The 237,094-nt window shown below is 40.2% G+C and overlaps 1 protein-coding gene across 1 annotated transcript; it reads right to left on the bottom strand.

The window, feature by feature from the left end:
- Positions 1-9,885: 9,885 nt before the first annotated feature.
- On the bottom strand, positions 9,886-160,376 carry lama4 (laminin, alpha 4). Its single transcript, XM_048530715.2, has 40 exons — positions 159,747-160,376; positions 140,862-140,963; positions 124,296-124,423; positions 122,800-122,880; positions 119,662-119,876; positions 114,186-114,286; positions 108,601-108,781; positions 107,929-108,015; positions 105,952-106,103; positions 100,808-100,918; positions 98,781-98,892; positions 96,476-96,640; positions 94,924-95,117; positions 93,722-93,838; positions 91,082-91,230; positions 85,661-85,802; positions 80,541-80,637; positions 75,332-75,448; positions 72,776-72,958; positions 64,477-64,616; positions 63,163-63,339; positions 62,883-63,028; positions 60,537-60,699; positions 58,512-58,645; positions 50,869-51,040; positions 50,171-50,302; positions 48,474-48,613; positions 45,380-45,515; positions 44,413-44,550; positions 43,313-43,446; positions 40,189-40,341; positions 29,842-29,995; positions 27,947-28,140; positions 25,742-25,931; positions 23,437-23,592; positions 20,867-21,026; positions 20,379-20,509; positions 20,108-20,201; positions 14,617-14,736; positions 9,886-13,597 (listed from the first exon to the last, which is right to left on the bottom strand). The coding sequence occupies exons 1-40, from the start codon at positions 159,957-159,959 to the stop codon at positions 13,452-13,454; spliced, it is 5,757 nt and encodes a 1,918-aa protein (XP_048386672.2). The 5' UTR covers positions 159,960-160,376; the 3' UTR covers positions 9,886-13,451.
- Positions 160,377-237,094: the final 76,718 nt, after the last annotated feature.

Raw genomic sequence — 237,094 nt, 5'->3', positions numbered from 1 at the left:
TCTCTACCACTTAACCTGCTCTGGTACAGCCTCTAGGGTCAGGGGTTGGTAGCTGCAGCTCAACTTCAGCCAACTCTACGTCCAACTAGAGATAGTAAGAACTGCAGATGCTGGAGCCAGAGGTAACAGTGGGGAGCTGGAGGAACACAGCTGGCCAGGCAGCATCAGGGGAGCAGGAAAGCTGACGTTTTGGGTTGGGGACCCATCATCAGACCTGAAATGTCAACTTTCCTGCTCCTCTTTTGTCTGGCCTGGTGCTTTCCTTCAGTTCCACACTGTGTTTTCTACGTCCAACTAAGTGGTCTTTGGAGCTCTTCTCCTAGAGTTGTATTATGAGGCCCCACACAATGAAAGATCTGTCAAAATTCTTTGCAGCCAATGATGTGCTTCTTGAAGTGGCTTCACTGTTGAAATGTAAGAAATGCAGTAGCCAATTTGCTCACAGCAAATTGCCGCAAATAGTAATGTGACAATGACCAGATTTGGGATTGATGATTGAAGCATTAATATTGGTCAGGACACAGATGGGGATAACTCCATTGAATTTTTTTGAAACAAACCTAGGCCATTTTTTTTATCCACCAGAGAAAGCATATGGACCTTGGTATAACCTCACATCTGAAAGCTGGCACCTATAACCACAGATAATAAAATGTGAGGCTGGATGAACACAGCAGGCCAAGCAGCATCTCAGGAGCTTTTGTGCTCCTGAGATGCTGCTTGGCCTGCTGTGTTCATCCAGCCTCACATTTTATTATCTTGGAATCTCCAGCATCTGCAGTTCCCATTATCTCTGACCTATAACCACAGTGTCAGATTTGGGTTTAGTACTCCCGTGTCATTACAATTAGAAAGTGCACACAGCAGAAGTAATACTTTTTAAAGACAAATTGATCAAGTAACTTGGGTTACCACAGCAGTGGGTTAACCCACAGGTTACCACGGTGTGAAATAATTCCACTGAGAACTATCTTTGTAGTATGCAATAAAGTTACATGTTGATGATCTTTGGAAGTTTGGCCCGGTATTGCTGATGAACAATGACACATGAACAAAGCCTTCTTTTTAGGGATCAAGGATAATATGCTTTCATTGTGGTTTCATGGGTTCTGAAAGTCCAAGTTACTGACCACAGATTCTGTTATATTCAGCGTACGTTGTGCTTGAAGAGTTAACCAAGTGAATTGTTAGTGCACACTCTCATGGTATATTTTGCTTGTATTTTGCTTTTCCCTGCTGGTGTCTCAATTAGTACTCAGTGTCTTCCCAAATGAACCCGTTCTATTCTGCTCAGTCACGAGACAAAGAGATCATTTCAGGAATGTGTTGAGAACATCCCTAAAACATTCCTCTGGTCCTTTTGTGAGTGTTTCCTGCCAGGAACAAGTTTTTTTTGAATAGAACAGTTGCATCAAATGTTTGGTGTCAGGTTTATGAGCAACATTTTCCTACTCAGTGGAGCTGAATGAATGACAGCATTATTAGTGCACACAAAAAGTGGCCAAGATTTGGTGGCAAGGAAGAAATAGCCCCATGAATTGCAGGTTCCTCCAGGCTGCTAGATGATTGCTGCTCTATTACCACATTAGATTATGAAAAGGCCATCTTACCGATAATCTCCCAGTGCTTTTCATAGTTACAGACTAAATGGACACTCACTTAAAACTGAAATGCAATGGATGTTTTCCCCCAAGAGTTCTTTATCTCAGAGTTGTGGTGGCTGGATCACTGAAAGGACTTAGAGGAGGTAGGTAGATTTTGAAATATTTGGGATTTAAAAAAAAAAGTTCACTCATAGGATGTGGGCATCTCAGGCTAGGCTAGAAGTTATTGCTAATTCCTAATTGTCCAGAGAATAGTTAAGCATCAACCACATTGCAGTGGGTCTAGAGTTACACATTGGCCTGTCTAAGTAAGGACACTAGTTTCATTTTCTAAAGGCCATTTGTAAACCAGGATTGTTTTCTGCCAATCAACAACAGCTTCACGGTCATCATTTGACTCTTAATTCCAAGTTTTTTTTTATTGAATTAAATTTACACCTTCTGTGATGTTGGGTTTCAAAGTCAGGTCCTAGAATACTACCTGGATCTTTCTTTTTAAATATTGTAGCAATAATACCACAAGGCCATTGTCTTCTCTTGTTGAAGGCTTATTCAGGGATAGCATGAAAGCGTTTTTAAGGCCTCGGACAGATCAGCCATGATCTTTTTGACTGAAAGGGCAGGCTTGAGGGGCCAAGTGGCCCGCACTTGCTCTTCTTTCTTGCATTCTTATATTCTGAAGAAGGGTCACTGGACTCAAAACATTGACTTTGCTTTCTTCCCACAGTTGTTGCCAGATCTGTTGAGTTTTTCCAGCAATTTCTGTTTTTGTTTCTTATGTTGTTGTTACATTTGTACAGCAATTGCTTTTAAAAACCTAGCTTTGTTTGTTTCTGTATAACAAAATCAGCAAAATCTTGGCCATTTAGTTTGAGCCGAGTTTGGTCTTGCCCCTGATTTGACTTGGCTTGCCTAATCTGAATGCTTATTGAGGGTGTAAAGTTAATATGAAATCATGAGGTTCAGCGTATGATATGTACAACCAATCTCTCTTTTGCCCCCCCCCCCTCCACCCACAAAAATATGCAACTTTAATAACATGGTATTGATCAAATGATCTGAGATTCATATCATTAGACACACAGACATTTTAGCCATTTTTGGTACTTCTTAAGATGTTAAGTTTAATATTTCCTCAAAGTGTTTATCACTGGTATTTTCATCAGTATTTACTGTTTGATATTTTAAAAATTAGTATATAATGCGATAGAAATAGAACCATGGAACGCTTAATGATGATGTATTTAAAATACTGGGCCAGATTTTACAAGGGTCAGCAATCTCTCACAGACTGGCGCTCTGGCCCTTCTTGTTTTAACACGCGAAGGGAAGTCCTCACTAGAGTAAAGGTTCCGATCAGGACTGCTTCAGAAATGCTGAGCTACAATTCAATTCTGACAGATATTTCTAGTGCAGGGCTGTTAGTAGAAGGTAAACCACAGCCCCTTTTCACAGCAGTCAGCTGTCCAGTTCGGAAGTTTGAAGGTCTTGACAGAGACTTTGCTAGCTGCTGTGAAAGAGTAGCCACCTGAAGTAAGTGTGATGCTAGGCAGAGGGAGCCAGGTAAGTAGGATGCCAGGTGTGTCAGGTATAAAGTGCTGGTTAAGTAGTGTGCCAGCTGGGGAGAGGGTACAGTGCAAGGTGTAGAATGCCAGATGAATAGGGGTAGGGACCCAGGTTAGTAGAGTGCCAACTGGGCAGAATACCTGAGGGTACAGTGCCAGGGTACAAGGTAGCAAAGAGGACAGGTAAGTGATGTGATTTTAGGAGTAGGTCAGATGCATTGGAGAAGTTAGATCCCACGAGGGGGTTGGGTGTCACACCTGTACGGGTGTTCGATCAGACTAAGTCCAGCAGTGATGTCAAGGGGCTGCATGTGCCTGGTGTGATGGAGACCTTGTCTACCAAGGGGGTTCACATCAGTCTGACGGGGTGGGAATCAGCACCTTCAGGTGGGGAGGGCAGGAGAATGGTGAGTGTGTGCAGAGTGCAAGTATCAGTGGGGGCATGTCTTGCAGAGGTGGTGGGGGTGGGGGTGGGGTGGTGGCGGGGTGAGGGGGGGTGGTGTGAGGTGAGGGTTTTGGGTCAGCTTGGGTTCTGACCTGGCAGTGAAAGGGGTTTGGGGCTGGAGTAGAGGGAGATCAGATGAAGGGTCACCAAAACTGAAACATTAATGCAGCTTTCTGCCCACAGATGCTGTTTTTTGTTTCAGATCTCCAGCATTTGCAGTTCCTTGTCTTATTTTATATTTTATATTATTTTGTTTAGTATCAATGTCAGGTCTTGAAATGTGCAAGGGGAATGGGGAAAGTGTAATTAGGGGTTGTGAGGTAGGTATGGGATCAGTTAAGTAGTTAATCATAGATTAGACTATATTTAATAGTGCAACTTTTCCTGAGTAAATAGGTTACTTAATTTAACCAGAGCCCTGCAAATTTTCCAATTTAGGTGGATACTTTGAGGGTTCCAGGCAAAAGGGAATTGTCCAATGGAATCTTAAATTTTCTAGCAATTTCTTCAGAGTCTGGTACTTTGGAAATTCTGCAGGGTCCCACACATAACTCCCATCTACACTGGAATAGCGACTGTATAGCCATCGGAAAATCTAGATTGATGGTATGACATTTGGTGGACCCATCACACAAATCTGTGCTTAGGAACTATACCATTGAGTTTTATTTTGTACACGATTGGTGCTAAATCTTTAACCCAGTATACTCTTTCAAGTTCATGTTCATTGCATGACATTTCATTTTATTCTATTATTTTGCCTTTTCTTGAGATGTTTAACTCAGGTCCTGGCTTCCCTCTTAAGCTGGACACAAAATAATTCATAGTGCAGTTTGACAAAAAAATCAGGTGGACTTTCCTGGTGTACTGGCTAATATTTGTTCCTGAATCAATGTTATAAAGACAGTTAATTTGCAAATTATCTTGCTGCTATCTTGGTATTATGTTGACCTTGCTCAGTACAAATTGGCTTCTGTTTTGCTGCACTACAATAATGAATACACTGCAAAACATCTTAATTTATGGACAAGTACAATAGCCAAAAGCTGGAAAAGACACTGAAGAAATGCAAGCACAATTTATTGAAATTATTAATATCTGCCATTCATATATTTGAAAGTAAATAATGGATTTTGAATTTCACTGCCTAGGTCTAACTGTTGACTTTCCCTTATTTTGATTTGCCAAAGTATCATCTTCCCTGCTGCCCCCAGTCATTCTGAAAGCTTAAATCTAAGTTTGTAATCGCTACAGTTCTCATGGTCTGGGGTGCGAATTGTCCACCTTCTTAGATGAAATAGTGGAAAATATGGTATAAGCATACTTCATTCTGTACCTTTTGTTTCATTGTACCCTGTTAACAAGCAAACTTGAAACGGTATCATAAATATATTCAACTTTCAGAATCATAGAATCCTTACAGTGTGGTAACAGGCCATATGGCCCATCAAGTCCACACCAATCCTCTGAAGAGAATCCCATCCAGACCCACCATCCTACCCTACCCTGTAACCCTGCATTTCTCACAGCTAATCCACCTAGCCTCTACATCCCTGGACACTATGGGTAATTTAGCATGGCAAATCCATCTAACCTGAATTTCTTGGGACAGTGGGAAGAAACTGGATCACTCCAGTGAATCCACGCAGACACAAGGAGGATGTGCAAACTCCAGAGTTGCCCAAAGCTGAAATTAAACCTGGGTCCCTAATGCTGTGAGGCAGCAGTGCTAATCACTTTTTGGAAAAGATTTTCCAATATTTTTCCACGCATAATTAAAATGAATCATCATTATCATCAAAATTATCCAGCTTACAGTTGGAGCTGGGAACCAAATCAGCACTCTATGGTGGACTTAGTAATTTCCTTTCTTTATTCATTCACGGGATGAGGATGTCACTGGCTAGACAGCATTTATTGTCTGTCCCTAATTGCTCAGAAGTCCGTTCAAAGTCAACCACATTACTGTGGGTCTGGAGTCACATGTAGGCCAGACCAGATAAGGATGGCAGTTTCCTTCCCTAAAGGACATCAGTGAACAGGTGGGTTTTTTAAAAAATTAATTCTTAATTCAAGAAATTTTATTGAATTCAAATTCCACTATCTGCTGTGTCGGGATTTGAATCTGGGTCCCCAAATGTTATCTGGGTCCACGGATTAATAGTCCAGTGATAGTACCATTAGGCCACTGCCTTTCCTTTAATTGAGTCCCTGAACTTCCCAGATTTGGAGTTTTAATAACTGATCAAAACAAAACAAGTCTCGCATAGAATCTGGAGTGATAGACATGTCAATAAGAATATGGATTTTTTTACTCAGTCACCTCCCTATAGCCTGGTGGACACAGCTAGACAAGCAATAGGAAGCAACTGTTGTAATGTGTATTTTGTTTCCACTAAACTGCAGTGGCCTTGTTCACACTTTAGAGTCACTACGTCTGGCTTCTATCAACCTTAGGTTCCTTGGAAATGGTTATGTTGGATGTAATCCTATGACAAGATGGGATTAATTTTGTATTGTGCATTTTTTCCTTAAAAGTGTACTTTAACAAACTTAATGAATAGATGAGTCTCTTTCAGTGTTGTGTATGAAGTACATCACCACATTTTCTATTACAGGCTGTATTTACAACGTATATTTATATTTCATGTTAAACTTTCTCTGGTGTCTACAGCTGAAGGTTTTCCGGCCCCTCTTTATAGTATAGTTCTCTACTGAGCCTTTAAGGTGGCTGCACCAAGCTTCAGTGTCCTTCAGCATATAGTTTATGCCAAATTGCCACACTTCACACAGAAGACCAGCACATTTTGGAGTTGACAGTTCAGTCACGCAATGTTTGTTGCCATCAACATCCTTGTGTTGAAGAACTGCATTGAATGAATCTTGACAAAAACTTCTGTATCTCTTTCGAGATGTACTTTGCAAAGGTGCTTTCCTGATTGAGGTCGCTGACAGTCTCTTCCCCACTAGAACAACCTCCAGCCCAGGGGTTGGAAGTGTTGAGACTCCATGCATGCACATGGAGGATTTGATGGGGAGGGCTCTCACCAGCAGACACACTACATCTTCATGTTTGATTGAATGATCTGGTCTTCAAGCATTCTCCAAATAACTTTGCAAACAGCTTGGGAACCACCCAACAGGGAAACCACACACTGCACCCAAATTGAGTGGCCGTCACTTCAGGTAGCATTGCTGAGTCAAGTGAGCAGATGGCTGTTTGATCAGATTAATTTGCAATCAAATAATAGCCATTAACTCCCTGCAGCGTGCCTCCACCAGCCATTTTTTTTTGTCACCAGGAGGACAGAGACCACGGTATGTTGAAACATTCTGTCCGTGGTGATGAATCTCCACATACATCAGACCCATCGGGCGGCACGGTGGCTCAGTGGTTAGCACTGCAGCCTCACAGCACCAGGGACCTGGGTTTGATTCCAGCCTCAGGCGATTGTCTGTGTCGAGTTTGCACATTCTCCCTGTGTCTGTGTGGGTTTCCTCCAGGTGCTCCGGTTTCCTCCCACAGTCCAAAGATGTGCAGGCTAGGTGGATTGGCCATGCTATACTGCTGGTAGTGTTCAGGGGTGTGTGAGTTATAGGGGGATGGGTCAGGATGGGATGCTTCAAGGGGGAGTGTGGATCTGTTGGGCCGAAGGGCCTGTTTCCAAACTGTAGGGAATCTAATCTAATTTAATCATGTTAATCAAATCAAGAATTCTTGTTCCTGTCGGTACCTTCTCTAAACGTTTCTATCCATTCCTTTTTTATTTGCTGCTCTATTACTTTTTGTTACCTTTGGTATTAGAAATGGCCATACAAATTTTCTTGTTCTTCCTATATTTAGACTCAGTCATTTATCAAATCTGATTTGCAATCTTACCCTGTCTGAAATAGTTTGCCTTTTTTTTAATGTTAGATTGTGTTTTTTTTTCTAATGGTTATTGAAGCAACTTAAAGAAAACTGAAACATTGTAATATCAGATGTTAAGTTATAACTTGACCAATTGTAAAATTATCAATGATGATGATTACCAACAAAATGAAAGGAGCAAACAAAATAATCCTGACATTTTCCTGTGGATCCTTTAGCGTTATTTAAAACTTCATTACAAAGTTAACTGTTTCGCCCTTAGAAATCTTCAGATCATTTTATATTTAGTGAAATAAAAATGTTATTAACGACAATGATTGATTGTATTACACAGGCAACTAAGGAGATGCAATGGGAGTCACTGCCTGACGATTACTAATGTGCCTATTGATGTCTATGTAACCATGGGAAGACCTTCAAACTTACAATGTGGACAGGCTTCCTAAGAGTTCATCGCACCAGCACCTGTGATTCAGTCTCAGCAGATGAAATCTTGAAGTTGGTGCCAGACGCCAAGGCCCTTCATTTCTTCGTTGCGTTCTGAAAAGTTGTTTCATAACTGGTGACTCTCATTCGAGGTTGCTAGTCTATTTGTGTCAGTAAAACGTCTGATGACAAATTAACTTTAGATTTCTATTATTTCTGCAGTTATTAGATAATTTGTGGTGATTTCAAGATTAGGGCACTGACATATCCTTCATTTACATATCTTGGGCCTAAAATTATGGACATCCTGCTCTGATGACAGAAATTGGGTAAGGGAATGCTAGCTTCTTCTGGTGATAGGCATCGGCCCCATCTGAAATTGCAGTGACAAGGTTCTGGGATTAATTAGTTTTATCGCCATACTCATTGAGGCCTTAGTAAACCTCTAATGGACAGCTTGCTAGCTAGAGTTTTGTTGCAGGTAGTGGAAATGGAATAGTGAGGTAGCTTGGTTTCGCCCTCAGACGTACTGTCTGCATAGGAGGTGGATGGAGAAGTCTCTGCTTTAACTGGAATTGTGTACCTTTTTTCTAGCTGTATGAGTGAGACCCTTTTGCGTATGCTAACAGTCCTATAAAAGGTTGATTTCATTCTCCAGGGGCTGAATTCTGTAGATACAATAACCTTTTTATTTGTTGACTGACATTAGCTCCTCATTGAACAACACCTTGATTTAAAATTCTAATAATTTTTCTTAAATTCCTCCATGGCCTTATCCCTCCTTATCCTTCTAACCACCCCCAAACCCTACAGTCCGCTAAGATACCTGCACTCTTCCAATTCTGACCTTTTGTGAATCCTTGTTTTTCATTGCTCTATCAGTGGTGGCTGTGCCTTCAGTGGCTAAGGTCTAAAACTCTTCCCTCAAACGCACGGCCTCTACCTCTCTTCCTCCTTTAAGGAACTTTTTGAAACTTAACACTTTGATCAAGCTTTTAGTCATCTAGACTTTTTAGATGGCTATCGATTTTTGTTTACTAAGGCTCCATTAAAGCATCCTTGGAGGTTTATCTGGCTAATATAGAACTGCAAGTTTTTGTAATAAAGCTTGTACAACACTGCGACGCAAAGTTCCTATGGCACAGGCGTAATCATCAGAAAACAAGTGGCAAATATAAATCTGGCTCAAATTCTCTGTACCAGTCTTGCACAGGAACAGAATTTCGTCCTTCGTGCCCTATATCCAGCGGATCTTTTACAAAGTTCACAACTCGCTCACATTAGACAAACCACATGACTGTCTTCTAAAAGTGCTTCTACTCTTTATATTTTAACCATGAAAACCCCGTCAGGTTAATATTTCATGTATCCTCAACAAACAAATTGTGAAAACTTCTTGCTTTAGCAGAGGAATATTTATCATCCTAGATGTACAAATTCAGAAGTGCCTTAAATTCCCTGGGATTTTTGGGATGGAGGAGTAGTCATCCAATAGATAGGTTAGCACTGTAACCATTGTTACAAAAATAAAAGGCCAACTATTGCACACATATAAGTTCCTGAGGGAACATGATAGGGTGGACGCTAAAAAGATGTTTTCACTTGTGTGAGGAAAATAGAAACAGTTTAAAAATAAGGGGCCGTTTAAGGCAGAGATAAGGACAATCTCTTTTTCTCTGAGGGTTGAGAGTTTTAGGAACACACTTCCCCACAGTGTGGTGGAGGCAGAGTCATTGAATAGTTTTTTGAAGGCAGAGATAGCTAAATCGTTAAACTTGGGTCATCAAAAGTTTATCTGGGCTATGTTACAATGTGGAGTTAATGCCACAATCAGATTAGCCCTTTATTAAATAGTGGATCAAGCTTGAGGGGCGAAATGGTTTCATCCTATTACTAATTTGTATGTTAGTATGTTTCTTTGCGTAATAAAGGTTGTTGCACAATTCTGACAAATGAAAGTTTCAGAGTAAGAAATTTGCAAATCAGATCCTGCAATTTATTAGATTGATGTTGTAAAAACGTACAATGAAACAACATTCAAAGCATAACTGTGGATGTATGTATATTTGCCAGGTGCCCAAATATAATTCCACTAAGCACAAAGAAAAGCCAACTGGAATATCAATGTGCACATCTTAACAGTTACAGGCAGAAGGTGATGGAAGGAGGTGCAGTAATGCTTACTTGAGTTACTTTTACAATAGTGCAGTAAAATTGAATGATCATTATGGAGAATCCTGTTGTTTTTTGAGATTGGTGTTGTCACTAAAACTTGAAGTATCTGTTATTCTCATATGTGGGTCTCAATACCAGCATCATATTTCCATTGTGTTTATCTGCTTGTGTGCTAGACTTCCCATTGCAGCAGCATTAGTTTTTGATGTCTCTTATTCTGACAGTTACTTCCCCAGTGGATCAGTTTGTTACTGACAAGCTCATTTTAATTACATGGCTGTGGCAAGGGTGAAACATGCACACTGAAAGTAAAGAATTCTCACAAGAAGCAAAACTGTGACTTCAATGCAGCCCGCCTACACTTGAACCTCGTGTGGTGCTATCATATTAGATTACTGTACTAACAATGCCAATGTTTAGACAAGTTGGTGAGCTGGGAGAATGAAAGCTACTATTTCTTGGATTTATTTATTCCATGTTTTCCTATTTGATATTTTTTCATTCTGATTGATTTTTTACTTTGTACCCTAAAAGCACGGCAATGAATTGCTATGAATTGATTATTTGACCAATACAATGTTTAGTCCCACATCTGTCACTATGTATGGTTGTATACTGAATGAACAACATCCATGAGTTTACAATAATAAGCTGTATATCCAAAATTAAGCATATGGTTGAGGGAGCTTGTTGTAAGTACAATTGTTAAAGGGCCAACCAATCAATTTTCGGCTGTCTTTTATTATAAATTCTCTATTTGAATAAATTCCCAGTCTGCAACATAAAGATATTGTTATTATTTTAAAAAAGCCTCTGATAATTTTTATACAGAAGTCATCATTTCAAATATCAAACATTTCACTGAAGCTTGTTGTTAGGCTATGTGACTGATATTATTTGAACAAGAAAATAGTTTCTGCTGTCAATAAACAACAAACAGCTGGAATTCCCATATTAATCTTGGCTGTATTTGGAGAAGTAGCAAACATTACCATTTACTATGCATCCATCAGGCTCCTGGTCTCGTTTTCCATGACATTTCTACTCCAGGTGCACTAGTGACTATGTTCAGTGCACCTCTAGCAGAGATGAGCAAGGTGAAAACATGATCCAAAAATGTAAATGTAAACTGAGTTTAATGCAATTTTGAAAGCTTGAATATCAACGCTTTACCGTTTTGAGCTTATTTTTGAGTGCTTCCCCCCTTCCCGACAAAATACATTTTAATCTTAAATGCACCAATGGAAAAATAGTAACAATGCCATATCACATTACCACCACGAGAGGTCCCTGCAGCATTCTGCTTCGTGTTAATTCGTGACAGAACGGAAGGCAAGATAATAAAGTGTGAAGCTGGATGAACACAGCAGGCCAAGCAGCATCTCAGGAGCACAAAAGCTTTGAGTAAAACGTACTTGAACCCCCTCTAGCTTTGATATTTAAAATTGCAACTGAATGTCAACTGTGACAAAATAAGGGGTCTTTTTTACTCAATTTATGCAAAGGATGATAACGATATAAGTTAACGTAACATTTTGGTCCCAAATACCTGTTAATTCTGTGATAGTTTAACTGAGCACAGTGGCTAAGTGGTTAGCACTGCTGTCTCACAGCACCAAGGATCTGGGTTCAATTCTGCCGTTGGGTAACTGTCTGTGTAGAGTTTGCACATTCTCCCTGTGTCTACATAGATTTCCTCCGGGTACTCCAGTTGCCTCCCACAGTTCAAAGATGTGCAGGTTAGGTGGATTGGCCATGCTATATTGCCGGTAATGTTGAGGGATGTAAACATTAGGGGGATGGGTTGGTGTGGACTTGTTGGGCCAAAGGGCCTGTTTCCACACTGTAGGGATTCTATGATTAAAAAATTAGAGTTGTAACTGGAATGAATCTCGAGTTGTAATTTTTGCATTAATCTAGCTGTCTCTTGTAAAATAGATCAACATTAATATTCAAAGAGTTATCCAATTAGTCTAATGCACATAGAATGGAATTAATGATCCCATATAAAGATGACCCTAGTTAATAGTGATCATAATGAGATTAAATTTCTGATCAGTTTAAGGGAAAGAAGAGTGCGTCTCAGAATGGTGTTTTTTAAAAATTAAATTATGACAGTATGAAGAGCGTGAACTGGAAAATGAGGTTAATATTTAAAGTAATAATAATAGGAACTGCTGGAGAAACTAAGCAGGTCTGGCAGCATTTGTGAACAGAAAAACAGAGATGATGTTTTGAACCTGAAGAAGTCATTGGACTCCATGTTATCTGCGCTGCCTTCACCAATGCTGCCAGACCCACTGAGTTTCTCCTGCACTGCTTTCATTTCTGATTTCCAGGATCCACAGTACTTTGCTTTTATTTGAGTAATTTAAAATATACATCAATTTAGATGCAGTGACAGACATTTAGACAGATATTTCATAATACTCAGCAAAGACATACCTCAATGAGAAAAGAAATCTCTTGGGGAATGACACATCGATTATTAACAAGATACTATCAACTGGAGAAAAACAAATTGCAGAATTCTGCAAATTTGACTGGCAGGTCAGAGGTTTGCATAGAGTATAAAAGCAAAGCAAATGCTGACAAAAAAATAGGAAAAGTGGATCTTTTGTATTAATCATTTCTATGAAAGGCAGAGAAAAAAGTTAGAAATCAATAAACGTTAAGGAGCTACGATCACGTGGGAAAGGGTATTGAGAGAAGTATTAAAGGCTGATATAGGCCTTGATGGACTTTATTGAGCATTTTATGAGTGGCTGCTGAAGTAGTGTAAATTTTCCAATTTCTGAAGAAGGGTCCTGACCCGAAATGTCAGCTTTCCTGCTCCTCTTAACTGCCTGGTCTGCTGTGTTCCTCCAGCTCCACACCGTATTATCTCAGATTCTCCAGCATCAGCAGTTCCTACTCTCTCCATACCTATAAATGGTTGTGTGTGAAGACTTAATGGGGTTAAAGAGAAATTAATCTGAGCCACTGCTTGTCTTTCTTACAGCAAAGTCACATCATTATCACTGGCATTAGTTATTGGTATTATTAGCAAATCAACCTTGCAATCTCATGTTCAGTATCTGAAATTAACATTTTGAGTCTTTGATGACATAAATTTGCATTTGTAGTACTTTCAAGCCTGATCATGACAAACTCAAAAGGTAACTTTATTGGTTCCAAACTGTCAGAAAAAAATTAAAATAAAAGAAATGCATGGACAAACTGAAAAATTAATGAGATGGAGGATGTAGCTTGACCATTGATTCAATTCAGATGCATTACTGCGCCCCCAGATGTGAAATTGTGATTTTGCCTCAATTTTCTTTCAGGCAGTTGTGTAAAGATTGCAGAAGCAGAGTTTGGAAGCATTAAACTGCAGGGCATGAGTTGATGCTGACTCCTCCACTGACCAGAGCAGCCTTGGAGAAAATGACAGGTGTTTCATTGATGTTGAAGTTTCTCATGCAACCAGTGAATGAGCGGCGCATGCTTAGTTTCGAGCTGAGTAGTGACTCTGAGAAAACAAAATGGAAAATTATCCTTTAAGCTGCCGTAGCTCTAGTTCATGATTACAAAATACTTTCAGACTGACTGAAATCTGATGACACTCAAATTCATGCTTATTCCCTGCTTGATTGTACTGTCACTTTAATTTTTCACACTGTTATGCATTTACTTTTCCATAATATTTGTTATCTTATATATCTCTATGCCTATACCTCTTTATTACCTTCTCGAGTCTCAAGAGCTAAAGATTTCTTGGATTTAATACATCTATAATTGCTGTTAGGTAAAGGTATTAAGGATTTCAGAAATAGAAGAAGTTGAACTTAAGGTACAGGTCAACTATGAACTAATTAAATGAGAGAGTAGGCTCAAGAGGCTGATTGGCCTACTGGTGTGCTATATTCCTCCTGATTTGCAGCAAAAGGACAATATTCTGTAGTTCATGTGACTGTACAGTTACAAGATGGGGACTGTTCAACTCAATGCATCTTGAATGTCTTCCTCTCTTTATCCCCAATTCAATCCAACTAATTTGAATTAGCAATTCTGTCTTTTGTAAACATTAAATGGGATAATGTAATATTATCAAGTTTATCTAAAACACAAGCAAAATTTTTAAAAAATCCAACTCGCATTCATTACTTAATTTTTTGACCATTAACATTTCTCCTGCACACAGTTTGTACCTATCAGTACGCTGCTGGATAGTAACAGCTAGCAGACCACAGGACCTTCTTTGTGACTTAAAATGAAATACTAACTTAACTTGTTAATTCCTTTAACATGTTGCTGCCAAGGCTACTTACCCGCCTCCATACAGTGAACAAGTGGTCAGGAAATGTGCCAGTGACAGAAATATGTAGAGGACCATCCCCACAAGATTCAGCTATATGTCTTGCATGTCTAAGCAAATTTCAAAAGGGTGAGGAAAACTCTACCCAATTTCCACTAAAATAGCTCCAGAATGAAACAATCCCCCTCCAATATCACTCAACTTCTAAAGTTCAAGAAAGGCACTTTGCTTACCTGGCACTCCTCCAACAAATACTGGCTCCTTGGTATTGAAAGGGTGTGAACTTATTGGTCCCACTAAGTGATTCACCTCAGAGTCGACATCCAACTGCACAACATTTGATGCTCTGATAACTAAATGAGCAGAAAAATAAAGTCACTAAGAAAAAAAAATTGGAATGGAAGACATAATGTCATTAGTTAAATGTAAAACTGAATAGGCGACACAGAGTGCTTTGAAAATTCAATTTGGGTTCTTGATTTGGAATTTATTTAAATCTTTTGTTGCTGGTTACAAGGATAATACACTAAATCAGATTTGGCAGCTTCAGTCTAGTTTCTAATATGCATAGACCCACAATACATGTTATCCTTGATTGACATTAATTGTTAATTTCACTCAGAGAAAAAACATTGGAAACTGAAACATGTCATAATAATGCCACAGGAAATGAGTTTCCAAAATATGCATTACGGCCTTCAGGCCTTATCTCCTTCGTGCAGGAAATTTAATCCTATCTGCATTTGCACCTCCTATTGGGTGAGTTGTTCTGTGTACATTTTGTAGAATTTGAAAAGGGCTGTTTTAACACAGTTGCCTCCCTGATAAATCCAAAGGGTGACATCTGAGATGAGATCAGGAGAAATTTCTTCACACAGAGATGAAATTCGCTTCGACAGAACACAGTTGAGGCCGAAAAATTGTATTATTTCAAGTAGAAGTTGGATGTAGCATGTAGGGCTAAAGATGTCAAAGGATATGGGGAGAAACAGGAATGGGCTGAATTGAATGATCAGCTACGGTCATCATGAATGGCTCAAGTGGCTGACTGGCCTACTCCTGCTGCTATTTTCTATGTTTCTATCACATGTGGCTGTATGTTCATTAATCACTAATCTTCAGTTACAACAAATAGTATAAAGTAAGCTGATGTTCAGGCAGAATACTTTGGTCATGCGGACTGTCTATTGTGTAGCATTTAAGAAATCATAGACAGTCCACATGACCTAGATGAACAGGCGCAGGAAGTGTTACTGGCTGGAGAAAATTGAGTTCTACGTTTTAGAACTCAAACAGCAGCTAAAATCACTGTATGCATCTCAAGGCTAAAGGATACATAGATAGTGTGTTTAAAGGGTTGGCTTCTGAGGAAGCGTCACTTGACCTGAAACGTTAACTCGAATTTCTCCTCACAGTTGCTGCCAGCAATTTCCAGCAATTTCTGTTTTTGTTCATTAGATGATAATTGAACACAGCAATGCACAGAGTAATGGGGAAAGGGCAGGTGGATGGCATTCAGATAGCCTGCGCCCACATGGTGAGTCAAATGGCCTCCCTCTGCACCATAACAATTCTGTGATTCTGTTAGCTAAATCATCAATACCCATCAGTGTCAGAAACTTGAGACATATGTAAATTGATGGACACACTGAATTAAACTATATATTTGTTCCTATTGGATCAATGCTATATGCCCACGTACCATAGAAACGTAGAAGATAGGAGCAACAGTAGGCCATTTGAACCTTCAAACCTCCCCTGCCATTCATTATGATCATGCATGATCATCAAATTCAGTGCCCTAATCCCATCCTCCCCCTATATTCTTTGATCCCTTTAGTCACTGGAGCTGCATCTACCTCTTTATGAAAACACAGTGTTTTGGCCTCAATCACTTTCTGTGATAGTGAATTCCACAGGCTGATCACTCTCTGCGTGAAGAAATGTTTCCTCATCTCAGTCCCAAAAGGTCTACCCCGTATCCTTAAACTATGACCCCTGGTTCTGGACTCTCCTGTCATCTAAAGCATCCTTACTACATCTAACCTACCTATTCCTATTAGAATCGTGTAGGTCTCCGAGATCCCCCTCATTCTTCTAAACTCCAATGAATACAATCCTAACTGACTCAATGTCTCCTCATACAGCAATCCTGTCATTCCAGGTATCAGCCTGGTAAACCTTTGCTGCACACCCTCTTATAGCAAGAACATCCTTCCTCAGATAACAAGACTAAACCTGTATACAACATTCCATTTTACTAGGATGTTGCCTGGTATGGAGGGAAGGTCTTACGAGGAAAGGCTGAGGGACTTGAGGCTGTTTTCGTTAGAGAGAAAAAGGTTGAGAGGTGACTTAATTGAAACATATAAAATAATCAGAGGGTTAGATAGGGTGGGTAGGGAGAGCCTTTTTCCTAGGATGGTGACGGCAAGCACGAGGGGGCATAGCTTTAAATTGAGGGGTGAAAGATATAGGACAGATGTCAGAGGTAGTTTCTTTACTCAGAGAGTAGTAAGGGACTGGAACGCTTTGCCTGCAACGGTAGTAGATTCACCAACTTTAGGTACACTTAAGTCGTCATTGGATAAGCATATGGACATACATGGAATAGTGTAGGTTAGATGGGCTTCAGATCGGTATGACAGGTCGGCACAACGTCGAGGGCCGAAGGGCCTGTACTGTGCTGTAATGTTCTATGTGTAGCCTGACCAATACCTTGTATAATTGCAGCAAGACATCCTTATTTCTGTAATCAAATGCTCTCACTATGAAGGCCAACTTACAGTTAGCCTTCTTTAATGTCTGCTGTTCCTGAGCATGTACTTTCAGTGACTCGTGTATGAGGCACCCAGGTCTTCTTGAACATTCTCCTCTCTCAATCTACATCTGTTCAAATCATAATCTGCTTTCCTATGTTTGCTACCAAAGTGGACAACCTCATATTTATCCACATTATACTGCATCATGCATTTACCCACTCAGCCTGTATAAATGAACACTGCAACATCTCTCCATCCTCCTCAAAGCTCACTCTTCTATCTAGCTTTGTGTCATTTGAGATATTGCATTTGTTCCCTCATTTAAATTGTTAACATATACAGTGAAAGCTGGAGTCCTAGTACCGATCCCTGCAGTATCCCAATCATCACTGCCTGCCATTCAGAAAAAGACCCAGTTAATCCTACTCTTGCCTCCTGTTTGCCAGACAATTTTCTATCCATCTAAATACACTACCTCAAGTTTCATGTGCTTTACATATCAATTTCTAACATAGGACAAAAACCTTGTAAGAATCCCAAATGTAGCCAGCAATGTAGCAGTGTTATCAGTTTGGTGATCAATGTATGAATTCATCCACAATACCACTCTCATCCAAGTGAAGAGCCTTAGAATGTAAAAACAACAAATCTTGATACTAACAAAAACCAAAAAAAAATTGTAAATTCCTGCATCGGGGTGTGCTTGCTGCTGAGATATGTTATTAGCCAGAGTATATAGGAATCTTTATTTGGTGTTTAGTTGTATTCTAGGCAAGGAAAAGTTGCCACAATCCTACCAGACTGTAAGGCTGTACTCGCAGTAGCGAGAGACAACTGGTTTAACATGAGGGTGACTGTGCCTCTTGAGAGGGGAGAGGCAGAGAAGAACAGTCCGTCATAGTCACCTCAGCCAGTGCAGGAATTAAACCTGTGCTGTTTGGCATCACTCTGAATTATAAACCAGCCGTCCAGTCAACTGAGCTAACTGACCCCTATATTGTGTTATAATATTTAATGCCAACATTGGGTACCTCAACGAGAAAGTCCAAGATAACAAAGTGTGGAGCTGGAGGAACACAGCAGGCCAAGCAGCATCTCAGGAGCACAAAAGCTGATGTTTCGGGCCTAGACCCTTCCTCAGAGAGGGGGAGGGGGAGACGGCTCTGAAATAAATAGGGAGAGTGGGGGAGGCGGACCGAAGATGGATAGAGGACAAGATAGGTGGAGAGGACAGTATAGGTGGGGGGGTTGGGAGGGGAGGACGGACAGGTCAAGGGGGCGGAATGAGATTAGTAGGTAGGAAATGGAGGTGCACGTTGAGGTGGGAGGAGGGGATAGGTGAGAGGAAGAACAGGTTTGGGAGGCGGGGATGAGCTGGGCTGGTTTTGGGATGCAGTGGGGGAAGGGGAGATTTTGAAGCTTGTGAAGTCCACATTGATACCATTGGACTGCAGGGTTCCCAAATGGAATATGAGTTGCTGTTCCTGCAACCTTCAGGTGGCATCCTTGTGGCACTGCAGGAGGCCCAAGATGGACATGTCGTCTAAAGAATGGGAAGGAGAGTTAAAAAGGTTCGTGACTGGGAGGTGCAGTTGTTTGTTGCAAACCGAGCGGAGGTGTTCTGCAAAGCGGTCCCCAAGCCTCCGCTTGGTTTCCCCATGTAGAGGAGGCCACAATGGGTACAGTGGATGCAGTATACCACATTGGCAGATGTGCACGTGAACATCTGCTTGATATGGGGGTGAGGGAGGAGGTGTGGGGGCAAGTGTAGCACTTCCTGCAATTGCAGGGGAAGGTGCTGGGTGTGGTGGGGTTGGAGGGGAGTGTGGAGCGGATAAGGGACGCCTGGAGAGAGTGGTCTCTCTCGAAGGCAGGCAAGGGTGGGGATGGAAAAATGTCTTGGGTGGTGGGGTTCGATAATGCCAGTGTGGTATACTGCATCCACTGTACACGTTGTGGCTTCCTCTACATTGGGGAAACCAAGCGGAGGCTTGGGGACCGCTTTGCAGAACACCTCCGCTTGGTTCGCAATAAACTACTGCACCTCCCAGCCGCGAACCATTTTAACTCCCCCTCCCATTCCTTAGACATCATGTCCATCCTGGGCCTCCTGCAGTGCCATAATGATGCCACCCGAAGGTTGCAGGAACAGCAACTCATATTCCGCTTGGGAACCCTGCAGCCCAATGGTATCAATGTGGACTTCACAAACTTCAAAATCTCCCCTCCCCCAACTGCATCCCAAAACCAGCCCAGCTCATCCCCGCCTCCCTGGCCTGTTCTTCCTCTCACCTATCCCCTCCTCCCACTTCAAGCTGCTCCTCCATTTCCTACCTACTAATCTCATCCCACCCCCCTTGACCTGTCCATCCTCCCTGGACTGACCTATCCCCTCCCTATACCCCCACCTATACTCTCCTCTCCACCTATCTTCCCCTCTATCCATCTTTGGTCCACCTCCCCCTCTCTCCCTGTTTATTTTAGAACCCTCTCCCCATCCCCTCTCTGATGAAGGGTCTAGGCCCAAAATGTCAGCTTTTGTGCTCCTAAGATGCCGCTTGGCCTGCTGTGTTCATCCAGCTTCACACTTTGTTATCTTGGATTCTCCAGCGTCTGCAGTTCCCATTATCTCTCTCAACGAGAAAGTCACCTGTTTCTCTGAACCAATGGCCATTAATTTCTTTGTGCTCACCACGATAATATGTATTGATGTAAGCACAGTTGTTAACTAAAGTCAATCTCATGTAACTGGTTGTATTAAAAAAATTGATAACAGTGTGAGTGATTGATTGAATGTATGGCCTCAATTTTTGTTATTGCCACTAATAGCAAAAAATATTCTGCCCTAATTCTGATAGTAACGATGACTGCTTAAGATTAGGTTCTTGAGGGTACTTTGTTCTTGAGGTAAGAGCTCCTTGGGAAATTTGTAAATGAACATAGTAATTAAAATGATCCTTGCCTGCTACTCGATGCCATCGGCCATCACACAGACTTTGCTTTGAAGACACTGATGTTTTAAACTCTGCAGTTCCATTGCTGACTTTTAATATTACCTGCCAAAAAAAAAGCATTTAGACAGAAAACCTGCCAGAAGTACATCAGTAAGTTAATGGACTGAAAAGCACTTTGGCTCCACTACAGTACTACCACAGAACATTTCTCTTCTGCTCTCCGCTTGGGTGGTCCAATATGTACAAGTGAGAGAAAACTTTGCTAAGATTTTCTCTTACCTGTCCAAATTCCATGTAGAGATTCAGGTACTTCCGCTGGTAACTGTGAATATGTAACAGTATTCCTGAATGATTTCTTGCACGAATTTCAAAAACAAGCTCAAACTGTAATCCTAAATTGAATGAATCATCTGAAAATCAAGGGCAGAAATTCTGATTATCACACAATAACAAATTATACATCACTAGTTCTGCAATGGCAGTTTTGCACACTATTTACCTTTACTGTTATCGAGCTTCCATGTTTGGTAAGTGTCTATCTGATCAGGATGTTATAGCCTCGCACAAGATCGTTTAGACCTTTCATCTTCAAAATAAAGTAGTGGTTTACTTCCTCTATGTTTCACTGTTTAAAGATAATTCCCTGGGAATGGCATTCATTGTACAATCACTGAAACCCCACTTCCAGTCTACTTTGAAAGAACTACGTTTGCTTCCTATATATGCATTCGGAGATGTAAATGGTAAAGTGTGTTTATTTGATTTACCCAAAATCACATATCCTCCTTCTGCGGAAAAGTATGTTCCGGATTCAGTTGGACCCTCGAAGCAAGGTGTAACACCAAACGTCTGACTAGCGGGTAGCAACCGCCGGCTGTTTAGCTGGAAGTTCCGAAGACAGCCATTAAAACTTTGGATTGACTTGACCTGAGGAAAAATACAATTTTATTAATCCACACAGTTACCTGCACTGCCATTAAATGTTCAAACCAGTGTTTTATGCTTTGTAGTGCTGCCCTCGCAAAGAATGGTGCATGACTTCCAGGGTCAATTCTGTTGGGATGCCCAGATTTCTATCAGAATTCTTGCTTGCATTTAAGAACCTATCTCTGGTGAGAAAACAACATTTAATTTTGCTGGTTATTATTTTCTTTGGTGAGTCTGTTATGAACTTCATTGAGATTGCCAACTACTAAAAGGATTTTTAAAATTTAAAACCTAATGTGGCTTCCTAAAGACCCTTCCCCTCTCAAAGTCCATCTCCATGGCAGCATGAATTCTAAGAGTAAAACCAAAAGAACTGTGGACACTGGAAATCAGAAACAAAAATCAGAAATTGCTGGAAAAGCTCAGCAGATCTGGCAGCTTAGTTAGTGTTTCAGGTCCAGTGACCCATCTTCAGAACAGTGCTGAGCTGCTCTATTTCTATTGTTCAATTTTAACTGTTGTCCCTATCTCTGCCAATTCTCGCCTTGATAGTCTGGCCATAAGAAGAATCTAAGCAGTCATCACACTGTGGATGGCTTCTTCAAATCAGCAAGACAAAATCTTCAATTCTCAGGCAGTGACACAGCGTCAGAATTATCTCACCTTGATGCTCCCTCTCGCTATCCACAACATTAGTCAATTATCTAACAACAATCATAGATATTGACCATGATGTGAAATTCTGTGTCCAAATTTCTTAAGCAGAGATTGTTAACGTTTGCTTCAATATAATAATCTTAAAGTATACAATGAAAAAGTGACCAGCAGAGCACCATTGAATTGCATGCCCCATATGGCAGAAAAATACCAGGATATGGGTTAGTTGACCTGTTTCAGTCTCTTAATATATGAAGATTTTCAGGTCCTCTAAGAGAATCTGCACCTGATTTCAAGGATTCTCCAGGCCCTTTGATGTCAATCCTTTAATTCCCTTTTCACTTTAAACTGATGATTCTTTACACTGGAAGATGGAAATGGTTTCTTAACTACAGGATGGTTTTCTGGGTTATGGAGACAGCCGAAATAGAATGATTTAAAGAGGAAATTCAAGTACAAAAACTTTGACCTTTCCAAGAAACCCTTTCAGGAAGTCACGCTCAACAAAATTACTAAAATATTTTAAAATTTTGAAGATAGTGGAAATGAAAAATCAGGTGAGTGCACAAAGGCACCCAGTTCAAATCAATGTGTAATCTACAGTTGTTCGTATTATGTTTGTAACCAAAGAGAAACCTACTCCCTTTATTATAGTATTGAATTTCTGACAGCCTGTCATACTATTTAAAGAACTTTTTAGTTGATAGATTAGATATGGCTGATAAGCTGACAGAATAGCCTGTACACAAAATAAAAAGCAAAATGTGCTTGAAATACATGAATACAATGCAACAAAGCAACCATTGGCACTATACTGCAATAATATACGTGACCCTCCCTCCATCATAAGATCAAAAGTGGGGATGTTTGCCGATGATTATAATGCTCAGCACCATTTGCAACTCCTCAAATATTGAAGCAGTCCATGTCCAGATGCAGTAAGGCCTGACAATATCTAGGCTTGGGGTGAAAACTGGCAAGTAACATCTATACCACACCACCACCAGGCAATGACCATCTCCAATAAGAGTCAATCTAACTATTAACTCCTTGACAATCAATCACTGAATCTCCCACTGTCAACATCCTGGGGGTTAAAATTGATCAGGAACTGAATTAGTGCAGCCATATAAATATAGTGCCTACAGGAACAAGTGAGGGACTAAAAGTACGGTAGTGAATAACTTATCTCCTGACTTCCCAACATCTGCCTACCATCTTCAAGTCACTAGTTGGATATGTAATGGAAAACTCTCCACTTGTCTAGATTAGTGAAATTTCAACAACACTCAGAAGACACCATCTAGGACCATGCCGCTTGTTTGATTGGCACCACACCCACGTGCATCTAGTCCTTTCAACATCAAAACTCAGTAGCAGCAGTGTGTACTATCTATAAGATGCAGTGCAGAAATTCACCAAAGTTCACTTCCATCCAGAAAGGCAAGGGCACCAGATACATAAGAGTGGCAGCACCTGCAAGTTCCCCTCCAAGCCACTCATGACTTCGAAAGACATCACCGTTTCTTACTGTCACTGGGTCAAAATCCTGGAATTCCCTCCCTACTGCCATGTGAGTCTCCTACATCACATGGACTGCAGTGGTTCAAGAAAGCAACTCACCACCACCTTCTCAAGGGCAACTAGGGATGGGCAATAAATGCTACCCCAGCCACCAACACCCACATCCCATGAATAAATTTAAAAAATTAAAAAATTAAATTAAAAAAAAAACACTGTTAGCTTAACCTACCTGAATGTTTTTGGCAGCTTTTCCCAATGGCACACCACCCACATAAAATGGCTCAGTTACATTCCATGGATAAACAGGACTGATGAGGCTACCCTCTAGAGTGTAGAGACCATCTATTATTAAACGTCCTCTATTATTTTCATGTGTGAAGATAACCTAAACAAAATAGAAAAGGAAAATTTTAGTTTTATCTAAACATGGTCTATTAAAAATGATTGAACTTTGAATTTTTTTTCTCCGCTTTTTGTTCAAATATTTTTAAGGATATATAGAGGTGTAAAAGTTACAGGCAGTCTGTATCCCAATGTGCATCTGCCAATGACTTGACAAAGCTCACATTGTTGGGAAGGTTTCTTCATTTCAGTGCTGATAGTGAACATGGCAGGTCACAAAAACAGAAATTGCTAGTTGTAGAATAAAGTTTCCATGGACATAATGACAAAATCTTGATCTTTGAGGGTGTCACAGTGGCTCAGTAGTTAGTCCAAGGACCGGGGTTCGAATCCATCCTCGGGCGACTGTTTGTACATTCTCTCCGTATCTGCGTGGATTTGCTTTGGGTGTTCCGGTTTCCTCCCACAGTCCAAAGATATGCAGGCGAGGTGGATTGGCCTGCAGTGTTCAGGGATGTATAGACTCGGTGGGTTATAGAGGATGGGTCTCAGTGAGATGCTCTGAAGGCAGTTGTTGGAATTGTTGGGCTGAAGGGCCTGTTCCTACACTGTAGGGATTCGATGATGATGATGAAGTACCTCCATTCAACTCCCTTTATCAGAGAGCCTGAATACATAAGCATTACCCACATAAACAAGTGAGTTCAACCAAGTCTTGGTATATTTGCTCTCTATTGCTTTCCCCATGCTCTGCTCTGTTGACCTCTATTCAGTTTTGATCATGTTTGTTCTGTGCCTCATTCACCTAGTGCTTCCTCCATGTACTGCTCTCCCCAGGCTCCTACTCTCCATATTCTTATCAATTAAGCATTCTACAGAGAAAAGCAGGAATATAACCTATTGATGGCTGTAAAACGAAGTTGTTTTCTTAAAAGTACAATTAAAATGCTCTTTATATGCAATATTTTCATAACTTGAATATTATATAACATAACATTATAATTTGGATAAAGAGCCCTTGTTTATTAATCCATTTGAAAAGGAGTCTTTCAACCAAAAAGGTTTGAGAACCACTAAATTGTTAGCATACAACCAAAATGAAAATTGTCGTGTGATAGAACAGAATTTTAGCATTGCTGAAAAAGCACATTTTACCAAAGCTTTTTGTTTTATACTCATCAGGACAATTCACAAGAATGCATGAAAGGGGAATGCTGATTGACTATGACTTTCAGCAATAATGAAAATTATTACATGTATGGTTTGAAATTACTTCATTAAAATTTCCTTCAAAGTTCAACAGGGTAAATATTAATGTAATGACTACAAAGAACTCAGAGATGGGCATTGATGATCAGCATAAGCTCAATGCCTGTAGTATTTCATTGCTAACTTTTGATTATTAAGTAACAATTATTGTTGAAATTATGAAGAAAAATGTATTCGAGTATATTGAGTTTAGTTAATGTAATGAACATACCTAAAAGACAAAAAAGTAAAACTTGCCTTTATATAATGTCATTGATGTCCTCAAGATGTACGAAACTATTTTATAGAAAACGAAGGAATTTCGAAGTGTAGTCACCGTTGTAATGTAGAAAACTTTATAAACAACTTAGGAACTCAGCAAGTTCCTACAAACAGTAATGTGACGCTGCCCAGAAAATCTGTTTTTAGTGATTTTGACTCTCTTTAGTTCACTTACCTAACTTCGTAGTTCTTCTAGTGCAAAAGTAAGTAAGGCCAGTTGAAAATGGCATTCTCAGAGTGGGTCACACACAAATAAACACACTTAGTTTGATTAAAAATATGAGGATTCATTCAGCTCTCTATATTTTGAAACAGGAGCTTAGAATTGGAATAAAATGTAGGTTTACAACAAAATTTGATTTTAAAAAAAGAAAACAGGATTACTAACTGGGTCCAATGTGCATTCAATCCATCTTTAAGAATTATTGAAATGCTACCAATATAAGAACGAAAGTGTAAACTGAATGCTGATATTTTGATTACAAACACAGTGATATGGTGCATTTTGTCAATAAAGTACTTTTGTTTTTACATCACAACAGATTCATCATTGTAATGTATGTCATATATACACAGATATATTACTGTGCACGGTATGAAATATATTCCTTCAAAGAGAAAAGAACTGGAAAGCATTCTGATGATATTTTTGTCTCACTTACATTGTGCCAGAGACCATCATTATATTTCTCTAAACTTCTTATTTTCAATTTTTCACGACCATTGCTGAATGAGTAAATAAGATGACCACGGGCGATGAAAAGTGTCATGAACTGGTCTTCTTTTTTATTCGCCACATAAAATATAAGTCCATGTGAAGATGTGGTTCTGATACTGACAGAGAAGTGGGATCTGAAAATGCAAATACCACACAATTAATATGGTAAAATGAATCCATTTCAATGCATTGGCTTTACCTTCGTAGAGCATAAGCTACTTTGGTACCATCAGAATGTCTTACTGGTAAAAATCTCAAGACAATTTTGTCACTCTTCAGGTAGAGTACTAGCAGGAGGACGTATCAAAAGTCACAATTTAGGCTGGGACCTGGATGAAAAGGATTTTGGTCTTTAAAAGGAATTTCTACACACTCTACCAAAGAATATATGCAGAATCTGGACAGATCCCATTATTTTCCATATAATTGAGCTTCAGAGGGACCCAGTAAATAAATGACCATGTTTTGCTGCAGGAAAGTAATGCTTGAAAATATGCACCAAAACAGTTTTTAAAAAATTATTTAAATGTACCCAACCCTGCTCTTACAAAGAATTAGCCACAAATGTTGTCAGCTTGAGGATTCCACATCTACACTTCACTGCCAGCTAAATATATAGTGATCAATCTTCCACAAATAGGAGGAGGATCCTAAACACACTTCAGGTTAGCACAGCTCCCCAAACATTAACATAATAATGAAAGCATCTTTAGAAGACATTAGGACAGAAGGCCAGAAGTCAGCTACTTGGCCCAGCAGCTCCATGCTCTCATTCACTGAGATTCTGGCTGATTTTATAATCCTCAATTCCACTTTACTGCCTCATTCCCATTCCCTTGATTCCCTTGCTATTTCAGCCTTACATATACATTATGACTCATCTTTGATAACCCTATGCAGTAAAGGATTCTATAAATCCACTACATGCTGTGAGAAAAAAATGACTGGCTCCCTGTTCTGAGGCTGGTCTTAGATGATCCCGCAAGGGGAACAAACTCTCCACCTTTGCTGTTAAATCCCTAAATATCATATTATTATGTACTGGACAGTTGCCAGTTTCCAGTCAGAATTAAGAACTTCAAACTCATCATTTGCTGCAAACTCAACAGGGAGGTTTTATTCTGTAGCTGTGCAGTCTAAGAAAACACAAAACAGTGTGACTCACCAGTGATCACATACCTCCCTGCCTAAAGGAACGCTGCCACAACATAATGTACACCACCTATAACACATAACAACCCTTCCACTTTACTTTCAAAATTCCCCTTAAACAAACAATCCAGTGTTTACATATTTCCAAACATAACTTGTATGTACAAGCAGCAAAACAATTTACATGGACATGATGCACAATTTCCACTAGATATCATAAACAGGAGGCTCAATTTAATTACAGAATCTGTTAGGCGGGTATCTGTATCATGCTAGCTGTTTTCTTAATTCTGGTGCAGGATTCACCTACTGGGAACCTTAGGTAAAGTGGGCTCAACCTTAGGGGGCATACGGACAGTCTGTTCCACAAGGGCAGTATCCTCATCGGTTATGGTTGGGTGTTCCGGGGACAGTGTGCTGCGTACAGGAAGTGAGGCAGAGGCCCTTTCTTAAAGCTGTAGTGATGGGAGCTACGACACTTGAGGCTGTGTTGCTAATAGCTGGCAGTATGCCTTTGCCACATGATCCCATCCTGAGTCTGTGTCAGATACAGGACCTGGCTGGGCAGGACCTTGTCAGATACCCACTTTGTCAGTTATATTGTAGCTCAGTGCCAGTACTTAGCCACCCTGAAAAAGACTGTATCTGGGCTAACTGATTCTTTTCAACAACCTTCTGTGTTTCTTTGGGTAGCTGCAGATCGAATGTGGCTCTTAACTTCCTTTTAAACGTCATCTGTGCCAGTGAGTTCTGGGTAGTGGCATGAGATGTGTTTTGGTATATAGCTGGTGACTCGATAAACTAGAAACCCCTCTTTTTTTTGACACTGTCACACATTTTCACACGCTATGTTACATCCTCCCCAGTTTTTGCCTATTTACTTAACCTGCACATACGCCTCAGTCAATTCTTTGTGTCATCATCACTTCTTGCCTTCCCACCTATTCTTTGTCATCCAAATCATTAACATATACTGTAAATAACTGCGGTTACTCACTTGCGATTGAAATATTCAGGGATTCCAAAAATCTCCTGCCGACTGTTAGGAATACCGCCATATTGATGGGCATATTGGATTGTCTTGGGATTAGTTGGTAGATAGCAGTGTGCCTCTTCATGCAGGTAATTTCCTTCTGGCTTTCCACTGTGGATTACTGAAACTTTTCGTAATTCTGCTGTGCCACTGTTCACCTTTGCCAAACAAACATTTGAAAATATTTATTCACAAAATGAACAAAGTATCTAGAATAAAGTTAATTGACAGCTATTATTTCTGTTGACGTTTCACTTTTCCCACATAAATATAGTTAGCATACTTTATTAAGTGGGGTTTTGCTTTTGCATGGAGGTCTCTCCAAGTGGGGAATGTGTGTTTTCCATTTTATTTTAAATTCAACTAACTAAAAATAAGCTGGAATTGAAAGCTACTCTCTGTTATGGTCACCAGAAAACTCTCACCAATTGCTGTCAAACCCACTTGGTTTATGAATGTCCCTTAGAGAAAGAGATTTGGCATCCCATCCTGATCTGGCCTGTATGGGACTCCAAATATATAGTACTATGACTGACATCTAACTGCCCTCTTCAAATGGTCAAGTAAGCCATTTCAAGGGTAATTATGGGAGGATAACAAATGTTCACTTGCCAGTAATACCCATATTCTGTGATAGAAGGAAAAGTCTGATATAGGACTGTAACACCGTCAGACTGATTCTGCAATCAACTCGTATCTAATGAAAGCACCATGTATGGAAGCTCACATCTGAAAAATTACACTTCAAATTGCGAAAGTTAGCAGCATCCACTCTAGTAATATTTGGGTTTGTCTACACTTTTCCAGAACGACAAAACAAACCTTACTATTCTGTGCCCGATGCTGGATCATCTTAAAGCAATAGAGAAATGTCACACAGGAGGATATACATGGCCCACAAATATATTCCCAGCTCTTAAGAAAGCTTATCAATCTATAAGATTAGCTTGGTTTTTCTTGCCATTAATGATGTCTAATAGGTGAATTTTCCAGCAATGATTTTGTTTTCATTTCACTTTCCATTACCAGATTACTGTGCTTTTGCATTATAAGGGAGCCTTTGTGATTTTAATGTGCTAATTAATCAAAAATGAGGCATCTACTGTTAAGAGTCTAATTCCTCCCTGGCCATTTTTTCTTGCAGCCAGGCAATTTAATGGTTGCAATGCAAAGCAAGCAGATAGACCCCAAGAAATTAAAGGAACAATAGACCATTGTTTGAATGAATCTTTTCATGTTCCCCCTTGATTCTCTCAAACACAGATAGTTAACTCTTCAATTCATTTGTATTATTCACTTCAATATCTTTTCCTGGTAACTGAGTTCATATCGCTATTTCTATGTAAAAGAAAATGAATATTTCTTGCAATTTTCCCAATTGTTAACAAGTTTCTTCTAAGTGTGAATGTTTTGCTGTTATGAACAATTTGCCAATTTGTCATTTTTTAAAGAATAAGCAGAATTCAGTACTCCGCAGACTTCTAATTGCTACCTCTAATAATGTAGTGTTATGTTGATGATTATTTCTGTGTGTGGAGATATTCTCAATTTCTTATAAATAATGTCCATTAGTAAATTGTGGGCATCTGTGCAGCAATTCAAGAACTTGAAGGGAGCTTCAATAAATTGGTATCAGTGAATGCATACAATCCTTGTCACTAGAGTTTTAAGTCCATGACAAATTTTCATTTGTTAGCCTTATTTTCCTGATAAATATTTATTTTATGATAGGATCATGTCACTGAGACAATGTGGAAAGCTTAACAGATGTCTGGGCAAGTAAATAATAGCTGTTACATTTATGGAAGTTGCCAAAGCTTTTGATGAACAAAAATGCCAATATGACAAGAAATTATTACCTTTCTACCTCGACCTCTCTTGGCTTTAGCAACATACTTCTGATGTTTCTGAATAATTGCTGCTGGATGCGTTTCAGCTGGGCACCCATGTAGAGAGGTTTGCACCTTAACAGCATATGTCTGGAAATCTTCTACTGAAATATCTTTTTCAGTTCTATGACATTTATAGAATGGGAAAAAAAGGTCAATTTCCCCATCAGTGTTTCTTTTGCACAAGAAAATTCACAGGTTACAAGGTATTACGCAATCAATTAAACGAGTTTAAAAAATCTATCACCCAATGAAGAAAATGAAAATCCTGTCATTCAAACAGCTTTCAATTGATTTCTCATTAATAGCACAATGTTGTGAGCTCTATTCCATCCCTAAGGGCAAGTGGATCAACCCATAGCAAATGGACTGCATGTGGTTCAAGAAGGCAGCTCACCACCACTCTCTCAGGGGTAACAAGGGATGAGTAATAAATGCTGGCCAGCCAACAACACCACATCCCATGAGTGAGTGTAAACCAAAAATCATGTCTTATTCCCTTTGTTTCAATGAATGTAGTTATGCTGTGGCTTTGATATATTAAATGAGTTAGATTTTGTGCAGCCCATCACCGGGAAAAGTAACGTCTGGATCTACATAAGTATGGGTGAAGCCCTATAGCAGGACGGTGGCTTGGTCGTTAGCACTGCTGCCTCACAGCGCCAGGGACCTGGGTTTGATTCCAGCCTTGGGCAATTGTCTGTGTGCGGTTTGCACATTCTCCCGGTGACTATGTGCGTTTGCTCTAGTTTCCTCCCATAGCCCAAAAATGTGCAGGTTAGGTGGATTAGCCATGCTAAATTGCCCGTAGTGTCCAGGGGTCTGTAAGTTAGACGGGTTAACCATGGGAAATGTAGCGTTACAGGGAAAGGGTAGGGAGATGGGTCTGGATGGGACACTGTTCAGATGGGTGGTGTGGACTTGTTGGACCAATTGGCCTGTTACCACACTGTATAGATTCTATATTAATCTTATGACAGCAAAATCACCCCACTAAATTAGAGCGCGGATGGGACTGATGCAGATTTTCAAATGGCGTTAAGTTCACTTTAATGACTGAATGGCACCCACTATTTCTATTCCACCACAAACTAGTGCTGGCTCAGGGATTTTCCATGGCCCCCAGAAGCTCTGTGCCCAGTCAAGCAACCCAGCACCAGGAAAGGAGGGAGCTATTGAAACCCTCATATTCCATCTATATTCCCTGTTCTGTGACTCCTCACCCCATGATCCCTATCCCATCCTCATTAATCTGTGGCTGAGGTCCCAAAATGATTCTAGATCTCCGGAGGGTGTCTGCACTAACAATCACCTGTGACCTGTTGGCACTGGAGCTATGAGGTGTTGTCAACCTCTGTTTGCCTGGCAGCTCTCTGCAGGCAGGACTTTGACCACAGAGGGCCTCAATCATAAGAAAGGCCCACTGGTGGCCGCTGAAGTGCCTGAGAAGCACTGGACGCTGATTGGCAACCCCCACAGAATTCAGAGATTCCTTGCTGGTTCTCCATGGTCCGACAGAATCCTGGCCATTGAAATAGTACATGTTGTCTTCTATGTTTTTTTTGTCAGTTTGACAGATCTTTTTTCTAACTACTCAAAGACCATGAAACAACACTTTGTCTACCTTGAGCAGTATTTTGTTATTGTTTAATTTGTGAAATATTTACATCATTTGCTATTAGTTTGGCACCAGGGAATCTCATATTGTGCAAATTTTCATGCTTAACACGCTGTCACCAGTAGGTACCAGGTTTCAAAATTTATTTTTCAAGGTGGAGGTCTTGCTTGCAGCAAATGCCTAAGACATACATCATATTCATTTACTGATCCAAGACACATTTTACAATACTATGAAGATGTAAAGTTTAACGAAATATTTTGTACTACAAAACCATCCTATTACTACTCTGAAATGGCTCAGAAAAAAAAAGTCTTGACCTCTGATTGTTCAAAAAGCTTCTCTTTAGTATTTATGTGGTTGAAGTACAGACTGCATTCCATGTCAGATTACATGGAGAATATTTGTAGGTCATCCAGAACTCTCATAGCTACAGTTACATATTTTAATTCCTGTCTTCTTCAACTGATATAGAATCAACAGATGTTCCAAAGCAAAACCTGACAATAGTTTAAAGATAACAGCCAAAATTTCACAGGGCACAATTCCGTAAATACTTTGAACTTCTGTTAAGCAAGAATCTCTTTGATATCATCATTGATATGTCAATTCAGAAAACTCACAAAAGTTAGCAAATAGCTTCCAAATGTCCGAAAGCAGCAAGCAGTTCAAAAATACAATAACATGACTGGTGCTAGTGCTTTTCAGTGACCAAATAAGTCAGATTCTAAATTAATTGCACAGGATGCCAAGGTTTTTTTGCAAACAAGTACTTTTTAGAATCATATTTTGTAATTCAATCATCTTTTTCTGTGAAAACCTGAAGCTCACTAAAGTTAAAAAGACGTTAGGAGAGATGCAAGATAAGCTGCCTATTTATTGTGACCTATATTACACTATTGCACAATCAAAATTGCTGCACTTTAAGTTTTAAATTATTTCCAACCGTAATTTTAATCAGGGACTTGTTCCCCTCTGCAAAGGGTCATGAGCTTCACATCTGCTGATATTTGTAAAGGGCAGCAGGCCAACAACAGCATATTCATGACCATAACTAGCATAATGTTTCTTTTTAAATGATTATCCTCCTGTTCAGCTGCATGCTATTAGAGGGGTGGCAGAAAAAGCCTTGAGGGAAGTTATTACCAGAAACACCTAAAGTAATATCCCTGTATTTGTTTTCAGTTTAGACATCAAAATAACATGTGTGAACTTTTAAATTATATCTAAAAGGAACTTTAACAGATTATTGCTGTGAGTTGTATGTAAGGTTTTTTCAGTTAGGAAATGTAGCAACGTGGCATATTCTGGAAAAGACTATGCTTTTAATTCAAGTTTATTAGGAATTATTAAATTTTGAATTTTAACATTTTCCTTCAGCAAATCCTTTGAAAAATATGAAGGGCCTGATTTTCCCATGAGAGTAAGGAGGAGAATTACTCCTGATGTAGCAATTCCCTTCCATTCCAGCTATGCTGGTAGGTGGGATCTTCATGTATTGCAGAGTGAGATGCCCTTGAGACAGTCTTTGCCTTTCCACTTATAGGTTAGGAATACAAACAGGAGTGAAAGTGGAGAGCGTGGCATAGTAGTAATGGACTGGTAATCCAGAGGCTGATGATCTGGCAACATGAGTTCAAATTCCACCATAGCAACTGGTGAAATTTAGACTCAGTTCATAAGTGTGCAATAGTATCAATGATGGTTACCATGACAAAATGCCCAACTAGTCCACAAATGTCCTTTGGGGATGAATATCCGCCATGATTAACTAATCTGTATGGCACATGACATCAGTTCCACAAGCAGTTGACTCTGTCCTCTGATATGGTTTAGGAAATTATTCATTTCAAAGGCAACTACTGGTGGATAACAGATGTAGTTTAGGGACAGGAACCCACATTCTATTGGCCAAAAGGCCTCTTCTGTTCTGACTCTTTGACTGCCTATAAATTCAAAGAAATATTCCCACAGGCAAAATGTGGGAGAGGTTTTACAAACTAACAGCAATTAATACACCATCAGTTGTTAATTTTAAATTAACTTTGATGACTTTTATTAATCAGGGTGTATGGAATTAGGTTACAGATCAGTTATAATCTTGCTGATAGGCTGAACAGTCTTGAGGTGCTGAATGGCCTCACAGTCATACAGCATGGAAACAGACCCTTCAGTCCAACTCATCCATGCTGTCCAGACATCCTAAATTAATCCAGTCTCCATTGCCAGCATTTAGCCCCTGTCGCTTTAAACCCTTCCTATTCATGTACCCATCCAGGTGCCTTTTAAATGTTGTCATTGTACCAGCCTCCTCCACTTCCTCTGGTAGCTCATTCCAGACACATATGTGTGAAAACGAAGCCCCTCAGGCCCCTTTTAAACCTTTCCCCTCTCACCTTAAACCCATGCCCTCTAGTTTTGGACTCTCCCACCCTGGGGAAAAGACCTTGGCTATTCGTCTATCTACACCCCTCGTGATTTTATAAACTTCTATAAGGTCATCCCTCAGCTTCTGATGCGCCATGGAAAATAGTGCCAGTTGGTTCAGCTTCTCCCTATCTCTCAAACATCCCCAACCCTGGCAACATCCTTGTAAATCTTTTCTGCACCCTTTCAAGTTTCACAACATCTTTCCTTTAGCAGGGAGACCAGGTCTCCCAACTCCTATACGTAATGCACTGACCAGTGAAGGCAATACAGACTCCTCCTGTACCTGTGTAACAGGTATGAAACTGCGAGAAAGAAAGACACCATTTATTTATACATTTTTAAAATGAAGGCAGAATCCAAAAGAGAATCTCCAAATGGAATGATAGATTACCTCCTGGTGGTACTAAGTATGAAGACAGTGAAGAGACTGTGAGTGGTATTGATTGACTAGTGTTAAGGACAGACCTGATTAAAGGTGAATTCTCTCAATTCTGACTATCCAAATGTTTGTACTCAACCACTAGCAGATGCGTTTGCTGCTTTTGTCACAGCATAACACGTACGCACCACAGAGAGAGATTCAAAGACAATGAGGCCAGTTGGACGTTGACCCTCACTGACCCAGGTTTAACCCAGCTCACAATGATTTGCCTAACATGACATTTTAGCAGTGCTCTCTTGGACCTCAGTAGCTAATACAGTGAATATTTCTATGCAGGTGGAAAAATAACATCTTGATTGTGATGCACGAGTGAAAAAAAAATGAAAGCCTTCATGCAACTAGCAATGGATATTCTCTGTGCAAGCAGTAAATTTAAAATCATTGTCAAAAGAAATATACCAGCATATACTGCATTGGGTAGCCATGCAAAACAAGGATGTGAATATTCTGCACCTTGACACCAGATGCAAAGTGCTCAGAGAGATGATAGAGTGGATTGGACAGAGGAGTGAGAGAGCGAGAGAGTGCTGTTGACTGGGCTGATTTTGATGAAGCAAGTCACTGTTTTCAACTGTCCCAGTGAATGTTTCTAACACAGGGTGATAGATTTAAGACAGATGTCAGAGGCAAGTTCTTTACTGAGAGAGCGGTAAGGGCGTGGAACGCCCTGCCTGCCAATGTAGTTAATTCAGCCACATTAGGGGCATTTAAAAAGTCCTTGGATAAGCATATGGATGATGATGGGATAGTGTAGGGGGATGGGCTTGGATTAGTTCACAGGTCGGCGTAACATCGAGGGTCGAAGGGCCTGTTCTGCGCTATATTGTTCTATGTTCTATGTACACTCCACACTCGAAAGTGTTGGTTAAATAAAAGCGGTTCACAAATCTCCAGGAGTAAGGCAATTGAAAGCGAGTTCGCTCGATTAAGTTACGTCAACAGATTTGCCAAGTTATGTACGGGGTAAGCGTTTCAGATGAGAAAATAACATTTTTTGTGTGTTTCATCCCAAAGAGCTGTTGAAAAGCAGAGACAGCTAGTGTGAGAGATGCAAAAGGGTAGGCTTGGTTCTACTCGTGTGGCATCTGTATGTTGATGTGCATCAGAGAAAGCCAAGATGTTTCAAGAGAGTAAGTGCATCATGCAGAGGAAATTACAGACCAGTCAGTCTTACTTTTGTGGTGGGCAAATTATTGGAGAGGCTTCTGAGAGATAGTATTTATGATTATTTAGAAAAGCACATTTTGATTAGAAATAGTCAGCATGGCTTTGCGAGGGGCAGGTCATTGCTCAAAAGCCCTAATGAATTCTTTGAGGATGTGACAAAACACATTGATGAAGACAGAGCACTAGATGTGGTGTATATGGATTTTAGCAAGACATTTGATAAGGTTCCCCATGGTAGGCTCATTCAGAAAGTAGGGAGGCATGGGATTCAGGGAAATTTGGCTGTCTGGATACAAAACTTGCTGTCCAATAGAAGACAGAGGGTGGTAGTCGATGGAGATTATTCAGCCTGGAGCTCAATGACCAGTGGTGTTCTTCAGGGATCTGTTCTGGGGCCTCTGCCCTTTGTGATCTTCATAAAGGACTTGGATGAGGAAGTGGAAGGGTGGGTTTGTAAGTTTGCCGATGAAACAAAGGTTGGTGGAGTTGTGGATAGCATAGAGGGCTGTTGTAGATTGCAATGGGACATTGACAGGATGCAGAGCTGGGAAAAGAAGTGGCAGATGGGAATTCAACCCGGAAAAGTGTGAAGTGATTCATTTAGGAAGGTTGAATTTGAATGCAGAATACAGGGTTAATGACAGGATTCTCAGCAGTGTGGAAGAACAGCCAGGGTCTTGGGTTCACATCCGTAGGTCCCTCAAAGTTGCTCCCCAAGTTGATAGGGTTGTTAAGAAGGCGTATGCTGTGTTGGCTTTCATTGGCGGGGGAATTGAGTTTAAGATCCATGAGGTTATGTTGCAACTCCATAAAACCCTGATTGGATCACACATGGAATATTCTGTTCAGTTCTGGTCACCTCATCATAGGAAAGATGTGGAAGCTTTAGAGTGGGTGCAGAGCAGATTTACCAGGATGCTGCCTGGAATGGAGGGCAGGTCTTATGAGGAAAGGTTGAGGGAGCTAGGGCTATTTTCAGTGGAGCAGGGAAGGATGAGAGGTGACTTGATAGAGGTGTACAAGATGATGAGAAACATAGATAGGATGGATAGCCAGAAACTTTCTCCCAGGGCGGAAATGACTATAATGAGGGGGCTTAATTTTAAGGTAATTGGAGGAAGGTATAGGGGAGATGTCTGAGATAAGATCTTTACACAGAGAGTGGGGGGTGTGTGTGGAACGTGCTTCCAACAGTGGTAGTGGACTCAGATACATTAGAGACATTTAAGCGACTCCTGGATAGACAGATGGATGATAGTATAATGTAGGGTATACGGGGCAGTTTAATCTTAGTCGGATAATAGGTCGGCACAACATTGTGGGCCGAAGGGCCTGTACTGTGCTGTACTCTTCCATGTTCTATGTTGTAATATTAGAAAGGTGGAAGCTAATGCTGTACAAAATCTACCGTCTTTGTATTGCAAATGAATTCTGTAGGCTCTCAACAGAAACTATCCAAAGCACTATGGAAATAATGGCTGAAATTTTAAGTTTGACAATGTTCTTTCATTTGTTTTGCTTTTCCCAGCCAACAGATTGCTGCCTACATTAAAGTCCAGCATGAAGGAAATTTCAATAAACTCACAATCCAGCACAGGCTGCTGAGTCCTCACTCTGCTGTCTCGGACACCCAGCACAGATGTACTAGCCCACTGTCTCTTCCCTCCTCTGCTATGCTCTGTCTTTTGCAGCTACAACAGGTCAAACGACAGTGCCACAGAAATGGTCACAGCAGCCCTGAGACTTCTCCCCACATTTGGCCTTCAACTGGAATTCATCTCGGACCGTCTGTGTCAATCCAACGTCAACACAGGAGGACAAAGCTCTGGCCACTCCAAGCCACACAATGCCCCAATGCAGGTATGCCCATCAAGGAGCTTTGGCCTCCATATCCTTGCTGTACAGTATGCACCCATGCCATGTCAACTGCGAAGCACCAGGCCTACAAACTACAAACCCATCATTCCTATTCAACCATCTTTAACTAATAATGCACCTCACACAAGGCAAATGCACAGATGGGCCCATTGCAACTCATCTACTTCCATGTTCGTATGTTGCAGCAATCCAGCTAAAAGCAGGGCCAGGGTCCTCAATACCAGATTTGATGACCAGATCTTTGGTACAATTGCGCTAACAGACCATGAGACAAGAGACAAATTTTACCACCTGTTGTGAGGTCCAAGTAATGAACACACATTTTGTGTAACCATGATGTTAATTATTTGCCTCAACAAGGCAACTAAGCAGAAACATAACTGCAGGTTTGTAGCTCTCAGTTCATCATGAAAATGCTTCATATCTGCGTTTCTGTGTGTAGAGAGAATAGACATTCTGACCTCTAAAAAATGACTCAATGTGTCAATGCTTACTGTTCAGGATGGTTTAATTTGAAATAAGATGCTTTATTTTTACAAGGAGAAAAAAATGTAGGATTTAATTATTCAATTATTATGTACTTGACTATTCGTATCTGTTCACTTTGTTCTGTGTGCTTATAGTTAATCCTGGGTGTGGTGGCTAAGAAAGATCAACTAAATATAAGCATGAAGCTATCAGTATGAGACTAGACATTGTAAAATCACTGAAAATGAAAGACTTGTTTAGACAAAGAAATTACTATCATCTCTTAATATCTCCAAGGCACAAGCACAACATACGCAGTAAATTAGGTAATATAAGAGTAGAATGAGGTGCTGCCGGGGCTGTGCTGTCTTATTTGCAGCCTAAGCCAGTCATAGTTCACCTGAGGGTTGATGTCTAGGATACTTGCACAGCCAGCCTAATGTTAGCTGGAGGGGTGCAGATTGCGCCCTAGCGGAAGGCTCCTTCAAGCATCTGGAAAGGCCACTAATGGTTGAGGATGTTCCAAAGGAAGATGAATTTTCTATGTAGTTTGCACTTCACTCTTATCGTCCTTGGCTTCCCTAGTCTCTCGAACAAGACTGCATCTGTGGTGTAGCGCACAGTAACAACAGATAACCCCACACAGTTACAGGCAGTGTAATCACAGAAGGACTCCAAACAGGCTCTGAAAAATGAGTGTTCACAGCCCCGAGGCAAAGATGTGAGTAAACTGTCATCATTTCCTCCAAGGTAAGAAGCGAAGTACTGCGTGGGAGTGTGTTGACTGTGTGTTTTAAAGCAATTTAGTCAAGGAAAGTGCACCTTCAGCAGGCTGATGAGAGTCTTAGCGAGCTGGTAGCTTGTGTAATACCAGGAGCCATCTCCTCACAGACGTAGCCTTCTTTCTCCAGAATCGAACCATACACCTGGAGGCTTGGATCAAAAAAGCTACAAAGACTTTGAATGATATGGTAAGAATGAGCTGTCGTGGTTGCCAGGACAGTGTGTGCTAACATGGAGAACTTTTATTTCCTGTAAGTTAGGACTAGCTGTACACTGACTGGGTGGTCTGTTTTCCTGTTTATGAAATGTCTGGCCTACTAGCTGATACACTGATGCCACCTGGGTGCAGTCAATAAACAGCTGCCCTTGCTGGAATCCACATGTTGCCCACTTCCTATTGGAGCCTGGTACTAATGTTGAATCTGATGTCATCTCCTATCTTTATGAAGAGGGTATCTGTGACTGAGGAGATGCACCAAAGTACAGCTACCGCAGAGAACTGCAGCTGGCCTCATCAAAGATCTTGATGCAAAAGAAACGCATCTTCAGTGCTACTAACAGGGTCTGTCTGTGAATGGCACGATGTGATATCTCATCCCTGATGATGGCACAGATTGGTACGACCATTTCCCCGGAAAGTCTCAGTCATGGCAGTAGTACTTGCTCATGGCAGTTGTGTTTGTTGCGTTATATCCTGCTTTCTGGGTTGTTGTTCATCCTCCTGTTTCTGAACCCAGCTTCATTGTGGGACTATAAAATCTGGCTCTAAGTACCACCCTTTTATTGTAAGGTTGAGGTAATGCAAAGTTGTCTAATGTGTTGCTTCAATTTTATCTTTTCTCAACTTTGCCTATTAAAACAATACAGGTGAATCTGAAGGGACAGACTGCTGACTTATTTTTAAACAAGCTGGCTTTGAGAAGATTTATAATTTGTATTATTTCTGTTTAAAGTCACTATTGTAATACAATTAACTACATAGAGAAAAAGCAGCATTTTTGTATTTAAATTACATAAACAGAGCAAATAAATGGAAATTTATGTTGTAATATCTGTATCCTGTTTTTTTTTAAAAAAGCCTATTTCAGTGAAACACACATTGTTGCAGAACATCCAACTCAGTTCCCTGTGATTCTGAGAGGGAAAGATTTAACTTGAAAATATAACTTTAAAAAAACTCAGATCAACAGTGTTGAAAGCCAAATGTCTATTTCCTTATGTAAAGTAGGAGTACTGGCTTTACCATGACAAATGCACCCGCTTTGCGTATGTTACTGATAAGTCGGCAGGGGTCATACTTCCTCACTATTGCGTGAATAATAAAATACTATTCATTTTCCAAAAGCAACACTGAAGCACTTTTGTTCCTGAGCAGCTATCTAATAAACTTTTCTTCCAAAAAAACCCATCACTGCCCTTTTTTTAAAGTGACTTAACATGATCAGGGCAATGTCAGTTGTTCTGAAGAATTTGTCATTTACTTTTCATCAAGTTTCCTACGCACATAAAAATGAAATAAAGAAGCTCTGACCTGCTCAGATAGGCATTGCTGATACAGCCTGTGAAGTTAACATATTGGTCATGGACTGAGCCTCCAAAGTAGAATTTTCCTTTTGGATGGACTGATTCTTCTGTGGGACAATCATTTGTTGTTTGATCCTCATCATCCACTATTAATTGACAACTAAAGAAAAACAGGAGCAAAACATTACTTGTCACAAAGTTACTCTGTCAATGAAGATTCAGCGCTGGATGCAAATTCAATGTTATCTCATTGAGGCCCTGCACTGCAAAAACAAATCACAACAAATACAATTTTCAGTGAAACAGAAGTTCATAATAAAAGCAAATACTATGGATGTTAGAGAACCGAAATAAATCCAGAAAGTGCTGAAATATACTCAACGGGTCGAGCAGCAGCAGTAAAGGGAGAAAAACATAATTAATGTTCTGAGTACCACAACTCTATTTGGGATCCACCACAAGTGAGGTGGGTAAAGCTGAGGCCCTGGGTATCTATATGCCAATACCTCGAGCCATTAGACTTTTTGAATGGAGGAAAGTCATGATCATTCCTCAAGCTATGAGCTTCTTGACAGATGGGATGGTGATTATTCCAAGGACACTGAGAGGGTATGAGGAGAAAATAAATGTAGTGCATATTGAAAAGTATTTAGCTTCATATGTCTAAATATTCATATTTCCAACTTTCAATGACATTGAATTTTGGAAATACTTTAAATATTGATCCCTAGCTCATAAAGATAAATATTTAAAAACTTCCTTAATTTTGATTCTAGTAATATAATCACTTGTAGACAAATCATAAAATATATGATGTGGAGGTGCCTGTGTTGGACTGGGGTGAACAAGGTCACAAATCACATGACATCAGGTTATTGTCCAACAGGTTTATTCGAAAACACAAGCTTTCCGAGCCTCACTTCTTCTTCAGGTATTGGTGAGAGAGGTGACATCAAAAGCAGAATTTACAGCAACAGGTCAAAGGGTCACACCACTGATGAGGATATATTAACAAGCCTAAGATGCTAATAAATCTTTAATTCAATTAGAAGGTTTTAATTGATTAATATGGACATGTAAATCCCTGAATTCCTTTCAAATCACAGTCCTGAGAGAACTAAAGGTTTTAACAAAGAAGAGGTGACATTTTACGTCAGACATTGCATGTTAGGTGTGTGGTCTTATGTGGGATTTGTTTGTTTTGGTTTGGAGTCAGACTGATTTTATTTCTAAAGTAGGAATTTATAAAACACCACTGTGACTGACTGTCTACAAATTGTGTGCTTTTTGAACAACATATTATGAACCTGCAAATACAAACTCACCCCATAGATTTGCGTGTGTGTGTGTGTGCGCATGCATGTGCATTTGTCTGACAAATTCAGCTGGTCTGGTAGTGCCTGTGGAGGGCGAAACACAGTTAATGTTTCAAATCCAATGACTGTTCTTTGAAACTTGGTATTAGGAGCTGATGTAGGCCTTTCAGCCCCTTAAGACAGTTCTACCTTTAAATAAGATCATATCTGATCTGTTAGTAATTTGATTTTCAACCATCCCCAATAACCTTTGATTCCCCAGTGTAACAAAAATCTATCTTCACTATTCAATTACTCCTTTCCACTGCCAACTGAGACGATGTTCCCAAGTCACACAACTCCCCAAGAAGAGAAAAAAAGTATTCTCCATGTTACTGTTCTGAAAGCGTGGTGTGTAATTTTTAAACAGGTCCCCCCTAGTTATGAACTCACACGCAAGAGGAAACATTCTTTCCACATCCTCTTATGAAAACCATTCAGGATCTTATATGCTTCAGGCAAGTCATTCCTCAACTCTCCAGTAGAACCAATGCTAGCCTGTCCAACCTTTCCTCTTAATACAATGTACTCATTCACGTTTTCAATCCAGTAAACCTCCTCTCAACTATCTCCACTGCAGTTACATCCTTCCTGAATGAGGAGACCAAAATTGGAAAGTTTTTGAGGTCTCATAATTCCCTATATAACACAAGCAAAACATCCTTCATTTTATGTTTAATTTCTCTCCTAAATGAGGGAAAACACACAATTAGCTTTTGTAATTATTCTGTCTGCATTCTCACCTTTTGTGACTCAAGTACTAGAACACCTAGAATCCTTTGCATTTGGAATTTTACAGTCATTCTCCATTTAAATGATATTATACTTTGTCAGGATCCTCAATGGATAAATAATTGAGAGCAGAATGAAGACAGACTATATGGCTTCAATGGCTGCCTGCTCCATGGGTAACCTCACAGCAATTTCCACCAAGATCATCTGGGCCTTGAAACTGGGAGTAACACAGAGGAAAAGATGGTCACTCCTTCAGAATATTGTTTCCGTCTTGCTACTATTTACATTTAAGAATGGGACAAAATGGAAAATGACTATCCCACTTGGGTGAGACTGGGTGGTTCAGGGTCTGAGGGAACAGGGAAATCCCAGTTAGGGTGAAGAACTGAGGCATGTCTCATCAACCCATTTTCCACAATGATGTTATTCATTTCCGGACAATGTCACTGAATAAATTTCCTCATGGCTTTATGTTAGGGTGTGCCTATCAAATTTTTCAAAGACATCCCTGCTTAAATTTTATATTAATTTTGTACTTGCAGACTAAATAATCAGGGCAAAACAGTCAATTGGAGGCCTGAGACTGCTGCGTACATATGATATTTAATAGTTGATAGCTTAAACCTTATGTGCATGAAGTGACCTATCAGGAAAAATCAAGACCCACTAACAGCATAGTGGGTCTACAGCATATGTATTGCTGTCATTTAGGAAGGCAGCTCTCTACCACTTCTTGAAGGCACATAAGGACAGGCAGCCAGGAATGCTTACATCCCGCAAGTAAATAAAATAAAATAAATTTCTGCAGAATTCTGAAACTGAGAAGGATTAAACTCAAAGAATGAATTCTGTGATTCCAAACATAACATAGCTGTTGTACTGGGAATAGTGGTTTACACCTTCAGTGAGATAAGAAAACCTTGGATTCAATCAAACCCAGATTGTTTTACGTTTTGGAATGGCTCTTGAATTTCTTTGTTAATAACATTGAATTAGAACATATCTATAGTTAACATCAAATACACCAAAGCAGATAGTTACCTTGATGGAGAGACAGTTGCTCTAATAAAATGATTCCATCCATCATTATATTGCTTCTTTGTTGATTGCATTGTTGTTTCTTTCATTTTGAAAATGACAGTACCATTATCCAGGGAGATGGAGAAGATATCAGGCTGAAAGAGATTTACCATTGGGAGGCATTGGTAGTATTCTACCGTGTGCGATATTGAGCTCCTAGGAGCATATAACTCAAGCACATAATTCATAGACAAAAATGTTATATCTCACAGCGAGGAAAAAGTCCTTAAAAGGTTTTAGCAGAGGAATTGGTGGTGTGACGGAAAACTATATTCTCCTTTTCCAACGTTAGATGTTCCCTTACATTTTTATTCTAATTATTTTAAAATGATGTCATCAGATTGCCGTCTTGCAATAATAAGTACAGCCCAATTAAATCTGAGATACCTGGATTCATTGGAATTATCTTTGTAACTTCAAATATTGATTTTATCAGTTATTGAACACACATTACTATAAGTAGAAGTCAGTAGTGCTCTTGAACATCCTTTGTAACATAAGGTGTTAATCCTCTCAAATAATAATATCTAACTAAATGTTTAATATGTACTTACAGCTTAATATTCACGTGTTGCTAATTTTATCACCTAGCCATGTTAATGAATAACTGCTAATTCACAATTTTAGAGACTGCATTTCTTTGATGGCTTTGTCAAAGTGAACTTCTCTCATTCATATTGAAGCTGATAAGTCCCGAAATGGGATTGGTCATGAAGCTGCTAACATAAGGAAACCAATAATGAAAGACAGGTCAAATTAACCATATTTAAGCATCTGATACCTCTGATGAGAGAAAATAATTTGCACATAATCCTTGATAAAGAATTAAGGTGGAAGATTTAAATATTCACCTGATAACATTTGATTATTTTTTTCACAATGTGAACGTACAAATACAACCATTATTGTGGTATCAACAAAACAGCCTAACAGGAAGGAAACCCTGTCTGAAGATTTCTCATTCAGTGAATAAAAGTTGCATATTTAAAAAAAATATTGTTAAAAAAGAAGAAAAAAAGTCCACTTCGACATTCTATTTCAGACTTCTGTTTGATACTCACTCCTTCATTGTAGTAGAAAAGCAATCCATTGGACTGAAATGTCCTAAAATTGAAGCCTCCTTCGAAGTTTGAAAATGGTGTGATCTTTTCACTGGAAGAGATGAAACCCTGTCCATTGAAATAGGCCATGCGGGACATCTGTAGACAGGAAGATGAATTTTGAAATATATACTTATGAGATCCAACATATGTCCAAAATGCAAACTTTCAATACTCAGCTGATGGTTTTGCATTTAGTTGGTGGTAGCCATAATGGCCTGAGGTAGCTGTATCCATTATTTGTGGCCCTCAGCACAAATGCTGCAAAAAGCATCTCAAGGATTCCGTTTGTAGTCTTGTTGGACTGTTGTTTTTGGAAATGGGATTACCTACTGATGCCATCCTGTTTCTCTTCATTTCTAACAGCGAAGGATTGCACTAAGGAAGTGAAGAAATATTGGCATCCAGATAAATGGAATGGACTTTTTTTGGTCAATTAATCAATATGGAACAAAATAGACAAATCATACAGAAAGTACTGTTAAATTTAGGGAGATATTGTGGTAGCACAGCATATCAGCCTTCTCATGTTAAACGTGATCACATGCAGGTTCTTGTCGTGAGGAAGTGTTTACATAAGGTGTGTCCACCCAGCTGCAATATCACTAAATGACATTTTGTAAAAATCTGTACCCTTGTTAACTCTCTCTCAGCACTGCTCAAAATAGCTTATTTGAAATCAACAACTTGCTACATGAGTATTGTATAGAGTATTGTCTCAAGTTGCATCAAATGGCTGAACAGAAAATAATTTCCAATGTCAGTTGGCACTTTGATGAAAGAAAAAATACAATTAAATCAACTTGTATTTTAAACGTGTTACTTTTACACCCAAGTGGAGCCTTTAAGTAAATCATATATCAGGTACATTCATAAACTCAGATCCAATACTGCCCTGAGCCCTATCCATTGAATAGAATTCACTTACAAGTGACTCCTCTGGACAACCATTGCTGATCCCTAATGTCTCATCTTCCTCTAGAATATTGAAGTCACGTCTTTGGAACTGGAAACTCCTGAGACAACCTCGAAATCCAGCATCCGTAGCTACATAGGACTTCAGACTACTCAAAAAACGAAAACTGAAGTTGAGGTTACAAATTCATTACTTATGTTCTGACTATGATAACTAATATTTTGGGAGCCCTAACTTATCTAAATGTAAAGCAGAAAGGAACATGACCTGACGGCTTCCATCTGAGGGTGTTTAAGGAAGTGGGATAGTGTATTGATGGTGCCCTAACTATAGTCTTTCAGACTTCACTATATATATATAGGAGTTGGACTTTCTGCATTGGAAAATTGTACATCACTCTGCTTTTTCAGAAAGGTGAAAGAGAAAAACTCGGAAATTTCAGACCAGTTAGCCTAACATCTGTCGTAGGAAAACTGCTGAAGACTATCATCAAGGATGAGGTAACTGAACACTTTGAAAATGTTCAGTTAATCAAGGAGAGTAGGTCATGCCTGACAAATCTCACTGAAGTTTCTGAAGAGGTCACTAGGGTAATGGACTGGGGAATATCAATGGATGTCATTCTTATGGTCTTCCAGAAGGCATTTGATAAAACCCCACATAAGAGACTTTTGACTAAAGTAGGAGCCCACAGAATTGAGGGCAAATTACCTGCATGGCTGGGAAATGGGTTGAGTGGCATGCAACAGAAAGTACATATAATTAGCTGCTACTCAAACTGGCAGCAGGTGATTGGTGGTTTCCACAAGGATCTATTCTAAGTCCTGAATTATTCATACTATTTATTAATGCCTTGAGTAATGCCATAGAGAGTTATATTCAAAATTTGCTGATGGCACAAAGTTAGGTGGGATTGTCGACAGTGTACCTGATAATCTATCAATATCAATTTGAAATTTTATGCTAAGTGCATGGGCCAAAACAGTGGATGATGGAGTTCAATGGAAGCAAGTGTGAGGTTATCCATTTTGGACCAATAAAGGATAGATCAGGGTACTTTCCGAGCAGTATGAAATTATTTTCTGCGGAGGTCCAAAAAGACTTGTAGGTTCTCTGCATAAATATTTAAAATGTCACAAACAAGTGCTGAAAATAATCACAAAAAGATGGGTTGATTAGGAGCAGTCAGCATGATTTTCTTAATGGGAAATCATGATTCATTAACTTGCTGATCAGCTTGATGGTTTGGACATTGATCTTATTTTTACTGGCAAGGTTAATCAGGAACATAAACATATAAATATGAAGGAGAGGAGCAAAAGAATAAAGATTAAATTAACCGGAATATTTTGGAGAGGTAACGAAAAGGCTCAGTGAGGGTAATGCTATTGATGTGGTGTACATGGACTTTCAAGAGATGTTTGATAAAGTGTGACATGTCAGACTTGTGAGAAATGTTAGAGGTCATGGAATAAAAGGGATACTACGGCCATGGATACGAAGTTGGCTGAATGACACAAGACTAAGAGTGAAGGTTAATGGATATCTTTTAGGCTAATGGCTAATGGACTTCCCCAGATTCAGTATTGAGACCCTTGCTTTTCCTGATATATATTAATAATCTGGATCTTAGTGCATAAGGGGCAATTTCAAAGTTTGCAGATGATGTGAAATTTGGAGGAATTACAAACTGTGCCGACAGTTGGAATTCCGGAATGTCACAGACAAGTTGGAGAAGTGGACAAAAAGTTGGCAGATGGTTTCAATTTAGCGAAATGTAAAGTGACACATTTTGGTGTGAAGAACGAATATCAAACAAGGGCCACAATTCTAACCACAGCATGGGTGTTATAGGAGCAGACAGGCTGCTTGTATATGAGCACACAGATCATTGAAAGTGCTGGGTAAGAGTAGAGAAAGAGAGCAGTAAGTAAAGAATATAGTTTATAGTTTATTAATAGTGGCATAGTGTGGAGGAGCAAGGAGATGATGTTGAGCTTGTATAAAACATCATCTGGAGAATTGTGTACAATTTTGAGTGTCATGTTGTAGGAAAGATGTGAATACATTGGAGACAATGAAGAAGTGGTTTACAAGAACGGTCCTAGGGATGAGGAATTTCAGTTATATGATTAGATTGAAGAAAATGGAAGTGTTCTCCGTTGAGTGAAGGATGCTAAAAGGAGACCTGAAAGACATTGTCCAAATATTGAGTGGGTTGGATAGAGTAGATAGGGAGAAATTTGTTCCACATGGAAAGGGAAAAGGAATAAGAATAAGAGGTCACAGATTTAAAGGGTTCTTCAAAGAAGAAAAGGTGAACTGAGGAAGAACATTTTTGCCTAGTGAGTGTTTAGGGTATGAAATGCGTTGCCTGGTAGTGTAGTGGAGGTAGGTTCAACTGAGGCATTCAAGAGGACATCTCTTTTTCCAACCAAAGGCTCAGCTGCCCATACTTCAGTTTGCCTCTGAACTTTTATTTCAATGCCTGGTTCTTCAGGTGGTACTAGTCAGATTGTACCACTACAATAGTAGTGCATATATTATCTACCATCACTCTTCTCCCCCGGACAGAATGTCTGGAAACTGAACTTCAATTTTTTTTTCATATTTTGGACTCGAGAAACACTTAGCTATAGCAGCCACCTGATTGTCAGCTTTCTGACTTCTGTCTTCCTTTCTTCTCTCTTTGGGCTTGTTCTAGATTTTTAGTTTCTGACCTACTGTGAAGTGTCACTAATGCTACAGAATACTTAATGCAAAACTTTTCTTCTGCCTAGTCTATGTACAGTGTAATGGCAGTGTCCAGTATTCTGCAATTTTGGTTTGCTCTGCCTGATGGTTTGGACATTGATCTTATTTTTACTGGCAAGGTTAATCAGGAACTTAAACATATAAATATGAAGGAAAGGAGCAAAAGAATAAATATTAAATTAACTGGAAGATTTTGCTTAGAAATATTGTTATTTAAAGGTTCTTCGATGTTTTATTTAGAATAATCTATGAAGGGCCAAGATTAGGCAAATGTTTCATTATTTTTGAAGATCACCATATTAATATTCAGCGGAGTTGAGGAAAGACATATTTACATTACAGATTTACAAACCTTGATAAGACCTGATCAGAAGCTCCACCAACATAGACGTCTGTAAAACGCATGCTCTTCTTTTCATTTTCAACGCTTTTTACATTGATTCTGTCAATCAGTAGGATCATCTTCTTGTAGTTGTGGTAAATGAATGAGACCTGAATGAAAATACAAATTTGGTTTAATAATATGCCTCAGACAGGAATTTAGAATTCATTCACAGGTGTTGGTGCTTTCAGAATAGTTGGTATGTGTACAGTAATACAAAACTGAAAAATTGATTTCAAAACACAGGCTGTTCTTATAGAATTTATGTAACTGAGCGATGCTGGATTGGCTGCATGATTGCTGCATGTGCTGTCTACCTCTGGGGAATTGATGTAGGCTCCACAGCTCTGCTTGGAGCACAATTATGCAAATAATTCCCTCACTGCCTTATGCAGTTCTGGCAAACAGCTCATGCCTCCTCCTTGCTGAATGACGTACAAACTCCTGTGACATCTTAAAATTGAATCATGTCACTGTTTCAACTTGGCTTGCATTCACCAATCTAGTTTTGCACTGCATCTTTAAATTATTTTACTGGCCAAGGCACTTCACAAAAGCCACGTAAGGAGATTTTAGGTCAGATGACCAAATGTTTGGTCAAAGGTAGATTTGAAGTAGCATCTCAAGGGAGGAAGATGAGGTCAGGAGGTAGAAAAGTGTACTGAGGGAATTCCAGAGCTCGGGGCCTAGGCAATTGAAGGCATGGCCAGCAATGATAGAGTGTTTAAAACATTCAGAATTAGGAACAGTACAGATATCTTAGCAGGTTGCAGGGTTGGAGGGATTACACAGGTGGGGGGACCCAAGATCATGGACTGGTTTGAAAACAAGGATGAGAATTCTAACAAGACATTACCCCTATATAGGACACCAAGCAGAGGGGTGATATCAATCAATCAAGATAAACAAATGATACATACATTTAAACTTCTCACATCAAAACCTTAAAAATATTGAACATAAACTACATTTTGAAAGATAGCAATTATCATTACAGGGAAAACCAGCAGTCAATCTTTCAGCAAAAGTGTAAATAGGTGACGTACAGTTCAGCTTTGTGTTAGAATTAAGGAACAAAGCATAAGTGATCAAAGACTTGCAAAACATGAAGTGTTATCTTTAAACATGCAGATTTATTTGCATAATGTGCTAATGAAGTTATTTTCTCACCTTTTTCAAAAAGGTGCATGGAGAACTTATCAATTTATGTAAAAGATTGCTTGACTGTTCAACATTTAACTCTTCTGGTACCAAATGATACTGTCTGCCCCACAAAAAAGTCATTTTCTCATTGACAAATTCAAACCACTCACTCAGACAAAAGGTTACAAAATTTCTACAGTCAAGAATTAAGTCAAAAGAACTCTGTTATTCAAAACAAAAAGTGAAACTGCCGGAGAAACTCAGCAGATCAGGCAGCATCTATAGGAAGAAAGCAGAGATAAAGTTTGGAATCTGGTGACTCTTCATCAAATGTGTTTCTCTAGCAATTTCTATCTTTGTTTCAGATCTCCAGCATCTGCAGTGCTTTTCATTTCTGTTCTTTGAAAGTTAATTGCGAGATTTGGTTTATTACAATGCCATATGTTTAACAGATAAACTAAACACACAGTAAAATATATTACATCAGAGATATCTCTTAAATTTTCAAAGTAGTCATATTTTACCTCATGATATTTTGCATCATTTATACGTTTCTTCTTATCAGTATCCTCAAGGACAACAGGGCCTTTGCTGAATCCAAAGTCATAAACCAAGCGTATATAACCATTTTGCATTTCCATACTGAAGAACGTATTCTTGGATAAAGCATACAAAACCATTCTTACATTAAAATAAGAGGATGAAAGTATGTTTCAAACTTACCCTGAAATATGATTACAAATAAGTGAAAAATTCTACATTAGTCAACATGTTTGATGCAGAATTTAATCTGTTTAATAATAAAAACTGCTAATTATGAAAATCAAAAATGAGAATTAAAAAACCAATATAAGAAATGGACAATTAGGCACCTTCAAGGTGAAGGATAATGGGATCAATTTATCTCACGTTTTCTCCATCAAAAACATGTAAACTGATCTGCTAACTGTTTCAAGAAAATAGATTATGAATTCAGGCACAGAATGTTTCATACGTTATTTCTAATTTCAGTTGTGCATGTCATTGGATAAAACATCCCATGCAACCCATTCACTTTTACATTCAAAAGCATGACATACACACTCACATTGTATGAAGCTCCATTTCTAGAGAATCATTAAATTAATTTCGCATGTTGTTTACTTTCTGGTTAATTTGCATTTTACTTTCTAAAGGATGAAAAAGAACACAATAATTAAGTTAGTTGAACGGTGGCCCTTACCCCTTTCACCATCAGTAACAGGAGGGCATTGTCAGCTGGCGTGCGAATGTCTAGATTGAATCGAGTTGCTATGTTGAATTTCCCTCTCCTTTGTATGTTACGTACAAAAGCATAGCCTGAGCCATCAAAGTAAAAATTTGCTGTTCTACTCTGGGCAAAAGCAAGTTTGTACCTGAAAAAAAGAAAATACGTAATTCATCTGGAGAACAGGAAATACTCATGGATTGCAATTGGTTTCTGCAACATTAGCAACAAGTGATATCATATTTATGACTAAATTTTTGTTAATATACAGCCCAAGAATGAAAATTGTGGTTTCTTTGTTTATTCGTGCCAACCTGCCCCATTCTAAATTTATCTTCTCCTCTAGCATCCCCAACACAGACGGATAACATTCTCAGGCCAATTAGGATCTTGGGTGACATCCCTTTACGTCTCTTCGTGTATGTGGTTGGCCTTGTCACTTGTGAATGGTCAAACGTAGGTCCAATAGTTCATTTGGAAATCATCTTTTAATCTCCTTTAGATAAAACCTACACCTGAGTATTTCCTTTACAGCACAAGCAAGATAGAAAAATACTCTGTCTACTGAATCACTAGGGAAATCATACACATGTAACTTCATAGCACAGTATGGCACAATGTGTTTCGGCAGCAATGTGCAGCATTACCTCATTAATCAAACTTCATTATTCACAATATCATAAGAACATATTCAGAGCTTCCGTAAAATAGTTGCCATTTTAGGGTGTTTTGGACTTAATTTATTTAATTCAGCGCGCCATGGTCCCATAGCTCCCTAACTCCCCTGGTTAGATTTTTCCTTAGAACACTCATCTTTTCAGCATTTGTCTTACCTGGTATTCAGCCGGGTGTTGCCACCTCAGAGATTCTTTCTACAAACTTGTTTTTACTTTGAAATGTTTCTCGAAGAATTTAAGTATAATGTCCAACAGAGGTAACCCCTTGGTCCCTGGGATCCACAGTCCACTGCATTTAAGTGGCAGGCACTCAGACTGTTAAGTGGCAAGCTTCAATGATAATGGAAAGTGGCAGGTCGGTGTTGAGTGGATACAAAGGAGGGCCTACATTTGCTTTACAAGGAAGAACTGACATTGCATTGTCTCTCTCTTGCTTTGACCATGTTCCCATACTAAACTAGTCCCACTTGCCTGTGCTTGGTTCATATCCACCAAACATTTCCTTTTGATGTACTTTTCTAAATTACTTTTAAATATTGTAACTGTACCCACATCTACCACTTCCTCTAGGAGTTCATTCCACACGAGTCACTTTCTAGAATGACAGGCATTATGACAGAACTCACTGACCTCGCACATAATGACATTCAGTGAAGTGTCTGCATGATTTGAGTTTATGCTGTACAACCTGAGTCTGTGATTGCTCCCATTCCATCCATTCAACCTTCACTGTCGCCACATCCTGATATAAATTGCTAAGTCCTCTTCATCAGAATTCGGAAATATTGTGTATAATCTTACATGACAGATGGGAAAGGATTCAGCAGCATGCTGGGAATTGATGGGTTGATATATGAAGTCCACAGCAAACTCTCCTCCTTCTGGTTGCATTATGATGGGTTTGAAGGGATTTGTTCTGTAAAAACAATCTTCTGACGATTGTTTCTGTTAATAATACTCTGCTCATAAGTTTGGCAGTCCTTTGCCACAAGATGAGCAGCTTTCCCGGAGCTTAGGAAACCTTGCAATTTAAGGGAGGTGTCAGTGCTTTTCAAACTACTCCTGTGCCAGGAGGAACATTCCATCTCACTCATTAAGCAAACCCACAGCCATGATCTTCAGACTGCCAACTCCTCCTGCCAGAATTCCTGACACACACACACGCACGCACACACACACACACACACACACATGCACACGCACGCACACGCACACGCACACACACCCCTCGCAAACCATGCTAGCTGTGCTGAAAAATGCGCATCCAACCTATTGTGTCCAAACCTGTTTGTCAGGACTTATATTTAATTACATGAAGGATTCAAGTACTTACATTCTTCTAGATTTGTTAACTTTTATTCCACATTTAATTCTCCCTGATTGCTATTTACTACATACTGACTGAAACAGCAAGTAAACACTTTGTTACTGGGTTCACTCAATGGCTTAGAGATGAAGTTCAAACAAGTGATTGATCCTCCAGTTTATTGAACCCTTCCTGTTGAAAAGCATCTTCCTTCAAGCCTCCGCCAGATTGAGGTACAGGTGAATGAAAACTGAAGGACTGATTCCACTGTGTGTTCCATTGCTCAAAATATTGTAACACCAGAATATTACATTACCACCCTATTTAATTTTAAACTTCACTGATAAATAGTGTTTGAATTATCCGTTATGCTCTGAGGTTTTCATTTCATAACAAGAAAGCCTATTGTACCAGAGATAGTAGGAACTGCCGATGCTGGAGAATCTGAGATAACACCGTGTGAAGCTAGATGAACACAGCAGGCCAAGCAGCATCAGAGGAGCAGGAAAGTTTGATGTTCCAAGTCAATTGTACCAACTGTGTTTGTTATGTGATTCCATCAAATTGCTTTCATGAAGGAGATTTTAACCAGATGCTATATGAAATCAAGCCAGTCCTGAAACAGCAGCTTGACATAGTCTGACATAATTGAATGGAATTGATTTGGAAATGACAAGACAAAATTGCTGGAAAAGCTATTCAGCTGTGCTACCATCAATTATACTTGATGCTTACACACCAATTGAATAATTAGCGCATAAAAATATTACTAACAGCAGCTCCTTTGAAAAAATTCAGTTGAGGCATTTTCTGTTTGAAAATACATAAATTATCTTCTGAGCAACTAAGCTACTCATTTTTTGAGCTAGTTCACTAAATAGACATAAACATTCTTGTCTGGCAGTTTTTCTGGTCAATGTCCCCAAGTGAAGGTAACACTATACACCCCTGTTTGGGGGTTGGATAAGTGATAGGAGTCCCATGCTTTAATTCTGACTGCAGGAGCTTTCATATCTGGACATGCATTTTGTGGTTAGCCAGTAACAAAAGGCAATCAAAGTTCACCACATTTCCAGCCATGAGCTTAAAGTAAACTTTTAAAAATGTATTCCAGCACGGAAACTTCTACAGGCGTTCTGGATCCCGAGAAAAGAAGTTCCTCCTCATCTGTATACTAACTGGCAACCCCTTACTCTGAGGTTATGCCCTCTGACCATAGACTCTCCAACAGTCTCTCAGAATCTACCCTGTCATGCCGCCTAAGAATCTTGTGCATTTCAATAATGTCACCTTCCATTCTTCCTCTGGACGAATCAAACCATGTCTTTTCATAAGGAAATCCCTCCAAAACCAGGTTCAACCCAATTAGCTTTCTGTAGATTGCCTCCAATGCTATATGTCTTTCCTTAGATAAAGGGACCAAAATTGTTTATAGTATTCTAGGCGTGTTTGTGCAGGAGCCTTTTATGGTTTTACTAAGACTTTGCTATTTTTATACTCCATTCCCTTTGAAGCAAAGGCCAATATTAAAAAAAAATCAGCTCCTCTACTGTTCTGGCCAAATCACATAACCAAATATTCTCCCACAGTATTTTGCATCTGCCTAGTTTTGGCAACTTGATCTGTCTGAATCTCTCTGTACGCTCTTTGTGTCATCGTCACCACTTGCCTTCCCAACTTTCTTTGTATTATCCACAAATTTGGTGACAGTACATTCATCTCCCTCATCAACTACATTAAAACATACTGTGAATAAATATGGCTCCCCGCAATGAACCCTGTTGCACTCTAGTAGTTTCAGGCTGCCATCCTGAAAATGCCCCTTTATCCTAACTCTGTCACCTGTTAGTTTACCATTCACCTATCCATTCCAATATACCATATCCAACTTCCTCTAACCATAGGCTCTTACCTTATTAAGTGGCTTAATGTGTAGCAACTTATCAAGTGCCTTTCCTCCCCCCTCTATTCATTGATAATTTACTGTGAAGACAGATGCATTCTACTCCTCTGCCATTTCATTTCCCTAGTCTTGTTCTCTAACAGACCTATCTTCACTTTACTTCACTCTTCCTTTTTTATATGTAAAGAAGCTTTGCAGTCTGTCTTGATATTATTTGCAAATTTATCCCCAAGGTTTATTTTCTCCCTTTGTTGGGCAATCTTTTGTTGCTTTATAAAATTTTCCCAATTCTCTGGCTTACCACTGATCTTCAACATGTTGCATGTTTGGTTTCTCTTTCAATTTCGTGCTATCCCCGTCTCCCCTTTATAAACCATGTTGGCTTAACCTTCTTCTTCATTAGCATATTTCCTTCTTGTGAACCATAAGCCACTGTCTGAAGCATTGTTATATTCCTCAACAATCTTTGTTTCAAACTCGCTTCCCAGTTCACTCCAGCCAACTCTGCTCTCATTCATGTGTAATGATCCTTATTTAAGTTTAGCACAGTAGCTTCTCACCCAACCTTCTCAACTTCCAACTGAATATAAATCCTACCATGTTATCATTACTGTTTTCTGAAGGATCTTTTTCTTCTGAGATCATTTATTGGGCCTACCCCACTACACATTACTAGATTTAAAATAGCCTGATCCCTGGTTGGATCCACAACCATTTTTCTAAATAACTGCCTCAAATACACACACATATTTCTATTATGTGGCTACATCTGACAATTGAATGCTCCCAATGTACATGAAGCTTAAAGTCAACCATGATAAATGTACTGCCTTTGTTTTTTACGTGCTCCTATTATCTGATGATTCATCCTCTGCCCTATCGCATAGTTGCTGTTAAGGGGTCAGAAGTCTACACCCATCGGTATCTTTTTCACCTTATCTCTTGTCTCTACCATTTGGATACTCCATGTTCCAATGCAAGATTTCTTGCTATTGTACTCTGTATGAACAGAGTTATCCCACCTAACTTTCCTTCTTGCCTGTCCATGTGAAAAGTCACATACTCCTGAATATCTATTTCTCCACTATGATCACCTTGTAACCATGATTCCATACCTGCGATAAGATCAAACCAATTAACCTTTATTTGAGCTGTTAATTCATTAATTTTATTCCAGATGCTACATATAAACTATCTTACTACTTCTATTTTAGATTTGATTTAAGTAGACCTTGGCTCCACATACACACCTCAATTTTTAATATGTCTGCCAATTAATGGTATGGAGTGTGCCTCACAAATTTTAAGACCAGCTCCTGAGGCTTAAGGGATAATGAGAGGCTCACTAGCATTGACACAATAGCCGCCTTGCAGCCAAGGTGGGAGCTGTTGATGGAAGTAAGAGAAACAGCCTTAATGAGGGGCCATCACTGACCAAGAGGCCAGTTCACCTTTTAAATCTCAAATGGCCATAATTACTTGTTTTTCATTGTGGAGCAGAAAAGCCTGTATGGGAGAGCCAATTGCCTCAGTTGTGACCACAACAGGTATCGGTGGAAGGGATTCTTTGTGGGACTCATCATAGGTCTCATCTTTCCACTTGTGATGTTGTATTTGTTGATCCGTGATCAATTTTACATGACATAAGGATGTTGCTGTCTGCCCCAGCATTTATTACCTGTCCCTAGTGGCTTTGATATGATATTTTGGGCTGATATACAAAGGCCACAAGCCAATTGGAACCCTCAGTTTGCAAGGGAAACATGTCCTCAATTGCCTACTTGTGGGTGAGTAGCAATTTTGACACTGAGAGAGGTAGGCATTGGATCTCTGAAGAATGAGGCTGAAGAAGTAGTAATCAGGAATAAAGAAATGGCAGAGGAACTGAATTGGTACTTGGCATCAGATTTCACAGTGGGAGCACTGGTAGCAGACCACAACTTCAAGAAAGTCAGGGGTAGAGGTGAGTGTAGTGGCCGTCACTAAGGAGAAAGTGCTGGGGAAGCTGAAAGGAGAAGGTGGATAAATCACTCAGACCAGATGTACTGCGCCCCAGAGTTCGAAAGCAGATAGCTGAGGTGATTGTGGAGACATTGGGGTTGTGATCTTTCAGGAATCCCTGGAGTCAGGCAAGGTTCCAGAGGACTGTAAAATGGCTGAGGTATTACTCCTGTTTAAGAAGGGAGGGAGGCAGAAGCTGGGAAGTTATAGGCTGGTTAGCCTGACCTCAGTCGTTGGTAAGATTTTAGAGTCCATTATTAAGTATAAGATTGTAGGGTATTTAGAAGTGCATAGTAAAATAAGGCTGAGTCAGCATGGCTTCATCAAGCGGAGGTCATGCCTGATAAATGTGTTAGAATTCTTTGCGGAGGTAACAAGCAAATTAGACATAGGAGAGTCAGTGGACTTGATCTACTTGAATTTTCAGAAGGTTTTTGATAAGGTGTCGCACAGGAGGCTGCTGAATAAGTTAAGAGCTCATGGTATTAGGGTCAAGGTACTGGCATGGATAGAGGATTAGCTGAGAAGCAGCAGGCAGAGAATGGGTATAAAGGGTCTTTTAAAGAATTGCAGCTGATGATTAGTGGAGTTCAACAAGGATTTGTTTTAGGACCACAACTATTCACGTTATACATTGATGATCTAAATGAAGGAACTGAGGACATTGTTGCAGACGACATAAGGATAGGTACAGGGACTGATAATATTGAGGAGGTGGGAAGACTGCAGAGCACTTGGAATGGCTTGGGCAAAGAAATGGTAGATGGAATACAAAGTGGGAAAATGTGAGGTTTTGCACTTTGAGAGGAAGAATAGGGGTGCTGACTATTTTCTAAATGGGGAAAGGCTTCAGAAATCTGAAACACAAAGGGAATTAAAGAGTCCTACTTCATGATTCTTTTAAGGTTATTGTGTGGGTTCAGCTGGCAGTTAGGAAGGCAAATGCAACTTTGGTATTCATTCCAAGAGGGTTAGAATACAAAAGCAGAGATGTATTGCTGAGGCTGTATAAGGCTCTGGTCAGACTGTCTTTGGAATATTGTTAACTATTTTGGGCCCCATATGTAAGAAAGGATGTGATGGCCTTGGAGGGGGTCCAGAAGAGGTTTACAAGAATGATCTGTGGAATGAAAGGTTTGTCTTGTGAGAAGTGGTTGAAAATGGTGTGTCAGTACTCAATGGAATTTAGAACGATAATAAAGGCATCTCATTGAAACTTACAGAATACTGAGAGACTTTGATACAGTGGACGTGGAGATGTTTCCACTAGTGGGACCCTAAGGCACAGCCTCAGAGTGAAGAGATGATCCGTTAGACCTGAGATAGGGAGGAAAATCTTCAACCAGAGTTTGGGGAATCTGTGGAACTCATTGCTGCAGAAGGTTGTAGGGATCAGGGCATTAAGGATCTTTAAGACAGAGATAAATAGATTCTTGATCAGTCAGGAGATCCAGGGTTACCGGGAAAGTACAGGAGAATGGTATTGAGAAACATATCAACCATGATTGAACAGCGGAGTGAACTCAGTGGGCTGACTGACATCTGCTGCTACATCTTATGGTCTTATTTAATAGATTACAACAAGAACTGGACCATGGCCAATGGTGAGAAACTGTGGGACCAGCAGCCTCTGATCTCAATCCCATGGCCAACTGAAGAGGTTAGTCCTGGTATTACAACAACAAAAACACTACACTTTGCTGAAGTGTGACAGATGTAATGATCAGTTTACCTTGTACAGGGTCGCTCAACTGTTGTGTCCAGGTTGTACGTCCGTTTGAAGTTGTAGAGGCTTATTATGTCATCATTAAGTGTTGCCAGTTCTATACAGCCAACAAAGCCCGGAAAGTTTAAGCTGGCAGGGAGCTGTGACAAAGAAGAAAGGAAAATTCTTCTGCTCAGTAAAATCCATTAATATCCAAAACATAGCCATAACCTTATAAAAGGCTAGGTACAGAAACAGTGAGTTTTATTTAATATTATGTTGTCAACCTCTTATTGTAACCTTTATCAGGACATAATGTTTTCTTCTGTCTAATAAGAAAGCTAATGCATCACCGAGTGCGAATAAATTACATAATTTTGTGGGATAACATTACACTAACTGCTCCATAAAGTGATGTTGCATTCACTTCTTTCTATCATCTTATTGGATATTTACTGTTCTTATTAGACTCCTTTTTTTTTCCATCTGGCCTCGTTTCTGAAGGCTGGGCCAAAGGTTTCCCTTGGATTGCTTGATGAACTTGCAAAATAAAACAGTGGAACACAAGAACAGAGCCTTCGACTGTGCCGACCATGTCCTTCCAAACTATGTCTGTCGGCTTGCACATGGTCTGTCTCCTACTATTCCCTGCTTGTTATGTCTGTCTGAATGTTTCTTAAACAGTGCTATTACAAATGCTTCTACCACTGTCCCTGGCAGTATGTTTCAGACACTTCCCACTCTCTGTGCAAAACAATTTTCTTGAGCATCACCTCTTAACTTCTTCCCTCTCATCTTAAACCTATGTCACCTAGTATTTGACATTTCCATCCTGGGGAGAAGACTCCAACTATCTAGCCCATCCAAGCCTCTCGTAATTTTATATACCTCCATCAGGTCATACCGCAACCATGACACACTTTAGCGAAAGAAGTCCAAGTTTGTCCCACCCCTTCTTATAGCTACTACACTGCAATCTAGGCAACATCCTGATAAACCCATTTTGCACCCTATCCAAAGCCTCCACATTGTTTCTATAAGTGTGGTGGTCAGAAGTGCACATAATACTCCAAATGTGGCCTAACTAGAGTTTTATACAGCTGCAACAAGATTTACTAAATGGTTGCTTATTGACAAGGTACTGGAGCAGTTTGCCTTGTGCAAAATGGCTGACTAAGAGACTTTTCCATTCTTAACACACGCCCTCAGGCATTTTGGAAGAATTTAAAGGTGAGTACCTAACCTATTGTTGGCCGTATTGGGAATGTTCCTTCCAGAGGCAACAAGTCCATGTGCAAGATTCAAACCTCAAACTTAGCCTTGGTTTGTAGAGAATAACATGATATTTAAGTTCTCTCACTCCTGGAGAAAACCTTAAATCTGCATTAAAAAAATAATTTAATTGGATTTGGAGCTGATGTCAGATTCTTGACCTTAATGAGTTTATGAAAGCACCTGCAAATGAGCTTGTTTACTACTTTGAATAAGCAGTTAATTGAAAGAAAACTATTTACTATTTTATGGGGAATTAAGCACAAGACAACCAAATAAACTCTTAACACTCCAAAATATTACCCAGAATAAGCATTATGAGCCAAAAGAAACAAAACGCAAAGCGTAGGAAAAGATGGGCACATAGACTGGTACTGTCATCTAATCAGACCATCTGAGCAATACTGATGTCAGCTACTGAAAGCATATAATGCAGTGACAGCATTTCATTAATTTTCAGCCAAGTACTACATTTGCAATAAAACAATCCAAATGAAGACATTGAAAGAATTCCCTGGAAAGACGCTCGTGAAAAAAAGGACAAATAGCTCAAGGGCTTTGGGAAAAATCAGAAGACTAAAATAATTACTTTTGAATTCTGCTGGTTTCAGTTTAACTGGTATAACATAAGATGCCACAGCAATTAATGACTATTCCTGCTTCAGACACACTTTGACAAAGTTGGTCAAGTTTATCAAAGTTTAAAATATTAAAACGTTTGAAAGGAAAATACACTGTAAGTTTAAAGTGCCATCTGAGAATTGCCTCAATTTAACATACCTGGAAATGTGGAGGTACTCCTCCCACATAGAAAACCAAGTTATCAGCTTCTAGATCTAGCAGAGAATCATTGCCTTCACTTGCTCCTTTCTGGATAAATTTTTGCTCTTCTGTGCTACCTGGGCTGGGTACAGTTAGCTGTATTTTTCCATGTCTTCCAACTCTACCAGAAAGGAACAGAACACAATAAAAATCACATCAATTATATACTTCTTTGGTTTGGTTAACTTCTGAAATATTTGTATATAATAAATCATTAAGAGTTGTTGTCAACCACTGAGCATGCTCAAACAAATACACTTAAAATATAATGAATCATAGAGGTCTATAGCACAGAAAGGGGCTCTTAAACCCATTGAGTTTTTGCCAATCAGATACAAGCAGTTAACTATTTTAATCTCATTTTCCACGGTCCACAGCCGTCTTAAATATTTTTGGACTTTTTTTTGTCTCTACCACCTTTGAAGGCAGAGAGTTCCACACTCTCACCACCCATTTGATGAAAATAAATTTCTTCACAACTCTCTAATCCTCCTGGCCCTTCGGACTGGTGAGGTGTTGCCGTGGAGAATATCCATATAACACTTTACTCAGGTTTACTTTTCATTGTAGCTAACTTTCAGATTTGTTTTATTTTTGACTTTAGGTTAGGTTAGTTGGAAACTCTCCAAACAGTCTTATAAAAAAAAGTTCTCAAGGTGGTTCTCTTGGGAAAAACTATGTTTCACTTCCCATTTGTAGTTGCTCCCGGGAAGGTGAGGCAAGCCATCTTGCTGAATCTCTTCTGCTCCTTCATATGGGTGTACATTACTTCAAAGTACTATTTGAAAAAAGTAGTGGCGTTCTCCCAGTGCCTTGGCCAGAATTCATCCCTCAATCACTACGACCGAACTGGATTAAGACGTTCCTATTCGAACCTGTTTGAAAAAGGGTCCTGAATCGAAGTGTCTACTTTCCTGCTCCTCTGATGCTGCCTGGCCTGCTGTGATCCTCCAGCTCCACACTGTGTTATCTCTGACTCCAGCATCGGCAGTTCTTACTACCTCTCTGTGTGAATTGTCTACTATGTTTACTACCCTAGAGTAGAGAACACACTTCAAATAAGTGTACTTCCCTGGCTTTGAAGTTTCTTTGTTCATTCCAAGGTTACAAAAGGCACACTACAAATGCAACTTCTTTAATGAGGTGTAAGTGTTCCTACAATGTTGTCAAGTCGGAATTGCAGGATTTTAATTCATCGATGACAATGGCACAGTAATGTTTGTTCAAGTCAGAAAAGGGTGTGATTTGAGGAGGGATTTTGAATTTATGTTGTTCCCATGCATCTACTGCCATTGCCCTTCTAATTGCAAAAGGTCATCTGCAAAAGGTTAGGGCCTGGGAGATGCTGCTACAGAAAACCTTACGAGTTACTACAGTGCAGCCTGTGGATATTACAGGCTTCAGCCAGAACAGGTCAGAGTGGGTATTTAGGCTAGTGATTTAGTGGTATATTTTCATATATATTTCCTGCTTTGATGATAACCTGAAAGTGTGAATCAACTGCTTAAGATATAGCATTCCTAATTTTTATAAAATTCAATGTTAACTTTTCATTGCATTTGAATAAAATCTAGGATCTTTATTGGTGTTATGCTGCATTGTCTTACCACTGTGCAAGCAATGATGATTGACATTTATCATTGGATATAGATTTTTTTTATGACCAGGGAATTGTGACAATTAGCAAAGGTTTCTTATATTTGTCCTGTGATGGAGTAGACTCCTCTCTGCTCCAGTAAGTTTCTTCATTAAAATGTACACATTGATTTTCAGTATTCAAAATGCAGCCAATCCTCTTCTAGCCACGTTTAAACTGGTCTTGATGCATTTGCACCCAAGGGTCACCTGGTCCCATGAAGCTTTGTGAAGGTCAACTTCCATTCAGCCCCTTAGCATTTTAATTAGCTCGATTTGCTGTCAGTGGGTTGACTAGCCCATCCTCTCAGTGATCATTGTTAACCCTCACGAAATGGACTGGAAACAGAGGCAACAGATTGATACACAGGCTATCACTCTATTCTTTTTTGGTTACCAAAGCTCATTTTTGACTCATTCAACCCATAAAAATATTGCCTGCACATGTTTCAACCCTAAGCTCAAAAACTGCAGTACCCAACTCTAGTTGTTTCAGTTCTGACCTGATAAAGAAATATCTGGATAAGACATAAATTGAACAGGAAAATCAGAAAACAGAAAAATATACCATTACTCAGATTCATATGACAGTTAATGCTAGAAAGTTATAGTTTAAACAATTTTCACCAAAAATTCCTTTGGCCATAAGGGAGATCAGAAGGGAGTTACCTTTCTACTTTGATTAAATTGAAGTAGTTTGGCCAGGTGCTCACAGGCTTTGAGTTCAAAGGAATTTCAACATCTCCATTTCCAAGATTGTAGACATAAACTAAATTGTCATTTTTAATACTCAAACCAATGTAATCTTGTCTTCCCTGGAACACAGCAAAAATAAATGTGCAAACCAAAAACTTAATCCAGCCTGTTCAGCAGAATTTTGAATGCATTAAAATTCATTGCATCTGATACCATTTTTTGGACTGTTATACTAAGATCGATATGGTCTTACGTTTTTGTTTCCAAGGTACATGATGAATCTGTCTTTGTTGGCATCGTGTGCTTGTTCACTTAATGAAGGAACTCTCATGAACAAACTCAACGAAGTAAAAGACTTGAGCTCTTCCAAGTTTGCTTTCGAATGAAGTTCCACAGCGGATTTCCCATCAAATTTCATGGAGATTTGAACCTGAAGTGAAACAAGGATATCATTTGCTTCCTACACTGATGCTGTAAATAAATTTGTACCTCCATGAGCTGTAATTAAACAACAGGTAAACAGTGGACGTGATTTTCCCTCTTTGGAAGAGGCGGGAGAGATGGCGAGCAAGGGCAATAATTAAGTAAATTGATTTTGGAGAAAATCTCACCCCTTCCTACCCTGTCATAAATTAAGTTTTGAGCTAAAATGTTCATTGGCATTCTTCTCAACCTGTCACCAATTAAGGCACTTAGGTAGACAATAAATAGGGGCTTTCCATCCTCTATGATCACCACGCTCTCTGGTGGGTGCCATGGGTTGATATGAGGAGCAACTTGCTTTTTGGGTTGGGGATGAGAGTGCCTTGGAGTCAGTGGAAATCTGAGACATGGATGACGAGGGAGGGAGGGTAGATTCTGAAAACCACACCTGCCTTTCTATCCAAAGCCCATCTTGATGCAACCATCAGACTGTGAAAATAGTATAATGAGCACTTAACTACTTGTCGTTGAATTACCAAAGGTTAGGCCATAACCACAGGCTTTATGACCAAAAGGCTGCCACCCTCTGACTCAACAGGGATGCCAGTTTCGAGGTCTGAGATTCGCAGAGGAACTCGCCCATTTTCACCCATCAGCGCTGAATGAGATTATTGGAGGACGAAGGATGGGTTTTCCCAGCAGGGGCTGTGTTTTTGCAGTGAACAACTATCACACTTACCCCTGTACTTTAAACAAAAATTGAAAAATTCCACTTTTTGCCTGTGTAAGTGAGAAGAAATCTCTCAAGACTGATTTGTACTCATACAGTAAGTTGCATACATATTGCTCTGATATGTCATTCATTTTAAAGTGCTTTAAATTAGCTTGAAATAAGATGAACACTAATAAAAACAAAAAGCGCTGAAAAAATTTGGTAGGTCTGGCAGCATCTGTGGAAAGAGGAGAGTCGCATTGGGCTTGATAATGTTTCTCTCTCCACAAATGCTGCCAGCTGTGATGAGTTTCTCTAGGCCTTTTTGTTAACATTTTAGATTGCCAACATCCATAGTATTTTGATTTTAATTAAGACAAGCATGACGTTTGAATTCTTCTACCATTAACTTTAGTGAGTAGATATTCTCACCTTGCTGGCCACATTGCGTGTCTGTGCAATGAGTTCTCGAATTCGCAGAATGCTGGCAGAAATATTGCTGGCCGGCTTTTTCTGTTCCACAATTCGAAGTTTGTCCAAGAGTTTTGGAACTATTTCTGTCAAATTTTTCACTGGAAGTACAACAGCAATGTAAAATTTAAAAGCTTCACAAATTCAAAGGATTAAACCACGTAAAATACAAGGTTGTATTTTTCCAGTTTTACTGTCATAGCTGAGACTAACTGAATATTCCAGTGAAAAACCTATACGAATAGCAAGCTTCAGGAAATGACTCAATATTAGACAAATATAATGACTTTGGAAAGCTTAGTATGACAGTAAATATAAACAAATGTACTAGCCCAAAAATGACCAGAGGAGGAAAACTGATATGCAACTAGAAAATGTTTGCACTTTAGGGAACTAATCCAGTTATGGAAACCTTTGGGCTTATTTCAATTGATAAGAAGACTTGTCAAATAGAGCTGCCAAAAGAACCTGTCAAAGGTTTTAAAGTTGCTACTTTTTAAAATCTTTGAAAAAGATGTCTGGATGTTAAATGTCTTCAAGGTACAGATCGATAAATTCTTGATCTCACAAGGCATCAAGGGCTACGGCCAGAGTGCGGGGAAGTGGAGTTGAAATGCCCATCAGCCATGATTTAAATGGCGGAGTGGACTCGATGAGCGAAATGGCCTTACTTCCACTCTTATGTCTTATGGTCTATGGAGTGTTTGCTATCTATTGAAATATGCCCAAGGGTTTCCATTTCTCAATTATTGCTGCACAGCTGATTTTACAACCATCACATTACCATTTCCTTCTATTTCACAGTTTGATTGGCAGCTATATGTGGCTACAGACCCTGGGGTTGGGGCCATGATGGGCTGGAATTATGGGGCAAAAGGATTGCATGGATAGGCGAGGGTTCATGGGACGTTTCGTATTTTATTGATTTTTAATTAAACCTCAAAAGCACAAGTACACTAAGCCAGCCTTCTATGCAGTCCACCGTTATATCTAAATATTCATAGACACATATTATTGCATAGGTCTGGATGTGAGTTTGCTCGCTGAGCTGGAAGGTTAGCTTTCAGACATTTCGTCACCATTCTAGGTAACATCATCAGTGAGCCTCCGATGAAGCACCGGTGGTATGTTACTCTTGGCATCAGGGTAGCCCATAAATCCACCAACACACTAAAACAGCAGCTAATGAACTTAAAAGACCCTATACAGACAACAAGCAAAACGAACGTCATCTACAAAATACCTTGCAAGAACTGTGACAAACAGTACATTGGACAAACAGGCAGAAAGCTAGCCACCAGGATACATGAACATCAACTAGCCACAAAACGACATGACCCACTATCACTCGTATCCTTACATACAGATGAGGAAGGACACCACTTTAATTGGGACAACACATCCATCCTAGGACAAGCCAAACAGAGACACACACGAGAATTCCTAGAAGCATGGCATTCCAACCGGAACTCCATCACAAACACTTGATTTGGAGCCCATCTACAGGAAATGACATCACCAATGCAGGAAATGACATCACCAACCCAAGGAAACCTAAACAGACAACTAGAAAGCGGGACATAACACCAGCGCTTCATCGGAGGCTCACTGATGATGTTACCTAGAATGGTGACGAAATGTCTGGGAACAAACCTTCAAGCTCAGTGAACCAGCTTACATCTCGAACAAAATAAAGACCCACTCTCTTGTGGGCCGAGAAGGGGAGAGTGCTGTGTTGGAGGTGGAAGGAAGACGTCGGGTTGGCTGTGCACTCTTGCAACCAGTGGATATTAATGTTGGCTTCGGCCTAATGCTGGTTCAGGGGAGCAGCCAGCCTGCAGCGATGGCTGCGGCAAGTGCTCGTGCCCCAGGTCAGGGGGTCCGGAACACCATCTGTGTTTCTGTAAAGAAGGTGGATGAAGGTGCACCTGTGGACCGCACCTTCTTCGTGAAGAGGGTCCTGTTGGACTGTTGTGGGTTCGCTGCTGCGGACATTTACTGCCTGCAGGATTTCCCAGGAGGAGGTTTTTACGATGTAACCTTCCGGAGTGCCAAGCTTTGCGAGCGCTTCCTGGAGGTTTTCAAGGAGAAAGGAGGTGAGGGCCCCCTCTCTGTATTGACCGCTATCCCACTGTTTGTGATGCCAGCGCAGAGGAGCCGTATGGTGACTGTACACATGTACAACCCGCATGTGCCAGCAGTTGATGTCCTGACCTTCCTCAGAAGGTATGTGAAGGTGGAAGGGGACCTAACTGACATCGTGGACCCCTTGGGCATCTGGACAAGTAAGAGGCAGGTCAAGGTGACGCTGAGGATGAGTGCAGACGGGAATGTCGCACACCCACCGTCCAGCTTCGCGATCGGCGGGAGCAGGGGCTACCTGACCTATGCAGGGCAACCTAAAGTCTGCCATGCCTGTGGTAGGTCAGGTCACATGGCGGCCGACTGCAAAGCCACCATCTGCAGGAACTGCAGGGAGGAGGGACACCTTGCAAACGATTGCCCACGAGAGAAAAGCTGCAACCTTTGCGGGGAAGCGGGCCACTTCTATAGGGCATGCCCGCGGCGGGGTACCACCTACGCCCAGGTCGCCGGCAGGGGAAATGCGGGGCCAGCCCCCCGGAGGAGAGGAAGGCACCAGGGTCCAGCAAGGACCCCACTAATGTGCAGGAGGGCCAGGCCATGCAGGAGGGCCCAGCCCTGCAGGATGGGCCCGAGGCCAGCAAAGCACCCCTGCAGGCTCCGATCCCCCCCGACAACCTGGAGCCAATGGAGGCGGCGACAGGCGACCCAGGGGAGTGGACAACAGTCCGGAAAGCGAGGAGGAAGGTGTGTCGACGGGCCCAGGAACCGCAACCATCAGGCGGGGAGAGGCAGTTACAGGGGGGCTATAAGAGCTCCTCTGACGAGGAGGATTCGGAGACGGCCCACCCAAAGCAGAAGTTAAAGATCTCGAGGGGGAAGGAAAGCAGCACCCCGCTTCCAGGTGACGGGAGGCGTCCTGAGGCTCCCTCCGACACCCAGTCAAGTGCTGCTGGAGCACTGGAGGGGCCCCCGGAAATTCCAGGCGGAAGGAGGGAACAGCGCGTCCCCAGCCTGACCCGGAGCCGGACCCTCCTGCCTCCGCACCCCTGATGGGGGGATGCCACCCGGAAGGCAGCACGGACGGTTTCCTGAGCCCGGAGAGCGTCCAGCAGTTAGCCCGGGCAATGGGCATGAAGGGACAGATGGAGGGGCTGGACCTTGGACTTGGGGAGGGTACTGCGGTCACTGCCCACAATGGGGGTACGAATTGCGAGCATTAATGTGCGCAGTGTCAAGTCAACTGTGAGATGTGTGTCCACGTTGGCCTACCTGACCACCATCCAAGCGGACCTCCTGTTTCTGCAGGAGTGCGGGATACCGCACCTCGGCAGGTACGGGAAATGGTCCGGCGCCTGGACATGTGGGCCTTCGATCTGGTCGGGGGGTAACGACTGTTGCTCCTCGGGCCTGGCTATTCTGCTGCGGGGGCGCTGACATCACCTATAGGAATGCTCCCCTGAGGCTGATCGACGTGTATGCCCCAGCGGTACGGAGTGAGCGGTTGGCCGTCCTGCAGCGGCTTCCACCCCTGCTGGCTACGTCCAGGCCGGTCATCCTAGGCGGAGACTTCAACTGCATCATCGATGCAGATGGAAGATCCGGCGTGGGGACAGCGGGTGGGAGCAGTCAACTGGACGTCACGTCCAGATTCCTGATGGGCACGGTGAAGGACGCCAAGCTGCTCGACGTCTTCAGCACCCCTGCAGACGGAGCGCAGCAGAGGTACACCTGGTCGCGGCCAGACGGTTCTATCCGCTCAAGGATAGACTTCCTGTTTGTGTCACGGACGTTCTCGGTCAGGTCCACCGGCGTCGAGCCGGTGTTCTTCTCTGACCACTGCCTCCTGCTGGCCGACTGTCACTTACAGGACGACCAGCTGGCCGGCAAGGGGACGTGGAAGCTCAACACGACTCTGTTGACCCCAGAGAACGTCGAGGAGCTTAAGAGGGAGTACGCCGGTTGGAGAACTGTGAAACCCCTCTTTGAGTCTCCAGGCGACTGGTGGGAGATAGTGAAGGAGAACATCAAGAGGTTCTTTGTCCTCAAGGGTGTTCAGAAGGCAAGAGAGAGGCGTGGAAAGCTGTCGCGACTCCAGAAAAGGGTGCAGAACCTGCTCCTTCTGCAGTTGATGGGGGTCGATGTCACGGAGGACCTCCGCGAGGTGAGGGGCCAGCAAGCCTCGCTCTTCGCCGCGGAGGCCTCCCGGATAATCTTCCGGTCCAGGGTCCGCTCCGTGGAGCAGGACGAGACGTGCTCGCGTTTCTTCTTTCAGAAGGTGCACAAAGAGAGCTCTGTGCTTAGCCGGCTGAAGGAGGATGACGGCTCGGTGACGTCGTCTCGGCCCGACATTTTGAGGGTCAGCAGATCCTTCTATGCCGGACTGTACGACACGAAGCCCACGGACAGCACGGCCTCCAAGTCATTCCTGTCGTCTATCACGGAGGTCTTAGAGGAGGGAGTGGCTGGACCGACCGATATCCCTGGATGAGCTGGCCAGAGCCCTCAAGTCCTTGCAGAGGAATAGGACTCCCGGAAGCGACGGCTTACCGGTCGAGCTGTACTCCGCTCTGTGGGGCCCGGTCGGCCAGGACCTGCTGGAGGTGTACGATAGTGCGCTTCGGGCAGGGGAAATGTGCAAGTCCATGAGGAAGGGCATCATCACCCTCATTTAGAAGAGGAAGGGGGAGAGGGAAGAAAATAAGAATTGGCGTCCCATTTCACTTTTGAATGTAGACTACAAAATCCTGGCCAAGGTCATAGCCAACAGATCTGTCAGATCTGTCCTGGAGTCGGTGATTCACTCTGACCAAACCTGTGCTGTGCCGGGCAGGAAGATCGCTGAGAGCCTCGCGCTCATCAGGGATACGATTGCCTACGTACAGGACAGGCGGGTGGACACCTGCCTCATCAGCCTGGACCAGGAGAAGGCCTTCGACAGGGTCTCTCATGCTTACATGAGGGACGTCCTCTCCAAATTGGGGTTCGGGGAGGGCATCCGCAATTGGATCCGGCTGCTCTACGCCAACATCGTTAGCGCAGTCTCGATCAACGGGTGGGAATCAGACAGCTTTCCTGTTAGATCTGGAGTCAGGCAGGGCTGCCCACTCTCTCCTGCCTTGTTCGTGTGCTGTGTGGAGCCCTTCACCGCCTCCATCAGGAAAGACGTGAGCCTGAAGGGCGTGACTATCCCAGGCAGCGGAGGCCTTCAGGTCAAGGCCTCCCTGTACATGGATGATGTCGCTGTCTTCTGCACCGATCGTCGGTCGGTGAGTAGACTATTGGACATCTGCGGCCAGTTTGAACTGGCCTCGGGTGCCAAAGTCAATAGGAGTAAGAGCGAGGTCATGTTCTTCGGGAACTGGGACGACCGCTCCTTCATCCCCTTCACCGTCAGGACAGACTACCTGAAGGTGCTGGGTGTTTGGTTTGGTGGAGCTGGGGCATGCACTAAGACTTGGGAGGAGCGTATCGCCACATTGAAGCAGAAGCTGGGCAGGTGGACGCTCCGGTCCCTCTCCATCGCGGGTAAGAACCTGGTTGTCAGGTGCGAGGGGCTTTCGGTACTGTTGTATGTGGCGCAGGCCTGGCCTATTCCCTGGACCTGCGCCGCTGTGGTCACCTGGGCCATCTTCCACTTCATTTGGGGGTTGAGGATGGACCGGGTCCGCGGAGACACCATGTTCAAAGACCTGGGAAATGGGGGAAATGGCGTACCGAACACCACCCTCGCCCTGACTGCTACCTTTGAGTGCGGCTGCATCAAGCTGTGCGTAGATCCTCAGTACGCAAACACCAAGTGTCACTACTTACTGAGGTTCTACCTGTCCCCGGTGTTGCGAAGGATGGGCCTGGCCTCGTTGCCGCGGAACGCTCTGAGTAGTTGGACCTTTCCGTACCACCTGTCCTTCGTGGTGAAATTTTTGAAAGGAAACACCTTTGACCACAAGGCCGTCAGGCAGTAGTCAGCACGTAGTATCCTCGGGACCCTTCGGGAAAAAGAGAGGGAGGATCCCGTCGTGTGGTTCCCCACGCAGACTGCCAAAGTCGTTTGGCAGAATGCCTCATCGCCAGAACTTTCAAACAAGCACAAGGACATTGCTTGGCTGGCGGTGAGGGGGGCTCTGCCAGTGAGATCCTTTATGCATGCCCGGAATCTCTGCACCACTGCACGCTGCCCTCGAGGTGGCTGCGGGGGGTAGGAGACTGTCGATCACCTCCTTCTGGAGTGTGCCTATGCGCAGGAGGTCTGGAGGGGGATGCAGTGGTATTTGTCGAGGTTCGTCCCGAGCAGCTCTGTGACGCGGGACTCCGCGCTCTACGGGCTGTTTCCGGGGACGCACACCGAGACCAACATCAACTGCGCCTGGAGGACCATCAATGCGGTGAAAGACGCTCTTTGGTCTGCCTGCAACTTGCTGGTCTGCCAGCTGAAAGAACTAACCCCGACCGAGTGTTGCAGACTGGCGCACTCCAAGGTCCAGGACTACGTGCTGAGGGACGCGCTAAAGCTTGGGGCAGCCGCCGCCAAGGCGCGGTGGGGAAAGACCACCGTATGAGCCCCCTCATCCAGAAAAGGAAAAAGAACCCTATCTGGTAACTGGGCCCAGCTGGCGCCTTCCCCAACTGGTCAGGGGGCCAACTGGGACTGTGCAGGGTGACGACTGCCAGGGTGGTTTCTTTGCTTTGTTTTTTTTTTCTCTGTTTTGTTTTTTTCCTTTAGTTGGTGTACATACCCCCTGGGTAATCCGGAGTGGCTTGCATGTCTGGGTAGGTGTGTAAATATGTTTTATTTTTTGTACATCTTACGAATAAAGTATATTTTTTCAAATTAAAAAAAGGTGACGAAATGTCTGAAAAGTAACCTTCCAGCTCAGCGAGCAAACTCACATCCAGAAACTCAACCTGAGCTACAAATCTTCTCAAAACTTGCTATTGCATAGGTCCCCATTCTTTGCAAATAGAAAAAAATGTGCAGAAACATTGCACCTGCTTCAAGTCAATAAAACAGGTGATAGCCATTCTAAGGTTTATTTCGCAGGGGAATACTTTGACCGCTAAAATCAACCTGCCTGATGTGAAATTTAATCAAAGCTTAATAGTTAACTGTCATTCATCATTAACTGTTGAACTCTCCATAGCAGCGCCTTTGCCAGTCAGCTTTCTCCTCTCATACAGGATACATATTGTTCCTCCCCTTTAGTTCGGCATTTTTGTGAATTGTCCTGATGAATGCAATAAAAAGCTTTGAAACAATGTCTTTGTTGAGCAATACCAAAGTTGTGTACTACCAAATGATGATTTAGACCTTTAATTTATAATTGGTGCATGAATTCAAAAATTATTTAATAACACACTTCCATTTTTAGCTAATGATTAAATCAAATCAGTAATAAATTGTCAATGTCCGTCAGGGACTCAATTATATTCAGTAGTGGTTTGGTTGCTTATGTTTTTCCATGTATCACCAATAAAGAATTTCCTAACTTCCACAGCCTCATTCCCATATTTCGTTTATGTTATTTCTTTGTTAACATGATATGGTAAAGTTAGCATTTATTGTCCATCTCAAATCGCCTGTGAAAAGTTGGTAATAAATCAGAAACAATCTACCTAAATGCAAGTAAATGACTCCCTAGAACATTTCCACAGGCAGTTAAGAGTCAATCACTTTTCTGTGGTTTTGCAGTCACTAAAAGGCCAGATTGCATATGAACATTAGGCTTCCTTCCTTAAAAAGGCATTAATGAACCAAGTGGGTTTAGATGACAGTCCAGTGATTCATGATCACTGTTATTGTCACTGCTTTTCATAAATTCCAGATTTCTTTAATTAAGTAGATTTGAATTCTCCAGCTGCTGTGATAATCTGCAAACTCACATCTCCAGCCTGGGAATGGAATCATTACTTTATTGAAAAAGAATTTAATTTTAAACGTACAATTATACACTTGGAATCTCTCAGAACTTCATTTGAAAATAGATTATTTTAGTGGTCAATTTAAGACAGAAGAAATAATAGAATTTGAATTCAAAGTGTTTGACATTCCGATAACAGGCCCATATCATTGCATGTTGTCAATTCTGAAATCACATAATGTTAGAAAATTTAAGTTTCTTTCCAAGTATGCAAGTATATCAACGAGGAGCTGTACGATAACCATCTAAGCGTCCTGTACCTGAGTCACCAGCTGAGCTCACTGTCTTCTTGAATGCAGTCCCATCTTCAGCAGAGGCACTTATATTCTGAGGCCAGCCTTTCAAAAATTCGCCCATATCATTGACAGCCTGCAGAACCATGTTAGCAGTGTCCTTTGCTTCTTCTGCAATTAGCTTTGATTGGTTCAACCGGTTCCTATTAGCTGAAATATTTACTTGTGTTTAGAATTGCATTAATATCTCCAGATTTTTCATCATAATGGAACTTAAATAGATCCTTGACAAAAGTTGCACTTACTCTTGCCTCAAACATGTATCCTGTAGTCTGCTCGCTCTACTCTCAGAGACATAATCAAATTGAAACTACAATCCACTCATTAATGCCAACCATGAAAAGTGAGTTAATTGAATTCTGTTTCTTGATATACTTAAACTATATGTCAAAATTACTGATGCCTATTTAGTTCTGGAATAACCTTCGATAAATCTAATATCTTGATGAGTTTTTATTTATATTTTATTCATCAAACGTAAATTATATCTTGATTAGTTTTTATTTATATTTTATTCATCAAACGTAAATCTAACCAAATGTTGTCATTAGCAGTGACATTCGTAGATACTGAGTAAGAAAACTGTCAAAATTGGGAATTGGATAATAAAAACCAAGAAACAGAAGAGCGTTAAGCCTCCCAATCTTTTGGTAAGGTGATGGCTGATCTGACTGCAATCAAACCTTCACTTTTTTGCATGCCTTCCTTAATCCTGGACTCTCTTGTGGATTAAAAATATGTCTAACGTAGACTTGAATATGTTCTGCTCTGTGGGACAGAGATTTCCAAAGATTAATGGCCTTCAGAGAGAAAAAACTCTCCTCATCACGATCTCAAACAGAATGGCTCTTACTTTCAGTCTCTAGTTCTAGGTTCCTCATAACAGGAAATCTACCCTATCAAACCTACACAGAATGTGAGATAATGAAATGAGGCTGGATGAACACAGCAGGCCCAGCAGCATCTCAGGAGCACAAAAGCTGACGTTTCAGGCCTAGACCCTTCATCAGAGCAGCTGACGTTTCGGGCCTAGACCCTTCATCAGAGCTCCTGAGATGCTGCTGGGCCTGCTGTGTTCATCCAGCCTCACATTTCATTATCTTGGATTCTCCAGCATCTGCAGTTCCCATTATCACACTACACAGAATGTGATATGTTTTAATAAGATCACCTTTTATTTTCCTTAAGCATATGCCAAATCTTTTTAGCTTTTCATAAGACTTCATTCCAGAAATCAGCCTAGTGAGCAGTTAGTCTGTAGTTTTTGCGCCTTTACTAAATTTGGGCTCAAGGCAGGCTCGACGAGGAGAATGCAAAGTCAAGAAATCTCTTCAAACTCAGGCTTTAAACAATTTCTAATGCAAGGATAGCCATCCTTAAGTAGCAAAACTATAACCACATACCCACAAATGCCCTGTGAAGACTTCTCTACTTCATCCTGCTTGCAATAAAGCCCCATTCATGTGAGGGTGAGGCCAAGTGGTATGTTAATAATTGGAGCTTTGAAGATTTTTTTTAATATTGGAAGGTGATAGATAAGACAGAGGGAATTAGAGAAATCTGAGAGAATAGGGCTAAAGTAAATAAACAATTCATCATCAGTGGAGCAAGTGGAACCCATCAATTTCCTGGTGTTACTGTAGTATAAGCAAAAGCATATGCATTGGAATAAAACAGACGTCAATGGCAATAAAGGAAGTGGTGAGTTGAGACAACAGAGGCATTAAAATAATATTCTTAAATCATATGAATTCGTCCAGAAAAATTCTTTCATCTTTGAAGGAATTGTTTATTATAAGAAAAAAAGATGTGCCAAATACCAACTGACTTATTCTGTCTTTGACCTGTGATTTTATTTCATTCTTTAGGCACTGGTTCAATATCAAAGTACAATAATTAAATGGGGAGACAGAAACGCTTAGTCTGATAGTGAGACCATCTGAAAGAGATTGTTTGTCCCAGTGAAGATGGCTATCAGTTGAAGTTAAAAGTAATTATTGAAAACTTTATCAAAATGATACACATTGTGTAAGGGCTTTAGGACCTTGGAGCTACTTTATGATGATGAAATGTGCTACTTCCCACATAGCATAAGAAAGAGTGAAAAGTGTGAAGTAGACTGAGTTAGATCTCAAGAGAGTAGAGCACATAGAAACAGCTTCTTAACAACGGGACAATAGGATCAGGGCCCAGATTATCTCAGATTACTTTGTATTGTTGTTTGTAGTTCAATATATAGAATTCTACAGAAGTACAAGTTTGTAGAGATTTTTTGATTTTGCATTCCCCTGACCAGCCTACCTTGAACCCAAACTTGGCCATGGCACAAAAACTACAGACAAAAGAATACTAATGTTGCTGAGACACGTCACGCACTGAACAGTATCAACACAGAAGATTCTGACCTGGCTTCACAATCTGAGTCCAGCCACAGTCAAACACCCTAACACTTTTGAAAGACTAAAGTTGCAAGATGAATGAGGATATTGGTGTGCCTTAATGAAAGTTTGCAGAAGTACTTACTTGGCTCAATCAATGCCAACTGGTTTACAGCATTTTGTAAACGGTTTACTGTATAATTTTTCTTGCCAATTACTGCATCCAGGTGGCGCCTGGTATCCTGAAAAGCAGTCTCATCATCTGAAGGAAATTAGCAAAACAGACTAAGGTGACATCAAATTCACAGTGAAATGTAAAGTTAACATAGAGGCATATTAAAGTAAATCAATTCACAGCACACATTGAAGTGAATAAATATAATCTAATCACTATTATGCAGACATGGTTGCAGGTTAAAAAGAATTGGGCTCTGAATATGGAAGGGTATATGACAGTTAGATGAGTAGGAAGCTATGTAAAGGCAGAGGGATTGCATTCCTAATCAGTGATGATATTGGTGCAAAAATTAGAGATGCCCTTATTTCAAGAGATCAGGATATAGGGTCAGTCTGGGTAGAGTTGAAAAAACAGCAGGAGAAAGAAGTTAAAAACTAAAAGAACTGCAGATCCTGTAATTCAGGAACAAAAACAGAAGTTGCTGGAAAAGCTCAGCAGGTCTAGTAGCATCTGTAAAGAAAAAAATCAGAATTAATGTTTTAGGTCTGGTGACCATTCCGCAGAACAGAACAAAGTTAATAATGGAAATGATGCACAGACATCCAAACAGTGACATTAAGGGTAAACGTAATGTAGGAAGGAGAAATATTGGGTGTTTGAGATAAAGGGACTGCAACTATCATCAGGGATTTCAATCTATATATAAACTTGAAAAGTCAGATTGGTATTACAGGTCTTGATGAGGGGTTCAGAGAATGCTTTTGAGATAGCTTCTTATTGTAGCACATTCTAAAACAAACCAGAGAGCAAAGTATATTGGGCTTGGTAATGTGTAATGTTACAGGGTTAATTAATAACCTTAGAGTTAAAAAAAAATAGCACCTCCATATAGCAATAATCATAAAATGGTTGAATGTTACATCAAGTTTGAAAGATAGACAAATGGGTCTAAGACTAGAATTTCAAACATAAATAAGGGCACCTGTGGGCATGAAAGCTGGGCTAGATATTGGGAATGAATGATTTAAATGCTGTCTAACCAGCACTGCTGACTCACTAACTGAAAAACTCATTCAGACATTGTAAATGAAACATGATGGTGATATACTTTCAATGGCTGATTAATGACAGCTTTGGAGAAGAATGCATAAGCCATGTAGTCTTTTCCAGTAACTGACTGAGGAACAGGGAGTGCAATCAATTTGAAATGTACCGCAGGATTTTTAAATTCACTGAGCTCACTGAAGTTGAACATAATACAGCAGAAGCACACTGATTCAAATCAAATCTTTGTGAAGACTGCATTCCCAACTAAGGCAAGTCGATCATGCATTCTCACAAATCAATTTTATCAAAGAGCTGCAACAACTGTTCAGGTTCAACAGACAAATCAAAGTTTAAATTAATATTGACCAAAGCTACAAGCAATTCGTTAGATTTTACTCGCAGAGATAATCATGGTTCAGACACATGTCTTGGCAAATTAAAACTCAATGTTGTTGAAGATCTTTTCTCAATCTATTTTTGCATGGCATACTTACGTTCTAAGTGGATTATTTTGCCGAAATATAAATGTAAACTTCAACCAAAGTTTTTGAACATACAGCTTTCAGATTTGAATCCTGTGCCCAAAATAATCAACAGGGGAAACACTGAAGGTAGATGCAGAAATAATGAAATTTAGGGTTTTATAGTTTCTACAAGATCTTCTGCCCATTCAAGCAAGAGCACCTATCTCAGAAAAGGCTTGTAATGGGGAAAGTTGAATCCTCTGCAAGGAGTTCTCATTTGTTTCCAGGCTGGAACCTGCTGGGTTGCTATGCCAAGTGAAGGCAGGTACCTTGGCAGAAGGGGCTTCACTTTGGGCGTGAACAACTTATATCAGAACTCATGGCACTCATACTTGAAGTGTGCACATAATGATGGAGATGGATTTTTTTGATTTGCATATTTTAAGATAGTAAATGTACTAATCCCTTATAAGGCACAGGCCTTAAATATTGTCAGAGCACATTCTGTATTATTGAAATAGTCTGCTGAAGGATGCACTGGTGGACTTTAATCCTTCATAATAGACAGGAGTAGGCTGTGAATAGAGGATGTCAAAACTTCCAAACAGTGAAAGCTGTCTTTCACACATTCACTTTCAATTTTAATGCAGATAGGTTGAGTGGCAGCCAATTAACCCACTCTTGACAGGTTATTCAGCTATTCAAAAATGTTACTAAGGCAATGTGACTGGAATAACTGCACAGAGACCAGTATCCTGTCACCAAGTCACCCTGATAACAAAGTGTGGAGCTGGATGAACACAGCAGGCTAAGCAGCATCTCAGGATCACAAAAGCTGACGTTTCGGGCCTAGACTCTTCATCAGAGAGGGGGATGGGGAGAGGGAACTGGAATAAATAAGCCCTTGTCTGCCTTCCGGAGAGACCACTCTCTCCGCAACTCACTTTTCTGCTCCACACTCCCCTCCAACCCCACCACACCCGGCACCTTCCCCTGCAACTGCAAGAAGTGCTACACTTGCCCCCACACCTCCTCCCTCACCCCTAGCCCAGGTCCCAAGATGACCTTCCATATTAAGCAGATGTTCACCTGCACATCTGCCAATGTAGTATATTGTATCCATTGCACCTGGTGTGGCTTCCTCTACATTGGGGAGACCTAGCGGAGGCTTGGGGACCACTTTGCAGAACACCTCCACTCAGTTTGCAACAAACAACTGCACCTCCCAGTCACGAACCATTTCAACTCCCCCTCCCATTCCTCAGACGACATGTCCATCATGGGCCTCCTGCAGTGCCACAATGATGTTACCCGAAGGTTTCAGGAACAGCAACTCATATTCTGCTTGGGAACCCTGCAGCCCAATGGTATCAACGTGGACTTCACAAGCTTCAAAATCTCCCCTCCCCCCACTGCATCACAAAACAAGCCCAGCCTATCTCTGCTTCCCTAACCTGTTCTTCCTCTCACCCATCCCTTCCTCCCACCTCAAGCCACACCTCCATTTCCTACCTACCACCTCATCCCGCCTCCTTGACCTGTCCACCTTCACTGGACTGACCTATCCCCTCCCTACCTCCTCACCTATACTCTCCTCTCTACCTATCTTGTTTTCTCTCCATCTTCAGTCCACCTCCCCCTCTCTCCCTATTTATTCCAGTTCCCTCTCCCCATCCCCCTCTCTGATGAAGGGTATAGGCCCAAAGAGTCAGCTTTTGTGCTCCTGAGATGCTGCTTGGTCTGCTGTGTTCATCCAGCTCCACACTTTGTTATCTTGGATTCTCCATCATCTGCAGTTCCCATTATCACTCATCAAGTCACCCTTCCTTTATTTACATGTGCACACTATACTGGATGTAGCCAGCCAGCTCAGAATCAGTCCCTTGAACTGAGGAGATTCTAAATCCCATGTTTATATTGTTCAGCCAGGGCTTATTGATTGGCTCAGTCTAACAATCCCTATCAAGCATCTCCTAGTCAACAAGATCCATCTGGTTCCAGTCATGACAGTGACTCAAATTTTGGGAGCCATTTAGGTTCAATATCTGCTGGAAGGGTTTCCAGCACACAGAAAACTTGATGTTTTATCTGAGATAACAACATGTGGAGCTGGATGAACACAGTAGGCCAAGCAGCATCTTAGGAGCACAAAAGCTGACATTTCGGGCCTAGACCCTTCATCAGGAAAGGGGAATGGGGAGAGGATTCTGAAAATAAATAGGGAGAGAGGGGAAGGTGGGCTGTGGAAGAATAAAGGAAAGGATAGGTGGAGAGGAGAGTGTGGGTGGGGAGGTAGGGAGGGGATAGGTCAGTCTACAGAGGATGGATAGGTCAACGTGGCGGGATGAGGTTAGTAGGTCGGAAATGGACGTGCGGCTTGAGGTGGGAGGAGCGGATAGGTGAGAGGAACAACAGGTTAGGCAGGCGGGGACGAGCTGAGTTGGTTTTGGGATGCAGTGGGGAGAGAGGATGAGCTGGGCTGGTTTTGGGATGCAGTGGGGGGAGAGGAGATTTTGAACCTGGTGAAATCCACATTGATACCATTTGGCTGCAGGATTCCCAAGCGGAATATGAATTGCTGTTCCTGCAACCTACGGGTGGCTTCTTCATAGCACTGCAGGAGACCCAGGATGGACATGTCGTCGAAGGAATGGGCCGCTTTGCAGAACACCTCCGCTCAGTTCGCAATAAACAACTGCACCTCCCAGTTGCGAACCATTTCGACACCGCCTCCCATTCCTGAGACAACTTGTCCATCCTGGGCCTCCTGTAGTGCCATAATGATGCCACCCGAAGGTTGCAGGAACATTATACTACATTGAGCAACTGAAAAAGCTTTCAATAACTTTTATTGACAAACTGCCCTTCAACCTGTCTGCTAGTCAGGAAATGTAAAGTAACAATTCTTGTCATTAAATTCAACTGGGCATTCACATAAGCACATTTACTGGCTGCTACAAGCCAATATTCCACCTCAGCGCAAGTATTGGGACCCTGTGGTCTGTCCGATAACTCTTGCCAGACAATTAGACTACCTAATTAATAAAGTAAGACAGCTTCTCAATGTGCTTCAGATTTATATTACATCAATGGTGCAGTTTTCTTCAGATTCAAAGTTGTCTGAAATCTGGGAGTTCCCTCGATATCTGAATTCACAAACTGCAAAGTTTCAGTGTAGGCAGGGTGAGTAGCTCTCATACTCAAAGACTTTGAATTTGTTTTTTAACCTACTTCATGTGTAATTAAACTATGACATTCTTACCAGCTCTTGTCAAACATGAACAATTTAACCAATGTTTGTATGTCCTGTTACTTTTCGAGAGAGTTACTAATTCTGGCCAGTTGGGCAGCTACTATGTAGAGATCATTTAACTGTGATAATTAGTCAACTGGTGAAGAAAAATGCAAAGTTAAATGTAAGCCTCGAGTTTAGTATTGTGCCCATGTGGGCTGAACAGGAAATCTCCGAAGAAGTCAATGAGAAGTCTTGGGTTTCATTTAAAAAGTGATAAACTACCTGAAATGACGGTGGGAATCTATGAGAAGGGGAGGGGTAGGATGGAGGGAGAAGGTGCCGACAACAGATACTGATGGTAGGCAGGACCAATACAAGGATTCCTTATTAGGCTTGAAAGGCCACTCCCGCTATGATTGATTGTACTTACTGTCCTTCATGGCTTCATCTAGTTCCCTCACTTTCTTCAAAAGCACCTCACTGCTGTTTCTGAGCCATGTGCTCTGTGTTTGAATTCCTTCCACAGCCTACAACCAAAAACATGGTCAAAACACTCAGTAGTATTCTTTATTTGAATAAGGGAGTTTACGATCAATCAATTAGTCTCAACTCTCACATAAAGTTCACACCATAAGTATTTGCTATTTTATTAGATACGAAATGACTGTATTTTCCTTCTTGCAATATTGTTTCAGCAAACTGGGCCTTTTGCACACCTGGAACTCTGACCCATGTACTTGGGCTGTGATATCTTCACAGTAGGCTTTTGGTAGACTTCCAAGAAGGAGAAATACAGTGGGGCTGAGGATATCTAGCAGTGTAAACACGGGAACACATTATAATGGTTTGAAAAGAATTGGTTGCAGAAAAGCCCAAAATTGACACGGACAGCCTGCAAACCTCAGCACAGAGACTGAAAGGAGTCAGGCCTCGGTTTAAAGTCGCAATTAAAAATTGGTAGGTTCAAAACTGCACTGAAGTTTTAAATATGATCTGCTAAAATCTCTGGATAAGATTTGAATGGTGTACGTAGTGCTACTGATTGTAGGGTGATAGTGTAGGGGAGGGGCTTAGATTAGGTCACAGGTCGGCACAACATCGAGGGCCGAAGAGCCTGTTCTGCGCTGTATTGTTTTTATGTTCTATAACTTTTTTACAATATAATACTGCTCATAAAATAATGTGCCAAAACATCAGAGACATTTAGGGAAACTTTGACCCAGATCTTTTAACAGCATGATGGGCATTGCTAAAATGCAGACTGGAATTGGAATCATGTGGAAGTTCCAATGCAGTTAATTTTGCAGAATTGCCCTAGAAGTTGAAACTTCTGATGGTACATTTCCCTGGCAACCCTCTAAAAAAGCTTGCAATTCTTAGTTAAAGTCAGAGCGTTCGGAAGGTTCTGATTTAACAGCCTTTATAATTAAAGAGGGGAAGATGAAGAATTAAACCCTGCTCTAATTCCTGGTTAACATTAAAATGGATCTCCCCGCCACTTGATTTACCACAGACCCAACACCCCGATTACATTCCTTAATACCCAAAGATGCCTGAGTCAAACACCTCATTCCTCCCACAAAACATTCTCTTCTCAATGGCTTCATAGACACATGACATTCCCTACTTTGAGCCCTCATGAATACACAATACCCGTGGAACTGAACCCCCGCAACCAGAACTGCCTGAACAGACCCCTACACTCACCTGACCAGACCTAACCACATCTGTCTAAATTTAACCTCATCCACTTACATGCCACCAATCCCCACATACCATCCTATCCAGCAGCCACAAAAACAGAAGTTGCTGGAAAAGCTCAGCAACCAGCCTCCACCACCTCCTCTAGCAGCTCATTACATACATGCACAACCCTTTGTGTGAAAAAAAATCTTTCTCCTCTCAACTTAAACCTATGCCCTCTAGTTTTCTATTTCCCTACTCCCAGGCAAAAGACTGCAGCTATTCACCGTAGACATACCCCTCATATGTCTATGAGGTCACCCCTTAGCCTCCAACGCTCCAGAGAAAAAAATATCCCAGCCTATTCAGCATCTCCCTAGAGCTCAAACACTCCAATCCCAGCAACATCCTTTCTAAACCCTTTCAGGCTTAACAGCATCTTTTCACAATAGGGAGACCAGAACCAAATGTAAAAGTGACGTCACCAATGTCCTGTACAGCTGCAACTCCGATATGCAATGCACGGACCAATGAAGACAAGAGTGCCAAACACCTTCTTCACCACCTTGTCTACCTGTGACTCCACTTTCAAAGAAATATGCACCTGCACCTTTGTTCGGCACCACTCCCAGAGCCCTAACATTGACTGTATAAGTCCTGCCCTGGTGTGCCTTACCAAAATGCAACACCTTACAACTAATTTAGTTTTGTTTGGTTTCTTGAACAGTTGCTCAAATTTTCTCCTTCTGAAAAAAACTAATAGGTCAGCTGTCACTCTGGTAAAGAAAGCATCATACAGACAATATATATTTAAGCACGTGGACCAGGACTGTGTATCAAGACAAAACCACCAAACAGGCTTGTCAGCAGATAATACACTCACAGAAAAAAACTATCTTTGTCATTTTTTTTCATGCACCTTCCAATAACCCATCACATTCAATGCAATTTAATATATTTACTCCTCCTGGTTACCACTGTGCAGTATTAGCTGGTGAGCTGTACATAGTTGTATAAAGAAGCCTTAAATTATTTAGTTATTAATCACTTTCATATCATTGGCTACAGCTACAGCAGCATAAGAAGACTATACAGTTTAACACTGACCTTCAAAGTGTAACCTCACTATTCTAAGCTATAGCCAATTAATATTGAGCACCCTATTTAAGTATGTTGCAATGCATTTTTTTCAATCATTATTTGGTCTGTTAAAACTTTACCATGTTGCTTTGCATTTGTAGATTCCCTTTGATATGTGACATCCAATCCAATGCTCATTGTAACTGATTTCCTCATTTTTGGCTGAAATGTACTGGTCATACATCTACATCTACAGCTCCAGCCTTGTGTACTGCAAAAGCCCCATGGCTGGATAGTTGGTTTGCGATGGAGAGTTTTGCCAGTTGTGTGGGTTCAATTTTCACAATGGCTGAGGTTACCATAAAGGGCCCTTCTTCGCAAACTCTCACCTCTCCTGAGGAGCAGTGACCCTGCGATTAAACAACTATGTTATCTTTTTCTAATCTGAAAGCAGCCTATTGTCTGGTAGGATTATGGTGACTTTACCCTTAATTGCAGAAGCACGGTTTCCACATCAACTCTGACTAGCCAAGCCTCCACTTACTGGCACAGGAATTCTTGTTAGACCAAAACTGGTGTCATCATATCAGACAGACACTGATACCCATTTACTACAAGCAAAAGAGAACTATGATCTGCACTCATCCTATGGCTGGTGGAGGCCCATCATAAAAACACTGCCACTTTGTCCTTCCGAACTGCGCAGTGTGATTTCTCTATGCGCTATATTCTCATCATTGGTATCTAGATCCTTACCAATGAATAGCTGAGTTTGTGCTTAATGGTGATTGTGATGGGAATACAATGAACTGTATTGCAAAGTGCTGGTTTGCTCAATGATAGCAGCTACAATAGCACTTTTCCATTTCTAAGAAAGTGGCCTGCTCCAATTATTGATTTTCAGTCTGTTAAATGATTACCTTTCATGTTACAAGGAGGAAAACTTACTTCAAAGTGATAATGCACTGTCTCAAGTCAGCAGTCGCAAGGACTACCTTCATTTTTCAATACACTCTGTAAGTTATTATAGTCAATACCTACATGATATAGATGTTAATATTTTAATAGATTTCTCCAGCTTCATCACTCCAACGCTATTGGCACCTTTTCTAATTCACAATTTCAGAAGTGGTGTCTTTAGAAAGTTTCCCAAAATATTTTATTTTTTTTTGTCTTGCAAGCAGGAAAAACAGTGTAACTATTGAAAATACTAGGCCATTGAAATTTCAAACAGTTTCATAATTCTAGAGACATGTTAAACAACTCAAGTTTAGGGATAGATGGATACATATTCCTTGTGTTTAACCTCTGCTGGAAATAGTGCCTGTGCATTTAGCAAATATAAGTAGCTTAAATATTCCAAGAATCACCACTCACAAAACCCACACATTAAGATGTTTGAATCTAAGTAGCTGATGCTGCAGCTCGGTATATTGTATCTGGAAAGATGGAAACTTGCTTTGTTGACTATGCTGGCTTGTTTTAGCATGTCACTTTCATCTGTTGGTGCTTTCTAATTTCACTAGTTTATTTCAAGCATCTAGTGCTTCTGGTAAATTGGATGTGGATGATGATTACTCATTTTTCCCACAGTTTGTCCTTTCAGTCCCTCACTGTGCAGGCATTTTATTAATTCTCCTTTGGATGTCTTTTATCTGCTTCTTTGGTTGCAGTAATAGCTGGCCTTAGCTTCCACTGCTATTCAAAGTCCAAATGCCTCATTATTGCACAATGCTGCTTTGCGTTATTAATGTGGCTTCCCACTAGAAGGCACATTGTATAATAAAGCATACCGTTTAAAGTATTGATTCGTATTAATGAAAGTAGATATAAGACAGCACTCTGTGGGGCCATTGAAAGGCAACAGACATTATCAGTCAAAACTTGACAGCAAACCAATAATCTAAAATATTGACTATTTTCAATGCGCATCAATCCACTTTATAATTGTAAAGTTCATAACATTCTGAAATCGTTTTCCAATTCTAACAAATCCAACATTGCTCCACTGTCAAGCACCTTCTGGAGTAGCCCGACATCCTTGCTCTAGCCTACATGTGATTTTAGACCCAGGGAAATGTGGCTGACTCTTAAATGCTGTCTGAAATGTCCTATATAGTCACTCAGTTCAAGAGCAGTTCAGGATGGATAACAAGTAATGGCCTTGCCAGCAAGGTTCACATCCCATACAAAAATTTTTTTAAAAAAACTGATACATAGCAACTAAATTAAGCTGTGATTCAGCTTCTGTGTAATTTTGCAGTTTGATTTTTTCTTCTATAAACACTGATAAATCAATCCAAATGTTGTTCTAGTGCTAAAATAAATGCTACAAGGAAAATATAATGTTGATTTAAAATGTAAACCAATCTGTATACAAATTAATAAGCTGTTTAAATGTTTCCAGTAGGTTCAGTAACTAGTCCTACAATGGAGCACATCAATGACCAACCAGCAATGCCCATGTTCCTCAGTTAAATAAATGAATAAATAAATAGCTTGGAATTTCATTCAGAGACAACATAAATGGTTGGTGTGAAACATAAATATTCCACTGACCAAGAAATAACTGGAATCATGCTAACTTATACTACATGCAATATTTGATATACATATACCTACAGAAGGTGAATTCTATTCCTGACTGTTCTCTACTGTCAACAGAATAACATTTACTTTTATTTAATAAAAATGTAGTTAGGCCAAATATGATGTCAATGGTGTTACTGAGGTGTCTGAAACTTCTGTTTCACAGTAGATTGTACAAAATAAAATAGAAACACTTACGTCCTCAGCTCTCTGTGCAGCGTTGAGTAAAGTGGTTGCATTCTTTTCAGCCTCTGCTATATATTGGACAATATTGTCGTAGACATTTGAAGCATTTATAGCTTTCTGGACAATACCATTTGCATCAATACTCTTCAAAATACTATGAAAAGAACAAAATTATTTCTTACTGATGTGATAACACAAAGACCTGACTTTAATTGTTTCAGAGATAGTAGGAACTGCAGATGCTGGAGAATCCGAGATAACACGGTGTAGAGCTGGATGACCACAGCAGGCCAAGCAACATCAGAGGAGCAGGAAAGCTGATGTTTCAGGCGTTCATTTCTGAAGAAGTATCTAGGCCCAAAACATCAGCCTTCTTCCTCCTCTGATGCTGTTTGGCCTGCTGTGTTCATTCAGCTCTATACCTTGTTATCCTGACTTTAATTTAACATTTACTGTGCGGGAGCAATGGGTTAAGAAGATAAAATAGGTTTTTAGGGCATTCCTATCTCAAACATTTTACTTGCATAAATTCAGGCACAAGTTAGCTAGTCTGTTCCAGAGAAATTGGGACCTAAACGGAATGGTGCGATTGTGTCTTGACAATGCAGGGACAAATGTATTAATCTAACCTCAGGCTGATTCAGGCTAGCACAGTCAACTATACTCTGCAGGATCTGGGCTACAAGAATTGTGGTCAAGTTTGTTTTTACATTTTTTCAAGGGCCAAGAAGAGTACTATTAGAACTACAACCTCTGAGATCTAATTTCAGACATCTACAGCTCAGAGGCAACAGACATTACTACACTCTTTTTGCTTCACTTTCATGATTTTCATAACCACTTTCATAATCATTTGACATAATAATACATGAAGACATACCACCAACTGTTGCCATATGAATAAGTGCAAACCATAGCAATGTTAGCCCTGAACCCATCAGCAATTTTCTGATCTTGCTCTCCACATGTTCAGGGCACAGTATTGTAAACAACTGTTCCATTTCACTTCTACACTCTATATGCGAGTGCAATGGGTGTTACTTCAATCCATTCAAGGAGGTATTGATTCTTATTTGGGTAGACAAGTTAAAATTGATACAAGAATGGCATTTTGACATTAAATGGTAAAGCTTCAACGGTTGCAGCTTACAATGCACATCTGTATCATATTCAGTACTGCGATAGCTACCTTGTGTTGAGAATGTTCTTGAAAGAGTTATGTCTGGTCATAGTCAGATCCAACTTGTACCTATGCACTGATCTTAGTTGTCTTAAGGATAGCCCACTGCATGGCTTATCCTTAAAGAAAGTTTTATTTACACAAAACTCGAGGTGGCAACAACGATCAAGTAGTTTCTATCCTTTTCCAAGCAGTATTGTCTAAAGCCAGAGCTATACCTCATCATCTTTGCACTTTGGTAGGAGTAACCGGAAGGCAAAGTACAGGGCTAATGGTAAGATTCTTAGTTGTGTAGGTGAGCAGAGAGATCTCAGTGTCCATGTACACAGATCCTTGAAAGTTGCCACCCAGGTTGTCAGGGCTGTTAAGAAGGCATACAGTGTTTTAGCTTTTATTAATAGAGGGATCGAGTTCTGGAACCAAGAGGTTATGGTGAAGCTGTACAAAACTCTGGTGCAGCCACACTTGGAGTATTGTGTACAGTTCTGGTCACCGCATTATAAGAAGGATGTGGAAGCTTTGGAAAGGGTGCAGAGGAGATTTACTAGGATGTTGCCTGGTATGGAGGGAAGGTCTTACGAGGAAAGGCTGAGGGACTTGAGGCTGCTTTCGTTAGAGAGAAGAAGGTTGAGAGGTGACTTAATTGAAACATATAAAATAATCAGAGGGTTAGATAGGGTGGATAGGGAGAGCCTTTTTCCTAGGATGGTGACGGCGAGCACGAGGGGGCATAGCTTTAAATTGAGGGGTGAAAGATATAGGACAGATGTCAGAGGTAGTTTCTTTACTCAGAGAGTAGTAAGGGAATGGAACGCTTTGCCTGCAACGGTAGTAGATTTGCCAACTTTAGGTACATTTAAGTCGTCATTGGATAAGCATATGGACGCATATGGAATAGTGTCGGTTATATGGGCTTCAGATCGGTATGACAGGTTGGCACAACATCGAGGGCCGAAGGGCCTGTACTGTGCTGTAATGTTCTATGTTCTATGTTCTATGTTCTATGTCTGTTGCATCAAAATCCATCAGTCTTCTGACTTGTGAATTCTGCTAGTGATAGCATTAAACTCATCATTGCACTGGTGTTCTCTCTCACATGTGGAGTACAATATTTAGAGCTCATAGCTACTCATGAGGTTAACTAGTCATTTTGAGTTGAGAGGCAGATCGACATCAATTGAGAGGATTTGTTTCAATCATTGAGACTCCTGAGCCATTCAAAGTAAACCTACAATCTGCACGTTCAATCCATCAGCCCTCTTCCCCCATCAGAGGAACATACAATGAATTTTCTTTCAGTGATCCTCTCTCAGTAAGTTGGTCACTTATGGGGAAGTTATGTCAATGTTCAACCAATCAAGTTTCATGTCACTCACTGCAGTCTTGCATGGGCTATCAACCAACAGAACGCTATCTGTCAATCTGGTGCATGTGGTCCTGATGTTCCTGCTTTTGGTTATTTGAGATCGGGGTGAGAATGCTCTAAATGCAATAAGAGATGCTTGTAGTAAAGTCCAACTCATTGATAGGTGCTGTGCCAATGGGTGCGGATTACAGCCTTGCCAGAATATTCAAATGCCTGTTGACACAGTTGTTCTGATCCCATCTGACGGTAATATTGGACAAGTGAGATCCCAGAATAAAACCTGGACTTGATGGTTCATATGTTTTACTTTTGTAGTTATAGTGTGCAGTAGTTAGTCACAAATGGCTACCAGTGCTCTTTTAAAAGAAGAACACAAGTTTATTACGCACAAGGAAATAAAAAGCAGATTATATGAATATACACATAAACCAATTTGCAAAGTTCATAACTTAGGCAGAACATTAAATCGTTTTTTGATCCTGGTAATATCCTTTTAAGACTCTCAAACCCAGAGAAATACGATCATCTTTACTCTTTAATTTCTTACTTAACTGACTCTATCCAATTTTCCCTCTTGGACTGCTGAGTCAGACTTCATTCCCAATTGTGAAGGCATGGGTTCCTTTTCAAGGTCTGACGGCCAGAAGACACCTATATTCTCTCACAACCGAGAGATTCTAAACCTAACAAAGATCCTGTTTCCAGGAAGAAACTGCTCTTCTGAACTGCAAGCCTGATTTTTCTGTTAGGATAGACCTGAAACCTGACTCTTCTGAACCAAATATAGCAAGGTTTAGAGCTGGATGAACACAGCAGGCCAAGCAGCAGAGAGGAGCAGGAAAGCTGATCTTCCAGGTCTAGACCCTTCTTCAGAAATCTGAAGAACAGTCTAGGCCCGAAACATCAGCTTTCCTGCTCCTCTGATGCTGCTTGGCCTGCGATGTTCATCCAGCTCTACACCTTTTTATCTCAGATTCTCCAGCATCGGCAGTTCTTACTACCTCTTCTGAACCAAACTTTGGTTTATTCACTCGTGTGACGTTGGTGTTGTTGACTGAGCCAGCATTTATTGCCCATCTTGTAGCAGCCCTTCTAAAATGTGTTGGTGAGCTACCTTCTTGAAGCACTGCGTGTCACCTGAACATTTCTGTAGGCCATAATCTTACAATGTTAACACTCAAACACAAGCAAAATACTGTGGATGCTGGAATGTCAGAATACAAACAAAACTGCTGGAGAAACTCAGCAGCATATACAGAGAGAGAAACCAAATTAATCTTTTGAGTCTGGTATGACTCTTTTTCCTACTGGAAATGAAATATTAACTCTATTTCTTTCTCCACAGATGCTGCCAGACCTGCTGAATTTCTCTATTGCTTCCTGTTTTTATTTTACAATGTTATTAGGTGATCAATTAAATCTAAAGGTATTGGGTAGCCGCTTACTAAATTACATGATTTCCTGAAAATAACGCATTTGGTTTACTTTTCCAAATGCTTTTCTGACCTCTTTAAAATAGGTTCTCTTCACAGAACTTACACCAAAACCTATCTGCCCCTATTTTAAAAGATCAAATTCCAAATTCAAATCCAAAATGTATAATATACATTCTACACTATTATCATGTGGTGTATTATGGGATCAAAAAGGCAACAGATCCTATCGCAAAAAAAAAGCTCCCTTGAGAACAAAGGCAGGGGAGGGCTATATTTAAATATTAGGTCATTGAGAATTTGATACATCTGCGCTGCACAATCACCAGAAGAAATCAACAGACGCATCGCAAAAGCTGCAGTTATTATTTCCAAGTTGTGTAAGCGTGTGAAACTGAGAACACCAAACAGTGAGTGAAACTGGAGGCTGGAAGAACTCAGCAGGCTAGGCAGCATCTGGAGGAAAGGAGCAATTAATGTTTCAGGTAATACCTTTCATTGACTTCCCCTTTCCTGCAGATGCTACCTGGCCTGCTATATTCTTCCAGACTCCTGTTTGCCTACTTTGGCTTCCAGCATCTGCAGTACTTTTATCTCTAAGCAGGGAGTGAAGCCTCTGTACACTCCTCTACAGTGATATCAACAGTGAAATAATGACTTGGCAGGAGAAGAAAAGGTTTCCACATTTGGTGCCTCAACCAACTCAAAGGTCCATCAGCACACAGTCATCACTATAAATCCAACACTGTCTGTTCCATTTTCACTTGATAAGTAATGACTGTATAACCAAAATATTTTTGTACAGTGAACTAGCCATTGGACCATGACCTGATTGCCTTCAATATCTTGACTATGTGAACACCTGATAGTGAATAATGAAGGTGACAGGCATCAACAGATTGACCTCTGAAGGCTGACTGTTTGGAAAACATACGGAGAAATGGAATGCTCAAATGGATAAGAAGAGGGCCCAGAGAAAATAAAGGCCAATGAAGCCTGCACTCTTTCAGTCAACTGTCTTCAGTGACATCAAATGAAGCAGAGACTGCCATGCTACAGTGAGTGGCATATACACTCAGTGATCTTCAAAACAGAGTTGACCGCCAAGGCAAAAACTATCTTGAAAGATAGAAAGTTGTTAAGATAAGTCTAAATCTGCTAACTGATTCCTTCCCAAGAACTTACAATACAAATTAACTATCAAGATGCAATTCAACATTGTAAAATTGTGCCTCATTAAGCTGTAGTCTAGTTAAAGATGTGTGACTTCATAGCATGTAAAACTTGATATATCCTTCACCCTGTTTTAGGACTCGAGAATGTAAAATGTATGTTTAACAATGCGTCACTTAACTCACATCCTTTCTTCTCATTGTTTGTTTCATTGCAGCTCTAAGCAATATTGTTGTTAACTTAGCAAATTTGTTATGTAGAGACCAGATGGTGCGACTTACTTGGCCAACTCTAATGCAAGCTTGCGAAGCTGTTCAGCATAGTCTATAGCTCGGAGAACCAGGGGCTTGTCATATGTAGAGAGATTTGTCAGTTTATCCCTCAGTAGGATTTGAGCACCATCTATTGAGGCATGGAATGTAGACAAGTTCTGCCATTTAAAAAAAACAAGAAAGTTAGATATTATAAAAAATTCTTTTTGATAAAATCTGAAACTTTGTAAGTACTTCTGAACATTTAATATGTCAATCTGAAATTATTAAGGAGGTAAGTATTTTCTGATCAAAATGACAAAGAAGTAACCAGCCTTTAAAGATATCTCAATGTCTGAACACTTCCTGTCTATTGAGAACTCTGAGCTGTCCATATCCAAAGCTCAGAAGTGAACGGCTTTAACAGACAGAAGAAATATGCCACAAAGTCTTAAAGCTGAGGTGCCATTTGCTAGTGTTTGTTTATGAAGCAGGTGACAGTTGGAAATCCACCCTTAAGCAGGTAATACCAGTGAATGCAATGAAGGGTTCTTGTTTTCAAGCCTAACTAATTTCCTGACAATTTGCTTTAACTCTTAAAATCATATTTCTTCATCATTTTTTCATTGTAACATCTGTGTAATTTAGAAATAGTGAGCAGGGTGCCAGTGATTTTATAGCATACACCGGTGATGGGAAGGATAATGGACAAAGATTTTCATCACTTATATCCTTCTCACTCATTTGCTAAATATAATTTAAACAAGTCTAACAAGTAGTCTACCTGGAAGATTCAAGTATTGACAATGCTTGCATGAAATATTTTCTGAAATGTTTCCTAACCTTATCTTTCAACACCGCTAACTAGTGTAACCTTGTTCTTGCCTTATCTTGGCTTATCTCTGAAAGCATCTTTTACATATCATATTTTGAATGCAGTTATCTGGCTTTAAAATAGATATTTCTCTACCTATAGAGCGAGCCAGAAGAGCTGAGTTCCTCCAGCATTCTCTGTGTTTGTCTCAGGTTAATGCTAGTGGATTCAAATCACACCATGGCAGATAGTGAATTTTTAAAAAAATTGTAATTTTGTTTTAAAAGCTAGCTTAATGGTGGCCATATAACCACTACTGATTGTCATAAAAGAAAACCTATCTAATGTCTGATATCAGATAACAAAGTGTGGAGCTGGATGAACACAGCAGGCCAAGCAGCATCTCAGGAGCACAAAAGCTGACTTTTCGGGCCTAGACCCTTCATCCGAGAGGGGGATGGGGAGAGGGAACTGGAATAAACAGGGAGAGAGGGGGAGGCGGACCGAAGAGGGAGAGAAAAACAAGATAGGTAGAGAGGAGAGTTAGGTGGGGAGGTAGAGAGGGGACAGGTCAGTCCAGGGAAGACGGACAGGTCAAGGAGGTGGGATGAGGTGGTACGTAGGAAATGGAGGTGTGGCTTGAGGTGGGAGGAAGGAATGGGTGACAGGAAGAACTGGTTAGCTAAGCAGAGACAGGCTGGGCTGGTTTTGGGATGCGGTGGGGGGAGGGGACGAGCTGGGCTGGTTGTGTGATTTTTTCCAGGGAAGCTGTCAGGAAAAGAAATCTGTCACCCTTACCCAGTCTGGCCTATATGTGCCTCCACACTTATAACAATGTGGTTGATGCTTAACTGCCCTACACAGCCAATCAGTTCAAGGACAATTAGGTATGGGCAAAAAATGCCAGTCTTGCCAGTGACATGCACATCCCATGTAAGAATAAAAGAAAGTGGTGATTGTGAAGTTTTATCATTTTAACTGGAAATGGCTTTATTCTAAAAATCAAGTACTTTAATCATAATATCTAGTTCATTAATGACTTTTAATAACAATTTAACAATTTTAAATTACTAAAAAAGTTAAGAAAGTATACAAGACCATTTGCTGGTTATATTGTTGAACAGTGATCAGTAATCATCAAATGTAGTAGGTAATAATAAGCAGTCTTCAAGTTCAGAAATAGAGATGACCAAAAGCTTTTGAAAAGTCCCTATGAGCTTTTTGAGCCTAAAATTAAAATTTAATTTTAAGAGACTCTTAAAAGGTCTGCAAACAAGTACAATTAGTTGAACCTCTCAGTGATGATTATTTTAATCTGGTGGGTGCGACTAGTTTTGTTGACAGGTTCTGCTTTCAGTTTCAGTACAACATATTTTAAATTCACACTAGATTATAGAAACTCAAATTACATGGATCAAAATTATGCTTAACACTTTGAAAGTGTTTGGCCAGTTTCAGTAGAATTATGCATCATAGAGAATGCTTATTTTAAATTCAGTTTCAGCCATATTATCAGCAGTGGCAATGCCATTGTGGCTGGACAGACATTGAGCTGATGTTAAAAAGTAAAATGCAGACAACATGAAGGCCAAGATGTAGTTATGAAAGCTGAAATTGCAAGTTTTCAATGTTTCCACCTCATTTATTCCAACCCCCCAAGTTTTCACACAGTCTCATAGAAGCACTTTTTTCTTATGTTTGCATCATACACCTGTTACTAACTTCTTAATAAATAACATTAACAGGACAAATCTTCCTTGTGAATATTTTTATAAACTTTAAACATTTTTCAGTCCAGTTATTGGCTTACACACTCACTTATTATTAACCAGCTATTAAAGTTTGTCTTGCCTTACCGTAATCTTATTTTCTAGTTCGGATATAGCAATTTCCGTGTCTATCAAGCCATTACTAGCCATTTGAAGGGTCATATTAACAGCAGCAAAATGTTTGTTTAATACTTTTTGTAGTCTCTGTGGAAGGAAACAAATACTGAAAAAATTTGCAGGACGGAAGTCTTTAGTTTACTAATATTTTCCAAAGAATTTTATAAATGCATTTATGTTACTTCCTTCATGGATTCCTGGTAATGTAGTATCAAATTTTCTGTCAAAGTAATCTGCAATGTTGCAAAGCTTGACTCCTGAACCAAAGGAAGGATTAGAACTAGTTCAACATATTGCCTGTACAACCTAACATTATAAAAAAAAATGGCTGTTTGGAAACCTGGATTGTTCTTTCATTTTGTTTATGTCCTTGATATCTTAAATGAACTCAGTTCATCACCAATACTTAGGGTGCATTAATGAATTATTTAATCTTTGATTTTAAATTCCTGATACAGTTATTTTCAATAACTCGTCTAGATGATTCATATTTGCTGAAATACAATTTGCAAACAGAAAGATCATGTGGGTGAAAAGACAAATATATTAAGTGAATCTAAATCCAATCTTTTTGCCTGCAGAGTAGGATAAATTCACCCAATGCCAACGCTCCATGGCCAGTGTAGGATTAGTGTAGTTAGCCTTATGTCTTTAAATTCATCAACTAGAATAGATATGAGCACAGTGCCATCTGACTCATGCCTTCTTTGCCTCCACATGGAAGATTGTGCATCTAAACCTTTGTATGTTAAAAGTGTATGCTAAAACTCAACTTTTTTTTTCAATGAACCCTCCTTAAATCAAAGCAATATCGTAGACGCAGGAAATCTGAATCAAAACAGAAAGTGTGGCAGATCTGGAAGTATCGGTGGAGAGAGAGAGAATGTTTCAATTCCACTATAACTTTTCTCTGGAACTGAAGGAATCACACTGGACTGGAAAGATGAGCTATTTCTCTATCCACAGATGCTGCCAGAACCGTTCGGATTTTCTAGTGCTTTCTGCTTTTAATAACGCTTATTATTTATCTCAGTCTTTCTCCTTCAGGCCACTGTACGCACAGAAATAAATAGTGTATCAACTGGTAATTCAGGCAGATCAGATTTGCATTTTGTAATATGCAATAAATTGGAGGTTTATTTTGGACCGAAAGTATTCCTGTATAGGTTCACCTCTTTTCTTTGGTAACCTTTGATGTTATTTTCATTCTTCTCCTCTGTCTCCTGCACAGTCTTGATTGCATCTTCAAGTGCTTCCTTCAGATCCAAGATATCATTATTGTATTTGGTAATATTGTCCTGTACTTTACGAATTGAGTTATTAGCTTCCATCAGCTTATTATAAAACCCATGAACACGATTTAACACTGAAAAGTAATTAAATGTTGAACACTGTCAGATTGGTGTTTCGAAATCCTCAAACATGTACAAATTAGGACTTTTGAAGCGTGAAGGAGTAGAAAACTAGGAATATATTATGAATTAGCTAAAAATTAGCATATAGTTGATTTCAAATCCTGCATTTACGCATAGAATCCCCACAGTGCCAAAAGAAGCCATTCATCCCAACAATGTTGTGATTTCCCTCCAAACAGCATCCCAACCAGACCCACATCTCCATCCTATCCCCATTGCTCCAGATGGCTACCTCGTCTGCACACCACAGGGGAATTTACCACGGTCAATACACCTAACTTGCACATCTTTGGACTGTGGTAGAAAATGGGAGGAAGCCCACACAGACACAGGAAGAGTCTGCAGATTCTACACAGTCCCCCAAGACTGGGATCAAACCTGGGTCCTTAGCACTGTGAGGCAGTAGTGCTAACCACTGAGTCACCACACCATCCTTGTACTCTCTGCAAAACAAATTGATTCCCTGGACTGAAGACACACTTCTGAAAAGAATGTGTGTACTTAGTTGTTGGAAAAGTACTTTTAGCTAATTCATACAATTTGATGGGCTATACCATTGTGAAGGATTTTCTGGTTTCAAATTGTGTATTTTTTAGATAGGCCCCAACCGATATAGTATATCAGGAAATTAAACATTAAGGGCACTGACTCTCCCATTTGCTAAGAAAACCAAACCTGAAACTGCCACTGAGAAACAAAAATTATATGGAGACCAAAAAGAACTGATAAATCTTGGTCCAGTAGAACTTGGTATGTCCAATGATGCAGTACAGGAAAGATGAAAATAATAGAAGCTAGATCCAGAATCTGAGAAGAATTTACTATGAAAACTTATGCCATTTGTGCTGAAGACCATGCTATGGATCTGCAGATTGATTGTATACTGCTGTCTGCTGGGGATCAGGTTAGTTCCTGAGGGGAGAAGCCGAATTACTTTCTGAGAAAGACATAATTTTGTAATTTTGGCTGACATTTATAATTGAGATTGATGAATGAATTGTTAAACTAATTTTGAGATTGAAATGTCATTTAGTATCTAGTTGATAGTTCATAATTAACCACAATTTACAGTGAATTTTTGTGTAACCTATATTGATTCCGCATCTTAGAGTATTGATAGCTAACATCAACTTTTTATGAGCCATGGAATCTGTGGCTTCATTCTTTCTTAAATTACAGGGATTTTTGATGTCTACTTTTCTAAAAAAAATGTCATTGGGCTTTACCAAGATCTTAAGACCAAATATTTGAATAAATGCTTCATTCTCTGTGCAAAGTAGGAATATTAATGTAAATTATTAAAGCACACAATTCCGGGCTTTTGCTCTTTCTTCTTCAGCCAATGGTTTTTGGTCAGAAAAGTCCCGGTTTCTCAGCTCATCCAACATCTGGTTCGCCTCATAAAAGCTTTTGTTAATTTCCTCAGCTGACAGTTCTTCTTCTTTTCCATATTTATTTAGGCCTTCAATAATATCTGCAAAAAATAATTAGGTAACACCTTAGCGAAATGCAAACCTTGTTAGGTAAGTCAACTGGCTAACTTCGACAACACTGCAGCGGGGTTTACTTGAATGTAGAAATGGATAGTTATAGGCAGTATAGATTTCAGAGTCATTCGGCTTCAGTTTCTTTGTCATTCCACATCACAATCTGATGTTACAATTTAATTTTCTGAATGCAGCCTTGATCTAGTAATTTTAAACATATTCAATGTGTACAGCATCCGTGAATAAAAAAGAAATATGTTTCTAATAGTTTCTAACTAAATTACCAGTACTGACCTAATGTGAAAGGCAAATGATGAACAAGGCTTCTTTGTGTCAGACTTGAACTTCTCAAGTCTATGAAGTTATATCTAGAAACTGGAAACTTGATTAACCCATATTTCTAAACTACTGAGGAATACAAAGCATACCTCTGCAGCATATCACTCTCAGAATTGCAAAGTGTGTTAAACACTAAACTAGAAGAGACTAAACTTTTATTATTCACGGGATCTGAGAGTTTTGGCCTTGGGTTTGAAAAATGTTGTCGAAAGACCCCTGATGAATTTCTGCAGTGCATCTTGCAGATGGTACAAACAGCACATACTCTGTTTGCAGATGTGGTGCCAACCAAGCAGGCTGCTTTGTCATGGATGGTGTCAAACGTCTTGAGTGCTATTAGAACTGCACCCTTCAGGCAAGTGGGGAGTATTCCTTCACAATTTTGATGTGTGGCTTACAGATATTAGACAGGATTTAAAAAGTCAGGAGGTGATTTACTTCCTGCAGGTCCCTTAAGTTCTGATCTGCTCTTGTAGCCACTGTATTTATATAGTTTGTCCTGTTCAGTTTCTGGTTTCTAGTAACCCCCAAGTTGTTCACAAAGGGGCATTCTGTGATGTTACTAACTGTCATTTGCTGATTCTCGCTTGTTGGAGATGGTCATTTTCTTGCACTTATGTGGCATGAATATTATCTGTCAGCCTAAGTCCGTTGCGTCTGGACATGGACTGTTCCATTATCTGGTGAGTTGCAAATGGTTCTTAACACTGGGAGGTCATTAGCAAATGTCCCTGCTTATGACCTTATAACAGAAGGCAAGTCAATAATGAAGCAGCTGAAGATGGTTGCACCTACAACACTACGCTGAAGAGATCCTGCAGAGATGTTCAACTGATGTCCATCAACTACAACATTTCCTTTTTTGCAAATTATGGTTCCAAACAGTCAAGAGATTTTTTTCCCCAATTCCCTTTGACTCTAGCTTTGCTCGGGATCCTTGATGCAATATTTAGTCCAGAATGGATTTAATGGGGTCACTCTCAGTACCCCCTCTGGATTCAGCTTTCTTATCTATGTTTGAAGCAAAATTGCAATGAGGCCAAGGAGCTAAGTGGTCCTTGCAGAATGTAAACTGAGCATTCATAAGAGGGTTATTTCTAAGCAAATGCTGCTTCATAACACTGTCGATGACCTCTTTGGTCACTTTATTAATGATCCAGAGAATATTGATTGGGCAGTAACTGGCCAAGTTAGATATCTTCTGCTTTATGTATGCATGACTCACCACACAATTTTCCATATTTTCAGCTAAATGCCAGCGATCCACACGTGCAGCTTGATGAGGGGTATGGCCCTATGCAGATACAACGATCTTCAGAGCACAAACACATCTCTCAGAAAAGAACTAACTGCCCATTTACTCTGGAGAAAAATGCATGCATCAATCTGTTCATCAACTCACCCACACGGAATTGTATTTAAAGCAAATGTGGAGAAATATTTACACCACCTTCACCAGAGTTTGGACATGTCCAACAAGTTGTCAGGATTTGAATACTGACAAATTGATAATTTTGTAAGTCTTACCCATTATTGCAAGAATAGCAGAAAAGAAAACGCATTCACATAGGTGCAAAGTGACTTTATAGAATAATTTAGTTTGTTGTTATAATTAAAGGAAGGCCTTCTACATAATTAAAAATCAGTTCTGAATGGAAACTTCCTTCATCCTGCTCTCTTTCCTTTCTAGCCACAGCTTACATGATGAAATGACCAACAGTTTTGCTTCAGCTTCCTTTCAGATTAATGCAGGCTTTGCTTTTCATAGAAAAAGAGTTATGCTTTTACCTTGGACCAAGTTGGCAATATCACCAATTTGCCCATTGATCTGGTTGGCACGATCACTGATATTGGCAGTTTCCTTGTCAAACAGCTGTGCATTTGAAGTAGTTATGTTTTCCTAAAATAATAAAATTAAGTTAATATTAGTAAAGGATTTTCATGAAAGAACAAATTTCATCAAATGTTATTAATTAGGAAGCCCAGATTTACAATGTCACAAGTTCTGGATGGGGCATGGCTATGTAATTTATCAAATGATGACCATTTCTTCAGTGATATCTGTTAAGAATCCCTTTCCTACAAAATGAGGGGTTGAAAATAAAGGAAAATGCAAACTTTATCTGAAATACAGATTGTAATTTTAAATGTGACTCACACACGCACCTATTTTGATAATGACTGTTTGTTGCCAGACACCTATCTGGAAAACAGCAGGCCAAGCAGCATCTTAGGAGCACAAAAGCTGACGTTTCGGACCTAGGCACTTCATCTAGGCCCGAAACGTCAGCTTTTGTGCTCCTAAGATGCTGCTTGGCCTGCTGTGTTCATCCAGCTTCGCACTTTGTTATCTCGGATTCTCCAGCATCTGCAGTTCCCAATATCTCTCTTGCCTATCTGGAAAACACTGGTTTGGATGTTTTGCTGGGCAACTAGTGTGTACTTTCACTGTTGAGTATGATAACTGTGGCCCCACTAGTGACTGGATGAATGTGCAACAGTGTGCACAACAGTGTACATAGCTAGCTTAAAGGCAGGTCAACCCATTTAAAGGAGAATTCCAATGTTTACAGGGAAACTACTGGTGACTGTCTGAAGTGCAGGTGGTTGAAAGGAGAAACACCAACAGCAGCCAAGATAAGGAGGTCTAAGGTTCCCACAAAGGTGTGTTGGAGACTTTACTCCAGGAGGTCGACAGCAGTAGAGAGTCATTGGGGCAAGAATGTTCTAAAGACACTGCTAAGAAAGGAATGGGAGTAACTGCTCTAGAAGGCCAATTTCCAAAGTCTGGCCCCAAGGATCTGATAGCAGTTACAGAAGCGGTTCAGTGAATTCATAAAGACAGTGAATACACTTTCACAGGATAGTTCTTGCCAATTGCAATACCGACCCTCAGTCACTGACTGATCAGCAATTCTGAGCACAAAGGACTCAGGCCAAAGTTCACATGCTTCACCTTACCTTCACAAACTAACCAATGTTGCCATCCCCACACCTACTTCTTATAGCATCCACTTAGCTCCAGCTATTGAGCTATGGCAAGCATGCCGCCCAAATTTAATGCAGCAGAATAGCATTGTTTTCTGTTTCATGGATAAATTGTCTTATGACAGCAGGGAGCAGGCGATCCAGATTCACCAGAAAGGACAGCACTCAAATTATGAAAGACTGCGACAAAGGACTGAGGAAGAAATTCCCCTGGCAGGAAATCGGTGCTGCGTGCAGGCTCCATGTGCGAAGGGATGTGAAGACGCCATGGGAGAGCTGAGTGTGAGTTGAAGATTAGGTAAGCAGTCAGTGTTGATGTAAGAGAAGACTGAAGCATCAGGAGGTAGGCATTCTTGACTTTAACGCTTTTGCTATTTTTCTACTCATAAACGTTCTGCAGAGCTCTTGTGCATGCCTTGTTCTGGCTGAGTATGAACGCATGTGCCTTTATGAATGAGGAGGATATATTTTAAGTCACAAAAGTAGCTTAGTTGGAAATCAGTTTATCACTTGTTTCAAGAATGGGTTTGCCTGAAATAGGCCTACTATTTTTGAATTTATTGAAAAATCTGGTGAAAGTCTCTTCTCCTTTAGTTCACAGTAATAAAGAAAAATGAGTTGACCATTTTTAGTGATTGAATTAAACATTTACATTTTTGGTATGACTTGTGTAATGGTTGGGTTTAATTTTCAGTGTGGTCCTCTTGCTTGAGTAAGATTAATAAGGTTGAGTAACATTAGTGAAATCTAATTTATAATCTTTACCAAAAGACACATTTTTTTCACAGCAAAATAAATTCTCTTAGCGTTAAATCAAAAGTATGCACCTTCTTAGACAGCATGTTGAGATCAGCAATAAGGTCCGTCATAGCTGCTTCAATGTCTTCTGCCTGAAGTTTCTTTGATTCTGATTGCGATATCATGTCTGCAATCTGCATCTGTATTGTACGAGATAATTGGTGATAAATTAGTATGAAGCTCTAATCACTGGAACCTTGGATTTAATTGACAACTTTTAAAAATATGGTTACAGTTCCTATGTAACAGGTGCATTAATGGTTTTAAGCAGAGTGGCCACTGAGTTCAATGCTGCTGTGTGTCTGGAACTTTTTAATCAACTTGTTCAGAAATGTTATTCTCGAGCGCTTGAAACTTGAACCCAGTCCTCTTAGCCAATGGGTAGGGGCATTAGCATTCTGTCACAAGAACACTCGCTGTGCGTCTGAACACTACCATTTAAGTAACCACAGCTGGCCTTGGATGCTTTCCAAACTGTTATGAATGCATAAGTACGTTAAGTAAGGTATTAACAGTAAGGTTAAGTAAGGTTAATTAAAAATCCAAAGAACTGCAGATGCTGTAAACCAGGAACAAAAAAAATGTTCTGGGCAAGGGTCACCAGATCCAAAATGCTAACACTGATTTTTTTCTTCACAGATACTGCCAGACCTGCTGAGCTTCCAGCGACTTCTGTTTAGTTCCTGGAGCACAAAATTACCCTCCAAACTGAAATACCAATAAAAGGTAAAAATGAATTCCCTACTGTAACACAGAAAGCTGTTGGAATGTTTTTGAAAAGAGTTGGGACTCGAGTCATCAACTGGGTAACCTCAGTCGAAGAGATGTAGCCTGTATAGGTCGATGGCAAATACAGACATACAAGTTGGTTAGGACTTCCGTTTGTTAGTCAAGGGCCTGTACAGGCTGTCCAAGATGGGAATCTGGTCATGTCTACTCACACAATGCAGCCCTCTTTCCACTGATAGGAACCAAATGCTGGAGCATCCAGTAGCATGAAGCAACTGGAGATTTGCGGTAGCATGTGAGATTACTGTCTGCCTGCTTTATGCAAATGAGGGCTTCTCATTGACCACAAGCTTTGTTGGGTCAATGCAGGAGTCTACAAAAAAGGACATTGTTTACTAACTTTTGCAACTGAACTTTATCACAGGTTTAGAGAAATGTACATCTAGGAGGAAACTGAGGAGCAAACATGTAGAGAGATCTCAGATTTTTTTGAGAATAATACAGCTGTAACTTGACCTTCTCTTGGGAAATAAGGCAGGGCAAGTGACTGAAGTGTTAACGGGGAATTACTTTGGGACCAGTGAAGGTAATTCTGTTAGTTTTAAAATAGTTTCAGAAAGGGACAGACTCAGTATAAAAGGTAAATTTTGAATTTGAACAAAGACAAAATTTGGTAGCACGAGACAGAACTTTCAAATGTTGATTGGGGTAGCCTATTTGCAGGTAAAGGAACGACTGGCAAGTGGGAGGTTTGCAAGTAAGATAACAAGAGTTCAGAGGTATTATGTTCCTGTTAGAATGAAGCACAAGGCTAATAAGATTCGTGAACAATGGTCAAAAATGAAAAGGAGGCATATATAGGTATAGACAACTGGGATCAAGTGAATCTCTGGAAGAGTGTAAGGGCTGTTGGGGCATTCTTAAGAAGGAAGTCAGGAGGACTAAATGTGGATATGAGATAGTCTTGGCAGATAAGGTTAACGATAATCTAAAGAGATTCTACAAGTACATTAAGAGCAAAATACCAACTCCAGAGAGAATAGGCCCCTGAAATGTCAACAAGTTCTTCGAAGTGTAGAATCTCAGGGGATGAGAGAGATACTCCATGAATATTTTGTGTCAATTTTAACTGTGCAGAAAGACATTAAAGCTGGGAAACTCGGGGAAATAAATATTGATGTCTTGAAAACAGTCCACATTACTGAACAGAAGGTAATGGAGGCCTTAAAAAAACATAAAGGTGGATAAATCTATGGGAGCTGATCAAGTGCATCCCAAGATGTTGTGGGAAATTAGGAAAGGAATTGTAGGGCCCCCAGCAAAGATATTTGTATCACCTGTAGCCACAGGTGAGTCATAGTGTTATACAGCATGAAAAACAGACCCTTCATTCCAATTTATCCATGCCGACCAAATATCCTAAACTGATCTAGTCCCATTTGCCAGCATTTGGCCCAAGTCCCTCTAAACCATTCCTGTTGATGTACCCTTCCAGATATCTTATAAACGTTGTAATTGTACCCACCTTCACCACCTCCTCCGGCAGCTTATTCCACACTCGGACCACCCTCTGCATGAAAAAGTAGCTTGTCAGGTTTTCCCCTCGCACTTTAAACCTATGCCGTCTAGTTGTGAGCTCCCCTACCCTGACAAAAAGACCTTGGCTATTCACACTTGTAAAGTTATCCTTCAGCCTCTGAAACTCCAGGGTAAAAAGAAGCCCCAGCCTATTCAGCCTCTCCCTATAACTCAAACCCTCCAATCCCAGCAACTTTTCTGAAGCCTTTCAAGTTTAACAAGGTGCTGGAGGATCAGATGGTGGCTAACGTTATTCTTTTGTTTAATAAAGGCTTTAGGGAGAAGTCTGGGAACTGTACACTGATGACTCTGGCATTAGTAGTGGGTAAGTTGTTGGGGGAGATTCTGAGAGATAGGATTTACATTTATTTGGAGAGTCAAGGACCGATTAAGGAAAGTCAACATGCACATTTGTGCATGGGAAATCATGGCTCACAACCTTGAGTGAGTTTTTTGAGAATGTATCCAAAAAGATTGATGAGGGTAGAGCAGTAGTCATTGTCCACACGGACTTTAGTAAAGCCTTTGACAAGGTTCCGCATGATAAAATGATTAGTAAAGTTAGATTACATGGGATTCAGGGAGAGCTTGTCAATTGGATACAAAATAGGCTAGATGGCAGGAGATATAGAATGGTTGTGGAAGGCTGCTTTTTGGACTAGAGACCTGTGACCAGCGATATTCCACAGGGATCAGAGCTGGATTGACTGTTGTTTGTCGTTTATATAAATGACTTGGATGAGAAATTAAAAAGATTGGTTAGTAAGTTTGCAAATGACACCAAAATTGGTGTCATGGTTAACAGTCAAGAAGGTTACCTAGGATTACAAAGGGATTTTGTTCAATTGGGCCAATAGGCTGAAGAGTGGCAGATGGTGTTAAATTTCAATAAATACGAGATATAACACCTTGAAAAAGCGAACAAGGGTAGGATTTATACAGTTAGTATTAGGGCCCTCGGTAGTGTTGTCGAACAGAGAGACCTAGGGTTTCAGGTACATAGTTCTTTGAAAGCTGCGTCACAGGTAGATGGTGTGGTTAAGAAGACATTTAACATGCTCGCCTTTCTTGCTCAAGTCATTGGGTATAGGAGTTGGGACGTTACGTTGAACTTGTATAGGATGTTGCTGAGGCCACTTTTAGAGTGCTGTGCACAGTTCTGATTGCCCTGGTAAAGGAAGGATATTATTAAATTGGACAGAAGATTTACTAGGGCGTTGCTGGCACAGGAGGGTTCGGGTTATAAGGACAAACTGGATAGGCTGGGACTTTTGTCACTGGAACATAGCATATTGAGGGGTGACCTTATCCAGGTTTATAAAATCATGAGGACATAGATAAGGTGAAAAGCAAAGGTCTTTTCTCAAGGGTAGTGAAGTTCAAAATTAGGGGTCATATCTTTAAGGTGAAAGGGGAAAGATTTAAAAGGGACCTGAAGGGCAACATTTTCACAAAGAGGTTGGTTTGTATGTGGAATAAACTGCCAGAGGAAGTGGTAGACGCAGGTACAGTTACAACATTTGAAAGACATTTGAACAGGTACATCTATAGGAAAGGTTTCAAAAGATAAGGGTCAAATACAGGCAAGGGGAACTCGTTTAGTTCTGGAAACTTGGTCAGCATGAACGAGTTGGACTGGAGGATCTGTTTCCATGCCACAGATCTGATGCACTAACATTCAGAATAGAGAAAGATATCACATATTGAATTAATTCTGTAAAATTGAAGTATCTTTGTGCTTGATAGGTGATTAGTAATAGTAAACGAACTGCATAAGTTTGCCTCTTCTCATGAAGCAGCTTAACTATTAGATGAAGAGCCAGCTGGCTGGAATGTGATGCTTTAGAACATGAAAGACATATGTTAGGCCATAAGACCATAAGACATAGGAGTGGAAGTAAGGCCATTCGGCCCATCGAGTCCACTCCGCTACTTAAATCATGGCTGAGGGGCATTTCAACTCCACTTCCCCGCACTCTCCCCGTAGCCCTTGATTCCTTGTGAGATCAAGAATTTATCGATCTCTGCCTTGAAGGCATTCAACATCCCGGCCTCTACTACACTCCGTGGCAATGAATTTCACAGGCCCACCACTCTTTCATTTTTCTTTATTCATTCATGGGATGAAGGCATTGCTGGCTAGGTGGCATTTATTGCCCATCCCTAATTGCCCAGAAGGCAGTTAAGAATCAACCACAATGCTGTGGGTCTAGAGTCATATGTAGGCCAGACTAGGCAAGGATCACTGTTTCCTTTCCTAAAGGACATTCATGAACCAGGTGGGTTCTTCCTGAAAATCAACAATGGATTCATGGTCATCATTAGGTTCTTAATTCCAGATATTTATTGAATTCAAATTCTACCATCTGTCATGGTGGGATTTGAACCCAGGTTCCCCAGAACATTAACTGGGTCTCTGGATTAACAGTCCAGTGATAATACCACTAGGCCATTGCGTCCCCATCAGTTTGTTGGCCAACTGAAGGAGTTCTTGTCACCTATCTCCTCGCCTTCTCCCAGGGCGTATCATGGCATGGACAGCCACAATTAACTGCTCTTGAATAATAAGCGTAAAACATGGAATGAGGGAATTATATTTCACTGTACACTACACCATTAACCCTTCTGTCTCAATTTGCCTTCCTCAGCATAATTTGTTTAAAGCTATCTTCTCAGACTTGACAAAGCCAATCTGTCAGACAAATATTAATGTCTTAGGAAATTGAATGTGGCATAAATTTAACATCTACTTTACAGCCCTTGATTTAGCAGCAGTAAAATATGTAATAAGGGGAAAAATACAAAATCAATAAGTAAATATCAATCACAGTACCAGCCCTATTTGATTTTCATTGCTGGCACTTACACTGAAGTGAATTGCTGTGGTATTGAATTCCTGTAAGCGGTCATTAATGGCATCTCCAGTAATAACATTTAGAACACTCGACCTAGCTTCTCCTAATGATACTCCCGATAACTTTAGGTCTTCAATTAAGTCCCAGACACACTTGTCACATCCTGTTGAGATAAAAGAGCAATACAGAATTAGAGGCAAGCACGGTAAAATGTTATCAGAAACAGCACAGGATTTTTTCAGCTTTTCTCTCAATGGTAATGCAGCTGTATGGTCAAAGGCTGCACATTGTTGTCCATTCACAAACCATCCTCTTTTTGAATATGGCTGCCTTTATACATGCATGGGAATCCAACTATTTGTTCAATTGTTCTGCAAGAGAAATGGAAAATATACAACAAAACAGTGAATCAAATGTCGCCACGTATCATTTTCCAGGAATATTCATCACACGGTTATACAGACTAGGAATTTTCAATGTTCATTCTCCACTTCAGTGTAAATTAGCTCCTCTTCGCTAAGCTGATAAGATGTTGAAAAGCAAGATGGGTCAACCTTGAGCAGAACTCTTGCCCTCTCGCAACTGCAGCCCTCAATTCTTTGTCCCTCAAGGGTTTCTAATGTCCAGTGTCACTTTTACAGCTGGCAGATGTACTTCAGTCACCGGGATCGGCGGGGAAAGGCCTGGAAGACCACCATGCCTAGGCCTCAGGTCAGAAAAGGTTGCGTGCATCGCTGGCACCTTTTTCAAGATTCGACAAACCCTTCACTCAGCCTTCTGGCTGCTCCCTCCCAACTGGCTCTGCCATCGATGCCATACACTCTTCTTCTGGTTTCACCATGACACCACATACCAACTTGGTCCTGATGGCTCTGGCATTTAGCTTGGCTAGATTGCTTGTAGTCCCTACAATGAAGACAGCATTAGGTGGCGCTACTGAGATGACAGAACTGTCAGCTAATCAGACTGCCCAGAATGTCCTTGAAGCAGATCTTGCCAAAGAAGGAACAGTTTGAAGGGAGGGTTGCATAGAGGTAATGTTTTTTGGATGAGTAATCCAGAAAACCTGATTAGGGATCTAGGCTCAAATCCCAACGTGAGGAATTTAAATTTAATTAATAAAATCTGGAATTGACAGCTGGTCTTAATAATGGTAGACTGGATTATACAGGTTCCAGCCAAATGCAGTTTACACAGTTGGGAGGTGCACATAAAACAGAGCGAGTGCCCGGTCCACCACCTTCCCACCCACTCCCTAGCTGACTTCCACAGTACGGAAGGATAGGAAGATGCTGAAACCAGCAGCCTGCCTGCTATACTTAAATAAATAAATAAGATCAAACAATACTGTTAAATCTCAATTTGACTCCGATTTCATGTAAATATGTCAGATTTTAAGAGTATAAGAAGGAACAGAGGGGTGCTATCAATGAAACATGCCCTTTGAGTAAGAGGGACTCCCTGAAGAAGATGGTACATTTCCCCCACCACCACCTTCCTTCCTTCTTCTCTACAAAACCACCTCTTCAACCTTCAAATTGCCTCTTTCCAAAATGGTCGAACCCTTCCAGGCCACTGCCCCTGATCAAGCTGACATCAGGAATACTCTTGGGCCTTCAAGGCTTCCCAGGTTGCAGTCCTGGAAGCATTCACTATTGAACTCTTGCACTGCTGGAGCAACTAGGCAGTCAGATTGACTGTTAGCTCCACTGGGTGGCATCTCTTCTCAGTGAGATGCAGAATCCACTCTGCACCAATTTAACCAGCTGGCAGCGCTTTATGGCTGTGGGTCAGATTTCTTACCAGTCTGTTAGGAAGCCACCAATCTACCTTCTGTTTTAGTCCTTCATGGTTGGTGGTTCAGTTCTATAGACGCCAATTTAATATAAATCTCTAGAAAAGAAGTCACACTGTCTCAGAAGCGAGGATGTCATCATGTGAGATCCTCTCTTTACTTAACAAAACATGTATTGCATGAAGGTACTTACTGACAACAGAGCAGTCAGTTGGGGATTCGGTGGGCGCTGACAGACATTCTCCTGTCTCACTGTCACATTGCCCTTCACAATTGCACCCTGAAGACAAAAAATATAAGTAAACTTCAGAAATTCCAATTTGTGGATTATGCACTGAGAAAAATGGCAGGTGCTGTAAATCAGAAACAAAAACAGAAATTACTGGAAAAGCTCAGCAGGTCTGGCAGCATCTGTGGAGAGAAATCAGACTTAACATTTTGGGTCAAGTGACTCTTCCTCAGGGTTCTGAGAAAGGATCACTCTATTTGAAACATTAACTCTGATTTCTCTCCACTGATACTACTAAACCTGCTGAACATTTCCAGCAATTTGGGTTTTTGTCATGGATTATGGACTTTATCAGTTTGCTCTGGGGAAAAAAAATGCACTATCTTTATTCAATAATGCAGTCCAAGATCTCTTCTTGTCTAAGCTATAATAATGCTTACATTTATATGGTACCTTATCAGATCAAGATGTTTCAAAGTGCTACACAGAAAATGAATTACTTTTGAACTAGTAACAAAGGTCTTCACTTTAAATTATCTCCTATCCCATTTTATTTAATTTGTTCTGTTGTTTTATTTGGTTGATATTGTCATTCGTACCTTTCGATTTCTGATAACGTTACTATATTAAACTTACTCTGGCACCCATTTAGTCCATAGTTCCAGAACCCATACAGACACCGATCACAACGTCTTCCCGTGACTCCAGGTAGGCACCTACACCGTCCACTCAAAGGGTCACAATATTTATCCTTAGAAGCCAGAGCACATTCACATCTCAAACATCCAGAACAACTGCTGTATCCATAGTAACCAATCTGTAAGGAAGGGATACAGTTAAAAAAATTGAAAATAATAGAACAGTAACTGCACCTTGGAATTAATTATGAGATGGATTTTAATTAAAAACAGATCAGCAGTAATCTTGCACAGGTAACTTCTTGATTCATTCATTTTCTAATATAGAAAGCAAAAAGGCATTGGGGAAAACTGTGATTGAGGCCCAAAAATGGGTGGCTTCACCCTGATGTACAATTAATCTCCACTTGTCATTTTAATACTGATAGCATAGTAGCTTTGTATTGCCTATTCATTCACATGATTGAAGAACACAGCACATCTGAATACTGTGTCTAAAATTATCAGAGACTAATGCCAATTTAACTCCGAACCTACTAAAGTGCAAGTGTGTTTTAGGTGGATCTGGTATCCATTGGAATTCTTTACAAATGTAACGTTGACATGAGTAAGACCTAGGAATAGCACAATGTCATAGAGAATGGGTGGCAAGACTCTCCAATACCAGTCCAGAGGACTACATGCCAGACATCAACAGGAGGAGAAAGTTATTCTACTCCCAAAAGGCAAGGAGATTCCTGTCAACCTCTAAGGAGGATAGTTGTACAGATCAATACCAGTGAAGTTTAATGCCCTGACATGAGCAGTCAGTGTAAATGAATTCCATCAACTGCAATGGTAGCCTCACACATTGCTCACTACATCATATCCCTGTCTTTCTGTCATCCACCAGTAGCATCCATTAATCAGGTTTCATATACAACATTCATAACTTCACTACACCCTTAACATGTTTGCAAGGCTCACACCCATAACTCAGAGACTGCACACACTTGCTGTCATTGAAGTACAACAGCAGCAAGCACAGTCAAACATAATGCATCACACTTAACTGACACATTTTCTCCTCCCTTCTCTGTCAACCCAATACAAAATTAAAAGCAGTAGCAGCTTATTGCTGGGGACACGGACATACTAATCTATGATCATGCATCGACAGTAGGCTACTCAGTCCTTCAATCCTGTTCCGCCTTTCAATAAAATCATAGCTGATCTGATTTTAACCTCAACTTTACATTTCTGCATATCCCTGATAATCTTTCATTCTCCTGGTAACCAAGAATCTGTCTACCTCTGCTTTAGAAATAGTTAAAGATTCTGCATCCACTCCCTTTTGAGAAAGAGTACTCCGAAAAACAACCCTCAGAGAGAAAAAAAATGTTTCCTCATCTCTGTCTGACATCCTGTTATTTTGAAACTCTGACCCCTACCTTAGGAACAGACAGCGGCAGGTCTTTTTCTTAATGGAGGTGAATTGACTGCCATTCTTGAAACATCGTAACTGAGGCTGCGACCAACAACAGGGATGGAAGAATACAAAAATGGTGGCACGGTCCCATTGCATGCACCTTCCTGCATTTGGATTCCTACTTCATTATTTCAGTTGTGCTGATCCCCAAGCTACACAACAATATGAACATGCAGCTCTTGCTTTCCTTTCTTCTCTTTCCACAAGCTTACCTCTTCTCTCTTCTTCCATAAAAACATCATCTGCCCAGGCAGTTATGCAAGAGTGTGAAGTGGAACAGGCAGATGAACTTGAAGATGATACACCATCCACTGGCCTGATATTCTCAGCTACCAGTTCAGATAGTGGCACTATACATACTTCAGAGGGTAACATTGAGGTAGGGCTGGACATGGTAAGTCAGCCGGGTATCAGTATAATACAGACAGGCGAGAAGAAAGGGCAGTGCACATGACAAGCAGCCAGAATGTGAGTTCGTGCATTAGTTCTATAATGTTGGATGCAGATGAAGACTCCAATGAGGCAGCATATAGGAAGAGATTGCTGGGAAGACATAATGAAATACGCAACGCCTTGGCAGACCAGTCAGAGAGATTTTAGTCACTGTCAAGGGCAATGGAGTTGTCTGGCATTGAGTTGGCATAGATTTTAGCACAAAATGTTGAACTGACCCACCCCAGCATGGAATAAATTGCCAGTTTGAGACATCACTTATGGATCCAATCGTGATCTGGCATTTGATGGCCAATATCTCAGTTTCCATTGCAGCACAATAAAAAAGAACTCAAAATCTGAGAGATACAGGGACAGCGCAAGCTGAAGTTATGCAAGCTCAGCTTGTTGCTATTTCAGCTTAGACTGCTGCAATCATTGTTACCAGGGCTCAAAGAAACATTCAGGATTTCACAGCAGTGCATCATTCTACCCTGTAAAAAATTACGAGGTCTGCTGAGCCACCATTCAGGGTAAGGAACAAGACTTCATGTTGTCTATCTTCATGGAGGAAATTCTAGGATTTTGTTGGTGCAGTGCATATTGCAAATGATTAACATTGCAGCTGCTGAATGTGTAAGCTGGTGGGTGGGGAATCAAATCGAATGATTGCTAGAAAAGCTCAGCAGGTCTGGCAGCTCCAGTGAAGAGAAATCAAAGTTAATGTTTTGGGTCTGCTGATCCTTCCTCAGAACTTTTTCAGTTCTGGGGAAGGGTATCCGGACCCAAAATGTTAACTTTGACTTCTCTTTACACCTGTTGACCTTTTCCAGCAATTTCTATTTTTGTTTCTGATTAACAACATCTGTGGTTCCTCCATTTTTTTTCATCAAATCAAGCAATTTGCTTTGCCTTGAACAGTGTTGAAATTCTTGAGTGCTGTACAAACTGTACGCATCCAGTAAAATGAGGAATATTCCCTCATATTGATGGCTTGTGCCTTGCAAATGATATGCAGGCTTTGGGGAGCTAGGAGGATTTTTTTTCTTGTTAGGATGTAAATGGCAGCAGATAAGCAATTTATAAAGACTGTCTTTTCATTTTTCTGTCTTTTAGCTTGTAGACTAAAATGGAAAAAGGACTGTTTTAAAGACAAAGGACTGTGGAAGGGGTTACTGGCACTCTTTCTAACTGTTGTTAACACTGCTGGTGGTTCAAGCAATAGGAACAGGTTTCTGCAGATGAGCTGGAGCCGGGCTCACATTTGAAGGGAGATGCAGCCAGCAACAAGTAGCTGATTGGTCTGTGGAATGGCGAAAAGTTGTTGACGATAAAGCCTTTTGCCTGCCAACAACTATGTGATTGTGTCCCAGGTAGTTGAACAGCTTGGGAGCATGAATGATAGGGTCAGATGCTTTTGGGCCTCCAAAAAGGGAGATACTTCCTTTTTCTCTGCAGTGACAAAATCCAATGTCTAATGAAAGCCAGTTTATTTCCCTCATCAGTTGCTGCAAGATGCAGCTTTTAACCAGTACGTCAGAGGCTTTATAAGTTGTGAACCAGTCATTCTGTATCTTCTGTAAGGAAATGAAAAATACCTGAAGTAAAGAGAGATCAACAACCAGCAAATACTGGAAATCAAAAGGATTATCTCTGCAAATCCTGTGGACAGTGGGAACATTGGCATGTCTTCCCAAATTTTCCCTTCAGCCAAAACATCAACATTTTTTTAATCTATCTGAATGTGTGTAGCGAGAGTGTAAGGAGTGTTAACAAGTTGCAGTTACACACCAGCAGTTCATAATTGTTCTTCTGTAGCTAGAAACTATCTATGTCTTATAAATAACAATTTGTGTGATTACAGAAACCTGGGTCTAAAAAGAGAGATAAGTTGGGGAATTTTGTGTATGTTGATAAAATTTCTAACTGTTGTGATGACTGCGGGAGTAACGGGGCTTTATTTCCATTGCTCTACCAGAGTGAAGTGTGACAATTGCTAATGCCATTGAATGTCAAGCAGAGATCCTTAATTCTATCTTGTTGAAGGCGGTCATTGTCTGACACTTATGTGGCACAAATGCTGTTTCCCACTTATCAGCCCTAACCTGAATGTTGCCCAGTGTTTACTCGATGTGGTCATGGACTGTTTCAGAATCTGAAACTTTGTAAATGGTTTTGAACATGGAACAATCATCAGAGAAAATCTCCTTTCCTGATCTTTGCTGGAAGGAAGACAGTTTGTTCTTAAACTTGGAAGAGTTCAAAAAAGATCTACAAGGATATTACTAGGGTTAGAGAGCTGAATGAGCCATAGGGAGAGGCTGAATGAAATGGGACCATTTTCCCTGGAGTGTGAGAGGCTGAGGGGTAACCTTATCGAGGTTTGTAATATCATAAGAGACATGGATAGGGTGAATAGCCAAGGTCTTTTTCCCAGGGTAGGGGAGTCCAAAACTAGATTGTATAGGTTTAAGGTGACAGGGGATTCAAACTCAGGTCCCCAGAATGTTATCTGGGTCTCTGGATTAATAGCCCAGCAATAATACTGCTAGACCATTACCTCCCCTGTAAACCACTATTTTCTGTGCTGTAACTAACTCTTTCTACTATTCCTCCTAATTCCCACTGACACTTTCTCCAAATATCCATGAGTGTAGTTTTGCTTAAGTTCCTTGCTGTCACATTTGGTCAAACACTGCTTGATATCAAAGGCTATTGCTCTCATCTAATCTCTGGAATTAAGCTCCATACTTTACCACATTTGGACCAAGACTTTACTGAGGTCTAGAATGGAATAGTGCTGATGTAAACCAAACTGAGAATTGATCGGCATGATATTGCTGTGTAAATGCCACTTGATAGCACTATCATTGTCATCCTCTATCATTTTGCATATGAATGAGTGTGGACCTATGGGATGGTAACTGTTTTGATTGGACTTGCCCTGCCTTTCCAGGTCAGAAAGTACCTGCAATATTTTCCAGCATTGGCCAGATGTCAGTATTGCATCTGTACTGGAGAGGTATGGCGACATGTGCAGCTGTTTCTGAGACATAAATCTTCATTTCAACAGCCACAATGTGTTCACTGCCCATAGCCTTTTCTGTATTCACTATCTATAACAGCCATTTTAAATGGACTGAATTGAAATAGTTGAAAACTAGCATTTATGTTGCCAGAGATGTCAGGAGGTGATCTCATGTGGTAATAAGATGTCATTAAGAGCTCTTAATTTAAATGCTTTCATCGTAAAATTATGTTTTTTTCTCAAAATTGGCCATGCTATATTAAAATAGCAAGGCTCCACTATGTGGTCAATAAAACATCTGTTGGCAATTCTGTGAGGCTCACACAAGGGACATCCTGGGATAAGCCTTACGGTGTTTCTTACTACATCTTCCCTCACTCTTTCTTTTCAATTTAGTTGTTATTAAAAGCACCAACTAAAAATGAAGTCCTAGTGTCACCAGCCAACTTTGTTAGGAGGAATGTAAATTTGGAGCCCAAGTAACTTTTATAATTGCACCACATTTAATTGACCTCCCTCCCTCCCCGTTCTCCTACTTGGCTCAATTTACCTTCCCTGTAGTCAAGTTTGTATTTGGCTTTGATTCTTTATGCCATGTAATGGGAAATAGCTAGTTTTTCCTAAATATTACCCAAATATTATTTGATTCACTCACCTCACAATGGTCACAGAAGGCTCCTGATACTCCTGGCTTACAGCGACATTGCCCGGTAGCATGATCACATTCATCTGTGCCGCATTTCTGACAGAGACAATCTTTTAGAAAGCAAAGATATCTTTTTATTAATTCTCAAGGTTATTTTCGATCTTCACTTGTTAATGCAAAATGGACAAAAATGTGAAAGCTGCATATTCGTGAAATACAAGCTTTAGTGGTTATAAACAGGGACCCAAAATTTCCTGGATCATTCTAATGCAGAATAAAGATTTACCACTGGTCGAGCATTCTACCAGAAAAATAAATTATGTCATAATTTCCTGCAGGATTATTCTGCCTTCATGGATATGGGTACCTAACATAACATGTACACGTGAAATACCACAAACAGGTACAATGTGTAGGCTGCTATCTTCTACTATGGTGCCTTGCTTTCAGAGTGTCTCCTGCCTATCTTCCCCCCTTTCTGCTTATTGTCAGAACTGCTGTGACTCTTAAAGGTCATTCTAGCTGCCTAATACTTCTGAGAATCTCCAAATGGAGTCCACACTTTGAGAAATTTGTGTAAATTGAGACAAACCACCTTTTGATTGAGGTTTGTTCCTGAAATTTAGGGCATAGATTTATGCCTGTGCATAAATATAGGCAACTCACTTATCTTTTCAATGGATCCACATAAATGAACAGCAGAGAGTTTGACAGAAGCATCTTGGTTCATAAAGGTTTCATAAACAATTGAGGCAATTTGCTTGCACAAATGTTTCAGCATAAAGTCAGTGTAAATTGTTTAAGCACAACTTTCCTTTCATTAAAAAAATACAAGAATAATCTTAGGCAGAGCTAAGCCAAAGCATTCCATGAAATTTCAGATTATCGTGTATACTACAATGGACATTCAAATCCTATTTTAGATTGTTTAGAAATACTTGCATTTATACAGCAATTCTCACATCTCTGAGGATATCCCAAAGCAACTAATAATTAATTCATTTTAATGTGTGGGTGAAGTTGCTAAGTAAGAATCTGTAGCATTTATATTTTACACAAAGTCTCCAAAATCAAAAATGTGTTCAAATTAACAATTATTTCCGGTGATGATGGCACGAAGATCACCAGAAAACTTATTTTTCAAGTAATACAATAGGATATTTCACGTCCATCTGAATCATTCATCGGCCTCCATTTCATTGAAGTTACAGAAGCACCAACAGTGGAGCACTGAAGTGTCATCTTAAATGATGTGTTTAATTCTAGGAGTGGGACTTTAATTCACATTCTACTGCCACAAATGAGTCTAATTATTTTATTTTTCATTCTTTTTAGGATGAGGGCATTGCTGGCAATACCAGCATTTGCTAGCAATCCTGAATTGTCAAGAAAATGGTAACAAGCTGCCTTATTCAGCCCTTCTAAGATTTGAAAGGTGCTGTTGAAAGAGGTTAGACAAGCAGTGCATCTTGTACACGGTACAGATGGCTGCCATTGTGCACTATATGGACGGAGTGCCAAACAAGTAAGTAATTTCTCTTGGATGGTGCTAGGCTTCCTATGTATTGCAGGAACCTAAGGTTGAGTGCCCTGACTGTGAACTTTCAGACTGTGGTTTTGCCAGGCCAGGGCTGACCCTATCAACAGTGTGGAAAACTGATAGGAGAATGCAGCCTTCACATTTTGAGGATGGCTCAACTAAGGTTGATGTATATTAGGCAGCTCCTCTACATATCTGGGGCCAGCAGCTCTTCTGTGTTATCAATGGGGCTGTAGTTGCTGAAGATGGGTAATGTCTGCTGATGGATGCCACTGGGACCACAGGTTGCTGGGCACAAACCCCATTTCCACCCCAGAGCCTGCAAAAAGGTCAGCAGGTTTTACCAGGCTGTCTCGACAGACAGCAGGAGTTCTTCCCTCCAGTGTCTGAAGGAAGGGGGCTTTAACTGGCTGCATTAATGGTTCAGTTGGTGTCTGGATGGGTCGGACCTTCATCTCTCCCCGGCTACTGGCAAAATGCCATGCTTCCAGGAAGGTGATGAGTATACCATTCCCTTCCTTCTATAACTTTTGGCAAACCCCAACCTTCAACTCCTATCTGTTCCTGCAGACTCTAAAGTCCTGGCATCAGGTGAAGAACTGCATTATTGGTGTAAAATGAATGTAAAATGTGATATAAATTTAAAGTCTTGTTTCGTTTCGTCAGAAAATTTTAGAATGTTTTCAGAACATTGAATACTTTAGATAAACGCCCACCTGGTTTTCCACTGTAACTGTTGTACATATTTGTGTAATTGGACCTTTCACTAACGTAATGGAGGAAAGTAAAAGGGATTTATTTTTGATCTTGAGTACATGTGGGAGCATTTCAGGAATTGTGTTCATTATCACAGTGATTAAACATTGTTTACAACAGTAGAAACTCAATTAAACAAAGAGAACAAAGAAAATGTTGTGAGCATGCACGAAATAAATGACATCATCTTCAGAAGTGGCAAACACTTAAAATATTTCACAGCATATCATATCATATCATATCGTATCATATCATTTCTTACAAATACATTTCTGAGACGTATCATGGTATAGCCCAGATCGAAAAAGGATTATATAATTTTGTGACTAAGTTTCACAAATAGATATCAAATATGAAATTTGGGAAAATTACAATATATTTCATCTTTACCTCCATAGAAAGGATTTGGAAATGTTTGAGTCTTAAAACTATGTGTGTTTGCACAAGCTTCAAAAAGGTTAATGACATAAAAGATGTTTGTAGATAGGTTTTAAATTGATCTTTCATCTCCTGTAAAAGTTAAATAATTTATAAACAGTCTGTCTATAATTGATGATTATCCCACATGCATAATGGTGGATTTATTTGTTCTATTGAAATGTCATTGACCTGAAATATTAACTGTTTCTCTCCACTGAAGCTGGCGGACTTGCTGAGTATTTTCTATTTTGATTTTCTGCCTTAAACATTCTCCCAAGTTTATGGACACAGGGGGATTAAAAGATAGGGAGACAAATTCAATTAGATTTCCAACAGAGCAGCATCAGCAAACTTTCATCAAACTTGGAACTTACATACAGGTGGTGTGGTTAGGAATTAAGCTGCTTTGGTCAATGAAGTTGGCCCATTAATGTCAAGATGCATGAGTTTGTATTATTTTTGTATTGCTGTATGTTAATTGAAGTCAATCAACTGTTGCTAGTATTAATAAAATCCCGTTTCATATCAAAAAATGACTGTTTACGTAATGAGCTGAAATCACAGAATAAGTTTTAAAATGATTCAAGTAACCTAAACGACTAGACTTCAGACCAAACCTTCTGACCCAGAGCTAGGGACACTAGCACTGCACCATAAGGCCTTAAGGGATAAATTATTTTTAATCAGTCTGTTCAGATGTACCTCCAGGGAAGGTGCAACTCAAACCCCAAGCTTTTAGTCCACAGGCACGGACAATACCACTGTCATGCAGGATCATGTGCTTGTTATCAAGATGGCTGAATATTACTATTACATCACCTGGCAATTTACAAACCATAAGAAAGGTTGTCTAGAAGTAGGGGATTAGAGATAAGCAACTTCAACAGAATGTGAATGATCCATTACTTGAACAATCACAAAACATCCAGACACAACCTACGCATTCAGATGGGTATAGGCTAAACTATTGAACTCAACCACTTTAAGCAATGGATCCCAACGAAGAAAGAGAAGTCTAATGGCCATCTAATCAAATTTCTTTAAACACTGAGCCTGGAATGAAGGTTTCCCTGCTTGTTGTGACTATATTTGGTAACTGGGCAGACTGTGAATGGAGATAATGTGATGCACAAGCTAACACTTTGTGTTTGAAGAAACTGCTTTCCAGGGTCAGTCAGAGACCAGGCAGGCCATGTCTAGGTGACAATGTGTAGAAAACCTCCAATCTCATTCTGTACAGCCGTTCTGCAAATGCATGCCCTGCCTGTGTTCCAACCAGTTAAACGCTGCAGGCAGTATTTTTAACAAAAGCAAGTTGCTGATGCCAGAGGAAAAAGTCACTTATCAACATATTAAATCATCTTGATGGAACATCTGGAAAGGTCACCCAAACTCAAAAAAACTGTTGAAGTTAGCCCTCTGCATATGACTAACTTTCTTTGGGACCCTTCAACAAATTAAGCGAGCTCTTTCCAACTTTGTAACATATCTGTGTGAACATGTCAAACCTCTTGAATGAACAAGATGTGAATGATGAATGATTTTATTTATTGTCACATGCATTTTACAGTGAAAAAAACAGTAAAATACGGTGAAAAGCTTTTCCACTTCACCATGATCCAATGCAATTTCGAATAGTTAAAGAATAAGAAAAAAATAGAAGGACATAGCTCAAAGAGAGTCCATCAGTCCTGATCTAGTTTATTATTATCAATCCATTTCAGAGCTGGAATATTTTTATTACTTTATTAGCTTGGGCGTTAACTACAATAAATATCAGGTCACTTCCTTTTAAAAGTTGTAGTAAAATCTTCCTGTGTATCTTTCCCAGTCACAGCAGAATTGAATATTCACCAAACTGGTAAACAAATTCTTTTAAAAAAACCCATTGCAATCAAATGAGAACTGGAGCGTTGAGTGATTCAACCATTCCTCACCTAGCTCTAATGAATGTTATGTTTAGGTTTGAAATAAAATTGTTTGTTTATGGTTGAAACAGAATTATTTCATTAAATGTCCATTTGTAGAGAAATAGTTGTTAACATGGGCTACATTATTTAAATTAACTAGGCTAATGCTTTTCCTTGATAATATTTCATCCTTCAATTTGTTTGAATGGGCTATCCATTAGCTTTTGAGAAGAAAAGTGTGCTTGTAGAATTAATTTTTTTGGGCATTCGCCCAGCTTGCAATAAATTCACACTTGATTAGAGCTGTAAAGTTAGTGACCAAGTTACAATGGAATCTGAGGCCTCTTTATTGTTTCCGATGTTAAAACATAACTTTGCATCTTCAGTCCCTGGCTATTCACAAAGGGTATGAACAGCCATCATTTTCATACCATGCTTCCATAAAGAAACTTTATTGGATTAAACTACTTGAAGCTCATGAACCTTGCCACCATCAGAAATTTGAATAAGCATCTTACAACAAAATGATTAAAAATCTATCAGAAATTATTTTTCTAAAGCATTATTTTTTGGAGGCATGGAATTAGTAGTCAATGTATTAAAAAAAACTCTCAAGCATATTTGAGTAATTTTAGAATGTTTATTTTTCTTGTTAAAGAAAATCAGACTGATTTCTAAAATCATTGTTTTCCCATCTTGGCCACACATACACACCACTTTTCGTGATAAAGTACACATTAGCAACTCAGAATAAATGAATTTTAATATATAATGATCATTCTGTTACACTCTGAAGTTCTCCAGCTGCATCTGTAAGTTACTTTGATGATATAACAATTATTTAAATGGATGAACATACCTGTGCAGTTTTTAGCAATGACAGCATCCCCATAGTACCCTGGTGCACAGCGTTCACAATGGATGCCCGTTGTATTTCTCAGACAATTACGGCAATGCCCAGTTTCCTCATTGCAGTCATCAAATATGAGATTGGGATCCGAATTACCATTGCAGTTACATTTTCTGCAATTACTTCCATAGAGTATAGGTGTTCCATAGTAACCAGGAGCACATCTAGAATAAACAAATACCATTTTAAACCACAATCAATGCATTGTCATGGAAATATTCCTTTCAACCTGCATGGATGTATGTCCATGCAGCAATTCAGGATACCACAAGTAAATAATACATGTACAACATGCACATGTATAACCTTCTGACAATCAGAAAAGGATTACAGGGTTGATCAGATCAGCCATGCAGAGTGAATTGACGTTTGAAAGCAAATGACACCCAATCCTATGACATATAAGAGTCACTAGATCAAAACATCTATTCTCCTTTCTTCCTGTCAGACCTGCTGAGAGTCTCCTGATTTTCTGTTTTTGCTTCAGATCACCAACATCCTCAGTTCTTTGTTCTTAAAGACTGTCATGGCCTACTTTAGCAGAATATATGGATAAAATGCTGAATGCCAAAGAATTTCTTTTAATATAATAGAGAGGACAGAGACATAATTGAGGTGGATATCTTAAAATAACTGTAAAAGTAGCATTTCACCATCTCTCTGTCTTGTAAAATGTATTATTGAATGTGAAGTTCCTGTATTTGAAGGTTAAATACAAATCACCTTACCACAGAAAATTAATATCTGTTCATTTTATTCTAAATACTGGTTTAAAAATGTCACAAATGTAACTAAACAACTTCTCCGTCACTGAAAATTAACTGCAACAATTGTAACTTTTCATACATTTAAATTTTAGTCATTGTTGCAACATAGTTTTTAAATGTTAAGTTTATTTTTGTCTCTTGCCGTCTTTCTTCTAACTCTCTGAATTCATTCTTTCCTTCTCTCTCTTTATTTTTCTTTCTCAATTTTCCAAATATAACTGACACTTATTCGTGCAGACCTAGCAGTGTTGATTTCACGATCATCCAAATGAGTTGATTGACCAGCTCACTCAGCTCCCTCGTGTCCTGTAAGCAGTTTTGTAGCTATTATAAGTCCCCTTTCCAGCAATGTGCGGGACAAAATATTGATAAATTAAATGGGAAAGGCTGCGTCTAACAGTAAGCCCCATATGTAGGCTTGTCATTGCAATTTTTTAGCCAACATCTATTTCAGCAGAAACAAGGTAATAAAACATAATGGACACTATGGCTTAAACCAACGGTAGTTTTTTTTTACAGTTGTAATTGATGAACCTTGGTGTTTTGAATCACCCAGTAAAAGAAGGCAGAATATCAGCGATATTCTACAAAAGAGTTGCGACACACTGAAAATGCACTTAGAATTGTAGTCACACAGCATAGAAATAGATCCTCCAGTCCAACTCACCCAAGCTGACCACGTTCCCAAATTAAACTGGTGCCACTTGCTTGCATTTAGCCCATATTCCTCCAAACATTTTCTATTTGTGTACTTACCCAAATGTCTTTTAAATGGTGTAACTATACCCACATCCAGCACTTTATCTGCCAGTTCATTCCACACATTCCACTCTCTGTGTAAAAAAGTTGCCCCTCTGTTTAAAAAAAGTTAGAAAATTCAGCCATAATTCTTGAATGCTAGTGGTTTTGCTGGACCATTTCCTAGCTCTGAATATCTGGTCAGCATGGATGAGTTGGACTGTGTCTCTGATGTACAGCTCTACAACTGTACTGCCATTCTTATGTTCTGAGATTTTGATGAATCAATGTGAATCTATATGTCAATCTATAATAATCTGATGGGTTAGTGCCTTTAGCGTGGCAGTTTTCTGTTCCACCTTTCAAAACGTCAGGAACAGAATGAATTTCTATGGCACGGTGGCTCAGTGGTTAGCACTGCTACCTGACAGTACCAGGAAGAGGAACAAAAGCAGAAGTTGCTAGAAAAGCTCAGCAGGTCTGGTAGCATGTGTTAAGAAAAAGAAATCAGAGTTAATGTTTCGGGTTTGGTGACCCTTCTTCAGAACTCTTCCACAGTGCCAGAGTTCAATAGCAGGCTCGAGTGACTGTCTGTAGAAATTTGCACATTCTCCCTTTGTCTGTCTGGGTTTCTGCTGGGTACTCTGGTTTTCTACCATGGTCCAAAGATGCATAGGCTGGGTAGATCAGCCATGGTAAATGTTGCGTTATGGGGATAGGATGGGTGGGATGCAGGCCTGATGGGCTGAATGGCCTCTTGCTGCACTGTAGGTGTTCTATGTTTTAATACTGCCTTCCCCACACCCATATGGGTTGGAGATGGGGACTTCTAACCCTGACTCAGGAGAAAATCATCATCTCAGAAAGCTTCTGACAAATTAGCCTAAGTAGCCCCTGTAACAGATAGGATTGCAGCTACAAGCAGTCCCGGATCCGGATAAGTATGGGAGTCACGAGGCAGAGTAGAGGGAAGTGGGGGCTGCTAATGGGCAAGTTTGGGGGTTGGTGGGATGAGCACATGCATGGAATAGAAGAAAGGAAGTCGAAGTTGGAAGTTGAAAGAAAGCAGTTAATATGGATGCCCCCAACCTGCCTAATGTTATAGTAGGGTCACACTTCTGGCTTCTGTCCATTGCTGACCTTCTCTCACCAGTCAAACAACTGAGGCTGGGTACAGCCCTAAAGTTGTCATTAATTGGTCACTTAGGGCCCTTAATTGAGAAAAAGGTAGATGCACAGTCTGAATTCTGACCTGCACTCCCTGTAAAGCTCAGGAAAATTTGGGGTATTCAGGATCCTGGTGGAAGGCCATCTGGGGAGTTTAATGCTCCTTCCACCTGCAAACCCTCAGTAGGTGAATGTCCATTCTGCCAGTTGGGTGGGAAGATATACAGCATTGGTGAAGCATAAATGCATAAGGGCCATGCGGCCTGTTTCTGTGTTATCGGCACAATTTCGCAAAGATAAAATGTTCATCCAAACACTGGGCAATCCAACAAATTGTGTTGGTCTTCCAGACCAGAAATGATCATTTTCTAACACACACATTTTAAGGCAAATGACAAAATTTAAAAAGAGTAACCTTTCACATCTGGTTCCGGCGTAATTTTCCTTACACAAGCAACGTAATTTATCAGCTTTAACCTTACAGGAAATAGCAAAACTGAAAAATAGAAAGAAGAAACCAACAAAAGTCATTTTATGTTCCTAGCAGTGTTAAAGTTTTTTTTAAACTCTTTTGCTGTATAAGACAATTGTTGTGTTATCGCATAGATTCCAAACAAGACCAAACTCTATTTTAAGACAGTTACAGCAAATTAGAACGTGACATTTCACTGTAAAGGTACCAGCCTTATTTTCAATTACTCTTTCTGCATAATGTAGGAACAGCAGTGTGTGTTCAGTCAGTCAGTTATGTGAATGTGATGTAAAGGAACATCAATTAAAACAGAACTAACACCATGTGTAAATCTGTGATATTACGGCAATGTAAACAGTGTTATTAATAAACTTCAAGGCACCCTTCTCTAAAAGAGTTCTGTCTTTGTTGTATATGTTACATGAGCTAAATATGTGATAGCATTCAGGCCATTTCATTCTGCTAGTAGTGTTGGACCCAAGAAACTACATTAATAATGATTCTGCAGTGTTCATGTCATATTACCTCTGTCTATTCTACTGATGTCACACACATTCTGTGGGTGGACGTCTATTCAATTCACATTGGTCCAGGCTTGAAATTATTAAATTCAATGCTATATTTTTTACTGTGGGCAAGCAGTCTGGTTTACAGTTCTGCACAAAACAAGGACTGATAATTCCTCTGAGTAAACTATCTATTTATAACTAATTTTAACATGAAAAATGAGAATATCATTTCATATCCCAAGGGTACTATTTTCACGTTTTCTATCAGGCACACATTTGATTTACTTAGAAACACTGTGATACATAAGCTTTGTTATTTGATTGAAAACTCGCTTCAAGGACACAAATGAAATTTCACAGCGCCAAATACATACATTGTCATTCAGCTGAGGCATGGCCACTCTGTTTCACTGATATATATTGCCAAGCAGGCTATGTTTCAGTTTTTAATATTATCCTGTTTAAAAGCCAACTCCTTTCAGTGACAGTGATAATGGGAACTGCAGATGCTGGAGAATCCGAGATAATAAAATGTGAGGCTGGATGAACACAGCAGGCCCAGCAGCATCTCAGGAAAATCTCTCTGATGAAGGGTCTAGGCCCGAAACGTCAACTTTTGTGCTCCTGAGATGCTGCCGGGCCTGCTGTGTTCATCCAGCCTCACATTTTATTATCTCCTTTCAGTGGCAAACTTGCTCTGAAAGACTCCAAATGAAGAAGTTACATGATTGCTTCACATATTAATGTTAAATTTTGTTTTTAAACAAGCTTAATAAATACAAAATATTTTCTCAATTAGACCCATATTTTTTAAAATCTTAAACATTACAGACATTTGTTCTGTGTTGCTTAGTTTTTTATATAATTTCCACATTATAAAGCATACAAACATTTCAGGGCTTCAGTGAATAGTTCTTGATTTCTACTTACTTATTTGAAGGTAAACTCAGAGGGCAAGGACAAGGCTGGCAAGACTTATGATGACCCTGGGCAACATCACCAATATATCCATCAAGACATTTTTCACAGTGATCCCCAGTTGTATTATTCTGACAGTTCTGGAATACAAAGTGATAAATTATTCATGTTTCATCATTTATTGAGTAATAGATTGCAATTGAGTCCCTAATGCAACTGAAGTATTTTTTTACTTGCAATATTCATTTTACGTTGACATGTTTAAATCAACATGAGTAAATTATTCATGCCATACTAACAGAATGTCTGATGTATTTGCTGTGCAGGTATCCAGCTTTTAGTTTTATAGTCTCTGCTTCTTAAGTAAATTTCTTCCAGTCTCAGTATGGAATCACAATGTGACCAAGAATCCAAAAAGGCACACAGTTACAAGAAAGAAAATCATTGACAAATGTTTAAAGCAGGGAAAACAATATGCATCACAATATAACAATATTCAATTTATATGGTGGCATGCTGGTCCAAATTATTTAATTAGTCATTTGTTTGAAAACGCCATTAAACAAATTTAACTTGTTTCTGATTGTTATGTTACTGTATGGTGGTAAGTAGGCCATCTCGATATTGATCTGTGAATTGTGTCCTATTCTGATCTTCACTGAGGAATAATGGTCATTATACTAACATTTTAGTGCAATTTACTAATCATGGTGAGGTCATGTTGATAAAGCACCAAGTATCCCACACCGACCCTTCTCCATCTTCCTGCTATCAATTGCAGTGAGTTAATAATGATGACATAGAGAGAGGTGAGTCTGTCCTCATACTAACAAGCAATTATATTTTTTATTAACTATTACACTCTGGACATGAATGGGTAGAAGAGGGCATTTTTAGAACTCTGTAGGCTGGTCCTAGTTCCAAGTGCATCTATTTGTGAACAATAACAAGACTTACCCATTATCTTATACTTCGTCCAAGTCATTTGTTCTATCCCTTTAAATCATTATCATTGAACCAGTTTTATTGTCCTTAATATGGAATTACCAATGCTTTTCTTCTGCCCACTTCCCACTATCACCTCCACTATTTCCCTGCCCACCCCTCTAAAATCCCTTTGTCGCTCTCTCTTATCCCAAATTGTGGAAGGATGGGACTTCAGTTGTTTATGTTTCTGTTTGTAGGAAAGCAATCTCTTGAGCAGGCTGGACGTATAATCTGACATGACCACAAATGCTTGCAGCATTCTCATCACAATGCCTGAAGGCATTGGCTTTGAAGAGGTGTCAACAAGTGGTAGAATCATGAGACAAGGTCTCAGACCTGAACTGTGCTGAGGTTCCTGGACTGTGGAGCACTGCAGAATGTGAAAGATCCCAGTGATATGCTTCACCTAGAAGACCCTCATCAGAATCTGAAGAGGGTGGGCCATCCATGAATTCTTCAGTATGAGTACAATCTTTATAGGCCACTGCTGTAGATTGAGGTAGAAACACTGATGATACAAGAGCAACAATAAAGCCACTTCTGATGTGTCGGCTTGCTTGAAGTCAAAGCAGACACAGGAAAATTGAAATGGAAGAACTGCAAAAATTTAACATGCTAGTGTGGCATCACCTCAGCACAAACAGGTTCTCTAGTGGGTTGACCTGCTGAAAGTGCTGAAGTCAAAGAAGGTTATAAGCTAACAGAAGAATTTGATCGTTCTCTAACTATTGTTGCAGTGTTGTGACTTTCAGAATGATTTGTTAACAAATGAGATAATGAATCCTTGGAAACGTGTTGGAGTATACTGGTTCTTGATATATTGAGAGAATTGGGAGATTGCTGTCTGCATCCAGGCACCTGGTAGGTAAGAATGGTAGGAACAATGTTTGCAGTGGGCATTGGTACATTGTGAGGAAGGATTCCTTCGCATATGCTTCTGTGGCTGCAGGTAGGACATCCTGGAAGGTCCACTCAAAATGAGCGGGGATATCCAATTGTGGTTGCAGTTGAACAGCATTGAAGTGTTAAGTGGGACTGTGGGAGTGAGGCACAGCTGCATTGTGTAGCCAGTGAAGGGGTGTTGTCAAAAGAGACAGAGACTGCTTGACATTTGTCAGTCTGTGTTGTGTTCAAAGAACATGGTTAAATCCAGAAGCTCTCCTTCCCTCTAATCAATGATGGTGACAACTTCCTTTTCCCATGCTCCATTGTCAAAAAGTAAGATAGGCATGATCTAACACAGCTTCCTGACTGGGCACCTTCATGCCAAATGCACCCGTGTTCTACAGGGTATAGCCCGTCCTGAGAAGGAAATGAAAGATCCATAAATTTCACCTCCGGTCTTTTAAATAGAGTGGCGTCAAACAAGAGAAGGTCATAGTCATTGCCTGTTCTTGAATAAAGAACATTCAATCCGAGACAAGCTTCCCTATTCAGTAAAGAATATGTTGATTAGAAATGACATGTCGAATGACTATGAACTTGCATTCATTACAACAAAGTCAAAACTTTTCATCTTGCACTCATCAGGACTGAAACACAATAAGAAAAGCGTTGTTCATGGACCTGTTGTGCCTGTAGACAAACAGCAAAAATTTAAGGCAATTTTGCAGGCTGCAGTTGATGTGAGCCATGACTAACCTCTCATGCAGTTCATAATCATGGAGGTCAGAGCCACCAGGCAGTAGTCACTGAGGCACGTTGCATGATTTTTCTTTGGCACCAGCATGATGATGATCTTGTTGAAGTAGATGGGAATTTCAAGTCGTAGTAAGGAGAAGTTAAAGATGACTCTGAATACTCCCACCAGCTGGTTTGCACAGAACTTGAGTGCACAGCTAAGGGTTCCATGCTTTGTGTGGGTTCACTCTTGAGAAGGCTGATCTATTATCTGCAGTGGTGACCGTGGGTACATATGTATCCAAGGCCATTGGAATAGGTGATATTGTTTTACTGGCCTTCCGTTCAAAGTGAGCATAGAATAATTGTGCTTATTGGGTAGGAATATACTGTTGCTCGTGAGTGAGCTACACTACTGGCATTGTCCCCTCTTTGTTGCAGAATAAAAATGGTACATAATATAAGCACAGAGAGCGGAACTAGGTATGATGTTGGTACAGCTAGGAATGTCAGTGCAGCCAAAATTCACAAAAGGATGTGCAATGCGAGTCATAAAGGCTGCAGTAAGCCCCAACGAAGTGTCACAGTGCCTGTACAGTGCCACTTTGCTTCCACCTCTCTGTAACTCCAGCATGGAATAAAGATATCCAGTTCAGAATTGTTTCTGTACTTGTGTGCAGTCCTTCCTACCTTTTCCCCAGAAATAATTGCTGTTAACTGATTGATGGAAAGCACACTAAGATTCCATGCTCCAATGAGCAATTCATTATCAAACCTACAGTTCTATATAGTTCCTTGCGTACAGATGTGCTGCATTGCTAAAAATCTCTTCCATGAACTACATGTAACAGGAAAGGATGTTAAAACTTTGGAATTAAAATATATATATTTTACTACAAAAGGAGATGTGAGGAGCAAATCTTTTTATATGGAGTGGTAGGAGTTTGGAATATGTTGCCAGGGGTAGTAGCGAAGGCAGATACAATAGAGGCGTTTAAGAGACTTTTGGATAAGCACTTGAATATACAAGGAATGGAGGGATATGGACCAAAGGCAGGCAGAAGGAATTGGTTTAATTTGGCACCATATTAAGCACAACATCTTGGGTTAAAAGGCTAGCTCCTGTGCTGTACTTTTCTATGTTCTATGTTTAACAAGCGTTTATGTCTGTGAGGATAATGCAGGCGAAAAAGACAGATTTGTTCAGCTGATCTGCTACAGATCCATGCTGCCCCAAGGGGAATTCTCTTGCCAATTATTCTGGACAATGTGAATCTCGAATGACATCATCATAGTTCGTTAAAAAAACCATACAAAAAAGCAAAGAGTAGCAGGAAACTAGTAGACTGGGAAATCTTTAAAGGCCAACAGAAAGCCACAAAAAAGTTATAAAGAAATGTAAGATAGATTATGAGAATAAACTAGCTCAGAATATAAAAACAGGCAGCAAAAGTTTCTATAAATATGTAAATCGTAAAAGAGTGGCAAAGATCCTTTCGAGGATGAGAAGGTCAATTTAATACCTGGAAATGAGGAAATAGCCGAGACATTAAACAGATATTTTGCGTCGGTCTTCACAGTGGAAGACACAAATAACATGCCAAAAACTAATGGCAACAGGTTTATAGTGGGTGAGGACCTAGAAACTATCATTGTCACTAAGGAGGCAGTGCTGGGCAAGCTAATGGGGCTATAGGTAGATAAGTTTCCTGGCCCTGATGAAATGCATTCTTGGGTACTAAAAGTGGTGGTGGCGGAAATAGCAAATGCACTAGGAATTATTTACCAAACTTCACTGGACTCTGGGGTGGTTCCTGCAGATTTGGAAACAGCCAATGTGGCGCCACTGTTTAAAAAAGGAAGTAGACAAAAAGCAGGAAACTATCGGCCAGTTAGCTTAACTTCAGTAGTGGGAAAAATGCTTGAATCTATCATTAAGGAAGAAATAACAAGACATCTGGATATAAATTGTCCCACTGGAAACAGCCAGCATGAGTTCATGAAGGGTAGATCATGTTTAACTAATTTGGTGGAATTCTTTGAGGACATTATTTGCATGGTGGACGAGGATGTGGTGTATCTGGATTTCCAGAAGGCATTTGACAAGGTGCCACACCAAAGGCTGCTACATAAGATAAAGTTGTACAGTATTACAGGTAATGTATTGGCATGGATAGAGGATTGGTTGACTAGTAGAAAGCAAAGAGTAGGGGTAAATGGGTGTTTTTCTGGCTGGCGGTCAGTGGTTAGTGGTGTGCTTCAGGGATCAGTGTTGGGACCGCAATTGTTTACAATTTATATAGATGATATGGAATTGGGGACTAAGTGTGGTGTGTCAAAATTGGCAAATGATACTAAGGTGAGTGGTAGAGCAAAGTGTGCAGAAGACACTGAACGTCTGCAGAAGGATATAGATCATCTAAGTGAGTGGGCAAAGGTCTGGCAGATGGAGTACAATGTTCATATGTGTGAGGTTATTCATTTTGGTAGGAATAACAACAAAATGGACTATGTTTTAAGTGGTAAAAAACTGCAGCATGCTGCTGTGCACAGGAACTTGGGTGTCCTTGTGCATGAATCGCTGAAGGTGGGATTGCAGGTGCAGCAGGTAATTAAAAAGACAAATGGAATTTTATCTGCCATTGCTAGAGGGATTGAGTTTAAAATTAGGGAGGCTATGCTGCAGCTGTATAGGGTCCTGATGAGGCCACACCTGGTGTACTGTGTGCAGTTTTGGTCTCCTTACCTGAGAAGGGATATACTAGTATTGGAGGGGGTGCAGAGGAGATTGACTCAGTTGATTCCAGAGTTGAGAGGGTTGGATTATGAGGAGAGACTGAGTAGACTGGGATTATATGCATTGGAATTCAGAAGAACGAGGGGAAATCTTATAGAAACATATAAGATTATGAAGGGAATAGATAAGGTGGAGGCAGGGAGGTTGTTGCTGCTAGCAAGTGAAACTAGGACTAGAGGGCAATGCCTCAAAATAAAAGAAAGCAGATGTAGGACTGAGGTTAGGAGGAACTTCTTCACCCAAAGGGTTGTGAATCTGTGGAATTCTCTCTCCAGTGAAACAGTTGAAGCTACCTCACTGAATGTTTTTAAGGCAAGGCTAGATCAATTTTTGAACAGCAAAGGAATTAAGGGTTATGGTGAGTGGACGGTAAGTGGAGTCTCAACAAGATCAGCCATGATCTTACTAAATGGCGGGGCAGGCTTGAGGGGCCAGATGGCCTACTCCTGCTCCTAGTTCATATGCTCTTATGTGAGGTTTCCAAACAACAGTGATGACAATATGGTGATGTGATGGTTGTCTGGCAACACTTCGCAAGCTGTTATATGTTTTACAAGCTGTATTCGGGTGATGTGATTTCAGTTTTTGGCCAGACAATTTGTTTTACTTTCAACAGGCCATTATTGTAAAAATATATTTACACTGTTTCCAGGCAACAATGATCCACTTTTATGAACTTTATTTTCCTGCTTTTATGGAATACTGTTTTACATCTGACATTGTTGGGGCAGAGAGAAAAGTATTGAAATTTATCTTTTTAAACAAAATTCTTGGAAGGGAAGCAGACATCACTAGTAAGGCCAGCATTTGTCACCCCTCCTTAGTTCACCACGAACCAATTGATCCCTTTCAGAGGGCATTTAAGAGTCAACCACAAAGCTGTAGGTCTTGAGTCACATGTAGGATCAGGTCAAAGGTGACAGTTTTCCTGCCCTCAAGGTCATTCGTGAACCAGATGGATTTTCACAATAATTCATGGTGATTTAATGGTTGACTTTAGACTAGCTTTCAATTACGTATCATTTTCAAGTTGAATCCAAGTTTCACAATCTGCTGCAGTGGGATTCAACCCCATATCCCTGGAACATTAGCCTCGGACTCTAGTTTGCGAGTTCAGCGACATTACCACTGCACTACTACCTCTACAAAATCACCAAGACCTCAAAATGAAGTTCAATTGAAGTATTCAGTTACAGGTTAAAGAGATGGCTTAACATATCACTTAATTCTTTCCTTGATGCATGGCTCCTGTCCTGACTGCTTCCTACTTTTCTTTTGATTGCAATTTAATGCTAATAGAATCATCTTCTAGTCACGTATAACATAGCGTTTGTGCTATGGTTCAATAATCAACGGCAGTTCATTCAAATTAAGTTGTGCTGATCACTGTGTTATTCTTGAGCAAATGCTATTGTGATGTTATTACCCACTCTTGCAGTAGGTGGGACTTAAATTCTGACCTCCTGGCCAAGTTGTAGGAATACTACCACTGCATCACAAGAGCCCTTGCAATTATTATTACTTTATGTAACAACCTGACAAGAGTGAATAGTTGTGCTTGTCTCATGGCCAATGAATCATAAACTGGGAAGAAAGTTAGCCTGGTCTTCCTACAGTAGAGGCAGTAATTTGACAGTTCCAGTAATAAATGATTGTAATTAAGCAATTTACCAGGTTAGAACAACATTTGGGCCAGGATGGCCCATGGTAATTTAAGCCACTGCCAATGCCAGCCAACTTGATTGAACAGCTCAAGAATAGTAAATGAATGGCAATTTTTGGTTGCTGTAATAAAACCTTCCAGAAGGGAGTGTCACATAGAAGTAATAGAGAGCCCAGTAATCAAGTAAATTATAAGGCGTGTACCTGGAACTGACTATGAAACTAGCATAGGAATAACTAAATATACGTTATCTGAAGTTTACAACATTTTAACTCAGTTTGTCAAACTCTGATTGTCAAAAACTGGCCTGGATTTAGTCACTGTGGAACGATTTAAACATATGGTATAGAAGATATAAATAGATGAAAAAATGATGGGAGGGGAAGATGGGTGAGGTTTGGATTGAGCATGACATAGGCACAAGATTTTTGGGCTGATAGCTGGTTTGTCAGCATAGACGCTAGGTAATCCTCTGAAGTAAGAATACATTAAGAGTTTAGTGGTCAAGATATTGTTGAAATTGGAATTATTCACAAACCCTGGTTGGACTAGTGAGTTTTGTTCACTTACTGGCTAAATCATAAACACCAATCAAGTTCTAGGTTTGGTGACTAATCTATACTGAACTTACTAGCCTTAGGGAGGACAAAGTAACCGTAGCACAGTGATTGGTCCTGGTGGCTTCAGTTAGGAATAGAAAACAGCTGAGATCATCTGTAGGCTGATACCCAATAGCTGTTACTGAACTGCATGTCTGTACGTATACACATCTGTGAGGGTACAAGATCTTACGGGCCCCTATTCTAAACACCTTGTGGTGAAATAACTTCCTGAAAGTCAGACTTTCAGGATTTTCAAAAAGTGATAGAGGCTGTGAGGATCTTTAAGTGTCAGGTCTCAGACCTGGAGGTCGCACTCCTATTTCTGATAGGTTCTATTTTCACTAAGGGAGAGGCTATTAAATGGGGCATTACAAGATTCATGTGTGAAATCTGAACTCATTAGAACTTGGTGTTGAATTCAAACAGACACTAATTTTGCCGGTGCTAGTGTGAACATTTAGAGTGGACGTGGATGCTGTGAATTGTGGATGAGGTCTGCGAGACTGTCAAACTGTCAAGCTATTTAAATAGTTAGTCCTTTTAAAAACTAAAAGTAAAGTCACTTGCAGGTGTATGTGATCTATTGGAAATGTGTTGCAGCAGCTTCAATAGCAAAACTCTTCGTTCTGTTATAGGAGTTAATGGATTGCTTTCCACTGGTAACAGTGTCAAAGAGTGAGGGAGGTGGTAGCAATTTCATAGCTTGATTAACAGGTAAAAGAGGTTATTAGAGGATTAACTGTTATGACGTGGAGTTATAAATACATCTATTTTTAGAACAAATTAATTATTTGAGGGGACGTAAATCCAGTGATTTTTTAAAAAAATAACCAATGACATTGAAATCTGTAATTGATGTTTAGTGCTTTATCTCATTTGATTCGGCATGGATCCTGATGTCTGCCGGCGATGAATACTGGGTGAGCTGGCAGGAGGGTGTAATAATGGTGCATGGTATGACAGGAATGCCATAAGTTGGCACTAATTTTGCACAGAGACCATGGGAGTGTGTTAGAAATGTGGGATGATATGAGTTTGCACTAAGTTGGCATATGGGCTAAAAGGAACCGTGAATTAGTGAGGGCACAGGTTGTTTGACTTAGCATATTTGGGCATGGTAGAGGTTGTGATGGGAGTGGTTGTGAGGGATGTATGGCACCATTCTGCAACTGCCTCCCTGAAATGAAGATCCTAAAATTCGAGGCACCTTTTCTGGCAGTGGGTGCGGCAAATCTGTGTAGTAGTGCTTGGTACAGAAATCCGTATCCCAGCATGAACAGGCTGAGTTTGCTCAGTGCGTGTGGCATGGTAACTTAGAAAGTAGTTATTGGGCTTAAGTCAGAAGAGAATGAACAAATAAAAGCAGCATATCGTACATTAATTTGTGCTGCTTATATTACAAGCCTATGTTTATGATTCTTGAAACATATCAGATCTTGTGGTGGGACAGCATTTTGGTGATAGTGACCATAACTGCCTCACATTCTACATAGCTATGGAGAAGGAGAGGATTAGGCAAAATGGGAGGATATTTAATTGGTGAAGAGGAAACTATGAAGCGATTAGACATGAGTTAGGAAGCATGGACTGGGAGCAATTGTTCCATGGTAAAGGCACTATAGACATGTGGAGACTGTTTAAGGAACAGTTGTTGCAAGTGATGAATAAATATGTCCCTCTGAGACAGGCAAGAAGGGGTAAGATAAAGGAACCTTGAATGACGAGAGCAGTGGAGCTTCTCATCAAAAGGCAGAAGGTAGAGGAAGCTAGGGTCAAGCTCAGCTCTAGAGGATTACAGGCAGGCAAGGAAGGAGCTCAAAAATGGTCTGAGGAGAGCCAGGAGGGGGCACGAGAAAGGCTTGGCAGAATGGATTAGGGAGAACACAAAGGCATTTTACACTTATGTGAGGAATAAGAGAATGGTCAAAGAGTAAGGCCGATCAGGGATAGCATAGGGAACTTGTGTGTGGAGTCTGAGGAGGTAGGGGAAGCCCTAAATGAGTTTTTTGCTTCTGTCTTTACGAAAGAAACGAACTTTGTAGTGAATGAAACCTTTGAAGAGCAGGTGTGCATGCTGGAATGGATAGAGATAGAGGAAGCTGATGTGCTGAAAATTTTGTCAAACATTAAGGTTGACAAGTCGCCAGGCCCAGACCAGATTTGTCCTCGGCTGCTTTGGGAAATGAGAAATGCAATTGCTTCGCCACTTGCGAAGATCTTTGCATCCTCGCTTTCCACTGGAGTCGTACCTGAGGACTGGAGAGAGGCAAATGTAATTCCTCTCTTCAAGAAAGGAAATAGGGAAATCCCCAGCAATTACAGACCAGTAAGTCTCACATCTGTCATCTGCAAGGTGTTAGAAAGGATTCTGAGGGATAGGATTTATGACCATCTGGAAGAGCATGGCTTGATTAAATGCAGTCAACATGGCTTTGTGAGGGGCAGGTCATGCCTCACAAACCTTATTGAGTTCTTTGAGGATGTGACTAGAAAAGTTGACAAGGGTCGAGCTGTGACTGTGGTGTATATGGACGTCAGCAAGGCATTTGATAAAGTTCCCCATGGTAGGCTCATTCAGAAGGTCAGGAAGAATGGGATACAGGGGAACTTAGCTGTCTGGATACAGAATTGGCTGGCCAACAGAAGACAGCGAGTGGTAGTAGAAGGAAAATATTCTGCCTGGAAGTCAGTGGTGAGTGGTGTTCCACAGGGCTCTGTCCTTGGGCCTCTACTGTTTGTAATTTTTATTAATGACTTGGATGAGGGGATTGAAGGATGGGTCAGCAAGTTTGCAGACGACATGAAGGTTGGAGGTGTCGTTGACAGTATAGAGGGCCGTTGTAGGCTGCAGCGGGACATTGACAGGATCCAGAGATGGGCTGAGAGGTGGCAGATGGAGTTCAACCTGGATAAATGTGAGGTGATGCATTTTGGAAGGTCGAATTTGAAAGCTGAGTACAGGATTAAGGATAGGATTCTTGGCAGTGTGGAGGAACAGAGGGATCTTGGTGTGCAGATACATAGATCCCTTAAAATGGCCACCCAAGTGGACAGGATTGTTGAGAAAGCATATGGTGTTTTGGCTTTCATTAACAGGGGGATTGAGTTTAAGAGTTGTGAGATCTTGTTGCAGCTCTATAAAACTTTGGTTAGACTGCACTTGGAATACTGCTTCCAGTTCTGGTCACCCTATTATAGGAAAGATGTGGATGCTTTGGAGAGGGTTCAGAGGAGGTTTACCAGGATGCTGCCTGGACTGGAGGGCTTATCTTATGAAGAGAGGTTGACTGAGCTCGGACTCTTTTCATTGGAGAAAAGGAGGAGGAGAGGGGACCTAATTGAGGTATACAAGATAATGGGAGGCATAGATAGAGTTGATAGCCAGAGACTATTTCCCAGGGCAGAAATGGCTAACACGAGGGGTCCTAGTTTTAAGCTGGTTGGAGGAAAGTATAGAGGGGATGTCAGAGGCGGGTTCTTTACACAGAGAGTTGTGAGAGCATGGAATGCGTTGCCAGCAGCAGTTGTGGAAGCAAGGTCATTGGGGACATTTAAGAGACTGCTGGACATGCAGATATGGTCACAGAAATTTGAGGGTGCATACATGAGGATCAATGGTCGGCACAACATCGTGGGCTGAAGGGCCTGTTCTGTGCTGTACTGTTTTATGTTCTACGTTCTATAATGAACGACACCCGGCCCCCTCCACTATACCTTACGAGTATACGTTTCCTGTACCTACGGCATATCACTCATATACAGAATAAATATTATGGTGAACTGATTCAAGAATATCTGAACAATATACCTACTAGAATATTGGTTTTCATAAATTGCAATCAGCAGTTTTACGTTGAAAATCATGGTAAGTCATCTACTTCTTTAATACTTGCTCTTCAGATATGAATATGAAGGCAAGCCAGTATTTAGTGCACATTTCTAATTGCCTTTGAGAAAATGGTTATGGGTTGCCTTCGACTTTCTTCAGAAGAGCGATTCATTTGGTATATATACACCCATTAAGAAGGGAGATCAATGATCTTGAGCCAGTAAAAATGAAGGAATAGTAATATAATTCCAAATCAGGATAGTACATAGCTTGGAAGGGAACTTACAAGTCATTGGTGACCCTGTGCATCTGCATGCCTGTTCTTCAAAGTAAAGGTTATTGGTTCGGATGGTGCTGCTGAAGGTGAGTTGCTGCAGTGCATCCTGTAGATGGCACACACTGCTACCACTGTGAGTTGGTGATGGATCAAATGAATACTTCAGATGTTGGTTGGATTTCTGTACACACAGGATGTTTTGTCCTGGATATGTTGAGCTGCTTGAGAGTTGTGGGCTGCATTCAACCAGGCAAGTGGGAACATTCCTGACTGGTGTCTTGCTCATGGCGGATGGGCTTTGGAGTGTTGGGAGGTGAATTACTCACTCCAGGATTCTCAGCCTACTGTTGTAGCCATAGTACTTACTTGGTTCGTCGAGTTAAGTCTCTGATCCTGATCCCCCAAGTATATTTAAGGTGGGCAACTGAATGGTTGTAATGAGGTTGAGAAGTGGAGAGATTATCTCTTGGAGACAACTGTACCTTTACTCGTATGGTGTGAATTTTATTTGCTGCTTACCAGCTGTTGATTGGAATGACCAACTCAGTTGGGAATTATAAACAAGTAACTTGGGGAAGCTGCATAGTTTGATAAATTTTTTAACCTTTGTGATGCCTCTGGAATAGCGGGCTTGATTTCCAATGAGCACCCCAATAAGCATGACAATATTAAATATAACAGCCAATAATTAGCGACTAGGTGTTAACTGTGAACCAACATATTCAGAACAGGTAAATTCAGGAAAGTGCACATTTTGATAAAGTCTTTAACTTTTGTAATGACTCTGGAATAGCAGGCTTGATTTCCAGTGTGTTTCTCTAATAAGACTTGACAGTATTAAATATAGCAACCTATAATTAGGGACGAGGCAATACTTGTGACTGAACATTTTCAGAACATCAGAACATTCAACAAAGAAAATCTCCACTTAATCTTTTATTTTCCCTAAAGACTAGGTCAACATGTGCAGTAGGACAATAATAACAACTTTAAACATTTTGCTACCACATTCACTTGATATTTAATATTTAATTAGTTTTAGCACAACTAATCACAAAACCTTTACCAGGGTAGACTGGTGCAAAGTGCATTTTTAGATCAAAACACATATGTAACCTTTCAGAGAGGATCAAAAAGATGTTTCTGAAGCCTCATATACGTGCTGAACTTATCTCTCAGGATACCTGTTAAAATTCTTGTAGTTCACTATTTTGAAAACATTCAAAGGCCTGAAGCTAGGGAGGCAACAGAGAGAGAGAAAAAAAACAAAAGAAACTTGGAAAGTAAATAAATGAGGACATCAGCCAGTCTGCACAGTAATTTTTTCCTCAAATGAAAGGAACATCTGTTGCTCTTTACATTGTAAATAATAACATGGGCCAAACAACAGTATTTCATGAGATCAGTCATCAGTTGGGCTTCTATGTCTATTTCTTCCCGTTGACCCTTGACGAAGTTTCATCAACATTCACCACAGTTTCAATTGGTTGGCGCAGTTGGCTGGATGGCTGACTTGCGATGTGGAGTGATGTGAACAGCCTGGGTTCAACTCCTGCATCAGCTGGGGTTCCCAAGTACACCTTCTCAACCTCATGCCTTGCCTGAGACGTGTTGACCCTCAGGTTAAACACCACCGGTCGTCTCTCTTTAATGAGGGAGCAACCTTACGCGCTGACAAGACCACAATGGCATAACCTCTTTATTATGAACCTTCAGACCATGCATTTAAAAAAAACCTGCAGAAACCAGCCATTAAAGTGGCAACTGCAACCTTGTAAGTTTCACCATTTTCAGACAGACAGTGTCAAGTCTACAGTCAATATCTAATTTGATATGAACATAGGAAAGAATGCTTCCCAAGTGTTGATAGAATTCACTTTGTTAAAGAATTGCCCAACACCTAAGGACTATGGATTTTCAAACTGTCCATCTTTATGTTTCATGCAGGTCTACAATAAAGATCAAATATCAATGGTCAATATCAACTTCTGATATAATGATGGCTTCCCTCATGCAAACCAGGCTGGGTGAGCTTCGGAAGCATCAACCATGGGGTCGAAGCTGATTTTAAGGATTAAATCTTTATTACCCTAGAACACAGCACATCTATCTGAACTATTAGTCGTCAACTAATCTAGTCTAAGAACCAGACTCTGAAATCTAGCTGCATGTAATTGAGCTGTCAAAATACTTAACCTGGTCCGGTGTCAAAATCTACCTGAAAACCAGCCTTCAAGATAGTCATCTACAGAAACATCATAACTATGTAAACCCTTTGTCTCATCTGTGAAGTAATGCCACAGAGGCCAGTATCCCATCACCAAATCACCCTTTATTTACGAGTCATTGAGACTGATCCAGCTCCCTCAGAGCCAGCAGTCAGAGTGAACAGGATGTCTGATACTCCTGTTTATATCTGTCAGCCAGGGCTCCTTGATCAAGCCAGATTAACAGCCCCAATTAGGGACCTCATATTCTACGAGGTCTGCCTGGCTGACATCATGACAATCATTGTGTCCTGCAATATGTTTATTAGTTAAACATAAAAAGAGCAAATCCCTTCAAAAAGCTATAGCTCTGTGACATGGGAGACTGGAGATCATAAATCAGATTCTGCATGAACTTTAATCTGTAAAAGTAGAATACTGTGCATCAGTGCCTGTCTGTGGATGTGTCAGTGTCTATATCTGTCTGTGAATCTTTCTACATGTGTGTGTGTGTGTGTGTGTGTGTCTGTGTGTGTATGTATGTGTACAAGCATGTCTGTGTGTGTGTGTATGTGTGTGTCTGTGTCTGCGTGAGTGCATGTGTGCCCGTGTCAGAGTAAGTGATGCTGCACTAATTTGGAGTACATTTTGGGAATAAATGCACTGCTTTACTTTTAAACTCACATATATATTATTGAATTGGAATACATGATGAAAATATACCACATTCCATACAAAACAAACCAATTATGATCTGTAAGCATATGCATTCTGTCCAAGTCAGTTTGAAAAATGTAGAGTTCTGTAAGTTCCAATGCTCAGCTTTTTGAAGTATCTCCTCATAACACGGGTCCTTGCTCCTTCGCTGTAGTATCATTGCTTCATTGTGTTTGTTACTTAATTGTCTTTTAATTCTTGCTAACCAGATCTGGATGCAATGTTCAGGATGTGGTTTGACTCAAGTAGATAGATTTCCATAACCTTGTCCAAGACCTGCCGCATTAAGATGGGCAGTGCCTCTCTAAACTAACTTAAAGCATTGAATAACAAAGGAAGTATTCATGCATTTTCTTAGCAGCTATGACTGTAACCACTTTAGTCTTCCAAGTTTATTGAAGTCCTGATTAAAATTCTTGTGTGTTTTGGCATCATTTTCCCTTACAGCAAATTTACTTCTTTAAGCTGACCTATGCCTGTACAACATATTGTTAGAGTTAGCTTGATGTATTTCATATTTTAATTGTCTCACTACAATAGCTTACAGTTATCATTTACATCCCATTGAATACACCAAACCTTTTATTTAAATTCTATATATTTTTACATAACCTACATTCTTTAATGTTTATTTTCAGTCTCTAATCTGAGATTTTTTGTAATCCAATTGAACCATTTATCCTTCCTCTGGATAAGGCCTTTGGTTCTAGTATCTTGTTCCTATTTCTTCTATCTTAGATACACCATGTAGCTGAAGTGACTTCAAGTTTCACATGGTCTGCAGATTTCTGCTTTCCAATTTACAAGCATTGCTTTGCTGACAATCTAGATTTATCACCTATATCCATCTGTTGAACACTTGTACGTTCGTATTCTGTTTTCTTCCCTAATATTTTCAGACTAATTAGATATGTTATCAGATTCTTTGTGACCAAGCATGTCCGGGAAATGCAAATGTTGTAAATTTATCATATGACTGAGCAGTGATTTGAAGAAACAGTTTCATAGGCTCAGCTTTTGCCATTTACAAGATAGACTGCTTCTTTGATGAGAGCAGTGCTTGGTTGAATAAGCAGCAGACATGCATAAGTGAGTCAAAGCTTTAGCAGCAGAACAAAGTGCAACACAGGCTAAAATAGGCAAAACCACTCGAAACAGTCTGCCACAGTTGGAGTGGTTCACAATTATTATACAACGATTGAGGTTTAAATTGATCTAGTTCTTCAGCAAGTACTCAAATAGCTAATCACTTAAACACAAGCCAAAGTATTATTTGTACTGGGATAACAAGGTGTAGAGCTGGATGAACACAGCAGGCCAAGCAGCATCAGAGGAGCAGGAAGGCTGAACTTTCAGACCTAGTTTATTCACACTGCTGATTTTTAAACAGTTGCTTCATGACTCTGAAGCATGTTTTCAGTTTGACAGGCTGGTATAGTTTTATATTCAACTAATGTGGAAATGTGAATGAAGAGTAGTTCTCTTAAGCAGTAAATCAGAAACAAATGACATCTGACTTTCCCGTCTGTCAAGTTCTTACTGAAAATTCCATAACATGGCTATTTTGCAAAATAAAGTGCTCCACTTTAAAAATGTCTGAGCAATCCATGTTGTCTGCAATCTTTCTCAGCTTGGTTTTGCCTTGCAAGTAAAGCCATGTAGTAACAACAGAGTGTAGACTGAAAAGAAACAGCTGGCAAAACATCTGAGCCTAAGTCATTAAATGTACCAGATAAGGAATGAGAAAGGTCATTAGGAAAGAGAAGCGTGATAACTTGTAATATTCAGCAGAATCACTTTAACTAGTTAAATTGTTATCATTATTAAGATTAAAATCCAACTTAACATTATTCAGTACATAGTAGCAGCAACCACTCACAATGCAGATTCCAGAATCAGCAAGACACTGTTCTGAATGTCCATGGCAGTTACATGGCAAACATTCTCCATCAGTTGTGCTGTAGAAGCCTGCGGGACAGTTCTGAAAAAGAGCAGCAGAACATTTTCAAATAAAGCTGAGTAGGAATATTTAATCATGGTGCCTGTAAAAACAAAACACTGGCCCAGAAACAACCAACTAAAATATTTAAAGACTTCCATTATTCTTTGTACTTTTTAAAAGTATTTTGTCAGGCACTAAGTTAAACATGTAATTTTATGACAATTATTTATTTATTTATATTGCTTCATAAGAAATAAGGAAATACAACTGTGCATTTCCCACCAATACTTCTTTAAATGAATAATTTCTATTAACAAAACATTAATAATTTCAGTAGTCTTCATGTATAACACTGGAAATAAATAATTATCTTAAACTTGAAAAATACACACGTCAAAGACAATCAAGTACAAATATTCTAGTGTAACAGCAGCAATCCAATTGGCCTGATTTCAAGACTGAGCAAGGCCTTGTTTATGAATGAGTTAAAATCTTATCCAATGTGTGTTACATTTCAAGTAATGAATTAGTTTTACCTTGATTTAAGAAGCAATCACAATTTCCTATCACTTCACTAAAATGCCTGCTTGGTCATCATAATTTCAGCAAAGAACTGTTTTAAACACAATTACAAGCTCAAATGGGATTTCTGCTGAATCTTCCCTGACATGATGGTAACAAAGTGGAAGGCATTCACTCCCTAGATTTTCATCTCCAGCCTCACCAAATAATGTACTTCTTTGATTAGTCAAATATTCTCACTAGCACACTATAGGATATAATATCTGTAAATTCTGTGTACTGTAACACATAGACTGCCACACAGGGCTTTTTTTAAAAGGATGTATTAAGTAACAAAAACATTTCTTAACCTTCAGTTTTGTCTCAGAAAGCAAGCACGATAATTATGTTTCAATGAAATAGTTTCAACAATTACATAAAATTTGAAAATAAATATTAGAATTAATCATGGAGACTAATTTAAATCGCTGACAATGGGTTGGACGGGGTCCTAGTTGCAGTGGTTGGGGGGTAACGGGTCTGAAGTTGAAACTTAAAACTTCGGAACAAGCCTTGTGCAATAGATACGAGGACACCTGCAAATTCTCTTCCCAGCCCTCACCATCCTCACCTAAACTATATCATCCGTCCTGCACTGTAACTGGGTAAAAACCTGCTGCTCCCTCTGTAACAGCACTGTAAGTGCACCTCCACCACATGGATTGGAATAGTTCAAAGCACCTACAAGGACAATTAAGTATGAGAAATAAATGCTGGCCTAACCAATAAAATCCTTGTCCCTCAAATGGCCAAAAACATATCTGCTTTTCAGAGCAAATAAATTATTTAAATTATTCTAAACGAAATTATTTAAACAAAATTATTTTACAGGAGGCAGTCAGTCAGCCATTTTAGGTTTGCTCACTCCACTCACACCAGTTGTCTGATCCTTTGATCTCTCTGCCCTTCATCTCTCGGCCTATAAACTCTGTGTCTGTGTGCTCTCCTCTCACTGTACCTGACAAAGGGGCTGTGCTCTGAAAGCTTGTGATTTTGGTTAAAACTGCTGGACTATAACCTGCTGTCATGTGATTTTTGACTCTGCCTCAGTTGTAATGCGTTTTATTTTTAGTCCCTGTGGGCTGGATTTTTCAAGGTTCTGGTAAGTAGGGGAGGCAGAAATGGCTAGATCCATCAGGTAAGTATCTTGCCAGCACTAACTGAATACCAGAAGTTGCAATATTTACCCTGCCCTCCCTCTCAAACATTTCCCAGCAATTGTCTTGTATTCGCTACTGCCGTATTTCTGACCAAAGATGGCTCTGGGCTTCTGATCCCTTGATCTGTATTCTCTCCAATCCATCTCACATAACTCATGAACTTCTCTGATTTCCAATCTCTCTCTAATCCAGTCATTTACCCGATATTCAATGCCAACATACCCACCGTCAGTTCCCCAACACTGAGTCCCGATCTCTCCCCGGTCTTTTCAATCCCTCTCCTCATGGGCTTATCCAATCTAACCTGACCTCCTCTTAGGTCTCTGGTTGAACTCTGATGTCAGAGGCCAGCTAGTCAACCTCTCAATTTGGCTTGATGCTAGCCAGGAAATCGAAAGAAAATAGTTGATTGATTTCTTGTGTTGTACATTTTGACCGCTCAGATCAATGCAGAGATTACACTAGTTTCTAAGTTTATATACAAGTGTTTTAAAATATCTCTACAATCATTAAATATCTGCACTCACCCAAAAGAGAAGAGCTGAATATTATTTGAGTAGACTATTCTGATGCATTTTTCAATTCTGAATTAGTTTGTTGCATTTCCATTTAAGCAGACAGGTTAAACAGATCAGCCTCATTCTCTTTGTCTTCTTCCTTTATAGTTAATTTTTTGGAAAATTATATTCAATACCTGAATGTCTAAAATAAATCCTATTGCATTGACTTGTTCTTTTTCTGTCTAATTCTATGGGCCTGAGGTTTTGCCACAACATAGTCATGAAACAATCCAGGATGTTCTTCCTGTAACATTTCAGTTTCTTTCACCTGTACTGGTTGTTCAATTAGCCTTGATGAGGCCAATTTTATTGACCCAATATTATTCACAAAATAAAACCAATTCCTTGATTATGTGATTGACATATGGAGATGGGCAAGCAAATGCTTCAAAACGTAAGGAAACAGCTCCTCCTTTAAGATAAAATACCCAGAGCCTCCAATGGTCTCATTGTCACTAATACAAAAAAGAATGATCATAATTGTTTTGCAACAGCTTTCCCTTTTTGGTGGACTAAGGAAACTTGTTTTCTCTGCACTACCATTACTGTCTCAATGCCTTTTTTTGTTTTCTGACATGCCTTTTTCTGAAGATACTTTAAGCATTCTTGTTACTCCAATCAGTCTCCCATTTAACTTCCAAGAATTGGTTTTGGCATGTCCAGTTTGTTTCAATTACAACATGTAAGTTTCTTTATATCATTTACTCCTTTCAGCCTTTCTATTACTTCGGTGTCCTTCTGTCTGTTCTCTAAATGAAATTCCTCGTGATCTGCAAATCTTCTATTCCTTCAATTTCCTCATGCATCCCCGTATGATCATCATAGCATCTGTAACTGTCCATGCAAGGTCGTAACATTCCCTGCTGAAACTGCTATTTCTCTGATCTTTTGTAATTGACATTCATCTAAATTTATGGTTTGAGTGAAGATTTGTAGCTTGGGTGCTGGTTGTAGATGTTGGAGTGTTTCCCGAGCTGGGAGGAGTGACAGCTGACATTTTGTCCCCTTGCTAGGTAACATCCTCCTGCCAAGTGCTGTGGAACTTCCTGTGAAGTGCTGATGTCTTGTGCCAGTTCAAATTTATATGGTCTGGTTTTTGCTGCTTCCGGTAGGTGCCAGTTCTGGCTGTGTGTTGTAATGGTCAGTATATCGAGTCTAATTCAATGTGTTTGTTGATGGAGTCCGTGAATGAATGCCAAGCCTCCAGGAATTCTCTGGCGGGCCTCTGTTTGGCTTGTCCTATGATAGTAGTGTTCTCCCAGTTGAAAGTGTGACTTTTCTCATCTGTGTGTATTGAAACCGAGGACATCTAGTCGTGTTGTTTAGTTGATAGCTGGTGATCGCAGATGTGGGTTGCTAGTTGTCTGCCTGTTGGTCCCATGTAGTGTTTTGTGCAGTCTCTGCATGGTATCTTGTAAACCACATTTGTCCTGTTCATGGTATCTACTGGGTCTTTAACTGTGGTTGGTCCTGTCTTAGTAAAGCTGCCGGTTTGTGTGCTGTCATGATTCTTAGCGGGCTGAGTAGTCTGGCTGTCAGTTCAGAGGTGTTTTTTATATATTGTATGGTGGTTATTGTTTCGGGTTCTGGTGTGTCCTGCTCATGTTGACTGTTGGCTAGGCATCTGTGGATGAAGCTGTGGGGGTATCCATTCCTGGTAAAGACCATGTAGAGGTGTTCTTTTTCTTCCTCCTGCAGATCGGATGTACTGCAGTATGTAGCGGCCCATTTGAACAGGGTCCTAATGCAGCTCCTCTTGTGGGAGTTGGGGTGGTTGTGGCTATGTTTTATGATCTGGTCGGTACGTGTGGATTTCTTGTACACTTTTGAAGTGAAATCACCATTCTCTTTTCTTTCCACTTGTAAATTTGATCCCTGTGAGTATGGTGTTGATGAGTCAGTGGGTGTTCCCAATTTCTATTCTTTTTATAATTACAAAAGTGTTGTCCACATATCTGACCCAGAGCTTGGGATGGACCTGTGGGGTGGCTGTTTGTTCCACTCTTCACATGACTGCCTCCTTTATCAATCCGGAAGTGGGTGAGCCCAAGGGAGTCCCATCGATCTGCTCATGTATCTTGCTGTTGAATGTCAAGTGGGTTGTTAAGCATAAGCCCAGTAGTTTGAGGCACAGTGTTTGTTGATCTATTCCTCTTTCTGTTGTCAGTTGTGTTCATTCAGTAGGTTGGATATGATTTCTTTGGCTAGGTTTCTGTCAACTGATGTGAACAATGTTGTTACATCAAACTAGATCGTCACTTCTTCTTCATCTATTTTAATGTTCTTGGTGTTGTCCAGGAATTCTTGTGTTGATTGCATGGTGCGTCATGAACTTCTGATTAGATGTTTAAAGTTTTGTTGTAGGTCCTTTGCTAATTTGTGAGATTGGGCTCTTGGTGGAGCCACACTTGGTCTGAGAGGTACATCTGGCTATGTACCTTCAGCAGCCATAGAATCTTGGCGTGTTGTTGCATTCGATTTTATCCTTTGTAATTCTGTTTTTGTTATCTGTCCTGTTCTGCGTAGGTTCCGTAGTGTGTTACTTATTCTGTTTGTTAACTGTGGTGTGGGGTCCCACTCCCTCTGTTGGTAGGTATGGAAACCCCCACAGCTTCATCCACAGATTCCAGACTACTAGGAATCATGACAACTGGCAGCCACACAAAGTCAGCAACCGACCAGGGTTAAAGACCCAATAGATACTATAGACAGGACGAATGTGGTTTATGAGATACCACGCAGAGACTGCACAAAGCACTACGTGTGACAAACATGCAGACAACTAGAAACAGGCATTCACGATCACCAGCTAGCTACTAAACAACACGACCAAATGTCCTTGAGAAGAAAAGCCACACTTTCAACTGGGGCAACACTACTATCATCGGTCAAGTCAAACAGAGGAGATCCAGAGAATTCTTGGAGGGTTGGCTTTCATCCACGAACTCCATCAACAAACACTTTGAATTAGACCTAATATACTGACCACTACAGTGCACAGCTGGAACCGGCACTTACCAAAAGCAGTAAAAACCAAGCCATATAAATTCGAATTGGTACAAGACAACAGCGCTTCACGGGTGGCTCCACAGCACTGAGGCTGTCACATAGTAAGGAGACGAAACATCTGCTATCAAACCTCCCAGGTCAGCAAACACACCAACATCGACAATTCTTCTAAATGCAATGAATTTTTAAGTTTGCTATATTTGAATTCTTCCATGATCTTACTTCCCCTGTGTTCTTAATTTTTAAAATTTCCCTTTATGGATCTAAAGCACTGATCGCACGTCATTTCTTTCTTTTTCTCATGTGGAAATTCTATAAATGTCTTATTATGTTTACACATTGTAGTTCTAAATTTTAATTTATAAGTTTCAGGGCACAGGATTTTCATACTTTTCATACTTTGCAGATGACTCATCTGAAAGCCTGGCAAACATAATCATAGCTGTACATTTGGTGAAAAGTTGTGACTCAGAATGAGAAATTCTGTAACCAGATTACATTACTTTACAAAAACACAAGAAAGCCATAGGAATGATTACATGCCGAAGTGAATTAGAAAGAGTACCTTGTGTTGGTCTATAACTTTTGCAAGTCAATAAATGTTGACACTGTCCAGAAGTGATGAATCTATTGATGTTCTGATAAGTTAGTTTTTAAATGTGTGAGTATCAGAAAATGATCTAAATGCATTTTACAAAATTTTGCATAATTTCTATGTAGGAATGGAGAAATATGTACTCTGATAGCATTATATGGTACTGTATAAAGAATTAGCGATTGTTAAGAGGTCTTTGCTGAAGTATTTTCTACACAGGAAGCTACTCGGTAATTTCAATATTTCACTTTCACACAGGCCAAACAATTTTCTGTTCTGATACAAAATAACCCTAACATTTACACCAGTTTTCTCACCTTATGAGATTGTTTTTGAACCCTCTTTTAGGGTGAGCTTTTGTTTGCTTAAATCAAATATTTATGAACAAGTTAGAGATAAGGAAGACAAAGTGAAGATGAGTCATGATACATCGGGAATGATTTTAGAGTGTTCAGTACTGGCCAAAAGATCATTGTGAAAGACTATCAATGTCAATGAGAAGAATGTGATTATAGTTACCATATTGGAATAGGTATCTTCACATGTCTAGTAAAAATTAGAGAAGGCATTCCATCAGTGTCACACAGGGAATGCATCAAAAAACCTCCTAAAGTCTAAATACCCCCTACAATCCACAGTTAAAGTCAGAAAGAAAGTGCGTGTAGGAAAGAAACAAACAAAATTTGCAGGCATGAGAAACTGAAAGCATGCCAGCATTACAGAAATCCACCAGTATAATAAAAGTATGTCAGGGACTTTGATTAAGGCAAATGTAACAGTCCTACCCATTAAGTGGAGTTGGTAGTTAAGACAGTCAAAGCCAAAGTTCAAGTTTGAAACAGTCAGAGATGTTGAGAGAGCAAAGTTAAATAGATGGAATACTAAGACAGAGACAGAAAGAAGCCATGCAGTGTAATTGAATGTATGTGGTAGGAAAGAAGACAAAATATTTTTCTTTTCATTATTCCTTGTCAAATAATGACGTTTTTGTAAAATAAATATTAAAGATTTTCAACAACCGCAACTTTCTACCCAGTGGCTCAGAACGCCTTCGACCGTGTCTCCCGCATTTCCCACAACACGTCCCTCACACCTTGTGCCCACATCCGCCAAAACAGAAACCACCCCCCACCGTCCTCACATACCACCCCACCAACCTCCGGATCCAAGACATCATCCTCCAACACTTCTGCCATCTGCAATCCCACCCCACCATCAAACACATTTTTCCATACCCACCCTTGTCTGCTTTCCGGAGGGACCACTCTCTCCATGACTCCCTTGTTTGCTCCACACTGCCCTCCAACCCCACCACACCCGGCACCTTCCCCTGCAACCGCAGGAAGTGCTTCACTTGCCCCCACACCTCCTCCCTCACCCCCATCCCAGGCCCCAAGGAGACTTTTCACATACAAAATCTCCCCTCCCCCTACTGCATCCCAAAACCAACCCAGCTCGTCCCCACCTACCTAACCTGTTCTTTCTCTCACCTATCCCCTCCTCCCACCTCAAGCCGCACCCCCATTTCCTACATAGTAATCTCATTCCGCCCCCTTGACCTGTCCATCCTCCCTGGACTGACCTACCCCCTCCCTACCTCCCACCCTACATTCACCTCTACTGGCTCCATCCCCGCCTCTTTAACTTGTCTGTCTCCTCTCTATCTATCTTTTCCTCTAACCATCTTCGATCCACCTCCCCCTCTCTCCCTATTTATTTCAGAGCCCTCTCCCCATTTTCTGATGAACGGTCTAGGCCCGAAACATCAGCTTTTTTACTCCAGAGATGCTGCTTTGCCTGCTGTGTTCATCCAGCTCCACATTTTGTTATCATGGATTCTCCAGTATCTGCAGTTCCCATTATCTTTGGTTTTAAGACAAATGACTTTGTTTTACAACTCAATTACTCTAGAAATATTGGTCACATGTTTTAGTTGTATATCAGCTAAAAGCAAATATGCAATCCAACCGTTTAGATTTCCTAGTATGGGGGATGTTGGTTAGACATACTATATTTTGAGAAATTATTTAAATGGATTATTTTATGTTTTAATGAGTAACTTGTGTTTTTTGATGGAAACAGAGTGTGGTATATTGTAAGAACTGTTCATTTTGCACTATTCCCCTCTTTCTTGTCCACTGTGTGAGGAGGTGGAAACAAAGTTAGTACAACAATGTCTGCTTGCTATGAATCCACTTAGCGAGTTATGTTTAGCGCAATGCAGAGTGGTATGAAATACTTATTTTAGGTCTTAATAGAGTTATGGTAATTTGTGAACAATTGTGACTGAATTTTCGAAACCTTTGAATATTAGCTTCAAGGGAGATTGAACAATTTTTACTGTATGCAATAATATGACTATTTGTAGGAGAAAAAACAAATGAATGTAAAAAGATAAAAAAGAAATGGAAATAACTTGATGTTTCACTGTTCTGGTCTTCAGAATTGACAAGCCACTGAGATGGCAGCAAATACGCAGCTGACCAAAAGCAGCAACTGGGATGGATTATAAGATAAAATTCTGAGCCATTACCTAGTTATCCTGAAATTCTTCCATGGAATTAATTAGCAAATTGACTCTAGAGTGGATTTCAACAACTTGCCACAGCTTCCATGAAAATTCCACTAAATTTGGCCATGTCATGGTTTGGCTTGTGGCCCACCTCAATATGACGCTAGCGTGAGAGCTCTTCTGTGAACACCCTTTTTGTTGAAACAGCGCGATGTCAAGAAGGCTATGTCTATAAATGGTGGCCAATCTCAACAACAAAAACATTCACATTGATTAGGAGGCAGGCTTACAAATACCATTGAATTGTAATGTCTCCTTCAAGTAAAAATTCCTATTGAGAAATTTCAAATAATTGCCTTTTAGTTTCAGTGACTCAAAAGGAAAACCTACTACACATTTTGTCAGCATTTCTATTCGTCTTTTGCATTTGTAAAAAAAAATGAAATTAGTTTCCAAGAACTACTCTAGAAAACGAACGAGCATTCAATTGTTTTCCAAGGTAATGAAATTGAAAATGGTTTTAGTTGTAGTTTTGAACTATTTCTATAGTGATGGTGTCAGTATGAAATTGTAGTCTTTAAATCGTACATTGCAAAGACATGTAAATAAATACCAATAGTGGTATGAAATATATCTGTATCTTGTTGGAACATTCATACAGAATTCACAAGGTTTTATAAAATGTAACCATCATTTTGAATGTAAAACATTTATCATTGCCCTGAATATTGAATTCCCAGCCAAATAAAAAAAATTTCTCGTTATTCCACCAAACAAACAAACGTCTGTGATGATCTGAAATGGTTTAACAATATGTCTGCCTTAAACTGCACAGATATGAAAAATAGTTCAAATTACTACAGAGATCTACTTTGTGATCCCTGTAAATGCTTCAAGTTAGTTTGTGGGCACATGGGAAATTGCAGCAGAAAGAAGATATACTACCTATATTAAAAAATACTAAAGCTAATTTGATAATTCGCCATATGATTACAATCAAATGCAATTAACTAATTAGTTTTATGAAAACAAGTTAAGAATAAATAAGGGACAGTAATGATAATGAGTAACAAATTTTGAAGTTTAACTGAAATCAGACAAATTGACAATGAGTTAAGTAAAAAGTTAGTCTTGCTATAAAATAAAGTGATGTCAATGCAAGGAAAGCAGCATTTTTGTTTGATTTTCAGTCAGCCACGTGTGTATTTGAAGATGCAAGTGGATGGGGAGGTTTTCTTAAAATATATGCAGCCTGCCCACCACTTTCCCACTTACAACTGACCTGTCTCCCATATTAGGACAGGAAGAGAAACTGTCAGGCAGCTTTTGCACAATTTAAACTATTGAAACTTTTAGTGGCCATCTCATTCTTTGTTCACTCAAGGAAGCCTGGTTAATTTGGTTCCTTTTAAAGCACACACACCTTTAGATTAGATTCCCTACAGTGTGGAAACAGCCCCTTTGGCCCAACAAGTCCACACCGCCCCTGGAAGAATCCCACCCAGACCCATCCCGCTAGAACCCACTCACCCCTGAACACATCTTCGGACCGTGGGAGGAAACCGGAGCACCCGGAGGAAACCCATACAGACACCGGGAGAATGTGCAAACTCCACACACACAGTCGGGAATTGAACCCGGGTCCCTGGCTCTGTGAGGCTGCAGTGCTAACCGCTGAGCCACCGTGCTTTCAGGTATGGAAGAAAGTTAACCACAAGGGAAGATTTTGATTTTTAAAATAATCTTCTTGAGGCCAATCAATGGGGTGAGTGAATAAAGAAGAGACCCAGTTTAACTGAATGGAGTATCCAGTGTGGAACAAATCAGGGAGCCTTGCCTCAGACCTAGATGCAAAAGAGTCAATAGATGGAGACAGGGAAGGGCCTGTTGAGGCACCACAATATTGGTAAGTGGATAGGCCAGCAGTTCACTGAGAGCCAAGCCTGCTCTTGCTGTCAACGTGCAATTCCCATTTTCATATTTAAAAAGCACAAATCCTGTTTATGTTTCAATCGTAGCTTATTGCCTGTGCTTTCAGGGCCAAGGAATTAAATATTTCAACTATTTGGTCTTTGTGTCCATAGTCCTCAATGCCTTGTATTGAGTGGTATTAGACAGCTGAAATTCTTGTACATTCAGATCCCTTGGCCAAAAGATGTCTACTCAGAGGTGCTGGCATTAGTGAAGAATAACATCTGCTCTGGGCCTGATGACTTCCAGCATAGCTGATACCAATTACCACCTTGTTGAAGTTGATAGTCCATGTGCTATGTGTTTGGACTGGAAACATACAGAGGAGGCACATTATCACAGGAATACAGGTGCATGAGTGAGTCATCCAGCCTTTTAAACTTACTCTGTCATGTTTGATCACTTACCTCATTGCTATATTCTCAAATCTTGATGACATAAGTAACTACTGATCTTCATCATGAGCATAGTTAATAACAGAACTTCCACATCCTCTGGGTCAAAATATTTACCATCCTCTGAATGAAGTTCCTCCTTAATGGCCTGCTTTTTATTCTGAGACTGCTTTCTTTGGTTCTAGACTTCACAGCCAGGGATCACATCTTTTCTACATCAACCTTGTCTTTCCTGACAAGAATTTTATAAACATCCAAGAATGAGATCATCTCTCATTCTTTAAGCTCCTGAGAATACAAGCCCAGTCTCCTGCATCTCTCTTCATTGGACTGTCCATTTATCCCTGCAATTAGTCTGATGAACCTCCGCTGCATTCCTTTTGTGGGAAGTATATCCTTCTTTATGCATGGGGACTGGAACTCCAAATAATATTCCAGATGCAGTCTCAACAGTATACTATATAATTGAAACAGTACTTTGCTCCTTTCCTCAAATTTTCTTGCAATAAAAGCTGACATACTGTTTGCCTTCCAATTTGCTTGCTACACCTGCATGCTGGATTTCAGTGACTTACAAACAAGGATGCCTAAGTTCCTTTGGGACACTTTCAAGGAACACTCTGCACATTTGTTCCTTCTACCAAAATAAAAAGCCTCACAATTACCCCTATTATATTCTATCCACCATACTTCAGCCCACTCTCACAGTCTGTCTAAATCCCATCCCTTTGCACCATCTTTATAGCACACATTCTCCCTCAAGTTTTGCATCATCTGCAAACTTGGAAATTTTACAGTTGGCATTCACATCCAAATCATTTTTATAAATTATGAACAGCTGGGACCAAAGCACTGATCCTTATAGTAACTGACTAGACACATGTTTTCAACCCAGAAATGATCCATTTACTCCTATTCTCTGCTTTCTGCCTCTTAACCAGTCCTCACTCTCTGCTAGTACATTACCCAATCACATGCACTTTGATTAAGCTTAATAAGGGTCAGTTAGCACAGTTGACTGGACATCTGATTTGAAATACAGTTACAGCAGCAGTGTGGGTTCAATTTCCACTCCAGTTGAGGTCACTGTGAAGGTCCTGCCTTCTCAAACCCAATCCCACTGGAGGTGCATGGCCCTCAAATTAAACTCACTATTGTTCATCTCTCTTTAATGAGAAAATGGTCCTCTGGGGCTGTGGGAAATTACCTGTTTCATTAAATAACCTCTTGTGCGAAAGCCTTCTGAAAATCTATAATACACCACATGCCTCATTGACTCTGTTGGTAACATCTTCAAAAAATTCTATTCAGTTTGCAAATATGATTTCCACTCCATGTTGACTCTTTTCAATCTGACAACCATTTTTAAATATTCGCCAGTCACATCCTTTATAATAGGTTCTAGTATCAATACACAAAATTATATTTTGGACAGACAGACAGTCAATGGGTCCACCAATAACAATCCAGCTGCTCCAAAAGCCCCAAATAAAATCCCATATTCCCACTGCTCAATTATTCCCCACCTTCCCATTTCTGTTACTGGCCAACACAACGCCTTCTATCTCACAATCCTGAAATAAATGTCACTGCAAAATAACCATTCCATAACATCTTGATCCAAAAATCCTCAAAAATTCCATACAACACCCAATCAATTGTTTGTGTCCACTCCCTTAATGATGTCATATGGGTACCTTTGTCTGGTTTAGTTTCAAGTACTACGTTACGTCAGTGGCTGCAAAATGGTTAGCAAAAGCCTACTGATTTCCCATGGGCAGGTGACTTGGCAGAATGACTTTGGCCAGCTCTGGATCTTGAAGTTCTCATAACGGAATACACCACATTGACATTAATGACAGCAGACCGAAGGCTGGCAGACAACATGGTACTACTGATGTGGCAAAGGTGGGAGGATTAAAGTAAATATCGGGAGGTGCCAATTTCATTCACCCAGCTGGTGTCTCAGGAATCCTAGTAATTTGCTGGAATGTTGGAGTGATATTCACAACCAAGATAATAGCAGTCTGATCCTGCACGACACTAAAGAGAAATTTCATCGCTTCGGCCTGAGTTTCCACTTCCACCTCGGGTGGCTACTGTGTGGGGTACAAAGGTAGCTGAAACATTGACTGTCAGATGCTGAATTAGAATTAGGGTCCACATGTGTTTTATGGAGTTGGCCATTATTTTCCCACTGGAAAGAATCAATGTTAAGGTCAGTCATAAATCTTTGTGTCAACTTGGAGCTGGAACCTCCCATTCTCCAGGACAATGACAACTGCTTCCTTGGCAGGCCAGTTAATGAGCATATCTGTCAGACTTTCTCTATGTTCCATCTTCATTAAAGTCTCAAAGTAAATCCTCTGCAGAAGAACTCACGCATGACTTCACGAATTGTGGAGCTGGCATCAGTCCCTCACAGGCCAGGCTGCAGCCCACTTACGCCTGGCAATGAGCCACAGGCAGATCCTACTTCTGCATTATGATTTAAAGCCACACCATGTCTGGAGCTGTGAGGGTCAGATCACTTATTCGTGTTTCATCATCTCTCGTTTGTTGTCCCTCTCAGCTTTCAATTGCAGGCACTACTGGCAGGTGGTTCTTGGCTAGCACAAACATAGGGGGGAGATTTAGAGTAAAAGATGAATGGCAGGGCAGCAGGAACCAAAAGGTGACTTTTCCACCATCTGCAGCTTATATCATAACAGACTGCAAGATGACGATGAAGTGGACATGAGAAGCTGCACTGGTTAGCAGCTGCTGTCATCCGTTATGGGCCAACTTGCCTTGCAAAAAAGAGGAACGCATGTCAGTGAGTTGCACTATGTTTGGGTGAGATAGCTTCATTGCGTGTAAGGTCTGAGGTGTGAGTGTGAAGCTTTTAGCAGTGCTGAGAATAAACATATAAATTACCTTGACGGTAAATAACTGAAAGCGATGTGGTTTATGGAACAATGTGAGAGGCCATTGGCGCAATCGATGGTATTTGCCATGTAAGGATACATGAGCTATTTATCGATCACTTGTGTGCGGTATTCCTGTCCTTCTCTCGGGTCCCACTGAGAGTGAGCAGTGACACATCTGGTTTAGAAGCAATTTTTGAAACAGGCTTCATGTCCCTTGGCCACTAGCAGCTGCCTTAGGAAATAGCCTTGCATTAGCAAAGCAGAATTAAATTAGGGTATAAATAAATCTTATACCTCATGCATTTTTTAAAAATTATAATTCGTGATAAAAGAAAGTGGAATTTATTCCACTCAGATATTACAATAACCAGGTTTAGTTATATTTTACTAATTTAGCTGTGTTAACATTGACTTGATTATTTCTTAACCCAATATATTTCTTCAGTATCATAACCCCATTAACTTCACCAAAGTGCTCATGAACTGTTTGCAGTTAGCTAGAAAAGTGAAAGGCGTGGAATTCTGACAGCTGTAACATCAAACAGAACTCAATCATTAGTCATTCCGATCCGCACTCATCCAGAGTGGCTAAAATATTCACAGGCTTCACTCTTTACTGCTTCTTCATTAACAATGATATCATACTTTCAAAATATCCTTAACTTTGAACATTTTACTTGCAAAGGAATAAAAAATGAGAAAAAGAAATGGATTATACTCACCCAAATTGTAAAACAATATGTATTCATGATGAGGGGAGATAGTAGGAACTGCTTTTGCTGGAGAATCTGAGATAACATGGTGTAGAGATGGATGAACACAGCAGGCCAAGCAGCGTCAGAGAAGCAGGAAAGCTGACGTTTCGGATCTAGACCCATACTCTGAAGAAGGGTCTAAACCTGAAACATCAGCTTTCCTGCTTCTCTGATGCTGCTTGGCCTGCTGTGTTCATCAGCTCTACACCTTGTTATCTCATGCGCTGATGACGAGTTGTAAACTCACATAATCTGAAGAACTCTTACTAAACCGTAAGAAAAAACTTTTCTTCAACAGAATTATTTATTCATAATATCTACCTTTCCTATGGAGGAAAACCAATCAAGTTAACAACATAGATCTTAAAGTTAGTTTGAAAAGTTCAGGAACAGCTAGGTATACAGTGGAGGCAAGTGAGCGCTGTCTATTATACCTGTTGTTAGCCAATACGAGGGAAGACAAGTGCTCATGTTCAAGCTGGTGTAGCTATGTGGCGAATGGTGCATTGGCTTTTGTGGTGGCAACCATTGTCAGGGCACTCTCTGTGATCCATAAATGCCCCCAAAAACAAACGACCCCTCAGACTGAGAGATAGTAAGAACTGCAGATGCTGGAGTCAGAGATAACACAGTGCGGAGCTGGAGAAACACAGCAGGCCAGGCAACATCAGAGGAACAGGAAAGTTGACATTTCGGGTCGGAACCCTTCTTCTGACCTGAAATGTCAACTTTCCTGCTCCTTTATTGCTGCCTGGCTTGCTGCAGACACTCCACATTGTCTGTTTGAATCTGACCCTCTCACCATGCAGCAGTGTGATCCCTACAGTGGCAATTTCCCTCAGATAAATGACTCTTAATTTGCTTTTTAAGTGATTTGATTACTTTACTGCCCAAATTTGGCATAATGGTATGGCAGAAGGAAGGTATCAGGAATTTTTTCCAATGTTGTCATTTTGCTTCATTTTGCCAACCCTTCTCAGTCCATCAACACAGCCTGATAAAATTTTGGGTTCAATTTTTGTTTTAGTTTTCATAAGAGAAATGGGTGATACAATGGCATAATGATTAGCTCCACTACCTTGCAGTGCCAGGGAAATGGGTTTGATTCCAGCTTGGGTGACTGTCTGTGTGAAGCTTTCAAGTTCTCCCCGTGTCTGTATGGGTTTCCATCGGGTGCTCCGGTTTCTTCCCAAAGTCCAGAAATGTGTATGGTAGTTGGATTAACCATGCTAAAGTGACCATTGTGTCCAGTGATGTATAGGCTAGGTCGGTTAGCCATGGTAAATGCAGGGTTATGGGCACAGGGGTTGGGTCCGGATTGGATGCTCTTCAGAGGGTTGGTGCAGACTCAATGGGCTGAATGGAATCTTTCTGCACTGTGGGGATTGTGTGATTTTAAGGGAAATTGACAAACTAAGGTTGTGAAATTTTCACAACACAGAAGCAGCTTAAAACCTATTTATTAGAAAAAGTTCTATTAACAAACAAAACAAAAATGCTGGAAAACTAGTGGCTGAATCTTTCATCTTCATTGGGTGTCCAGCTGACTGGCTTTAAAAACTGTGAGATTCTGGACTGAATCATACAGTGGAAGATTCTTCCAATCAGACAGTTTGAAGGGTCTTACCCTGAAATCAAGTGCCCAGGGGTGGAAATCTTTCCCATTAAGTGCTCCAGCCAATCAGAGGCAAAAAAGTTTGCAAGGTCCAAAGTCTCAGGAAAGTGCTTTGGTGGGGAGTTTTTATGAGGTTAGGATTTGTACGAGAGAGATGGGGCAATCAGAAGCAAGGACAGAAAGATGACTCTCAATGTGTAGCCCTTTGCCCTACCTCTAGTTTCCCATTGTGTACAAATCAGTGCTCTCCCCCCACACCCTGCAGCTGAACTAGAGTTGATCACGAGGGTTGTCTCTTCTTTGACCCACCTGGAGCTGAGATAATTACAGCCCGAGCAGGAACAAGCCCTTGGGTAGCCCTTAAGTTGCCATTAAATCATCACTTAAGGGCCTAAAAAAGTCAGGGGGTGAAAGAGGGTTAAGCATGGACCTTTTCACTCAGAATACAATTCAGATGCAAGTGGGAAGCTGGTAGGGTTTTGGTGGGTTTACCACACTGACTAATTAAGTTGTCCACGAATCTCCAGGTCCATGACGCCTGGGAGCAGAAGATCCCACATTAGGTCTCAACAAACATTAATCATTCTGTGACTGTGACTTTGAACCAGATACATCAAATAACCAATATTCTTTGCAGTAAATAACTAGGTTGTTACAAGGTCCAACTCTTGCCTCGTTTGGGTTCCACAAGGCTGCAAGTGTAGAAGTATCCAAACTGACCTTGCTATTTTTTCCATGTTGCAAGTAAAATACAAATATTTCAGTAATAGACACTCCGAGGGATGTTACGGGGAGGTAGATCACTTTCAAAAATGTTATTATAATAATGGGCCTGAGCCACATTTCAAGTGAGAGGTGTGGAAGTCACCACTATATGCACACAGATAACAAAGTGTGGAGTTGGATGAACACAGTCGGCCAGGCAGCATCTTAGGAGCTCCTAAGACGCTGCTTGGCCTGCTGTGTTCATCCAGCTCCACATTTGTTATCTCGGATTCTCCAGCATCTACTGTTCCCATTATCTTTGATCACTATATGCACACAGTTGTATTTGTTGGCAAACTAAAACAAAATTTGGCCCCATTCAAATCAATTGAGCCCTAAAGAAGGCCACACACATTACTAAAGTACACAATTCCTTTCGCTGTAGATTGTCTCCCCAACTTGCGTACTTTGAGGAACAGTAATGTTTGTTTGTTATGAGCTTGCTGTTACTTGTAAACATGTATCAGTTTCACTTCTTGAGACTGAATTACACAAAAAAATTCACACAAAAGTAAATTTTGGTATCAGAGTCAAACAAGAGAAACAGATAAATTTACTTCACAGCTGTTTTTGACACATTAAACAGAGGTTTTAATTTCATACCAACCCTTTGTAACAAGTTTCATGTTTTTTTTAAAATTTCCTTGCTTGTTACATTTGAGGATTGTCATACTTGTGATAGTGCTGAACTAATTGCTTGTCAGGCATGGGATCGACTTGAAGAATTAAGGTCACTTGTTTCAGTGGAATGTACAGCAGTTTACGACTGACTATACTTGCACACTGAAGTTTGAATTTAGTGACTGTGGTCTTTGTGTCATGGCGAAAACATTTTTTCCTGACCCTAAAAGTATGTAGCACATTCCACAGATGTCCATAGCTCAGAGAGATTGCTATTCACTTTCTCACAAGAAACAGTGATATGTTTTTTTTCTCCAGCTAGTGAGAAACTCCCATCAGACTGGACAGTTTTTATTGCACCTCCTGCTGATCATAACCTCCCTTCACTGCCGCCCCACTCCCCAAATGTCTGTATTTGCATTCAGGACCAAATAAAAGTAGATAGAAGAATTGATAAAGTTGGTCTTTTTAGCTTTTTAACTTTTATTCCACCCATATATTTAACGACTCCTACGTTGTCTTGGAAATGACTCACCCCCCCCCACCCCTCCCTTATAGCAATCAGCGGAATACAGGCACATATGCCTTTGATTTGGGACAAAGATAAACACTTCCGGCATTTGCTCCTCCACGAAGATGGTCTGTCATTTTTTCCGTCTTCAAAAGTTTATGTTGGCCCGAAGACTACCACGGCTTGGTAGCATAGCTTTAATGTAAATTTGACATCCACTTTTCCTTCACTTGACTGCATGATTGACGGCACTTCCTCTCTCCCCACTTCTCCACATACTGTCTCCATTCCCTTTTCCCTTATCCGTCTTATTCATTTCTTGCACTTCCAGGTATTGATTTTAATTTCCTGTTTTTAATATGCTTACATCCAGTTACCACTGTAATGTCCTGGTTACTATTATTCACCGAATGATTCCTGTTCACAATAAACTGAGTTATTTAACTCATTTCCCCTCATCTACAACCTGCATCTCAGCAGAACCAGGCTGATGTATTTCTTTTAGATTGTTAATCTTGCAGACAAAGCTGACACGATTTGATAAATAGGTATGGATGTGGCAATGAGACAGAAGAAATATACAGCACAGGTAATGGAAAGGTCGGTAACAGTTTCCCGTTCCGAACACAATGGACAAAGAAAAATGAGAACAATAGCAGAAAAGTATAAAATAACTAGACCTCGCATGTAAACCAAGGTATGCTAAGCAACTGACATCTTAAATATTTAGTTTTCCCCATTTCTAAATTATGTTCTTTTCCTAAACGTCCGATTAAAAATTTAGCAACTCATTTGTTACACTTTTTAAAAAAAGTTTTCACTGCCACCTGAACACAGCATTGATTTTTTTAAAAAAGCTCCTTATATAAATTCTATTGGTTACCTCTTTCTCCAGGTTCGCTCTTTTCACTGGATGCTTGACTCCAAGGATGGCAGATTTCCCCATAACATTATCTTCTGTTCTGATAGAAATTCCGCCGCTTTCCCCAGAGCCTGTAGCTGGGTAACACAATCCAAGGACGGTTAGGGAGAAGGTACACAGCAAGGGTGAAATCCTAGCCATTTCCACCCTCTCCTGACCAAGTCTTTTCCTCATGTTGCTGTCAGACTTTTTCTCGAATCTGCTTGCTCCTCCTGCTTTGAAAGTTCAGTTGTTTTCATTCCCCTCCGCTCCCCCCACCCCGACCCTACCGCACTCAGTTGCCAGATGTGTCACTTTAAGCAGTCTAGGACAGCCCGAAAAAAAAGGTTTCACTTCCTTTCCCAGCTTCTGCTCCGCTTTTTCCTCCACCCCAGAGGTTCCTGTTAAACAACGTACAGCTGGACACTGTTTGGAATAAACTCCGTCAAAAGAGATTTAAATTGCAGGAAAATCCAGCAGTTCTCATTCAGCTTATCTCGATTTCATCAGGATACAGATTGAGTCTATTATTCAGCCCTGGATTCCTCCACAGATCCAGCTCTCCCTCACCTCTGGAGCAGCCCCGTCTCACAGTTTGCTGCCCAAACTCACCGCTAAGACTTCTGCAAACAAGTCAGTCCACAACAGCTTCGTGCCTGTACGTCTTCCAAATTTCCTCAGGTTATGCCATACAGGAACTTGCTGGATTAATGCAAAAAGGAGTTTGAAATTTAATGAATGAATAAATCAGTAGAAAGGAAGAATTTTCCGCATATACAAAGACTATTTTGTGAAAACTAGTAAACAAGAACCCTTCTGTAAGTTTGAGCATTCCCAGATTCTGCGTAACTATAATAATTTAGTCATAATTTTGCAACATCGAGATGAATGTAATTCAAGGAAAATCCCTTCGTAACTTGTATTTCTAATAATTATGGTTAAAATCTTTTGAGTAGGAAAGCTATATGTTAATTATTTATTATTGCAGCATTTCCCTGTGGCTGTCTACTGTTCTCTGTTACAGAAACATAGAAGATCGGAGCCGGTGGAGGCCATTCAGCCCTTTTGAGACTGCTCCATTTGTTAACATTGAATCTGGGCTCTAATAGGAAGCAATTAATAATTCTGAACTGAAGAAGTTACTTACAACCATAAGTTCATAGCTTTTTTTTAATTCATCTGTGGGCATTGCTGGTTGGCAACATTTATTGCCCATCCCGACTTGACCTTGAGAAGGTGGTAGTGAGCTGCCTTCTTGAACCATTGCAGTCCATATGCTGTAGGTTGACCAACAATGCCCTTACGGTGGGAATTCAAGGATTGTGACACTGTGACAATGAAGGCATGACGGTCTATTCCCAAAACAGAACGGCGAGTGGCTTGAAGGGGACTTTACAGATGGTGGTGTTCCCATGAGTCTGCTGCCTGTGTTCTTACAGTTGGAAGTGGTTAAGGGTGCTGTCTAAGGATCTCTGGTGAATCTCTGCAATGCACCTTCTAGATAGTACACACTGCTGTGACTCATGTCAGCGTTGAAGGGAGTTGATACTCATGGATGTGGTGCCAATAAAGTAGGCTGCTTAGTCCTGGATAGTGTCAACTATTTTGAGTATTTTTGGATTTGCACCCATCCAGGCAAGTGGGGAGTGTTCCATGACAATCCCAACTCGTGTCTTTAGATGGTGAACAGATTTTGGGGAGAGAGGAGGTGAGTTACTTGCCACGGTATTCCTCAGCTCTGGCTTGTTGTTGTAGACACTGTGTTTGTGTGGTGAGTCCAGTTGAGTTTCTGGTCAATGGTAACCCCCAGGATGTTGATAGTGGAGAATTCAGTGATGGGAACACAATTGAATGTCAAGGGGTGGGTAGTTGGATGGTCTGTTTTTGGAGATGATCATTGGTTGGCATTTATTTTGTGCAAATGTTACTTGTCACTTGTTGGCCCAAGCCTGTATATTATCCAGAACTTTTTGCATTTGAACATGGACTGTTTCAGTACTTGAGGATGGTGCTGAACATTACACAATCATCTGCAAACATCCCCACTACTGACATTGTGATCGATGGAAGGTCATTGATGAAGCAGCTGAAGATGATTGATCCAAGAAAATTATCCTGAGGAAGTCCTGTTGAGATGTTCTGGACCTGAGATGACTGACCTCCAACAACACAATTGTCTTCCTACTTGGCAGATAACCAGCAGAGAGTTTGCCAACTAATACCAATTGATTCCAGTTGCTCTAGGGCTTTTTGATGTCACACCCTATTGAATGTAGACTTGATATCAAGGGCTCTCTTCTCACCTCACCTCCGAAATCCAGCTCTTTTGTCCATGTTGGAACCACAACTGTAATAATGAGGCCAGGAGCTAAGCGGTCCTAGTGGAACCCAAACTGGGTATCAGTTAGCAGGTTATTGCTGAAGTGGTGTTGTTTGATGACACCTTTCATCAGTTTACTGCTGATTGAGAACAGACTGAGGGGGTGATAATTGACTGAGTTGGATTTGTCCTGCTGTTTGTGAACAGGACATACCTGAGAAATTTTCCACATTGTAAATGCCAGTTTTGTAACTGTACTAGAAGGGCTTGGCTCGCGGAGCAGCAAGTTCTAGAGCACAAGTCTTCAATATTGTTGCTGGAATGTTGTCAGGGCCCATAGCCTTTGCTGTATCCAGTGCCTCCATTTGTTTCTTGATATCACAAAGGGTGAATCAAGTTGGCTGATGACTGGTACCTGTGATACTGGGGACCATTGGAGGAGGCCGAGATGAATCATCCACTTGGCACTTCTGGCTTAGGATTGCTGCAAATGCTTCAACCTTATCTTTTGCTGGTGTTTTGGGCTCTTCCATCAGTGAGAATGGGGATATTTATGGAGTCTTCTCCTCCTGTGAGTTGTTTAATTATCCACCACAATTCACGACTGGATGTGGAGGACTGCAGAGTTTAAATCCAATCTGTTGGATGTGGGTTGGCTTAGCCCTGCCTATCACTCGCTGCATATGCTGTTTAGCATGCAAGTGGTCCTATTTGTTAGCTTCACCAGGACAGCACCTTTTTAGGTATGCCTGGTTTTGCTCCTGGCATGCTCTTCTGCACTGTCCATTGAACCAGGGTGGATCCATTGGCTTGTTGGTATTGGTTGCATGGGGGATATGCTGGGCCACAAGGTTGCAGATTGTTTGGAGTACAGTGCCTCATGGACGCCCAATCTTGAGTTGCTAGATCTGTTCAAGGACCGTTCAATTTTGAAACACAACACAAAGGTGGAAAATCTCAAAGTGAAGGTGGCACTTTGTATCCATGAGGACTGTGCAGTGTCATTCTTACTGATACTGCCCTGGGCAGATGCATCTCAGCTCGCAGATTGGTAATGTTGAGGTCAAGTATGTTTTTCTCTCTGGTTGGTTCCCTCGCCACCTGCTACAGCCTAGTACCTGTGTCCTTTAGGACCCGATCAGCTCAATCAGTAGCACTGCTGAGCTACTCCTGGTGATGGACATTTAAATCCCCCACCCAGAGTACATTTGGCACACATGCCTTGCTTCCTCCAAGTGGTTTAAATGCAAAGTTAGTTAGTTTATACTTTCTGCTCTTGCTCTCACTAGTTGTTGCTCACCTTTCCATTACCTGTGCTCTATATTTCTTCTCCCCCAGTGCCTCATTTATTATCAGATCATGCCAGTTTTACCTGCAAGATTAACAATTTAAAAGAAATTCATCTAGCCAGCCTGGTTCTGCCAAGATGCAAGTTGTAGATGAGAGAAGATGAGTTAAATAATCCAGTTCATATGGAGGAATACTGATTCATCAGCTGAGGGAAAACAGTATGTGATAATCAGCGATAGTGGGGACTGCCGATGCTGGAGAATCTGAGATAACAAGGTGTAGAGCTGGGTGAACACAGCAGACCAAGCAGCATCAGAGGAGCAGGAAAGTTAATGTTACGGGTCGAGACCCTTCTTCAGAAATGGGGGAGGGGAAGGGGATTCTGAAATAAATAGGGAGAGAGGTAGAGGCGGATAGAAGACTGATAATGGAGAATATAGGTGGAGAGGAGACAGACAGGTCGAAGAGGCGGAGGGAGAGCCAATGAAGGTGAATGTAGGTGGGGAGTTAGGGAAAGGATAGGTCAGCCCAGGGAGGACGGACACGTCAAGGAGGCGGGATGAGGCTAGTAGATAGGAGTTGGTGGTGGGGCTTGAGGGAGGAATGGTTAGGGAAGTGGGGATGAGCTGGACTGGTTTTGGGATGCGGTCGGGGGAGGGGAGATTTTGAAGCTTGTGAAGTCCACATTGATACCATTGGGCTGCAGGGTTCCCAAGCGGAATATGAGATGCTGTTCCTGCAACTTTTGGGTGGCATCATTGTGGCACTGCAGGAGGCCCGGGATGGACAAGTCGCCCAAGGAGTGGGAGGGGGAGTTGTTGGGAGGGTGTACCACTTGCACTCTCCTCCGACACTTCCACCATCTGCAATCTAACCCCACCAGCAAAGACATTTTTCCCTCCCCACCCTTGTCTGCTTTCTGGAGGGACCACTCTCTCCGTGACTTCCTTGTCCGCTTCACACTCCCCTCCAGCACCACCACACCCGGCACTTTTCCCTGCAACTGCAGGAAGTATTACACCTGCCCCTACACCTGCCCCCTCATCCCGATCCCAGGCCCTAAGAAGACCTTCCACATCAAACAGATGTTCACCTGCACATCTGCTAATGTGGTATATTGTATCCGCTGTTCCCATTGTGGCCTCCTCTGCATCAGGGAAACCAAGCGGAGGCTTGAGGACCGCTTTGTGGAACATCTACGCTTGGTTTGCAACAAACAACTACACTTCCCATCACGAACCATTTCAACTCCCCTGCCCAGTCCTTGGACGACATGTCTATCCTGGGCCTCCTGCAGTGCCACAACGATGCCACCCGAAGGTTGCAGGAACAGTAACTCATATTCCGCTTGGGATCCCTGTAGCCTAAGGGTATCAAAGTGGATTTCACAAGCTTCAAAATCTCCCCTCCACCGACTGCATCCCAAAACCAGCCCAGCTCGTCCCCACCTCCCTAACCATTCCTCCCACCCCAAGCCCCACACCCATCTCCTACCCACTAACGTCATCCCACCTCCTTGACCTGCCCGTCCTCGCTGGACCGACCTATTCCCTCCCTAATTTCCCACCTACACTCACCTTTACTGGCTCCATCCCTGCCGCTTTAACTTGTCTGTCTCCTCTCCACCTATCTTCTCCTTTATCCATCTTATATCTGCCTCTCCCTCTCTCCCTATTTATTTCAGAACCACTTTCCCCTCCCCTAATTCTGAGGAAGGGTCTCGACCCGAAACGCCAGCTTTCCTGCTCCTTTGATGCTGCTTGGCCTCCTGTGTTCACCCAGCTCTACACCTTGTTATCTGTGATGATCAGCAGGAGCTTTCCTTGCCCATGTTTAACCTGAAGCCATGGAGACCTAATGGGGTCCAGACTCAATGTTGAGGACTCGCCGGGCAACTTCCTCTCGATTATGTACCACATTGCCACCACCCCTGCTGGGCCTATCCTGCTGGTGGGACAGGACTTACCCAGGGATGGTAATTGTGGTGTCTGGGACATTGTCTGCATGGTATGATTCTGTGAGTATGATTGTATCAGGATGTTGCTTGACTGGTCTGTATGAAATCTCTTCCAATTTTGGCACTAACCCTCAAATATTAGTGAGGAAGACTCTGCAAGGTCAACAGAGCTGTTTCTGCTATTGCCTTTTCTGCTGCCCAGGTCAATGCCAAGAGATCAGTCTGGTTTCATTTCTCTGTTGAGGCTTCATAGTGACTGATACAACTGAGTGGCTTGCTAGGCCATTTCAAAGGGCAGCTGAGAGTCAACCATACTGCTGTGGGTCCGGTGTCACATGTCAGCCACATTAGGCGAGGATGCAGATTTCTATCCCTAAAGGGCATTAGTGAGTCAGATGGGTTTTTCTGTCAATCAGCATCATGGTCATCAACAGATTTTTAATTCTAGATTCTTTTCATTGGATTCAAATTCCACCATCTACTGTGGCAAGATTCAGAACCCCATCCACAACATTAGTTTCTGGATAATTATCTGTCAATGTTACTGCTGCGCCATTGCCTCCCCATATAATACACACACAATATGTAATATAAATATGTGCGGGAGTAGGTCATTCTGCCCATCAAACCTGGTCCACCATTCAGTACGATCATGTTCATTCTGAATGTGGCATTAATTCTACTTTCTTCCCTATCTCTGATCACCGTCTATCACCAAGTACATCAAAATCTGTTTAACACACTCTTGAATGTATTCAATGATCCAGCCTCCACTGCTTCCTGTGAAACAAAATTTCAAAGACTGACAACCTTATAATGGGAGAAATCCCTCCATATGTCAGTTTTAAGTGGGAGACCATTTAATTTTATCTACTTTGTCAAATCCTCTTTGAATCTGACATGTTTCCATAAGATCACAAGTCATTTTTGACTGAGTAGGCCCCACCTGCTGAACCCTTCCTCATAAAACAATCCCTTCATCGCAGGAATCAGTAACCTTTCTTGAACTGCTTCCAAAGCTAATATTTCCTTTCTTAGTTAAGGAAACCAAGAACATATGGAGCAGTCCAGATGCAATGTCAACAAGATCCCGGTAGAGTTGCAGCAAATGTTCCTGACTTCTACAAAAACAGAAATTGCTGGTAAAATTTCATGGGTCTGGCAGCATCTGGAGTGAAAGGAGAGTTAACATTTTGATAAAGAAAGTTCTGATGAGGAGTCACTGGATCTGAAATGCCAACTCTGTTTCTCTCAACAGATGCTGCTGTGCCATTCTGAGATTTCAGTTTTTGTTTCAGATCTCCAGCATCCACAGTTCTTTGTTTTATTTCATTCCCGACTTTCATATTCCATCAACTTGCAATTAAGGCTAATGTTCAACTTGTCTTCCTAATTATTTGCTGTATGTACATGTTAAATGTATGAATCATGTGCAAGGATACTCATTTGCAAATTCACTGCATCCGCCTCACAACTTGCTTCTAGCCTACATTTGTAACATCAAAAAGTTGTCAATAATGCAGTAAGTCCCTTCATCCAAGTCATTAGTTTATGGTAAATAGATGGGGGCTCAATATAATCAAAGGTATTTAAGTGGTGTTGCTGACAAAGAAAGGACAAGGAACTTTAGTTAGGAGGAAAGATTGGAAAATTTGGGACTCTTTTCCTTGCAGAGGAGGAAGCTAAGAGGAAATTTAATGGAAGTTGCCAAAGTCATGAGGGGTTTGGACAAAACCGATATGGAGAATCTGTTACCTTTCTGAAATGTATTGAGAACCAGAGGGCACAGTTGTAACATATTTTGCAAGTGAAGCAAAAGTGAGGTGCAAACACAATGAGTGGTTCAGGTCTGGAAGGCACTCCCTGGAAATGTGGTGAGGCAGGTCTAATTGAGGCATTAAAGGGTTGTTGGATGATTATTTAAATAGAAACAGTCATGGGGCAAAGGCAGGAAATCAGCACTCAGTTAAAACCCTCACAGAGCTGGTGAGCAGAATGGCCTCCTTAAAATCTTTGTGATTCTGTAATGTATTATGTGTATACCACAAACAGTTATGAATAAGATCATTTATGCTACAACAATTTCATTACTTTATGCTCCAGGTCTTAAGAATGTTGTTTGCACATTTTACTCCATTGACAGACTTTACAACAATTCAGAACCTAATACATGTTTCCATCTCAAACAACTTCCCAGCAGGATAACAAAGCGTGAAGTTGGATGAACACAGCAGGCCAAGCAGCATCTCAGGAGCACAAAAGCTGATGTTTCGGGCCTAGACCCTTCAACAGAGACCCTCTGCTTTTGTGGTCCTGAGATGCTGCTTGGCCTGCTGTGTTCATCCAGCCTCACACTTTGTTATCTTGGATTCTCCAGCATCTGCAGTTCCCATTATCTCTGATCTCAACTTCCCAGCAGAGACTGATTGCATCCAAAAAATTCTCCCCTTTAAGTGTTCTGGATAATTCTCAATGAACACTGGGTATCTTCCTCTTGCTAGGAATTATGGGTATTGTATTTTATCTTTAATAGACAAATCCATATTTTTAACTTAGAATTCCAACAATCCAAATCTGGACCAGACAACGTTTAAATTCGTCGGTTTTAATGTCACAGTTTCATCGCACCACACTTACAATGGTGTCAGTAACTTCTTGCAGCAGCGTGAGATGTAAAATGTAAGAGTTCCCAACCTGCCCTCTTCCTTGCACCACCACAAACAGTTGGAAAAAAAGATTTTACATTTGCACCTTGTTAATTGTTTCTTTAGAAATTCTGTTCCTTAGGACCCCCCATTTCACATCCTTGGGTGTAAGTTTATCATTTGAGGTAATGAAAAATATGTGCAGAAAACGTAGGTAATTCAGGTCAAGTTAGCCAGTCTCTTTTACAGAATTGAGTAAAACTCTAGACTGCCCTTCCTGCCTACAAACCTCTAATTCCTGTGGATTAATCTTATGTTGCCATTTCAAGTTGAAAATTCCATGGCAGCATATCTCTGGAATAGCATTAGTCAGTGTTTTAATGGGAATTCAAAAATTAAATAACACTGATCAATAAAGAATGAAAAGCAATTTTTTTAAAAAAAGGTTCAGGACATCTCAAAGCAGTTTGCAGAAAATTAAATTCATTCTAAGTGTAACCATGCTACAGTGAAAGAAATTGTGGTAGCCAATTAATGCACAGCTCTGACATAAAGTTTTATTGCTTTATTGATAAATACTGATTGGGACACCAGGAAAGCTGCCCCATCCTTCATATAATAGACCTCAAATGGTAAAATTGCTTTTGGAGCTCATGTAAAGAATGATGGCTACAAAATTTGATTTTGTAGCACCACTAGTTTCAGAGTAACAGGAGTTAGATGATGACAGGAATGAAGTATTTGTGACAGTGCAGCACTCCTTTAACATGACTGAACTTTCTGAAGTAGTGCTTGAACCAAACACCTTTGGGCTCAGGCAGAAATGCCACCTCTAAGGCAAGGTTTTAATTGATGTAGCCATCCTGTTACCAGTTGAGACTCTGAATGGCTGGCTGGAGTATTTTTCTGTTTCGAGGTGGTTTTCTCTTTCAAAATCATTTGAATAAAAACTCTTAAGAAAATTTCGCAAGTATTGATCTGCTGAAGATTTAACATTCCGTCTTTGTTATAAAACAATGGTTGTTTGTAGTTCCTCATCTGATGATGGGCTGTGGAGCTGATGTCTGTCAATGTCAGGGTGAGTGCACATACTTCATTCACTGATTCACTCCCTGTAGCTGTTTTGCTCAGCCTGCGTTAAATGACACTAATTAGCATGGAGTGTGATAAGCCCAGAACATCACATACACAAGCCTGGCCATGATATAAAAGAACGAGAGTATACTGATTATATGTTTAAACTGTCAGATGGTCTGGGGAGCTTGAGACAGCGGCCTGGAAAATCCTAGTCTTTGTCTGCAGCTTAAGTACAACAGAGCAGAATATTCCTCAAAGGCTGCAACCATCCTAATACCAAGGTTAGAAACAGTTGTAGAGTCGAGGGGGGCTTTGGACACCTATAGAAATGAGCCAGTTTGAGCTACTTTACTCTTTCTGACAAAGACCAGAAGCCTCTTGAGTGCCCAACTAAAGCCTGGAATCTTTTTTAGTAGTCAACATCTGTACTTCAAGTAGGAGAAAAACAGTCCAAACAGACATTTATGAAAGAAAAGCTTCCACTACATTAATGCAAGCACTTGAACTCTGCAGGACAAGAAAAATCCCAATAAGGCTGCACCACATTCCCTATGAATGAATTTTAGCCTGAGTGATCAAATAGATATAAAACATGTAACATAGAATAGATCAGCACAGTACAGGCCCTTTGGCCCATGATGTTGTGTCAAATTATTATCCTACTCTAGGATCAAACACTCCTGCATGCCATACATTTTACTATCATCTATGTGCCTATCCAAAAGTCTCTTGAGTGTCCCTAATGTATCTGACCCCACTACCACTGCCGGCAACAAATTCCACATGCCCACTATTCTCTGTATAAAGAACCTACCTCTGACATCTCCCCTATGCTTTCCTTCAATCACTTTAAAATTATGCCCCCTTGTAACAGTAATTTCCACCCTGGGAAAAAGACTCTGGCTGCCCACTCTACTATGCCTCTCATCATTTTGTACACCTGTCAAGTCACATCTCATCCTTCTTTACTCCAGTGAGAAAAGCCCTATCTCCCTCAGCCTTTCCTCAAAAAACCTGCTCTCTAGTCCAGGCAGCATCCTGGTAAATCTCCTCTGCACCCACTCTGAAGCTTTTACTTCCTTCCTATAAGGTGACCAGAACTGAACACAATATTCCAAATGTGGTCTAACCAGGATTTATAGAGCTGCAGCATAACCTCATGGCTCTTAAACTCAATTCCCCTGCCAATGAAAGCCAACAGACCAGACGCCTTCTTTACAACCCTATCAACTTGGGTAGCAACTTTGAGGGAGCTATGGACGTGGTTCCTAAGATCCATCTGTTCCTCCACACTGCCAAGAATTCTACCATTAACCCAATATTCTGTCTTCAAATTCAACCTTCCAAAATGAATCACTTCACACTTTTCTGGGTTGAATTCCACCTGCTATTTCTTTGCCCAGCTCTGCATCCTGTCAAGGTCCCGTTGCAACCTACAACAGCCCTCCATGCTATCCACAACTCTATCAAACTTTGTGCCATGAGCCCAACCTTTGTGTAATCGACATATATGTTTCTACTGACTCATGCAAGTAATGATGTTTTTCGTCTCTCATCAATGCATGTTAACCTGCAAAAGTTATTAATTTTGTTCAATCTATCCTTTAAAAACTGTGGTGATGTTTCAAAAATTCCTTGACGTCGGTAAGTTTAGAGTTCCAAATTCAGGTAGGTATGTCCCCTCATGCAGAAATCTGTGCTTGCTCCTCTGATCTCAGTAAAAATCATAAAGTGTCTCTTTTTTAATCTTTTGCTAATGCCTTCCATACATTTTTTTTTGGCTGGGAATATAAGCATGGAATCCCTTCAATGTGGATGCTGGCCATTTGGCCTATCAAGTCTACAGTGACGCTCTGAAGAGCATTCCACCCAGATACATCCCCCTACCCTATCCCTGTTACCCAGCATCTCCAATAGCTAATCTGCCTATTCTGCACATCCATGGAAACTGCGGGCAATTTAGTTTGGCTAATCCACCTAACCTGCATACCTTTGGGCTGTGGGAGGAAACTGGAGCACCAGGTGGAAACCCATGCAGACATGGGGAAAATGTGCAAACTCGACATATGAGCAGTTGCCTGAGGGTGGAATTGAACCTTGGTCATTGGCACTGTGAGGTAACAGTGTTAGCCACCATGCCACCCCATCATAGATGAAGTATTAATTATTTCAGTTCATACGTCTGCACCGAAGATGGGTCTAGGCCCGAAAAGTCAGCCTTCCTGCTCTGTTGCTGCTTGGCCTGCTGTGTTCATCCAACTCCACACCTTGTTACCTCTGTTAAATCTAACATGCCTGTTTCTTAGAAATGGTCATTTTGCCTAATAATTGGAGATCTATTTATCCAGTTTCAGATCAGTGCCTACAGCGGCATTGCCATACCTGTTGTAGCAATATTACTTTGCTCTACAGATCTGAAAACAAATCAAGAAACCTGGTCGGTTTAATGCTTTGAACTCAATGTTCAACAGTTTTAATTCATCGTAAAAATACTTTTTAGTTCTTGTTTGGACCAAATCGCAGGAGTGATAAGAGATAAGGGAGACTAAAGGCTTTGCTCACAAGTTCCTATCATACTGTACTTGTCCAGGGAGAAGGGATTTCACGAAAAGTCTTACTTGAAATAAAATTCTGGCACTACACAGTTCAAAGTTTTAAAAGTTATGCTCATGATAAGTATTTCAGAAACATTGTGTGGACTGGTATTGGAGCCTAAATGATGTGGTGAGAAGTGTGGCAGAGTCACATGAAGAGCCCACTGAGCCCAATATTGACATCAGGAGAGCTCACTGTTTAGGGAATAGCAAGTTACATATTAAGGGGATTATTGTTTTGAACACCTTTATTAAATGCAAATCTACCTCATGGATATGCAGCTTCCTATGCTACTACCTACAGTGAACAAGCTTGAAATCAAAAATACGTGATAAGCAAGATAATGTCTATAATCACACATAGAGTGGATCAAGTAAGTGTCACAACCTGTGAGGGAGGGGGTTTGCAACACCACTGATGTGAGGCCCTTTAGAAGGAAACAATGTTACATGCAAACCCATGCACTGAACAGTACACAGACTTGTGAGCCCCCTGACCCTTGGGATTCTAATGCATTTACTCCTTTATGTGCTCTACACCTCTTTGTTCTACACATCATTAACCACTTCATTCACAGCAACACTTTTTCACAAAGAGACCAGGAAAAGATTAGTGGCAGCAATGTGCCAATAGAACCCAGCCAGCCTTTATACACAGCAGGCCAAGCAGCATCTCAGGAGCACAAAAGCTGATGTTTCGGGCCTAGACCCTTCATCAGAGGGTCTAGGCCCGAAACGTCAGCTTTTGTGCTCCTGAGATGCTGCTTGGCCTGCTGTGTTCATCCAGCTCCACACTTTGTCATCTTGGATTCTCTAGCATCTGCAGTTCCCATTATTCCTCAGCCTTTATACACGCTTTGTTCCTCTTGCTCCCACATGCTGCAGCAGACTGTCAATGTGGACATTGATCCATGAAGCTAGGCACCATGCTGACATGCTGACATGGTTACATTCGGTGCTGAATGACAATTCAGACAAGCAGATGTATGGGAAAACCAATCGCATTCATACATGTGTGATCATTTATATACAGTGCACTGCTATCAAAGTATCCTCACAGGTATCTTTCATCCCACCATGTCTTAATGTTGTCCCAGGTTGTGGCAGTTGGGTTGGAAGGTACCTGCTTAGCAGTGGAGTTCATTGGTCTTAAAATTTTCATAGGATGAACCCAGGGGCATTTTGTCTGAAGAGACTAATGCACAATGGGTCAACGCATTAGAGGCCAGGGTAGCCTTGGAGGGTTCAGCCATCTCTGATGTGTCCTGAGAGAAGACTTTACAAGGGTTGTGTATGGTTCCTTTTCCAGCTGGGTGCCACTTGGCACTGTCCTGTATCCCACTGAAGAAGTGTCCTGTGGCCCTGTCACTGTGGCTTCAATCATAAGGACCAATGGCTGGCCGATGGAGTGCAGATGTATGAACCTCTCCAACAGGGCCTGAGAGGGCTGACCCCGGCCCTGTGTGGCAGCCACCAACCTGTCCAAGGAAGCAGCCAGCTTCTGGACAATGAGGGTCATTATCTCCATATATTTGTCTGCTCTTGCACCTTCCTGTGCATGTGGATAAAGTCCCTGATTGCCAACAACACAGGCCCTCTCCTGCCTGGGGCTCAGAAGATTTTCAGACTCCCACAGACTTTCAAGTGCCAGTGACCTGGGGCATTTCTTCCTTGGCCAGCTGTGGATTGTTATAATGAGGTGCTCACCAGATGGTGCTCCCAAACTTTCCAAACCTGACATTCCCACTGAGTGGTCAGTATCTAAGTGATTGGGGGTAATGATAGGCAGCCTTGCTGATGCTTTCTCTGAGGCTTCAGAACTCTTCATTAGAACTGGAGGTGGTAGTTTCTAGTAGAGTAGTCCATTTCTCTGCAGGGCCTGGAAGACATCCTACTGGTATCCAGAAGGCAGGTGAGAGAGAGAAGGCATCATGGCCAGTGATTAGAAGTGATGTCCAATGAATCAGATTGACAGTGGGGATGGTGGGAGAGTTGCAGTGGATCAAAGAGTGATACTTATTTAGCTGGCAGAACATGGAACCCTCAATGCCCCTCCAGGAGCAGTTGCTGCCTTTTCCTGTGAAGGACTGGGATGAGAAGCTTGATATCAAAGAACCCCTCCATCCATCTGGGCTTTTTCTCCTCTATTGTGGGCTGACTTCTCATGAAATGTGAGAAAAGGAGGGACTGTGTGAGGTGAAGGTGGTGTTACAGCTGTACATGGTGGATATGTGGTGAGATGTCCCAGACAAGTGAGTAGGCAGGTCAAAGGCCATGCCAAGATAATGGTGTGGGAGGTTGTGGGCAATGAAGGTGGCTGAGGGAAGATGTCGCAGGTTACGGTGAGAGTGGCAGAGCCTTGGGTGAGAAGTGTGTGTGGTGGTGGAGAGAGAGTGAGTCAGACGTAGCAGAGTGGAGGGTGTGGCACTTACACTGGCAGACCAGAGAAGGTCACTGACCTCCTGGTGACAATGCTGGCCCATTCCTCTGGAGCGTGGAGACTGCACTTACTGGGTGGTGACCTTGGACCAGGTTGCCAGGCTCTGGTGGCATGGCCTTCTCTGCTGGCCCTCTGGGAGGATGACAGCTTTCCTCTGCACCACCCTGTCCAACAGGACCTCCCTGAGCCTGAGTTAGCGAAACGCAGCCCCATCGCCGTCTTCTCCAATCGGTGATAGAACAGTCATTCTGAATATGTTGGATAACAGGAAAATACAAGTGTATGTACTGGCATGCAATTGCCATTTAAATATAACATTGGTTGTTCAGCTTTACTTGGCTGTGGCATGAGGCCAAGTAACTTCTGCTCTGACTGTCTCTTCACACATTCAGCAAAGGACAATTCAGCATCCTTCTGAGTGCATATGGCACAGCCAGAAAACCACATTGAATAATATTTGCTGGAATTTAAGTGTTGAAAAGTGGAACATTACGGCAGAGAGATGGTTCTGGGATAATGTGGGCAGGACAGACATGATGACAGACATGATGGGGAGCGTGCGTGGGAGCTTGGGGGTGGGGGGACAGTTTATGGGGAACGAGGTTAACTGCAAAGCCAGGGAATCATGTCTCCAGAAGTGAAAGATTGATCAAAGTCAGCAAATGCATCTTCATATGACATTTTCTTCCCATCATAGCACGAAAGCACCATTTTGTTCAATGCATGCTGCATACCATCCCTCACCTGGAATCACTTCCTGGAGCTCAGGATTCATGCTTAACACCTAATTCCTCAGGATCACTCACATGTACCACTGCTACCAATCACAAACACATCTTTTCATGCTCCTACATAGCCCCCAGCTATTCATCTATAGCAAGCATATCATCCAAATGCTGGTAAATGGCCTCTGGTATTAACAAGGTGGTGGACTATAGGAAGGTGCAAAACAGAAGGGATCAGGAACAAGGACATCTGCATCTCCTTAGCCCTATGGAGGAGATGGTCCTTAACATCATAGGGCAGTATGAATAGAATCTGTGACAGCCTCTGTGCTTAAGAACATTAAGAACATTGGTATGTTCCTGATCTTCATTATTTCTGGAATTTCTTGCTGATGCAGTAGTTTGCCTTGTACAGTCAATCACCAGTTTCCCTAATGCTTCACCAAAAATTACTTTGTAATCGTTACAGTTCCAAACGCAAACAGAGAAAGTCTTTGTGCAGGTTTAAGGTCAATGAATGGGTGGTGCACTTTGTTCACTACTGACTGCAAAATCTGGATACTCTTTTTGTCTTAGTGCTGTTTAATTCCTCAGAATTTGTTTCCAAAGTAAACAACATAGCAGTTTATGATCAGAGAAAATGGGAACTGCAGATGCTGGAGAATCCAAGATAACAAAGTGTGAAGCTGGATGAACACAGCAGGTCCAGCAGCATCTCAGGAGCACAAAAGCTGACGTTTCGGGCCTAGACCCTTCATCAGAGAGCCTGGGTCTGGGCCCAAAATGTCAGCTTTTGTGCTCCTGAGAAACTGCTTGGCCTGCTGTGCTCATCCAGCTTCACACTTTATTATCTGAATATAGCAGTTTATGTTATTTTTCAAAGTTTTGAGAGTCCACGCTAGTTGGGGAACCTAAAAATGCTCCAAACACAAATATCATTGGTAAAATGGTTCCTAGTTCAACCTGAGCATGCTAATCCAGAGCTAGGTGCATGTAAGGTTCGGAATCTGATCAAAGAACTTGCATACAGTAATTAAGTCTTGAGTAGGGCATGGGCCAAAATAATTGCTGGAGAGCTTTAATTGCAATTGCAAACAACACTCATGTATTTAGTACAAAATATGGAACAGTTTGTTATTTTTAATCGACCTTGCATCCATATTTATAGAATATTCCACTTCTTAAAACAAAATGAACATATGGAAAATAAAAGATACTTACATTTATAAACTACCTTTAATGACCGCAGAATGTTATAAACTGCTTTACAGCCAATTAAGTTTTTTAAAATATTTAATCACAGTATGTGGGCACCAACAATTAGAGCTGTATTTGTTGCCAATTTGGAGCTCAGACCTTGTTCTACAAGTGAAACACAGAAGCCAATTTCCAAACAGCAATATTGGACAAACAGCAACATGATAATCTGTTTTTTCCAATGTTGATTGCAAGGTAAGAGCTTTTTAAGACACATTCAAGAACAACCCTATCAGTTCTATTTCCTATTGAGCTCGTGGCTTTGAAGGTTTTATTTCCAATTTAAAGGACAGAACTGACCTCAGTTTCACAACTTATCAAAAAGAAAGCACCTCCAACAGTGCAGCACCACCTCAGTCCTCACCTTTTTGTCCACAACAGAGTCTTCACCTTTGAGCCACAGTTGAATTATGAGAAAATGACAATTAATTGTCTAGCGGTTTCTGATGTTAGTTGTTTAAAAAGTCATTTCTGCATAAAATGTAACTGTAGCTTTTGAAGGTAGACTCCAAAAACACATGAATGTAGTGGTGAGATAGTGGTGTCATGGCAATATCATTGGACGAGTAAAGCAAAGGGTCAGATTATTGCTCTGGCAGATACAGGCTCAAATCCCACCATGCTGTTAGTGGAATTTGAATTTAATTAATTAATACATCTGAATTTGTAAACAAAGGTCAGCCATGTAAAAAACCCATCTGCTTCATGATATCCTTTAGAGAGGAAATCTGAATTGTATCTCTTGACCCTCAGCAATATGGCTGAATCTTAATTGCCCTCAGAAATGGACTGGCAAGCTATTCAGTGCAAGGGAAATCGGGATAGGAATTAAAAATGCTAACATTTCAAAAAATAACAAATACAGTCATAACCCATCTTTGATAATGGGAACTGCAGATGCTGGAGATTCCAAGATAATAAAATGTGAGGCTGGATGAACACAGCAGGCCAAGCAGCATCTCAGGAGCACAAAAGCTGACGTTTCGGGCCCAGACCCTTCATCAGAGAGGGGGATGGGGGGAGGGAACTGGAATAAATAGGGAGAGAGGGGGAGGCGGACCGAAGATGGAGAGTAAAGAAGATAGGTGGAGAGGGTGTAGGTGGGGAGGTAGGGAGGGGATAGGTCAGTCCAGGGAAGACGGACAGGTCAAGGAGGTGGGATGAGGTTAGTAGGTAGCTGGGGGTGCGGCTTGGGGTGGGAGGAAGGGATGGGTGAGAGGAAGAACCGTTTAGGGAGGCAGAGACAGGTTGGACTGGTTTTGGGATGCAGTGGGTGGGGGGGAAGAGCTGGGCTGGTTGTGTGGTGCAGTGGGGGGAGGGGATGAACTGGGCTGGTTTAGGGATGCAGTAGGGGAAGGGGAGATTTTGAAAGTGGTGTAGTCCACATTGATACCATATGGCTGCAGGGTTCCCAGGCGGAATATGAGTTGCTGTTCCTGCAACCTTCGGGTGGCATCATTGTGGCAGTGCAGGAGGCCCATGATGGACATGTCATCAAGAGAATGGGAGGGGGAGTGGAAATGGTTTGCGACTGGGAGGTGCAGTTGTTTGTTGCGAACTGAGCGGAGGTGTCCATCTTTGATTCCTTTTTACTTAAGTCAGGCAATACCTTACTTCTAGCAGTTGCTGTTTTGAAGTGATGGAAAAACTTACTGAATTTGAACCCTAATTTAAATTAGTATGAATTGAATCCCTTTTGCACTAACACATGCTAGTGGGTGAATAACATGTTTTTGCTTTTGAATTATGTGCCAAATTACTTTGGATGTGAAATATCAGAAGACACAGAATTGTACTTTTCTTATAAACAAGCAAAACCCTAATCAAAAGGATTGCGTAGCAAAGTTTCTGACCCCCATGCTATTTAAATCACTTGGGGTAATACAGTGTGTCAAAGTTTGCATTATTTTATAAATTCTAAATTATACATTTCCTCCAACAGAATAGGTAATATATAATGCAATATTGATAACAACATGCTCATCTGCTTGTATTGAATCATTCTGTTTCTGCAGCTTCTATTAAAGAAGGAACATCTCAGTGAAACAATCTGACACTGGAATCTTACATGGGTGCATTAACATGCCTATTATCACATAACGTAACTTTTCAACTTAGAAGCCAATGCATCTCCCTAACCCGAATATCTTTGAACAAATGATAAGTTACTAAATCAAGCCTTTCATGTTAACAAAATCAGATGTAAAGTGATAAAATGTAATGCATGTAGTATAGAATTTGATTTATGCAAAAATTGAAAGGAAGCTGCAAATAATATAAGTAATAAATCATTATTCATACAGGATGCAATGTGATCTTAATAAAAAGTTCAAAGATAAAAGGATCTCCTTGTTTCTGTTGAACTGGCAGCATGTCCTGAATTTAACAGAGCTGAAACGATGCCTGAATGAATTAACTCAGTGACTGAAGGATTTGAGGTTCAATCTGTACTGTACTGAGTACTGTTTGTTGTCAGACTTTTACTGTTCTCACTGTTTAATATACTCTTTTGAAAGAGTATATCTATTTTTAGCTTGGCTGGCGCAAGCTGGATGTAGATTCCAGCCTATGGATTTCTCAAGGCTGTTGGTGATTCACTGCACGTTTGGGTAAATGATTCCAGAAAAGGAACAAAATAGGAAAAAATCTTACATCTAGAACTGTTTACGAGCAGGTGAGAAGCAGTATGATTTAAAATCTCAACTCCAGAACCTATAGTTTGGACATTTTGCATTAACTCTATTGGAAGGAGCCATGAAATTATTTCCATGTGTAATTAAGGGGCCAATTGCCTGTTTCAGCACCCTCTTGCAAATTTGGTTTGCCCAAGGCACCCAGTCAACACTGGAGCTGTCTATTGGAAAGCTAAAACTAAGAGAGAGGGAATTATATCGACATAAAACAATTGTACTTAGCTTAATCCTTTCTGCCCCTCACGCTGAAATCTCTAACCGTACTTTTGACTCCAACCTACATGGTAGTAGAGCTAGCAACACAGCAGATGCCAGCAATCCTCCTTACAGTCTGTCTTCCATCCCTAGCTCTTCCGAATTGCCAACAATATTTCAGGCACACATTATCTTTTTACCCCCACAATGACTGTACATGGGGTCCAGCTGTTCCATTTTTGACAATCTTACCCAGTTACTTTTTAAAATTACTTACAGTTGAACATTAGTTCAAGGACCACAGTTTCACTTTCTATGTAATAATAATGTCTGAAACATAAAAGACTTATCTGGTTAGGCTCTTCATTTCAGTGCAGGCTGCTAGTCCTGTGCAGTTGGTATGCCTGGCACCTCATTTAAATTACCTCATTTGACTTCCTCCCCGATTTGGGCAGGAAAGGGTAGTCTAGAGGCTGTTCAGCGACTGCAAGTGGTGGCAAATTTTGCTAGTGGGTGGTCTCTGCGAGAATCTTGTATTTGGCTAGGGAGGAAGCCTACAGCTGAGGAAGCATAAGTAGAAATGTGTTCTTCCTGCGCGAAGAGCCACAAGGTAAATTTTTTCGTAAAAACACAGTTAATATAACTATTTTATTTGGGTCTGTTCTACAGCTTTCCTATTGTATTTTCTTGCCTCGGTTATCCAGGGAGCTGAGATACAATTGTTGTTGCATTGTGTTTGCCACCCTCGAGCCCTGACCCTCATTTAGAAAGATGCCACCAACATTGGGCGGTTTCTTTGCCACCGGCTAACATCTGAAAAAGTTAGGTCCCGGTCAATGAGTATTGTTGGGATGACTTTAGACATTTATCCTTTGGCTTCCAGTGTACCAGGAGTTATCTTACATTGGTCCAGTTGCTGGTACTGAATCTTCCTCACCATAGGTGACTGGCTCCTGGATTCAAACTTCAGTCCAAGAGTAGCTGCCTGAGAATTTATCATTCCACCAGTTGCTACTTAATTAGCTTTGGTAGATTTCCATTAAACCACCAATATTGGCACATGCTTCAAATGTATCATACGATATATATTTACACTCAGGACAAATGTTATAAAACTTTAATATTCTGCATTGTTTAAACTAACAATTGAATGATTATAAACAAGCAATATTATAAAAACACTTCCTTTGAGATATTTTCAAGAATTCTTTACATGAATCATTTAATCACAAATGTCTGTATGCACATTAAATTCATTACAATCTTCAATTTAGAGGATTGCAAACCTTTTATGTGTTTGGAAACATCAAAGCCATGCTAATGGAATTAAAAATTCCACATTTTACTGACTATTTCGAAAAGAGCCACTGTGGAATGAACTTTGTTGTTTCAGTTTTGAAACGTTGAGTGATCTACAACACAAATATCTCTAAATTATACTTCAATGTGATTAGTGACTCAAGAAAATTAACAACCCATCACTCTACAGGTCTAAACAACAGTTTAAAAATGATTAGGCAAAAATTGTGAAATAAATATGGAATTGATGGTATTGCCTTTTAAAGGGACACAATTGAAATCTCCCAATGACCTAATTTATATTATTGAAGTTGTTGTAGAAATAGTGCGATGTTGTTTTCAAAATACAACAAAGCCAACATACATTTGATGGTTTGACCTTTGTTTAACCAGACTGCTGATATCGCCTGTCTGCATTGTATGAGATTTAACACAACTGTGCATCTTTGCTCATTCTGTCAAGCAGCTTTTATCTCTAACCCTATCCAGCTGCGAACACAATTTTTTAGAATTGGAGCCACAAATGGTATTGATTAATGAATATGTTACAGCTTCCAAAATACTTTATGACCAATGGTAAAATAATCTGTGCATCATGTTGCATTGGGCTTTGTGCAGATAAATTGAATATATTTTAATGAAAAAAATAACCAGAGTAGACATTATCATTGTAATGTAGATTGTGTGAAAACGCTTCCTGGGGATCTGAGATAATAAAGTGTGAAGCTGGATGAACACAGCACGCCAAGCAGCATCTCAGGAGCACAAAAGCTGACGTTTCGGGCCTAGACCCTTCATCAGACCCTCTCTGATGAAGGGTCGAGGCCCGAAACATCAGCTTTTGTGCTCCTGAGATGCTGCTTGGCCTGCTGTGTTCATCCAGCTTCACACTTTATTATCTTGGATTCTCCAGCATCTGCAGTTCCCATTATCTCCTTGGGATCTGAAATGTTTTTAGGGATGTAGTGATGGGCACTAAACATTCACCCTGGTGAAAATATTTTTACATGTTGATACAGTTTATCACATGGTGTTTTAATAAAACTTGTAATAAGATCAAGTGTGGTTAAACAGTTTGTTCTTCAAACGGGAACAGAAATATGAAATTCAGTTGAAATGGAGAACACAAGAAGTTGAATTCAAGCTTTGTCTGATTTTAATCTTGTTAGCAAATATCTTCAAACCTGACCATGTGATAGAGGGAAGGTCAATTGCAAAGCAGTTGAAAATGATTGGTGCAGCACTTTACAAGGGGGATGATAGATCTGCAATAAATACAACTATGTCCATTTAGTAGCCTCCTGATTCTTTTCGCTAGGTCTCTCTAGTGCCACATTCTCCTGCTGCCTTGATATCAAGTGTTGTCACTCCTGCCTCATCTTTGGAATTACATTCATTTGTCTATGTTTAGGCCAAGTATATAATCAAATGTGGAGTTGAGCATTGCTAGATGGGACACAAATGGAGTATCCATGTACTATACAATCCTGGCATTAAAAATACATTTCATCTTCAGCTTTACTTGAATGTTGTGGCCCTGTTCTAATTTTGCATCAAATACATAGGATTTTTAAAAAAAATAAGTAGGAAGGAAAGAAGGAAAGTCATCAGCAGCTCTGCTTGAGTTTCATAAAATCAGCAGTTCCGTCAGAATATCTAAGAGGGATAATTAATTTAATGGCAATTATATCCATTAAGTTGCTTGAAATTGCTTAAATTAATTTTATATGAGACTTCTTAAAGTAATGTGGCACAGGGATTATTTCATTTCTTTTATAAAAATGATCTTGAGTCCAAATGATCTGTGCTAAACAGTTGCAACAGCCAAATTATTCTCTTACAAGCTCCTGTGGTACGGTTTATTTCTGCTGAACTTTCAAAATAATTGTGGAATAGTTGTAGTATAAGAGAGAGTCATTCAGTGCGAGTCGATGTCTGCAGGAGAAATAATATTAATCCCCATCCCATATCCTGCTCCTGTAGTTTTGCATTTCTTTTTTTTGTTCCCTTCAAGTACTTCCCCAGTTCCCTCTTTAAAGCGAGAATTGATTTTTGTTTTAATCTTTCATGGTATGTGGCCATTACTAGCTTGATCAGCATTTATTGTCTGTCCCTAATCATCCTTGAGAGTGTTGAGAATGAGTTGCCTTCTTGGTCCAATCTTGCTGCAACATCTTTCAGACTGTGTTCCAGATCGTAACCACTTACTGTGCACAACTGTTTGTATTTCATGTTATCCTTGGATTGTTTTTTTTTCGCTGATCTCTTTTAATGAGTGTCCTCTGTCAAATGTGGACCGTTTCTTACTTTGACTTGAGCCCTTTTAACTTTGAACACCTCTATTGAATCTCATTCAAATCTTTTCTTTATGAATGAAAATAGTGCTGATTTCTTTAATTATTCATATAACTGAGGGTGCTCATCCCTTAACACCTATTCAAAATCTATTCCACTGATCTGTTAAACAAATAGTCGTTTAGTAGTAACAAACCAAAGTATTGTTGAAAGGTTCACATTTTGCCAAAGCCTTTAGTCTTGCACTAAGGACAGTTTGCAAGTATCTGCTAAGAACAGAGCCCTGTGTAGTAAAATATTTAGCTTCCAGTACTCACAAGTGCACCGCACTGCAAGCCTGCCTGACAATCTTAAATTAGCTGTTGGTGTATTTATTCATACATTGAAGATTATCGAACACATACTGTCCAAATGTAGAATCACACCAAATACTGGGCCCTGCAATGAGTTTTACAAGTGTGGGTTGGTTGGATCAGATGGCAATCTTGCTTCTAGTTAAAAGCCAGACAGAAAGCACATGGACAAGCACTGTTCCTTTTCAGTTCAACAAATGACAGCCTTTTTCTGGTTTATTTCTCAGGGTAATACCCTATGGTCACTTCTTGGGTTCTGTCCACTGCTTGGGATTTATTGATGGCCCTTCCTGTGTTAGGGAATTTTGGAAACTCAATTCTGGGAACTGGAAGTGATGTGCTAGGATGCAATTGTGAAGGGGTGCAAACTCAATGCTTAAGGGGACGAGGATGATGCGGCATGGGAGGGAAAGGATAATTCGGGAGGGGAGTAATCAACTGTAAGAACCACCCGGCTTTGATAGGGGAAATGGTGAATTACTATCTCCGTCCTGATGTGACGGCTCATCAACGGGATTGACAGATAAGGCAACCAGGAAGTGAAGATGAAGATATTGGGGCCAGAGTTTTCGAGATTGAAATGCTGGCTCTGTGTTTCAGATTATTTAGAGCGGTCTCCATTCATATTTTCATAGTATAAGCTGCACTCATCACATTATTCATCTTCATGAATAAATTTTACTTGATAATATATAAATAATTTTGCAGTTTTGTTTTAATAAAAAATGGAATCATGGACTAGATCTTAACCTGCTTTCTCAATCATGCAAACTCAGTGTCAGGTTATCAGGTATTGTGCAACCTGATGCAATGTAATTATTTTAAATCACCATGTTCAGATTTGTCATGATAAACCTCTGAATCAGATAGGACTAGAATCATCTGCTCCAGAGGTAGGGACACCACCAGTGCAGGCTTTTCATTCGGACATCACACTAATCCAGGTAGTAGTTTTGGATCAGGCTGACAGGTTCTGGTGCTATGGTCTCCTCTGTTTAGCCCTGAGCAGAGAAGAGGGCCACCTCAGCACCACACCGAGTCCCCCACGACCTCCAGCTCACTGTCCACAAAGCATGGAGCTGACTTGTCTCTGTCTGCCATCTTTGTGGCAATTCATGGGAACTGTCCAAGGTGAGGACTTGATAGGCTGAACGGCCTGATTCCACGCTGTAGGGATTCTACGAATGCATGACAGCTCCAGAGTGACAATATTTGACCTTATGCATAACTGCATTTTTTAATTGTGGTGTCATTGCTTGGCATCCTGGGAAGGCCTACCAGGAGTGTATACTTCCATTACTTACAAGTGGGAAGATGTCATGAGTGAGGCATCACATGTGTTGTGTATAACTAAGGAGATAAATTGCAGAGAATAACATGATAAAGCTCGCTTGGGAGCACTAAGAAAAACTCTTGATGAAACTCATCAAAATTTCTTGGCCGAATTTTACCAGAAAATTGGCTGTATCTTTTCTCAGCAATATCCGCTACTGTGTTAAATTTCATCTGTCATTTGTCTATCTCCTCTAGCAGCCTCTGTTCTTCTGAATCTATTACTATCTTCCTCCACGTTCACTTAGCTTGTTGAGTGCCCTATTCAACAGTGCTCTTTCCATGCAAGTCCAACTCATTGATCACCAAAAGCAATGGTTCCAATACTGATGGCAAGAGGACACACTGAATTTCTTCCACATGTGCAAAGAACACTCATTTAGCACAAGTCTCCATTTTCTGTTCTTTAACTAATTTCATTTCAATATTGTTATTGCCATGTTTTATTTCCTAGGATTTTCTTTTACAAATATTTTGTTTGCCAGATGGTAAAGCATCCAGCTTTTCAATTTAAACATTAGCACAATCAAAAAGTTTAGCTGGTGCAATCTTGGTGCAATAGTGCTTTCTAAATAACAATACTCAGAGAAAGTTGTAAATTATCATGGATCTGTCGTCTAACCTATGCAATATTTTTAATTGTAATACATCATTCTGAAATTTGGTGACATGTAACATGGAACAATTTCATCACAGTGACTGCCTTTGAATGACCTTAGCTTTGGAATCAAATGTGACTACCTTTTCTCTATAACTGGTCTAAATGTGAAAATGTTAAATTTGAGTTTAATGTTTGATTTGGCTCCAAGTTAGTGATAATATCAAAATTCAATTCTTTGTGCTAATTAGTGAGATTCATTTCTGCTGATCTAATTGGGGAAATACAGTAATTTGGTCATAATCTGACCATTTTCTTTTGTAGTTCAATTTATGTAGACATACTAACAAGCTGCAGAAAATGATGGAAAAGCTTATCAGGTCTGGCAACATCTGTGGAGAGAAATCAGAGTTAATGCTTCAAGTCAAATGACCCTCATTCAGAACTGAGCTTTTCCAGAAACTTCTGTTTTTGTTTCTGATTTACAGCATTCACAGTTCTTTTAGTTTTTAGATTATCGAGCTGCTTGTCTGAAGAATGCATTTATATATTTTGTAAGTTGACAAGCAGGTTATGGGTGAAAGGATTTTTGTCTCATTCTCGGGAGCATCGGGATGCTGCTAATCTCAATGACTTATAATATTTGTACATTAACTTGGAGAATAGGGTTGATGTATATTTCAGCTCTAGTATGAACAAAAATAAGACTTTTAAACCAAGTATCTTATAATAACTGAAGTTGTGTGTAATTTGAAATTTGACCTGTTACCATTTACTCAGTGAAATACATGATGGAACATGAAAAGAATCTAACTGGAGCACCATAACTAACTGTTAAACCATATTGGACAGAAGAGAGTACGTCAGTTTAGAATAGCTGATGACTGAGTCACTTTGGTATTTAATCATACAAAGCAGAACACCAGTGATTTCTCTGTTTGTTCATAGCTTGAGTTATATTCTGTTAGAATCCGAGACCTTTCATTTAATAACAATAGGCCTCTAAAGAACATTAACATTTGAGAAACCTGGCCTTGATTGTACTCGTGACATATACTGGCATGCTTTGCTGACAGATATTACATCAAAACCACTGAGAACTCTATTGCATTTGTTGAATCTGTAAAAGAATTTATAAGACTTGAAATTTCAGTGACTTCAAATCTGTGGTACATAGAGGAAAGCATGTTTAACTTCTCTTGAACAGACTTATTCTATGTGAATTGGAGTTCACTTTTGTTTACAACTTGCCAGACAATGCAAGCAGATTCAAGGCACTGCCCATAATTTCCTTACAGTTTAACATTTCCATAGTCTTTCACAAGTAATACTCTACACCCTGCTAATCTTTGAGATCCATATTTAATGAAGGGAAAACAAACCTCATTAAATTTAGTGTTTTCAATGAACAAATGCTCTACTTCTTTCTTCCACATCTGTAAATACGAAGAAAAATTTTACAGGAAAATTACCACCATACAATTGTGAGCTTTGAAAGAAACTGCAGGATGTCTTTCAACAAAAGAGGTCATGTATGTTCATAATGCGCAACTATGGACAATATCAATCTATTGTGAATGCTGGAAATCTGAAATAAAAGCAGGCTGTTTGGAAATTCTCAGCTGTTCTGGCAGTACTTGTGAACAGCGAAAGAGTTAATGAACAGAATCTTTCCACCTTAGTCCCTGCTGCCTCTGGAACTCAATTCTGGGAATTTTGTACCTCTCAGTTATTCTTTACCAAAGTAAACCCATTGCCATCTTGGGTTTTGCAAACAATTGGAAAATAGTAAGAGGAGGCGGTGGGGAGATGACATCAATACCATAAGAAGAAAGATTTCTTGTTAAAGGCATCATGACATGGTTAAGAAAATCTTGTCAGCAGATGAATTTTTGAGGGTAGCAACCGCAGGAATGGAGAGCAGACCCAGGAATCCTACTCCCCAGGATATTCCATCTTACCCTGAGATTGGGCTGGGGGGAATGAAAGGCTGCAGTGAGATAAACTCTGACCAAGACAGTGGGGCAGGGCACCATCTCCAACCAATAGGTCTAGGTGGAAGTGGTTGAAGAGATTACAAGCAGAAGTGTGTTTCATCTAACCCAGAGAAAGTGCACGAGGATTGCTATAAATAATGTTTTTTTTCTATCTTGACTCCAAATTTTTCTCATATTTTCCATTCTCTCCTCACTTGCATCTTCTGATACTTTTTAACAGTTTCCACATTCTTGAAAACTAACCATTTCCTTTTCCACAGAGACATCTAATCCTTCACTAGAAGGATCTGAGAGCTCTCTGTAACTTCCTTGAATACAAGCCAAGGCAATTCCCATGCACAGTACCCTTGTCACATGAAAAAATAAATCTCTTGTGACATGACTCATAATCCTTCATGCCTTTTTATCTTTGCAATCTTCCAATTTTAACCCCTCTTTCACCATCACGTGGTCCAAACAGGACACTTCACATTGCTTCCTTGACCTCACAGTAATCTTGTTCATGAAAAGAATGTCAATCCATATCCAGTAAGCTCCCTCCACTACTCTTTCTGATAGATTATAGGACCCCGCAACTTGAAGGTTTGCGAGTCTAAGATGGTGGCGGAGTAGGATGCACGGGTTGGAGCTCCTCTGCTCGTCAGGTCCTTGAGGCATTTTCCAGCTTTTTTTCTTGCTTTTTCTCATTCTCCCGTCCCCTCCCCAATCAAAGGGTGGAGTTATGCGATGGGCAGGAGCGAGCACGGGCCGAGATCTGCGCAGAACTGGAGCGAGCAAGGTGGCCTCGTGCTTGGGGCTCCGCAGACATACTCCGTGAGCCTAGAACAGTGTGAAGCAGTGATCCCTGGAACAGTGATAATGGGAACTGCAGATGCTGGAGAATCCAAGATAATAAAATGTGAGGCTGGATGAACACAGCAGGCCAAGCCGCATCTCAGGAGCACAAAAGCTGACATTTCGGGCCTAGACCCTTCATCAGAGAGGAGGGGTCTCTGATGAAGGGTCTAGGCCCGAAACGTCAGCTTTTGTGCTCCTGAGATGCTGCTTGGCCTGCTGTGTTCATCCAGCCTCACATTTTATTATCCCTGGAACAGTGCATGGACTGTGAGCCTAGAGCAGTGTGGGGAAGAAGCCTTGCTGCAACACATGGGAAGCACACAGCCAGTGAGTCCTGGATAGAGACGAGTGTGAGGGGACAATCCTTACCTGAGAACACTATAATATTAACCCCTTAATATGGGAACATATTATAGGAAATATATTCCAATTTTTAACTTATTTTCAACTATGTAATGAAGCAACTACTTTTATCCCTCTGCTGTATCCAACTATTGTACATACGTACTTGTACCTAAGACGTCGCCATAAGAAGGTAGACATTGTGAAAGTTTTTCACTGTGCTCCTACAATGAGGCACACGTGACAATAAAAGGATATTGTAGTATATCGTAGATTATCACTCAAGTCGTAGTCAATGATGATCTTCAACAAGACAGAATCTAACCATCATTCCTTTACATTCAATGGCATTATGATCACTGAATCTCCACTATGAACTTCCTGGGGTTATCATTGACCGGAGTCGAAACTGGCCACATGTAAACTGTGGTTACAAAAGCAGGTCAGAGGCTTAGAATCCTGCACTGTGTAACTTATTTCATTACTCCCCAAAAGACTGTCCACCATCCCCAAGGCACAAGTCAGAAATGTGTTAGAACATTCCCTTTTTGCAGCTCCTGCAACGCATCAGCTTGACACCATCCAGGATAAAAGAGTCAGTCTGATTTGGCTCATACCCTCAAACATTCAATCACTCCATCACTACAGTAGTGGCAGTGTCTGCTATCTGCAAGATGCACTGTAGAAAGTCACAAGGGTCCTGAGAATATGCCTTCCAAACTTACAAGGACCAGCACAGATGCATAGAGATTGGGAGCAGGGGTAGAATTCAGCCAATTGATCCCATTTAATCATGTTGAGTGGCAATTGCTGATCCACTATCTCAGCACAATATTCCTGCTCTCTCCTCATATCCCTTAACAATCTCTAATTTATAGAAATCTACTTCCTTCTTAAATATGTTCAGTGGCATCAGCTGCACATCCTCCTATTGTAGAGGACTCCAGATGTTCACCACTCACTCAGTGAAGAAATTTCTCCTCTTCATGATCTGAAATGGCCTAGCCCTTACCCTGAAACCATGCCCCATCATTTTGGACCCCCATCCAGGAGAAACACTACCCCTGCATCCAGCATATCTAACCCAGTCAGAACTTTAGATATTTCAATGAGATCCCCTCACATTCTTACATACTCCAGTGAATATAGGCCCACACAACACAATCTCCCCTCAAATGACAAAACTGCCATCCCAGGAATCAGTCTGGTGAAATTTCACTGCACTACATATTATAGCAAGTATATCTTTTCATCAGTAAGGAGATCAAAACTGCACGTACGTTTCCAGATGGTGTGTCACTAAGGACCAGTTCAGCTGCTGTAAGACTTCCTTACTCCTGCTATCAAACCTTTTTGCAATGAAGGCCAAACTATTACTTTCTGGCCAACTGCTTGCTGCAACTATGTGCTTGTTTTCAATGATCAGTGTACAAAGATCCCAAGTCTCTTCATACATTAACCAATCAAAGAATGGTCTGCCATTCCATTTTTTTAGTGCCAAAATGGACAATTTCACATTGATCCACATCATATTACATTTACCTTGTGCTTGCCCACTGATTCAACTTGTCTAAATTGCCTTGAAGCCTCTTTACATCCTCCTCATTACTCACTCTCACCTAACTGTGCATCTAGCCAACGCTACATTTGATTCTGACATCCAAATCATCGATCTATGTTGTGAATAGCTGGGGCTCAAGCACTGATTCCTGCAGTACTCTATTTGTCATCTCCTTCAACACCAAGAATGATCCATTAATTCCTATTCTCTGTTTTCTGCTGCTAACCAGTTCTCAATCCATGCCAGCACATTACCACCAATGCCACATGTTTTGATCTTGCACAATAAACGTAATGTAAGAATCTATCAAAAACTTCCTAAAAATCAAAATACTCAATGTTCATTGATGCTTGCGCATCAGAATTACATCCTCAAAAAGCTCCAGTAAGTTTGTCAAAGTCTATTTCTCTTTCGTAAATCCATGTTGACTTGGTGTATTTTTGTGAGCCATTATCTACCAGGCAACATCATGAAGGAAGATGAGACCCACTTAAGCTTGCTGATGAAAGATTGATAAATGTATTACAGCCCAGAGATTGAAACTGAACATTTCATAGTCAGCCAATCTCAATGACACATTATATTTATCCAAAGAGCCACTGGGGGAGCCACCCAATTTTTTTTTGAAGAGATTGAAGACTGTCTTTTAATAAATCCATGGAGTTGTACGTTCAGAGAGTTTAGGTTGTCTAATTCGCTGAAACAGATCGGGTGCGAAGGATATGTGATGGAAGGATAAACCTACTTTCTGTGGTTCACTCATATTCTAAGCAAGACTAATAGAAAAGATCTGTGTATGCGAGTGCAAATAATGCCATAGTAATGACTTCAGAAGTCTCCAACCGTTACAAAATAATAGCATATGTAGAACACAGAACCTTGCCATTATGCTATGGTAATCTAAGCAGAAAATATTAATTTCTACACAGGATTAAACATTTTGTGGTGGATACTTCCATATAAAACCTTAATGACAGCTGTTTACCGTGGTATAATAGGATTCCTCTATCACAAACTCACTGAATGAATTCGTTTGCACTAGTGAAGTGCTCTCCTTTTGGTATTCCCTCAATTTTGAATGTATAATAAATCTTTAAATTGAAACTTTATCATTTACAGACTTGTACATTTTCAAACATAAAGATATAAGTTACATAATCAATCATAACCTGAAATGTTACATCAAATGTGTTGGAAAGCATGAATACATTCATACGTTGGAGCATGTTTGAAAGTTTTAAAATATATCAACTGAAGTTAATTTTTATTGAGCCTGTCCAACTGTCTCATCTGGGACCTGTAACTTCTCTCTGTAATAGGAAATAATTACTGCAATTATTCTGTGAAAAAATATCTCTATAGATGCTTGCAATGCTTTGTGCTTTGAATATGACATATCTAATTCCAATTTTGCAAACACATATTTTCCTTTCTTCTAACATGGGATGTGAGTATTGCTGGCATTTATTATCCATCATTAATTGATTTTGAACTAATTAAAAGGCCTAGCGAGCCATAGAACAGCTAAGAGGCAATAACATTTCTGTGGATTTGGTGTCAAATGTAGGCCAGACCATGTAAAGTTGGTTGATTTTCTTCGCTGATCGATGTTAGTAAATCAGATGAGTTTTTACAATATGATCATGGATGATCCTCAATATCAATACCTTACTTGCACTTTCACTCCATACCCCTTGACATATTTGGCTGGGTAGAAGCTTTTGAGCCAGTAATAGTTCAGTACAGCTAAGGGGGCTGTTGGGGGTGTGGAAAGTCCATAGCTATGTTTGCTGAGTGCAGCTAAACAAGATTAGAGCTCAGGGAATTCCAGGAGCAGTACTAGCTTGGTAGCCATCATTTTGTGGAAAAATTATAGTTATAACCATGAATATGTGCTAGAAAGCAATTTTTAGAATCCAGTGGAGTGCGGTGATGGGAAGGAAGAGTTAAGTACTAGAGTGTGAGCAGCCATTGAAGCAGCTTCAATAAGAAACTCGACACCATCCAGGACAAAGCAGCCCATTTGATTGGTACCACATCCACAAATATGCAATCACTCCACCACCAATGCTCAATGGCAGCAGTTTGTACTATGTACACGATGCACTGTAGAAATTCAAGATCCATAGACATCACCATCCAAACCCATGACCATTTCCATCTGGAAGGACAAGGATAGCAGATACATGGGAACACTACCACTTGCAAGTTCCTCTCCAAGCCCTTCAATATCCTGATTTGAAAATATATCACTATTCCTTCATTGTTACTGGGTCAAAATCCTAGAATTCTACTGACATTGTGGGTCTACCTACAGCACATAGACTGCAGACGTTCAAGAAGGCAGCTCGTCATTACCTTCTCAAGAGCAACTAGGGATGGGCAATAGGCACCAACCAGCCAGTGATGCCCATGCCCCACAAGTGAATTAAAACAAAGATCGGTGGTAGAAAAGGTTTTGAGGGAATCCTAAAGCTATGTCTTCAAGAGAGAAAATTTTGGAAAACTTGTAAAAGATTTTTATTAACTATGATAGTCCACAGTGTTGTCAATGTCTGGACATTGCTAAGAAATTGTGATATTTGTGTTGATCACATTTGCTATTTAATGTGCCCTAAGGGGTTTTCAATCATTGTTTACCTGTTTCATTATGTTAATTCTGGATGTTGGAATATAAATTGTATATTGCAGAAAGAAGGTTGTATTACTGTTCTTGCTTTGTATCGGATAGTTAATTTTTGCTTGTTCAAAACTGTAGAAACTTTTGGTTTTATTCTCTTATCAAGTACCTAGGATCTCAATTTTTTTCTACTTTTAAGAAAAAAGATTAATCGTCACTGGTCTGATTGTTTGGTCCTGGATCACAGTGCATGACTGAAGTTACCTGAATGGTTCAATAATCAGAATATGTAACAATTAGAGAGACAGATTAAAAGAATAGCTCACACTTACTTATTGTCAGTGTGTTACTTTGCAAGATATTTAAACATTTTTTATCATAGAAAAACATTATGGGGATTCAGTTAAGTATAGCTGCGACAGAAGTCATTCAACAAGTAGAGAACATGTTACTTTCTTAGTAACCTAGATTTGGTTGAGTATTGTTTCTTCACACAGAAAATAGGAAAAGTGTAGAAGTTACGCATAATGTCAGAGATGCAAAATATAAATATATTTATGCACAAGGCAGATAAGGTAGTAGAGGAAAATGAATGCAAGGACATAACAATAAGTTGAAATCAAAGTGAAGAATGGTGCTAGTTTTCTTATTGCAATCCTGTTTATATGATTTGAAAAATAAGTTTGACTGCTGAATAATGCATTCTGAAAATGTGGTAGCAATTTGCTGGACACCTCATAATCCCTGCAGTATAACCAATTTTTTATTCTGTATAACTTTCACAAGATGGGTAAAAGTAGAGATTACCATCCATAGAAGGCATGAGTCTGACTCTGGAATTTTTTTGCTATGAACTGGAGTTACATGTTTGGAGAAAACCCAAGTTGAAATATCACACGGCACAAGAAATTGAAAATCTCTTGACAGATGTTGAGAGTCACAGAGAGATCATTATTAACCCCACAACAGTTAACAAAGAACTCATTTAGCTATTAGTAAATGGTTTCAGAATGAAAGTTTTTGGTCACTATTAAAAATGATCATAAACTTAGAACACAAAATAAGAACAAATTGGGAACTTATTACATAGATATAAAGTGTGCTACCACTGTAAGTGATTTGATAGAATGAACACCATTGCAATTAACATTTTGTTATTCTCTGCTATTATGACATGCACCAAGTTAGCTGACTTGCTGTTCCAGTATAGTAGACAATATATTTTTGCACAGAATGTGCTGATGGAATTAACTGTGGATCAAATATGTTGTTCTCTTGATTACTAAACCTATAACTGTGATATGATGGTGAGTGTTCCAAGTATAATGGTATAGTATTACCCACTCCAAGATATGATCCTATTGGAATTACTGTTACCCTCAGCTGTTGATTCATGTCAACCTCTAGCGTTTTGTTGAATGCCATCTTTAGCTTGGACTTTTTATTAGGAGAACTTGAGAATATTTAATGGGCTTTTTCAACCTACGATCCATAATTCTGCTGTTGGTAGATTTCTGGGCAAAAATATGGAATTTGGAAGGTGAGTTTCAACCTACATCCATTGTCACTCATTTTCTGAAAGTGGTTTCAACCTTAGGAAAGGCATTCTCTTTTGCAAAACTAGTGACAAATGTCTACCTGATTTTCCATTTATGTTAACGGACTTGTGATCTTTCCCACGCGACTACCCAGGCAAAATGCATCGATAATGATTTGCACACAGATTATACATCAAACTACAGAAAATTCAAACTGCTCGGCTATTTGAAAGCTGTTAGGCCTGTTCTTTCTGGCACTGTTTACATCTCTTTGTAATTTTCACCATCCATTTCAACAATTTAAAGTCTGCCAACTGTAGCTCGGTGAAAGTACATTTGATACTTGAGAGAAAGTCAAGCATATAATTCATGCTGATGTTCTTGTGCAATACCACCTGAGTGCTGTATTATTAACAAAAATGTTTGGAAGAATGCTAAACCACCTCTGAGGTGCAGATAAAAGATCTTGCACTGTTTTAAAGAACACTGGGGAGTTCCTTTTGGTGTCTTTGTCAATATTTATCTCTGAGCTAGCAAAAGTTGAAACAAATTATTTGGTCGTTACCTTTATTGCTGTTTGTAGAACTTAACCAGGCATAAAAGTGGACCCTTGTTTTCGGCATTAACCATTGACTATACCTCAAATGTACTCTGCTGGCTTTAGGGTTTTAGTGATGTAAATCATGTAATGACAACTTTTAATTTTTATAAATTATATATTTTCATGATGGTGAATAACTCTTTCTGTGGTGTAATACTGTGCAACCATAAATAGAAATATTACATTACCAAAACTTCTAACTTAATACTATCTGCAATTTGAACATACAACTCTGTTCTTTGCTCCTTAACTTTTGACCATATATATTAATGATGGGGCACTCCTGCAAACAGCTATTTGTCATATCCTTCCAAACAAATAACAAACTATTTACCCTTACACCCTGTCTCCCACGTCCTATGCAGTTATTGGTCTCTTACATACAATGTACAGCCAGAAACAGGATGATAAAAGAAAAACACTGCAGAAGTTGAACTAAAAACAGAAAATGCTGGAGAACCTCAACATGCCTGGCAGGAGCAGAATTAATACTTCAAATCTGACATAGCTCTTCTTTAGAACAGAATCTTATCAGACTTGAAAGCTCAACTCTTTTTCTCTCATAACAGACTTGTTTATTTTATCCAGCATTTTCTGTTCTTAATACAGAAACATAACCTTTTGTCTAACTTGCCAATGCCAGTGCTTATGTTCCACACCAACTTTCACTCACTCCTTTTTGCAAACCGCCATCAGCATATCCTTCTTTCATTTCTTTCTCAGTACTTAACTAAATTCCCTTTTAGATCTCATTTTAATAATTCCTTGCATGAAACCTGATCTAACACCTTCTGAAGCCCAGATTGTGGACATTTATCAAGATTTCTTAATTCACCATGCTTGTGATCTTCTCCAGACAGACTTGATTCATCTACCCCATCAATTCGGTGCTAGATTTCTTAGATCAACTGACATGCATCCATCATTCTGTCCTAACATCTTAAAAAAATCCTGTTGAACAGGTTTGTATTTTCCAGGTTTCTAACACCTTCCCTGTTAAATAATGGAGTGAAATGTGCAATTATTGAACCTAAAAGCTCAATTTCTGAATCTAGACAGCCTCAGAGAAGTGAAACTAATTCCTTTCTAATTTACTGATTTATAAAATGTGAGGCTGGATGAACACAGCAGGCCAAGCAGCATCTCAGGTGCTCCTGAGATGCTGCTTGGCCTGCTGTGTTCATCCAGCCTCACATTTTATTATCTTTGAATTCTCCAGCATCTGCAGTTCCCATTATCTCTGATACCCTTTCTAATTTACTCCTTGTTTATTTTATTCCCGAGTGCAAACAGTCAGCCAGCTCCTTGTGATTTGTGTGATTTGATATTATTTTAATATCTTGTTGTAAACCTACTAAGTTCTCCCCCTCGACTTATTTTTGGATTGCCTTTCACTACGAGCAGATATTCCTCTTCGTGTGAAAATAGATACACGCCACTCATTTTGCACCTCTATATTATCTACTCGTTTCAGTTACAATTGAGTTTAATGGGGTTACATCCCCCTTAACCATTTTCTTAGCAACAACTTTTGCTGCTGGCTTTGCTATCTCAAGAAAGTTGTCATCATATTGATGTATCTAATTGTTCTCTTTGTAATGCTGGGACAAAAGTATACATTGTATTATCTTTGTTTATAACTGGGACAACTGCCAGTTTGAAGCTGCATATGAATAAAAACATGAAAGCAGCGGTGTTATAAAAAGACTTCTGTTGTATAATTTTGTTTCAAAGCACCTCTGTTACGCTGGTTTGATATACAATATTGGGTTTACAATCCTTTTATCAAGATATAAACTGCGCTAAATGAATCTAAAAATGTAAAACTTTATTCAGTCCATCCAAATGATACCAATAAAGAGTTGGAATTAGAATAAACAATTATATTCAAAGCAATATCGGGCATATGGTTTCTCAAAGTACAAAGTGATTTGACACCATCAACTTTGTCAGTAATCCAAAGACTCCTTTTAGGGAGTTGGAAGAGGCCGCACCAGCTCGTGGTAGAAGCTATAGCAAAATGCTTTTGGCAGAACCTTATATGAGCACATTGAATTTACAGCCACAAAGCTGGAAGAGAAGCTGAATTGCCTTGATGTTCCTTCCTTAACAGGAAAATTTAGTTGACTATTTCAGTTAACCCCTTCCCTTTTATGGAAATATCAGAGAAAAAATTAATTACATAAAATGTTCCTTTAAATCTTAGCCCCTGGAGACAGTGGGTTGTAGACAATCAGCCTTCGGCTTGTCTTAAGTGAAAATTTGGAAGAATAATGTATCCTCTGTAAGTAAAGTCCACAAGGTTCTTTAGAGTTGAACCACATTTTGTCTTCATCCAGCATGTTCATATTCAGTGAGCTACTAGAAGATATCCATGAGATGCACTGCAGCAACTCACAGTGAATACTTCAAAGTGCCTTCCCAAATTATGACCTATGCCATCTCGAAGGGCAAAATTAGTAGATGCGTGGCAACAACACCTGCAAATTTCCCTTCAAGCTACACACCTTTCTGACTTGGAACTATATTACTGTTCCTTTACTGGCACAAGGTCAAAATTCCTGTAACTCGTTTCCATGCTGCACCATGGGTGTACCTACAATAAATTAATTTCATTTTATTCAGTCATAGGATGTAGGCTTCACTGGTTGTGCCAGGATATTTCCCGTTCCTAATTGTCCTTGAGAGAGTGACTGGCCTTCTTGAACTTCTGCAGTCCATTTGGTGTAGGTAGAACAATGGCATTAGGGAGGGAGTTCCACAATTTTGACCCTTCAACACTGAAGGAATGGTAATATTTCCAAGTCAGGACGTAAGTGTCTTGGAGGAGATCTTGCAGAAGGTGATGATCACATGCATGAGCTACCCTTGTACTTCTAAATGGTGGTGCTTTGAGTTTAGAAGATGCAGTCACAAGAGCCTTGGTGAATTTCTGCAATATATCTTGTAGATAGTACACACTGCTGTGACTGTGTGCCTGTGGTGGAGAGAATGGGTGTTTGTGAATGCTGCACCAGTCAAGTGGACTGCTTCATCCTGGATGGTCTAAAGCTTCTTGGGTGTTGTTGGAGCTGCACCCATCCAGCGTATTCCATCACAGTCCTAACCTGTGCCTTGTAGATGGTGGACAGGCATTAGGGAGTCAGGAGGTGAGTTTATCTTATGACCTGGTCTTGTAGCCACAGCATTTAGAAAGGTAGTCCACTTCAGTTTTTGGTCAATGTTAACTCAATATCTGTGGGGTTCAATTCAACTGCATGGAAAAGTATTAAAAGTATGAACAAAATGAAAAGAAAGGAGAACTCAGCAAATGTTATTACAGCCTCCAGAACACAAAATGGGGCAGAGCGTAGGATAGAGTTAGGAATCAAACTTCAAACACACTGGATAAAGAGATGACAGTGAGCAGAGGGGTGGTAAATACAGGATTGAAGGTGTTGAATCTGAATGCACACAGTATATGAAACAAGGTAACCGAGATTGTGATGCAGATTGAACTTGGTAGGTATAATGTGGTGGGCATCATGGAGATGTGGCTGCAAGGGGATCAGGATTGGCAGCGAAATATCCAAGGTTATACATTCTATCAAAAAGACAGGCAGTTGGGCAGAGGTGCTGGGTTGCCATATTAGTGAGAAATGAAATAAAATCAATAGCAAGAAACATTGTGGTGTTAGATGATGTAGATGGTGAAGGTGTTAGTTGTCATCATTACAGAATTGCTGGAGCCAGGGAGGGTCCCAGGGGACAGGAAAACCGCTAATGTGACACTCCTGTTTAAAAAGGGACTAAGGCAAAAGACACAAAATTACAGGCCGATTAGCCTGACCTCGGCTATTGGTAACATTTTGGAGTCCATTGAGAAGGATGAGATTTCTGAATACTTGGAAGTGCAGATAAAATAGGGCAAAGTCAGTGTGGTTTCATCAAGGGGAATTCATGCCTGACAAAACTGTAAGAATTCTTTGAGGAGGTAACTAACAGATTAGATCAAGGACAGCCAATGGATGTTATCTACTTGGACTTCCAGAAGGCCTTTGAAAAGGTGCCACACAGGAGGCTGGTGAGTAAGATAAGGGCACATGGTGTTAGAGGCAAGACACTAGCATGGATAGCAGATTGGCTGTCTGGCAAAAAGCAGAGAGCGGGTGTTAAAGGAGTCTTTCTCAGGATGGCTGCCGGTGACTAGCAGTGTCCCACATGGATCAGTGTTGGATCACTACTTTTCACTTTATACATTAGTGTATAAAGATGAAGAAACTGAGGGCATTCTGGCTAAATTTTCAGATGATACAAAGATAGTTGGAGGGACATGTAGTACTGAGGAGTTGGGGAGGCTGCAGAGTATTTAGACAGGTTAGGAGAGTGGGCAAAAAAGTGGCAGATGAGATACAACATGGGGAAATGTGAGGTCATGCACTTTGGTAGGAAGAATAGAGGCATAGACTATTTTCCAAATGGGGAGAAAATTCAGAAATCGGAAGTGCAAAGAGACTTGAGAGACCTAATGCAGGTTGATTTGATAGTTAGGATGGCAAATACAATGTTGCCATTTATCGTGACAGGACTAGAATATAAAAGCAGGATATACTTCTGAGGTTTTATAAAGCTCTGGTCAGACCATATTTAGAGAACTGTGAACAATTTTGGGTCCCATACCTCAGGAAGTATGTACGGGCCTTGCAGTGTGTCCAGAATGGGTTCATGAGAAAGATCTCAGGAATGAAGGTCTTAACAAAAGAAGAATGTTTGAGGACTCTGGGTCCACATTAGATGGAGTTTAGAAGCATGAGTGAGGATCTAATTGAAACTTATACAATACTGAATGGTCTGGTCGGTGTGGACGTTGGGAAGACATTGGTAAGCGAGAATCGGAACTAAGGGCACAGTAAAGTTAGAGTAAAGAGAAAACCATTTCAAGTGGGGACGAGGAGAAACTTCTTCAGCCAGAGAATGGTGAATTTATGGAATTCATTGCAATAGAAGGCTGTGGAGGCCAGGTCATTGGGTATATTTAAGACAGAGGTAGATAGGTTCTTGATTGTTAAGGGAATCATAGATTATGGGAAGGAAGCGGGATAATAGCGTTGAGAAACTTATCAGCCAAGATTGACTGGCAGAGCAGGCCAGATGGGATGAATGGCCTAATTTCTGCTCCTAGGTCTTATGGTCTTATAGTCTTACAGCAATGTCAATAGTGGAGAATTCAGTGTCAGTAATGCTATTAGGTATCAAGGAACAAGGATTATACCCTCTCTTAGTGGAAATGGTCATTGCCTAGCATTAATGTAGCATAAATCAGACTTGGCGCTTGTCAGTCTCAGCCTGGATATTGTCCTGATGTGGCTGCCATTAAATTATAATCTACAGTTGTCTCTGTGAAGGCAGTTCTCAGCAATTATTCACTGAATCTCCCCAAAATGCCTTGACATTTACAGTGATTAAGATGACAAAGCTAGCCAAAGGTACATTTCAGCTGAAATGGGGCCATCGAACCTAAGAAGACTCCTGTAGCAAAACATATTCCTCTCCGAACATCCAATATATTATAAATAAGGAGAGTGAAAGTAAGAATATCATGATATGTCTTGTATTACTTGCTTCTCTGGGTTCAACACTTCCTGGACACCTTTAGTGGTCTGTAATATTCACAGCCTTTCTTGTCCATAGTATATTATACAAAGCAAATCACAAAATAAATGACTGACACAGAAGGTAAGTACAAAAATGTGCATTGGAACTGAAATATATGTCTTGATATTATCAAATGCATGCAGCTGCTCTAAAGTAAAATTTTCAATAATATGGTGAGATTTAGAAACATCAGATGAAAATGTCTAAAAGTTACATACAGAAATATCAACAAAGAGCATTGAACAATGCTTTCAATTACACTGTAAGGTTATCCAATAACTAAATGATGTTAATCTCCTAACATTGATCATCACTCATCTGCTTCACAGGTGCCACAGTGATAAGAATGGATGTAATGTAACGGTCCACGACTGAGATACAGTGAGGGGCTATAGAATGGCACAGGATCCTCTGGTTAGAGATCCAACTGCCTGTTTGGTGCAAAGAAATATCAGGGATGGCTGTCCAGTCCCGAGGTCAATTGGAACCTTTGAGTGGTCAATTAAGAGCCTACTTGTGGATGTGAGTTTGCTCGCTGAGCTGGAAGGTTCGTTTTCAGATGTTTCATCACCATTCTAGGTAATATCATCAGTGAGCCTCCGATGAAGCACTGGTGTTTTGTCCCGTTTTCTATTTATCTGGTTAGGTTTCCTTGGGTTGGTGATGTCATTTCCTGTGTTGGTGATGTCATTTCCTGTTCTTTTTCTCAGGGGTGGTAGATTGGCTCCAAATCAATGTGTTTGTTGATGGAGTTCCGGTTGGAATGCCACGCTTCTAGGAATTCTCGTGCGTGTCTCTGTTTGGCTTGTCCTAGGATGGATGTGTTGTCCCAATCAAAGCGGTGTCCTTTCACATCTGTATGTAAGGATACGAGTGATAGTGGGTCATGTCGTTTTGTGGCTAGTTGATGTCCATGTATCTTGGTGGCTAGCTTTCTGCCAGTTTGTCCAATGTAGTGTTTGTCACAGTTCTTGAACTTGGATATAGCCCTATTAAGGAGGAGAGGTCGAGAAACAGAAGAAACTCACTGAATGTAAACATTGTAAATTCCTGCATCAATGAAAGGAAAGACATTGTTCTGAAATTCCTCCCTACCCGTGTCACTGTGGATCAGCGGCTTAGCTGGCTTCTCAATTGTCTGTGATCATTGTGCAGATTCTCTGGGCACACCCATTTAAAAACAAAGAGATTCAAACAACCTCTTCGGGAAAGAAAACAATCAGAGCCACAGAGTTGTATATAGCGAAGGGAAAATACTGAAACATTTATCCTTTTCAATATTTAGAGTGACCAAGTAAGTTCTTTCAGTCAGTACTTTCATCTAAACAATTATTCCCACATTCTAGGCTGTTTTCACTGAATCTATAATTTCCACAAGGTTTTCTTAGCATCTTGTAAAAGATTATTGGCAGCTTCAATATCAGAGTAATACAGAAACAATTTGGCCAGATGGCTGTGATGAATGCTGAAACTCAGAAGAATGTTGGATGGGAATCCTGGAGGAGGTTTCAAGCATTAAATCTGTAACACAACTATCCTTTACTGTTGGGGCCAAATTTGTTTCTTTTACTGTGTGTCAGAATTCCCTAACATCAGTCATTCTCAGATGAAGATCATTTTACGTGCCCAATGTTTAGAAAGCTCTACACTATAGGGTTGTGGATGTTCAGTTGTCGAGCATATCCCAAAGTGAGATTAACAGATTTTAAAGGCTCAAGAAGTCGAAAGGATAGAGTGGCAAGGGATGGAAAAGTTCAGCTGTGATCACACTGATGGCGGAGCAAATTCAAGAGGCAACAGTTTCTTATTTTGCCTAAATTAACTGACAACCACTGGAGAATTGAGAGCCATGGGAGGACTTTGTAGTCTGCTCTGTTTATGGATTGAGAACTGGTTGATGAGTAAGAAACAGAGAGTGGGATTGAATGGATGTTTTATTGAGTGGAAAGCCATTACTAATGGGATCCGCAAGGCCCAGCTATTCATAATATGTAGAAATGACCTGTGGCGGTATTGTAAGTTGTGAGGAGGATGAAAGGAGGCTTCAAGGTGATGTAGACCAGTTGAGTGAGTGTCCACCATAAGTCATCTGTGGATAAATGTGAAGTTTTAAACTTGATTGTGAAAAAACAGAAAGAAAGAGGATTATTTCAGTGGTAACATATTGGGAAATGAAAACGTACAAAAGGAATCCATATCATATCCCCTTGCCCCTCAGCACACAAACTCTCTGGGATTATAATATGCAGATGGTGAAAGGCTGCACCTCTCACTTGCCTCCACTGGCCATACCCCAGCCTTAAACTTGTGCACTTTTTCCTCTCAGGCACAACAATTCTCTCAGAATTGGTAAGGAGGAGGAGAACTAGCACAAAGAAACTGAAGCTAAAGATATTGCACAGACACTTGATTACACCTTTTCAGCAACAAACCCTGAGGTTGATATAGTGTCAGATCTTGTCGGAGAAGTTAAAGTCAGAATCTTCTCATGGCGAGACAATGGGAACAAGTGGGCTTTCACCCCAGCAGAAGGCAGTGCGAGCCCAGGTATTAGCTTGGCAGAATGCAAGGTCACACATGGATTCTGCTGCAGACTCAGATTAGGATCTGGATAGGAGAGTGTGTAGAATGCTGTTGGATGTGCTTGGTGCATCAGGAATGCAGTGTTCACTGTTGTGGAGCATGGGACAGTTTCTTAACACCTTTAGCAGCACGATTCTTATTACTCAGTGGTCGCCCTTTGGTTTCTGTTGGTGACTCGAATGCAGCTGAAAAAGCAGATTGATGCAAAACTGAAGGAACAGGGTGTTTATATGCAAGATTTTCCTTTATGTTACATCTCAGCTGAATGTTGAGAGAGTGGAATCATTTTTGGTTGTTGTAAAGGGCAAATTTGAAATACAGCAGTAGCAAAGCAATGTGAACACAACCAGTGACAACCTGCCTGTAATCCCTGTGAAGGCCTGAACTCATTTCATCAGCTTCTCTCTGGAACATAGCTTTCTGAACAGAAGGCCTCAGTGTCATCTTTGCTGAACAATGGTTATCCAGCAGTGAGACATTGCAGGCATCTGCAGCTCCACCCTGGGAAATAGCCAGATGCATGAAATTCCACCGGTCATGGTCACCTTCGCAGAAGCTGCCATTGCCATTCTTGCCCTGTTCGAAATTTGCAATTGTGGTTGCATCTGATTGGAGATTTAACTAAGGGTGTCTTTGATAAAACTGAGATCTAATACACTGCATTACAGGGTGTTTTGGGGTGCAGTGATAGTGTTTCTATTTTTGAGCCAGAAAGCCCAGATTCAAGTGCAACTGCTCAGAGATGTATAATAATATCTCTGATTAGGCTAATGAGAAAATGTTCTGGCAGTGTTCAAAATCTTGATGAGGATTTCCCATGGAAATGTGGAGAAATTATTTGCCTTGGTAGAAGGGTCAGCAACAAGAGACCATACACTACACATCACTGTTTCCCAATAACACTGGATGTTTCTGGCCTCCTGCTCAATCTTGTCCTGCTCAATATAGTTTCTTCTCAATCTCCAAATCATGCTGCATTTTAATGGAGATGGCCACCAGTGCACCATGACAGGGAGCAACAGGTTGTGCAGAAACCCTAAAGTCAGCAAAAAAGTCCTTTAGCGTCTGTAACACTGATTCATGTAGATTTCTGCAATTGAAACAACTATTGAAAGCACCAAACTCTTGTAGAATCATGGTAACAGCCAGAATAAATCATCCAGTAATTATCTTGTTGGTAGTCAACAATCCATTGGAAAAGTGCTGAATGAGAGTTCAGCTGTGCAATGTTAAGAGAAAACATGGTCAGGAATGTTGAGCTTTAAACAAAACTGAACATGAACAAGCCCAGTTTCCAGTGCGACTGAATCCAAAAAAATTTCAGTGCAGATCCGTAACTTAAGACACAAGAATTCAGAGGATAGGGTGTTATAGTAAAACACTAAGCAGTGAAGGTGTTTTTAATCAATGAAATTTAAACAACAGAAGTAAATTTGTAGAATTGCTTATATGATGAATGTTTACTTATTTTATTAGAGTGAAAATAGAAATTGCTGAAAAAGCTCAGCAGGTCTAGCAGCATCTGTGGAGAGAAATCAGAGTTAATGTTTTGGGTCGAGTGACCCTCCCTCAGAATTGATAGCAGCTAGGAAAATATAGGTTTATATACAGAAGATAGGGTGCAGGTAGGTGGTAAGGAGTAAATGATAGGTAGAGAAAGAGCCCGAAGAGAGAGAAGAACAGTTGGACAGGCAAAGGAGTGGATAACGATCTGGCTAGGAGGGCGAATAGCTATTAATGGAGACTATTAGGAACTATCAATGGATTGTGTGTAAAAGTAGTTTATGTGATAACAAGGCCTGGTGTGTGGGGGTTGGGGTAATGACATGGGAGGGCTCAAGCCCTCAAGTTTTTGAACTCAATATTAAGTTTAGAATCGAGTATTTACAGGAAGCAGGGTGCAAGGATGTATTGTCCATCTAACTGTAGAAATAGGAGGGTTTACAGTGGATATTCGTGGCCAGTCTATCCCCAGAAATGGAAACAGAGATTTCAAGGAAGGGAAGGGAGGAGTCAGAGATGGATCAGGTTAAGGTGAAAATGGTGTGGAAATTGGAAGTGAAATCGATAAACTTTTCCAATTCTGGACAAAAGAGGGAGGCAGCACCGATGATATCATTGATATATTGGAGGAAGAGTTGTGGGTGGGGACCAGAATAGGACTGGAACAAGGAGTGTTTCACCTGTTTCATGAAAAGACAGGTATAACAGGCACCCATGTGTGTACCCACGGCCACCCTTCTGACTTGAAGAAAACGAGAGGAGTTAAAAGTTATTCAGGATGAGGACGAGCTCGGCCAGCCAGAGGAGGCTGGTGGTGGTGGGGATGTCCAAGCCATCTTTATGTAATCCTCAAAGCTATGAAGTTTGAACCAGTCAGCGCGTAAACAAAAGGAAAATTCTGTGCACTGGCTTGAATTCAGGCTGCAGCCTGCTTCTGATCACGTTTGAGCTGGCGACTTTTTTTTCATGTTTCTTCACTGACATGTGGAATAGGCTGCCACCTAGTGTACTGATCGGCACTTGTGCAAAAGATCTGCACAGCAGTAAACTGAAGTCCCTTTCTTTGTTGTGTATACTCTATGTGGATTTATGTTCTCATCCATGCTTATTTAATAAGCTTTAATGCAACAATGTGCTTAATTCTAATCGAGATATGATTCAGCTGATCACTAATGTTATTATGAACAAGGATAGCAAATGTATTTCTCTAATTTGACATCAATTACATCTTTAGGACCGCTGAGCCACACTCAGTATGTACATTATCTTTTAGTTAATCAGGCAATGGGGGTCAATCTCTGTTTCCAAGCTGATGTATTGTTTGTAAACAGATTATTGGTAGGAGTTTACACAAAGCCAATATACTCAAAAACATCAGAGCTGTGCCAGTGGCATGAAGCCATTCAAAATTTATCCTTTTATAGAATAGTGACTCTTGGAAAAGAAAATATTTAATTACAAGTTTCATGATGAGATATAGTGAACTCTGTCTCTTAATAATACAATGTCATGTCACTAATTTTAGTGAATGACAAGAACAAACTGTCTGAGCTATTGTAAACATAATTTGTCTTGTGTTTGTAACTCACAATAATGCCAATGAGAATATTGAATGCCCTAACAAAGTAAAAATGTTACTATAAGAACAACAAGCAGTTTAATGACTTATTGAATACAGTTTTACAATACTCTAAATCTTTTAGAGATGTTGTAGAAAGCTAATGGGGCACGTAAAATCCAAGGTTCAATTTGAAGTGAAGTATAATTTCACAAAATAAATCATTGGATACATGCATGATTGATACCACCAAAATGCCCACAAAAGACAAAGAATTTAATATTTTGAAGATGATCTAAAAACTGAGCAGTTCTAGCTAGCAATGTATGCATTTATATCAGAGCAATATTCTTAGCTTACGGCAAGCTATGCATCTTTATTAAAGTCATAATTACACAATATGAAAAATATTTTTGTAAATTATCAGTTCCTGGCCCATTATCTGCTGCGAATAACTCACCATTAATGATAATTTTGAGTTCTAAAGTAAAAATATGTATTTATTTTGTACATTAAATATGAATTTTGACATTCATGTTATTAAGGCTGCAAATAAGATTAACTTTACAATCCCTTAAATTACTGTCAGACACATCTTGTGTCTGACATGACCTCTGACCACCTAAGCTCCTAAAATCATGAAATGGCTCAATATGAGTCAGCTGGGGCACTTTGCTTTGCAATTTTCTGAAGCAATGATTTAAAGGATTTACTAAAGTAATCACAAAGAGAGTTACTAACATACCTGTCATAATATCTGAATAGGAAGTTGAGTGGACAAAGTTCATAGGTATTTCCAAAATCTCAATTAAATCCAAAAGCTACACTTGTCACGATCACTTTGCTTTGGTGAAAAGATTTGCATCTGCTGAAAAACATGCCACCAACCTCAGCTGTATCAGTAGTGGGAAATTTTCAGGACAGAAAGAAAACAACATGATTATTAAAGGTGGATTAAACTGACTGAAATACAAAGCTACTATTGGGAAAGGATTCGACCAGACACAGTCAACATTGTTGAAAAAAATACCAGTGATGTACTGAAAAGTTGTGTATGTCATGTCATCAAAACTGTAAGTGATCACACACTGATCATTGAGAAACTGAAGCTATTGCAAATGAAATTTTCAGTGAGCCTCCACGATAAATTGATGCCTCTGCAACTAAGCATTTGGAGCAACCAATTCAGCGTTCTTGATGAATTAGCAAAGTTGATCAGCAAGTTTAGAAATGTAAATTACTGGGCTCCAATGTCATTACAGCTGAAATTTTACAGCCACTGTATTGTGTTATAGGTCCTGTGAATCCTTCAGTGCAGTCTAGGTTAAGGATTTTTTTTTCAAATTTGAAGGCTCCCTGTTACTGTATTTCCCAAATGGAACTTGTAGAAAAAGCAATAAGACATCTGTTGTTGAATGAACGCTTGCTCAATTCTGAAAGAAATACCCAGAACGAACAGTTAGGGATACTACTTGAAGGGACCTCATTCAGGTCTGAGGCTGATTGTCTGACCCCATGGTCATTTACATTTTCAGGCATGTTTCCTAGCATTATATTTCAAAACTTAATGGTAAAGCAAATCAGAAGTTTCTATATGTATTCAAGGAATGAAAGGAGGAATTTAAAAAAAAAGGAATAAAGTACCTGAGAATCAAGAGATGAAGAAGATGCTCGATAAGTGTTGTTACTCTATTTTTGCAGGGCAATAAATTGGAAAGGTACATGAGAAATACAAATGGGGAGGATATAGGAAAATGACTACAAGAGATAAATATTCAAAAACCTATTGGGAAAGTTAGTAGTACTAAAAATAAAAATAGTATGAGGGCCAAAATGTATAAATGCAAAAAGTTGATTGTGTCAAAGGTACCAGCTACAATGATTAAAATCTTTTGAAAATGATAATCCAGTCAAAGGAACAAGAGTATGGAAAATATTACATCAGACTTTCAAGAAGAAGGAAATAAAATAAAACAGTTAAAAACTAATGTGCATAGAGATAATGTAAATACATTTAGAAAAGGCAAGCAAATGAGTGAAAATCAATAAAGGGAGAAAATGCAAAAAGAAAATTGCAGATGCTGGAAATTGGAAAGACAAAAACTCAGAGAATATAGGAAACACACAGCAGATCAGGCAGCATCTGTGTGGAGAAATCATGTTAAGGGTTGACTTTTATAGCAGGATAGATGGCTCCACCCCACTAACCCTGGAAAGAAAGTTAGTGTTTAGAAGAAGCCCGCCAGGAAACAAAGGGGCTGCTGGCCAAATTAGTTCAGAGGTGGAACTCCTTCACAGCAAGGGGAGGAAATGTCACCCTCTGCAAATGTCAGGTAAACAGTTCCAGCAATACCAGAGCTCAGTTACTTGGACACCAGCCAGTTCCAAGAAGGCCCAATGGAATCCTGGGCCTAGGTAAGTCAGGGGCATTGGGTAAGGAGAGTTTGGCTGCTGGAGGGAGAGTGTGGGTGGGGAGGGATGGTTTTAAAACCACGCGGAGATGAAGAAATAAATGCATTATCATCTCAGGGGAGGCAGGGTTTGTACACCTAATGCATCGAAGACACTCTTTAAAGATAATATTCCCCCAATTTTCCTACAATTATAAAAACCTGCAAATGAAATGGGATACCCTCCTGCCTACTCTAGTGGGTATATATCAACCTTGCACAAGCTTCATTGGCCCTTAATTATTTGTTTCCATATGGTGGGGGCTGCCAATCTTTATGCTTGCCCATCCTCTGTATTTTGATGGTGATGAGAAATGTGGTGGACGGTCACTCACGCCATTGTATTTGCATCCTCCCCTCCCAAATGAGAAAACACTCAGCAGAAGCATGTCACATCACGCCTTTTAGTTTGTTTAAAAACTGTGATGACATCTCCGCCTTGAATTTGCTCACTTCACAATTCTAGACTGTCTAGTGTGCTGATCAGGCACCTCATTCAAAAGGGCAGATGAGCCGTTTTCTTAGTGGTGAAACCTATTTTCCAGAAGAATTATAACAAGGACTAACAGAACCTCTATGGATTCTCAAGCTCATAGTTCTAAGAGAAAGGACCAAAATGCAACTTCAGACTAATCCATTTCACAATGGCTTGTATTGCAAGTTTTGAGAGTGAACTAGGATTTATGCTTCATTGTAACCCCAGGCTATGACAAATTCACCTTTTTCTTCTTGCTGATGTACACGATGAGTTGAACATTACTCTCAAATAAATGATTACATCCTTTCACTTAATTGTCTTAAATGGCTTGAATAGTTAATCAAAACATTGGTTTCTTTGATTTTTAACAGTTTCTTTCGTTTTAGTCTGGATGCCAACTTTGGCATAAAAGTGAGAAAGGTAAGTTCTTCTATTATTTTAAGGGTCAAAGTGTACAACTGTAGCAATTTACTTTAAAACACTGGTGATAGAAGAGTATAAGCAGGAAACATTCAAGCTTTAATTTTCATTCTTGGCAACAGCGGCAAAATCCTGTGCCGGAGAAAGAGAATGTCAGTTTTATTTTTGCGTAAATGTCATGGGTTGTGGGGTTAATATTTCGTATTATATGCTGTAGTTTTGAAATGTAGGCATTTAGTTCAAATTAAATGGTGCCAATGCTTACATTTTAAATGTGAAAGTAAAATATTAAAGAAAAACAATGCCACCATTGAAACGAAAAGAACAAACATTGGAAACCTAGAAACACAAAATAACAAAAATGCTGGAAACCTACAGCAGTTCTATCAAACAAAAACAGAAATTGCCACAAAAGCTCTGCAGGTCTGGCAACATCCGTGGAGAGAAATCAGAATTAACACTTTGGGTCCAGTGACCCTTCTTCAGGAATGTCATCCATCTGCTCACAAATTAATGCAACCTTTCATCTTTTCATCCTTTCGAAGTAGTGATTTTTGTTCTCATCAGTGTTGTATTGCAAATTCCCTCTGAGAAACATAGTAGCTCAAAATGCCTCAGGTCTTTTCAGAAGCAGTGCTGTAATATATCTCAGATGACAAACTTGTGCAACTACAGAAATTAGATAAATCAACATCCCTACCAACACACATAATTGCTATTACAAATCCCCGCTTAAAGAATTATTAAGATACAAAGAAGAAACTTGTCTTTATTTAGCAGCTTTTATGACCCCTGATCATCCCAAAGTACTTTTGAAATGTGGTCACATTAGCAATGTCAGAAACACAGCCATCAATCTCATAGTTAGAGATAATGGGAACTGCAGATGCTGGAGAATCCGAGATAACAAAGTGTGGAGCTGGATGAACACAACAGGCCAAGCAGCTTCTTAGGAACACAAAAGCTGATGTTTCGGGCCTAGACCCTTCATCAGAAAAGCTTTTCTGATGAAGGGTCTAGGCCCGAAACGTCAGCTTTTGTGTTCCTAAGATGCTGCTTGGCCTGCTGTGTTCATTCAGCTCCACATTTTGTTATCATCAATCTCATAGGTTTCTACCAACAGAAATTAGAGAATTGTTTTATTGAATTTGGTTGAGGAATGGATATATTGTCTAGGACATGGTGGAAAAATTCCTTGGCTCTTCAAAATAATGCCTTGTGAACTTTTGCTTCCACTTAATAGGGGAGGCTGAGTCGCAATGTACCATCTAATAATGGCGACTATCTAATAATGGTTTCTATCTTGGGTTTAAAATTAACAACTGTTCCAGCATCCACTGCTCTTTGTAGGAGACAGTTCCAAATATCTGCCATCTTTTGTGTGTAGAAGTGCTTCCTAACATCTCTTCTGAGTGGTATGGCCATAATTCTCAGGTTATGCCCCCTTGTTCTAGCATCTCCAACCAGTTTATTTTCATCTACACTGTCTTTTCCTGTTAATATCATGAAATCTTTGATCAGGTCACCTCAGTAACCTCCAAAAATATCTAGAGGAAACAGGGCTAATTTGCATCATCTATCTCATAAAACGTAACCCCTGAAGTCCTGGTATCATTCTTGTAAACCTATGTTGAACTCCCTCCAATGTCAATAAATCCTTCCTAAAATGTGGAGCCCACATCTGCTCACACTATTCCAGTTGGGATCTAAGCAGTGTTTTACATAACTACACTCTAACATCTATGTCCTTCTACTCCACTCCTCTGGATAGGAAGACGAGCATTCTGTTTGCTTTCTTGATTATTTTCTGCACCTATTTAAAGATCTATGCACCTGAACCGCTAAGTCTCTTTGAAGGCCACGATCAGATCATAGAATTCATGCAGTGTGGAAGCAGGCCATTCAGCCCATTAAGTCCACACTGACCCTAAGAAAAGCATCCCACTCAGACTCATCCCAATAAACTATCCCTGCAACCCTGAATTTCCCAAGACCAATCCACCTAATCTACATATTGCTAGAAACTGCAGGCAATTTAGCATGGCCAATCCACCTAACCGGCACATCTTTGGGCTGTGGGAGGAAACCGGAGCACCTGAAGGGAACCCACACAGCCACAGGGAGAACTTGCAAACTCCACACGGATAGGTGTCCGAGGTTGGAATCAATCCAGGTGCTGTGAGGTAGCAGTGATAACCACTAAGCCACCGTGCAACCCTACATTAACTAACGGAGCAGGCTTGAGGGGCCAAATGCACCCCCCCTCCTAATTCATGTTTGAGATGTGCTTTGAAATTGATGAGTGCAATATTAGACATGCTGTATTATGTGCATAGGATTGTTGTTCCAATTTTTTTTCCTGTTTATCCACAAGATAATTTATTGCCCTAACCCTACAGAATTCTGCCGGTACATTACCCTATGAGATTTCATAATTTCATCATTTTATTTTCATGAATCTATTTGACAGTGTGCTTCAGATACTGGAGGAAGAGGGAGAGCTGTACTGCTGAAGATATCATCCTTGTCATACCATCATTCCAAAAGTTCAGAAGTTACCATTCTGTAATAGTCAATATGTGTAAGTTATTTCTTAAGCAGATTTTTACATGGAAAATGTCATCCTAATGTAATAGCAATGTATTTACTGAGGAAATAATGTAATTTGTTTTAAATAAATATCACTGTTTTTTGATTATGTGTCGTGGTGTATGTCAACTGATACACAGTGCAGAGCCTTTGAGGATACTGCTGTCCTCCAAAAATGCTGTAAAGAGAAACATTCATTTGTTAATTAAGGCTTACAAACTCGGAGGCTTTATAATTATTGCAATACCAAAAGCCTACTGTCCGAATCACTAGTTACTTCTGGCCTCATAAAAATGACTGAAGTTTCACACAGACATTGTTCAAAAACTGATTCTGCTGATTAATAGTTCCACATTGCTGGTCTTTAGCCATGAGCTCAGAGAGGATTGTTCAATGTACAACAATATTTTAGTGGTGAAAGTAAACTTATACAGGCTTATTAGGAGTAGACTGAAGTACTAACTTTGTAAACCCCCTGCTGGTTAGGTGGTAGAGTTACAGTCGATGTTACACTGACACATGAAGGATGTTAATCCAACAAGCCAAGTGGAAATTCAAGAGGTGCTCCAGAGTGGATGGTGTTGGGCTTGCAGTTTAGATATTTAGATGCTTTTTCGCAGATATGGTCAAGTGTAAGCAATTGCACATTCACTTTGAACAAGTAAATTGAATTGTGAAAATAAGCTGTTAACAAGGCAACTTCTTTTTTCCACATGTACATTATAAGCAAGTACACAGACTTCAATGGCTGTAAAACTCATAAATATAAACTGCACAGTAAGATTTTTCCCAGTCTCATGTACTTTTATTTTCTATTTCATTTGTATTTATTGGTAACTTAGTCATAAAATATAGTCACATAGTCATAAAGCACAGAAAGAGGCCATTGAGTATATCAAGTCTGTGCAAGCTTTGTGCATGAGCAATTTAGTAATCCTACACCCTGACTCTTTCCCCATAGCCCTGTTCTTTCTTTCCTCTTTAAGTGCTTACTCAACTCTCTTTGGATATCCATGACTGAATTTGCCACTACCTCCTTAAGGCAGTGCATTCCATGATATAGAAACCCATTCATTAAAAACCAAAAGAACTGCAGGTGCTGTAAATCAAAAATAAAAACAGAAATTGCTGGAAAAGCTCAGCAGGTCTGGCAGCATCTGTGAATAAAAAAAAATCAGAGTTTACATTTCGTGTCTGGTTATTCTTCCTCAGAACTACTTTTGTTTTGCAGAAAATAGGGACGGAGGTGGAGTAAGGAGTAAACAATAGGATAGAGCCTAAAGAGAGAGAGGAGAACAGTTGGACAGACAAAGTTACTAATTAGTTACTAACAATAGGTAGAATGTAATGGCATGCTATATGATAACAAGGCCTTGTGTGTGGGTTCGGGGGCTAGGACATGGGAGAGTTTAGGCCTGAAAATTATTGAACTCGATATTGAGTCTGGTGGGCTACAGGGTCCCCAGGTTGAAAATGAGGTGTTGTTCCAGCTTGCGTTGAGCTTTGCTGGAACACTGCAGCAAGCTAGAGACAAGAGAGACTGTCCAGGGCACAGGGTGCAATGTTAAAGTGACAGGCAACAGGTAACTCAGTGTCTTTTTTGTGAGCAGAGCGTAGATGTTCTGTGAAGCGGTCACCCAGTCTATGCTTCATTTCCCCAGTGTAGAGGAGACCACATTGTGAGCAGCGAATGCAGTAGACTAGATTCTGGGAAGTGCAGGTGAAGTGTTGCTTCATCTGGAAGGTATGTCTGGGTCCTTGGATAGTAGGGAGGGAGGAGGTAAATGGACAGGACCATTGCCAGTTGGACCTTCGCCAGTTACAGAGGGAGGTGCCATAGGGCTGTGGGGATGGGGGGAGGGGTGTGATGCATGTGTTGGGAATGAAGCAAGAATGGACCAGGGTATCCACTCTTCCTTCACAGAGTGGAGACCCAAAACATTAACTCTGATTTTTTCTTCACAGATGCAGCCAGACCTGCTGGGCTTTTCCAGCAACTTCTGTTTTTGAACCTATTCATTAAGCCTGTCCACATCCTCCTGATGCTACTTCACATCTTTCTCACAACACAGATTCTCAATTAGTTTTCTTAGCTTAGAGCCAATCCACGAATTTTGAACTATCACATTTGTTATCCATATCCAAATCATTGATATATTTGGGAACATCTGGAGTCTAGTATTGACGAGTCGGGCCAAATGTCTTGTTTCTGCATTGCCAATTCTACATAAATTAATCAACTGCATGATCTAAAACTGATCACATGATATTTGCAATGAGGTTAATGCAAGTTGTAAGAAGCGGGTGACGGCTAAGAGATAGCTTCAGTAACGTGCAAGTACATTTAATTAATATCACAATCAGTCACTTTTTAACTCAGGAAAATTTAAGACATTCGCAAAAAATAAATTTATTACAATGCTTCAATGAAAACATAAAACCACAAAGAAATAGGAACAAAATACAAGAAACACATTAGCCTGCTAAGAGACAGCTGGTGTAGTATGGATCAGATTTTACAATTGGGAGGTCAGACTCTGTGATGATTGATATTCTGAACAACAGTTTCCAGTAGACTGGGGGAGGGCTAATTGAAGCTAAAAGGTCTCCCGGAATGTGTCCACCCTGGGTTGGACTCTATTCCGGAATAGTTTGAATGGATAGATTTTCTTAATATTTTCCATGAACAATTTTCACTTTTCTTAGCCTCTCAGAGTAACGTTGAAGTCCTGCAGAACCTTAGCCATTCTTTCTTTCCTCTGTTCCTCTCCAGCCTGAAATCAGGTACGCTGGTTAAAACCAGGGTAAAATGTGTCATCAGCAATGGAGCTGTCAGCATAAAAAATGTTGTGACCACTCCTTTGGAGATATAAAGGCAGAAAGACACAGTTTGCAAAGCATTGAGATTTGATGTGTGTTTACAGGAAGAAGCATGAAAGAGCAGACAGATTATCTCCCCAGGCCCAGGTTGTGTTTGATGAAAACAGCATTTTTTTGGAAACTGGGACATTCAAACAATTTTCAGAAAATTGTCAGGACACCTGGAAATACATGCAAAACTCAAGCATCTGTTCATCCCAATCTGGGGCCAAAACATTGACTTTTCAGATATAATTAGACAAATTCAGAGTAAGGAATGACCTGGTAATGTGAATATTGAATCCATAAATAACAGAGGTGTAGAATGCTTTTTTGTTTTGAATAGTAGTACGGGATTAAGTCAGAGTACAGTGAGTTTGTAATGAATGTTTCCTTTTCCAGCTAATTATTAAAATGTGGTTTGTTGACTATATTTAGGCCCTATTAAAATTTGAATCAATTTGGCTTTTGGAAGGTTAGAGATTTTTACATCAAGGTAGTGCATTATTACATTATCTGGTCCATTTAATAGAAGGTGTTACCTTTAGAGTTGTAGATCGTGCTTTTTTATTGAAGCGTGTTGGATAATAAAGTCAAAACTTCAGCTTAAAAGTATTAGAATATTTGACAAAGCTGTCAGAGTTTTTCTGATGATTTAACTGGAAGAAAGGATCAAGGAGAACAAATGGATTTGGTGTATTTAGATTTCCAGGAAACTTTTGATAAAGTCCTACATGAGAAGTTAGTGCGCAAAATTAAAGGAGGTAATTGGAGGTAACATACTGGCATAAACTGAGTATTGCTTTGCAGGCTGGAAGCAGAGATCTGGAAAAAAATGACCTCTTTTTGGAGTGGAAACAATGTTTGAGCTCCGGCTATTCACAGTACACGTCAATGTTTTTTGATGAGAGAATCACATGCAATATTTACAAGTTGGTGAGTAGTGAGGCAAGTGGAAAGAGGCTTCAAAGCAAATTAGACAAGTTTGATTGAGTGGATAAATACATGCCAAGAGCCAGATAAAGTGGATATGTGTAACCACTTTGATAGGAAGAGAAGAATAGCAGAATATTTTACAAATGGTTATAGATTGGAGAATGATAGTATACTTTTATCACTGAAAGCAAGTATGAAAATGCGCCAAGTACTTAGGAAGGGAAATGGTGTATTGACCTATTTTCAAGAGTATTTGAGCAAAGGAGCGAGAATGTCTTATTGCAGCTGTATAGGATCTTAGAGAAAGCACACATGGAGTTCTGAATGCACTTTTGGTCTCCATATCTAGGAAAAGACACATTCTCCATTGGTAGACATCAAATAATAATAATAAAAAAGATGATAGCTTATCCCTATCAACTCTGTCCAGATTCCTTATGATTTTGAAATCTTATGTTAGAATTTCTCTTACTCTTCTCCTCCCCAAGGAAAACAGCTCCAACTTCTTTTAAACCATCTTCACAACTGAAGTTTGTCATCATTGGAACCATTCTTCAAATCTTTTTTTGCATTCTCTCCAATGTGTTTATATCCTTCCTAAAGCTCTTCTCCTCAATGCCCCCAATGATGAAGACTCGAATGCTGTCTTTTGTGTTAACAGTAGTATTTACCTTACCTGCCACTTTTTAACTTCTTATGTATATATACAGCCAAATCTCCCTGCTCCTGCATGCCTTTCAAAATTTACCCTTTGTTTTATACAATCCATATTTTTTGTCCCAGAATCGTTCCCTTCACAGGTCTCCAGAAATTCTGGACTGGCCTGGATCGTCTGAATGCAGACCGTCTGAATGGTCTAGAGTAATGGTTACATTTTTTATGATACAGAATAGAAAACACAGCTAAGGAGGAGGAGAGATTTCTTCACTCAGAGTGTGGTGAACCAGTGGACTTCTCTGCCGTGCTAGGCTGTGAGGCCCAGTCACTGTGTGTACAAGAAATAAATAGCTTCATTTCTAGGCATTAAAAGTGTTAAAGAGTTTGGGGAAGACAGCAGCATGTGTCTTAGTGATTGAACATCAGCCATGATCATACTGGATGGTGGAGTAAGCTTGATGGACCAACTGTCCTTTGCCTGCTCCTATTTTCTATATTTCTAAACAGTGAGCAGGTAAGTGGAAGGAGCCAGAAGACTGAGTAATCAATTAACCATCCACAGAAAAAATGCAGTCTTTTTCCACTCACTCAAGCTTGTTTAATTTGCTTTGAAGCCTCTTTCCACTTTCCTTACTGCTCACGAAAATGCTGTCTCAATAGCTGGCTTGGGTTTGAATTTACACTCGGCATTCGCTTACTGTCTTATACAACAAATTTCTGATAAATGTTATTACTTTCATTGTACTGCACCATTTATTAAAACAAGACCTGTTTGTGATGACTTGCCTTCACAAAATCTAGAAATAATTTTTTGTGCATGATTACCATGGTGGTTGCTATGTTGCTGATTAATCTGTGATTTCTGCTTTCACAGAATTGACAAAGCATCTTTCCTTGTGCAAACATAACCAAGCTTTGATGCATAGATTGGTGCAAATTCCAGCAACCAGTACTTCGTGTGTCACTTATTGATCTACATTCATAATCAGCAGACCACGAACAAAGATGCAATTTGAGACTCCTACAGCTCTCAATGTTGGAGGTCGATTTGAACTCCTTTGCCTTTGACCTCTGTATTCAATACACAAGTAAGGGGATGCAAGGACAGGAGACAATGCCTAGTGCAGACAGAAAAGTGAGTAAAAACTGAAAGAGCTGCAGATGCTGTAAATCAGAAACAAAACAGAAGTTGCTAGAAAAGCTCAGCAGGTCCGGCAGTATCTGCAAAGAGAAATCAGAGTTAATGTTTTGGATCCAGCGACCCTTCCTCAGAACTGATGGTAGCAAGGAAAATGTCAGTTTATATGCAGAAGCTAGGGTGGGGGTTAGTGGTGGCAAGGAGTAAACAATTGGTGGGGATAGAGGCCAAAGAGAGAGTAGTACAGTTGGAGAGACAAAGGATAACAATCTGGCTAGAAGAATGAAGAGCTGTTAATGGAAACTGTTAACAATAGGTAGTGTGTAATGGCAGACTATGTGGTAACAAGGTCTGGTGTGTGGCGTTAGGACATGGGAGAGTTCAGGCTCTAAAATTATTGACCTTGATATTGAGTCTGGAGGGCTGCAGGGATCCCAGGCAGGCTTCCAGTTATGCTGATGGTGTAACATCTGCCCAATTACCTCCTCCCTCCTCAGAATCCAAGAGCCCAAACATACAGTTCGTCCCCTCCCCCCACTGCACCACACAACCAGCCCAGCTCTTCCCCCCCACCCACTGCATCCCAAAACCAGTCCAACCTGTCTCTGCCTCCCTAACCGGTTCTTCCTCTCACCCATCCCTTCCTCCCACACCAAGCCGCACCCCCAGCTACCTACTAACCTCATCCCACCCCCTTGACCTGTCCGTCTTCCCTGGACTGACCTATCCCCTCCCTATCTCCCCACCTATACTCTCTCCACCTATCTTCTTTACTCTCCATCTTCGGTCCGCCTCCCCCTCTCTCTCTATTTATTCCAGCTCCCTCTCCCCATCCCCCTCTCTGATGAAGGGTCTAGGCCCGAAACGTCAGCTTTTGTGCTCCTGAGATGCTGCTTGGCCTGCTATGTTCATCCAGCCTCACATTTTATTATCTTGGATTCTCCAGCATCTGCAGTTCCCATTATCTTTGAGGCCAAAACCTTCATTCCAGTTTAAGCAGCACTTTACCTGCACTTCACACAATCCAGTCGATTGCACTTGCTGCTCACAATGTGGCTTCCTCTACACTGGGGAAACAAAGTGTGGACTAGGGGACTACTTCGCAAAACACCTACATTCTGCCCACAAAAATTACCCTCAGCTTCCAGTTACCTGTCGCTTTACAAACCAGCCTGTCCATAGCTATTATCTCTGTCTCAGGCTTGCTGCAGTATTCCAGCAAAGCTCAGTGCAAGCCGACGTAACAACATCTCACTTTCCGCTTGGGGACCCTGCTATGCTCCAGGTAAAATATTGAGTTCAAGAATTTTCGGGCTTGAATTCTCCCATGTTTAACCCTCTACCACACACACCAGGCCTTGTTATTACATAGTCTGTCATTACACACTACCAATTGTTAACCAGTCTCCATTGACAGCTATTCACTCTTCTAGCTAGATCATTATCCCCTTCTTTGCCTGTCTAAATCTACATTTTCTTTGGGCTCTATCCCTACCTATCGTTTACTCCTTATCCCCCTCCCACCACCCCCAACTTCACCCAATACCATATCTTCTGCATATAAACAGGTATTTTCCTAGCTACCGTCAGTTCTGAGGAAGGGTCACTGGACCCAAAACTTTAACTCCGATTTATCATCACAGATGCAGTGACTTTTGTTTTTGTGTAGAATAAGTGAGGTTGGGAATTTAGTTTATATGGGATTTCTAGCTTTTTTTTTCAAGCTTAAACTTAGATGAAGACCTAGACTCTGAAATTGAACTTTCAAACAAGCTAGTGACATAGGCAGACAAACAGGAGGCTGGAAGAATGCATCAAGCCAGGCAGCATCTGGAGGAAAGGAGTAGTCAATGTTTCAGGTAATACTGTTCATCAGGACTCCAGTTTCTGCAGGTTTTTTTTGTCCTAAGTTAGTGATGTAGACTAGTAAAAGGGAGTTCCCTGGAAGTGGCAGTTATCTGCTAATCATATGAAGGTGGTTGGCTTGAATAAGTGTTAAATTTATAGTTGCAATGTGTGAATGAGTCATCAGTACTCTAATAAAAGCAGATGGGATGTAAACTACAAGGACTATATGAATGCATGGAGAGGAGACAGTGGCTTAGCACAAATTGAATGAATTCAAAGTTGGAAATTTGGTTCAAGTTGGAATTCATTATAGATCATAAAGCAATGGTTTCTTTCTACTTTTTTCTAATCAGCTTTCAATAGGTGTGAAGGAAAAAAACGAGTTGACAAAATTGCAGTCCTAAGGAAGGGGCACCGGACCCGAGACATTAACTTTGTTTTCTCCTCCACAGATGCTGCCAGGCCTGCTGAGATTTTCCAGCAATGTTGTTTTTGTTCCTGATTTACAGCATCCGCAGTTCTTTCAGATTTTAGTTAATTGTTAAGGTTTAATGATGAATTAAACCAGACAAGTTGAATCTGATTGATCATGGCAGAGCCATGAGAAATGATCTAGTGAATGCTGTCACCTATTTTCTTGAATGAAGCAAGCACATGCTATTTCTGCATGCAAAAAATAAGACATTTTAATATTTTAGTGTATATAGACTACATATATACTAATATATATTATTGTAATGACTTGAGAAAATACAAACAGAATGGACAGAGGATTTAACATTCATTACGGCCTGATAGTGATGGACAATAGAAAGACATGAAGATAGGCTCTGGCCCTTGAAAGTCATGAAGTACAACCAGTATGAATGAAAATTGGGAAAAAAGAGAGTCAGAAAACATTGGTTGATATAATTTATAAACAAAGCATTAAACAAAAGTTGTTGAAGCTTTTAACAAAGCAAAGTAATAGTTATGGAATCTGTATAGTTTTACAGACTGGAACAATTGTATTGGCAAAGATGACCCAGAAAATTAGTTGGTAGAAATTTTTTAAAGACAGTTTTCTTGAACAATTCATTGTTGAATCAACTAGAGATAAATCCACATTTCATCTAGTATTCGCTTTTGAGACAGGGCTAATTCATAATGTCATTGTGAAATATCCAGTAGGAAACAGTGATCACGGTCTCGTAGAATTCAATATTTAAATTTGAAAGTGATACGCTCCAAACACAAACCAGATTCTAAAGCTTCAACAACACTACTTACATGGTTTTGAGGAGAGTACTGGCTGAAAGGATTGATGGTAAATCAACAGTGAGAAATCTTTAATGAAACAATTCAAAATGTTCAAAAAATTTCTTTGGTTTAGAAACAGTCCCATTAAGTTGGAAGTTGGCAAAAGTAGCATTGCTTTTTGAGAAAGAAGGGAGAGAGAAAAAGTAAGAACTACAAGTTAGTTTTTCTAAAATCAGTGCTGGATGCAGGACTCTATTACAGAGTAATTCTAAACATTATATTTAAAGTGTAGTATTATTAGAAAATTTCAACACGGTTTTCCATCACAGAAAAATGTTTCAAATAAAGTTCTTAGTTTTTTTCAATATGGATCTACAATACTAGATAAAAAGGAATCTGTAGATATAGATTTCTTAAAAGCATTTGATAAGGTATGCACAAAATGTTAAAGTCAAGATAAAGGTTCATGCGTTTGAGGGTAATATATTTACATGGATAGTAAATTGGTTAAATTACAGTAGGCAAAGCATGGACGTGAACAGGCAGTTTTAAGTTGGCAGGCTGTGACTAATGGCACTCTGCAAGAATAAGAGCTGGGGTGTCATCTTTTACAAGCTACATTAAATGTTAAAATGAAAAAAAACAGAGAATGTTATATCTCAGTTTACTGATACTACAGGGCTATGTGCAAAGATGCATTTTGTGGAGAATACAGAAAGGCTCTAAAAAGAGACAGGCAACTTCAGAACAGGGCAACAAGCTGACGGATGGAGCATTATACTGAGAAATATGAAGGCATTAATTTCAGATTTATTAATAAGGAAACTAGATTTTATTAAAGACATGATTCATTTAAATGTTTATGTAGTGACTGGAACCAGGGCCAGAAAGCTCTCATTGACTATGAAATCCTTGATTGGGGTTGTTAACTTGGGCCAATTATGGAGCCCTGGCTGACAGATACAAACAGGCCATTCAGAAGGTCTTAGTCTAGGGACTGGATTTGAGCTGGTTGATCAGGGCCCCTTGTACTGTGCACATGTAAATAAAGGGGGACCAGCACTCTGTGCAGTTTATTCAGTTAGCATTCAGAGAGACTTGGATGTGTACGTACAGAGATTTCAGAAAATTACCATGCAGATACAGCAAGCGATGAGGAAGACAAATTGCATACTGTTCTTTATTACGAGGGAATTGAAGGACAGTACAGGAATAAAAGGAATAAAGTTATTATCGTGCAGAGATTTGTTGAGACCATGCTTGTAATACTGTGTGCAGTTTGGTCTCCATGTTTACAGAATCAAAAACCTGCGTTGGAGGAGGTACAGCAAACACTAAGTAAATTTGTCCCTGGTGAGGCGGTTGGCAGGTGCTGAGGTGCTGATGAAATTTTATTCTCTGCTGCTCAGAAGATTCTGAAGGATGTTCATAGGGTAAATACTGAGAGATTGTTTTAGATTCTCTAACAGAGGAAATAATGTCTCTGGATAAGGGGAAAATCATTTAAGGCTGAGATGAGGTGGAATTACATAATTCAAAGGATGGCAACCCTTTTGGAATTCTCTATTCCAAAGGATTGTTGATGCTTCTTACATTGCTGAATACATTTAAGGTGGGATAGACAGACATTTGGACTGTGAGGGAATCTAGAATATTGGGACTGGGAGGGAAATTGGAGTTGAAGCCCAAGATTGGTCTGGATTGTATGAAATGGCAGAGCAAGTTTGAAGGGTCTACTCTTCTTCCCATTTTCTGTGTGGTTTTGTTTTCCTGTAGACAACAATCTCCATCAGCAGTTTGGCTGTACAAAAGCCTTCTGACCAAAGAAGTATGATATCTGAAAATAAAATTGCAAAGAATTGCTGAATTGAGAAATCCTAATGCTTTCTAGCCAAGTATTTGGACTTTGAATCAATAACCCCTCACCCAGTCAAAATGATGGCAATCAGTGTATCAGTGTCTACAGTATCTTTATTTTTAAAGACAGGTTTGTATTATCAGCTGAGTTGATATCTATGGAAGGAATTGGAATTGCATTTGCAGTTATCAGTAACACAATGATTTCTGATTCAAGGGATTAGCTTTTTTCTTTCAGTTTCAATCTACTAGAGGGAGACAATTAAATCAATCCTGTCACAAAATAAGTTGGCAAGGGACCACATTGTCTGGAGCACACCCAGACAAAGAAATCCATTTGATGTTTTTTGGTCTTTACATATACTCTGAGATCCTGTTGCATTCATTTTTAAATGATGACTAGCTTTCATTGTACCTAAACATCAGAGTTATTCATTTTCATCCATGATACTACAGCACTAACATTTTATTTCTACTTTTAATTGATGCTCTTTTTTGAGCAATAGTTTTGCATCTTAATGAATCCCACACATTGCTTTAAGTAAATACATATTTCAGTAGTTTATAATGGTGATCAGAATGCCAAGAATGCAATGTTCATCTTGGTGCCATAAATAACCTGAAATAAACCTCTTGACCTTAGCAGTCTTGTGCTCTGTTGGTTCACTTCACAGTTAATAGGCTGAAGATGAACATATGGAAGCTGAACTGATTCGGCATGTGCAAGATCTAAACACTCAAATCAACCACATCTGATATACATATGCTCTTTATAATACACACAAAAAACCTTTGATTATTGATAGATTCCTTCAAATTTGGGTATTTACTATTGTGTTGTTTTAATTTTAACTGCTCATTTTCTTTTAATTTGTATGTCTTTTTCGAGAATTCAGAATTTGAAATCTAAATGAAGACCATGTCACATAGATTTGTCTTGTGTTTTTTTTATATGTATTGAGGAATTGAAAGATTGATGTGCTGAATCAGGTGCAGGGTAACTTCAATTTGCGAAGAATAATGTACAAGTCAAGAAATCGCAATGACTGTTGTCAGAGCTTGATTATTTTTTAAAAGAGACCTCTGATTATAGCAGAATATTAACATTCATCAAATAAAGCCTATAAAGTAAATATTCCTAAGAGCTTCAATGTTTCCAGCTTTTGTAGGTATTTCTGGCTGAGATTGTGAGTCTGGTCTACCCAGAATGCATCCAATGGACAAATTCAAGAAGAACTCTGCTCAGAACACGAGTAGCATTAAAAGCCAGATGACACTCCCTTTTCACAACATTTGCTGCAGATTTCAGTCACTAAAGGTTTTAAAGGAATTCTGCATTGACTGAAGAAAGGTAAGTGTGCCACGTGGGTAAGTAAGAGGTTTGGGTGCTAGGTAGGTAGACTTGGGTAATGATGGTGGGGAAAAATAGTTGGGGTGTAGCTGGACTGTGTTGGGTTGAGAATAGTCTCTAGCAGGAGTGGAAAGTGTTGGATGTTGGCTGCTGGCAGGACTTGGGAAGGTGGGTGCAGTGCTGGCTCTAGCAGAAATGGGCTGTATCTATTTATCAAGTGATGAATTGATCTCTGGTGGTTCTTGTCTAAAGAATAATCATTCCAGACAGTGGGGACAATTTTCCCTTCCTTGCAGACACTGTCAACAAAGCTGTAAAAATTTGGCTGGAATTAAAAAAATCAGGCCCTCAACATTGAGAAACTTTTACCACATTTACCCCTAAAGCTTTAACTGCTGACTTCGGGATTTCATGATTGAACGGCAAATACCTTATTTCCAGGTATTTTCTTGTCATTAACAACCCAACTTGCCTTATTCGAATGCCACTTCCAATTATCCTCCTTTTCCCTGAGAAATGGGGCAGTGCAATTTCCCAACATGCAAGTCAGAGCAGGTACCCAGTGGTTGAAACTTGTTGTTTGCTGTCCTGGCCTTCATTCTATTCTATCTTTAGCACAATGTCTGTGCATGATCCACGAATATTATCCCTGTCGACCCCTTGTTTATATCAGTCAGCATCAGCAAGCCACCATCCACACCACATCTTGGACAAACACACGTACTCTTTTATACCTTTTAATACTTCCTTCATGCTTCTGTCAGACTTTGCATGGAGGGACATATGTTTGATGCATCTACACAGAATAGTTAACACTGCTGCCTCACAGCACCAGGGATCTCTGCCCCTTGGCTTGCTTTCAGAGCACCCATTCACTTGAGGGCTGTCAGTCTCTCTGGCTTGCATAGGATTTAACCACAGAGGGGCAAGAAGACAGCTTGTCATGGCAGGGATCACTGAACAGTTGAGAGAGGATATCTCACAGTATTGCACTATTGTCTGTCAATGACAAGCCTAAAACATGACCTGGCAAACACACTGCATGTGCTTCAAGCAAATGGGCATGGCTGAAAGCCAAAGGGATGCAGTTCTCAAGGGTGAGTCAATTGGGACCACAATCAGTTCGGTGTACCAGCACTGCCAGTCAAGGGACTTGCATAATTCCAACCAGGCGATTGTTCATGGTCAGTCAGGTGCTTGGGTCTACCAGAGGCTTGGGATTCTTATCCTTGCTGATCAGGTATTGAACCATGCAGGGCAAGTGCAATCAGGGCAGGGATTATAATTTGGTTATGTCAGGAAATTGTGGAGATATCAGGCTGGCTGTTTTTTATATATCCATTGACTCATTCACATGGGTGTTGAATTTATTGCCTGTCCCATGGGATGGGCTCAACTCAATTGGGGCTGCGCTGCTAAGTCAGACTGGGACATGATTCATGGTCTGTTTTGGAGAATTGTTCAGTAATGATCAAGGGCTATTGGGGGAAGTCCACAGCATTGTGGGATAGATGGACAATTCATGTGTGGGGTACAGTTAATTGCATTTGGTTGTTGAGGGAATGATTATTGTGAAAGGGAGGAATTCTAGTTAGAAGGTTGGGATTTCACAGAATGTGCAATGGATAGGGTAGACTGGGAGGTTGGGGTTTCTCAGAAGTCATGGTGACTCTGGCCTCTGCATGGGAAGATATGAGGCAACTAGGGCATGGCAACTTACAAAGCCATGAACCTGCGAGTAAGGTGGGGAAATTAATGGGAATCCAAAGCGACTCAACTGAAACAGCGGGTGGAAAGGATGAAATAGCAGAGAAGCGTCTAGGATAACAACACAAACTAGAACATGGACGTGGGGATTATCTTGCTGCAAACATGGCATACAGCACTTTTGTGAAACATTCAGACTGATGCAAAATGAAGTTATCATCCTCCTCATATTTCCACCAGGGCCATAGCGGAACAAACCATAGTCATCCTCAAGATAAGATGTGGATATCTGCGTTGCTCCAGCAAGACTTCACAATATAACTCAGAAAGGCTGTGCCATATCATTGTAGATTGCTTTGTAACCTTCACAATTGGAGCTGACAAAGGGACTATGTCCTGGACACAGCAGAAATAGAGGTGTGACAGCAATCATTTGAAGCTCAAGTGTTTTTAGCTCATTTTGATCATTTATTTAACCTATCTGTATTCTGCAGACTCTGTGTAATCTTCAGCACTTGCCTTCCTACCCATTTCTGTATTGTTACAAACTTGGTGATTGTATATTTACTTCCTTCATTCAAGTCAATAATATAAATTTTAAGTAAATGTAGCTCCAGTGCTAATCCCTGCAGCACTCAGTTTGTCATCCTAAAAATAACCCCTTCATCAGGGTAGCATGGTGGCTCAGCTGTTAGCACTGCTCCCTCACAGCACCAGGGGTCTAGGTTTGATTCTAGCCTCATGTGACTCTCTGTTTGGAGTTTACTTGTTCTCCCTCTGTTAGCGTGGGTTTCCTTTGAGTGGTACAAAGATGTACAGGTTAAGTGGATTGGCCATGGTAAATACAAAGTTATAGGGATGGGGTGGGTCTGGATGGGATGGTATTCAGAGGGTCAGTGCAGACTCAATGGGCTGTACAATGTCTCTCTGTGCAGTAGGGGTTCTGTCTTCTATTAGTTAGCCAATTCTCTATTATGCTGACATACTACCTCCAACATTACGGGCTCTTATCTTATTAAGTGGCCTTATCTTATCAAACACTTTTTGGAAACTTATTTATCCTGCTTGTCAAGTGTGATATCCTCTTCATGAAGTCATTTGACCTTGCTTGCTTTTATTAAGTATTTCTAAATGTCCTGCTATTACATCCTTTATAATACAGGTAGTTTTGCTATAACACGATAATTGAGTTCTTGTGCATACTCGCGCTATCGAAAATCGCATTACAGAGAAATTGGTACAGAAAATCATTATACTGTACAGTAGAAAGTTCACATTACCCAAACAGCATCCACTATTCATCAATCGCATTACAGCCAATTCGCATTAACAAAACACATATTATAGCAGAATTATCTGTAGATTCTAACACTTCCCCAATGATGGATGTTGAGTTAACTGGACTGAAGTTACCTGCCTATGTCTCCCTCTCTTTTTGCATACGGGTAAAAAAAATGGCAGTTTTCCAATCCTGTTTGAATTTTCTAGAATTTAAGATGTCTTCAAAAATTACTACCACAGCATTTAAAATCACTGTAGTTTTGTCCTTTGATATCCCAGGATGCAATCTATCAGGTCTAGGAGGCTTATTGACCTTTAGCCTCATTAGTTGCCCCAAAAGATTTTCTCTAGGCTTTGATTTATACTTTTCCCTCCCACTAAGCTTTGGCCCCTTAATTAAAAGCATTCCACCAAAACTAATATTTCATGTCTTGATGTCTTCTACCATGATGTGATGCAAAGTATTTATTCAACATCTCTGCCATTTCTTGACTTCTCTTTACTTATGCTCAATCTTGTTTTCTAAGGAGCCTGTGGTCACCTTGTCATCTCTTCATTTTCATAATTTAAAGTAGTTCTCACTGTCCTCTTATAGTTCATGGCAGTTTACCCTCCAAGTTTCTTTCTCCTATTTAATATTGATCTTTTGTCTGCAAACCTTTCCAATCCTTTGGCAAACCGCTAATCTTTGAAACATTATACAATCTACTTTCAATTTGAAACTGCCTTTAACTTCCTTGGTGAACCATAGTTGGTTTGTCCATTCCTAGGACCTTTCCTATTCTCTGGGATATATGCTTGTTGTGACACTGATCTGTTTTCTCAAATATCTACCATTGTTTAATAAGTGTTTTTCTGTTAAACTACTTTTCATGTCCACTCCAGCCAACTCATCCCTCATTTCTTTGTGATTACTCTTAGCTAATTTTGACACTGTTGCTTCCAACCCAGGTTTCCCACTATCTATCATGTTATGGTCACTGATTCCCATAGAATCTTATACTCTGAGATCATTTATTACGCTGCTTCATGACTAGTTGTCCTAGGTTGATGAACAACATATTGAACTTGGATACTGTCCAGGCTACACTCTATGAATTCTTTCTTGTGGCTACTTCTGCCAATTTGATTTTCCTGATCAACATGAAGATTAAATTCCAACCATGATAAATATGCTGTCTTTGTTACATGCTGTCATTATCTTCCGATTTATTCTCTGCTGGGGACCCTATAGAATACTCTCAACAGGGTCTTCTTTCAGTTATTAATTCTTACCGCTACTCATTTGAATTATACAGCTTCTGAGCCAAGATAGCTAACAGACTTTTAAAATCTCTTACTAGTAATTACACTTATTCCATCTTGTATTAATTACATTAGTACTTCTGCATAATTGTTGAGGTGAAGATGGACGATTGCATGAGAAAGGTGACTGGGTTACATGATGGACATAATGGTGAATCTTCCTCGTCTTAATATTCCAGTTCAAAGTGGGAAAATTTAGCGCAATACCTTGGGTAAAAAGCCTCTCAATAAATGCTCTATACAGTAAGAAAGAAAAGTCCTGAGAACCTGTTTTTAAGCAGAAAATTATGAAAAAATTAGACACGTTTATTCTGATGAAACAATTGACCCACAGTTCCCTATATGCTGATGTGTTCTTCCTGCATTTTCTCATTATTATTTTAAATCAGTGGTGATTGCAATTGAGGCTAATTTTATCCTGTACAGTAATCTATTAGATGATAATTTTAAAGCATGAGGAAAATTGTAATAAACACTTTATAGTATTTTTGAACTTCATGTTTATTATCTAATATTGCATGGCTTTGATTCGACAATTAATGGCAATATAAACTTTCAGATGGTGAAGTATTAGAGTCAACAAAGTAAATCACATTTATCCACCACTTCATAGTGATTCTCAGTGCTTCAGAGTTAACAAAATGCTTCAAAATATTGATATTGGGGTTACATAACTGTCTGTATTTGTCAATCATTTTGCATAAAGCAATATCCAATTTGACAGCAAAGAGATAAATGGCCAATTATTCAACTCTCGGTGCTGTGCTTGAGAAGGAGTTTTGACCAGGGTATCAGAAAAGTTCTTAACTTTCTTTGAATGATTAACATTCACAATGGACACTGGATCAGGAACTGCTGCCAAATTTGCTTTGTAATTTGTTTTTAAAATTTCTTTTTTGCAATTCGCTCACCAAGTCCCTAAAACAAAGAAACAATAGGCATGTCTATAGGAAACAGTGACCTCAGCACGGTGCTTTAAAGTTACTGTTTACATGTATTTTCTGACTTGGCAGCACATACTGCAAATGCATTAAGTATGACTTCCCAATCATAAATTTTAAACACTCAGTGAATTGTATACACTCAAATTCCTGCCTTGGTCAATTAGAGAAATGACAGCAGCTGGTCGAGTAAAATTTTTAAAAAGTGCCCCTTTATATGTGTGTTTTGCTACATTACTTGGGTTGGTAGCGTGACTCTGTTTTGAGAAATAGTTACCACAAGTTTTGTTTCTTTCCCCTTTCCGTTTGATACAGAATCAAGTATAATATTTTGGGTAGAAATTCAGCTTGGGAGGTGACACAAACAGGGTAGCATCAGATCAGCCAACAGCTATATACAGAATTTCATAGATCAGTTCCACCACAGTTAACAGGTTAAAATATAAGGTATCGAGTACAAAGGGGGTTGGTTAACTTGGATGGCTAATCTGCAACACAGAGTGATGCCAACAATGTGGGTTCATTTCCTGTACCAGCTGAGTTTACCATGAAGGGCTTTCTTTTTCAACCTCTCCCCTTGGGAGGGGCATGATGACTGTCAGATTAAACCACCACCAGTTATCTTTCCATAACGATCTGGTTAGGACTATGGTAACTTTATTGAGTAAAACTACTAATCAGTCCGATGCCACCCTCTGAGGTAAATTTGGCTGAAAACCTTTGCTATGTGTTTCATTAATCTCGTGAAATTGTCACCAGGAGAGGAAAAATGCACCCCGAAAAAGAGTGTAAGTTTTATCAATACAAGGGTATCCCCTTATATCCTTGGAAACATTTTGAAATATCCTTCTCACACCAGAACATTTTCGCCTCTATCCCTCCACTAAGAGCATGAAATTCCTGCTCACAAAAGCACATTTTCTTCAGGGGTAGTGCAATTTGAAATAGCATCAAATTCTGCCTTTGATACAGTTGGTAATTACTTTGAAGAGAAATTTAGCAAACATGGTTCTTTGAAAGCGTTATTAAAAGCTCAAGAGAATTTGGTATCTCAGAAATCATAATGTCATTCTAGCCATTACAGTTTTGTAACAGTATTACGTTGAAGGTGTAAAGAAGAAATCCTTTTGGATTGCTTGAGGACCTAGCATCACATAACGCATCATCTTTCTGCTTTAACAAAATAGATATTTTCCAAGGATTTGCACAAAGTAAAAATAAATATAATCTAACATAGGATGTTTTATCTCTCAAACCATGTTTTAAGAAGTAACAATCAAATATCTCAGGTTGGTTATGACGCTTGACGATATTTGGATTCAGTCCTTGTGGAGGGACTAGTAAAGGCACTTCTTGGGGTCTGCCTCTGTTACTTCCCTCATTTTGAACCACAATTAGCAATCTTTGAGTAATGAGGACATGGAATGAAGAACAAAAATACTGCTACTAAATTTCCATAATAAAAATGCAAAATTGACCTAAAGAGTCTTCCAGAGATCCAGGGCTGTAATATGCGCACTCAAACTCTCAAATTTTACAATAACACCTTGAGATATGATGGAAAATTCTCAGCTTTAATCTGAGAGTCTGCAGACTTCATGTTGTTTTGAAAATTGATTTAAAAGTAGACTGGCCTCATCTAGGTCTTTTAAATTTACATGAAGCAGCTAGATATAAAGAGAAACATAAAGATTAAACAAATTCCCAAACTGATTCTGCTGAAGTGCAATCATAGCCCATTTGCAGAATTAATTCTAGTCTAATTCTTTTTTTTCCAAAATTAATATTTACAATGACATTTATTTGCAAAGCCTGGCAGTGTATTTTCTTATTTCAAAATCTTATGCATACAGAAAATATATGTAAACTTGACTGGCATAACAGTCAGGCATCACGAGATGAAGGATACAAGAAAATCCTTGATCTTCTTTATTTTTCTTAGCCATTTTTAATGAAACTCACCATGTTAAACTGCTTTTGGAGACATTAAATTCAGCTAGTCTTTTGATCTGCTGAATGTAGAAGGGCAAAGTAAAAGGGCCTATTCTTCAAACTTTTTTTTTACTTACTTGCTGGTAAATGTGGAATCTGGCACATGCTGTTGCTTTTATGGCTGTCATTCGTCTGGAGACAATACAAGGCAGTATTAGTATAGCAGCTACAGTATGAACTTAATTATCTGCACTCATTATCCATGCATTCAATTATGTACAGACATTTGTGCAAGAGTTTTGGCTGGGTCAAGAGAGCAGCAAGAATGGAAATCAGGTCAAGAGACCACTTGGATTGAGGTCACCAGGTCAGAAGATCAGATGGGGTCAGTAATTTGATGAAATGTGAAAGCTATTTGCATCAATAAAAATCTGACGGTCAGTCAAATTTACTCTATTCATAAATTTTTATCTTTTTTGTTTACGCATTCAGTCTGTGATTTGGATTCTACTTTATGGCAAGCTGCTTTATAAAAAAGAATGCTGCGTGTTACCTTTCATATTTAGCACGGGCTCAATGGTCAGTATTAATATTCACTGATTTTGAAAATTATACATATATAGCATGTAATGGGCATGAATTCATCTCTTTTCTCTTCGGAAAAAATGAGATTGAATCTGTCTTCATTTGGACTTTTGAGGTGATTGTTGAAAAAAGGCGAGAATGACCATTTGAAAAGCAATTAGTAGATACCTGACATCTCTTCAGCAGCAGCTCAGCTGTGATTGATAACTTGGAGCTATGAGAATGGAATCAGTGCTTCTTAATATCAAGAAAACCGGTATTTTGATAGAACATACTGTGTATCAGCACAGCCTGTATAAGGGTAATTATCCCCACTTGGCACCTCACTTACAACAATATATGGATGAACTTCAATTGCATATTCATTCTACCAACTTTTTGATCTCTTCATTTTAATTACACCTCTAACAGTTTTCTGAGAGGAGATGGAATTCCAACATTTCTCAACAAATGCTTTTGAATAACACGATGAGCAAATGTCATTTGCACCATACCCCTCCCACCTTTCTTATCTATCCTCCTGCCTCCACCACCTCTAGTGTGCCAAAAACCCACAGTCTCATTATATTAAGTTTCTAACTGGAGACACCTGAAGCCAACGAGCTTTGAGAAGATTTGTAGCTCAGGTTGAGGTTCTGGATGTGAGATTGCTCGCTGAGCTGGAAGGTCAGTTTTCAGACGTTTCGTCACCATTCTAGGTAACATCATCAGTGAGCCTCCGATGAAGCGCTGGTGTTAAGTCCGGCTTTCTATTTATCTGTTTAGGTTTCCTGGGGTTGGTGATGTCATTTGCTGCGTTGGTGATGTCATTTCCTGTTCTTTTTCTCAGGGGATGGTAGATTGGCTCCAAATCAATGTGTTTGATGGAGTTCTGGTTGGAATGCCACGCTTCTAGGAATTCTCGTGCGTGTCTCTGTTTGGCTTGTCCTCGGATGTATGTGTTGTCCCAATCAAAGTGGTGTCCTTCCTCATCTGTATGTAAGGATACTAGTGATAGTGGGTCATGTCATTTTGTGGCTAGTTGATGTTCATGTATCCTGGTGGCTAGCTTTCTTCCTGTTTGTCCAATGCAGTGTTTGTCACAGTTCTTGCAAGGTATTTTGTAGATGATGTTCGTTTTGCTTGTTGTCTGTATAGGGTCTTTTAAGTTCATTAGCTGCTGTTTTAGTGTGTTGGTGGGTTTGTGTCATGCCCTCTTGGCATCAGGGTAGCCCCCAAACCCACCAACACACTAAAACAGCAGCTAATGAACTTAAAAGACCCTATACAGACAACAAGCAAAACGAACATCATCTACAAAATACCTTGCAAGAACTGTGACAAACACTGCATTGGACAAACAGGAAGAAAGCTAGCCACCAGGATACATGAACATCAACTAGCCACAAAATGACATGACCCACTATCACTAGTATCCTTACATACAGATGAGGAAGGACACCACTTTGATTGGGACAACACATACATCCGAGGACAAGCCAAACAGAGACACGCACGAGAATTCCTAGAAGTGTGCCATTCCAACCGGAACTGTATCAACAAAAACATTGATTTGGAGCCAATCTACCATTCTCTGAGAAAAAGAACAGGAAATGACTTCACCAACACAGCAAATGACATCACCAACCCCAGGAAACCTAAACAGATAAATAGAAAGCCGGACATAACACCAGCGCTTCATCGGAGGCTCACTGATGATGTTACCTAGAATGGTGACGAAACGTCTGAAAACTAACCTTCCAGCTCAGCGAGCAAACTCACATCCACACCTGTAGCCAATTTATCTCTGACAAGTTGGCCTCCTGATCTGAGAACAAGCTGGTTACAATTCCTTTCGTGAAGGAAGCAGAAAGTTTTACTTGAAAAAATAATGAATACCAGCAGAGCTGCCAGCTATTAAGCACAGCAGATATAGTTGATTCTGTGTGCAGAGCAGGGAGGACACCCTGCTTGCTCCTTAAATGATCTTCCTCACTGCTTCTCTATCTCCCACGTCCTCACTTCCCATCAGTGCTCCTCGTGGCCCCCATGCCAAAACTGGCCCAACCCCAAAGGCCCTCCCTCTTCCGCAAGCCTATTCATAGGTGTTCCAAGTTTGTCACCCAGACTACATTCTGTCCAGAATAAATAAACTCTAGAGTAACAATGTTATATACCTGGAAAATCCTAGAAAAACAGGAATTCATAACTTACTTAACAGAGTGCTGTTACTACTAGAACCTATAAAAGTGTCAATCAACCAGACCTTTAATGTATCAATGACAGAACTATAGAACAATTGACATCTCTTTATCTTGTGTAAGTAAACATTTATTCATTGACAAAATTGGTCTAAAGAAGAACTGCTGTCAATCAAGTAATGCTTTCCCTTCTAAGTACTTGCTTTAGCTAAGTCTCATAATGCCTTTGGTGTTTTTTTCTCGAACAATTGAGTTGTAAAGATTTCTGAGCGACGGACATCCAAAGAAAATGAACAAAATACCGAATCGCAAAGACAAATCACCTGAAATAAATAGCTGTGAAACCAAGTTCTTGTATATTTTGTGAAAATATTCCTGGTTCCACCTCTCAAATTTCCTCACTGATCACAATTTTACCTCACAATCTGATTTTGGAATAACAGAAAATATTACCTCGTAGTGTGAGGAAAACTGAAATAAATCCACCTCTGAGAGAGGGATGCACACAAAATATTACTTTTTTGACTGATACTAACTGACTTACTCCGTATTTTCAGCACTTTTTCGCTTTTATTTCAGCCAATTTCCTCTCTCCTTCAGAACACAAAGTCAGTTGCTAATTGAAATTGACATGTTGTTGAACATTCTGTCATATTTTCCTGGTTCACTTTCCAATTTATAAAAATGTCTAGCCATCAGCACTCCTTCAGAGTCTGACCCATCTGATTGAGCATAAGAGTGTGACTCTTCGCCCTTCATTAATGTCAATGAAAGGGGAATATCTGTCGAATATACATTAATGACCTTGCAGCTATAAAATGACTTTTACTTTAATTCTAACTGAAAGAAGAAAGTCAGAATTCTGTAACTGTGTTCAGAAATAGCAGGCTGGATTTAATTCCCCTGGGGCTGAAAAGCCACCACGAGAAGGCTTTTAGGTTCCAATTCTGTCTGGGAGTGCGCAAGAACTGTCACAGCCTGTGACTTTTTTCCAAATGGAGAAGGAACTGTTCATTGATTGGAAGGCAGATTGGGCAAACAGTTAACAATCATGGCTGAGGGATAGTGTTGGCAGCAGGATGCAGCATGTGAAGTGCAGCTTCAATTTTAGGGAACCATTGCAGCTTGAGGCAGCCATTTGAAAGGGAGACCGGTGGAGGGGCAGACACCTGGGACTGCCACTGGTCTCTCAGATGCAGACCCTCTGGACACTGGGAAAAAGAGAGAGAATGGAGGTCCTCTGTCAGGTGGTTGGCCAGAGAAGGCCACTCTGCCAAAGATAGCTAGAACAGTCAGTAGCAGAGGTGTGGCCAAGAGGTACTGCCCACAACATGATAAAAATGTCAATGAGTGCAGAATGAGACCCTGGTGACAGGCCCCTGAGTATTCTGCTTCCAACATATATATCTCCTGAGGAGTCTGAGGTAGCATGCTTCTGACGGACATAGGAGAAATGTGTGCCCCTGTCGCAGACACGCAGCCTCAATACTTGGTAAGCAGTCAGATACTTGCTCAGGAATTATTATATTATTTAATGTCTGCAATTCAGTGATATAACATGGTAGCCCAATTCATCTGCACAACAGGTTTCCAGTTGCATCCCATCTGATCTGAATACCCCCCCAGTGGGACGACCCACCACTCCCTGACCAAAGTGCCCACTTTCCTGAACCGATTACTATCTTCCCAATCAGACTATGCTCAAATCCTATCAACACAACCATGCATTTCCCAATTTATCACCCCATCTCCCCAGTCTGACTCATCCACTTAATTACGCACCTATTCACTCGCACGTTCACAAAGACTACCCACCTATTCACTCTAAGATAAGAAAGTGTGGAAGTATAGGTACACCCCTGAAGGGGTCTAGGCCCAAAACGTCTGCTTTTGTGCTCCTAAGATGCTGCTTGGCCTGCTGTGTTCATCCAGCTCCACACTTTCTTGTCTTGGATCCTCCAGCATCTGCAGTTCCCATTATCTCTGACCACTTATTCACTCACCTGTTTAGTGGCCCACCTAGCAACTCACTTACCCATTTCTCCACACCTACCTATTCAGTAAATTGCCTATTCACTCACTCACTCAATCACCTGTTCATCCACCCATCGCATCCTGCCACCCACTCCACCTACTCACTAACCCACCATCTGCACAAGAAGATTCAAGATATTTGAAATCTTATCTGAAGACAGAAGTTGATATCTTGGAACAAAGGGCATGTCTCATGTCCTGCTTCTCTTCTCCTAGGCTGTTTTACTGAGTGTTTACTGATGTGACAGATACAAGGTTAGATGACCAATAGCTTGCTCTTAGGTTTGGTTTTAAAGAGTATTTTTTAAAGGTGAGAGACAAGTTAGAAAGTTGAAAAGGTGCAAAGAGGGCTTCCCAGAGCTTTTGGCCTAGGCAACTGAAGGCATGACCACCAATGGTCAAGCATTTAAAATTGGGAATGTGCATGAGGGCAGATTTAGAGGAATTCTGATACCCTGACAAGGGTGTGGTCTGGAGGAAATTATAGGACTAGGCACTAACAAGTAATACACTGGCTACTTGAATATACAGCTTTAAGACTGAGTGCTGCATTTCTCTAAATTGATTTATTTTAACTCAAAGATCTGAAAAATAAAGTGCAATAGAGGAATTTGAAAAAATGGGATGGGGAATTTAAAGCTTTACTGGGGATTGACAATAAATGCTATCCCAGGCAGCAATGCGCACATCCTATGAATGTAAGAACATGGGTGATCAGCCTAGAGTGCTGTGGAATAGCTAAGACTTGAGATAATGAAAGGAGGGATGAAGACTTCAGCAAGAGATGAGCAGTGACTGGAGTGAAGCTGGCAAATGTTATGGAACTGTAAATAAGCAGTATTAGTGACAGCACAAATCTGTGTTCAGAAGCTCATCTTGGGGTTAAATTAACACTGAAATTACACTGAAAACTTTAAATTCAGACCGTTGCTTGAGACAGATGTGGAGTCAATAGCTTGGCAACAGTTTGGCGTGGGAACCGAACACAATGGTTCAGTCTTAGCAATTTTATAAGTTAAGAAAATTTCTGTCTCGTTATGCATGGAAATTAAACATTATAATGAGTGACGTTGGAAAATCTGGGTGTAATTATCACATTTTCATTCTGAGTATCTGCTTGAGACCATTCAGCTATAAAATACAGCTGTATCAGAAAATCTCACCTTTTGATCATTTCAGCAAGTAGTAGCTAATTCTGTTCTGTGGCTTGAGCTTACATCGACAGGACTGGCTAAATTATTTTTTTGCTGTGCTATAACTCTTCTAGGAATCCATGTAATACACTGGCTACTTGAATATACAGCTTTAAGACTGAGTGCTGCATTTCTCTAAATTGATTTATTTTTAACTCAAAGATCTGAAAAATAAAGTGCAATAGATTTGAGCATTTGATGCTTATCTTTAGAACAATAATGGCACATTTTATGTGAAAATAATGGCGAGCTTCATGTGCACACAGTTATTAACGTGCAAAGTATACATCTAGTATTGCAAGTGGCTCTCCAGTGTTAGCTTTGGCTTAGAAAGTAATCTTTCTTGTAAGTTTCTGAGTGCAAATCCCCTGTGGGCTTATTCCACAAAAGTCAAGGCAAACTCTCTAGTGAAGATGTGTTACTCTATCAAAAGTGTCATTTTGAATTGCATATTAAACTAAGCCCCACCTTCTCATTCAGGCAGATGCAAAAGCTCCCTTGGATCT

Source organism: Stegostoma tigrinum, chromosome 4, assembly GCF_030684315.1.
Source record: "Stegostoma tigrinum isolate sSteTig4 chromosome 4, sSteTig4.hap1, whole genome shotgun sequence".
Taxonomy (NCBI): domain Eukaryota; kingdom Metazoa; phylum Chordata; class Chondrichthyes; order Orectolobiformes; family Stegostomatidae; genus Stegostoma; species Stegostoma tigrinum.
Note: the sequence above shows the minus strand (reverse complement) of the source record. Positions and strands in the feature narration are given on the sequence as shown.

What these genes read in the sequence shown, in the direction of transcription:
- lama4 (XM_048530715.2), bottom strand. Translation starts at nt 159,959, where the DNA reads ATGAGGAAAAGACTTGGTCAGGAGAGGGTGGAAATGGCTAGGATTTCA. An exon ending in GAGCGAACCTGGAGAAAGAG is followed by an intron (nt 140,964 to 159,746) that starts GTAACCAATAGA and finishes GCTCTTTTTCAG; the next exon opens with AACTGTCCCGCAGGCTTCTA. An exon ending in TGTTACTGATGGTGAAAGGG is followed by an intron (nt 50,303 to 50,868) that starts GTAAGGGCCACC and finishes GCTTTATCCAAG; the next exon opens with AATACGTTCTTCAGTATGGA.